The sequence below is a fragment of the Polyodon spathula genome, chromosome 9 (genome assembly GCF_017654505.1).
Source record: "Polyodon spathula isolate WHYD16114869_AA chromosome 9, ASM1765450v1, whole genome shotgun sequence".
Taxonomy (NCBI): Eukaryota; Metazoa; Chordata; class Actinopteri; order Acipenseriformes; family Polyodontidae; genus Polyodon; species Polyodon spathula.
This window is the reverse complement of record NC_054542.1, coordinates 44,602,102-44,890,459: the sequence shown is the minus strand read 5'-3', so window position 1 is coordinate 44,890,459 and position 288,358 is coordinate 44,602,102. Positions and strand designations below refer to the sequence as shown.

The window sequence follows — 288,358 nt, the reverse complement described above, 5'->3', positions numbered from 1 at the left end:
GGCCTCTTGGTAGCTCCTCTGATCAGTCTCCTTCTTGCTTGGTCATCCAGTTTGGAGGGACAGCTTGATCTAGGCAGGGTCTTGGTGGTGCCATACACCTTCCACTTCTTAATAATTGTCTTGACCATGCTGCAAGGGATATTCAAGGCCTTTGATTTTTTTTTTATAACCATTCCGTGATCTGTGCCTTTCAACAACTTTGTCCCGGAGTTCTTTTGAAATCTCCTTGGTGCTCATGGTTGAGTCTTTGCTTTGATATGCACTACCCAGCAGAGGGAACCTACAGGAACTGCTGAATTTATCCTGAAATTATGTGAATCACTACAATTTAACACAGGTGGGGGCCTGTGGCAGGGCGATTGCCATGCACAATGGTAAATGAGTGTTGTTGTGATCTATACGTGGGAATGGGTTTATTTAGTGTCGTTTTGGAGTCGATTTGTGTAATTGAATTATTGTTTACAGAAGGGCACTCGATTGAGACTTGTTGCCTCCTATGCTTGGTTGAGGGGAAGGGCAGCAAGTGATTGGCTGTGCTGGTCCTCAATCAGCAGGTGGGCGGGTCTCGACCGAGTGTCCGTCAGGTTAAAAACATCCGCTGGAGATAGCTTGGGGCTGCTACAAGGCCTGCTGTTTTCACGACACCTTTGATTTATAGTTTGTGGTATTGTGTTTTATTTTGCACTTTTTTGTACAGCTTGATGTACTAGTCCTCTGTGTGTTACCATCGCTGGTAACGTCAAATGACCACCTTTATTTTTACTTTTGTTTCTGTTTGTTTGTTAATAAATCCTGCGCGCCTGTGTCGGCGTTTTCAACTTCACCCCGCGACTGTCTCTCTGTGTGCTTCAACAGAGGCCCACACGTGTGACACAAGGAAGACCCTGTCACAGGGCCACTTAACTAGATGTGTGATTTTGAAGGAGATTGGTTACACCTGAGCTAATTTTGGATTGCTGTTACAAGAGAGGTGGACACTTATCCAACCAAGCTATTTTAGTTTTTATTTTTAATTCATTTTCTACATATTTCTAGAACATTTTTTTCTATTGGAAGTTGTGGGGTAGGATGTGTAGATAAATGAAAAAAAAAAAAAAAGAATTTTAATTCCAGGCTCTAAGGCAACAAAAGGTAAACATTTTGAAAGGGGGTGTAGACTTTCTATAGGCACTGTTCATATGTAGAGTGTGTGGGGCTTGCAGGGTTGAAAGGTCTTATTGTCATGTGACTTGAACAGAATTAAGAAGGCTGTCTACTTCAAGTATTTAGCAATCTCTAAACAAGTGTAGATATCCATTCATTTTTTACACTGCAACAAGAGAATTCCACTAAAACATACCCTTAACTATACAGTTATACTGCCAGACATATATTTATAGCTATGCTGTTATACTACGGCCCCAGATGTAACCTGCATAACAGTTGAATTAGACTCAAAGTATGTGGCTTGGGTCTGTTCAAGCACAGCATATTAATAAACTTCTATACCTGAATCCTCTATTCTGCACTGGAACAGCCATCACACAGTTACAACATCTGTCCTTTCTAAAACCGCACAGATAGAAGAAGCGTAGCCTTTAATATCCAAAGCATTGCATAAAATCAAGCAGTGCCAGTTTATAATCATGGGAATAATTAACTTAGCGAGTGCAAACACTTGCTTCCATCTTACATAAATATTTCCTTAGTAACCAGGTGATGCTACCAGATTATCCCATCTTTTTAATCTGAAATATTCTCCAGTATATAGCAGGAGATTAAGACATGCTATTATTTCTGTTGTATATATTTCAGATTAACATGTATGTGTACTAGTATTTTACTTTTTTTTTCAAATAGGTTCATGTTCTGTGTTAAAATCAATGTGTTTATTCTATCCAACCTACAGTGTGTGTGTCAATATATACAGACTCAATGCAGGCATTCATTTTCTTTATTCCTAGTTTGTCTGTGCCAGTGAAGAAGAGCATTTTCTGAAAGGAAAAAGTTTAAAAGCATTTTAAAAAAATACACACTGGCGAGTTGGAAACCCAGATACATGACAGGTGTAGGAGATTTGTAGTTGGACATGGCGGTGGGCGGTACTGTGGTTTTTAAAGAGTCCGTTGTCAAGTTCCTCTGTGGAATCACCTTTGGTCTCAACAGCCATGGAAGAAATGGTACCACTTCCATGAGAGTTAAACACAGCAGTGAGGAGATGTCATTAGATGCTAGGGCCAACAATAGCACCAGGTCACCTTATGACAGTCTACACACCTAGTGTGAGAGAGATTGTAGAGGATGCTGCTTGTGGACTTCATTCCAGATACCAAGATGGGTCAATTCAATACAGACCAAAATTGCTTCCCTGTACAACCCTGGTGAATTTTCAGAAATACAGTAGCAAGTATCTAGCCTGTACTGGGCTATATAAACAGATGTGTCCTGAGTGTTTCCCTGGTGCATTTCTCAAGGTGCAGATCATTAGGTTATCATCACACACATTATTAATTAACTGACTGTTATATTTTAACTTTTAACTGTTCAAAGTGTTTTAGAAAGCTGGCAACAAATACATGTATATTTGTCAGACCCCAATGATTTGCAGTGTTTTCAAGATAGATATGTTTTGTGAACCTTTTAATTTCATAGTTTCAGATTTTTGCTAAATTGTTATCCTCTGTTCACTTGGTCCTGTACATATTGCAGAGGCACTATCAGTAGTTGTTTCATTTTATCAGAGTAAAGGCTGCTCAGGTTGCAAACATAGTCTCCAAGTCTGTATCACTAAAACAGCCAGGTAGAGATGCTCTGCAAATATTACAAGAATGGAGATCATTACAGGATATTCAAAAAAAAAAAAAAAGATCTTACTTTTAAATGCCAACATCTTAAAATGTTACTGCCGTATTCTATTTTTACATGACATTCATGTTTTTAAAGGTTTCTTCCGGTCTGAAGGTCAACAACTGATATTCAGTAAGCCATCCAAGACATGAACAAGTGATCATGTCTCTGTTCTCAGTTTCATAGCGGTTGACAAGAAAGTAGATCCTAGGTGGTTACTGCGTCACGAACAATAAAGTCCCCAGTGCAATATATAGCATGATAGTGTGAACAACCAGCCATATGAAAATTGACCCCCTTCCATTGAATATCCATTTATTTTGGACCTAGTTGATTATGTAACACGAGCAGAAAAAAATATACTGGTAAGTTCTAGTGTGTGCATGTTCAGCACTGTAACAAATATATTTCACCATTTATTTATGCCATGGACGTACATGTGGCGATCCCATGGTAAAATAAACTGCAGAAAGTTCTCATTTTCTATGCCTTATTTTTGGGATATCTATTATACCTGCCCTTCCTGGGCCAGTTTGCCTCAGCAGTGTCTTCTGGGTCAAAGCATGTCACTGGCTGAAAGCATGTCAATCAATACAGGAAGCAGTTGGTCAGTTAATGACAAGAAAAACCAAGTGCTAAAACTAAATGAAAGAACGGCTTGTAAACAGAGATTTCTTTAGCCAAGTGTAGTACCATATATCATGTTTTAAAATTAAAAAAAAAAAAAATCATGTTTACTTTCAAAACTGGAAATTATATAACAAAATGGAAGTGCTCAACAGCTAAGATGTGTGGATTGTTTTGTTGACTACAATCACTTTAAAGAAAGCATTCCTTCAGTAACTCATGAGTTATGGCCCTCTATTGCCACACCAAAAATACTGGATAAATGTATCTTTTAGACAGAAGTTATTTCAGACACCACTATGTCAATTTACACTAAATAATAATTCAGATTTTTGGTTTTAACCAATAAAACACGATAAAACACCCTGATACAAAAACAATGAAATCGGTGGATAGCCAATAAACACCAGAAAACACCGGAAAAACTGTGGAAATGGTTAATCTATTCACATTGACTTTACCCTTTTCCCCATTAAAAAATAAATAAAACCAACTACAAAAATAATAATAAATACATTTCCCAATGTCCCGCCTTTCTGACTTGTATCTATCATTGATTTGTTCTGAATACTTTAAACTCACCTCAACTACTGAGTGACAGCACATTCCTACATTTCTATTGGAGCCTCTTTGCGAGATTTAAAACGAGATTACAGTCAGGTGTATAACGTTGTATTACAGTTAAGATACAGAGGATTTAAAACATAATTGTGGTGAAATATACAAAAATGCATCCACACAGAAACCCCAGAAGAATGTACCAGTGACCATACGGATTTCATTGTGGAAGACAGCAAAGGAAAGAAGGTACAACTTAAGTGTGCAAGTACTGTCGAGTTACTATGCATATTTTGACACGCACAAAAAACCACTCCAGCATTTTGATACTAATTTCATACAGTATATAAAAAACAAAAGCCCCGAAAAAAAAGATTTATATAAAATTTGAAAATAACTAAAAATAAGCACCGAAAATACAATTAATAAAACCAGAAAAACAGAAGCCCTAATTATATTGTACAGTGTTATTCGTATGGTATACTGAGTGAAAGAAACAACGACCAAGTATTCAGCTACTGTTCATCTGTCTTTGTTGCTTAGCAATAACGTCTCTTCATAAAAGCTCAGAGGGGAACCTCAAGCAGATAATTGGTACCAATATTTTTGATGTGTTCTCCTCATTTCTATCCACACTCAATTCATTGTATTCATTGTATGTGGTGCACACCAGGAAGGTTTTCTTTGATTGATTTATGTTCGCACTGTAGCAGCTTTTCTCGTTAAAGGTCTCACAGCGTTTCATATGGCTAAATGTAAAAGGCAAGCCATTCAGCAAAAATAGCCAAACAATAATAATATTTAAGTCTTTCAAGTACCTTCAAAGACGTCAGAAGTATTGATCCAGTAAATGTGAATGTATTGCTAGGTATAGTACTACTGCTTTTCAGTGTCACTTTCATAAGAATAAAATGGAAATGATGCAAAACGTGCAAAGAACAGATATTTTAACATTATGCAATCAAAAAACAGCTTTGATCAATGCTGTTTCCCAGGAGCACCACAACAAAAAGCACAAAATGGTCTCAGTACACTCTAGTCTCATAATGAAGTATTATCTGCTGGGCTCCATATTGTGAGTGTGAGCAATCCATTTCTTAATGCATCTATTATACTTTGACTTTTGGATAGCTATGTACTTGTAGAGTAGATAGGACTCATTCAGTCCATTAGGAGAAGTTACAGGCTAGCTTGCTGGGTTGATGTCTTTAAAAAGAAAAGTTAAGGGTGAGCTACAGATATAATGGTAAGTGAAGGCTCTGGTCTATAGGTGTCCTGATGGGCGCAGTAGACTGATGTTTCCCTTACGGAACAAGCTGTAGGATCCAATAAGACTGACCCTGCCTCATGTGAACATGTGAACATGTTCACGTCAGAAGAAGAGTGTCCAGCCTGTGAACTGACCTTTGGCAATGATGAGTAAGTGAAAGTGTGATGGCAGAGACTTAGTTACTTAGGGTATAGAAGTCATCTGAAACAGTCTCTGCTTGGCAGTTTCAGTTAAGAAGAAAGGTTTTTGAAACCAATCAGTAAGAAGGAGCAAAACTATTTTGGCTGCAAAGGTAAATTCTGTTTAGAGAAAAAGCCATTTGTTCTCTTTGTTACAGGTGGAGCCCTATGTTCTGATAGAAAGTGAGCTGCTGTGGTGATGGTGCATGGCAGCAATTGAGAATCGCCTATAAAGCCTGTAAGAAAACAACAGGGGCTATGGTGGAATTTTATTGAATGCATGTAGAAGACAAAGCTTTCATTGAGAATGCTACCACTTTGTTTCCCTGTTAGATTGTGACTTGAAAATGTTACAACTTTTGAAGGTCAGATATTGTATTCCAAAAACAATGTTTTATTTTTCACAGTATCACTTGTACATATTCACGTTAAAATTAAGTATTTCCGGCATATAATTATTTATTTCAATGCAGTTAGATTAAATATTTTCCCTTTATGTATTAATTAATTAAATTATTTATTTTTTTACAAAAATTGCAAATAACTACCAAACTACAAAACAAACTTACTTTTTGCAATCACAATATATATATACAGTGCCTTGCAAAAGTATTCAGACCCCTGACCAATTCTCTCATATTACTGAATTACAAATGGTACATTGAAATTTCGTTCTGTTCGATATTTTATTTTAAAACACTTAAACTCAAAATCAATTATTGTAAGGTGACATTGGTTTTATGTTGGGAAATAGTTTTAAGAAAAATAAAAAACTGAAATATCTTGCTTGCATAAGTATTCAATCCCCACACGTTAATATTTGGTAGAGCCACCTTTCGCTGCAATAACAGCTTTAAGTCTTTTGGGGTAAGCATGTACCAGCTTTGCACACAGTGTCGGAGTGATTTTGGCCCATTCTCCTTGGCAGATTTGCTCCGGTTGTTCAGGTTGGTTGGACGACGCTTGTGGACCGCAATTTTCAAATAGTGCCACAGATTCTCAGTGGGATTGAGATGAAGACTTTGACTGGGCCTCTGTAGGACATTCACCTTTTTGTTCTTGAGCCACTCCAATGTTGCTTTGGCCTTGTGCTTGGGATCATTGTCCTGCTGAAAGATGAATTTCCTCCCAGGCTTCATTTTTTTTAGCGGACTGAAGCAGATTTTATATATATATATATATATATATATATATATATATATATATATATATATATATATATATATATATATCTATAACCTTAACCTTGGTTCTTTACAAATTTCTAGAGCTCTCCATAAGTTCAGGCAGAAGGAACATACAAATAACATGTTAGCTCAAAAGTAATATTCTTATATTTTTAAGAAATTGGTTAAAGCCATTGTGATCTTACCTATCTTAAATCAAGTTAAACTGTACATGAATTTGACAGGTCAGTTTATTCTACAGATATGTTTCCTTGTGATTTTTGACAAATGTATTACAATGGGCTGAGTATCATTTATATTGAAGGACTGAGCACTACATGACAGGGTATATGAGGTTTACCTCATCTTGATAAAAGCAATAAGTGAACAAATCTGAACATCCTTCAAAAACACAAACAATGACAGTTTAAGATGGAAGATATGATACGGCTCAAGTCTTAAGAAAAGGCTCTTGTAGGGTTTGAAATGACATTGCATTTAGATGACCAGTTCATTTACATGGTAGAGATCTGCAATATCCTACAATAATTAAAAAGAAAAATTATGATATACTGTAATGTTCAGACTATAATGCACACCTGGTATGTTATGTTCCGACTGTGCATTTTTGTCTCCTATCTCTTATATAACATGCATCAGTTTTCATTAAAAAAATAAAAGTGCAGCTCCTCATATAATGGAAACCTATATATCATACGAAACAATCTTCTGAAAGGGTGTGTATTTTTTGTTTAAATTATGGCAATGGAAAAAAAGTAAGCTATATTCTTACTATATTTTCAGTATTTTTAGTGTGACAATTGTTTGTCTTTTGTCTACATATTTTGAAAACCATGACAACATGTGTCAAAATGCAAACCCCATTCTAACAACAGTGTTGAAAGTATCAATGGGCCCTGTGAATTCAGTAACAAGGACCCTGATAATATAAGCGAGTTCCAGAGACACCAACTTCAAAACCCTTGCAAGCAACAATCCGAGCTGCTCTTATTGGATTTTCACAGAGTTTCCAACGGCTCTTTGTTCAGGATAGAAAGGTGGGTTTGGAAAACTGCATGGTTGAAAGCAGAGTATAGAATTCCTTATCAGAATGTCTGTTTTGAAAGATGATGGGTGGTCCAGCATCTTATGTTCATTAAAACAATATACTGCATTGTAACAGGCCCTTCACTAATTCACTTAAATAAGGGATCTACAGACCAACGTGCAGGTCAGTGACAAAAGAGATGAACCAATCATCTAATACAGATACAGTTTTGTACAGTTTATAGTTAGGTACAATCTTGGTTCCAGGCATAGTCTCTTCTCCATTCTCAAAGTAGGAGTAAAACCTACTGATGTGGATAACATGTTGTACGAATGCTGTGCACAGAACATGAATCTTTAAATCATGGTCAAAGAAGCAGATACCAGAATACACAGAACCAGAACCAGATTTCACCTTGATTGACAGTGCTGTGACATTTCAATTCCAAAGATGTTAATCACATTGGCTGACTTCATCCTAACTAATTAGACAAGCTTCTGTATAATGAGCCTGAGTATGGTTAATTTACATTTCTTTGTATCTCTGCATGCCACCCACTACTAAAACAAGAGAGAATTACATGTGGCAGGTAAGAGTGAGTCATGGATGTGTGCAGGTAACATACCTGGCTCTTTCGGTTCTATTCTCAAAGATCTGCTCCTAGTATACCTGTCCTCCAGTCTCAAGCCTATTGTCAAAGATAAATCCTGATATGTTTTACCTGTGATTATAGCTTTTTGTATTTCTACTCCAAGTAGGGGTGGCTAAAACAAAGAATTAGCTCATGCTACATTTATAAACCATCAATGAATATGAATGTGTTTAGCACAGTTATATTAGTGTAAGCTAAAATATGATGCATATGATTTTATTACCATGCGAATAATGGGTGTCTGAATCCATTTCCAATTAGTGCATATCACCAACAGGAACAAAGCCTTTATCTATGTTTCTCTCTCTCTCTCTCTCTCTCTCTCTCTCTCTCTCTCTCTCTCTCTCTCTCTCTCTCTCTCTGTAGCCACACCATGTCCATTACAAGCACATTCTTGTAAGACAGAAATAGCTTGGTTTGTAATTGTCAGTTATTGTGTATGGTCTGGGTATGTCAATCAAAAAGACAGATAAGTGAATATTTCGTTTTATTATTTGAAAACTGAAATCTTCATTGGCCTTTGACAGGAATCCAATGATAATGAAATTTCTGACCAAGCTGAATGGCGGAGTGAGGTGATGTGTCTGAGCATTGACATCTCTACTTGGAAACCTCTTTTTTCTTAGTGGGACAGTTCTCCAATTAAAACATTTTCTTTTGTAAACAGAGTACAATTTCTTAACTCTTCCTTTCCACTGAGGCTGTATGAAAGAAACAAAGTGTTTGCATGATTCCACAGTTCTATACAAGCACTCCATTTTTTTGAAGTTTAGCATCGGCAGGTACACACAGTCCAGTACAAAATGTAAATAAACTGCAGGAAACAAGGGGCAACAAAAGAGCAGACATACAGGCGTATTCTCAGCATCAGCTGGGAGTGACTTTCATTCCAGTGGAAAAGGAAATAACCTTCCCAGTAACAGAACAATGGCCCATTCCCAGGAACAGAATCAGGGAGATCAATCACAGTCGTTCCCTAACAGACAGAGCATTGGGGTAGTCTTCTATTTTTAATTACATTTCCATATAAAAGGCAGGCCAGGAAGCCATGCTAGGTTTTTGAGTGTTGATGGAATGATCATTTATTTAAAGATATTTTGTCGGGAGATAAAAACAAATTGTTTCCACGAAAAGCACAAGTGAGAGTGTGCAGGACAGTATACTCTCAGAATATTACAATATTCATATGAATGCTTATTCAATGTTAGAGCAGGCTAAAATATTTACTTTTTACATTCTACTAGCATTGACTTACAAAGCTTCTGCATTCTTATTATCTGGCTATTCCTTTAAGACAGGAACAGTTTGAAGCAGTTGGGATTGCCTTAAATCTGTGATATTAATTCTGTGGACAGGAGCGGTTGAACCTTAATTAGTTCTTCTAGACAAAAGCAGTCACCGCTCAAACATGCTTCAATGTTACTTCATCTGTTTCACAGTACGGCTCCACTCCGGTTGCTGACCTGGTTTTCAAAGCATCAATATTCATCACCAGCTTACTATCTGAAACTTAAAAATTCAGTTTCTACTGCAACACAAGATTATTATGTTAATTATTTTCAATTGGTATTCAATATTAGTAGATCAATTATAATTATAATCACTCAGAGCAGAAGTTTTAATGAATATTGTATTTATATTCGATACTAGTAAATGAAAGTTAACCTTTACAGTTGCATATCTAAATACAGATCAGTGTAACATCTTGTTTTAACTTAAAATACAATTCAAGTGAGCTACTATAGACTCTATGAAAGTAATACATATTGCTTAACGAGTTGCCTGAGACACAGGAAGGTAATAAATGACCATATGCAAACTAATGTACTTTAAAACAATACTAGTAAAGAACTGAGGGGTAGTTTGTGTTTGGTATATTTGATATGATGCTGGAAACAGTATGTTTTTGCTGGAGTACTAATTAATGTAACACGTTCTACTGTTCATTTTGTAAAGGAATACTTTGATGGCTGATTAACAATACATTTAAACAGTGCATGACTGGAATTACAAACACACCAATGTCAATACCAGCAAAGGATAATTAACCATGATTCATCTTGAAGACAAAAAGGTCAGCTTCTTTGATGATAGTCACAGTGTTCTCAATGTGTTGGCTGACATTAGATCTAAAGGTATACAAAGATAAAATGTTAATGGAAGACACTGCATGTTCAGCAGTTCAGAGTGGATCAGCCTTGTTATTCATCACCACTGCATGTTCAGCAGTTCAGAGTGGATCAGCCTTGTTATTCATCACCACTGCATGTTCAGCAGTTCAGAGTGGATCAGCCTTGTTATTCATCACCGCTGCATGTTCAGCAGTTCAGAGTGGATCAGCCTTGTTATTCATCACCACTGCATGTTCAGCAGTTCAGAGTGGATCAGCCTTGTTATTCATCACCACTGTTATTCATCACCAGAGTGGATCACTGCATGTTCAGCAGTTCAGAGTGGATCAGCCTTGTTATTCATCACCGCTGCATGTTCAGCAGTTCAGAGTGGATCAGCCTTGTTATTCATCACCACTGCATGTTCAGCAGTTCAGAATGGATCAGCCTTGTTATTCATCACCGCTGCATGTTCAGCAGTTCAGAGTGGATCAGCCTTGTTATTCATCACCGCTGCATGTTCAGCAGTTCAGAGTGGATCAGCCTTGTTATTCATCACCGCTGCATGTTCAGTAGTTCAGAGTGGATCAGCCTTATTGTATTTCATAAATAGGGCTTCTGTTTGTCAGTTTTAATAATTTCATTTTTCAGTGCTTTTTTAAAAAACATTTTTTAGCTATTTTCGAGTTTTATGTAAATCGTTTTTTTTTTTATACTACAGTATATAAAATTCTTGTTTTTGAGTACTTTCCAATATGCTTGGCCATTTTTTCCTGTCAAAATATGAATAGTAGGTAGTAGTAACTCAACAGTAGTTGCACATTTAAGTTGTACCTTCTTCTCTTTGCTATCTTCCACAGTGAAATCCTTATGGTCACGGGCACATTCTTCTGTGCTTTTTGTGTGTAGGCATTTTATTACATTTCGCCATAATTTGCAATTGTGCTTTAATTTGCAATTGTGCTTTAATTTGCAATTGTGCTCTGTATCTTAACTGTAATACAGCTTTAAAACCTGCGAACACGCCTTAATTCCTAATTGTAATCTAGTAAAATTGTAAAACTTAAATCTTGTAAGCTGAATCTCAACTAGAAATGTAGGAATGTGCTGTCACTCAGTAGTTGGGATGGGTTTAAAGTATTCGGAATGAATCGATAATAGATACAAGTCAAGAATGAGGGACTCTGCCCAGCTGCAATGAGTAGTATTTTATTTTTTTAATGAGAAAGGGGTGGTCAACGTGAATTGAGTAACCATTTCCACAGTTTTTCTAGTGAAAATCAGAAGCCCTAATCATAAAATATGACTCTAAAGCAGGGGTCCCCAATCCTGGTCCTGGAGGGCCGATTTCCCTCCTGGTTTTTGTTCCAACTGTACCCTAAATTAATTAATTCGACCAATTAAGCTTCATCCCGGACGAGGATTGGAGAGCCCTGGTCTACAGTGTTAAACCAATATACCAATATATAGGTTATTTATTCTCTTTGGCCAATGTTCCCTCCTTTCAAGTGGAGAAAGAAAAAAGAAACCATCACGCTCTTTAAAGAGGAACTGACAGTCATCTGCAGGATGAACCCTGACTGTCACATGCCCCACCCCAACCCTGCACTGTTAAGGGAGGTTACCACATTGTTTTTCCACTTCCCCATTATTCACTTTCAATGCTAATCAGTCCCTACTATAGGTGTAGATTGAGAGGAACATGTGTATTTCCCTTGCACTGGAATGACATTTCCTCATACTGTATTACTCTGACTGGCAGCCATCCTATTTATGATCCCCCAACGCTACTTCCACTGCAGAAATCCAATTGCATGTAAGTGTCAGTAGCTGAGCAGCACATTTTAACATAATATAAAACACTACAAGCATCAATTGTCTTCCATTAACTTGCAAACTGAAATAGAGCTTAAAGAAAACAAAATGAATGAACGTATTGTTTAATACAAAATATGACAAAGACTACTTATGTGCATGATATAGAAGGCTACTGTTCAAATACACTATTTTAGTCACAAATGCATACTGTGCTGTATTGCAAAACGTCTTTGATAATGATGTGTATGTTCTGAAACCCAGATGCATTCTGTTCTTTAAACTCTGTCAATTCTCTGAAACCGTTTATTCCAACAGCAGAACAGAACAAAGATATGTGGCTATGAAACATTTTAAAAGTAAATTGCAACGATCTATTTAAAAAAAAAACACAATAGGAAAGCAAATAAACAGGAATGCCATGTGGATTCGAGAATGATTTGCAATCCCTAGCAGTTAAACTGAAGCTCTGTAGGAGCACATTAGCAACACATGCTATGGTTATTTGTAATGGAAGCAAGCAAACATTGACCATTGATCATTTTACTAAAATAACATTAAAAGTTTACTATGGCTGCAGTTTACAATGAATTTAACCGTGTGTATCTGCCTTGCTTTAACATATTCTGTGATTTACCTCGCTTGCCTGTGGTTGACCATACATTCAAAAGGATTTTGTTATGCTTTACAAAACTTTGCTATGCTTTTAACACATTACATGCCGGTTATGCCTGGGACCAGCCTGTTGTCCACTACTGGAAAGTGCAACTTGTAACTGGCACAGTGTTTGTAGTGGGGTGTCTTGCAGTATCTAAGGAAGAAGGGGGATTTCAACTTCATTGTGAAAATAGCTTTCTTCAAGAGTCTAGTATGGATTTAATGATTAAGGATACCAGTGACAGGCTGACCTTTGATGGGAGCTGAAGGCATTACATGTAGTTGTTGTTCAGCTAACCTATTAGGGTCTGTTAAATCTTAGTTAGAATCATTAGCTAAACAAACTTGGATACAGAGAAATGTAATTAACAAGTAAAGAACATGGGCCTAATTGGCAAATATTTGCAATGCATGTGTATGCTGGTTTTTATATTACGTAACTCTCCTTTGTATTTTAAACTCAGAAATGTCAAAGAAAGTACAGATATGAGAGCATAGCTGCCTATAGTCTTTTATTAAAATAATAATAAAAAAAAAAACTTCAATTAATCTAAGCTGTCATCTTTGATGCCTTTTACTTTGCTGTGCTAATACCACAATAAACCAGGAACTAGCGGTTACCAAGGAAACATTGACCCTGTCGTCACTGTGACAGGTCTATCACTCTCTGAGCAAGTGAAGAAAACAAGACATAAAAGCACCAAAACGAGACATAAAATACACAGTGCTATTTATCTTAGAAGTAGAGCCAGCAAACTGAATTGTAAAATAAGTTCACAGGGTGGTCAGAAAGTAGAAGATGGGGGAAGGGAATGAGGTCATGCTGTAAACAGAAAAGAGAACCATTCAGTGAACTGGATTTACTTTCTTTATTTTTTTATTTTATGGATAATTTGCCCCCCTATACTGGTTTTAAGAATTACTACACAAAACTCTAAGAATACATACCAGCTATAGATAATTTATAGTTAACATATAAAACAACAACAAAAAAAAAAAATGCACAAACTGTACAATATTAGATTGCAAAGGACCTGTCATATCGGTCATTCCACCACCCAATCCAGTATAAATGTTTAATATGATATATAAAAAAAATAATAATAAAAAAAAAAAAATAAATAACATTTCTGGATTTGTTTGTCAAATTGTGTCGACAGCATTGTAGAAGATGCATGGGACCGATTCCCCAAATCCAACGAGCAGGACTGTTTACCTGCTGATTGCTACCCTGGAGACTTTAGGTGCACAATCATAACACTTCTACTTGCTGTCCTACATCATTTTGTCATCACCACATTTCTGAACCTCCCATTTTTAGGGTCCTCATTAACAATTTGGTGATCCTTATACGCTGATCGTGTCAGTCTGTCATTCCAGCTTACTTTACCAGCAAACGCGATAGCTGCCTTGATGTTGCACTGGTCTTCACCTGTACCTGGCACTGTTGCTGTGCAGCACATTTAAACAACATGTTTCCATTGATTGCCAGGCAATGTTTTCTTCATTTATTTTAAAATTTCCAAAGCCCATGACTATGAATATAAGGCATCTACATGTGAACTATTACATAAATAGAATTAGTGTTCTATAAAGTTTATATTAAGTATTACTAAAATTAGTATTATACATTTCATTTCACTATTTACTGACCCGCATGTCTGTCTGGCACACTCTATATGATGAAAACAACTGTATAACTGCACTGATTTTGTATCTAATCTTACCCAATAAGATTCCATTTGACTATAACTTTTCAGTGTGCTTATTACAGGATTAGAAGGACTGGGGTTTCACTCCCTTGTGTCATTTTATGAATATTTTGGACTGCTGTTTTTTTTCATACACTATCTTTAATCAACAGACATTTGCCACTGGCATTTGTTACGATCTTGAATGCTTTAATTTCTCACAGATTCTTTTGGGACACAACGCTTATGCCAAAGCATAAGAACAGATATGCGCACTGCTTTTCTTGCCTCTAAAATACAACTTAGATCAGCATAATAGTATAACTGTAATGTGCTGAACATCTGTGGTCTTTGAAAGCAAAGATAAGGCGCACAGAGGATCCACGTGAAAAGCAAATAGTGGGGATAAAAAATGGGGATAAAGATGCAAAACTTTGCTGCAGGGGTGTTATGCAAAAAAGGAGAAGAGGACAACAGTGCAGTCTGCTTAGAAAGAGGCTTTAAGGTTTCCCACACACATTCGTTTGTTTGCTCATTTCTGAGAATATATTCATGGTGTTAATATGATGATACCATAACACACATACAGTAAAACCATCACATTGCAATCCTTTCACACATAATGGGCCTAATTTCACCCTGGGGGAGAATGTTTTTTTTTAAATAATAGGATTCTAATATGACTTAAACACTTAATGATATTGCCTGAGGGAAGTTGTTGTCAGTAATTCTTGCATTTATATCATTCAGTTTACTATTTCAGTGTTAGTATAACCTGGTAAAATCAAGTAATTTTAAATGAAACCGGTCAATCAATCTCTTAATTTTTTTAGCATTTAGAACAGCGGCAGGGTTAAGTCAGCTTTAAACAATAATCTTTAGCAACATAAACAGTGCCCCATGCATCGGCCAGCATCTGCCTGCGGGCGTTTAAACAGGAAGTGGGTGTTTCCTGCTGCGTATTTTGACTTATGTCTAAGCACTGCTATGTTATAGTGCATCTTCTGAATATGTCGACACAGCAAACGACACTGTATTACTCTTTTTAACCTTAAACTGATTGTGTTTTACTTGCTTCACATGGTAAACAAAGTACACACTGTATGCATGCAAAGGTACTGCATAGTATAATTCATGTGGCTTGCACTGTAAAATCTCTCTGAGTTGTTACAAGGCTTTCTTTAGATATCTCCTTTATTAATGTCATTCTTAAACAAACCTTGATGAGTGAAACTAAAACATGGATGCCGAATGCCGTTCTAGTTAGAAGCAGCAGAATCCAAACACTTTTTGTGCGGTTACCATGAGATTAGGCAAGATAGTAGTTTGGTCTGCCTTTCATTAATTTAACGTAAGGTTTACAGCCTGGCCTAACCATACCAGACAGGTTAAAACTATGATAATGTAATTCTGACACAGCTTTATTTAACAAGGTAACCTTTGTAAATTGTTGATGTTATGATTAAATTAAGAACATCCTGTTTGCCCCCTTATTTTTACTTACTCTCTGTACTGTTGTTCAGCAATGATCATCCCATAATGAAAGCTGAAAGAGAATATTTTAACAGTATTATGTACACTTCCAATGCCCCCGCGACCTTGGCGCCCCACGAAGGGGTGGGGGGGGGGGGGGGGGGGGGGGCTTTGCATGGCTTCATGTATATCATATATACAGAGGTTACAGTTTTGTTCAATGACTTTCAGCACTCCCACTTTAAAAATCGTTCCAGTGCCAATGCACAAGGACAGTAATATATAATAGGTGCAACGAGCACAATTCTACTGACAACATGCTAGCTACAATAACAACTTGCTACATCCATTGTAATGCTCTTTGGTTTTTTTGTCCAATTGTGAAATTGATTAAGGGTAATCCTAACCTGCTACGTCAAAATATATATAAATTAAATTGTTATTGGAATTTATATTTATATTATATATAATTATATTAATAAGATTAAAAAATATATATATATATATATATATATATATATATATATTATATATATATATATATTTTTTTTTTTTTTTTCTTTTTAAACAGCTGAAGAAAATAAAAGATTTTTGAATCTTTTAAACTTTTTGTGTACATTTTTTAAAAGAAAATGAAGACATGCAACATTCAGTTGAAATTTCTATTTTCAGCATTCTAAAGTGTGTAGGTGGGCACTGGTTTTCCGACACAGAGCAAGGCAACCCAATAGGGTGGTGGAGATCGAGGCACAAACTTGATACCTTGCCAGTCCAGTCTTCTATCAAGTGTCCAAAAGAATCCAGCTTGTTTTAATGAGCAGTTACAGAACTGAAGTATTGCCAGTCCTTGTTCTGCCTGGACCCTATTCTCTTCTGGCTCAGTACATACAACCACACCAAAAACCTGATTTATAATTATGCTACTATAAATATACATTATTCTTAAAATTGTTTATCCTAAAGATAAACCTAGTCATCATATTTTCATTTCAGACAGTGATTTGGGGTTTTATTTAATCCCTGCTGATCAGGCCGGGGGGGGGGTGGGGGGGTGGCTCGGTACCCCAGCCAGCCTCAACACAGCTGCAACCCCAATTTCTATACCAAGAGATCCTGACAGATCTGTGAATCCTCCATCAGCACCGCACCAACTCATTTAACAGCTGCTTTGGATTAGAGAACAAATATATTTATTTATAAAAATATATATTTATTTTCTCAGTACAATCTATTGTTGAGGACCACCAGCATAGGATTACCTATAAATTGTTAGAAAAAATGACTTTCCATAACATGGTTCTACCTCTCAATGTAAATATTTATTCTTGTGGGTGGTTTAATGTTTGTACAGTACTACTAAAACAGAAACTTTATCCTCAGCAATTTAATATGGGTTTTGAATCCCTGTCTCCATTTAAGGAAAGTGCTATGTACTGTGACCCAACTCTTTGAACTACTACTCTCTTCATTGCTCATTACTGAATTGAATGTCCACCTTTTGATTGATTCAGAACTCGAAATCAATAATTTTGCATTTTATTTTGATCAAATCAAAGACATATGGCAAGAGGAATTTTCTGTTAAAGATATGACAACAGTTCTTTTACAGGTTCCAGACTCTTTATTAGGAAACCCCTTCAACATTGCCATGCTGTTTTTCAACCTGTGCAATGTACAATTGATCTGTGGACATTGGTGCTTACTGGAGGATCACAAATGTGATTCTTCAGCTTGTCCTACAGATGCTATGTTTGATTGAGATCTGGCATTGTGCAAGCCATGGCAGGCATGTTAGTCATACTTCATGTACCACTCAAACAATCCCATCTCATCCACTGGGGTGAAACCGAAGCATTGTGAGATGCATAAGATCAGTTGCAATGCTCATACAGTATAAGCATGGATGTTAACTCTAAATTCACTGCTAAACCACAGCAGCTGGACAATTGGCATATAAGACAGTCAAGGCTTCTGCTTGCTTCTTTGTCTGCTCACATAATGTATTTCCAGTGATCCAGTCCATTGAATGCATTATTTGCCTACTGAAGGCAAACAGACATATTGTGTTTCTCATTAAAGTTGATAATTTAGTCATTGTTTGTAAAGTCTGACTGTCATTTTTTGGAGGTCACTCACAAACAAACTTAAGTCACGTTGAACATAATTAAAAGATAAAATACATTATGTGGATCATAAAAACACATAGGTCACCTGTAAATACATACATATTCTTTATTTCTGTGAAACACCACATGTGAATGACATTTGCATGCAATTGTAGAAGTAACAAAAAATAAATCAAAATGTTTGTGAGAGATCTCAAGAGACCATTAACCATCTCTTGAGAGTGAAGGGGTGTAAATGCACATCAGCGTGCTTAAAATGAACATATCTCATAACTCTTTGAAGATTGCAGAATATCCTTACAGGGCATATGATTAAACTTGAATCACTTTCCTTCATTTTGATACCAAGAACATCCATGTCCAAGGTGGAAAACGGGAGTAACCCTTCTTCAATGTGCACATGGTACATTTTGGGATACATTTGCACCCCTTTTCCGTCATCTAGGGTTACAGAAAATATAGATTTTTCACATACCACAAACACAGCTCCTGCGTACTGGCAGAACGGCACTTCTAAAATTATTAATTTAGCCCTATGTAGTCAATTTCCTATTTTAGAACGATTGTCATTGTGTGTATAATACAGTTGTTTTCCAGCACTATACTTGATTTCTGCATTATTTTCAGTACCGTGAGTATTATCCCCTGAAGTACATGATTTTATTCTGTGAGCGGCAACAAAAAGATGTTTTTCATAGACTAGGTTATCAGTATTGTGCAGCCCCTGTTGACTTGTACAATTGATGCCTGAGAGAGATGACAAGCAATTTAGAGTAAATGTGCCTCATCTACAGGACTTTGAAGCTTTGATAATGGCATTGCATTGATTGGATTTTATTTTTCATTTTTCAAGGGATGGATATTTTTTTTGTTATGTAGGCAAGTTCTTTTTTCAATGCAAAAAAACACAGGTACTGCTTGAAAAAAATGTTGTACATGTTAAGTTTTCAAGTAAAGAATCATATTTTTTTTTTTAGTTTACATGTGTGTTTGTGGCATTTTAAAAGTATTTACTGTTGATAAAATGTTTTTTTTTTTTCCTTCAAAACATGTATTCATTACGGTACTTTTTTTTTTCAATAGTCATAATATAAACCAGTTTTGTGTTGTTCATTTGTTTCAAATTACAAGTTAACCACTTTAATGTATGTGAGGTACATTTGCAACCCTTTCTGCCTTCTGTTTGATCTCAGCTATTGCAGTTGATGAATCATGGTTAATGACATGCCAAAAGAACAGTCATCCTAGAGATCACTAGACCAGACAGCAGTGTCCAACTTCAAGAATATAACAGAAAAGCAGTAATATTCTGAGAAAGTATTGGGGGTTGGAGAATTGCATAATAAAGTGAGCAGCACACAAGAAAGAGCAATCCATTTACACTAAAACATATGTGTCACAATCACATAAATTTAAGACTATTTTGTAATGGGACTGCCGTTAACCTTTAGAATGCTAATTGTTTGTAAACATGCTTGTTCAATGCCAGCATCTTTTCAGAAGATAATATATTGCTGTTTACATTATGTTACATTGAGAAATATTATTGTCCATATGAGCAAACACTAATTTGAGTACATTTAGTTAATAAGATTAAGCATTGCATGTGGTTAAAATCAAACACAGCTCCTGAGCCTTTTCATCATAGGTTTCCAATTAACTTTAAGTATTACTCATGAGTCATGAGTCTATTGTAGACATAAGGTCCTGCACAGCATCAGATAGCTATTGTTATCCAATGCTGTGATTTGCCATATTTAAAATAAATAAAACTTTGAGGGAGTCAGAGAGGGAGGAGCTGTCATCCCCGAAAGAGAGAGAGGGAGGAGCTGCCATTGCCCCCAGGGCTATATTGCATCTCAATGCATTATACCTAGTTAATGAATGGAATAATTGACAGTAACATAGTGTACTCTCAAAGGAACCCCTGCCTCAGCATTCATCAACATAGCAATTACTCTGCTGTGAGTAATTGCATAGAATACCAAAATGTGAATCACAAAAAAAATTAAAAATGAAAGCCTATTGACCTAGTTACGAGGCTAATTAATCATTTGCTTCGTTAAAAGAGATATAATAATTAAAAAAAAAAAAAAATAAAACACTGTACCTAGACACTCAGCGTGAATTAAATTGTAGTTTGGATTTAATAACAAGCTCTAGCCAGGCCTCTACACTCTCGTCGATTTATTGAGTAGGCAATTTGCACTATACGGATCCCCTTATTTTCTGATGCTATTGTTATTCTCAAGTACTGTTTAGTTAAGTGCACAGATTTACAATGTTTAAACCAGTGGTTTGTACATTTGATCTGCACTCAGATCTTTGCTGATTGGCTGCTGCTGTCATCCAAAAACACTATGCTACCTAGGCTCTACTTGCGGCTGTACCACTAGTGTATATATGATCCTCTGGCTTCTCCCATAGCCTACCCTAAGCAATGTACAGCAAGGTACCGACTTTTGTGTAGCAGTCATTCCAAATGTTCTATTTTTTTTTTCCGGTTGCTTCACCATACCACAAATTACCCAGCTTACTGCTGGTATGTTTATGCTGCTGTGAGAAATAAATAAAATAACATCAGATCTCATCCATCAGGAGGTGTATTGTTCCCTGTGTTAGGCTTCTTGAATGATGGTCAGTGTTATCATGAAAGAAAATCACTGCAGACAATGGGACTCAGCTTTCTCCCCTTCGCTGCCTATTTCCTCAGTTGCTAGAAGTGGGGTGGACTGTAGGTAGTAGACTATGCCACATGGGTCAGCTCTTAGCAGACTAAGCTTAAATACGTATCACTTTTAGCAGACCCTGCAAATGATACATCTACACTTCTGAGTGTGTGTTTTGGTGATATGTTTCTGTGGCAAACCACTCTCTTGCAGTTTAATTGGTGACTATGAAGGGGATGTAGGTAATTTGCTGACAGATCAGAAAGACACTGCCCACTTCTTGAGACAGGCAGTGTTGACCGTGACACGGTTCAGTTTGTATTAACAATGTACACAATAATTTTTTTTTTAAAAATTCTAATTATATTTATTTCAGTTTTAAACTCAATTATTGCATTCCCATAGCTAATATTAGATTCAATGTCAGATCTTTCAACATTTGTTTAAAATTACATAATAGTTACAGGCTCTGAAACCACAGATTGATGCTCGTCACTATCTTTCACTAGAGTTTGCCCAAATCTGAGTGTGTTTTTGGCCTGGGTGGCCTTCCATTGGAGAGAATCCAGTGAAGGTACATTGTCCCTTTTACAGTGAGTAAAAAGATAAGTGGGACAGGTGATGAGAGCAGTTCCAGGGAGAACATGCACATGAGCACATTTGGACAGGGCTAAGCATTCTGTCCTCAAAGCCCAAATTAGTCCCCTACATTATATTAGGCCATTGAATTTCTTAGTACCTTCATATTTTGAAGATGCACAATAATATTTGAGCCAACTATAAATAGAAGAAAAAATACTAGCTTATATATTTCTACATATTATTATTTTATGTTTTAGTGTAATAACTACAGTTGTTCACCCAGATAAAAGACTTTGCTACACTGAAAAACAAATCGATAATTACAAAATGCAATGGATGACAGACATTGCATTAAATATGCATTTAAGTCAGATTTCCATAGTCTACGGAATACAAATTAATAATAGGTTTATTTATATTCCAGTATCAATGCAGTTACTTCAGTAATAGGGTAATTATGCCATACCTCACCAACAATAAATGAGAGTCCATGGTCTCATGGTAATCTATCTCAATTAAAGAATATAATAAGCACAAAGATGGTTTTTCAGAATGACAACTGAGTTCATTTCAAGGGTGCTTTTTCAGTCATCTTATGTGGAACATCCAGAATGGAAATCATATTCCAAAGTTATTTATTTCATTTATTTTAAATCAGAAACGGAGAAATGTGAGTGTGCTTTGTTTCAAAGATTCCTTCTTGACCCTTTTGATCTTTGACAATACATATAACACAAAATTATATTTAATATAATATTTCATGCTGCGACCCTCACCAGGAGAAGCGGAATGATAACACCGTGTAACAGTTTTTTTTTTTTTTTTGTTTCCTGGGTAGTAAGTGTTATTTCCTAATTGCTTATGCCTCAAAAGTATAGAAAATGGCTATTATTCCCCACAAACTTTGCTTTTGTGACCAGGACAGTGATATTTCAAAATATCATTATTTCCAATGGGAAAACGAGCAAATGTGTGTCTTTTCGTTCACATAAAGTCAGAAAAAAAACAACATGTGAATCCAAATTAACATGTATTTATACTAAAGTAATGCAAAAATGACTACAAAAGATTTAGAAGTGAGTAGTTTTTCGAGATTTACCATTATACTGTATTTACAGTATAACCGTAAATCTCGAAAAACTACTCACTTCTAAATCTTTTGTAATCATTTTGAAATTTCCCCCAGTACCACAATAAATCACATGGAAACCCAATATATATATATATATTTTTTTTCTAGCAGCGTGCACCAGAGAGCTTTTAAGAATTATATTATTATTATTATATTATTATTATTATTATTATTATTATTATTATAGTAGTAGTAGTAGTAGTAGTAGTAGTCCCACTAGTATTAATATTTTATTTTTCAGCATAATAGCAATGAATGCAGTACAATCTCATAGAATGAATCTTCAAAACCAAGTCTTCAAAAACACTTAATCCAAAACAATATATAATATAATACTTTAAATACTTGCTTAGTACCAAATCATTTTTTCTTTTAAAAAATCTGAACACAAGCTGGATTTATGTAATGTGTTAGATACATTGCATTTAGACTTTAGTCTTTTGAGGTTAACAATATAGTTAAAGAAAACATTTAAATAACAGGTAGTTGCAAGTTAAAAATGCTCCAAACAATTACAAAATAGCCTGTCCTCAAATGAGGGCAATGGTTCTTAATTGGTCAAATACACATTATTTACAGTAGAAATTAAATGAGCTGATTGTGAATGCTTTTTAACAGTAGCATAGATGCAGAGAAACCCAATTACCAACATTGCTGAACTGTAAAAGTGAAACTACTGACGTCCTGCTCTTGTCATCAGGGTGAGAGCTTAGTCTGTAGGTTCTGTAGTCATTAGGGGAAGCATCGGATTGTTTAATTATATAAATTACCAAGGAAATCCAGCCCTATTTACTATTACTTAAACCTGGTATGGTACCTGATATACAGTATTTTGTGTTTACAGTAACACTGCATAAAAGATTAGCTTATTTCAAAACTGCACATATGAGAAATACAATGTGCAGGACAGGTATGATTTATTCTTGCTTAGTAGTCAATGCTGTTTCCCAGGCCTCTTCTAAAAATGATGTCATCCCAAAAGCTGCGTTCCAATTAAGCAATAGAACCCAAAGAAGAGGGCTTTACTGATTTCAGCTCGGACATTTAACAGCATGAGGTGGACCTTGCCAGACGGTAAAGCAGAAAGTGGACCTTGCCAGACGGTAAAGCACGAGGTGGACCTTGCCAGACGGTAAAGCAGAAAGTGGACCTTGCCAGACAGTAAAGCACGAGGTGGACCTTGCCAGACGGTAAAGCCCATGAGGGTTCTATTGCTATTAGAAAATGGATACATAAAAAAAAAAAAAAAAAAACATTTCAAGTTTTTCTGTTGTTTTTTTTTTTCTTGATTTTATGTGGCACTAGGTTTTGTTGCTAATGAATACAAATGTTTTTCTCAATATTCTATGAGTAAAGTGGTTTGCTCAGAAGTCCATCTGTGATCCGGTAGCCTGCAGGCTTCAGTAGCCTAGCGGTGGATAATGTTGCATTGTGGGTATTTCCAATAGCCTAAATAATATCTCAGTACTAAACAATAAAATATTCTACTTACTTGGAGCTGTTCTTTAGCTCAGTACCACCCCACCACAACATCAAAGCCCCACTGATTGCAGAGTAAGTATAATACATAACTGCACATTGCATTCAAATGTAATCACATGTAGTACCCTACATGGTACCTGAGTCATTTGAGAATCAATCATTTATTGAATTTAGCACAAGACTGGTCAGATCAAAAACAAGCTATATGATAAGTCTATAGAAGTCAGCTACCCTATAGAAGTCAGGCATTCTGTCTTGTGTTTTTTATTTTATCAAGGCATGTGTTCTTCCATGCACTCAGTCCATCACAGTTTAATGCAGCTGATCAGGAACACAGAGTACATTGAATGTTCACATTAAGTAGCTAAGCCTCTGAAATGTATTGCACAATAACAGGATTTAATATGATATTTTAGGTACGGGAAGAAATTAAATATACACAGCATGTTTCAAACTCTAGTGGCCCTGAGGATTCACTTCAAAAACCTATTGAGCCCTATTTAAAAAAAAAAATAAAAAAAGGATCACTTAAAATATCCTCAAATAAACAGTGACCTATAAAATCAGGGTTTTATTCAGTGCCCTGCATGAGGCTGCACATATTGTTGTTATTCAGTAATCAAAGGCCTAGGAAATGACAGAGAACACTACATTAGACATCCAACCTATCTCTGCAGATTCAGATGCTTCCTGTTTATTTCCATTTGAGAAAGACAAAGATCTAGTTAAATAGCCAGCTGTGTGAATTACTCTGCAAATTATAGTCTGTCTTCCAAAAGCTTGTAGAATTTAAATAAAAACATCAAAGGTGAAACATTGTTTTAGTGGGCTCATGAAATGACAATATGGCCTAATATAGCACAAAATGTACAATGATTTTACAGCCGCTGCCTTTAACAAAATCAAATACATTACCGATATGTAATAAAGTACTGGGCTCTTAAGAATATCTCAGTTTCCTACCAGAATCTTGTTTGCTAAATACCGGTTCTTAAAAGCTTTTTACACAAATAACATAAAAAGCATGAAAAAACCCCCAAAAAAGTCTCAAGTCTCACTTACTTTTTAAGCGTAGTTATTTTGGCAAGCCCCATCTTGCTTGCTGAAGCTTTATTTTTCAGAAACAGTTTTAACAACTCAGTTTAGCGGGCAGGAAGGTTAGAGAAAAAGAAAGAAAGAAAGAAAGAAAGAAAGAAAGAAAGAAAGAAAGAAAGAAAGAAAGAAAGAAAGAAAGAAAGAAAGAAATGGATGCCACAAGTTGCACAGGCTGCAACAACAGGAGCAAGTATTAAGCGATTTTTAGAAAACCCAACTATTCCAGAGAAAAACAATGGTAAAAGCATGGGACAGTGTTGGAGAACTGAAAATGTTTAGGATGTACTAAAAGCAGATGTATCTCCTGTATCTCTAACATGAGCAGAGCTCAGCAAGGGAATTACAGCCAGCTTTATCCAGCATTACATCCGGTATAATTGCAGAAAAACCTTCAGCAAGACCCACAGTAATCAGCAGTACAAATGATGTATGGAAAAGTGATAAACATTTCCAGTAGGAGTAACAGCAAATATATTGTTTAAATTGATATAGCACCATAAATTCATAACCAAGAACTCAATTATTGTATGGGAAATGTAAAATCAGGACAGCGAGGAGTAATTACAAACACAGAAGAGTATGTGCTTTTGTTGTAGTGGGATTTTTTTTTTCTCCCCCTATTAAAAAAAACACACAGTAAACAAATAATCGCGCAACACCGATTATGTACACGTAACGCCACCCGAAGAGACGGGAGTTTCAGTCTTGCACGTACATTACAAACTAATGCACACACACATAGTAAGCAATTTTTATTTTATGGTACAGTTCTGAATGAAAATCCAAGATAAACTAAGTATAAAACAACAGTCCTTCCCAAGTTCTTATCTTAGTTGGTTTTGTTGTTTTGTTTTCAGTTCAATTGTAATTCCCGTACTCAATCCCCTTCAAATAAAAACAACGCGCTATCTATGAGAATATTTGGGTTCGGTTTCTCTTGCAGAGAAATGACAAACAAGCAAGTTACAGAGAGGAAAAAAATAACCGAGTAGGATATATTGAGTTTTTACAGAAATCAAGCTGATATTCTGCGGTAGTTTTGGTTCTGATAAATATCTACACCACACTCTTGGACTTAACCGGCACACCAGCATTGCCCCGTCCCTTAACAACCAATAGACATTCCCGATTCGCTGGTACAGTACTTACTCTCCTGACCTTCCAGCTCCCACCTAATAGGCTCTCGTTATTGTCAGTAAATGTACTGTATTCAAACAGGAGTATAGTTCTGCAGAGCGGAGCATCTCACAGGCCGCTTCAGTCATGTTAAATCATGTTATAAAACATTGCAGTGTTTGTAAAGCATAGCATTGTTAATAAAGGCCACCCTCGTTTATGGGCCACAGTCATTTCGATCAATTTAAAATAATTGAAGTAATAATTGAAGTAATACGGTATTTTTAAAGCTGTATCCGGCACTGGTACATGAAATAAGCACACAGTGACCCAGATCTGCTGTTTCATGTCCTTTCATTGTTTTTTTGTTTTTTTTTATAAAGAGTCGGTGTTCACCCTCGTCAGTTGTCAAGATGCTGTTTGACTCTGAAGGAGGCATCCTTTGTTCTTGGTGCTTAGTAACGACTGTGATCTTCAAGAGTACAATCAAAACCTGAAAGGCACAGTCAGACTGAGCGAATAGATTTTACCGACACCAGTGAGAACCTGGCTCAAAATACAGGAAAGGACAAATCTATTTAACTTTAGCGCTAATAGTAGTTTCTAACAGATACATCGCATAAGAAAGAACATTTTAGAGACCGCCCCCTTTCATCCAGCTCCATGATAAGATTATATATGTATATTTATCTTGAATCACAACAAATGAGGAAGCTACCACTAAAAACTTACACTTTCAGAAAGCAAGTTCTATCTATTCTAATTAGTGATGAAAAGTGAAGAATGCCTGTCCACATAAATGTTGTAGCTTTATAAGTGAGTAATTGATAACATCTGGATTGTAATGTAATGCATTTTGAATTTGAATAACTGTTTCACTGTACATTTTGTTCAGTAACAGAAAAGGTGTGGTATCAGGTGCTAGTAGTATGGTAAACAGCCAAACATAGAGAGAGCTTGACAATATTGTTGTCCAACATTGTATTGTGTTCATGTTACAAGTGCAAGGGGCTGCAATTGTCCAGCAGCTTGTAATAGCCTATCCTGGTACATACTGTACACTACTTCCAAAGTGCATGGACGAGTAGACACACAGTAATAAACAAGTAAACACCTGGCTGTAGTCAGTCTGTAATGTAATCTAGTCGGATGGGGATAACATCAGAAACTAGAGCAACTTTTAAATGCATTTTAACTCCAAAGAGATTGGTAAAGTGGTTACAAACTAGTAATGGGTGGCAGGGTGCTTTGAATATGAAACAGATTTGCAATGACGTGCAATAACTGTCCATATGGCTGGCTTCAACTAGCAAAAGGCAGTCATTTTTTTTTTTAGATTTTACATGCAACATGATCATATTCTGTAGTTTTCACCACACATATGGAATCAGTTTTTGAATTTTATGACTTGTTTCTTTGGTAACCCTAATATATGTATGTTAAAAAAACTGTAACTTCAACTAAATCAGAACTGGCTAATTTAGTAAGTCAGTTACTCTGTTTAATATCCATTGGGTTGAGGACGATTCAGATACATTGTGAGGCCAGAGTTCAGTTTGGTTCTGACCACCTGTACTGGCGAGGGCCCACGGCCTCAATGTCTCGGATGTGCCAGTGAAAAAGGGGTATAACTGTAATACAGTTCAGTCAAACAGTCATCTCTAAACTACTTTATATTGCTGCTATTGTCTTTGCTTTGGACCTGTATTGAAAGAAGCATATATAACACCATATAGCTATAACACCAGCAGGAATGGAAACCGGATTGTGTACTTCCAACTATCTACTGTGTCGGCCTCCATTACTCAACATGCTACTACTACATGAGGCAAAACACACCCACAGCCTTACACAGGCTACAGGTACAAGTTTCTCAAATGATTTTATTCACTCGAGCCTTGTGGTTAAGAGTTGTTGCGACTGTGAGAGTGTGAACACTTAACATTCTTTTTTTTCTTTCTTGTTTTTGTTCAAGGGCACTGATCCAATGGCTTTATATATTTAGTTGCTGGCAAACCCATACAAAGACAAAAACTCAGGAAACCAGAAAAGAGCGAAGTTGACTACTCAGCCATTTTACACATCTGCAGATCGGTGGAAAGCAAATTACAACCAGATTTAATAATTTGGCTGTTTCATTATCCTCTGGGAGTGGTGTAGCTCTGTGGTTTCAGCTCTGTTTTTCCTTATATTCACACAGAGACCAAGAAAGGTTAACAGCAGCTTTGCACTGGTGTCAACTTGCTTGGATCAGTTTTTAATAGAGAATGTCTGCTTATGTCCCTGTTTTGTGCTCATACTTTTATGTCTTTTATTGTTAATTTGAACCATAGGCTTGTAAATCAGTGTCAAACATAATAATCTTTATATAGCACCTTTCATAGTAGATCACCAACACAAGGGGCTTTACAAGATATACTAGGATGTGTGAACTATGCATCAGCTGCAGAGTCACTTACAACAACTTCCCACCCAAAAGACAGAGCATAAGGAGGTTAAGTCCTTGTGTGCTTAGGGTCACACAATGAGTCAATAACTGAGGTGGGATTTGAACTGAGGACCTGCTGGTTACAAGCCTGTTTCTTTAACCACTGGACCACACAGCCTCTCTGAGAGTATTGTTTACTAAACTGAAGAGGCGTAGAGGCTTTACTCGGATCGCATCTGCAGGATTGACAGGAATTACACTTGTACTCTGATGTTCTTATGAACTTAATAAGGTGTAGTTATATTTATTTATGTTATAAAAAATAAACCAGAGCTTGCTTAAGTTAATGTTCACATAAGTAAATGTACAGGCAGATAAATCACAGCATAGAAGTTACATCATAGCTACAGTTTTGGTACAGTATTAAAATACCTATACTCATGGTAAACAGCAAGCAAAATATAGGTAAAATGTGGATTGGAACCACTATTGCAAGTTCCTCTATTGTGCATACAGTCATTCCACCCAGTGCACAGAGCCGTAAAATGAAATAATGATGAATTGTTAAATTAAAAAGAATCAGTTTTCCCTGAGAGTCATGCTAGACCTATACATGAATACAAAAGAACAAGAAAAATGTGATTTCAAATTATAGTAGATCTTTCTCAGAGTTACGATTGACACTAAATTGAACTGGCCCACTCCCCCAGGAGGCTGGATATCTCCACTGGGCAAATTCAGTTTAATGCTCAAGGATCCATAAAAGCATATGAGAACACCAGGAGGCATTTAGACTGAAGGCAGAGTCGAGGACACAAGGGGCCATGTTAGCATCTGCAGTGTTTTCTATTTTTGATGCTAACATTTTATTTTAGACCCAGTCATATTTTTTTGTAATTCATATGATCATCAAAACAATTTAAAAAAGATGGCCCACTCAAAAATAATATCGAATCACTGATAAGCAATAACAGATTGGTTAAGTTATTCATTTGAATGGTTATCAGCATTTTCACAACAGTACTGTACGTTGGGTGAGGAGGGAGCTAGTGGGTTCTATTCAATTATACAAATGTGTTTCTTGACGGGCTGTGGTTCTAGCCTAATTCTATTAACAGTACCCACAGGCAGCTATGGGCTGCAAATGTGTGTATGATTTAAACCTTTCTAACAGTCCAGGAAAGGTCTGAAGTACAGTACTGCGATATGGTAGAGTGGAGTTGAATAGGAACAGCTTTATTCTTAACTTTGCTAGAGAAACAAGCACACTAGCACAGTCATTCTTGTTTAACAGGGTGGAAGCAACCTTTCAAACCGTGACATTAAGTATCGGATAAATGTATAAAATACCCACGGCCATTGAAATATTTCACTACAGTACCTTATTATACTCAAGCCAGTGTATTGTGAGACGGTCCTCAGGTTCTGTTCTCTTCTGGGAGAAGACTGTTTGCTCCATGCAACAGAACTTCACTCTATGTGTTGGGCAATTCAGTACTGCACTTAACCAGTTGTGTTGTAAAAACACAGCAAGTTTGCCCACAAGCCTTGGTCCAGGATTTAAAAACCTCCCTACAGTATTCTCCAATAGATTTCTGTAAGGTAGGTGACAGAAAAAGCATACCTGTTTTGTACTCGTGCATGTGCCGAATACATTATTTAAAACATTGGCATCAGAAAGGATGTTTTTAATATCACGTCACGCAATTTATAGTAGTGCTATGTAGACATGGAGGTGTAGTTGCCAGTATCATCACAATAGGGAGTATTACAGTCATATTCTTTAAAGAACTACTCACAATGTCGGACCAGAAAACTATAACATTACACATGAGGTTTAAGAAAGTCAAAGTTTGTTCAAGGTTTGTTGTACTCTATATGGAACCTATAAATGTAAAATACCATAAATCAAGTAAGCTCTGAGCTGTAGAATTCTGAGGCAATCTGATATACAACAGGAAATACAGGAAAAGGGTTATGGGTGTTGAAATCTAGACAGATTTTTCAGTGTACATGTATTGCAGGTTACAAATCTATACTTAATTTAACCCATGCTATTATTGCAAAGATGATGCTTCGTGCACTGTTGAATAGAATGAGAATACTGATACAGCAGCATCACCAGGTTTGTTAAAGAAGACTCAACATGTCTTTTCTGTGCCCTAAATAAATTCAGTCTGGTGCTATTGCCCCCTATTCACAAACTCTTCATGAAACTGTTATTGATTTTTTAACCACAGTTTAGAAAGATTTATTACAAAACTGTTATCTATCAAAACCTTTCCTCCCCTTTCTGCTTTCATTCCTAGGTTTATATGAATGTCTCCCTGGGTGAGTGGATGTAGAATGTATATAATTATGCACACTTTGAATGTCTTTAAATCAATGAACGCAATTTGTATGGAATATATTAAGAAATTAAACCGAGATAATCATTTTGCCTTTCTGCAAGCACTGGTATGTAATATAATGAATTCCAGTGACATTTCCTGACGACTGTACTTTTGACACTAATTGAAGATAAGAACAGGTGAAAAAGTGTGTTTAATTTTGAATTTTGGAAATGTGAACCACCACCATATTGAAGCCCAAGTATGCATTGGAATGGAAATGGCTGACCATCTAGACACCTGCTAAGATACAGTAACTTATTCCTGTATGTTAGAAGAGCTGGAGAACACAGAGAAACTCAGTGGAATGAAGTAATGCTCGTTTTCACGATTTCCGCTTCAGAATATGAATGTCAAAGCAGTGTACATAAAGAAAGTGCGAAACATATTTTCCATGTTTCTAAGGCCTCGCAGGGAGCCACTCCAGAGGATCAGCCTGGCACTCCATATTCAGAACTTCCAGTTTAACTGGAGTTATCAGGGAAACAGTTTTAATTCAAAATAGAGATTCTCTGAAAGTGTTGTTTTTGTTGAAACGACTTCTGGCTGTTTAAAGTTACAATAAAGAGCAGCTGCTTTACTGTAAACAAAAAAGGTGTAAAATATTTTCCACAACAGACAAGACAGGTTATATTTAATGACTGCTCCATATCTGCCCCATATTCAAAACTTCCAGGTCAGCCAGCTTCTCAGGTGCTGTGTATATTGCTGGACAATATAAAAGTACCTGCTAGTTTTAGTAGTGAATGTGAATGTTTATGGCATTTCACATACAACAGCAGTTATCTCTTTCAGATTAGATCATGCACTTCAGTTTTTTCCAGGCAGATACCAGGAAACTATAATTTCAAGATTAGATATTTAACTTCTTGCTAAACAAAAAAAGAAAGAAAAAGAAAGAAAGAAAACAGGGGTACCACATGCAGGTCCTGAGACCAGTTTACAATCACACCTAATCAAACAGCATTGGACTCATCCAACTGAGATTAAGTCTTCAAATGTTTCATCTCAAATAAAAAAAAGGAGAGGAAATAGTCAGACAACAGCAGCAGCTTGTCACGATTAATTAGATGGTAATGAATGCAGTGCTAGATTATTTGGCAACATAATTCAGATTTGTAATTAACTTGATGCAAATTATCTTGATACTGGTAACCAGATACAGCAGCAGCGTGTTAATGAAGGTGGATAATGAGTTTGTCAAGCTAACGATTTTAAATAGCTCTGGCACAATAGATCTCCTCCTAGCAGTTGATGAGTTAACAATACTGACAACAGCATAATATCCATACTTACCTCTCAACTACAGAACTTGCCAGTCAGTTGACTATAAGGCGTTTGTCCAGCCCTTGCCTTTCCATTCAATTCAATAGGCTGAGATACCAATTCATTACAACAGTTACACTTCAGAATTTTCTTTACGACAACATGCTTCAAATTTTAAAGCAGTGTTTTGGAAGGTTTGTTTTCTTTTGGAGCTAAAATGGCAGTAGTTTTCTAAAAACTTTCCCCACCAGTTAGTCTATATATTGGATAGAGTTTCGTCCAAGAGCATTCCCTCCAAGACAACATCTCGTGATACTGCTTGTTGCTCCACGTTGTCCTGTGTTTTCCTGCCTCTCTACTTATATGCTTGCTTGGTCATTTTAGTTGCTCTGTTTTGTTATCATTTAGAATCATCACATAAGGAGGGGACTGGTGAGTCTGCTGTATTACTTTTGGATGCAGCTGCGAGGTCTGACCCGAGACAGACGAACAAGAGCGAGGACCTCTCTGGATCCCATTATTTTAAACGATTTAGAAGTAATTTAGATGACTTTTTAAAAAAACATTCATTCTTTTATTGTGCTGGCTTTTACATTATTTTAAATATTATTTTTGCAGTTCATTGATGACCTCAGTGTGTGAGTGCTGCCCATTGAGGAAAGGTCTGGTGGTGCCCTTGGAGGGGAAGGGTGATTTTATTAATTCTTCTAAATTGGGGTAATGGTAGCTAGAACCTCACGCTGGGTGGGAATGGCACTATCACCACTCTGGTCCTTGTTGGTGCAGACTTTAAGGTAGTGACGTCAAAGCAGCTGATACCTAGATTGTTACTTATGGTTGTTGTTGTTTTTATTTAAAAACTAGTGGCCAGTGTTTTAATATTTTTATTATTGTATTTGTTTTTATCACACTCTCCTGAGTAAGTAAAAACCCTTGATAATATTACAGCTGCCTGAGTGTCTTCTTCATTTCTGCTGGTACTACTAAAAGTAAAAAGGGCCAGTTTGTTAATTGTGTTTGAGTTGCTTATTCTCTTTAATCATAAGGTCACGACTACAAAGTAATATTCTGGGTTATGTGCATAAGTAGAAAAATAGACAGATTCAGCAATTAAAGAATGCCCTTGCATGTCACAGTAGCAAGGATTCTGATAGAAAAAACAAATCCCTATTGACAGTTTAATGTTTTAAAGGGTAACATTTGATTAATTAGTATTAAGTATTACAGAATTCATGTCAACATGCTTGTTTACAACTGAATATTTAAATATTACAAGACCTTGGTAAAGGCACATGGCTTGGAACCATTTTAGATCTTATAAACATGCTTTGATGGCATTCTTACCATTGATGCTTTCAAGTACAATATTCAATTAAAAATGATTGGTAGTAGAATACATGACGATAATTAGGGGGATTCATTCAGCCAATAACAACTGGTGCTCTACATCTCAAAATGATTTCATATTCATTTTGCAAGAAACAGCAAGTGTCAATCTCAAAATATGTGTTTGTGTAGAGAAAGGGCGACATCCTACCATGCCAAAACCAGTATTGGAACATGTCCAACTGCTCCATTGGCTCACAGTATCAAAGGGAGTTTTTAAATAATGGAGGCACAGAAGAGTGTTATCTGGATCATTTTTCTTATGTCTTAAGCTACTAAACAACTCAAAGTGCTTTCCTGCTTGTAAGGTTTTATATAAATTGTAAGAATTTTATGTGCCCCTTTAAATGGTAAAGAAGTGAGAAATCATTGACACTGTCTCTGAACAGTGTGATTTTCCTGTTTAATGTAAGGTTTTTTAAATCTACTCCATAGCGTTGCCCTGATCTTGCTGCTATGTAACTTTGAATCCAGCCCGCGGTGCCTCTGTGTCTGAGAATCATGATAATAAATTGGTTTCTCATGATTCAGAGAGTAGTTGTGACCTCGGGCAGATGACCCTTGTTTATGCATGAGTTGTCTTTATTTTAAAAAATCTGATTTTGATCATAGATGCAGGCTACAGTCAACCCAACTAAAGCTGGTTTTAGTCCACAAATTTCTGCTAGGAGTTGCACACTGTGCTTTTGCTGTTGTGTCACAGGGCGCCTGCTGGCGTGCCTCCAGTGAAGGGGGACTGTGACAGGGAGAGCTCTGTCTCTGGTTCCTGCGCAAATGTGTGCAGCTGGGACACTGAAGAAGAGACAAGCAGTTAGGCTTGCCCAGCACTGAGCTGATCATGAGGTCCAGATTTGCTGGGGGTCTTGCCCAGGGAGGCTGTGCAGACCTCAAAAAACGTGTGCGGCAGAGCTCAAGGTAACTAGACCACCATGCTACACAGATGGGCACTTTATTGACATCAAGGAGGAGAGGGTCCGCTCTAAGACAGTGCTCGTGAAGGCAAAGCCAGGCCAAGGCCGTCAGAAAGAGAACGAAGTCGCCAGGAGTATGCCGGGACCTCAGATTAGTTTAGGGGAGGTTGATCCCAAATAGTGTGTATGGGTTTTCATAGCGTAGTAGGTTCCTGGGAATAGAGTGGGAGTGGGATATCGCTTTTAGTGAGACTAACATTCGCTTTCTGTGGCAACCTTTTATTTTTAGCTTTCTTTTCTTTATTACATCTGACACTAGGACTAACATTGCTGGTGCCCTAGTGGCAGCACCTGTGTTAATTAAATCTGCGTGCCTGTGTGGTGTGTCAGCATCCAATGCTCTGTGTCTGGCTCATTATTATCCAGTGACGACCCACACATGTAACACTTCACCCTGTTACAGGGCCCAACTCTGTTCATTGATAAAAGTATATGTCCACTCCCTCTATGTGTAGTCCCAATCCCAGGAGGCAGTAATTTGTGAGTATAATAATGCTTATAAAATATATTTTCGTTGCTCAAGATTCCATCTGTTAAGACCTGTACCTTTGCTTACAGTATTGCTGTGATTACGTCCTGTATTGTTTTGGATTGGCTTTGTTCCTGAATAAAACTCTTTTGATTAAAGTTGCCTGAAGAAGACGGAATTCTTATTTTTAAGAAGAAAACTAACCTATTACATGATTTAAAGAGTACAAATATGGGGTTACTGAGTCTACTGAGTTATATTAGATTATCACTGTAAAGACATTCAATGGGGAGTTTTTAGCTTAATTCAGTCAAGCAATTCATTCATATTCCTTTCTGATATGAGCCAGGTGTTAGTCAACCTCAAGGCTGTTTTCTGAGATTCAGTGAGCAGATTATTAAACTAAACATAATTCAACAATCTGGCTTTTATAACTTTGCATGACATATGGAAATAAACCTGTATTTTTTTTATCTACCCCATCTAAGGAGAGGCATTCTGTTTGTCTGTCTTATTTTTCTTTCTTAATCCTCTTCCTCATCCAGCTATCTTTTACATGCACTTAATTGATTGTAATGCACTTTGGCATGACCTGTAGGTTAGGGTATGCAGCTCTGGTCATAGGCATGACCCTATATGAACCTAAGAGAAAGGTCAGGCCGTGGAAGTGCAATTAGACAGCATATGAAGACAATGACACGTCACCCGACATTACAAATGCAACGTTTTACAAAAGTTTATTTAGTAGAGGAAATGTATGCTGGATGAGCTGCAGTTTGTATAACTGCATTTGGCTTGTTGGGGACAATGACCGGCTATGACTGAGTGGTGACATCAGGGCAGAATGAGGAAGAACACACACAGGCAAGTACTGCAGTTCAAAAGACGCATGGTGCGTCATTTATTAAAGAACAAAAAATAAACAGCACAAAATAAAAGCTTTAAACAAAAACAATCACAATCACAATATACAAATCCAGCTGGGCAGTAGCCTTCAGGGATCCTTTATGTTCTCGTTCCTCCTCTGAACACACCACCCCGAACATGGCCAGCTGCAGGCTTTTTATCCAGATGACCACCTCCTGATTTAGCAACAAATTAATCACTTAATTAATTCGGGAGATGGCCACCTTCTACACAAGGTTTTTAATCATTCCTGGCAGAGGATGAGTTTACTAACCTCGCCTCTGCCAGAACTTGTTTCAAAATAAAAACAAAACAACAAAACAAAAACGTGGCTACACCGTCATATAAATACAATAACAAATGCACGGCTTCGCTAACATTTATATATATAAACAAATAAATAAATAATACAAACACAAAATAACACAGGGGCTGAGGGGGAGACCCCATTCTAAAAATACACTGTACAGGGCTGCTCGCCCTGTTACAGGGACATAAACAGATATATTGGTGAGCTCTAATTACAACCCAGAAATTTACATGTATCAGGAAAATTGATTATTGTCCAAGTATTTAATGATTTTCCAGATGTTTTTCACAGTTGTTTTTTTTTTTCAGTTTAAAATCAGGAAAGATATTTTCCCAGCCTAAAATATAAACAACAGAAGAAAAGTAAACACATGCACTGTATTTTTTAAGGCTATTGATTAAGAAAAAAGCGATGAAAGTTGGCAGTGTCTTTTTACTCTTTAAAGAGCCAGTAGCTCCAATTCCTTTTTACTGTTTTCATTGTACTGTTCTCTTGCCTCTTTTGGGTGCTTCTGATCATTCAGCGCTGGTAAACCTGCAGTCACATATAATCCACATCCCACTGAGTCATAATAAATAAACATCAGCTCTTGACAAACTTCAAAGTTATTCAAAACAAATGCACACATTGTCAGCCTCCTATTGTGCTTTGACATTTGTTTGGTCTATAATTACCATTTCCTTGGACTAGAAATGGTGTTTGAGATCAGTATGATAGAGGGATAGAATTATTACCATAATGTAATACGAGGATGAATGGATTATTAAATGGTTGGTGGATGATTAATTTAAAAAGAATTTGCACATAGATAGACATTGGATTCAAATACAACCCAAACACTGAAATAGAAGTCAGGAAATGACAACATGATTGGAATGCTTCACAGATTATAAGGCTCCCTGTCAAAAAAAACATTCAAATATATATATGAACATGTTTTTTTTTTCAGATATACACAAAAGGTTGAAATCATTTAATTTGTTTTTTTTTTATTTCTGAATGCTTCAGACAAAAGCCCTTCAGCTATAAAAAGAAATGCAAACCTGAAAAGCTTTTGTCTGAACTGTCCTGAAATAAAAAAAAAAAATGATCATTTAAAACTTTTGTGTTCCTGCCCCATTTTTTTTCATTTTTTTGTAAACTACAGTTATACCTCCTTTCAAACCTGTTTATCATTTCTTATTGCAAACCGAACATCTATGACAGGGTGCTCGTGTCAAGTGTGTGGGTAACCATTGTTTAAGCAATACAGAGAGACAATGGAGGTGGAGTTGAAACGCCGGCACAGGCATGCAGGATTTATTCATTACAAAAGCAGAAAATATGGTCATATGATGTTACCAGCGATGGTAACGCACAGAGGACTCATACAGCAAGCTGTACAAAATAAAACACAGTACAAAAACTACAAATAAAAGGTGCCACACAGTGCGAGCATCTTATAAACGAGGTGTCCTGCTCCAGGAACTGGCCATACTACGTGACCCTCGCTATACATCACTTGGGATCACTATCCCCTAAACTAACCTACTTATGAGCTGGTATTCATACAACGACTCCTTCTGCTTCATACGGCCTTGGCTGGGCAATGCCTTCACAAGCACCGCTTGCAGTTTCAGGGTTGCGTAGCTGTCATTCCTGTAGAGTGGACACTCTCCTCCTGAGTATACGCTGCTCCCCTCTGTAGCATGGCGTTGCATTTCCGCCGAGCCATCTCCACCAGATGTTTTTAAACTAATGGACACTAGGCCAAGACCCACCTACCTGCTAATTAAGCACTTGCTGCCCTTCCCCTCAACCAAGCCTAGCAGGCAACAAGTCTCAATGTGCGCAAGTGTTCAATGATTCAATCATACAAATCAACTCCAAAAATACACACAATAATCCCATTTCCACGTACAAATCACACCAACATTAATTCCCACTTGTACAGGGCAATCACCCTGCCACACTGCTGTAAAGAAAATAACACTTTAGTGCTTCAAGAAAATACCCCAATTTAATAATCTACATGGACAAGACAGGAACAATAACAAGTTTACTACTCTATGCTTTCTTTCTACAGAGTTAAAGAAGGGCTTTTACTTATTATAGACTAGACACCAGATGCCCAGTTCAATTAACTACTAAAGAATAACTAGATGAGAAGACTGGCCCACTACCACAAACCTCACCAAGAAAAAATCCCTTGTCAGCCCAGAATGTGAAACAAGGGCCTCTCTGGAACTAAATATGTAGCTAGCTGCCAGGAGGAAATAATCCCTGTGCTGGAAAGTTCAGCACTGTATATACCTTGATCACAGGAACAGTCTCAAACTATTTCCTGCCGACTGTCTGTTTATAAACTGTTCTCAAATTAGACAATGGAGTGCAAACATAGTTTGAATCCTTTTGTGTAAGTTGCTATGTTTAGTTGAACAGTGATATCAGCTCTTCGATTGTTATTCTGTTGGCTTGATTCTAATTTGCTCTGCTAACATTATTAGAGCATATACGACATGGAATTTAAAGGATAAAGACAGCTTACTGGTAAAAACATGTCTCTTGCTAACTGTGGAAAATTAAAAAGACAGTGCCTTTATGGTCCTCAGTACTGTAGCTGGCTTTTAAGTACAGCAGCTCATTAATTATGACAGAAAGTGACAAGGCAATGTTAAACATGTTCCTTTGATAAGGTCCAGCCACTTATTATTAATGAGACATGTATTTACTCAGTCATTAAGAAGTGCCAAAATACTTTTTTGAGTGAAAAAGATGGACATGCCCCACACTAGTCCCTCTAACGTCAAACAGAACAGCTAAGCTAAAGTTTTGTTTATTACTATTATTATTGAATCCTTGGGTTGGGAGTCACTTAAAGTTCATTGTGTTTAATCATTTTTACCGGTGATAGGGAAATAAAGAAATGTTAAAGGGTAAGATCTGTACAATATTTATGCTAACCAGACACCAAGAATGGGTATTAATTTTCATGTTTTCATAACAAAGTTAGATACTGCTTAGACTGACAAGTGCAAATAAATGAGGTGCTGTAAATGTTAACCCTGTCTTTTCTGTTTCACTGCTGCACGTTATAAACTCAAATGAACCTCTGTGTCACAGGTGGCTTGGTGGGTGATGTCAGACCAGGAAATACAGGCAAGTACTGTGGGGGTGAGACGCAAATGCACTCCTTCTTCTTTATTAAACAAATAATTGTAAATAATAAACACAAAGAAAATGGCACAATGGCCAAAATAAACAGACATAATAATTCAAATAAGTATCGTGCTGTTCTTAATCCGGCACAAGTAGCAATTGTTTTTTGTTTCTTTTTTTGTTTCTTACTTTCCAACCATGGTCAGAAAAAGCTGCTGGTTTATATCGTGGTCGAGGGATAACTGGTTATCAATGACCTAATTTATCCCTCGACCACAAGCGCGGTCGAAAGCCAATCTGTCAATAAATGATTAGGTGCAGATCACTCATTCTCACAGGATGTAGCCTGACAGAGATGAGAAGCAAACATTGTCACTGCCAATTACATTTTACTAAAATAAACACAATTACATTAAACAATAACAATAATACAAACCAACACAAATAAACACAGGGGTTGGGCGTACCCCATCACAAACCCTAAATCGTTTTCTTGAAAACAGAAACTGCCAGCTGTTTGAGTTTATACATTCCTCTTTCAACCTTAGGTTTGTGGTAGTTCTTTAACTTAAGGCCAGTCTATCTACGTAGAATAACCTCCTGCCCCTTCTACATTGTGCAACAAGTTCTTAATATCAGGCAAATGGCTGTTAGGCCTTATTATAAAAAAAACAATTACCCTCAAAGCTGCCAATGGCTCAGAAAGTAGTCAAACAGGTTTTTCCTGGGGCTTGTCTGTAAACAACTATGATCTTTGAGAATTATTTTAACATACTGTAATACACACTTCTATTTTTACCAACAACAATTGTGCAAGCATAGGCATGATAAGATGGGCAGATAATAGAAGACTCTATGTATCAGAGCTGTGTTTAATGTTATATAACATAAAGAAGGGCTCATGGTAAACATTACATTTGCACAGTAATTTTGCAGTTTTCTATTGCTTGTCCCATTATTATATTACACATTTACCATAGTTTAGCATACCTATACATTATCATGTATTCAGTATGTTTATTACACTGTGCTATGCTTTACTATGGCACTTGAAGACCACCTCTTTTCATTTCTTAACTCCATAAAAACATGGTTAAATATTTAGTATTAAGGGATGTGTAGATATATGTAATTCCTGATGTGGCCTCAGTCAAACTGTAATTCACAATTAGACATTAGAGATCAAAGGCAAATTGCCAAATCGTATCAAAAGCCCTTTCAATTCACAAAATCAAAAACAAAAAACAAAAGGGTATTTCAGATAGCTTGATTTAAAGACCTAATGTATTTTGTATAGTTTTGTGAGCATAACAACCACCCCTTTCAAAGCAAGAGACAGCTTTACAAACAGAGACCTGCTAGGACATGCATTATGTACTAACCTATCCATCACCCCTGCTGGATTTAATAAGCTAGAAGGTTTATAAACTGTTCACTGTGAATTTACAGCATGTTTTTTTTACTATGATTTGATATGCTCTTACCATGGTGCATTGCTGTAACCTGACTGGTGGAACAATGGGGATGCCTCATGATTGTAATCAAACTACTGAATGTGTTTACTTTGAATTACTATTCATCAAATTAAATATTTTCATTTTAGACTGGAAGACATTGATACAACTGTTCTAGATGTATTACCAAGTTGCTTTTTTGTACTACTAAGAAATGTGCCCTGTCACAGCTGTTGGTTTTAATTTATCCTTACATAACCCTCACCTTACAGGCTCAATACTGTAATTGAAATATCAAGCAATGTGAACTATAATGAAACAGTTTATTCTGCGGTAACAATAAATCCATATAAACAATGACAACAAGTGAGAAACACAAAATAAAAATAAAAAAACAACATAAAGATTATACACAAAAGAACGGTCGATGCTCTCTCAGGCAAAACATGATAACAGCTGATGAAAGAACAGACTTGCCACGTTTTGTGCATCTAACGTGGGATTAGAGACATTTTTATTTAATTTTCGTCTTTTCCTCTCCAGAGAGACCTTGTCTAATATTCATCTAAATTCAGCGTGAGAGCTGTCTATTGATACAGCATCACAAATTAATTACTCAACTATATTCCAATTTGTTGACCAGAGATGGATTATTACTGTATGACTCATCTCCAGAATAGAGCAGTCACTTGTCTTTAACAGATTATTATTATTATTATTATTATTATTATTATTATTATTATTATTATTATTATTATTTAGCAGACACTTTTATCCAAAGTGACTTACAGAAATTAAACAAAATATAAAAGTACATAAGTTACAGGCAATAAAATGCAAAACAAACACAATAGATACAAAACAAATATAAATAAAGGAAAATACAAAAAGATATATAAATAACAATTTACAAATACAGGTTGAATCAATGAGTTTTGAGAAGACAGCAGAAAGCAATAAAAGACTGAACAGTCCTGAAGACAACCAGTAGCTGCTTCCACCCAAGTTGGACGACGGAAGAGGAGGTGCGAGCATGGGAGGAAGGAGAGTGAAGAGAAGGAGCAGCACGGGAGGAAGGAGAGTGAAGAGAAGGAGCAGCCTGGGAGGAAGGAGAGTGAAGAGAAGGAGCAGCCTGGGAGGAAGGAGAGTGAAGAGAAGGAGCGAGCATGGGAGGAAGGAGAGTGAAGAGAAGGAGCGAGCATGGAAGGAAGGAGAGTGAAGAGAAGGAGCGAGCATGGAAGGAAGGCGAGTGAAGAGAAGGAGCGAGCACAGGAGGAAGGAGAATGAAGAGAAGGAGCGAGCATGGAAGGAAGGAGAGTGAAGAGAAGGAGACACGAGCGAATGGAAAGGCTGTATAATGAATAGAGCTATAGGCAAGAGCAACGATCTTAAATTGGATGCAAGCAGATGCCCACAAAGCATTTGATTATTGAAACTCAAAATGGCTTAGTTTAATAAAACAGAAAAATAAGACTTCGTACAAAATTATCTATAATAAAACAGATTGAAAACATTCATAATAGCATTAATATTCTTAGACATTCGTGGTTAATAATTTAGCAGTGCAGTCTCGATCTGTTATCTAGCAGGAAAGCTTGCTGCTGAGGATATTAATGCTCAACTGAGTCTCAGTATGGCTCATCAAAAGTGTAACAATGGCACCTTTGGAATTAAAGAAAACATCACAAATGAAATAATTCCTACAATAGGCTCCATCCTATCTTCCTGTGATGTCTGGCTTTACAATCCAACTAAAAAATACTAGCACTTAATCCGTTTCTCTGATACACTATATTCCCCCCCCCCCCCCCCCCCCCCCCCCCCAATCCTTTTTTTTTATCTCTATCATTATCCAAATATTCATACACTTTTGGATTAGCTAAAATATCAATTTACCTTTTTTCTTATGCTTTACCTCACAATGAGTGAGTGTTTGCAGTCATGGATGAATTACCTATGGCACCACAAGATCAGATCAACATGAGAACCAGCAGATGCAATACAGCATCTTGTATTACCCTTTGAATCACCTGGGATTTTCATTTTTATTAACATCACACACAGTCTTTTTCTGGTGCTGGGAATGAGATGCTTTAAATGCTTCTGATCCCAGTGATCAAAAGTGTAACAATAAAAATCCCAACCCTTATTGAAAGGGAAAAGAAGAACATAACTGTTAACTCTCAGCACTGCACATTACCAGTAACCTGCAAATTCTACATTCTTTCATCGGATTTCCTCCTTTACTTGTGACAGCAACAGTTCTAACTGTTTTTACAACAACATATGATTGAAAAAGGAAGCTGATTTTTTTTTTTTTTTTTTTTTTTTTTTATGCTGTAGTGACATTCTAATGTCACAATTTCCAGTGTATCACACTGGAAATTGTGACAGTAGCCATCAGAGGATGTTCAGGAAGTTAGTTACAGTTACAAACTTTTAACTTCAGGAAGTTAGTTACAGTTACAAACTCTGCAGCATATTAAAACATGAAGTATTTGTTTAATGGTTTGTGAATAAGTATACCAGTACCTAACCTTTGTATGGACAAGGTAAGTCCAATGGACAATGTTTATGAATTTATGAATTAAATATTCCTTTAGAAATCTTTCTGCTCCATGTATTCCTTTAAGAGTTGATGGAGTCTGCATCTTTGGTTTGAAAATCCCTTAAATGTGATATATCAGTTTCAATTTATTTAATTAAGGGGAAGCCTCGGACTGTAGCAATCCACTCAGTGGGGTGCGCTGGGCTCCATCCTTGGACCACTGATGCTTCTTATCTACATCGAAGACTTTGGGAGATAAATAGCAAACTTCACAAATTTTGACACAAAGCTTGGGGGAGTGGCTGACACACCAACAGCCACAAAGGAAATCCCAAAAGATTTAGATCACATACAGAACGGAGTAGAAATGTGGCAAATGAAATTCATTGTCAACAAGTATAAAGTGTAACAAGCTGGTCACAAAAATGTAAGATCCAAATACCAAATGGACGGGCATCACAAGGACAGCATTGAGGAGCGTGGGTGGTATTTATATATTTATAAAACGATTGAGGAGCCTCAGTGTCACTCCCTGTCCCTCAGGCTGCCCCAGGCGCTTGTGAATTGGGCTGCCTCTTTAGTGCAGCTTGTTTCCTCTCCTAAGAGGATGGGGAGTTTTTCATGTTCTGGCAGGTCTGGGGATTGTTTGCAGGGGTTTTCTATTTTTGGGAAGAAGGCTTCTCCTAATGGGTTATATTTGGAGCACTGCACTAGAAAGTGTAACTCACTGTCTCAGCCTGGTTGAGAGGACAATGAGCACACAGCCTGTCTTCTTTTTTTCGGACGGTCTCGATGACCAGGCTGTGCTCACTGAGCCTGTACTTTGTTAAGGTCTGTCTCTGTTTGTTGTCTTTCACCCTGGTCAGGTATTCAGCCAGGGTGTCGTGTCTTTTTAGGGTCTGATAGCGTTCCAGTTTGCTTTGTGTTTTAGTGTGTAACATGGTTGAACAGCACACCTTTTCAACAGTGTTGATATTATGATGTTTTGTATTATTTCTAATATTGTACTGTAACTACAATTAAAAGGGTTGTTTTAATGTGAGATTGAATGATGTGCAGTGCATGATCTTGATGGTCACTGGAAATGAGACTGGGGGTGATTTTCAAAGCTTTCTGACTTTATTTCTAGTTTTGTAACTTTTACCAGTGTTTTTCTCCTTTTGAAAAAAAAAATAGTAATTTACTGTTTAGAGTAAAAGGCATTAAAAATCAGCTCAGTTGTTTTTGATGATTACACCTGATTTATTACAACTGATTGATTGTGATGTGGCTCATGCAGTGGAGTGACCTAGAAACATTCTGTTATTATCATTCAGCACTGCACAATACATTTTCAATTTGGATTAGTATTAGTATACTTATGTAGAATAAAAAAATCATCATACACTTATATCATTCTGCATGTGAGTGGCCATATTCCAAATATGAGTATGCCATTTGCTAGGTGATACAGTATATGCCAGTAGCATGCAAAATTGTAAAACTCCCTTTTGCAGAATGTAGCATACAGGTGGAATTCTGCCAGAAGATGGTGCAACAGACAAGTGCTCTAAACATCAGCAAACTACCAAAGTTTCATGTAAACAGAGAATTCTAGAGGAAAGGCATATTTCATATCGTGTATAAGCAATATGCAGAATACATATTCAATGCGCTTGTACGCACAATAGAAAGTGCATTTACACATACTGATTGTAAAGCTTGTTTCAAAGACAATCCAGCAAAAAGTATTTGTATTTAAAGGTATGGTAGATTTTGCGTCAAATGTAAAATGCAAGTGCACAGATAGAGCAGTGACCTTTCATGATTCAATGAAAAGCTGCCAAATGAGTGTGCAACTAGTTGTATGCATCCTAAACAAAACTAACTGTACAATGCAACAGTGCTTTGGACATCTGGATGAAACTTATTTACCCATTTTCTAAAGTGCAATGCATTCTTTTTTAAATTAGGGAACAGAGAATAATCATGGGAAGTATTTGTGATAGCGTGGAACACTGCACCTGTCAGCACAGTATTGTTATTATTAGTATTTGTTTATTTAGCAGACTCCTTTATCCAAGACGACTTACAGAGACTAGTGTGTGTGAACTATGCATCAGCTGCAGAGTCACTTACAACAACGTCTCACCCGAAAGATGGAGCACAAGGAGGTTAAGTGACTTGCTCAAGGTCACACAATGAGTCAGTGAGTGAGCCAGGATCTGACCAGTAGTGTCATATTGCTGTGTACAATGCTGTATATACTGTAGAAGTACTGTGCATTGTATTACACTTGTACAGAAACAGAGGCTGAGGAAAAGGGTCTGGCCATGTTTTCTAGGGTCTGGCCACTATATTGGGAACAAGTACCGACTCTTTCAGTGGCTGGTTTCAATCCATGCTGTGGACCTCATTGCACATTATTATTGTCAATACAGCATGCAGATTTACAGTAAATACAGAGTTACAGTAAAAACTTGGAAAATGTATTCCAGCAGTTCCAGAAGTTCTCATCCACCTGTTGAACCATGAAGCTTTGGAGCAGTGACAAACACTACAGTACTTATCTTAGGTACGATTAACAGCTACACATAAAATGTCAAATCACAGCTAAAATGAAAAACACTGTGGATAGGTAAAGCTATGTCAGGGAGCTATATATGTGCATATCATCATAAAACTATAGTGTGTCTGTGAATGAAGTGTGATCATTAACAGAAGAATGTGTACTCACTTGTTATTAATTGGGAAAAAAACACCATGTAAACCCAATCTGTTTCTACAAAAACAATCTTTTGTTAGGCCTACCTTTTTTCTTCCCTGCAGTACAGTAAAAGAGAAGGCATATTTTCAAAGCGTTTACTTCAGTCTTTATTTAACTCCTGTATTTAGAAAAGTGAAACACGGAGAAAAAAACAACTTGAAAGAGCTTAAGATATGTTATTTACATTGATGTTTTTATACTTGTGTTATAAAGCCTATAGGGGTTTTAAATTCTTTCAAAAAATAGTTGATTAAAGACTGGAGTAAAAATGCTAAACACGCTTTGAAGATATGGCCCATAGTTTTGTTTTGTTTTTCCACAAAATGTATGGCTGTATTTTTTAAAATATGACATTCTGTACTTGTAATGCCTGTTAAAGCAGTTTGTTATTGCCTTGCATGGTTGTGGAATTGGCAGCATTTAAAGAATGTTATATCTGATCTATTCTGTTATAAAGTGCAAAGGTACTTCAGTTCATAAATTGTGCTGACCTAATATTCTGCTGTATTTTATTGCAAAACTGAGATACTATATAATGTGTAAAGATATATTCAAATCCAGGTACTACTGCATATAAACATACTCTGTACAGGGTCTTTGCGTATACGAAGCACCTTGCCTAAATACACAGATTTACTGAGTATTGGGCCCAATACAATTTACTAGACTTTATTTTATTTTTTGTTCAATATCCCTTTTTCCCAGATAACATTCAGGAGGAATGTGGTTTACAAGCTTACCTATTCTAAACCTGTGGAAAATGTTAATGAATGATGCCAAAGAGTGGGTACAAAACCCAAATTCTGTATTGAAACCACTCTTTACTGACTGCAAGAAGTGTCGACACACGCCTTCAAGTTCACCAGAAGGACTGGAGCGTGTCTGAAACAAGCATCTCTACCCTACTGTATTTTACCCCATTGAGCAGTGAGATGACATGCTAAAAAACATGTTTGTGTCCTTCTGTTAATTCCACTCAAATTCTACTACCCCACATGTCTTGCAACCTGTACACTTCGATAAGACCACAAAGTCTAAAAACAGTTTGCCCTAGGAACCTACTTCCGTTAATGTCTGCTTTCACAAAGACTGATTTCCTATTATTTACACTCTGAAGTTCTTTGAACTCATAAACTATAGTTCCCAGTACAACGACATTCTGTTATACAGTCCATTTGCTGTACATGGTCACTGTCATAATTTCCTATAGTACTATATGCATTATAGTCATTCCAGCCCTGTTAAAACAGTTTAAATTTCAAACAGGAAAGTGAACTACACACACATTTCCCAATCCATGATTTCTAATTTGAAATATCCAACATACGCTTCCCAGCAATAGTTATATCACACTTGTCTGGCTCCCCTACTGATGTAACTATAAGGTAGATAAAAGAAAAAACACAACACATGCAAATTCGAACAGTATCCTCAACACATTTCAAGTAACGTAAATACAAGAGGAACTTCCAAGAAAGGAGGGTTATATATATATATATATATAATATATATATATATATATATATATATATATATATATATATATATATATATATTAGAAAGCTAGGAGGAATACCTTTGCTCTACTTATTTTGTATATTGACATTTTAAAAACATGATTTGATCTGATAATATCACTGTAAAGTGTACACTTCTCTTCCCGTTGATCAGCAAAACAGCATTATTTCCTAGAATAGCAAGTCATTTGAACCACAGGGCTCTGCTTAAGACCCTGCTGTGCAGAATCTGCTCTACCTTTAAATTACCACAGCTAAGTAAAGTACTACAGCTTCTGTACAAATTCAAATTCCCCTAACTCCTTTCAGAGAAGGTGTTTTGTGCCAATCAGTAAGCGACAAGATAAATCAGTGTTAGTTTGTCACAGACTTCTCACATAAACAGCTTCCTGAGAAAAGGTCACAATCAACATCACCTATAGATCAAGGCCTCCTTATCAGTGCAGTTTATGTTGACCTACAGTATCAAAGGCATTTGATATAGATATTAATGACCTACTCCTGTTGACACTAAAAAGGCTGCTGCTTCTGTTCAGGATTTGTGTAAATGATCAACCTTTACCTCTTCATGCACCTTTATGCAAATGTTTAGTGCATATTTTACAGGTGCTCAGCTTAAATCAGTGCTGAATATTGTTTTTGTATGATGGAATTATTTATTATGTAAAGTGCTATATAAACAGCACCAGATACTTCCTCTTTTAGGTACAGCTAAGGCAGTGATAATTTGAGCTGCCTAATGCAGCATCACAAGTATCACAAGTGCATCACAAGTAACAGTCCCTGGCAATGGATACAAAAATAATATATATGGTACTGTACAAGGGGTCTAGTCAGTTCATCTAAACAATGACAGGCCAACACTAAATTATAAAATACATGGTAAAATGGCAATTATAAAATAAATGGGCTTTAAGGCGACTTTAGATTTAGGTAGCCTGTTTTTGGTCATGTAAACACATGCAAAATGTGACCCCCTCGAGAGGAGGTTCTGAAACCCGTTAGCTCTCTTTCTGGGTTTATTGTGAGCCCAGCTGTCCATCAGATGGCCACTTGAAAGTCAAGAATCGGCACAATGTACCATAAAAGATAAATAACTCCTTCATTAAAAGTACTTGCAAAAAAAAAAAAAGTATTGTTTATCTTGTCATTTGTGTCATAAGGTTGAGCTATTGCTTGTTTTGTTTTTATATATAGTCAGCGCTGACTCATGTAATTTGATCATTGTAGAATAAGCTTACTGGAGCGGAACCTGGCCTTTTAAATTAATTTCCCATATATTATATATATATATATATTATTAGATAACCTAATTCTATTTTGTCAGAAAGGGAAGCAAGAGATAGCCATCCTCATTATCACTGCCTTGCATTGTTCCAGGTACCTTGTTTTAAACGCTGTAACAAACCACTTGCCTCAAATTATAAAGCACTTCTGGCTGGCTGTTTGAGATTTTTCTCCTTTTAAAAAACAGGGGTTTATAAAAGACAGGAGGCATTGCCCCGTATTAAATTGAAATGTTGCAATACTGTTATACTTTACTGTTTTTGAACACTCTTTTTAGTCTTGCAGTTAATACAGAAGCTCATATTTGTATAAACATAAAAAATAAAAATAATTTTTTAAAAAATAAAAAAATGCCTTGGCCAAGTTCATTTTTTTGCTTTCAAGCTTTGTGTGCTTTTCAGTCAATAACCTGGAAGAATTGCTGTTGTGTAGAAAATCTCAAACCACTGACTGAGAACCAGATCAGTAGTGAACCATATTTTAATAAGTACACTGTTTTACAGTAGCAAATAATGGAAGCTTTGAACAGAGATATATTTATTACAGGAAACATCTTATTTAATGTTAGTAGAGAATGTTTGAAGCAATTTCTGGCAAATACAAAATACAGTCACTAGATCTGTAATAAAACATATTTCTGCATCAATTTAATTGGGAGTCACAGCAATTACTCTGATCAAGTCAGAATAACCATCAGGAACTACCATGATTACCTATGAAGTAGAGGACACAACTTTATGGGAAATCGAGGGCATTGCCACAGTTATCCCAGTTGCTTCATTCAAATTATTTTTCCAGACACATCAAAAGTGGTGCATCTAACTGTGACTCACATCACCTGGTTTTTGAGAAACATAGAAATGACTCCAGTCTGTACTTAAGCATGAATTAAATGCAAAATAATGTTGAAATGTAACTCTCTTCCAACTTTGACTGAAGCAATGAATGTAGATGTAAAAACGATAAGGCCTGTATTACAATAAGTGTTCCTTCTCCAGCAGAATGTGTTGTTGTACAAAACATACAGCAGCTTTTAAAAATATTTTCCCCCATGTATTTTGATTAACATACTGAAATAAAAAGGCCACATTATCCCAATTCATGATTCAAGTCAAGTTCGGATGTATAAAATAAATCATGGGCTAACATCAAGTCAAGTCTAAAAAGTGTTTAAAATAGAAAATCCCAAAGCATAACCCAAGCAGACTCAAAAAACATCAAGCCACACCACAGGGTAGAAAAATGATGGTATACCAGAAGAGTCTGATTTACAAGCTTTTTACTTGTCTGATAGACCCTGCATTCTTCATGACTCCACTTCTTCTTACTTTAGCTGAAGCAACGAATGACGTAGAACTAAAAAAAAAGAATACCTGTATCACAATACATTTGCCTTCTTTGGTAATATACAGTATACCATACTGAATATATGACCCAGTTTAAGTGGTAGATGAATAATACAACTAGAAAGAAATATCTTAGTCTCTGTTGTTAGGAAGGTTGGAACTGTTTGAATTTATAAAATTAGTAGCAAACATTGGCTTTAATTCCAGTTCCTGGAACGTGTAACCAGTCCGGGTTTGTGTTTAGACCATCCTAAACACCTGCTTTAATATAATGAATATTGGCTGGTACTGTAAATTGTGACTTTCAAGCCATGCAGATTTTGATAGCCTTCTCTAAACATAAAAGCTGCCAGCTGAATTATCTCTGCATATAAAGTGAAAAGAAATCTGAACAAATCACTGCCATAGCAGTTTTGGCAGACATCCGGAAATATCCTACAGCTGTGTCAATTATGTACGTCCGCTTGATATGATAATGACATCATAGTAAGTGTGCAGCTGCAACTTTCATTTCCAGATGTCATATTTTTGTTTCAGTTGTTTTGTTTGAATCGCTACAATATGTGCATATTTTATTTATATACAATTAAACAGTAATGTTTTGATGCCGGTGGATTACATTATTCAGTATTTTGTTAAATGTTTAATTGGGTGTTGGTCTCCTGCCCAGGTACTTTTCAGTCTTTTTTTAGCTTGCCTATTTTGGGGCTGGCAAAAAAAAAAAAAAACTATTAACATGGTTACCATGAAAACCATTGGTAGCAAATGTAAGGCTCAGTTGTGAAGACTGCTTCCGTTTCCAAAGCTTTTAGTTTACACTCTAGTGACATCATAATAAAAACATATTCTGCAGCCATCCTGTAATTCCACTGAGCATGCCCATGCGTGCTTTATGACATCGTAACACCACTTTGGTACTTCCTGGCAATTAATTGCATGCAGCAAAGTGACATTATAATGAAGCTGTGTCAGTTCAAACAGAAAATCAGTTGCAGGAACAGGGCAGAATGCATGTACTTGATAAAATGCTGTTCCTGTTGAACCTGCAATCTCTACTGTAAGCACTTTCCCATCCATACTAAATGCAATTACAGATTATAAATGCCTTGAAAACAGAGTATATGTAGCAGGCACCATACATATTTTAGCTTTTTGCACGCTTAATTAAATGTTATGCTATTATTTGCTTTTCACAAAAGCATTACAGCATTTTGTTCTACCTTTCATCAAATTATATGCAAACATTTTAATTGATTTTCACATCAGATAAGTTCTTTTTTTTTTTATTTGTTTATCATTCTGCAGTTTTGATACTCTGTTGCACCAGTGTCATTTTGTGCATCTACTTTATTACAAGAAGAACTAAGAAATAATTGTTACTAGGAAGGGGTCAAACTTCAGTTGTGTCACAAATTTCATGAAAATATTAATTGATTTACAATATATATTCCTTCTTTGAGAAAACAACTAAAATAACAAATGACATGCATTCCCAGTACTAAAAGAAGAATGTAAATCTATTTTAAATCTAAGTATGTTAGTAACATGCTGTAGATCTTACCACTGCTGTAAATAATGTATTCCTTTGAATTTAAGACGCCCTTGAATTTAAGTCGAAGCCCAGATTTCCTACCCTCGATTTGAGGAAAAAATGAAACATCAAATAAAGATGTATTTACAAAGACACAAACTCAATTAAACACACACAAAATTGACATATGGAGGTAGTTTGCGGCTGTCTGCTGTCACACTGAGCATTACAGTTATGAGCTGCTTCTCATTTCCAGTCTGCTGTCACACACAGCATTACAGTTATAAGCTGCTTCTCATTTCCGGTCTACTGTCACACTGAGCATTACAGTTATGAGCTGCTTCTCATTTCCAGTCTGCTGTCACACTGAGCATTACGGTTATGAGCTGCTTCTCATTTCTAGTCTGCTGTCACACTGAGCATTACAGTTATGAGCTGCTTCTCATTTCCAGTCTGCTGTCACACTAAGCATTATAGTTATGAGCTGCTTCTCATTTCCAGTCTGCTGTCACACTGAGCATTACAGTTATAAGCTGCTTCTCATTTCCAGTCATGATTACTCACACCTGTATTTCTCCCTTTTTGTGTATTGCATGACATGTCGAAAAATACGGGGGTCTGATGAGCATTTCCGATCTGTCCAAGCTGGTAATGGTTGTTAGAACTGAGCCCAATAACAAAATGCCAAAATTGTAAAAGCTTCTCTTCTACTTCTTCAGGAAGATAATTACGCTTCTTAGAAAATGGCTGCCTGTATGTCATGGATGATTCGATATCGGGCACGGACGTTTTCATTAGTCTTTTCTGGACAATCAGTCCCATTACTTTTTGTTTACTCGGGCAGTCACAAAATTGTCGGCTGACAAATGCATCTCAGCCTTCAGCCAGTGCTGCGTCCACTGGCACACGGAATAAAACAGAATGCCAGGTTGCTAAATGCAATAAAAAGAGAACTTTTGATGCCTGTGTCCGTTGTGAAAAGGCAGTCTGTGGCAAAAAAATAAAATCTGAACAGACAGACAGAGCCTTTGTTTCACTCAAAGCACTTTCACATTGCACAAGTTATGTTATATGTTTGTCATATGCTGTTTTTATAGTTATTTATGTTTTATAATTTTATATGTGCATACAGCTTTATACTCTTGTTTACATAGAAGTTTATTGCGTAAAGTCTATTTTATTACAGTTTTTCATGTTTATATGTGTGTGCTCTTTTTGAAAAAAATAAGAAAACAGTTTCTTTTTCAATGTAAATACAGAGTTTCTGCTCTGAAAATGTTGTGTATGATGTCCATAAATAAAAATATTAAGTTGAATCCGATTGTTTGTTTTTCATTTTCATATCGAAGCCGCTTTAAATGGAGAAGCACATTTAGCGGTGTGGCGGTTCTAGTTTTAAAAAGTACGTCTTAAAGTCAAAGGAATACAGTACAAAACACCAGTATTATGAAAAAGTAGATCACGATGACCTATCACGGGCATCTAATCTTTTTGGCTAAAACAGAAACAAAAACATATAAATATCAAGGCTCTAAACTGGCAAAAAAAGGGCAAAGCCAAAAATGGCCTTCAGTTTAATAAACTTGTAGAGGGCACGTAAGACGTTGTGTAATTTTGCATAGGATTCATATATAATGCAAATTATTGGCCACAGAAAGAAACTATTATATTATAAATATAACTTTATCTATTCAGAAAATGCTGTTTCTGTTGTCAACCAGCAGCCTACATTTGAGGCTGCGAGGACATGCAGTAGCTTTACACTTCAGCCAGGCATTGGCTTTTCTCTCTAATCCATGGGACCATTTTTGTTCAATTTTAATAGCATATATCCTACTCAGTTTAACATAAACTAAAAGCAGAAATCTCATTCTCATGTGTAACATACAAAATGCGGAGTCACTGTGTTGCGTTTATGGATGTACTGAAAAACCAAAATGTATCTATCATAAGATGGGCAAATAATGATAATAAATGCTGTAATACTTGTAAGTATCATAAACATTTCTAAACTAGTGACCTAAAACAATTATAATGTTTTGCACATTTTTTTGCAGATTGTTCAAGGCTTTCTACTTTTTTTCAGGACTCTTTCCAGAGATGGCTTTATATGCACAATAGAAATCCATGTGCTTGAAAGGGCAGTGTTCGCTGTTTGTTAGTCATTTTTCCCTCCTGATGCAACTTAACCATGCAAATCACGTAATCGTGTTATTATTTGGATCCAAACACTTTTAATACAGGCGTCTCTAGTTGCTGTAGCTGAAAGGTCACGGTGTGAATAGACATGCATTTTCAGGGTCACTGCAGTGATTGAGAAGAGCACCCACGACAATTGCCGCATGGCCACTGTTAATTTCGAGTCCTGCAATATGTTGCATAGTTGCTTTTAACTACGACTACAGAAGGTCCTTGCAGTTTTTTCAAATCCCATAAAAAATGTAATTATGATACTTCAAAGGAGCCATGTTGAAGAGCTCAATGAGCCATATATGGCTGAAAACATGATCCTGATGTTCTCTTATTGTATTACGTATTAACTGGGTCTTTCTCCAATTAGTTGTCATAACTACTGCTTGGAGGATTTTTTTTTTTTACATCTGAAACTTTTTTACAATTTTTTACATGTGAAAACTACTTGACAAAGGATAAGAAAACCTGAAAAAACTTAGTGCAGCATCCTAGTTTTCACAAGTTCTGTTCTGTGTATATCACAATACTCTTAGTTCCAGATAGAAAATGTCATTTTGCATAATACTGTATACTGCTGGAGATAACAGAAGCCTTTAAAAGATCTGCACACACCTGGCCACCTGATACCCTTTCTACACGCGCAGAATGCAGGACAAAGGAGATTACTGATGTGTCAATAGTGCTGGAAAACAGTTTTGTGGGTTTACAGTTTCAAAATTATACGCCGTTAGCATTTCCAGATAAAATTCCTGTTAATACACCACATGTGTATTAAAATAACAGACCACAATAATTCCATCAGCAATGCTAAACACACGCGAACACTCACTACTCCACACGTGTCTACTAAAATAACAGACCACAATCATTCCATCAGCATTTTCCCATGTGATGATGAATTTGAATATGAAGACAATATGTTTGTTTTAAAAAATAGTTTGATCCTTTAAGCTGTATAATATTATAAATACATTTGTGAACTATTACATTACAAGTACAACATACAGCACAGCATGGCACTCTCAAAATCAATTCCTTTTACATGTGTAGTTAGTGTGAATTCAAATTCTTTATTCATTTAGCAATAAGTACAGAACAGACGTTATACTCATTTTAATACAGTATACTAAACCATGTTCATTGCAAGAAAAAAAAAAAAAAAGATTTATTGCACAGCAAGTTTCGTAATCTCTAAGCAATGGGTAAAACAGTACTGCTCATATTCCCCCCCCCCCCCGCAGCCACGGACTCTGCAGACCTCTGTTTACTGGGCAAAGATGAACTTCAACCAAAAAATGAGATGTAGGTGTGTCTTGGCATAAAAGCATAACAATGAGTAACACAATTAGGGACTGGAGCTTTGCATTTGTAATAATATTTATATGAGTACTTTTATACCTAACATTGTACTGAAAGGGCATATTCAAATCTTAAGTAAATATTACTCTCGTTAGGGACATTTATCCTAAATTGGTCTTTGTTTTATAAAAGTACATCAATAAGTATATTACTATTATTAACAGACAGGTCTAAGTTAGATAAGCATCAGATATAAAATAAAGTATATAAAAAACATCAAAAACCTTAACTACCATTACGCACACACACACACACACACACACACACACACACACACACACACACACACACACACACACACACACACACATATCAAAGCATCACTATAAAATATACGCCGTTATGTCAAGCTTTTTTATTTTTTTTAATTTTGTTTTGGCATTAAGCTACACTTCAGTTTAAGTTTAAAGTTACTTCTGAGTCTCATATTCTGTCTGATCAGTCCCTGCAGAAAACATACTCTGTGTAGCTGGTCCAGATCTTGTCCTCGCTGGGGTCACTGCTGGCATAAGCGCACGTGCCCGTGGAGCTGCAAGCCACCATACGGAAACCAGCTTCAGACAGCTTTTCAAAAGCCTGCTCCAGGAAATTGAATTTCAGGTAGTATCTGGAGGTGTATCTCTCCGGGGGTCGGTCGGGGTCTCTGCTCTCGTTCAAGGTATCACCAAACACCTCTTTGGCCAAAGAGGTCTTCCCACACACTGTGATCCTGGCCACCCTCCTGAACTTCGCGTCAGCCTGAGCATCTCTCCCAATGGTGTAGGACCCTCTGTATCCTATAGTAATGTAGCCCGATTTCCTGGACTCGAGTGACGGGGAACGTGCATGGGCACTGGTCATAGTTGACACAAAGCGCGTTGGATCCAAGCTTGCGGTCGAGCCCCCAGCTCCACTAAGAAAACCGACCTCTTCTGGGTCACTTTGACTGATCTCTTCGCTGATGGAATTCTCTTTGCTTACGTTAGGGCTGAGCCTCTTGGACAGGTCTTGCAGTTGAAAAAAGTCTGCCTCCCTTTTCAGCCTGCACTTCTCTGGAAAGTAATCAGGCAGCACCAGGTTGAGATCTCTCAGGTAGTCCAAAATATAACGGAATAAAAAGCCATCACGGTCCAGAAAGTAGCGTCCTTTGCTGTCTCTCGACAGTTCCTTGGGGGTTTTCTGATTGAACATCTGCCACAGCAGAGAGTCGGTTACGGCGATCAAAGTTTTATGTCGAGTCAGATATACCTGTCCCCCAACATTGAGCTCTATAATTTCAGGAAAAGGCGAGTCTGCATTGCCACCGTTTGATAAACCACGCGAAGAGTCTGCCAGAGCCATGTCTGTACTATTGAGTGAGACCTGGCACCAGCGATCTGTTGCTGCTGCAGTTTGTAGCAAATTCTAGGTAGGCAGGTTTTGTGGTTTGTTTTTATGTAGAGCTGCACAGTGTGTCGTGGGAGGAGAAAGCAGGGAGCTGATTTGAATGTTTCTGCAGTGTTAACTCTTCTGCTTCCAGTATCGCCACTCAACGGTTAATCAAAACGAAGTTGTAAACTGTAGATATAAAAACGTGTTCCTTAACACACAAGAAAAGTATTTCTTACTTATTTCCAAACGTGCTTTAATATTATTTGGCAATTTTTATTATGTTACCCGTGTCTGTAGAAGAGCATTACGTTAGTTTTTAGTTATTAACAGTTACTGTAACATTACTGTTAGAATGTGGAACAGACAGTCAGCGTCAAATCGTCGCTTTTTAATGAAAGAATATTAAAGTGAATTTCAGACAGCGTTTTTATTAAAAACAAATAATACCAGTGTGGTAAAATATGTACTGTATCCCAGGCTTTGCAAACCAATATAAAACACACAACGCTGCACCATTTGCACAGACACACAGCTGAACAGACCTTCCCCTTTTTTTCTTGAATCGAACTTCTATACTTAGAACTTTTTGGAACCAGAAACTGTAAAAACAGTGCCCCCCGGTGGAAGTTTTACGAGTAGCGCAAATATATACATTTGCAAACATACCTACGACCCCAAATTATATATTTCTGACAATTTATTCTCAAATTAGATGTATTCTTTTTTTTTTTTTTTTGCAAGTGATCTAAATATCCAGTTTATCTGTTTGTCAATAAGCTTCTGTACCAAAACCTTATGGACTAACCCAGCTTGATGGGTTGCACATGATCGTGTACATGAGTATGCATCTACTGTGTATGAATGAAAGGAATGTAATAGCAACTGTCAATGGTATATTCCTGTTTTCCATTTCAAAATGTGTATCTGGGGGGGTATATCTTCAGCTGAATGTGATTGAAGTGTTTTGAAGGTCTACAGTAAACTGGGTGTACAGCATTTCCAATTGGACAGAGTGGTGTTCAGAGGGCACCCACCAAGAGTCTCTGAAGTATCAGTATAATATTGTAGCGAACCTCAGTCCTTACGTCGCTTACCAGCCCTGCTGCTGCCTTCCCCCATTCACGTTACACTCTCACCTGCCAGCCGCAAGTCCGCCCTGGAACTTACTCACCAGGCTACAGTGCGACAAATGAGTTTTGGGGGTACCTGCATCCCACAGACACCGCCATTGTAGCGATCTCAGTTAATGCAGACAGGCGCATCACACAGGGCGAGGGCGGGAGCTAACCCGAACCCTCTCGCACTAAGCCTGTCTGCGTTAACAGAGATCGCTACATTGTTAAGAACAAAATAGGCTAAATTCTCAAAGCATTTACTCCAAATCGATGTTACCTCAATTCTTTGGTTTCTCAATGGAAAAAAAAAAAACACTAATTAAAATGAATAACAAACAATGTAATACTTTATTCAAGCCCTTGAATTATAAGTCTTCGTTGTTTATTTCTGGTTTGGTAAAAAAAAAAAAAAAAAAAAATGGCCGAGTGATGAATTTAGTAAATACATTTGAGAATTTTAGACCAATATGTAATTGAAAATTAAAACAGTTTAAAACACGTTTGAATTTTAAATGTGATTTTTCTTAATTTGAATATGTGATACAAATGCTTTAAATTGTAGCGGGGTCCAGGCAAAATTTAGCAGTCGCTTATTGTAAATGACTTCTTATAAAACTGATTCACTTCACACAAATTTCCTGTTAGAGCAAATTATTTTGGAGCCCTCCAAGGAAGGAAACTGAATAAAACGAAACGCCCTAGTTCAAACCACTGAGTGCAAAGGATATTGGGAAATGTATTCACTTGCACCCATTAGCACCTCTGTACTGTAGTTCAGTGTTGTTTAGGGACTACAGTTCCAATGATGCAGTCTGAGTTGCCATACTACTCATGCAAAAACGTGCACTGCCCTTGCAGACGAACAGCAAACTGTGGATGCAAGTCGGCAGTGTTTCTAATTCACTCAATACCCTGATGTTGAGGACGCCTTGCTTTTGTGGTTTAAAAATGTGATCAGAATGGGACATGCAGGTTTCAAGTGCAGTTCGTTTGCAATGTATACTTTTTAAAAGTTCACTTACAACCACATTGTCAATAAAACACACAGTACTTTTAGTAAATGTATTGTAGCTATGTCAAGAAGGAAAACACAAGGCAAGTTATCAAGGGCTAAATTCATTTTTATTTCTAATAAGCAACATTCTAGTCCTGTCCACAGCTTCTTCTTTTCAATTTGACCCTGGTATCCAGTTCCCACTCCCTTTTATAGGGGAGCTGGAGGGAGGCGGTGCCCGCTCCAGCCAGTCCAGAGCTAGATACCTCATCTGGCTGGAAAGTCCCAGGCTGGAAAGTGCTAGGCTGGCAGCTGTAGGGAAATTCCCTGGCCCAGGGATTCATAGAACCTTCTAAAAAGGGTGGAGTTGGAGCCCCAGCCTGACTGCAGGTAACCTCGCTTGGTGGAAAAGTACAGTCTTGGTTCTCCAGTTCACTCCAGCGCGATGACCACCCCCCCAATCCTGGTTGGTGACGATCAGTCAGTGCGCTGGTCCTGCCCCTCTCTCCAGCCTGCCTCGGGACCCGCTGTTACAGTATAATCAAATTTGATTTCAGTGTTACTGTAACTTCAATAAAAATTGTCAGTATGCATTGGCTTTAGATTCCTGTGTGACAAGGCAATGGCCTTGCATTGTAAAATATGTCTTTCTGTGCTTGGCAGCCATCTTGGCTCAAGAGTGGTCATCCTTTGCACAGCCATTGAATTGGAGTGGTATCCTTTGCACAGCCATTGAATTGGAGTGGTGTCTTTTACACAGCCATTGAATTGGAGTGGTGTCCTTTGCACAGCCGTTGAATTGGAGTGTTGTCTTTTGCACAGCCATTGAATTGGAGTGGTGTCTTTTGAGAGGAGGCTGATCAGTCTGTCAATTGGCCACCTGAGAAAAAAGAAAGAGTTTGTTTGGGAGTGAGTAGTGCAGACAGAAGACTGGAAGCAGCAGGCTGTGCTCAGTGTGTATGCTGTAGCTTGGGTGCTGTTTTTGGATGTGTTTTGGATCATATTGAAGAAGAGGTCAGTTAAAAGGACTTAGCTTCCCCCAGGGTTAGGACAGGGCGGAATTATGGAAAACTTCACTCATAGGTTTAGCTTAGTTCTCCCAATGGGAGATACACTTTTGATTTGTTTGTTGGCTTAATGTTTAAAGTTTGTTTTCTGTGGAATAAAATTGCATGAGAGTGCTGAATTGCGGTCTTCTGTGTCTGAGTTTGTCATGTTAGCCTCTAGCCAGCCTATCACATCATGATAACACAAGATACAGATAAGACACATTTTGAAATCTGCATTAACCAAAATTTACTGTATTGCAATTTTTTAAATACAGTATGGGAAAACTAAGCCAAAGTGAAAATAACCCTAACCCTAGCTCCAGTTTACTTCTCTTTTGGGTTTTTATATCCCTCTTATTAAGAGGAACACATCATGTGTTCACACAACAGTTGTGTTGTGTTATGAGTAAAACCAATTTTAAGACTTACTGGTTTGCAATCATTTTTCATGTGTGTTACTCTCGAACCTTAAGCCATCAACCCACTGCAAAACAGTGCAAAACAATCACAAGAGCAGTTTACATTTGTTGTGGAAATCAATTGAAATTGTTGTGGTACACACTTTATACATTTAAATGACCTGGATTAGGGGAGCACATTTAATACAAAGTTATGAACAACATACTGTAAATTAGAATAGGATGGGCAGCTCATCTAAGTGCTTGGCACACTGGTGTGGCCATTCCCCAGTTAGGTAATTGGTGCTAATTGGGGAGTGGCCACATGTATAAAAGAAGCCAGAAATCCTTTGTTTGTTGGAGAGAGTCATTTAATTCAAGTCTCTAATTCCTGCCGGTAACATCTTGGGCAGTGACGCTAGCCTGTCACAGCACGATATATAGATAAAAGCTATTCTGACCACCATGGTCAAGCATCCGTTGAACAAAACACAATCTTTTATTTATTTCAGAATTTTCTAAGGTATAGGTTTAAATTCAAATAAAGAATAACCCATATGTGTGTAAAAGAAAAAGCTAAGTTGCATATGGTTATTAGTTCCAACCCTAATCCTTACTCTAACACTAGCCCTAAGCTGAACCCTACCCTAGCTTCAACCTAAACCCTAGCTCTAAATATAACCAAAACCCTCACCTAACCTAACAAATTATTAATTTCTGCAGGCAAGTGAATAACATTAGGTGTTTTACCTTGATTTAGATTGACTGTATATACATGTATGTTCTTATTTTCTTGTTTACCTTGTATGTCTATTTCTAACTTGTGTGAGGATGTATGCTGCTTGTAAATTAAATACAAATCTCAATTGCTTTTACACAACGTTACCATGGTAAATGTGCATGGTAATGGCCATGTTTTCTAGCTTTACCACAATGCTCTGTAGTTTACCATGCTTGCCCAAGCTTTACAAGGCTTCAACTACTATGCCTTTAAAAAAAAAAAAAAAAAAAAAAAAAATATACAATACATTAAAAGACAAACAGCTTCTAGTTGAAAAGTTTGTCATGGAATGTATTAAGTTTCTTTTAGTATAAATAAATGAAATAGCTATGGATACTATGCGTTATTACACCTATCAATGACTGACAACAAAGAAGCGATTTCCCAATAGTAAAAAGTTTCAGAAAAACCCAGGGCTGAAAAATCTTGCAGTGGTATAAATAAGGAAGGAAACCCAACTGACTGAGAGACATACAGAACGAGCAAGACCTGTTGAAAGCAGCAGCAAGATGCTCAGAAAGGTAACTGATTTTAATTCCTCACCAAAGAAATTGGGTTTACTGCACAGCTACGGCTAAAAGTAACCTCACCTAGAATTTTAGGATTGAGGCATCATTTAAAAAAAACTGACAAAAAATGAAAAATATGACATTTCAAATTCTAACGTGACTGTACTACTATTATGGCTTATATATAATAGAGGCTAGAGGCTGGCTAGAGAAAATGGCAAAAAATGAAAAATATGACATTTCGAATTCTAACGTGACTGTACTACTATTATGGCTTTATATATATATATATATATATATATATATATATATATATATATATATATATATATATATATATATAAGCCATAATAGTAGTACAGTCACGTTAGAATTCGAAATGTCATATTTTTCATTTTTTGTCAGTTTTTCAGTAAGTACCAAGCGAAATGAGTTAATCCTGCAGTTTGGTACTATGTCTTCTGTCTCTGTCGTGGTTTTTTTACAGTTTAAAATGCAGTCTGGCTAGTTATGAAGTATTAAACTGTCTTGTGCGCTTTTTATTATAATGACTCTTCCCATCTCTGGTACAGTACAACAGCTTTGAAATAAATACAAAGAATATGTTTTTAAAAACATAAATAATGACAATAGTAGAGCTGTTGTAGTGAATTTTAAATTAAATGTAGTTAAGTAAAACCTTGTCATAATCAACCATTCCTGGTTTTGTACGAAGTGATCTGTATTATTATTATTATTTTAAATGAAATACATTAATTCATAACTTTTCTTTTTTTCAGACTGTCACTGAAAGCTTTGGAGCAACTATTGAAGGCTTGAAAGCTTCACACCTGACCAAAACTGTTGTTGAGAGAAGCAAGAGGATGATTCTGGATACACTCGGAGTGGGACTGCTTGGCACCAACACCGGTGTATTCAAAAAAATCGTACAATACAGCAACGTATGTATAGAAATCAATATATGATATTGTGTGCCGTTCTAAAGGCTCTGTATATTTAGGTATATGACTAATATATATTGGTGTATAAATCAAATATGTGCATTTTCTTGCAGGTATACAATTCTAAGAAGACCAGCAGAGTTTGGGGAAATTCAAATATCTCCCTTCTACCTCAGTATGCTGCTTTTGTCAACGGCGTGGCAGTAAGTCTGTTAATAATTCTTTCTTGGAATTGCAATTTCTAAATACTGGATTTTCTTAAATTTCAATACCCTCTGGAGCAGATTGCCTATGTCGATTTAGTTTCAAGAAGTGCATGGTTGCGTATTAGAATTTTATCTGTCAGAGTGTAAGTGTTTAATGGTTCACTTTTCCAGGTTCACTCCATGGACTTTGATGACACGTGGTATCCTGCCACTCACCCTTCCGGAGCTGTCCTGCCTGCACTGCTGGCTTTAGCAGAAGCGGCACCTGAGAAAAGCAAGCCTTCCGGAATGGATCTGCTCCTAGCCTTCAATGTTGGCATTGAAATGCAAGGACGATTAATGAGATTCTCCAAAGAAGCCAGCAACATTCCCAAAAGGTAATGGCGATGACAATGATGATGTTGATGATGTGCAGACATGGGCAGTGCCGTCATACTGGATTTATATGTGTTAATTATATTTTAAACAATGCAGCTGGAATATTTACCGAGACAATCAAAAATGCCCTGTATACTGATGTATTATTGTTCACTAATTAAGGTTGTAGCTCACCAACACAAACTCTTGAGTTGTAACAGTTATTATTGCTCTATCTTCCAGATTTCACCCTCCAGCTGTGGTTGGTACCATGGGCAGTGCTGCAGCCACATCTAAACTTCTCCACATGGGGTCTGCCCAGTGTAGGGAGGCCCTGGCTATAGCTGCTTCATATTCTGGGGCTCCCATGGCAAACGCAGCAACACAGACCAAACCCCTTCACATTGGCAACGCGGCCAGGAGAGGACTGGAAGCATCTTATTTGGCTCTCTTAGGGCTTGAAGGCAACAAGAGTATTCTTGACATGAAGTCTGGGTTCGGTGCTTTCTACAGTGACTACACACCTGACATGCTCCCAGGCCTGGACTCCTATAGGTGGGTACTGGAAGACCAGGATGTGGCAATCAAGCGTTTCCCAGCTCACTTGGGAATGCACTGGGTGGGAGACGCAGCCACAGCCCTGAGGATGAAAATGCTGGAGAAAAATCTTCCCCTGGCCAAAATTAAAAAAGTGGTGCTAAAAGTGCCAGATGCCAGGTATGTAAACCGGCCCTTCCCCGCCTCAGAGCACGAAGCTCGGCACTCTTTTCAGTTTAATGCCTGCACAGCTCTAGTAGATGGAAGCATTTCAGAGGAGTCCTTCAGCGATCTGAAACTGCACAGGCAAGAGATCCAAGATTTGCTTGAGAAGGTTCAAATAGAGAATCCACACGACAACCACTCTAATTTTGACACAATGTACTGTGAGGTAGGTGTGGAAATGTACACTGGAGAGGCCATCTCTGAGCGATGCAACACATTTTATGGGCACTGGAGGGATCCGCTGAGCCAGTATGACCTGCTGAAGAAGTTTAAAGCCAATGCATCAACTGTTTTGTCAATGGAAGCAGTACAGGGTATTATAGATACGGTGGATAACTTGGAGAATGTAACAGACTGCACCGTGTTAACTTCATACCTGCAAGTGAAAGAGAAACCAAACTAAGCAATGAATATATCTCACAGCTTCATTTTAGTTTTGTTCACTTTAAGGAAAATTAGGTTTCACAGGCTAACAAAACTGACAAGTGTAAACCAGTCTTTTTTTTAACCCAATGTGCTTTATTTTACTGAGTTAACCTCCCTGTCCAGACAAGTGGATTTCCCCATTTGCACAATGTGCCATACAAATAATAAGGCTAAAAATCTGCTATAGCATAAGTAATGTTGCTTTTTTTTTTTTTTCCTTAAGTGAACTGGCAAATAATATACAGCAGGTCAAGTAACACAGTATGCTTTGAAGTTGTGTTTGTATGCATCAAGAGAGCCATTTAAACCAACACATGTAATAATTTTCTCCAGCATTTAAACTTTGTTAACAAAAGACAAAGAATTCACACGATACCTTGTATGTAAAACAATTTGTAATACATAAATAAATGTGTAAAAAAATGTATACATGTGTGAAAGTCTGTTAATGAAAGCTTAGAAAATTTGATGTCAGTAGATGCAACAATTAGAGCAGAATTTTCTCCTATTTCAAAACAACATTTTATACTGGGTACAGAACATAATGCACAAGACTAAAGTTGAAAACAAATACAAAAAAAAAGTTGTGTAATATTAGTTCAGGTATACAATTTGTTTATTTGATTTTTAAAAAAGTGAATAATTTATGTGTTGGGTGACTTATTGTATAAGACATTTTCTACTGTACAAGAGATACTCTACACAGAACTATGAGATTATTATTTGCTTCAATCAAAAATAGAAATATACATTTTTCATGCCCACTATATAACACTATACTAGGAAAAAGGGTTTTTCTCCTTACTTACACTATGATGGGTTTACAAACTCCTAACATACCTACTGTGAGAAATCAACAGCTCCAAGGACAAGCAGCCAATTAAAGAATCACAGATTTATGCTTCAATTGCCTGCATAATAGTACAGCTGTGAGCAAGACCTCCTTATTAAGTTTATGCACTCTGCAGTGATTACAGCTCACAGGAGGGGTATGAGATCTGCTGAGTTTAAAAGATCTTCATTGCACCGACCTCCTTTGGAGAGCAAAGCCAGGCCCATAAGGGGTCGTGTACTAAGGCAGGTATCCTGCTAAATTAACAGCAGGCAATGCCAGACCAGGGCTGAAGGGGAACTGAGCTGCTTTCAATCTGACACCCACTGTTAGATTGCAGCGGTTGAGCCATGTTGTGGAAAGGAAAACAAAGAGTTCCTGTGTATATATATTTTATTATTATTTCAGCTAATGAAACATTTCCATAGATTTTTCAATGAAAATACATACTTGCTAAATCTACATGAAGTGCACACCAGGGATAGTAAGAGAACAGAAATTTGAAAAAGACTTCCAAAAGGTAACAGAAATCAGACAAAGGTTTTTGAGCAACTGCACCTTCATCAAGTTACAGGGAGTAGGGGACTGTGTTGAAACCTTCACATTATTTCAGTTTCACAGAAACAGCTCAGTTTAAGCAAGCTTCAACACATCCTGCACCATTTCTCCAACCCCATCAAATATTTCATGAAGGGGGGCCTTGCACATAAATGCACAAGTTGTGACTATTTTGTTCTTCTCATCAACATGGGTTTCATTAACCTTTTTGCACACGTGCTTGCATCCAAGTTCCTGTATTGCACCAGCCGTCTCTGCATCTGGAAACCTAGACATGAAATCACAAGCAAGAGTTAAGCAACACCATTCAAGGAGTTGCCTAGCCATTGAAAAAAAAAGAGGAATTCCACCAATTATGAAACCATCCCCATATCTGTTTCAGTTATATGAAAACTCCGAGTAAGACAGAAAAAAGCAGTGCAGACAAAATATGTTTCGTCCAACCCTTAAATTGTATCGGAATGTAATTTCCATAATTACATTTTGAAGTACAACAGTATTACAGTGCCACTCTTCTTCATGAAAATATATGTAAATCATAGGTTCTTAAAAATGCTGAAATGTTCATTGCGGAAAAATTCTGTTATCCGGATGGAACAGGGCAACACATTCATTTGATGTACTGCACACCCACGGGAAAATTGTCACACGTTATTTCGATCTTTTTCAGGTCTCATGCTGTTACAGAATTTTGAAGTTAAAATTTCCACTATATACAGGTACCCTGTACATACAGTATATAGCCTCAAGTTTGTTATTTTCTAAAATGGGTAGTCCATATATGCCACCTACAGATAGTAAAAGAAATGTTTCCTCTTACCTGCCATCATCATTTGTATCATGCCCAACTGTTAGTTCGCAGCCTGGAAAAACTTTAGCTGCCAGTACAGGGGAGATACAGCACAGCCCAATGGGTTTCTTAGCACCGTGGAAGGCCATGAGTGTAGACTTTACTTGATCATTCACAGAACAATTCTTCCCTTCCACTGCCCAAGAACAAAGGTTCTTTGCAACTCCAAATCCACCTTAAAATGCAAGGAAGAAAATATAGTATGTTTGTTAAAAATATGAAGCATGGCACTATGTTGAACATTATTTACAAAACAAATATTTTTTTATACCTGGTACCTTTTAACAATGAAACTGCTTTAACAAAAAAAAAGTGCCAACCTGGGAAAATGACAGCATCCAAGTCGCTGACTTTGAGCTGTGTTAAATCCTGGATCTCTCCTCGAGCCAGCCTGGCACTTTCTACCAGCACATTCCTCGTTTCCTCTGTAGGACTCCCTTTAACATGGTCAACTACATGCATCTGCTCAATATTAGGAGCAAACATTTTCACCTAACAAAGAAACAGGGGAAACACATACAGCATCTGTAATGGAGTCCGTTTTCCCTTTTATTACCAGTAACTGTGGTTTTACTACTCCCTTTTAATCTTATTGTTTGTGGAATCTCACTCTAGCTATGACAAACTTATTTACGTAATTTAAAATATTGTATTTTAGTTCAACATAACTGAACTTACATATTGTATATGTACTTTAGTGTTACACGTACATTACAAGTAGTTACTTGTATACTCTAAAGCTGGACCAGGTCCTGGGTCGCAGGTATTGCTTTTTGAGCTCCACAATATGACTTGTGTGTTTCTCGTGTTTTACTAGAGAATACTACTGAAGTTGTGTCCGGGTGTAGTTTGTCGTACTATTTTGGCGTCTTTTGAATAAAATACACTTTTTGTGTGTGTTAATGATATTTTTGTAATGGCTTTCTAAAGAAATAATTGTAATCGGAATTGGCTTTTTGCAAAAAAAAAAAAAAAGGCCTTGCTCCAAAGTGGTAGGATTAAAATACGTTCTGATTTTTTCATACAGAAAATGGGGAGGTTTTTCCTAATTTAAAAACGACAGGCCTGTTAGAATGTCTATATATAGGCCTGGGCATTTTTAACCTCACCCGCTTTGCACATACAGTACTGTAGAGCTACTTTACACCAGGGCTAAACTACACATCACAACAGAATACGACGGGCCCTCAACAGCCATTCACAGTTTTATTTTTTTCAAAGTACAGATTTAATTGAATAAACAATCAATCCGAGTACCAGTAATACAAATCTAACAGTAATTAAAGCGCTTTTCACAATACATTTTTGCCTTATCTATCTCGGTTGCTACAACTGTACCAAATGTAACAATACCCCAGAGAGAAAAGACTGCGACACGAGAAGAGCATCATTATGAAAGCTTCCTGGTGAGGACAGGCAGCACAGTATTTATTTATGTGCACTTCTCATACATTGTGATTGGAACAGTGGATGCCAGAGCCACTCACTAAATTGCTGTTGTGCTTAACAGAAAATTAAAATAGTGTTCGGTAGTAATTAGGCTTTTAAAACGCGTTTGCTTTGCAAATGACATTGAACACTGTCTTTTTAAACGGCTGCCAGTTTACACCGCTTATTTTAGCACAATGCGTCATCCGGCTAAGCCGTAATGGAAATAAACAATTAATAATAACAACAGCTGTACCTCCGCCCCATTCCTGCTTAAATGCACCAAAACTGCTGAAGCCTCGTGAATTTCACTGCCATCAAAAACTCCACATCCAGCCAGAACTACAGCCACACGCTTTCCCATTCTGAAACACTCCCTGGAAAACCTACAAAACAATTTCAACTTGACTTTCTTCTTCACGCCGTGCAAAAGGAGAAAAGAAACAAGCGCACGGGCGCTACCGTCGTCGCATAATTGTAACAGCGTCCTCTTCTGGGGCGGATGTGCTATGTCAACGTGTGCAAACACCACTGAGAGAAATGAAAACAGATGAAAAGCATTGCCATTTGCCGAACAGTTCAGGTGCATGGGTTTGTCCTGCACGTGATACAAGTATGCTGCATAATTATTTAATGTAAGATGCAAGATCGTTTAGAATTTTAAAAGCTGTTCCGTACTTTTTTTTTTTACAAATAACAGCCCAAACAGTGATATGCTGTACTGTAAAGCAGCAGGATTGTGTTATTGAGTGGAGCCAGCTGCGTCTTGACTCGTAATCTAATCTAATTGGATACACTTATACAGGTCTCACCCATTTTAAAATAGACCAAAGATACTGACTTCAAACAATGAGTCATTTAAAGCTACTCAAGTAGCGCTGTGTTGATTTCCTTACTTAAAAAGATCTGCCTGTGCAGCCCGCCCTGGAGAAAAATGGTCAGAGCATCACCATGGTCCGAGCATCACCATAGCAGAATGTGGAGCAAAACACCGTCCTTTGTAATATGAACTCACAATGTATTTATTGAACTTACTAATTAATTATTCCCTCCAAATACAGTCTCGTTTTATTAGCTATATACAGCCAATCATTTGATTACATTATTGGTTTATATGAACGTGACCACACAGTATAATCAAAAATAATTAATGAAAATGATGCCCTATATACAAAATTTTAACTTTACACAAGTAACTTAAAGAAGGTTGATGTGCACTGGTAACTATCTCAGACTGTTGTTAGTTTCTTTAAAAACAGCTTAGAAACAGTTTTAGGCTTGCAAAACGTAATTAACCCAACAGGATAGAATTTGGTTTTAAATGACATTGCATGTTAATGCACCCACGTGGCCAAGATGTAGCTCTCAACATTCTGCCCCTAGTGGTTGTATGAAATGCTGTACCTAATTTGACTTTACATCCCAAGGGGCAGGTTAATGGTTACACTCTGGTGTACTATGGCAGACATTAAAAAGGTCACTAGGATGTCAGGACTGAAATAGAGATGATACCCCTTATGGAAATAACCTATAGAAAGTCCTATTGTAAATTGGTCAAGTCCTATAGAATATCCTATACGATTTATTTAAAACCTTTTTAGTCCTATATAGAGTGTCCTGTAGTACTGATGGAGGGAGAACTTTTTGAGTACTATAGGAGGATATATGTTTTAAAGAATCATTTAAGATTTCTCTAAAACCTTTTTAGTCCCATAATGTCCTATAGTACCACTATAGGATCCTATAGAATATTTCCGTAAGGTAATTGAATATAAACAACAACAACTAGGTTAGTAACATACACCTCCCGCCACGGCTGCCCACGACAGTTATCAGAATCACCAAACAGTGGATGCATGACATACAGTATATCAACAATCAAATTCAATCAAACACTTTCACTAATGTGCGGTAAATAATGTTAACACCAAGTTTCACCTGTTCAAAGCCTTCTCGGTGTTTAATAATAAACTCAACAAGCAATCTTTTTTTTTTTTCCCCATCGGATTTTTATTGATCTTGCTGACTCAGTTGTTGTTCTCGTTTCATGTAGTCCTCCCATGTTCAAACCAAAATAAAAAGTATGTGTTTAAATACCGTTTTACATTAAGTTTGTACACCACGTTTACTGCTTATTTTAATTCAATATTCCTTATTTTATTAGCACTAAAATGACTGGTCCTTTGTCTGAACAACTTGTGACCAAACATCATACAATGTGGAAACAGGGTGGGAAAATACAGTCACTCGTGGTGCTGGATAACGAGGTCACTCTTGTCACATTGAACAACTGACTCGTCTTTTTCAGCTTCAGTCCTGAAGGAAACAGCACGAAGGATATACATGTGGCTGTAGTTATAAAAAAACAAAAAATATTAGTCTTAAATATAAATGTCATTTATAAAATACTTTTAAAAAATAATAATAATAATTAAAAAAAAGAATTTGACAGTGAACGTTATTAGTTTATTGACCTCATTTTGATAATGTAAGTACAAATCCTATAATATGAATGTTTTCATGTATATTGAACACTAGGTGCAACTATTTATGAGAGATCTCAGTGACTTCACAACAGGTATGAGAGTGGGAGGAAGCCTCTGCAGAACATGGCTTTGACCAACCTTGCTCTTGGGGCTGCAAAGTTTGCGCAACCTCAGCACTGGAAAGCACAGCTCCAGCCGTGAACTGGCTGATGAAGTGAGCAGACTTGCTACAGCAGCCCAATCAGCACTGTTGTTTTTAGCGTGATGGTATTCACATCTGCAGCTGTCTCTTCTGGGGATTTGAGTAGCTCCACTGTGCTTAAGTTGTACCTTGAAAGCTAATAAAGCAATACCAATAATGTAAATATGTCTTATGGCCAGTGTTGCCAATTTAGCGATTTTGTCGCTAGATCCAGCGACTTTTGGGTTCCCCTAGCGACAAAAACATTGTCGAAGCGACTAGCTACAAATCTAGAGACTTTCACTACCGACAACAGGGATTTTCAAAAAGTCGCCAAATTGTACCCATCACAACATAAATTATACGCAGCTCAATACGCCACGCTTCTCTCGACCTGAAGCAGACCCGCGGTGGTGCTCTTCGCGTAGTGCAGAATTCCGCAGTGCTGCACAAACCGCACAGCTCCGAACAGAATCGCCGCGACACGCGTTCTTCCAGGGCTGCTGCGTGACGTCACTCGACTACAGCCGCAGAAACATGCGCAGGTGCTGCACAGCCCAGCGCAGCTTTGAAAAGTTGCTGCGGAGCTAGTTGCGGCTGTGAACCAAAGAGATCACGAGTGATCTGCTAATCGTAATGCCAATAACGACAACTTCTGCCCCCTATCAATTATTTAAACACACATAATGTACTAAATCAGTGGCAAGTGATGTATAATGTTACAATAAAATCAATTACATTAGACTAACTCTAGGTAGACTAATCCAGACAAATACAAATAGGATGTTTAAAAATGATCAACCCTCATTAATACTGCAGTGTTTACTCTGGCGCTGAGAGGAAGCAGCGCTATAACACTGCCGTGCAGCCGCTACATCAAATCATGTGACAGAAATAAAGTCAACTGATCTCTGAACCAGGAAGAAGGGGACTGAAATGTGAAGTGGTGTATTTTAAGTAAAGGGACATTTTTTGGTTTTGCTTTGGAGATGGACCGGCTACATTTCATTTTAATTTGGACCGTCTGCCTTGCAGAATGGAGTTTACAAGCATTCGGCGATTTGGATACTGCGCGTAGACAGCAGAAATGGCCAGTGCCGTACAGGTTAGAATTGCAGAAACTGCATGAAGTAATAATGCCGTCGTAAAACGACTGCTTATTAATAATGATGTTATAACTATTATTAGTAGTGTTGAGCATAATGAATACACATGAGTGGGGAATTACAGTTTACCAGCACATCTCACTGTATGCTGTGAAATGTCCAGTCTTATAATAAGTACGAGTAGAAAACCTCAAATGTAGTTTTGTGATATTTTGGTGCGATATCTGCCTGAGTGTACGGAGGGTTCCGAAAAACACACAAAGCACAATTGAAGGGTCAGTATTTAAATATTAAATAGTAAAACGCTGTTTTGTGTTTTGTGAATCGTCAAAATGGTAAATTTGCAGTATATATGTGACTGACATTCTAGTTTCTAACTGAAATAAGTATTCCATTCCAGGCGGTTTGATCATCGCCCAAAAGCAGATCCTTACTGTCGAGCAGTATACCAGTTCTGTCCCACTGGATCTCCTAATGGAAGCATTCCTGTCATGGAAGATGCAGACGTCATTGAGGTCTTCCGATTGCAGGCTCCTGTATGGGAGTTTAAATACGGCGGTCTGCTTGGTCGTTTTGTAGGTTATTTATTTATTTATTTATTTATTTATTTATCTGATACTATTGTTTTTTGTTTGTTTTTAAAGTACCCATGTGGCCTCAATAGAGTTCTCAGAAACACATGTACATTCTAAATGCGTTACTTAGAATGCATAATCATTTTGAATATTGTTTTGTACACGTGAAAATAATTCAATGCAAATCTTGTGTGTCTTTGAAATGTTTTTTTTTTCTAAACCTTTAACCAGAAAGTACTGTTAGACAGCTTCAGTTTGTTTCTGTGTGATTTTAGCACATTATGCACGATGCTATTGGATTCAGGAGCACCCTTACTGGCCGGAACTACACCATGGAGTGGTATGAACTCTTCCAGCTGGGGAACTGCACCTTTCCCCACTTGAGACCTGAGATTGAAGCTCCTTTCTGGTGCAACCAGGGGGCTGCCTGCTTCTTTGAAGAGATAGACGACCAGCACTGGAAGCAGAATGGAACTTTAGAAAAAGTGTCTGAAATGACAGGTTGGTAACCTGAATTAGACCGGACTTGAATAATAAATAGGACCCTTCATTGTTCTTATAACATGCTTTTAGTACACTGATGGAACATACCAATATTTATTATACAGTGGCTGTTGTTTATATTAAGATGCTAGGTAATGTACAGTGTCTATGAAGAGGTGAGCAGAGTATTGCAAAGTAAACTAGAAAAAAAAAAAAAACTCACAAATGTGAGCGGTAACTTGAACACAAGCGCAGTGTTTTCTGAGGATACTGGGCTGCTTGAGATGAGTAGTACAACAACATCTTGTTTTTTTTTTTTTTTTTTTTCTGGAGTGCAGTCGTCTAATTGATTTTCATGGCAGTATCTGTAAACAGAGCAATTGACCTTTTTGAATAAAGTAATTATTGTTACTTCCTTATGCTTTCTTTTTTTTGTTGTAGTTTTATTTTAAATAATATCTCACAGTTCTATAGCAACACAAGGGCCAAAACAAGCATTTTAGCAATTGTTTGTAAATGTTAACTACGAACATGTATTAATATAAGTTATATATTCTTTGTTATTAGGTGCACAGTTCAATGAAATGGCCAAATGGGTAAGGGAGGACAATGAAACCGGTATATACTACGAAACATGGACTGTCCAGACAGATCCCAGCCCCAACCCAGTTGTCTGGTTTGATTCTTATGACTGCTCTCAGTTTGTACACAGAACTTACAGGAAACTGGCAGACATGGGCGTGTCCTTCAGCAGTCAGCTTCAGACTAACTACACCAGGATCTTTCTGTATAGCGGAGAACCCACGTTCCTGGGGAACGACACCACCATCTTTGGAGCTGCTGGACATAAGACCGTGGCCTCAGATATCAAACGCTTCTACCATCCCTTTAGGCCTCCTCAGTCAATCAAAGGCTTTCTGATTAGTCTGCTGGAGATCTACGAACGAGTTGTATTAGAAAAGAGTTTCTACTTGTATTACAATTATGAGTACTGGCACTTGCCAATGAAGCCTCCTTACATCAGGATTACATATGAAGAAATCCCTCTGCCCCGTATACTCAAGAAAGCGTAGGATTTGTTGGACTTTGCTTTGGTTATTAATTACAGACTGGGATTCACCTGCAATTATCTAAACAAAACAGCATTTCTGAAATAAAAGGCTAAGGAGCAATGGGGTTGATGTGATTAACCTGCACTCCACTAGGATAAGTCAGATCTGTTTTTTCAGAGCATTTTACAGCACTGGGGAATTTCTCTAAATTGTTTCAGCCATCTATCTACTCATGGTATCCCAGGGTTACCTCTTTTAAAAAAAAAAAAGAAGGTATATTCCGTTTTATCTCTGCAGGGTTGATGAAATTAAGCTGATAACGTTTTTCAAAATGTCACAGTTTGTCACATATTTTCATTCCTATCTCACACCCTGTGCATGAGATAAGCTTTTTTTTAATGTAAATGTAATGTTACTTTTTTTTCTGCTTAATAATCCAATGAGTGTATTTTTGCAAGGTGCGTGAGGTTGTTTGTGATTAGTTCTTCAATCCTACTGGTAGTTTTGCAAAACTTGGTACTGTATTTATCTACAGTATACATATCAACCTAATAAGAAGTGGCCAGTAATGGGGAATTGTATACAATCTGGTGACACAAAAGCAACAGTTATCCTGTATTACTTATTTGATATTTTATGCGTGGCATACAATAGCAGTGCCTTTATTTGTTGACATATGTGGAACACATTACTAATAAGTATGAACCGCAAAAATAATCCAATAAAAAGCTAAATATAACTGTATTGTACGTTTTTGTGGTCAATATTTCTCTATTGTAACAAACTTTCATTAGTTCTACCACATCCAAGGTATTTGAACTAACAGTACCTGTATATATTTTATGATCCATTAGTTTTCTATATGTTTTAATCTGCTGTGTCATTCTGTGGTGCTGCAATGGTTCACTCATTCCATAATGAATAACTAAATGTAGGTAGTAAAATTTAGAAGGCACCTGTAACCCTTTACAAATTATGTTGTTTAAGCTTTTGTCAATGTTTCAAATGTAAGTTACATCTGATTCTTCAAGGGTTTCTTATTTTTCCATTTGATACAGTGCAATCCACTATACCAACAATAAAGCATTTGAGAGCCAAATAACCTTTCATCTGCATTAAGCAGTTTAACTTTGACAGTTTATAGATGTCCATCTCATTCCATGCCATAATTCAGTTATTTTGTCTAATTTATTTTGTGAGAATTGAAAACAGTTAACTTGAAAAGCTTACATAAAGCATTTATTATACAGATGCACTGAGAAATAGAGCAGAAAAGATTAGCAAGTCATAAAATAGACCCACTTCTATAAAACCAGTCTTTACATTGCTACAGTATGTTCTTACTACAGGAACAAACCATAAAGCCATACCACAAGAATACAGCAAAGGATTCTAAAATACATAATTAAGTTACACAGCTTCAATTGCCTTTGAAAATAAAACTAAATGGAAAAAATATGACTAAATTGTAAAGAAATGTGTAGTTACCATATTATCAAAACAGCAAGTGATTTAGAATTCTGAATTTACATTTGAACATGCGTAACTATTTGTATTCTACAGACCTGGCTCTGGTCCACGTTTTTTCTGCCTAATAAAACCAAACTGATATGACCAGTACAGTCAAACATCAAGAAAGAACTATTGTTTCTACAGAAGGCAGGATCGAAAAGTGCTGTGCAGAAGATAGAGTATTATATTGCTGAAGGAAAAAAAAAAAGTTTTTTGTCTAGAAACTTTAGACTGTGCTACAATGAATACGTGTACAATCCTGATAGCATTGTACCATACTCTAGCTGGTCTTAATCACGCATAATACATTTCTAGCAGTATGTAAACCTGATTTTGGAATCCCTATCCCCTTTAATAGTCCTGTTTCTAAGGAACAGTTCACCAAGTGGGAGAAATCAAGGTGGTGGTGACTAATCCAAATGTTGTAAAAATGTTGCAAATATCAGATCCTAGATAAGAATTTAATGGAAAATTCAAACAAATAACCAACCTTCCCAGAACACCACAAAAAGATGACAATTGCTGTTTTAACACTTGCTAATACAATAGACAGATTTAGATGAAAATTCTTTGTGTTAAATAAAAAAAAAGCATCTTAGCCCTATGTATATATAAAATATACACACACACACACACACACACACACACACACACACACACACAATATCATTTGAATTTTAACTCAAACAAGAAAACCAACAACTATCCATTACAAAACCAACTATCAGTACACATTTTCTCAGTTATAAATGATCAAAGGGCCATCAGGAAAGGTCATCAAGCAACCCATAAAACATTTACTGCATGGTTCACAAGGTATATGAATGTTGTACTTTGTACGACAGTACAAGACTTTCTGTGCAGTTCAGCTTCTGTTTTATACTGTACCTTCTATGGGTACAAATGAAGGTGGATTTAACCAACAAATACAGTACAGTACATACAAAAACACTCATTCTGTATACACAGGAATGTTTGTACAAGGTTTCATTAATATGATTTGACATTATATCCTTAAGTACTGAACTAATACACCTTTGGACATGACCATTTGTGCATTCTCTTGTTCACGGTGCAGGCTGGCAGGCTCATGACGCCTTTCGAGATGGTTCTCAAAATATGTATTAATACCCTATTTCTACATCCATCTTAAAAGAAACCCACCTATAACATATACATGATATTGTCAATGTTCAATCTCAACATTTAACAACCACGAAAGCTCTGACTTTATTGTCACAAGAAAGAACTGCCAAGTACCATTGTAGTGAGAGTTGGGAAGGTGCGAGTAACAGCCCTGAATGCACTGAATTCATATATCATAGCTCGAGCCGGGCAAAAATTCTTCTATATAATAAATAAATAAATAAATAAATTGACGGTATGCTTACAGCAGCAACTTTGTACTTCAATTTTACAAGCAAACACAAGGAGCATGCTCTTTCAGTAATAGTAATTCAATAATAGTGATTGTCATCACCTGTTAACATTCTGTAATAAACAATAGATTTGTCTTCATTTTTCAAACACTGATGAATCAAATGGGTCTTTGCTTTCATTCTGCATCATATCTTCTATAAAACCATGGGCAGGATCTACTTTGTCTATTGTCTTCACAAACAAATCAGTTTGGTGGCATAACTTGTCCAGTGTTGTTGCTGAAAAATGCTCTGCAGGTTCAGCAGTCACAGCTCAGCTGCTGGCATGTACACTGCAGGGTCCAGTGTGAACAATCAAACTGCACCTGAAAAAAACTTGTTACTTCAACAATTTATACATGTTTTCAGCGTTTCTGAAAAAAAGGTTATGCTGAAAAGGCATATGATGCGTTTGATAGTTAAACGAAATTCAGCCGATAGCAAAACAAAAAAGGGACAAAAACACATACAAGTACTACAGCCAGTATTGCGAAAAAGTAGTCAACTATGACCTATATTCACAAACATGGAATAAGCTCTTGTAAAAAGCAATTTGACACTGAATACTGTCTAAGCCGGGAGTAAGTTTTCATTCATGTCCTTTCCTTTTTTTTTTTGCATATATCTTCCTGCATCCCCCAAGACTGATGCTTCAGACGAAGGCATTAATATTTTGACCTTTCATTTCACTTACTGCAAAATCCATAGCAATTGCCATAGCAGCACAGCAATAACATGGAATGTGGATCAGTGCAATATCGCTGAAAAAATCTTTACGTGTTCACAGACCTGCGCCATCAGAGTGCAAACTAGTGGTTTTATTGTATTCTATCTTAGCAAAATGTATGTACTGTACAAATAGAGGATTTTACTAATTTGTTTTTATGAAACTAATGCAGTTCAAGCTATAGCTAAAATGAAAGTATTAAATATACATGTCCATACTAGTGTTTCCATTGTATCCCCGTTGCTGGGGTGATGTACATCCTCTACAGGGGATACACGTTCACATTTTACTGCTGTATTACAAAAACTATGCTCCTCATAAATCCACAAGGCCTTATAACAAAGCACAACCGTAAGAGCCTGCAATAACAACCTTGCATTTGTTACTGAGTGGATGAGTGATTGTCCTCTCCACACAGAATTGTTATTCAGAGGTAGTCTAGGAGTCTCAGAGAAAGTCTTTCCAATATCCCGTCCTTTCAAGCTGGGGGTCTTACCATGTGGGCATCATATCAGGGAACCAGACCCAGCCCAGGTGTTTGGAGACCTCCCAGTGGATCTGCTCCAGACTGTACCTGTGGTCAGGAATGAGCACTTCCTCCATGATGGAGAGGTGCGAGAGGCGGCTGCCGCACATCTTTACAAACTCCACAAAGGCGCTGCAGGAGACCTCGCACTCGCCCAGCCCGATAGCGGACAGGTGCTTGCACCGCTTAGCGATGCAGATCAACTCCTCGTCCAGAGGCCGCAGCCCGTTGGCACACACCACCAGCTCTACCAAGCGTGGGCACGTCATGCCCACCCGGCCCAGCACTTCCTTGCTGACGGAACGGCCGAAGTAGAGGTGCGTGACAGGGATCTCGTAGCGGAAAAAGGGATCAAACTCCTCCTCATACAGAAAGAAGTACATGACCAGATTGACTTTGGGCGAATGGCGCACCAGGGCATCCCAGCTGCTCTTCTGGATGGTGTGGAAGTGCGTCTGGCTGGGGTTCTCACTCACCACGTCGATGCGCAGGTGCTCCAGGTGAACATGCTTCTCTGAGGACAGGGCCAGCAGCAGCTCATCGCTCAGCAGGTAGTAGTTCAGGGCGAGCTCTCGAAGGCCGTGACACTGGTCTGCCACACACAAGATTCCTGCAAGAATAAAACAGTGAATTCGGGGGTCACGGCACTGGAGACTAATTCCTCTGTTCATAGAAGGGCCATGGATAGCACACACAGTAACTATTAAATAGTAGTACTGTATTTATCATCCTGCTCCCCAACATACAGTTTGGGTCTTACCTGCTGGAGACACATGTGGACAGCTGCTCATTTTTAATAGTCTGAGGGTGTCACTGTTATTTGCCACAAGGACCTTCAGAGAAGGATCATCCACCGGGGTGTCACTGATCTTCAGTGATGAGAGTGATTTAGAGTTTACAAACAGTACTGTCAAGGCTGAAATAAAATGTGACTGCAGAGAGAAACACAAGAATTAAGGGCTCAATATTACCAACACCTACATTTACAATTAGAAGCTTAAACCGTAGTGTTTAAACACTGGTCTTAGTAGTATTTTTACCTTTTTTGTATTGCCTGTGGACCTTAAATAATTTAAATAATGGATGTTTTAATCTAAACAAATAGGAATTATTCCTCATGGTACCTTTATTGTAGCGATCATTGTTCAGAGATGCCCAGAATATACTGTGGTTTGCACCTATTGTACCACTTACAAAAGTGTTATTTACCAATTACTGAACAGAGACATACAATTCTCACTTCTCTACCTTTGGTAATTCCATGAAGCTTGGCCTTGCAGTTGAAATCAATCCAAGTGTCTTCAGGGAGCAGTTTACAAGCTGTGACAGGATATCACATGCTTCCTCTGCTGACTCTGTACTGCTATCCACCTGGAGAGAAAGGCATCCCATGCTATCTCAATTGAAATAATGGATACACATTCTTATTTTGTCAGTAACACACAAATCCCCCCACAATAGATGCAAGCAACATATTTCAGGTGTCACTGGATGAACAACAGTTTATCACTGTGACCTGGATGTGTCACTCACAGTATACAGACATTTACAGGTTCTCTTAAAATAGATTCAGCATTAGCAGAAGAGAAGTTCCCTAAATGCAGCCTTCAATAGCACAGCCTATTTTTATCATTAGTACATAAAAAGTAGGTCACAATTAAGACTACATGAAGAAAAGAAAAAAGGTAAAGTAGGACCAGCTTATCCTAAAATGCTTTGAGTGAAAAACTTTGCACAGCAGTAGTCAGAATCAGGTAGCTTTACATTGTATGCTTAAATAGCTAAAGCAGAAACAACACACCTTGAAACTGACATATTGCAAGTGGTCTGAATGCCTCTGGATGATCTGCTTAATGAGGTCTGGGTGAGTGGCTTTCAGGTAGGAGGTGGCAGACTGGCTCAGCTCAAACTCAAAGCACCTCCACAGCTCCGGCATGTGAAAAGCTTGGTTCCAGCGTCGGCACACCTGGGATGCATGAGCACGGTTCAGGAGGGGCAGGTACTTGAAGATGTGCAGGACTACATTCTGGGGCAGCTCACCCCAGTCAAAGGCTCTCTCTGAGGGTTTCTCCAGGGCTTTCACCTTCTTGAACCCGTCCCCTACACACTCGGAAGAAGAACTACTGCCACCATCACTCCCTTTACCGCCACTTTTCATTCTGTTAGGAAATAAAACTGTTTTGAGAGGGGGGGGGGGGGTATTTTACTGACACAATCCATTAACTACATAGTTGTGATCTATGCCTGAATTTCATATTGCCAATATTTGCAAATAGTCCAATATAATTCATCCCAGTGCAAAATACGTGTTTAATTTGTTCTATTTTTTATTACTTGAAATAGTTGACCGCTTCATTTTTAGTTTTCATTCCGAAAATGTATTAAAACAAACACAAAAAGGGAGATATACCTAAAAGATGAAAGGAGAAATGTTTATTCCAAATATAATAAAATCGGACCTGGCACATATTTAAAATCAATTTCCCATCTTCTTTTAATCAATTCCTTTGACGGACTTGGAGTTGGAATTGATAAAAAATAAAACAAAACAAAACAAAAAAAAAAAAAAAAAAAAAAAATCAGGAAAGCGCTCCAATCATAATCTAACATCCCTGGACATTTTGCAAGAGAACTGCTCAACCAAAACCCTCCAACTACAGTAAATTGCACGTGTCGTCTCCCTAAACCACGGATTAATCCCACACACTGTCCGAACCGCTAATTCAAATTGTGTATGACCAGAAACAATACTAGGTACAGTGGTTATTCACGACACAGAGCTGGGACTGGTCTGTGAGAAAGCTATCCTTATTTATTTATTTTTGTTTTGTTTATGTTTTATCGACAGCTACTTACCACCTTTAATTACATGTCAGTACAAGCAAAACAAAAAAAACAATATGTTGGTCAGAGTAGAATTATAATTGTAAATAATAAAAATACACCTTAAAACAGCATCGGTAGAAATGTAAAATAATGACAGCACCATTACCTGCTTTTCTTTAACTACAGAACACCGAAGTGAATTGTGTTGTCACGTTGTTTACAGACAGTGCGGTTCCTCGCCGGTCTGTTGTGTTGACATGAACACACAGCAAAATCACCACGCCCACGTTCACATCAACCCAGACCTCCGCTAGCAAACCTCTCAAACCGGGCCACCTGAGGAGATTCTGAAACCACCTTAACTGACGGGCTGTGTTCTACTTCAGGCTTTAACCCTCTTGTCACTTATTCTGTCTATTTTTTTCTCACTGTATATGCGCAATATTATCCATAGCAATGAACACCGGAAATGGCGTTGAAACAAGGTGTCACAGGAGCAGTGTATTGTGGGTGAGATGTGTAAACTGTTTTAACCATAGCTCTGTAGAGGGCGAGCCGGGTCATTGACAGAATACTGCACTGCAGTACAAGGTAAACTTTTCAAACAAGCGCGTAACAGTTATTGGGCAAGGCTGTGTATTACATTAAGAAGTGTACACTGACCTTAACTAGTGGTATTCCCAAAAATATAGTGTTATACGTCACCACGAAACCGGTAACACAGTAATAACAATCAATGATATGGAAGGCAACACAAAAGCCAGAGCTCTTCTCATGTTTTTAAAACATTTTAATCACTCTTCCTGTAGCCATTTAGAGGAGTGGTTCCCAATCCTAGTCCTGGGGCTCCTGTGTCTGCTGGTTTTCATCCAACTGAGAGCTCAATTATTGAACTAGACCCTTAACTGAACTGGTAATTTGCTTAATTAGACCTTTTTACTTGTGTGTAGCTCTTAAAAAAGTTGCATAGTTCAAGTTGCTTATAGAATGTTACAGCTAACTTGAAATCTGCAACTGTTTATGAGCTGAACACAATTACAAAGGTTCAATTAAGCAAATGATCAGTTCAATGAAGGGTCAAGTTAAGTAACTGAGAGCTCAGTTGGAATGAAAACCAGCAGCCACAGGGGGACCCCAGGACCAGGGTTGGGAACCACTGATTAAAAGGACAGATCTCAAACCCCAGTACACTAGAGCGGACACTTTTAAAAGAGTTTTGAAACAGAGCTTAAAGTTATAAGTGTAAAAAGTTGTCAGGAAGATAAATTACATTAACAATAAAGAGAAATTACATTATTTAAACAGTTGTAGCAATACGTGGTGACGTATAACGCTATTTTTCTATAACCCCACTTCTTACTCTTTACGACACCAGCTTACATGTAAAGGTTTATTATTGCTATCCAGTAAAAGTCTTATGAGTGTATTACTTCTTTTTAAACTCTGAAATTGGTGCTTTTTAACCTCAAGCCTGATTTTTGATGCATACCAGATGGATTCATGGTACACACAAAGTTATAGGGAGATCTACTGCAAACACCAAGCCCATTGGCCTATATTTCTACTTGGAATCCAAGTATACACATACATGCAAAGAGAAAAGTACCAAGTACTTCCTGGGCTGCTCTTGTGTTTTTTGTTGTCTCCATTTCACTGTATACAGTTTCCCAGACCTGAATTATGGCTGCAGAGGCTTTGTGCAAATTTGTGTTCTCCCAAGACAGCTGGCTTCCTGTTTTCATCTCCCAAGGGTTCATTGTATTGTACCATGTACAGCAATCAAGTAAAAAAACAAAACAAAACAAACAAAAAAAACCTCCATCTAACAATTAGGGGGTCCCCCAGAAGCAATTAGAGGTGGTGACTGAGGCCAATTTAAACACTTTGTAGACTCATCACATACGGCAGCTGTTTCTTTTTGTTAGCCTTTATAAATGTGCTGTGTTTGAACATGTGTCTGTTCCGAATGCAGCTTCACATATCAAGTAAGTCATTTTTATCAGACAGTCTTCTGTACTGGTAAAACAAAGAAGTGCAAACACACTGAAAGGTGAAACACAATAGCCTTTTCACTGTATAAAAATGTACAGCGGCTTTATTGACATATACATTCCATATGTTTACAGCTGCAAGATAGGAGGCACACCCAGTATTGCACTTCATTAAAATTTCAGGCTCAAAACATAACCCAGAAGATTAAATGAAAAGTAGCGAATTCAGAATACACCTATTTTGGATACTGTCATTATATACAACATGAGATAAATCGTACACTATATGCCTTCCTAACAGAACATTCTTAACAGGCTATACTCATAAACCAGACGAGACTTTTTTCGCCCGTTATGCAATCAACAGTTGGGAGTACTGTACAGGACTACAAAAAAAAAAAAAACCCAGGAGTATACATATAACATTATCTTTATTTGTATTCATAGTTAGGAAGCTGGCATTACTGTTGTGTTTTTTTATTTATTATTTATGTTCCTCCACAATTGCCATGAACAAGTTTTATTTTGAAAGCATCGTTATGCCTCGGTGATTAAGAGGCGTGCAACGTTTATAGGAGCCGAGGGTTACAACGGCTGCATGCAAACATGTCACAAGTTTTTAAAAGTCCTGAAGATGCGCTGGGTCTCCCACATCCAGAACGCTGTCTATTTCCTGTTAATTCTGGGGTTTCTTCACTTGCTCTGCTGGCCTTTGACTGACCCGCCTTTGGGATCAGTTGAGAGGTTCCTACAGGCTTAAATGTGGAACGATGGTTCTGCTGTAAAACGGCATGCTTGTTCAAAAAGTGTGAGCATTTCTGCAGACCCCACAGCCCAATGCAAACTCCTCCCCTGTCGGGGGATGCACAACATGTAGTGGGCACTCTGAGCCTTCCAGCTGTTTACCTTTTGGACCTGCAGAGAAATAACCAGGACAAGTTTAGTAAAACAAACAAAAATAGACATTGGAATTTTGCTGAAATTCCAATGGAATTTTGTACTGAGAAACTGACATCTGCTCAAATCAACTTCCAATCAGATCCCATGATCATACCACACACGTGTGGTTCTGAAATCCAGCCCAACCGTTTAACACTCAAACAACAATCACTATTTACAAACGTATCCTCATTTATCAACTAATTTTTGTCTTCATTGCAAAATAACACACTCAAGCTAACAAAAATCAAATTGAACAATCCACAAGCCTTAACTAAACCCATGAAGTGCAACCCATGAGCATATTTCTACTGTATATTGTCAAAGACTTTATTATTCCAGCAATAAGGTCATCAACAGCCTTGTATTTTCAGTCATGAAGAGGAGACAACAGCTGCAGTTTGTCACCTTGTCTGATATCAAAGACTCTAACAGGGCGCTTCTGAGCAGCCTACCTGCAGGGCAATGTGGAAGCTCCTCCTTGGACACACTGGTCATCCTCTGGAAGTCATCATGGCAAGCGTTACAGAAATGTGTTGTGCCAAAGCAAAAAAAGACAGCTACTGAGCAACAGTAGCGGCATTTGTACTCCAGGAAATCTGTACCATGTTTAGAGCACATCTATAGGAAAGGGGAGAAATGTGTAGATTTATTGCATGTTGTTCTGGGATTAAAAGTGACCCATTTTTGTCAAAGAGAAAAGCAAACTCAGATACAAAAAAAAAATAATAATAAAATAAAAATAGCATACACATTCGACTCAACATATAACATTACTAAAAGGAAACAATTTACCAGAGATTTGTAACACCTGACTTAATACACAACAAATTCTGTTGTAACAAAAATCTATTATCATAATACTAAATCTATAATATTTTGTCTTGATGTTAACACATTCCATGTAATATAATTATAATGGAGAATTAATTTAACTCTACTGTTGGAGAGAGCAGTGGTATGTTAATTTAAATTACGAGGCAGAGCAGACAAAAAAGGTTTTTAAGTAAAAAAAATACTAGTAAGAGTCACAATTAATAGGAGTTAAAACATGATTTATCATAATCATGATTAAATTGATTAAATTTAGCAAATAATCAATAAATAAAAATCCCCTTATCCATTGTGCCCATGTTTTTGTTCAACTAGTAATCACTACTATTAAAATAGACAAAAAAGTCCCTATTGAAGCAGCACCTTGAAACGAAGTCTGCTCCCACACACTCAATTCTAATGTATGTACCTGGGCTCTTGAAACATCAGAGCAAGCTCCACAAATGAGCTCTCGAGGGTCATAGTCATCCCCTTGTCCAGCCTCTGCATCACAGCGTGCCTCACCTCCAAAGTAGGCCTGAACAAAAGTGCAACAAATCAAACCTGTATTATCAAGCATCACTTTCAAACACTAGAGTTCTCTTACCATGAAGTGTTGCCTGCCGTCCTTCCTTCCTGACACAGAAGACAAGACTTAAGAGTGCAAACTATGATTTGCAGTGCAGATTAAAAAGCATCAGCGCACAAGTACTATAACGCACAAGTACTATAAAAAGTTTGAATCTTCTATACCGGAGCTGTTTACAGTTTAGGGATTTCTGATCACTTTTTGGTAAAATCGAACTTTTCAAGCCTTAAATGCTTTACCTGGCAACGTATTTAATACTTCTACTATGGCTACTACTACTACTAACAATAAATGTAATGTCCAATGTGCTTCATAGGCAGGGTTGAGACCCAACAGAGCAGAAGGAATATCATTAAGATGACTTACATTTCCTGTTCTGTAAGCCAAAAGAGCAAAACATAAAAAAAAAAGGAAAACAAGGTTTTAAACAGACCTTTTTACACTTGTAGCAGACATAGTAAGCATATCTGTTCATGGCAAAGCCAGCAGGATCACTGTGAAACCGAGCCCCCGGGGTAGTAATGGCTTCACTCTTGTGTAGTCCTTCATATTCTAACCTCATGAGAGCTTTTCTTCTCACATCTTCATACAGTTCTTTGATAGGATCCAGCAGGTCCTTCAACATTAAATGATTGATTTTTTTCTAAAAATGCAAAATGGAAATCAGACATTAGTGATTAGTAAGTGTATTTGGTTAATGGCGTGTTGGTTTAGGTCTTGTTAGATATTGTTTCACCTGGGATCATCTGAAGAATCTGTGTTCTCAAAATGTTCAACTTAAACGCTGAAGATATTTATGCCTTAGAAGTGTTTAACAGAAATGTAACTCCCGCATTAGCCCTTGACCCAATTGGAACACAATATATTCTCTATTACCTTGCAGATAGGACAAGACATGAACCCAAACGTTATTCTTGGACCAAGCCATTGGTTGTCCAGAACTCGCCTGGAACACTGAAGATGGAACACATGACTGCAATCCAACTGGAAAAACAAATATGTGAAATGTATTTGAATTTATTATTTAAAACGTTCAACTCTACAGTAATCTACTTGTGGTGATGTTTTATATTCAGGTTTGTCCAACTAATTTGTTAATAATTTGTAATGGTCTTGATAGTGCATCTAACATTGATCCAAGTCTGCTGTGCTGTAAACAATTCATTTATTTGGAATGCAGGTTTTACAGACCCTGTTTAGAACTAATCTTGGACAGTTAAAATAAGATGTTCAGATTTATTATGGAAGTTTGCATACCACATGTAATAAGGTCAATAATAAAAGTTCCTCAATAAACATTCATATTTCAGTTATGTAATGAATCTAAACATAATTAATAAAAGTCATTAACTGCCAATCAGTTAATTCTGGTAACATACTGTACTTTGAAAGTCTGTGGCCCTCATATCAATATGACAGGAACTCTTACTTGAACTGCTGGTGCTGCCGACAGTGCCTCAGTAAAACAGATCATGCACATGTCATCAGCATCCTGTTTGAGGCAGGATGTGCTCTTGTCACAGCCATGCAGGCAGGGCAGACACTGGTCCTCATTCTTAACCCCTCCACATGGGTGGCCACAGGAATGAGTCTTGCTGCATGCTGTTTTTGCATACTCCTGTGAAAGAGGAATAAACTAATTACAAAGCAAGAAGGAGCGCATACACACAACAATTCCAATGGGAACAGCCCCTTCCCTATTTCTGTGCAGGTTATTTTTTTCCAGATTTATTTGACCCACCTGACAGTCTGCATCAGTGCACACACTTCCCACAGCGGACAGCTCCGTTCCATTCCTCGTGCCACAGAAACGACAAGCCTCCGAGCTGCTGGATGCAGGCTTGCCTGTAAGGACAGGTTTCATTTCAGACAGTTCAGTTTTTCACCTAGACAAATCTGGTAACACCCTCCCTGAAATTACATCACAGAAACCTACTTCACACCTTAAAAGGCCAACAGTGGCAGATGCCAGATGGCAGCTCTCCTTTTGTTGTGCTTTGTTTATTTATATTAATGAATCCTCTTAATTCCTAAGAGTTCTTATTATTGAAGACAAAAGTACTGTACTTAACTATAGCAAAGGCTAATGCTAACTAAAATCTAGTGGAACATAACTTGAAGATCTGTATTCAATTTTTTTTTTTTAACTGCACAAAGGCGACAGAATAGTAGGTAATAGAACATTTTAAAACATTACTATTAGGAGCTATACCATTAAGTAAAAAAAAAAAAAAATAATAATAATAAAAAAAATAATAATAATAATAATTACATTATAAGTAGTCCAACTAATAAAACAACATTATATCAGTTCCATGCTTTCATTTTGGACAGCTTTAATTACAGAATGAAAGTAAACAAAGGCTGCGCCAGCTCCTGCCAATATTACCTGTGTGTTCCCTGAACTCTACCATTGCCTTCATGGTTTTAGAATCTGCTAGAGCCATCAGCCAGAAGAGCTTGGTCCTTCCACAGCCTTCATGAAGATCCACTTTAATAGCCTCTTCCTCTTCCTTGAACACCTGCCGTTTTTGAGAAAACAGAAATATGGTAAAGACTATTAGGTATAAAAGGTGTCTCATACATCAATGTCTGTGGTAGCCATCGACGCAAAAATTATATATATCTGTATATATATATATATATATATATATATATATATATATATATATATATATATATATATATATATATATATAATTTTTTTTTTTTTGGGTTTATGTTCACGTACCTGCACAGTGGAGGTCAAAATGTTTTACAGAAATACAAATGTTTAACTATTGGCATATATTTTATGGTTTCAACCCCCCCCCCCAAAAAAAAAAAAATCCATGTTGGAAGGAAGAGTCTGTAAAGATAAAACTAATTATGCAAACTCCAACCGAAAATAACAGAAGCACATCATTTGGCTAACATCAGGCTTTAATGTATTGGGGAACTGGGTCTGTCCCAAAGTAACCCACCTGTCTCTGATGTGAGCGGGTGCGCCTGTGGAGGTGGAGGAATCGGTCACAGTCAGTACACAGATTTCCACACATGTTACACAGGATGATAGCAGCAGTCTCCCCATCGTCATGGTTATCACACATAGGCTGTGACAAAAACACAATAGAAAAGCTCATCAAAACCCTAACAAGCTTACCAGCATGCCTTTTCAATATATAATACATATCAAAAAAACCCCACTGAAATTAACCCAGTGTGTTTCTTTTTTTTCAGCTTTTACCTTATCAATAGGAGTCATATTCAAAAGCAGATAAAGCAAGGCTGTAGTTTTATTTTTTACTGTTCTATATAGGTGTACCGTAACACTTTGTATGGAAGAATAATATAAAAAACATATGATTCTTGAAGCACACCTATATTAATGTCAACATACACATTACACTTCCATAAAAAGAAAATGAATAAATATTCTACTATAGGTGAGAGTACCCATGCGATACTTGTCACTAGTAACAGGAAAACAAAGCACACAAAACCACACAGCAGGTATGAATGTCTAGGCACATACAGTAAGCTCAACCACACGATCAGACTCTACCCTTACCATTTGCTTCTGTTGCCCATCTTTACCCATCCATCTGCCAGAAGAAAGCCTGTCCACATGGTCCTGGTCCAGTACACAAAGTGAAGCCAGGGCCAGCCATAGCTGTAACAGAGACATATTGACTTTTACATTGAGTTATGTTTTAATTTGTGCTTTTTAAAAAACACAGGCAAGGGGGTGATAATAGTTCCCTCAAGGTCAGTTACACTGCAGTCCTATTAATGTCCTTCAGCCTCTATTGTACAGGTTGAGAAAACACTACCCCCATACTGGTGGGTGGCAAACAACAGTACTAGGTTCCAGTCAGAATGTAAGACCCTGTACTATAGATTACTTTTTCAAAAGGTATTTGAGTTTGGAGATGTTACTTTTCGCTCCCAAGCCTCCAATATCCAACATGCTAAGCGTATTACTACAGCTCGCTCTGTTTACACGTCACAGTCCAGGTCTGTGTTTGTGAAATCAAATGAGGTCGAAGCGCAGTACCCTGGTAGTTGCAATGCAGCGCACTGGTGATCTGTGTTCTTCCTCCATTTTGGTTAATGCAATGATGGTCTCTGCAATGGCATTCTTTGTGACCCGGGACCAGGCCTCAGACAGGTGCCCCTAACAAAGCAGAAAATAATACACAACCTTACAGGGCAACAGTCACATTAAATTTGTACTATTATGTAATTAAAGTACATACAATAACAAGGTGTTAAAACAGGGTTGAGTTAGCTGCAATATCATGGTAGTAGTAGTGACAAACACTTAGAGATTACATATTTGTGTTTTCAAAATGTTCTTACTGACACAGAACTTAGCCCAAAATCTGGAAATAAAAAACATTTAAAAAAATCTGTTTCTTTGTGAAAATAACTTCACAGCCAGTAACATATATGGTTTAACAATCAATCAAAACTGAATGGCTTAGTAATTTAGGGCAAAAAACAAAGTAGACATTGCTTCTTACTGATGCCATGTCCTTGACCAGTTTGATAATGATCTCAGCAATCTGGGGTGGAGTGGAACCCTTCATCCACCAGTGACTCTCGCCTCGCATGATATAGCTAGATAATGCAAAACACATGACAAAAGTGGGTAAACTCACTTTATTTACAGTAAATAACTATTTAAATGCAATTCAACCTCTACAGCAGTCTTACCCTGTATGCTAAAACTGAACTTCTTGATGCTACCGTTATCCAGTACTAAAACACACACACATATACATGAAGTACTTTACCAGCCATATGAACCCTTCTCAAAAAAAAAAACCCTATCCTTGTAGTAATTCAAGATAGATAAAAAACAATAGCAACATTAACAGATGAATCAGAAGCATGGTCTCCTACCTGGAGTTGAAGATCATGGGCAGTGTTACTGTGGTGACTCCTTTTCCCGCTGCAGTCCCAGCGATAGTGGCTCCCTTGGCTTTCAGTTGTACAGTGAGCGCTTTGGCAATGCAGCCCAGGAACATGTCCAGGATAGCCAGCTTGTTCCAATCTCCCTTTTCTGTGGAGTGAATGATGTCGCTGATATCTGCAGGAGGGAGGGCCTTCACCCCGATTATACTGGCCAGGCGAGCTGGAGTCACCTCAGGGAGCACACGCCTCAGCAGAGAGGTCACCTGCAGAGGATTACAAGAGTCGATCAGATAGTCAGCACTGTCGTCATCAGTATTTTTACTAGCATTACTGAAAACTATCACAAACTGGTCCCAATTGCAAATACACAATATAATAGTAGTTTTTCCGGCAGTACTCTGTTTCTTTCCAGATGAGAATAGGAACAAAAAACTAGAACAACCATAGTACCCCTTATGCATGTGATCGGTCAGGGACAAGTTTGAAGAGCATTAAAATAGTAAATTATCCAGGCATGTCAACTCAAGATTATTAGAAGAAATTTCTCAGTTGCTCCTTACCTGTCTCTGTACCCTGGGGGAAGCCGTGTGGAGCAGGGAGAAGAGGTCCTGCAGCAGAGTCAGCTGTTGGGCTAAGTACTGTCTGCCCACGTTGGAGCCGCTCAGAGCCAGCACCATGGACAGCAGCTCGAAGCAGTACGCATCCGAGGAGGCATCTTCATCGCTGGGCTGAGAGTTGGCGTTCTCCTTGCTGGAGATGGCGTGCTCCCATTCCTCACGGACACGGGTGGCTTCCATTCGAATCGCCTGCACAATATGAGCACACACCTGTGGGCAAAGAACAGAAACAAGAAACCCTGTATGAGAAGAATGATTTAGAGAAAAAGGGCCTTTTGAAGACATTGTAAGACACTTCTAGTAGTAACGTTCTTGTCACTGGATCCTGTTTATTTTAGTAATTCTAAATTCAGCATTATTGAATATTAGTTATGGATAAGAATAATGGAGAATGATGGTGGTTCTATGGACAGGTGGTTCAGAAGCCTGCGTTGGTCTTTGAGCAAATGGGGATTGATATTATGGGACATTATTTTCATACTATTTCAAACAAAAGTAGACTTCATTTGCTTAAGCTGCTAATACACTAGGGTTACATTTCTCACTTGCTACTAAATTATTCGGTCTTCCAAAATGTCAAGTTTTATCTAGGATGTTTATCTTTTTTTTCCATCATCCTCTGTGCTAGCATACCTGCTTCTGAAGGTTTGTCAGCTTACTCCTGCTGAATATAATTCCAACCATGTGCTCCTTCAAGTCTGCATCAGATGGAGCCTAGGAAACAAAAGTGCAATATAAAAGTAATATTATAATATTAACCTTTAATGTTTGATACCATATTTTTTCTATTCGTAGACAAAGCAGGGGATAAAAACCATACCCAAAAGGCGCAGGTCTTTATTAATTGCAGATTTTATATATATATATTTCAAAAGCTGAGCATTGTTGTTTTGTACTATATTAACTTTGTAGATCAAAACAGTAATGCATACACGCTCAATTTAAAACAATTATTAAATCAGTACTTGTACAAAGCATAAACAGAAATGTACCCAGCAGATCAACAGACAAGCAATGATGTCTTAACTTATGTTTCCAATCCCAACTTTAGAATCAGACCTCAGTTACAGAAAACAGAACATGCTTTAATTGTCTGCAATGTTCTCTATGCTAATGCCACAATCATTACCTTGTCCTCTCCTTCAGGAGAAGACAATAAGTTCTTCTCCTCCTGTTCTGGAGTTGGCTCTGCATCACCACAGATAAGCTTTCCGAACACCTGTACAAAAAAATTAAAATCTAAGACATGCTAAAGCAGAAGAACTGAGGTGTAAGATCCTGCCCTACTACACCTGTGATGTGATCAGACAGAAGGAAAGCCCTGCTATACCTGTGATGTGATCAGACTTAAGGAAAGCCCTGCTATACCTGTGATGTGATCAGACTGAAGGAAAGCCCTGCTATACCTGTGATGTGATCAGACTGAAGGAAAGCCCTGCTGCACCTGTGATGTGATCAGACTGAAGGAAAGCCCTGCTATACCTGTGATGTGATCAGACTGAAGGAAAGCCCTGCTGTACCTGTGATGTGATCAGACTGAAGGAAAGCCCTGCTATACCTGTGATGTGATCAGACTGAAGGAAAGCCCTGCTGTACCTGTGATGTGATCAGACTGAAGGAAAGCCCTGCTATACCTGCGATGTGATCAGACTGAAGGAAAGCCCTGCTATACCTGCGATGTAATCAGACGGAAAACTCTAAGGGTTTCTGCCTCGCAGTTCTTCTGCTGCGCCACGCTAGCTGAAATCTGTCCGGCGATTTTAATGCTCTCCCCGTCTTTCCATCCCAGAACTTTGACCTGGCGCACTCGCAGGGTGTTCTCTGGTCCCTTCAGCTCGATTTTCACAATCTGAGCATCAACCCTGGGGAGCTCGCTGGTGACCCAGCCGATATGTCTGGAGTCCAGGTCCACCTGATGAAACAAATAGGGGATACAAATAAGTAAATTACAAAAAATGATGACATCTGTTTGTTTCAATTTCACAATTTCCTGGTCAATCAGCCCAATTCCAAATAATGTACAGAAGGTTGACTAGCCTATTTCACCGTATTCCCTAACTCTGATATCCACTGTATTACATGCAGAAAAACAATATTGTATGGGTTGTAATAATGTGTAATAAATGTCCCAGGCAAGTTTCAATAAAGCTGGAGGTTTTGTTTTAAATAAATCTCAAAATATAACAAACAGCTGGACATAAGTGGGGGATAATAAACCACGTATTTGTAATTTTATTTTAAAACATGTGCAACTACATTTTTTTCGCATTACAGAATTGGCTATTATTTTTAACAACAAAATGCAACAGCTTTGTATGAATGTTAACACATATAGAAAACTAGAGCCTCATCTTAATTAACACTACTGACCACAGAAAGACAATCACAAAAATCTGACCTAATTTGAATCACTATGCAATGCTCATACCTGTTTAATTCTGCAGAGATCTTCAACTGCCTTTCCATAAAGGAAAGTCATGGATGTGACCTTGTTCTGTAGAGAATAAAAGTGAACTGTTAAAAATACCTGACTTTTTAAAATAATGAATATGTACAGCTCCGTATTCCATACATATTACTGTTGTTTACAGGTTAAAAAAAAAGGGGGCGTATCTGAGCAATACACATAGCCCCTGCACCACAGAGATAACACGGACACAAACAAAGAAGATAGCTGCTTCTGCATCCAGCGCTCAAAGAATATCATGGACATTTGCAGAGCTTTTTGAGATGTTATAGTAATAAAATAATGACTTGGATCGCATTATTGAGGAGTTTGGTAATAAAACGAGTGATTACGAGAGGATTTATCAGTATGCATGACTATGAAGAGGTATGTGAAAAATACAGCGCACAAGGGGTGGTGGGGCTTGGCTGGAGATGCAGTACTGAGTGTTCTTTTGCTATGCAATGTCTTTTAAACCTGTTTTACTGTGAAAAAAATATTTTAAACCGCGCATGTTAAATAAACAGCACGTGTGAATAAATTGGACCTGACGTGCATAACAATCGCTGAATAAATGGACCGCAAAAGGTTAAAGTATTCCTTAATAAGCCAATTCCATAATAACTGTATGGACCACAAATACGAAAGACTACGTATCAACACTAAGAGAAAACAGAAAAACAATGTATAAAAACCTTCAATGGTTTAAAACTAAAACAAATACAGTTATCACCAACAAATATATTATAGTTGTTTTATTATACAATAATTGTATTATTTTGCAAGTACATTTTATCCAAAAAGAATAATCTGAAAAAAATTAAGCGTAACAAAAGGGATGAAAACTCTTGTCCTTACTCCGATGTCTCTTGAGTTGTCCACATGCACAGAGACGTAGCGGGGGTTTATTCCCTTCACACAGCTGATGCTGATGCTCTTGGTCTTGTTCTTATCCTCGTCACCTGACTCCCAGAAGGTTTCTGTGGACCCATCTGTTAGGCTGCCGATCATGGCTGGCCGGCTAGAGGTCTTGATGTCAACTATGCTTGTAAGATCTTTCAGGCAGGTGACGACACACAGCTCCTGTGACAGGAAACATGGTTACTAGCAAAGTGTTGAAAAACATTTTTTTACATTTTTACGACCTAAGCCCCCCCCCCCCCCCCCCCGCGCCGGGCGGCGCTCGGGCAATTGTGCGGCACCCCCCTGGAAACTCCTCCTGCCCACAGTCGGCAGTGGAATAGGACTCGAACCGGCAATGTCCAGGCTATAGGGAGCATCTTTTACTGGATGCACCACTCGGGAGCCCCCTAAAAAACATTTCTGATCCATTCCTCCATAGAGAACCAGAAACAACCAATTTAATGATTTAACAAGAAACTGCAGTCGTAGCCGAGGTTCCACTGGTTTCCCGAGCCTCTCACCTGGTTAGTGGCTTCATATCCAGACTGCACACTGATGTTGAAGCTTTCCTCACTGTCCCCATCATCTGATTTAGACAGGATGTTGTTGATGTGGTGAAAGACATTGCTCTGGTGCAGGAACTGATGATCAGACTGCTTGAACTTCAGGCTCCAGCATCTGCACGCAAAGAAGGTATTTTTAATTTCCTTTACATTGGATAAGAGGTGTTCTAGATTTCAGTTAAACATACTAGTGACACTTAAGTAAGACTTGCATACAGAGAGTCTTGCAGGCATTATTGCTTAGACCCAGACACTCTCAATAACTTTTGCTAAAGAATGTCTTCACCAAATTTAATCACAATTGGATAAACAAACCTCATCCCCGGACGTAGCTAGGCTACCAAATTCAATCTAATAGGAGCTAGCAGTGCAGATCGTCCTATCCAGTGATGAACATACCTAAGGGCCATCTGCTGCAGGGAGCTGCCGCTGGGCAGAGACATCATAAGGTCTGAGATGGTCTGCAGGAGCCGATGAAAGGTGTGGGGCAGAGGGTGAGCTGCTTCTCCTGCAATCACGATATCGGACAGGGGGTGCTCACACACACGCGTGTCTTTCTCCTACACAGGGAGTGCATATAAAAAACAGGCATTTAGCAACATCAGAAACGCAGGACATGTTTGCTTGTAAACGTGTACATTTACCATAGGCTTTTTAAAAAATAAAATAAAAAAAAAATTGAAACACAATCACATTTTTTTTTCTCTAAAGGAAAAACTTTCAGTCGGATATAAAACCTTTCTTCAGCAAGGTCCGATCAGGTGTGTATCGGAATCAACTCTAAGCTGCTGGCGCTCCAGTTTTAAGGCACTTTGAATATATGTCAGTTTTTAGTTAAAGCAAATTATTATGCTTTTTTTTTTTTTTTTTTAGGTTTCTTAGGCTGCTTTGCATGACCATCAGACCCAACTGTTACTGATTTGTACAAAAGTGGGGAAAGGAATAAGTAGATAGATATATATATAAGGAATTCACATCAGTAGATAAACCCTGGATTAGCAGAGCAACAGCACCTGTTCAGCATTTTCCTTGTTTGCTTTGCTCTCTTCATCCTCCTCCTCTTCTGGCTCACAGGGAGAAGGGGTCAGGGATGCCACAAAATGCCACAGAATGTCATGGAGACAGGTGGTCTGGATGACGTTGCACAGCAGCCAGTTAAAAGCCTGAAGGGCAAAAAAAGGTAAGGCAAGTTTTGACCAGCCATCACATTTTTTATATCATGTGGTTTAAAATAAAAGCATTAAAAAAAATCCTGGGTATTTCTTTCTTCAACATTTTCATTACATTTAATTGTATTTATCAAAGTAAAAAGTGTATTTATACAGTAAGTCACCACTGAGAGGGGAAAAAAAAAACGCAATGGAAATAATCTAGAGTTAAAGGCTACAGCACAGTATTTATATCCATCTATTTAGATTTAAAAAAAAAAAAAAACACCCATGGTTGCAATATAATGTATCTTCAAAAAAAAAAAAAAGGATGAAAGTTTAGTTTCTCATAGCAAATTAGAATTTGCCAACTAAAATCACATACACGCTGTCATTTTTTGTCTTGTAGCACTAAGTATTTTTTCTTTCCATACAGACATTGCAATAATCATTTTGTGATTGTCATATAAAAAACAGAACATATACGACACATTATCCTCTAGCATGCACTCAAAGAAGAGCCCCATGAGTTTGACCTAAATAAAGTGGTTCATTAGGACGGACCTCCATTGCAAACACTCTGCAGGCAGACTTCCTCAAGGCGTGCCTCATCGCCACTTCCAGTCCTTCCAGGTCATGGTGCTGGATGACAAAGGCCAGGACAGGCCACTGGAAATTCCGCTCCCCTTTACTGAGTGAACCGTGGGCAGAAATCAGCCGTGAGAGCTCTGGGGACGGGTGTCGAAGAAGAGAAGAGCCCACTTCTGCAAGGAACAGCACACATACCCACTTACACATCAAGCTGGTCACATGCTATTTCTTTAAAACCATCCCCAATCCAGTAAAAAATATGAGAGGGGTTGAATGCGGCATTAATTGGCCATTGCTGTTTGCTAGAATTATGTATAAGGAGCTTTGTCACCATTCAACGATAAAAAGATTTTCTGGCTAAATGTTTAACATTTAAGTTACTCATGCCCATAGAAAACAACTTCACTGTTTTAGTCTCCTATTCCACAAAAAGGTAAAACTCAAAAGTAGAAACCAACCTAACAAATGGCAAGTGGAATAACAAAAACACAGCTTTTGTCTGGTAATGAGACTGAAGGTGTACCTGCATCTCCACTGTTGACTCTGCGTCTGGGAATGGCCTTCACTCGAGCAGTGGAGGTGGAGTTCTGCTTGTCATATTCGGATGCCACCACTGAGTAGGACCTTTGAAATACTGTGCGCTTGGCTGTATCGCTGTCAGTAATGGGGCTTGTCTCCAAACTGAAAAATACAGAGTACCTCTAAGGATCTGAGTGGTAGTTCATTCTCCATGGTCACTCATTAGTCATAGCTTTAAAGTACATATGCCACATTTCTGTTAATATAATTGGAAATGCTTGACAACTATGGATGTGCATTAAAGGATGAACTGACAACGGATGCAACTGATGCAAAAAGGTAAAAGGATATATCGTACCTGTGAGGCATGCATTTCATATTGCATTCAGGCTCCTCAAAGACATTGGGGCTGGCGTCTGGGGTGACTGATATATAAGGGGCTGGGACTGAGGTTGATCGCAAGTACCTCATCTCATCTTGGAAAAGATTATCATCATGGTATCCACCAAAATTCTCTGAATGTTGTCTGTACAAGGCAAGAAATAAACAAAGATCACGGTTTTGGAAATATATTTTATTGGACTGACATTGACTTATTTTATTTACAAAACAGATAACGTAAAACTACTAAAACTCGTAACTCAGTAAAATGCAATACAATCACAGTAATCTTCCACCATCTGTTCTTTCAGAATTTACAAGTTCACTTTCATTAAATGTGGTATCATTGTTGAGAACAGATAACAACACATTAATTTGTTTTTTTTAGTTAACTTCATGGATCCACACATTCTTAAAAATAGTACCTGCTTATGTTATCTTAACATTAGCTGCTCAAAACCAACATAAGGATTGCTTAAAAAAAAAAAAAAAAAAAAACAGAAGGATAAACAAGAAAAAAAGCCCCACAAAGTAAATGCAATAAAGTACTTCCCCTAATGCAGGGATGTAGACACAAGTCAGCTATTTTCATAATTTACTAAGTTAATGATGCAAAGCTTAGCTGTTTCACATCCCCAGATAACCTTGCTATTTATTAGACTATATCCCCTGCTAATGCAAGGCTGGTTGATCTTCACAGGAAGCTCACATGTATATTTATTTTACTGACACTAGTTTGTTATAAAGAGAAGCACTCCTTTCTATTTTATGTCAACATCCAAACATGTACTCACTTGACAGCAATGAACCAGCACTGTTTCACAACAATAAGTCATATGGGTTGAAGCAGTCCCCTACCGTGCGAGAGTCTGCAAGTAGAGACAGCCAATCTTGTTGGGAATCTCCTCGGTGACACCCTCCTTGAGGCTGGGTAGATGGCTGTGGAAGGGTTTGGGCGGATGGTGACAGAGCATGTTGGGCTCTGCGGCACTACTCAGTGACAGCAGGAACAGGGCGTTGGCTTTGATGACTTGGTGAGCCTCCATGGTGGGGAGGGCTCGGGGGGTCTTGACTTGCATTGGTTTTTTCCTCGACTGCTTCACCTGATGGCCAGAAAGCTACTCAACTCAAATAGCCATAGGTTTATACTGAATGCAACAGTAACACCGAGGAACTATCTATATGAAACCTGGACTTGCTAGATTCATACAAAGAGGATTCAGTCCTCAATTTCATTAAAAATTCATGGGCAATTTTTTTCCTTCCACACTGCTGTAAGTTCACTCTGTGTTATGGGAAATGAGGCCCCGTCTGAGCATTACACTTGCAATAAATAGCAGCACATACAATAGGAAATGTGAGGTGAGGTCCCATTAGGAGAGAGTGGAAACCATGTGCTACTATGAAAAAGAGCTGTGGTAGGATAAATGGGCTTTATCAGAGAGTAATTACAGTGAAGTCTGGAAAACAAAAATATTTCGGCAAAACTAAGGGGCCAGTGAGAATGCTTATATTATTAAGACTAACATACATTTTAAAGACTTAAATTGTTAGAATTAGTACATCTAACATCAGCAAGGTTAAAAGAAAAACAAACCTTTTCTCTTGCTGCTGTTTGCTTCTCGCGGAGGTACTTTTCCCTGCAGCGGTCACACACTAAATACCATGTGCTGCCTCCGATTCCTCCATCTCCACAGTTACCAGCCCAGCCTCCACAGAAGTGTCCAATGCTATTATAGCCTTGTCCTCCAGCATACCGACCACAACCTGCACCAAATATGCATTGAAATGAAACACACAAATGGAAAACATGCTACTTTTAATTCCTAGATGCAGTCCCACCAAATTATGTCTTAAAAAAGTTATCCCCTTTATAATTATTATAGCAAGTTAATAGTATTTGTTCTTGGTTGCCAAAGGACCAAAGTGACAATAAGAATCTATAAGTACAAATCATACTTTACCTGGATGGGTTTGTCTCATGTGGTAGGTCACAGGGTAGGGATGAGATTCTCCACAAAGCTCACAAATGGTGTCTTTCTCTGGCCCACCCATAGCAAGTTGGGCCATCTCTCCAAAGAGATTTCCTCTTGGCCGAACATCAGCCTTCTCCTTCTTCTTTTTCTCCTTTTTGGATTTCTTGCCATCTTTCTCGTTCTCCTTTTTCTTCAGAATGGCACTGGAACCAGGGCTGGGGAAGATCATATTCTGGGTGGCAGCTTTGATGGTGGCCATGGAGATGTCTTCCCAAAAAGCCACGAGGTGCTGTAAGGTCAGTGGAAGAGGGGACTTTGTCTTTGTGGTTGTTTGACTACAGGTCTCGTAGATAACTGTTTCAGCCTTCCCATCCTCACACTTTTCTGGCAGTGGAGGTTCCTTGAGCATGGAGAGGACCTTATTCTTGTTGATACTGCCCATTTTCGAAATGTCAGGCCCGTGGGGAGAGATGTTGAACATGTTCAAGGCAGAGGAGATCTCTAGGGAGTGCCTGTTCTTCAGCTTGTTTTCCTTCTCATCCATGGCTTGCTGGCTGCTAAGGCTGCTCCTTATGGGTGCATGCTCCTTTGTGAGCTCAGGATTAAACTTTAAGAAGGATGAGCAGGCCATGGCATCATGAACAATGCCCTCATGCCAAAGAAATGCTGCAAACACTGCACGGGCGCACTCAGCTACTGATGGCGACATAGCTTGCTTGGCGGGCTCCACCAGACGTGCATTCTCACCCTTAAAGAAGGGACCAGATTTCTCTTTCTTGGGCCTTACATGTCGGCCAGGTGTCTTACGGCTGACTTTGGGGGATGACCTGGTTTCTTGCTCTTCCTTAACTGGAGCTTTCCCTATGCTGAAGTGGACTTTTGAGGAGCCTTCTTCAATGTTTCTGGCATCGGGGTTTTCATCATTACCATCATCATTGTTGGATGCCAGAGTGCTGGAGGTGCAGACCTCTACCACCTCACTGTGCAGGTTTTCCTGTACCACGTGGGAAGAGGGAGCTCGGTTTTCATCATTGTCACCAGCTTTCCCATCTTTTGGTGGGATTTTTGGTTTGGGAGAGGTGGAACGTCCACGTATAGGCTCAGTTAGGGGAGGTTTTTTCTTCCGAAGGGTGTCAGGATCTAGGGTATATGAGTCAGACTTTGACCTTTCCCTAGGTGGATCCAGTCTGGATTTCGAAGATGAGCTGACTATTAGAGGTAGGTTCTTTTCGTACGGGGATGTTGATCTTGGAGAACAAGTGCTGGAGGGACTGGATCTGCCAGATGACAAAGCCTTTGGTTTTGGTGAAGAGGACCTGGATCCTGGGGTGGGCGATTCTGCCCTTAAGCCTTGAATGCCTTTCATTGCCTGAAGGGTATTGTGGTTCGGAGACAGCGACCTGCTGTGAGAGTCTGACCTCAACTTAGCCGTGTCAGATTTCAGTACGAGGGATTCGCTGGCAGACATGCTTTCTGTGTTCTTCATCTTTGTTTGGTCAGCAGAGGCTCTGCTAACACGGCCATCCAATTTTGGGGATCTATTTTCTGTTTTGTGTTTCCCAGGCAGGTCTAACTTTCCAGCAGGAGATAAAGGCCTAGCAGCTGTTGCTAAATTCCCTCTTTCACCTACACATCACAACAGATTAATTTAGCAAAACAATATTTTTAAATTACATCAGTATATTATAAACATACTTTAATAATCATACTAAGACTACTGTTAATACTAATAATATATATATATATATATATATATATATATATATATATATATATATATATATATATATAAAAAAATCTCACATCTAAATTAATTTAAACTGTTTTATATACAATGACAATTTAATGGTGTTTAGCTATAAAGAACCCTGTGATAATACTCAATACTACAGAATGAATTAAAAGGAACACTTTTCTAGAATTCGTTTTCTGTTTGATTTTCCTTATTTCCAACCAATCCAATATTTCTCATCAGTAGCTATTGCCACTTAATTTATTTCTTTCAAATCAACACTGTAATGAACAACGACAGATGGTCTAAAACGTCTAGGCAACAATCCTAGCTCAACTGAAATATTGTAAAATGCATGACAATTTCTAAGTCCTGTAAAATAAAAATAAAATAAAAAACACCAGGGTATTCCCTTTGGAATAGATAATTTAGGACAAATGTATTGGCCACAAAGTATATCAAAACACAATGACATTTACAAGAACTTGTGAATGCTTTCTTTGGAATGTGTTAACATATGCAACTGAAGGGCCCCCTGCCATATTCACAGGACAGTCACACCAGGTGCCTGTGGGATGGGACAGGACAGGACTGGACAGGACATCAGGCCTTATTGGTAAGTAATTGAAAATGATGAGAAGGCATTACTTCTTATAGTTATTCTCTATTAGTTTTACTAAGTTTATGTATAGTATGCATTAGTCCAACATATACTGTGTATACAAACAAGACCGATTTTCCCCCCTAATATAGGATGTTTTGTTTTCAACAAGTTGCAAGTAGTTTATTTAATTCACTATAGAAACTGTAGTGAAAATAAATACAAAATAAATTTAAAACAATGAATATCTAACAAATTATATATTTGTGTTTTTACTTTTAAAGAAACAAAATCTTACACACCGCTCACAATATGCGCCTTCATTTCTTATAAAATAAATAAATAAATAATAAAAACACTACCATTCCTTGATTTTGATGGTAAGAAATGAATCAGAAAGAAGCAGTATCAATTAAATCCCAGCTTTGTGTGCATTTTGCTGGCCAAGCAATGGCATGCATACCCACCCTTTTTTTTGTGAGCTAGTGATGAGCGAGCAGAGCCTGGCCCAGCTACACTGCTACCTTTGTGCACACGCTCACGTGAAGCAAGGCTGCGAGATGAAGCGTCTACAGCGAAAAACAGTGGCAGGTAAGCGACAGAGTTTAAAATGGAAGAAAACAATTAGGAAAAAAAAAAGATACACAACAGGCACACAAAGCAATTTCAAATGCATGAACTGGAGGTGTACTTGCATTCAAACTGGTCTACACTTAAATACACCTATCACGACCCTCAGCGGTACTGTAACACAGGCTTGGGAAAACAGATCTAATCTCTCTTAAGCAAAATGTATTGCTCTTGTTCTTGCTGTTTGTCTTGTAGTAATATTTACAAAAAAAAACCAAAAAAAAAAAACCTGACAGATATTTCATCTGGTACTCATTGGAACATTAAGAAAGACTGTACACTAGGTTTCCTTTAATAATTCTAAATATTTCACCATTGACTATTGCTGTGTAATTATAAATGGTTATTTTGTTTGACTTTTTTTCACATTGACTTGTGAATTATCATTTTGTTCCTGCTTAACAGTCTGGGCAAGCGCAAAGGCAAGAAAATTGTTTAATGCTGGGCCTAATAAGTTACAGTAGGCCTACATTCCTGTGTTACAGGTTAGATGACTCAATCTGCACAGCTGAGCCTTGCAGTAGCTGCACATAGTCATCTATTCAGGGCCATACTACCTGTAACAGGGAATACAAAAAACAAGGACTTCTAGGGTTGTGACATGATAAATGGGTTTCACCTGGAAAAAAAAGGAAAGAGCAGCAAAACAATGAGAACATTGTTATACTACAAACAGGTCAAATCTTTGTAATGTAGAACCTTAAAGCTGTAATAACCAAGGCTTTCAAAAAGGCAACACTGTACTTCCCTACAATCTGGCTTAGCACAACTTCCAAAATAGTTCACTGTGCTTGTCCACTGCTCCAATACTTAAACTACAGCCCTAGCTGAATTTACATGGTTGTTATGTATCTTTAATACACAGTGCAATGGGGGAATCTAAAAACTAAGCGACACAAGTTCAAAACAAAAATATATTTAATTAGTTGCTCTTTTAGGCCACAAAAACAATAATAAAGGCATTCCTGCTTCAGTTCACTTTCAGAAAAGGATCAAACATATTTAGTCTGGACAAAAGGAACCAATGGGTTAATCATCCAGGGAGGTCAGAGGCAGTATTTTTCAGTTGCTTCAAAGCTCATGTCAAATGAAGTGGAAATGACAAGGAATGGTGCAGAATGTATGTCAAGCAACTAAAGGGGTACTACGAAAGCCATGGTAAAGGTCCCCCCCCACACACACACCCACACCCACACCCACACACACCAATCCCAAAAAGAAAAACAGTGTGTGCAGGTGGCACAGACAGACAGACTTACTCGGAAGCTGAGGCTGCTGGAAGGAAAGGGACTGTCCAAACACAAATGGGCTGTGGACAAGGGAAGAGGGAGGTTTGGCAGCTTGCTCAAATACGGGAGGAGCTGGGAGGAAAGGCCGAGACTGAACACAATTCAGTATGGCACTCAACTGGTCACCTGCAATGTGGAACACACGGAAAACTAGAGCTTTTACTAACCACTGTCATCACAAGCACGCTTACAAAAGCACGGTTTGTTTGGGCGTGGGAAAGAAATAGTCGGCACTAGCACTTCCCCAATTAAACAGTATGTATACACAATCCATTGCCTTCTTGCATAAAAAAACCCCCACCTCAGGACTATGCAGTAGTAGCAGGGGTGTGCTGGTCACAAGTGGATTGCTCATCTGCTGTTTAACCCTTTGCCCTTTAGAAAGCACTGTTGTACATTTAAATAGGCTACTGACAAGGGGTGAGGCACCAATTACCATGATCACAGAGGAATTATTACAAATGTGAACTATCTCACTGTTGCTTCACTGTTCTGAGTAATAGGCTATTTGGTTAGGCTGATAAGTTCCTTAGAGTAGTTTTATTGGATGCTACTTGGTGAAAGTAGAAGGTCAGTAACGGCTAAAGGGGTAAAATAAGCCAGTTAGCTAAACCACACAGAGGCAAGTCTCAGTACAGAGTAGAGGGCAGCACTCAGCTCTAAAGTCTAGTTTAGTGCCTGGTTAAAGTGACTCCTAAGATGGGATGGAAGGAAGGTTTCTCAAAGAGAGGGTTTCTTGCCCATGCAGAGAGAATAACAACAACAACTCCCACTTCATGCACAACACAAAAGTAAATGCATGCAATACTACAACTGGAGGGTTTTTCTGGGTTTGCAACACTGAACTGATGTTGTTGCCTAGTTATTAAGAGCCTATTCATTTTGGCTGTAGTATGATCTGCAATAACATTTAATTGCCTTGGCATTTTATTTTTTTATTTTATAAAATGGCTGAACGAATACAAATCTGTTCGTTAAAGGTTTTATAAAATACATCTATTCTCATACTCAACAAGACAGGGCAACAGGCTTTATTACTTGAGTTTTTATAAACCAGATATTGCTGTATAATGAAAAAGCTACTAGTAATATTTTATCTTCGATACGTCACGGTTTTATTGCCTATCACTGATTTTAGATAATTGTGTCATTTTTTTCTGCTTAATGCATCCAGTACTAAACAGACAAACAAAAAAAGGTAATACTTTTGCATTTAAGAATGTTGAAAAGTTGAAATTATACATACCCACTGCCAAGAATATAAACTACATACAACACACGCCAAAGCATAGTTTAATCAAAACTAGTTTAAAGATTTTGCTTTCAATTCCATGCAAAATGTCACCAAATTCGAGAGGAGAAGTTTCCAGGTTATAGCTATAGTACTATGGGAAAAATCCATATATCAGTACCATATGGGAAAAATCTATTTTCCTGTTTCACTACATTGATTTATGATGTTCAGCAGGCACCCTGGTTATATTTGTTAAATGCCCCATGTGGGTATATTTAATATCAAACTAGTGCTGTTATTTTCCTTTTTTAAATATAAGGGTAAAGCTACTGTACAACTATTGCCATCCATAGTATTGAAACATTAACCAAAAAAAAAAAAAAAAAGTCTATTTCTAAATTAATACATTGTCCTGCCAAACATTAGCACCCACTAGCAACAAAAGGAAGTATTAACTTGATGCTGAAATGTCTCCTGACGTCTCAAATAAATGTTGCATTTTTTTCTAGAGATTCACAGTTCTTTGGCTGAGGTTATGCAGTAGTCAAGTAAAAATTACACACTTCTTGTTCATTTAAAAAACAAGTCTGGCCACTTGAAACGTGACTACCTTATGGTAGTCATTTAAAGGGGCATACTAGAGAACTGGAAATCATTCTAGAGAACCGGACATCATTCTACAGCGTGTTACTGTTTTACCTTGCACAAAGCTGCACTCTAAAGACACAAGACAGTAAGACAAACACAAACAACCTATTTGTACCTTAGAAGCCAAATGATACAGCAGGTATGGCAACAAATAAGGAAATGACGGAGGGGGTCCTAAGTTCCTACACCTACAATACCAAAATCAAACAACTGTCTCATTTGTTTGTTCAGTAGTTTCTATAGCATTTGCTAAAGCATGCAATCTACTTTTCAGACGTAAGCTATCTATAGTGATTCCTGTTTTATTTGTTTTGTATTTTTTTTAAACACTCCAGACAATCTAAACAAGAGGATTGGTTTCAGCCGTAAAAAGGTCACAAAAAAAGCCCTGTTTGCAAAAACAGAGAATAACTAAGTTTGGCAAAAGACAGCATTAAAATTAAAAAGAAACCGCACAGATCTGTGAGTACAGCAAAAAAAAAAAAAAAAAAAACACACAGTACACAGGCAAAACTAAACATAAACAAACGGTAGGAGAAATCAATCAAAAAAATCAATCAATCAGCTCTACTCTGCCGTTCATTTTATGAACAGCATATTTGTTTTTATTTATGCTGCTAAATATTCCTGGTTTTAACCTCATCAGTGTCTCAATATATTCTTTTTATAATAGTGCTACGAGGAATTCAAGTAGGAGGCGATGGAAATGTTATAAGATGCGGTTTTGTCTTTGGGGTAGCCCTTGAGTTCTAGAATTAAATCACTGCCGGGGTTAAACTAGAACGTTCCCAACACTAACAATGTTTGCTAAATAATACATCTAATCATCTACTTCTGATTTGCCTAATAACGTACATCCGTTTGTTTGTTCAATATGAGATATAGGTATCAGCTGAACAATATAATTTCCTCCGATTCATATCAGTCAAGTCCGTTATTCAAACGTGAACTGTTATGGACAGGTTAAACTCACACAGTGTATTTTTTAGATTTATTTATTTATTTTAAATATAGTTTTCTCAGATCTCACAAATACTGCACTTTGAATGTGCGATGCGGATTTGATTTGACAAATGTAGGCTTCTAAGCATTGAACAAATTGCCTGTACAGAAACAATGTTGAGGTTTTCAGTTTATTCTCTCCTTTCACTCATATAGCTTTGTACTCACCTTTATTATTTGAAATCCCATAGTCATATCCTTGGGCACCGTTGGCAGCGGCATCCCTATTGAAAGCTTGAATAGAGAAAGGACTTGGAGGTGGTGTTTGTGCTCCCTGATCCAATATTACTTGCTCTGTTATAAAAGACAGCTGGATTAGTTCAAACATGCCTTCAGCATAACCATTACAGGGAGGAAATGTGTGCTGTAAAACTCTCCACATTGTAGACCTAGAAGGGACCCAGCTCCTGATGAACTCAAAGTGCAATTTGAAGCCATTTTCTGACAGTCAAATGTAACTATTAAACGTTACGAAACTAGTAACAAACACCTATATTTTGAGCTGCCTGTTAACAGTTTTGTAACATTATTATTTTGATAACAAATTGTACACATTATTTTTTACAACTAAGTCACAGCATAAGACAGTTTTGGGGGCTTTTTTCTTAGTAAAAAGGCAAACTTTATCATAACAGTTTGTATAAAATCAATATTATATCCCAATATACAGTTGTATGCAAAAGTTTGGCCACCTCTGGAAAAAATGTATGTTACAATTAATCTTTCAGTGAACAGAAGTTGACCTGACCTCTACATGGTACAAAGTTAAACATGACACCTTTCTGCAAATTTTAATACAGGATTATTATTTATTTGCATTTATTACAGATTCAAAATAATAAACAAAAGTGAACATGGCGCGTGCAAAAGTGTGGTCACCCTGTCACTTAGTAATTGATAACATTGGTAACTCTTTTGGCAGATATAACTGCTTCCAAACGTTTCCTGTAGCTAGTTAAGAGTCTTTCTCTTCTTGCCTTTGGAATTTTTCCCACTCTTCCCTGCAGAACTCTTCCAGCTCAGAAATATTATTAGGTCTCCTTGCATGCACTGTATGTGTGAGATCTCCCCACAGATTTTCAATAATATTCAAGTCTGGGGACTGTGACGGTCATTTCAAAACCTTTCTTGTAAATATTTAATGGTTGGTTTTGAGGTAGGTTTTGGATCATTGTCTTGCTGAAATATCCAACCTCTTTTCAGCTTCAGTGTTGATATTTAGTTGAATCCATTCTTCCTTCCACCCGCACAATATTTTCGGTTCAACTGGCTGCCACACAACCCCAAAGCATAATAAAGCCACCCCGTGCTTAACAGTTGGCAAGGTGTTCTTTTCTTGAAATGCTTCACCTTTTTTTCTCCAAACGTACCTTCTTTGGTTGTGGCCAAACAGTTCAATTTTCATTTCATCAGTCCAAAGCACATTGCTCCAAAAATCAGGCTTGTCAAGGTTTTCTTTTGCATACTTCAGATGCTGACTTTTGTGATGAGGTCATAGAAAAGGCTTCCTTCTGACAAATCTCCCATGCAGATCCTTGCTGTGTAAGGTACGCTGTACTGTGGACCTGTGAACAACTACTCCAGTGTCAGCTAAACTGTTCTGAAGGTCCTTAGCAGTGACCTGTGGGTTCTGTTGTGCAGATCTGACCAGTTTTCAGGCAAGTCTATGTGATATTTTTCTTGGTCTTCCAGATCTTGCCTTGACTTGAACCGTTCCATTTCACTTCCGTTTCTTGATAATGTTTCTTACAATTGAAATTGCTAGCTGGAAGCATTTCTAATGTCATTGTTATACAATGACATTAGAAATGTGTGTAGCAAAGGAGAAGCCATACTAATGGGGGATTTCAACTTCCCCCAAATAAAATGGGAAAACCCGGTGGGTAGCACGAAGGATGAAATAGAAATGGTGGAAATGACAAATGACTGCTTCCTAACACAATTTGTCAAGGCACCGACTAGAGGGGAGGCATGCCTTGATTTAGTCTTTTCAAATAACGAAGACAGAATAACTAAAATAGAGGTCAGAGAACCACTGGCAAACTCAGATCACAACATAGTCTCATTTGAAGTGTTTTTTAAAACCCCAAAAGTAAAGACTAAAGCTAAGGTTTAGAATTTTAGAAAAGCAAACTATGAAGGTATGAAACAGAGACTAACAGAAGTAGACTGGACTAAAATAGAGAAAACACCCACAGAAGAAGGATGGTTGTTCTTCAGAAATGTAGTACTAGAGGCGCAAAACAATTACATCCCTAAAGTAGACAAATCTAAATGTAAAACTAAATTGCCAAAATGGTTTAATAGATCAATTAAAAAAAATATTCAGTGAAAAAAGGCACTTTACAGAGCATTAAAAAGGACCAAAAAGAAAGTACACAGAAAGAGTACATGGAACTGCAAACTGAAGTCAAAAAGGAAGTTAGAAAGGCCAAGAGAGAAATAGAAATGAACATTGCTATGGGGTCTAAAACCAATTCCAAAATGTTTTTCCAATATTACAACAGCAAGAGAACATTCAAAGAGGAGGTTAAATGTCTAAGAGATACAAATGGCAAAATCGTAGATGAAGAAAAAAAAATAGCAAATATAGTAAATGATTACTTTTCACAAGTTTTTACAAAGGAAGATACTGACAATATGCCCCACATGTCATCCAGTTCCTATCCAGTTTTAAATAACTTTAGCATAACTGAGGCAGAAGTGTTAAAGGGAGTAGGAGCTCTTAAAATAAACAAATCCCCTGGGCCGGATGAGATCCTCCTAGTAGTACTCAAAGAAATGAAAGAAGTAATTTACAAACCGCTAACCAAGATCATGCAGCAGTCTCTTGACACAGGGGTGGTACCGACAGACTGGAAAATTGCAAACGTAATACCGATCCACAAAAAGGGAAACAAAACTGAACCAGGTAACTACAGACCAGTAAGCCTGACTTCTATTATATGCAAACTTATGGAAACTATAATAAGATCCAAAATGGAAAATTACCTATATGGTAACAGGGTCCTGGGAGACAGTCAACATGGTTTTAGGAAAGGGAGATCGTGTCTAACTAACTTGCTTGATTTTTTTGAGGATGCAACATCGATAATGGATAATTGCAAAGCATATGACATGGTTTATTTAGATTTCCAGAAAGCTTTTGACAAAGTCCCGCACAAAAGATTAATTCTCAAACTGAACGCAGTTGGGATTCAAGGAAACACATGTACATGGATTAGGGAGTGGTTAACATGTAGAAAACAGAAAGTACTGATTAGAGGAAAAACCTCAGAATGGAGTGTGGTAACCAGTGGTGTACCACAGGGATCAGTATTAGGTCCTCTGCTATTCCTAATCTACATTAATGATTTAGATTCTGGTATAGTAAGCAAACTTGTTAAATTTGCAGAACACAAAAGTAGGAGGAGTGGCAAACACTGTTGCAGCAGCAAAGGTCATTCAAAATGATCTAGACAAGATTCAGAACTGGGCAGACACATGGCAAATGACATTTAATAGAGAAAAGTGTAAGGTACTGCACGCAGGAAATAAAAATGTACATTATAAATATTATATGGGAGATACTGAAACTGGAGAAGGAATATATGAAAAAGACCTAGGCGTTTTTGTTGACTCAGAAATGTCTTCATCTAGACAATGTGGGGAAGCTATAAAAAAGGCTAACAAGATGCTTGGATACATTGTGAAAAGTGTTGAATTTAAATCAAGGGAAGTAATGTTAAAACTGTACAATGCACTAGTAAGACCTCATCTTGAATATTGTGTGCAGTTCTGGTCACCTCGCTATAAAAAAGATATTGCTGCTCTAGAAAGAGTGCAAAGAAGAGCGACCAGAATTATCCCGGGCTTAAAAGGCATGTCATATGCAGACAGGCTAAAATAATTGAATCTGTTCAGTCTTGAACAAAGAAGACTATGTGGCGACCTAATCAAGCATTCAAAATTCTAAAAGGTAGTGACAGTGTCGACCCAAGGGACTTTTTCAGCCTGAAAAAAGAAACAAGGACCAGGGGTCACAAATGGAGATTAGACAAAGGGGCATTCAGAACAGAAAATAGGAGGCACTTGTTTACACAGAGAATTGTGAGGGTCTGGAATCAACTCTCCAGTAATGTTGTTGAAGCTGACACCCTGGGATCCTTCAAGAAGCTGCTTGATGAGATTTTGGGATCAATAAGCTACTAACAACCAAACGAGCAAGATGGGCTGAATGGCCTCCTCTCATTTGTAAACTTTCTTATGTTATTATGAGAGTTTTTTATAGCCTTCTCCTGTTTTGTGAAAGTCAATTATCTTCATTTTCAAGTCCTCAGATATCTGCTTGGCTGTTGGCTGTTGAAACCAAGCAGAACAACCATCAAAGTCTGACAGGTTAGAAGGTATGAAGTTACTTCAGAGTAATAGTTCAACACTGGAATTGACTTCACCAGACTAATTGAAGCCCTAACGAGTGAATCAACCTTTCTGGGTCTTAGTAATCATCTTTTTAAGAAGCAATTAAGAATCGTCCAAAAGGGAGCTCAAACTTTTGCAAGCACCATTTTCACTTTTGTTTATTATTTTGAACCTGTAATAAATTCAATAAATAGTAATCCTGTATTAAAATTTGCAGAAAGGTGTCATGTTTAACTTTGTACCATGTAGAGGTCAGGTTAACTTCTGTTCACTGAAAGATTTATTGTAACATATTTTTTCCAGGGGTGCCCAAACTTTTGCATACAACTGTAGGATGTTGCCTAATAAGCAGGTAGCTGTAGAGAATGTGTACCAACTAGTCCAACTAACTGCTCGAAGCAAACTCCCCTAGGCAGTTTTACATCCACTCTATATGTATACTGAGCTACAGTATCATATACGACCTTTAAATGATATCACGAACATGACAACTATGTATATTTAAGAGATGGTCTTACCCTCTTCATGTCGAAGGTACTGATTGCCTCCCCGATCTCTCGCAAGAGACCAGGCCTCTCCTTCATCACTTTCACAAAACTCCACTATACTGTTCTTATCCAACTGCACCCAAGTGCCTTCTGAGTTTGTCACCTGATACACAAACAATGCTTTTTATCTAATGCCACACATTTTCTTATATTTTTTAACATCAGTCAATTGGAGCAAGTTGAGTTAAATTTTAACAAAATGTAAACAATATACAATGCAATATATTGTTGTATAATATATGTTTGTAGTACAGTATCGAGTTGTAGTCATACGATAATGTTGATAACAAATATTATTACAATCATTGGGTCAACTGCTATAAAACAGGCCCTATTCTTTTACTGTTGCTTGCAATATAATTATTGTTACTCATCTGAAAGGGTATTATAAACCCTCTCCTCCTGTAGAAAGAAGAGGCTCATTAAAACAAATGCAAAACATTAAAATGGCAATTATTTGCTTTGCAAAATTGCCCATTACAATGGCATAAGCATTCAAACATTTTAAATATTACTGACACAGATTTTACACATTTATTATTTGCACTCTGTAGTTGAAAGGAAATATTGTTAATGGTTAGTCTGTAAAAGAGCTGACACACTGCAAAACACACAAGAAGCCTTAGAGGCCATTCAAGAAACAGCATGACACACCACATCTCAAATTAAAGTCTTAGCAGTATGCAACGCCTCTGGAGAGGAACCAGAGACAGCATTCAAATCTGTTAAGAAAAAAAAAGGAAAGAAAAAAACAGTAGACATGAATGGTAGAAAAAATGCTGGAGCATTTCCATTGCTATTAGTATATTTATGGTTTCTCAGACTCTTAAGCAAGTTTTTGGACAGATATTTCACCCTGCATTTGAGATACTGACTCTGCACTGCAGGCCCAACCTCCTGATATTCCTAATGGCATCAACGCACCCACAGTAACTAAGGGACATAAAGATAGATGTTTTCTCCCATTAGAACATTATAGTTTTGACTGCTTGAACAAAGAAAGGACTGACATCATAAAAGCAAAACTATTAGGCCCATCTATTTAAACCTCTGTGTTTATCACATTATATAGTAACAGAAAAGGAAATGTTGCAGCCATTATAGGTAACGTATAGGAGACTTGCTCAGAAAGTTGTGCATGGAAAAAAAGCAAGTTATTGATAAAAAAACCACTCAGAAGAATGACAGAACACGCATACCAGCAGAGTCCACATAAACCCTTGCACAAAATCAGAGTGTTACTGTGATTGCTGCTTTTGCAAAAGTGCAAAAACCTGGCAACTATGAAGTGATGATTGGTAGCCACAAGAACACACTTGGATCCATACCTCGCCTACCGCCTTGACTTTGTTTCCCAGAACTAACATTCCAATTGGGATACCTCTAAGGTTAGGGCAGCTTCTGATGTTGTGACCCGAGGGTCCAGTCTTCACTACCTTATAAACGCCTGGTCCGCCATGCAGGCACTGCCTGTCCTGCTCTCTCACGGACACTTCATGGGAGCGCCGGGCATTGACCTCCTTAAAATAATCATCACAATGCATTCTGGACTCCTAGAAAAGCCAAGAGAATTGAGTCAGTCTTTACCTTATCACATCATTGTTTTTAAAATGCAGCTCAGTTTACATATGGTTACTGAAATATGTGGAGTGAAATACTTGTTACATATGCTATAGATGAACTAACACTTAGTGTTAGTTCAAATCCAACATATGGACTGTTCTTTGTTATATAACAGGGTTGTCAAACATCCGGCCTAAGGAATATTCAAAGGCAAAAAAAGTCCATCAGAAATTATTTTTTATGGGTGAGATTTTATATATATTGTCGCAGGGGCCAGCAGTGGGATTTATTCTGCTTTCCCTTGTTTGTTGTCACTGGCAGCACACTAAAACACTCTCTCAGCTCATCCCCGTGGCGCCTCTCCAGCTGCAAGTCCCACCCCCTCATCATACCAGTACAACATTTTGAAGGCGTGTTCCCGCCTGAAATTCAAAAAATATGAGCTTGGATATGGATAACTTTCCAAGTCAATACCTTAGTAAGTAATTTTTTCCATTTAGTATTTAATAAACAATTATAATTTAATCTAAGGCAATGTATTTTCATCTTTATCTTTGAAAAAAAAAAAAAAAAAAAAAAAAAAAAAAACCATACCAGTCTAGTTTAATCTATAATACAACAGAGACCCTTTAAAAATCAACCTTACTGTTTTCCATCATAAATGTTTATACATTATATGAAAAATCAAAGATGCAAAAAATATATTTCTATCACCCAAAATCAGTCTGAGGGTGTATACTATAAATTGTAAGTCTTTGAAGGCTTTATTTAACATGTAGCACAATAGTCAGTAATGAAGATCCAGAGTCTCTATGAAAAGTACGGGGTCCCGGGGGCTCTATTACCACTACGGGTCCCGGGGGCTCTATTACCACTACGGGTCCCTGGGGTCTCTACTACCACTCAACTTTCTTGATACAAATGGGTTCTGATTTCTCTGCGTAACCTAACTCTAAATAAATGCATAAATAAATAGTGCATGGGTGTGACTGATTTTATTTTGCAGATAATACAAACAGGTTCATACTGTAAATTAGTTCAATTAAAAAAAAAGAATAATAATTTACCATGAAAACTCACAAAGTGCATTAAAATGTTCATTATACTATCAAGTATTTTCTGTGCATAATAATATATTTTCGTGACTTTTTGTGAGCATTTTAAATAAGTTGTTAACCATGTATTTTAGACAGAAGAAAGTTTTGTAAAAGGCAAAAACATTCTACAATTTAAACTAACCTTACCTTTTGAATTAAACAGCATTATTACTGCTGCAGTTCTGAATAACTACATCGCAAACCTTTGGCCGTGAAAGATCCCAATTACTGAGAAGAAATATTCTAATTAAGAGGCAGGGGTCAGAGAGAAGGAGTGGAACTGGTGTGACAAAAAACAGCACAGCACCCCCGGGATGATCTATCTGAGAGAGTATTTTACTATGCTGCTTGTCTCTGCTGATGCTGTGAGAGGGGTGCGTGTCCTGACAGCACTCCATTGTTACTGCTGATGCTGTGAGTGGGGGGCGTGTCCTGACAGCACTCCACTGTCACTGATGATGCTGTGAATGGGGGCATGTCCTGACAGCACGCCATTGTCACTGCTGATGCTGTGAGTGGGGGGCATGTCCTGACAGCGCTTCATTGTCACTGCTGATGCTGTGAGTGGGGGGCATGTCCTGACAGTGTTCCATTGTCACTGCTGATGCTGTGAGTGGGGGGCATGTCTTGCCCGCGTTCCATTGTCACTGCTGATGCTGTGGGGTGCGTCCTGACAGCACTTCATTGTCACTGCTGATGCTGTGCGTGTCCTGACAGCACTCCATTGGCAGGCGTGGTACAGCAGAGGGGGTGCGTTCTCCTGGTGTCTCCCCACTGTCAGCTAAGATCAGCTCTGCTCACTGGAGTGTTGATGTTCACTCTATTTGCTAAACAAATGAGCTATCTATTTTGGAAGATAGAAGTTGTATGCTTGGATTCTTACCACCGCTGCAATAATGTATGTGTATGTATATATATATATATATATATATATATATATATATATATATATATATATATATATATATATATATACACACACACAAAAAAAAGAAATGATTCGTATAGTAATCAACGTTTTATAACATTTTCTTTCATGATACAATCCTCCTCTCCCCTCTTATTGTGGATATACTGGGATTTAATTTCTAAAGGTTAAAAGCACAGTTACTAGGGGTAGGGCAGCGGTGTGTGCTGGCTAGTGGAAAGGTCCTGCATAGTCCTTTAACTTGTTTGTCATTATTTGTTATTCCTAGTGTTTTATTTGATTTTCTGAGTATTTTGAACAGAAAAATGTTCATTTTCACATTTTATTTACCCCTTTTGAAGTGCGAGTGGGACCTGAAGCAGTTGCACTGCCTGGACTTATGATAGCTCCGCCCCTGAGCCAAATCACTTATGATAGCTCCGCCCCTGAGCCGAATCACTTATGATAGCTCCTCCCCTGAGCAGAATCACTTATGATAGCTATTCCCCCGAGCAGATCACTTATGATAGCTCCTCCCCTGAGCAGAATCACATGATAGCTATGCCCCCGAGCAGATCACTTATGATAGCTATGCTCCTGAACAGAATCACTTAAGCTTCAAGCATTAAACATTAATTGCTGCTTTTTCAATGACTGTGCTAATTCAGATTATTTATTCTCTATAACTTTCCTGTATATTTGTATTTCTTGCCATGGTTTGCTTCATAGCATCTTTTAATGTTGTATTATTTATGTTGCTTACAAATTAAGCACATTGTCTTTCCATTCATGTCCACAAAGAAATCTGAAATTCTCTTGAAGCACGCAGAACTCTTGTTCCACCTCTCTCTTCACGGATAGACATGATACTTGTCACTACAGAACTTATAAATCAGAACTCGAATCAGCCGACACCCTGCCATCTCACCCACATGGTCGGCGATTGGCAGCAATCACAGCAGCATGACAATGTGTGTTGCTCATATGAAGGAACTCGTGGGATGCATGTTTGCACATGTGTTCTAAGAGGAGACGTGTAAAATAATCAATATGTGTTACTTAGGGGAATGTAAATACATATGATAATTTTTGTGAAATACAATAATTTTGAGGTTTTGGGTTCATCTTTGTATTTTTGTAACTGTCACTTGGCCCGAGCCAAGCACCAGGGTATCAGATCAGGCCCACCAAACTTAACGAGTTTGACACTCTTGTTATATAAGGAAATGTTCATATATTTTATTTTTGATTCTGACACTGACACTGTTTGTCTACTGGACAAAAACTGATTTTAAACTTAAAAAAATATTCCTTAGCTAACACAGATACGTAAAATTTTAGATTTACTCTCAAAATATTTTAAAAGATTTAATATATATAACTTATATATATATATATATATATATTTCTGAGCATCATCAGATGAACAAAAGTATAAAAGTGCTGGTATATTTTTTATATACGGTTCAGCTAAGATTAGATTGCTAGATGAGTGAGGTTTACATATAAGAATCAAATCACTACAAACTACTAAGTGCAATACTCCACTATTCAATATAAAATTGTTCATTTCTAAATAATTATTACAGAATACCATCACCTTGTGTGAAACACATTAATACATTGCCTACAAGGTACAAAACAGACAAGTACAGTTGCATCTTGTGAGGTCACTCCACAGCACAAAGAATTCAACATAACAGTAGAAACAAAATGGTTTTCATGAAATACTGACTACAGCTGTATCTTGAGTGCCTGAAAGGAATACATGCAACTGTTTGGTGGTGAAGACCTGCTACCCACTGGATCACTGTAGTCAGGTATTAGATTAAAACGTATCTTGATTTTCAGGTTTACCTTCATGCATTCCCCCCCCCCCCCCCCCCCCCCCAAGTAAACATGCAATATGCTTAACAATGTAATAAACACTTCAACTATTATTTATATGCTCCAATAGAATTGGACCGCTATTGGTTACAGTGGTAGTGTCACCTATGGGCTCCTACAAGCATCACAATACTGTCTTTGTAAGAAGTTGTGATATTTTTACCGCTATTTCTGGATAAGACAAAGGCAAATACTGCAAAATGTAAAAGTCGTTTGTTTTATCTTTTTTTGTTTTAACTGTTAGCTGTATGCACCTATTGTTGAGAAAAAAAAAACAGATCATGCATGCAGAAGACACTGATTAAAACAAGCCCAAGGTCCCATTCAGTATGTCTGTCTGTTATATACAAGCAAGGAATGTAACTTGCAGGTACTTAGAAATATATGAAACACATAATCATGGTAAAAGGAAAAGAAAGCACTGCAAAGCCATGAATGCCCCTAGCATTGAACTCACCTGGGGACACAAAGATTTGGAACTCCCAGATAAAAAGTCGATATCCCTGACTCCATGGCTAGCATTAAAGACATACTAAGCAACAAAGTTTAAGAAAAGTCAAGTACTATCAAGGCATTAATGGGACTGTATGTGTGCTTTTTTTCTTAAAGCCACAGGATTGGAACTTGGTTTGAAATCAGTCATAATGAGATACAGAAGTGAACACTTGAACTGGTTTTTAACAAACAATCTATGTTATTGCCCATCTGTAACTATACTAAAAGAATGAAGCAGGTGAGTGCTGGAAAGTACAGATTCCAACACAGGTATTCATGCTTGTGTACTTTTTGTAATTATGATGATTTCAAAACTAAAGTTCCCATCACAGCCCACCACAAATATGCAGGATGTATTTATTGAGAAGCTGTAGGCCATTCACTGATTACACCATCATTTACCAAGGATATGAAAAATAAATCAAGCTGCAAAATATACATATATACAGGTTAAAGAAAATAATAAAAAAATGTCCAAAAAAGATGTAGTGTGTCATGCTGTTTACATTAGTACCTTATATAGATTGCCAGATTGCCTCTACTGCAGCCTGGGAAATATTTACTTCAAAGTCAGAATTCCCCAATAAAGCAGTGTTAAACAATGCAATTTGTTTCACGGCAGAAAAGAACAAACAACCATGCAAAGAGGTGCCATCTTGGGTGAAACCGTATCAACCGGAGTGAAGTCTGTGAAATGAATCAGGAGTGTGGATCTTTTAAAATAATGTAGTCTTTCTGTGCCATGAAACAAAACACATTGCTCAAAAGAAGCTCCGATTCACGTGCCTTAAGTTGTGAAGCAACTGTGAAAAGCGATGGAAACCAAGGTAAGCGCAGTTAAGCACGGTCACTGCCCCACACTGAATGTTCTAATCTAGTACCTCTCTTTTGTCATTTCCTTTAGTTGGAAAGTCACTTGAACTTCTTTTAATATCCAACTGTTCATCAGCCTCTGTTGGGAGGCAATTAGCGTGCACAGAGATTTTAAAAATTTGCAGGTTTTTTTTTCCCCTGAAAAAACGAATGTTTAGTAGCATGCACTTGCTCTCACACAACATTATAGCCCTTATGCTGTCATTTTATTTTTCGATAATTGACAAAAGCAATAAACTGAAAGAATGAATAGAGTGAAGTATTAACTCGGTACGACCCTACTTTTGGACAGTTTTACTTTTTCATCAATTAGAATACAGGTACATTATAAATTAGGGCTTCTGATTTTCTGTTAAAATCGATCTGCCCCCCCACCGCACGATACAAAAAAAAAAATGAAATCAGTGTTTAGCCAATAAACACCGGAAATACTGGAACAAAGTGGAAACGGTTACTCAATTCACGCCGATTAGGGGTACAAAACATGCAAGAGTAAGATATTGAAATAGGTGACATTCTGATACTCCTACAAAGTAGACAGAAAACAGCTAGTTTGATCTTTTGGGGAGCCTTCAAAATCTACAATATTAAAATGAGACTTTGTGTATATTTAATTTTTATTTCTGTCGCATGGTCAGTGACTCCAAGTATAATTTATCTGAAGTTGATTGTTTCGCAAATGACCAGCATAGGGGCCTTGGCTTTTCTACAGAGGGTGGCCTTTACTTACGTCAACAGGGACCAGAAGGCTCCTGCCCAGATGCTGGTTAAAAGAGAGGCACCAGGCTTCAGTGTACCCATTCATGTTGGGAACATACTTCTTTACAGTCTCATCATTCAGTCTCAGCCATACACCATCATCATTGTGGATCTATGGGAAACAAGCAACAAAAACGAGCCATGCCCTCCTGTAACTGCTAAAACGCCTAGCAAGGACTCAAAGATGGCAAGCTGCCCACAGAATTGTGGGTACAGAGCAGTGAGCTGTGGGAGGGGGAGCAGACACTTTGAGAAATTTAGAATCTGAGAGGAAAAGAATACAGAATGCTTAAGCGGGTGAAAAGGAGGCTGTGTTGTCCAGCGGTTAAAGAAACAGGCTTGTAACCAGGAGGTCCCTGGTTCAAATCCCAGCTCAGCCACTGCCTCATAGTGTGACCCTGAGCAAGTCACTTAACCTCCTTGTGCTCCATCTTTCGGTTGAGGCATTGCTGTAAGTGACTCTGCATACGATGCACAGTTCACACACCCTAGTCTCGTATCTTGTAAAGCGCTTTGTGATGGCGATCCACTATGAAAGGCGCTATATAAAAATTATTATTATTATATTTTCAGAAATAACAAGTCAGGCTTTACGAGTATCTATTTTTTTCTGAGCCTTTAGAAGACGCACATACTGTATACTACCGATGCCTCTAGTTTGTCACTGTTGTCTCTTTCTGTGCCTAAGTTTATGCGTTCAGCATTGCGTGTGCACTTGCATAAAGAGTGAATCAAACAAAAGCAAACTGAAGTGGTAGTTGTCCTAATGAAACAAGTGAGCGACATGCAGTGGAACCTACACTACAGAGCCAATCAATTTCACATATTTCCAGACTGCAGCCTCAAAGTTTCTTGCGTGTATATGAAATGAAACAAATGAAAAACGGAAATAAAAAAAACTGCATAAACAAAATAAATTAGTGGCAGAAATTATTCCAAAGCTTGATGTGTGGCTGGCTATGTTTAAAAAGACCGTACAGAATGTTATTTGCTAATAGCTTAATTGAAAATCAAAATTAAAATCCCATCAATAACAAAGACCCTCATCTGAACAAGTATTACCTCATCAATGAAAGTGATGGTTCCATTGACCTTGACTATACCTATCTGTTCACTCTGTAGAGAGGGGTGGCTACGGACGCGAAGCCCTGCGCTGTCCTTGGCCACAAATTTGCGAACCTGAGAGAAGCAAAGGGAAACAGTGAGGCAGAGGGACCAAGCACAAAAAAGCTCTTAAGAAATGAAGAAAGCAGATGCAAAAAATGCATGAATTAAAAGAAGCAGAATTTAGAACCGTTTCCCCTTTATAAAGACCAAACCGAGGTGGACTATTTTCAGAGATCAATCAGCACTGAGCTGCCACAATGGTTTGGTACCTCAGAAGTCATCAATAACAGAGAAAGGGCTCATTAGGAGTTACAGGATTGTTGCTCGTTTCACCACTTGACTTGTCTGGTTACGGACTTCTAAAGCACTACCTCCAATGATGATGAATCCAATGCAAACCTGTGCAACACCTAAACCTACAAACCTGTTACAACTGTGCTTAAACATCACAGGCGCTTGTGAGTAAGAAAAATACAGCAAACCAAAATCAGTCACCTTAAAAACAACAAATAACAGAGCTGACAAACTCAAGGAAATGCCTGGGTAAGTGTTGCAAGATGCTGATCAGGCATGGAACATAGTGTGGACCCCTGACCAGAAGAAAGTTAGTGTGTTTGATTATCTATCTTGCTAATAAAGTGGGACGTACCAATGCAACAAAGCAAACAGAGCACCAACTGCAGTACTTGAATGGAATCAGGAGGAAAAAATATTTTGGCTGATACGTTTTCTGAGAATAACATGTGCATCTGTTGCACAGGTGTATTGGCTTTGGGCTTGGCTGTGGAAGTGGGACTGGATTTTTTCCTCCAGTCCTTACCTTGCTTGGCTGAGGCTCTGCTTTAGGTTTGACTATCTGAGCTCCAGGAGGTATCATCCCCTTTGGTGGATCCTTGACTTCCACTTCTAACCCAGCATCTGTGGAACAGCAACACCAATCAAATTAAAAAAACACATATTTTAGGGTTGCTTATTATACTACTACTATATACTATTCTATTCACAGATCCTCCTGAAAGCCCGAACAATATTTATAAATGGTAAAGTAAGTAGATAGCTAATCTTGTATTTGGGTTCTTTCAACAAAAACATGCTATTTCTTTTGAGTCCAGTGTTACCTATTTCTATACCATCTATTGTGACATGGATGGTGTAAAGGCCGACAGCTCCCGGTGTCCAGTTTGCCCCGTAGGTGCCGTCAGTGTTGGCTCTGATCAACATGTTTTCGCTTGGCCTGGAAAATAAATGAAATGATATGAGGACGAAAGAACACCGACACACACAAAATCAAAATAGATCATAACAAATAAAAAATAAATTGCTGAATACCTCTTGGGTGTTGGAGAAGCAAATCGAAGCTCTTCAAAGGAATAGTTTTCATAAGCCTACCGAAATGAAAAAAAAAAATGAAAAAACAAAACAAAAAAACCCCACACAGTTCACTTCAGTAGATACCAGTAAAGTTACATTAAAGTAATTTATCGATCCTGAACTGTGTTATGATAACGTTTGAGTTGGGAAGCAAGAAAAACATTCTTAAAATGGTATACATTGTGGGATTAAATAACATTTAAAGAAAAAACAAATAAAGAAAGAAAAATGAAACCGAATAACCACCTTCATCATAGTTATGGCAATGTAGCGGGCCTCTTTGACAATCACTGGCTCATAGGTGGCCTCCAGTTTGGGCGCAGGGAGCCCCCCGAAGGTCAGGTCAGCCCCAGATGCTGCTGAGGCAGGGCTCCCAGGAATCCGCTGGAGCTTCCGAATGCTCTCCTGCTGAAGAGACTTTTTCTGGGACACTGGGACTGCCTTTACCTCCACCTGCACAACAAGGGCAACAAGAGTCAGCATCCGCGCAGCCTGGAGAACCATTTGCATTCCATCAAAATATGGGAGAGCGCTTCACAAGTCAATATCTTAGTCAGGCAGGCATCAGTACAGTGATAAAGTATGTCTACGTTCACAACAACATGTGAAATGACTTATACTTTATTATCTCTTATAAAATTACATATGCTCTCAGTTTCATTGCTAGTCCTGGGCATAAGCTTAACATCAAAGAACACTGCAGTAAAAAGCCTGACCTTCATATTTGGAACATGCACTACATCTCCGTATTGGTCTTTGGTCTGCACTGTGACAGTGGTTGGCCACCCACACTTAATGTCATCCTTGTTGAGAAGCAATGAGGTTTTCTGTGGGTCAGCATAGGAATCTGGTTGCAACCACCTGAAAATGTTAAATATAACATACAAAAATGTGTAAATTCTGTATAAACCTGTTTAAGATAATTGTGCCGCTTGACAGAGAACAGTTTGACTTTTGAGACAGATCTTTCCAGTTGGACCTGTACAGATAAAAAGAGAATCTGCTGGTGTTCAAAATGCTGCTTCATTGTTTACACTAATATAGCATGCCAACCTGGACGAATAAACCAGAGATACTGCCTATCACATAACATAGAGATCAATGCAACAAAAAAGAACCTCAGAGGAATGTTGCAGCAGATTGGTCAACATTTTATTTCAAACATATTTGCTGGCATATCAGAAAGGAACGAAAGTCCTTACCTGGCTAGGCGCCCACCACTGGAGTTTTGGACACAAGTGATAAAGTCCTCGAGAAATGAATGCTCATTGCTTTGCACGTGGAGGGGAAGGTTGCCTTCTAGAGCTTCAAGAATAGAAGGGGAGCGTGACAGAGCCAAGCCTTTCCCAAGAATGCCTGCGTGAGCCTTACAAACCTGATATAAAAGGATACATCAGTTTCAACTATTCACACATGTGCACAGACAACGTTCTCTACAAGGAGCCCAACACATAACATTCACATAGAATCCTCATTTAAGACTTGGTGTCTAAGAGTTTTCTCTGCCTTGTAACTTCACAATGAGCTGATTAGGTTTACACAAGTACTACACCTGCAAAGACGCCTCTTCAAGTATTTCAAGATCTTCTTCCAGTTCGTTGCCTGTTACAAAAAAAAACAGACATAAAAAAATGACATGATAGTTAGGACCAAGCTGTCAAATAAACTAGTACCAAGTCAATAACCTCAGGACACTGGAGTAAAATCAAAATTGCATGGGCTGATTATACTGTGCAGTTTAGAGTATAAATATTATAATGTTAAAATGACCTTGAAGAAAATGTTTGCTTGAACAATGAAAACTTGATTTGTAAAACTAGTACCACCACTGTAACTACCAGGCTTTATTAATGCACAAGATGAATAATATTAAATATTAACCATTTCATAAGGAGGACACTGATATCCTTTCTTACCTATTGACAATGCAAGGTCCTTTTTCATAAGAGCCGCTGCACACACACTCCCCAAGTATGCAAGCTCCTTCTCAAGTTGTATAATACCCTGCAGAAATATTTAAAATTGTTAATACCCAATTTTCAACTTGTATGCAAGTTTACACAAATACTGTATCAAATCAACTAAGAGAGAAATACCACTATAACAAATATAGATATTTTTCATAGCCAAACTAAACACCAGTAATTGAGATGCCTACAGAAGTGTGCCTACATATAACCCCTGATAAATACACACATGAAATGTATAGAATCTCTTTTGGGATTTTTTGTTCTTTGAAATGCATTAAAGCCACAAAGATGATGCATATTATCCTACCTCATCCGACCCAGGATTGAATTCATATCCCACAGCAACACACTTGAAACCATAAAAGCTAGCCTTCTCATCTTTCACATAGTCTGAAGCAGTCTCCAAGGAGAAAAGAGCTTCATTGCCTGAAACAATCCCAATAATACAAGCATTGTAAAAAGATACTGACTGTATGAATTCTGCATTCAGTAGATGTTTTCTGCAATCTCTCTAAACACAGATCACCATAACAAATACACAACCAAAACTGCTGTGCAAAGCTACTTTTATAGTAAAAAGGTAAACACTGACATTTCCAGACATCCTATTATCATTCAGGAAAGCAACAGCATGAGTAAGGTTTTTCCTGGTTAAAAATCTAACTGTGATGCATTGCAAATAGCATGCCTGTTTGGGTATTGACGGGTTTATTGTGTGTGAATGTAGAGATTTGTTTTTTGAAAAAAATCCTTAGTAAAAATATATATATAAAAAGACAAAGTTACCTGGCAGCACCAACACTGTAGTGGGCCATCCACATGAGCCAGAGAATTTCTTCAGCTCTGCCCAGGTGTTCAAGCTCTCCTGTGGCAAGTGTTTTGATCCAAATCCAGGGATCTGCAGGGATTTGCTTGGAATCATCAAGCGGAGCACATCTTCAGGCTGTGCTGTACCACACTGGGGGTCAAACTCAATGGTCATCCATCGTACACAATCAGGAAAGGACACCTAAAAGGAAACAGACAGAAGAAAACAGTGGGAATTATTTTCTGAAAACACAACACTTCATGACATCAACTGGAAGTCTAGTCCACAATTATTATTTTTTAAATGCACAGTTCAAAGTAGTACACTTCGTACTTTACATATAGTGTTGATAATGTAATAAACAGCCTTAACCAGCTTTTTTTCTGAACATTACAGACTCATCCTGTATACCACCCTTTGCAATTTTATGTGTAAACCCCCAAGCCACCTGGTATAAAGGCCAGTAAAGCAGCAGGTGTTCTTGCACGTACCTTGTACTGGGTGACACTAGCTTGTTTGTAAGGGTGGTCGCTCTCCGTGACAGAGTAGTGGTTGGAGGTGGTACATGCTGAAAGCCCCTGCTCTGGCTGGTTCCCTGTGTTGCTGTCTGTGGATTGATTTGGGTTGAAAGCAGGTGGAGCGTATTTCTGATTCAAAGCAGAAACAGCTGGAAGCAGTTCCTGAACTAAACCAAAGACCTCAACAGCAGCCTGTAAAAAAAAAAAAAAAAAAAAAAAAAAAAAAAAAAAAAACATGAAACAATGTACAGTTCTGGTCAAAGGTTTTGCATCACTCCATATAGAATCTAACTTATTTTGCTTGTATCCAAAGGTTTTGCATCACTCCATATAGAATTAACTAATTTTGCTTCATAAACTTGCTGAAAAATGTCACATTAACATATTGAATTACATACAGCTTTGTAGATTCATATACTCAACCACAAACTTGCACAATTTGAAAAATGTGACATTTCAAAATATAACTTGAAATACTGTGCTGCTATTATGGCTTCTGGTAGACTTTTGCGATAGAATTTTGCAGTTTCTTTAACTACATGATGTTAAATACAAGATCACATTTATGTTTATAGGGTTTTTCTTTGTAAATAAAAATATGAAGTTAGGTGGTCAATCAAAATTAGAAAAGTGAATCGCATGGTTTCTTTAACAGATGACTAGATAGGTCAGTCTAGTCTACTACAATTCCCCATGGCAACAGCAACCAGAGGAGTCAGCTCTGACATTTAAACATATTTAGTCACGCACCTTTGGAACTGATGCTGCCACTGGTCCGATATAAGCCAATATGAGGGGAAGCAGCATTGAAAACAGGCTGGAGGAACTCAACAATTCTGGAATGTCTTCACCTAGGCAAAAAGCAAGAGACAGAGTAAAGACCCCTGAGAAAAGTAAACAATCATCTTGGACAATCTGAGTCCTGGTATACTGTTAAAAAATCCAAATAAAAAGTCATGTTCTCTTACCGTCGACAGCGAATGCCCTGTGAAGCAGGTCTTTGGCGGCTCGAACCACAACACTCACTACAGACAAAGACCTGTTGCAGTTCTTGTCCTCTTCATTGGCTTTACTGACTAACTGACTCTGTAGATCCCCATCATACTCACTCCTAGACATAAGAACAAAGCAGGGTTTCACTGACTCTTGACAGCGGATTAAGTTTTTTTTATTGAGCAAAAAAAAAAAAAAAAAACCCTCAATAAAGCTAAATGCTAAAACAACTGACATATGACAATCTGATGTATTAAATCAAGTTTTGTATACATGATACTGTTCAAGACCACTGTTCTAGACGGTTGTTAAGACGCTAACCTTTGGTAACCCTTGTCCTGGGGACAGTTTGCCACAGGTTAAATCCAGCCAGTATTTGCATTATTTTAGAACACCTTTAGGAACGTGAATTTGGCCCTACCTGTAGTAAAGTATTTGTGGAATCTGTCCTCGTGTTTGATTGGTGCCATTACTGCTGAGACTGCAGGTGCTGAATGTAAACGTCACACCATCTGTACACTGCACTGTGGTCATGCCTCCATCTCCATTAGCGGTGCGACTGCCATAGTTTCTTAAACGGACTGCATATTTAACACTTTCCTGTGGAAGACATAATTTATTTTTATTGAGTTAGTTAACGGTAGATAAGTAAAACATCATGTATCAGCTTGTCCCACATGTGTCCCACACACAGACGGCAGGACATTCACACAAATATGAAACCAATAAGTAAACAAAAGCTTTTTTACCTTTAATGGTACAGCTTTGTCCAGCCTGATTTCAGCTATATCACTGGGGGAGTCATCAGTGGTGTAGGTCCCTTTCACCATCTCCAAAGATGTCCACCTGTGTGAATGAGCTGAATCTCCTGGGTGCTCAGTCTGTGCCTATACAAGATTGAACCCAACTTCAATCACATCTTAAACCACATTCTCCTTACATAACCTTCAAAAATCTACCTCATGAGATGCCTCAAGTTTTAAATTTCAGTAGAATAAATACTATATATATAATTGCTTCTCATCAACTTCAGTCTCCAATTAATTTTATGAGTCTTCCTCTTTTTCAAATGCACAAACCCGCTGCATTGAAAGAATCCATTCCCAACAACAACATAGGAGGCGTGTTGCTAGGGAGCTGACATCACTGCCTTTGGGCTTTTGCTATGCATTAATGCCACAAGTGGACACATCATTGGCTAAAATAAAAACTGCTTCAGCAAGTATAATTTGCTTTGTGTTATTGTGCAATGCGTGTGCATATGAAAAGAGTACGATATTAATGTTTTGTTTTTAATTGTCTTGAATATAGTTGCATGTGATGTGCAGTATGAAATAAAACTAACAGTAATTCTAAGTGCCTATATGTATACTGCAGCTGAGGCATACGCAGTTAGACAGTAAAAATTGGGAGCCAACTCCAGGTCCGCGATATATTCAAATCCGCAGTATAGCGAGGGCCACTATAACGATGGCTGGGTTTACATATAAAGTCATATTTGTAAAATGGCATGCAAAAGCTTAATCAGGATCTTACGTCGTCAGCTAGAACCTCCAGCTCGTATTCATGGACACCACCTCCACCATACACACAGAACCCCACCAGCACCACCCCATGCCTATCCACAGTGAAGCAGATGGCATCTGGGGATCCGTTCCCAGTGTTCCAGCTTCTTCCTTGGCTTGTTTTAGTGAAGCGGTTTGGGGTGGATTTCACTGAATGGAGACAGTTGAGCCCATCCACCTGAAAGGAATACAGTGTTAGAATTTTCTTCATTGCCAAGCAGTGCTAGCAAACTTAATCTCATAGCAATTAAAATGATAGAGAAAGATAATGGCACTGCTGTTCATAGCCAATGGGTGTCACTAATTACTAGGAGATAAAGTTGCTGTGTGGTAGACTGACTACAAGGATGACAGCTATTATTAACCTCTGTATTAAAAAAAAAAAAAATTGTGATTACTAACACCATTCTAGAGGTATTACTAATTATACACACCAGTGATAGCAAATACTGCAAGTTAGATTACAGTATGTAACTTCAGGCATTGTTTTTTTTCATTTGATTTTTCTTGCAAGCTAGTTTGCAGTGGCAAGGACTCTTACCTCTGAGCCCAGTGCTGATGCAGTGAGCTCACTCACAATGCTGGCCAGGAGGCCACAGGTGTTGGAAACGAGGTGTGGAGAGAAAAGCTCCACCTCCTTCCGCAGGCTCTTTCTCACTGGAAGCACCACAATCACCAACATCTTCTCCAGTACTTCCCGGAAACTAGTCATACCCATGGGGTTCTCCTCGGCCTGCCACAGAACGACAGATAGTTTATAGGAATGTGATACAATGATGGGCACCAATGTCTTACCTGTATATACTGTAATGCAACAGTTATACAGGGTATTTCATGCAAAGCATGTCGGAGCGCAGCATCAATTAATTTTGTCTTAAAAAAACATGCAAACGTTTGTGTGATCAGATGCCAATTTTATTTTTTGCTTTATTTATTAATTTTACATTCTCAAACATGCAGCCAGCATGAGAACTAGAACCAGCTTTAAATGTTGCAGTTATTAACATGCGGCTCGTTTTGCACTGGCACAGCAGGAAGGCTTGCTGCTTCTCTTTCATTCAATGCTGTGGAGACATACAGTAAATAAATATAGCAGTCCCTGATATGGATGTGATGCAGCCACCTGAATATTCTTTGTATCTGATAGCTTGTATCAGAGTGAAATGGTGTCTCATTAAAATTAGCTTTACTGTTTAGTTATTCTTATACAACTATATATTGCAAAATATATAGCATGGGTTGCTGTAACATTCAGTACAAATGGATTTTCACCCAAGTCAAGGTCAAAGCTGACAGAAAGCCCACTCCCGGCAAATGTGCTCTGTGGGGTTGATGTCAACAGCATCTCCTTGTTGAAGTAAAAAAAGAGGTGGAAATTAGAATTTTCCAGTGGCTTTTTAAAAAAAAAAGTGAACAATGGTGAAGTTGTCTGGTTTTAGATCAGGAGGCTGAAGGTTCAATCCCATTGTTTGTTTGTTTTTCTCAATAATTTTATATGTAATCAATCATTTTCTCCTAACAATCTGAACAATAAATTATTAAAAAAAAAAAAAATGGTTATCTGACCAAAAGCATTTCACACTTATAAAAAGAGATCAATTAGAACAAATGATCAGTTAGAAAAAGGCATGCTTTGCATCACGTTTCTAAACTGTATTTCCAACTTGTGTCTATCCCTATATACGAAACCTTTACAAAACTTAACCATTCTTCTAATTAGACTCTGTTCGTCTATGTAAAATGCTTTTGGTCAGTTACTACTTACATGGCTAAGTTTCTCCATGTGTGCTACCAGCAGAGGGAATCTGTGTGCCAGAGCAGAATCGTTCTCAGTGCTGACCTGCTTGACAAGGGAACGCAGCAGCACTTCTCCATCATAGGCAATGGGGAGGATGGAGGTCAGTTTCACTGAGGTATTGCACAGGGCTGACATTACTGCAGCAAGAAGTCGACTACTTGATGTCCTGAAGTTCGCTTCCTGGATGTCCTTTGAAAATAAACAGAAAAAAAACAAAACAAAACAAGTTTTACAGATATGAACAGATTGGTGAAGGATTCAGTGGTGATAGCATTATTTTAATTTGTACCTGATCCAAACAGTTTAGCAGATCACACAGACAAGCCCACTGCAGGGCCGGCGTTGGATAGAAGGAATGGAAACAGGCTGTGAATGTATGGTGACACTCCTGCAGAACAGCTTCCAGGAGAGTCAGGGGCTGGCTAAGGTAGCCTTCCGGGTCATTGTCCAGCTTGATCATGCAGTTATCTACTCCTTCGGACAGGATCTTCCTCAGGAGACTTCGAGTCTTCCCAACGCAATCTGCCAACTTGCTGGATTCATCCACTGCTGACTTTGTGCTCCCTGGAAGAAATTTACAAAGTGCAAATTTCAGATATGAATTATTCAGCATTAGTTCACAGCCACTTACTGTATGATAGTTTAACAGAGACAAAGACTGCATTGGTACAGTGGCTTTAACCACTCGAGCACAACATGCTACAGTCTGATGAACTGTTACTGAACATAAAAAGTGTTCATGTAGCAACATATCTGAATCCGTTACACAATGAACACATTACGTGGCTCAAAAGTAATTTATAACAATACAAGGGAGTAGAAAATCTCAACGTGGTAGCACAATGTGGTACATTCAGAGGTTTCAAAGTGGTTAATTATTCCTTTAATTCACTTGAAATTAACCACATAGGTACAAGTGGTCCAGAATATGCTTTACCTGATATGGGGTAGATCTCACAGATGTAGATGCGAAGCAGTCGGAGGCAGCAGGTGCCCACGAAGCGCAGTCTCTCCAGGTCCAGCAAGGTGGCGGTGTACTGGAATCCCTTCAGTCCTCGCAGCTCCTCCACACCCAGAACCAGTGTGGTCCAGCTCCAGTGAAGGATGCTCAGTAAGGACTCAAAGCACTCCTAATATACATCAGAAATACAGATTAAGAATCTCCAACCACCATGCATATACTGTACATGAGATGATACTCACTTAACGTGACTGACTACTCTAAGATCTGCTCTTCCTTTACTAAGTGCAGATTTACAGTGTTCTTCCACTGAAATGAAAATACGGCTAAAATGAACCTATTTCTAATAAACCTCTGTGATCATTCTTTGTGATAATTCTTGAATGTGGTTTCCACCAACAAAGCTAATTTTATATTTTGTCAAGACAGCATTTACATATCTCAATGAAAATGTTTCCTCAAAGCTTATTTGATGCATTAAAATTTTAAAATGTCCTTCTTATGGACAGCACTTCATTTCCAGGCTAGCTAAACCTCAAATAAAACATGTCAACATACCACTGAAACAGTCCTTGCAAACGATCTCTTCAGAATGTGTACAGGCTCGCTGGTTTGCTGCTTTCCTTTTGCTGCATTGCCATCATTTGATGGAAGCCTGAATAAAATAAATAAAGCAACAACAACTGAATTTGGAAAACTACACCCAACACTTTATTAAAACAAAATCTTACACACTCAGTGCAACCAGTATTTAACCAAGATGTTTATTTTTCCATCCATTGCCAATATAAAAATAATAAAGTAACATGTGACATACCTGTATAACAGCTGAGGAATCTGACCTGCATTTACATCTGTACCGTTATTCGACTTTTTGGAGCTCTTAAACTGGAAAACCACACTGAAAGGAAAAACAAAAAAGATAAAATACAGCTATATTACTTCATCAAAAGTGTGCTGAACCTGCTTATTTTTAAAAGAATACATACCCATCGTCGGTGGTGATGGTTGCCTGTCCATGGGAACCACAGTCACTGCTCGGCCCCGAGACTCGAGCCCAAGCCACATACCACCAGCCAGACTGCAGCAGCACAGGCTCATCAAACATCATTGCATACTTCTCTCTGAAATAACATGGCACGGTTAGATCACAGTGCAGTTGAACAGATAAGCATGCAAAATTCAAGGATGATACACCAGGCAGCACAGACAGCACAAAGCTAAGCTTCTCTACACAGGGTTTACATGGTCTTAGCTGTCTATCCCTGTGTTTTTTTAGTATACCGGTTATCACCTCTGAAATGCACAACACATTAACAGTCAAACAAAACAGAACTGACATCAGAAAGACTAGCTCTCAGGATGTTTGACCTCCGTCACGGTTAGAAATAACTAATATGAAAAGACTTGATTGTTACACACACAACTTTGTTTCCATGTGAAATCTGTTGGCAGATAAGTGTGCTTTTCATTTTAGGTCTTGCTAAATACTTGTTGGATGGAGAGGAAAGAACATTATTAAAAAGCATGCTGTAAAGAAAGAGGTTTGTTAGACAAACAGTAATCTTCCAAGGAGACATCTGTGCCAACTTGTGGCTAACTGCATATTAACATTGACATATGAACTGCATTACAAGTACTTACAGGAGATTCACTAGCTGCACCTTCAAACCTCAGCTCCTCAATTTACTTTCAATTGTACTAACAAATCTCAACACACCACTTCAAGACAGAATCATAAATACCACCTGGCTGCGCAATCATAGGCCAAAACATCAGTCTCGGCTAGAAGGTCTCCATCTGTTTCATGGTCTCCTCCATCGGGCCCCAGCTCAAAAAGCTAAAAATAAAACAATGCATTACACAATAAGTTAAGCCGAGGTGAAAACATCACAGTCAAGCAAGTAAATAGACTTCCAGTGGGGGTTACATTCAACTAAGACAATAATAAAGATAATATTAAAAAAAATATCAAACAGAACATGATGTTATAATTTCAAGTTAGCATACAGCAGTGTTAAAAATAAAAAACAGAAAGTAAGTCTATTTCTACACTGCATTTGTTTACACAGTCCCTCATCAGTTACAACAGAGGTCAGATCCCTGCCATCAAGTTAAAAGCATCCATAAGTCCATTATTTTGTCATCACAGAAATAACTCCAGAGCTGTACTGCATTTGCCATATTAATGTGCTGTTAAATGTATTAAGTATACATTAAGAGGTGGATTTCCTATAAAAGGACTACCAGTTATTTTTTTTAATCAGACACTTTTAACATTAGACTCAGCCCTTCCAACCACTACCTATTCATTTTGGGGGTCCTTACCTTTATCTTTGCCGTATATTCCCCTCTCCCACCGAACAGTCCAAGACCCCCCAGTAAGATATCTGCATCTGCACAGAAGCGAATGGCTTCTACAGAATGGGCTGAATACCCCCACCCACCACCATGACCTGTAAGAAATTAAAGTTCATGTAATCACTTCATCAATATTTGATCAAAGTCAAGTATGTTTTATATTTATACACAGTATAAAGTACTGGTCTATATATTGACTTGCTTTCAAATCGATTGACTACGCTGTAATCTTCTTTGGAGTAAACCTTCATAACAGCTTGAGTCTCCTCCTCGGTACTGGCAACTCCCATTTTCAGCTCCTGCATTGCTGACAGCGTGTCCAGACAACCTACATGTGTATCAGATCAAGGGAAACACAATGAACTGTTTCAGAGCTGTGGTCTGTGTTACAGAATCCAACCTGAAACAGAACTGGACTGAGGGCAACAGAGAATACAGCGGAGTAAAGATATGAAGACATTAAATCAAAGTGCTATCTCAATAATACACAGCAAGTTATAGGATTTTAATATGCGGATATAACACTGTAAATATGAAGCCAAAACCTCAAGTAATCTCAGAGATATGAGGATTTTACAGTATTGCATATGAAGCAAATATCTCAACCAAGGGTGACTTTGGATTTTCACAACAGTGATGATATGAAGTTGATACCAGAAAAGACTAAATGTAATAATGGAACTAGCGAGTTAGTCAGCCTACCTAGAATATGTAATGCCCCGTGAGACCTTGTAGTGGTTGCCGTGGACCCAGTTGGGAGAGCAAGCTCAGGACTCAGTACACTGCATCTCGACAGAATGTCTGTCACTGTGGGGATCCTAGCATCAGCAATCACAGCATTGTAGCACCAAAACTCTCTGGAAGCTGGGAGGAATCTTAATAAGAGGGATGACATGGATATTAAACAGCTTGTTCACTATGAGCTGGTTTCACAGATCCTGGTTGGCACAAGCTTCAATACCTTTACCTAAAGTAACATTTGACAGTCCACTGGATCCAATTAGGTTACACATAAGACTAATGAAACCAGGCACATGTGTAAGAGCAGGGACATTAAAAATAGGATCTAACTGATCTCATTTCCATTATCTATACATCTCTGATAATTCTCACAAGAGACTGGACAGACCACAGCAAGTGCAATAATTAAAGCACAACACTGCTCTTCTTCCTGCAGTTCTAGAGCCCATTCTCCTACCTACCTCCAAATCACATCATAGACTGGATCCAAACAGACGCCAAACCCTTGCAGGTCCTCCTGTTCAGAATCGTTGAACGTCCGGCAGCTCCCATCAACTTTATTGATCAACAGGCATTTAAAAGGTGGTGGTTCTGATCTGGATGCAGGTACTAGACCTAATAAATAAGCCAAGTAAAGTAAGTTCAGCAAGCTGTGGTATCAACAGTATTGATAGTAGGAAGGGGAAATGTGGTGGCAAAACTGTGGCATGAAGGGGAGCACAAACCAATAGCTACCACATGAGGGCATAGGTTGTCTTGATAGATACATGTGTTTAGAAAAACAAATGTTAACTATTCATATGTGTTTTAAGTGCATTTCAAGTAAAATTGCCTAACTGATAAAAATGAATTTGAAAACTGATATGATGTCATTGTAGAAATAAGACATACATTTTTTAAACAAACTGGTTAATTTAATTAAAAAACAAGAATACAAAATAAGGGTTTTAAAATAGGCAAGTGTTGTTTAAACTATTTAAAATCTAAACTTAAAAAAAAAAAAAAAATGTACCAATGATATGTTTGCTAGCAAAAATTTCCGATGTGGCCAGAACATGGGAATTTATAAGCGCTTCGTCGATCCTCAGGAAGGTCTGGTCACCACTGGCACCAATCCACGTAGCTTTGCGCCCATATTTAGCTCCAATGTTGGGCATGGGGGATGGCTTTGCATTCCAGTATGGCATGTCTATAATGGGTCTTCCAAGCTGCCCCTTCTACAAGCAACAAACAAGATTCATTTTAGCATCCAAAAATATCACAGTTCTGTCTCCTACACACATTTTACACACAAACATTTTATTGTAAATGTTTTACAGCGTATTTTTCCGTTCCTATGTTTAACTGTATGTATCAAATTAAAACATATAAGGTAGCCGTTCACTTTGAAATGCTCACTTTCTGGTGGCAGCAGCTGTTTCAATATTGTGCAGGAGGCGCTAAAGCCAGACCCTAATAATAGCAGGGAAAACGAAAACTCTCAGTTTTTTCATTTAAATTTGGAAAAATCAACAGGGCAGAGATACAGAAGAAACTATTTTTTAAAACAGACCCCAACAGGGCCTTTTACTTAGGAAAACTTTTTTCAAAGTGACAAATAGATTCTATATAAAAGGTTCTGGTCTTTTAATATGGAAATACTAAAAAAAATTTAATTCAATTTAAGTTTCTTTCAGTATATCCAAATTCAGCCCTGTTACTGTAGGTGTTTACTAGTCTTTTAAAAATAACTTTTTGTGCTGTGTTATATTGCATATAAAAATAAATATATTTTCATTAAAATAAGCTGTCCCGAAATAACCAATTTATCTTAAATCTAGCAAATCAATACAGTTATAACAATATATAAATGTTTATTGCTTACTGAGAAACTCCCAAAAGTGAAGACTTGACCATCCATTAAAAGAACCGCAGTGTGGTTACTTCCTGCTGTCACATGTACGCTGGGTCCTGGTAAAGCCTGGACCAGTGTAGGAGAACTCCTATTGGGGAAAAAGGCACAGCAACAATTATTGATTCTGCTGTATCACCTGGAAGAAAACTTTTTGATTGTTCAAGTACAATATATTACCTGGAATTCACATCACCCTGCCCAAGTTGTCCATGCTGTCCATACCCAAATGTATACACATCTCCATTCTCCATCAAAACCACTGTAACAAAAGAGAATGCAAGATTTACACTGGCTCTGTGTAAAAAATAAAGTAAAAAGGACAATGTGGGGGCAGGCAGCAGCCTGGACGGCTCTAATGCAGATGCTGCACCTCCACTAAAAACCAAGCTGTATTTGCATTGCTTTTCTGGAACTATGTTTATATCGGGAATATGCTTATTTTCTGGGTCACTTCATTAGCCAGTATCCAAAATCAAAAGCATTTAGACCATTAAAAGTGTGTACAACTTTGAGAACAGCACACTGACCCCAAGACTCCAAATGTCTTCAGAACTACAGCGAGAGAATATTTCAAACATGCAACTGGCTAAAATGCACTAATCCATTTCTCTCTCATACATTCAAATACATTCTGCACCACAGGCAACACGTTAGTATACACTATTGCAGTTCACTACATTTTGGTCATGTAGGATTCTCCATTACATTTCTTGTTGAAATTAGGAATTTCAATAAGATATGCAGGCTTGGCTATCTTATGGAATCAGTGACTGACAATTAACTAACATTTATAATTTGGTTATCATGTGGATATTCTTAAGCTGTAAAAAGGAAAAAAAAAAAAAAAAAAAAAACATACCTGAGTGATGGAATCCACAGCTAACCTGGACCGCTCTGAGCGCACAGTCAAAGCGAACTGCCCCTGGTGGGTAAGTGGTGATCTTGCTTGCATCTTTGTCTCCTCGCTCCCCACTGCCATCTGGAAATGAAGTTACACAATCCAGTCAGTATTTCTGTTAGAATGTTAGACATGCAGCGGACAGCAACAGTAAAGACAGCAACATGACAGAACTATGTAACTCAGCTGCTACGCACATTACTGCTCGAGGAGGCCTTCTGCTACCTGTAAAAAAGCAAACTTTCGATAGAAAAATAGGATCAATATTTCTAAAAACAGACTAAAGAATTAGACAGGGAACAGTGTACAAGCTGCAGGAAGCTCCATGATCTTTAATATAACCTGCCCCAAAGAAGAAAAAAAAAGTCTCACAGAGACATACAGGAGTTGGGGGGCCCGGGGGGCCGGCGGGGGAGGTGCATTTAGGTGATCATTCCCGAATGAATAATGTGGGGCTTGGCAATATATAGTGAATATGTGTGTTACATCAGAAATACGTGCAGTCGGATATGAAAGCACCTGCCTACTGAGCACCTATGGTGAGTGAGCCAGTCAGATCTGATGTCTTGCCCAACATACTTACAACAGAAATGCAGTTTGTGATGCTAGCCCAACCCCTGCCCATGTATAATCCTTACCACGATACAAATGTTCAAATCAAAGCTCAATGTTGTGCAATTACAGTGAACATTGCTTCATCTTGTGAAACGAAGCCTGGGGACACCAACAGCAGACACTTCAGAGGAACCTCTCAGCTGAGCCAGTTTGCCCACAGGTTACATGGGTTTGTCAAACATCTACAATTCCACAGCTAATTAGACAGGAATGTATACTCCGAGAGCATTCAAGTGACTGAGGGTTTTTTAAGGAGATTCACAAGCACAATTCCACATGTCTGTTTCAACTAGTGCTTGAGCTTTTGCTTTATTTACTGCACTTTTTCAGTGGTTGCTGCCCTGTGAGGAACTTAATAGGTTTCTAGTGTTATTGTATGGTTTTCATATTCTTACTACCCTTTGCCACTTCGCTGATAACATCTGATGGCATTATATACCCACCACAACTATTAGGCCTTCAGTGGCTGTTTGTAAACAACTGGTTATTTCTTTGCTCTGAAAGTAGCAGCAACGGCCACCTTATCAGCACCGTTATTAGAATTACGGTCCCTATCATTTTTCAGAATTAACTTGAAAATGAAAATGATATATACATATACACACACACAAACACATACAGTGCCTATAGTAAGTATTAACCCCCCCCTTGGACGTTTTCAGTTTGTTCTGTTACAAACTGAAATCTTGGAAAGGTGAATCTCTGTCCTAGTCTTGGGTCTTTTGCAGACTGAAGCAGGTTTTATTCAAGAATTTGCCTGTATTTAGCTCCATCCATTTTGCCCTCTACCCTGACAAGCTTCCCAGTCCCTGCTGATGAAAAGCATCCCCATAGCATGATGCTGCCACCACCATACTTCACAGTAGGGATGGTGTTGCCTGACTGATGTGCTGTGTTGGGTTTGCACCAGACATAACTCTTTGCATTTAGGCCAAATAGTTCAATTTTTATTTTATCGGACCACAGAATTTTTTGCCATATCTTTTCAAACAGGATTTTACATGGGCTTTTAAAGGCATCAAGATTTCTGGTTGTAACATAACAAACTGTGAAAAAGTGGGGGGTAAATACTTCCTATAGGCACTGTACACATATAAAACAAGATCCTGTAAGACTAACATAGGCAGTTTTTTTTTTTTTTTTTTTTTTTACTGTATGACACCAAAACATGTACAAAGGCAGTTAGATAACTTACCAAAACAGATGTGACAGTAATTTGTACTAGGTAAGATTAAGTGGATTTAGTTCCAAGTTGTGTAAAGGTTATTTTTTTTAAATATTTAAATAGCAGGTGGACAATAAATAAGATTTCACACTCTTGCCACAACACACTATATATTTTCTGCCAATGATACAATACATGCATTACACATGTCAGTCAGTATTATGAAAAGGTACTGTAGGCCCCATGACCTTCATACTTAGATTAGTCAAATTCTGACATCTGGCTTCCTTCAATAAATACAATGAAAATCTGAAGATATACTAGACAAATCATAACAAATAAATGACCAAAATAGCAAGAAATGTAATGGCAATGGAAGTACATGTGTAAGTGTGCGTCCATTACACGTGCTTCACCTGCAGGAGACAATAGATACAGTATTAACAAGGGTTAGAAAGTGTGGGTGTGTGTTTGTGAATTTAAAGATGCAAGTTCCCACTTACTAAAAGGGAATCTATAAAAAGCTCCCTAGTTAGTGTTAATAAAGACTTGGTATGAAGTTATATTTATTTTAGACCTAACAAAAAGTTAAAACATATACAATTCCACATAGAACATAACATGAAGAATGGTATGGGGGACATCCTAACAGAACACAAAACAGGAGGTATGCATATATACATATATTGTATATATTAAAATAATAATAATAATAATAATAATAATAATAATAATAATAATAATAATAATAATCATCATCATCATCATCATCATCATCATCATCATCATCATCATCATCATCATCATCATCATCATCATCATCATCATCAAGATTCAGCATCCTTTGTGATAAGTAAAACCCAAGGAATGTACCCCTGGATAAGAAGCATGAATTAAACAACGCTTTTTTGGTTAAAAAACAAACTGGTTTTAAAACAGGAAATTCCTGGACTTTGGTACCGCTAAATTAGTGTTCTGATGTGAATGAATGTAGACAGTCAGCTACCAACTTTTACCTTGCAGCTGTACATACTTTAAATTCAAGCATGAAACTAGAGTATGAAAGAAGCAACACAAAGGATGCCGAGTCTTTGAAACCAAAAATTACTTCTGACTTTCTTTCTCCTCAGGTTACTTCACACTAAGGCAGGAAAACAAAGATTATCTAATTTTTTGTGTGTGTGTAGTTTTCCAAAGAAAAGAATCAGTGAAGGGAAGAGACGACCTGGAGGTTGGGCTTGCGTCCCCTCCTAGTCAGTAAGGAAGACCATAGTACCTTTGTGCTTGTCCCGCTTAGGCTTTAGCTGGGCCTGAAGTCTGGCTAGGGCCTGCTCTCGGTGATTCATAAAAATGGGACCAGGGAATACAAGGGGGCCTGAGGAAAAAGAAACTTTCACATGCATGGGAGAGCTCACAATGGGAAAAAGAATGGTCAACAAAACAAAAAATAAATAAAAAAACAAACCAAGAAAATCCACATTTCAGCAGTTCAACACATAAGCAGCAAGACAAATTTAGGAATGCCTCTACATTGGAAATTCTACATTCTTCATCTATTTTATATATATTTTCAATATATATCTACATCTTTTTTTTTTTTTTTTTAACATATATATAAAGTGGTTTAAAGGCCATTTAAACAGGTTTCTGATATACAAGGGAACACCAAACCAAACCTTGCATCTTTGCTTCCAGCAACAAAAGACCATGGAGAAGGAGATAGTTCTCACAGAATCACATGTGATGAATATTGACCTAGACGCTATAACAGCAGCAGACAAAAGAACCTGTCAATCACGCCATTTTGTGAATTGCATAAAGCAATCCTTTTTTTTTTTTTTTTTTTTTGTTCAGAAATGACATGCCAAATACACTATCTACTGTGGAAACAGATGGAAGTCACGTTAGGCACCTACGAATAATGCAGCCTGATCCCCCTATATCATGATACACGTTTGCTACCAGACAAGTTTCAATACATTACAACTGGGGTTCCCAAACTGTACTGGCTCAATCCTGACTCAGGACCCCCACCTGAAATGTAGATTTTGATACAAGAACGTCTACAGTACATTAGCAGAAATCATGTATGTATTTATTTCAATCAAACATGTTGATATTAGAATTATAAAATGTATTAATATAGTTGCCTATTTTGTATGGCTGTCAATCGCAGTTAACTTCTGCGAGTAACAAGTTCATTTCTTTGGAGATTAATTTTTTTAACACGTGTTAATCGTGTGCATGTTTTTATTATTTCTTGATGCTTACTTTTTTAAACTTATTTTTGTATTAATACACTGGGCTTTTATCAGCATCTAGTTTGTTTGTGTGCTGTGTCGATTGCTTCCTGACTGGTAACAGAGGGGCAGAGAAGTCTGTGCAGAAACAAAAACAAAATAAAAAAAAATCCTGCTGTGCAATCAGTGTCTCTTTCTGTCACAGCTGATGTGAAGCAGTGATATGCAGCATAACAAAAGAATCACGCCGAACATAGCATCACCTGTTTTATACAGAATATTCTTCTCATTAGTGAAATTCAAATACTATTGCAGGTATTTTTATTTAAATACACCCTGTGTAGCTAGGAGCTGTCCTGTAGCCATCAAGGGTGTCGCAAATAACGCTGAATCCGCTTAGCTGGTCAGTAAAACATTGAATCCTTTTGTATGGAGAACCTTAGTAGTTAAGGCTCATGGTTCATCAACTGATTCAGATTCAGTTGTATTGAGTTTGCCCACTAATGATGATAAACAAACTACAAGTTAGGTGCCTGCTGATATGAAAAACAGTAAGTTTTGGCCCCCTACTGTATTCTGGATGAATGGCATCCCTTCTAAAGTGTCTCCATGCGAGCAGAAAGAAGTGTATAGTAACAATGTGTACAGATCCAGAACTATTGTACATGGTGCAGAAGTAACCCTGACACATACATTAAAACATAATCCTCTTATTAATTGTGTATGTAATATGTGTCAAAGCAAGTCATCAGTGACTGGGCTCAGACTTTGTCTGGTATGCAGTCATTTGGCTTTCTCTCATTTAAATGTAAACCCAAAAAGATATTAAGAGGATTGAATGCATGAGTTGTGAAAGGGTCACTTAGTAAAATGGGCGCATCTGGGAAAATTAGAATGTGAGAAAGGTGTCCCTACTAAGCGTGTACAAGTGTCTTGTAGGTACGAAGTCAAGGCCATGGCGACTCACACCTGTGATGCGAGACGATGGATTCGAGAGCCTATTATCGTGTTCACTGAGCCTACCCGAGTGGAACCTGAGACCGAAGTGGAGTCTTGCTGGAAGTGAGCTGAAACCCCGGACATGGATTGGAGAATTTAAAATGAAATGTATTAATGCAATAATATGTGTTATAATCCTTTGTATTGTTTGTATAATCTATAGTTTGGAAAATTGTGTAAGTGTGTAATCAAAAGTAACGCATAATGCTGTTTTAATTCTTAATTGTGAAACTTATGTATTTTCTTTATATAAAATCATGCAGTAAAAGCTGGTATAGTTTGACACAAGTGGCCAGTTTTTAGGCAGTTTCTTAAAAAGATGGGCTTGATTTCCAAATGTAAGTTTGTGCAGCACCCTTTTTAGCCTAAGAAAATGTTGTTAAATGTTGAAATAAGGTTTAATATGCTTGCTTTTTACTATAAACTATTTGTGTGTGTAAGACCATATGCTTAACACTGCCTGTTATAATAATATACATGAAATTGTTTCTCATCAAGATAGGTTCGCATTTAAAATAGTTAGTAATCGTGTTCTATGGGGAGTAAACTGTCTAGTTTGACTTTGAGTTAAAAGATGATGCAACATAAAGAGATGCTGTTTGAAATATAAAATAAGAACCTTAAACAAATAATAAAAAGTAATTTTAAAAGTAGAGGATAGGTTTTAAGAAAGTAAAAACTGAGCCTATCTTAAAGTCAAGCCAGAAAGTGAAGGGATAGTTGGCATGAAGAGCGGAGTTCTCTTATCAAACAGCGTCAAGGTTAGAGAGTGTCTTCTCACCATAGAAAAATTGGAAAAAACCTTGATTATCGCTGGAAATTGGAAAGCTAAGTGCACAGCTAGCGAACTGGTTTTAGCTAGTTTGTGTGCCGCTGAAACAAATAGGAGGTCGTCCGCAGTTCAGCTGAATTCGTGCTGTTAGGAAACTCATAGGACAGAGACATTACAATCTTACACTTAAATAAAAAACAAATAGATTATCCATGAAGAGAAACTCTATATTGGGAAAAACATAAGATGGAAGTTCCCTATAATATCTGTTAAGCACACGCCTGTAAAGAGAGAAGGAAAACTAATTTGAAGAATAGAATGGCATGAGGGAATATATTATTAGACATTAATACATATAATCAATATAATCATAACTAATAGTGTTGTATATATTTCAGACAACACTCATATTCAAAATAATATTATTTTCTTTGTTTCATCTAGCTTTTTAGATAGAGGAAGGGTCGAGAAATAAGCGGGTGAGATCATGATTGCATGTGTAGACCAGGTGCTACATTTTTATTAATTGTTGGCACAAGGCTCTAAATTTTTAGGCTTTTGTGTGCCAAAGAGATAAGAGTTAGACTTGATAAAGATTCTCCATGTATTCCTATAGAGACGAATCCTATAAAAACTCACACTTTTCGCAAAAGGGTACCACATTCAAGACCTTTGCTTGACAGGGTGAAGTGGTCCATCACTTGCAGATCCCCACCAGACTGATTCCTTTGTTCACGCTACTTTTCCTTATAATAGAAGGTAAGCATATTACTAACATTGTTATATCTTGCATGTATTGTTTGTATTGCTATAAGGTTTTGAAACTATGTTTTGGTTTTAAGAGAGTGTTATACTGAATGAAACTGAAATATAGAAGTGGGCGCTTGTAGACCGCATGTGTTGGAATTTGGAAGTCTGATCAACCTACCCTTTTCCAAATATTAAAAGCATTTTAATAAACCGAAGGAGCATTGCTCTGATTCGTAAAACTTAAAATGAATGAGTCTGGGTGTTCCCAAGGACCAGAGATGAGAGGCCCTGCATTAAGCAATGACAGTACACCGGCTGCAAAGTCTAATTCTTTGGCCTGAAAATCTCATTCTTTGAGGCTGGACATCATACTCTTTGGGATAGTCAACCCTTGGCATCTTTGCATTTATGGATTTGTCAAAGAAAGTGTTCCATAATATGCCAGCAAACCAGCACAACAAAATGAAACAGAGAGCAATATCTATGATCTGTCCAATGATGGCTATCATTTTTTATAAAATAATAATAATAACTATTATTATTATTATTATTATTATTATTATTATTATTATTATTATTATTATTAATAAACAATGATGCATATATACATATATTAAAGGAAACTGATAAGAAAATATACAGTATCATTTGAAATGCATCAAGGTGAGTAATAAACTGACTCCATTGTGATTTAGCAGTTGGTCAAACACTTTAACAGCAAATATTGGAATTTGTCTTATTCTGTGTAAATAAATATAAAACTATAAAGGGGCAACAATATTAATCCAGAAATAGAAAAATAGTTGTGCTAGCACATTGTGCTAGGGACAATAAAAGGTCACTCTAAAATGTGCAGTTTTGTAACACAACACAATGCCACAGATGTCTCAAGTTTTGAGGGAGCGTGCAATTGGCCTGCTGACTGCAGGAATGTCAACCAGAGCTGTTGCCAGAGAGCTGAATGTTCATTTCTCTACCATAAGCCACCTCCAACGTCGTTTTAGAGAATTCAGCAGTACGTCCAACCGGCCTCACAACCGCAGACCACGTGTACCCATGCCTGCCCAGGACCTCCACATCTGACTTCTTCACCTGCGGGATCTTCTGAGACCAGCCACGCGGACAGCTGATGAAACTGTGGGTATGTACAACCGAAGAATTTCTGCACAAACTGTCAGAAACCATCTCAGGGAAGCTCATCTGCGTGCTCGTCGTCCTCACCAGGGTCTTGACCTGACTGCAGCTTGGAATCGTAACCGACTTCAGTGGGAAAATGCTCACCTTCGATGGCCACAGGCACGCTGGAGAAGTGTGCTCTTCACAGATGAATCCCGGTTTCAACTGTACCGGGCAGATGGCAGACAGCGTGTATGGCATCGTGTGGGCGAGCAGTTTGCTGATGTCAATGTTGTGAACAGAGTGCCCCATGGTTATGGTATGGGCAGGCATAAGCTACGGACAACGAACACAATTGCATTTTATCGATGGCAATTTGAATGCACAGAGATACCGTGACGAGATCCTGAGGCCCATTGTCGTGCCATTCATCTGCCGCCATCACCTCATGTTTCAGGATGATAAGACACGGCTCCATGTCGCAAGGATCTGTACACAATTTCTGGAAGCTGAAAATGTCCCAGTTCTTCCATGGCCTGCATACTCACCAGACATGTCACACATTGAGCATGTTTGGGATGCTCTGGATCGACGTGTACGACAGCGTGTTCCAGTTCCCGCCAATATCCAGCAACTTCGCACAGCCATTGAAAAGGAGTGGGACAACATTCCACAGGCCACAATCAACAGCCTGATCAACTCTATGCGAAGGAGATGTGTCACGTTGCATGAGGCAAATGGTGGTCACACCAGATACTGACTGGTTTTCTGATCCACACCCCTACCTTTTTTTTTAAGGTATTTGTGACCAACAGATGCATATCTGTATTCCCAGTCATGTGAAATCCATAGAAATAAGTAAATAAGTTTTCAAAGTTTTCATATGAATCGGGAGCAAGTATGGAATAGTACGAGAGAAAGAAAAAAGAAACTAATTTAAATTAACTACTGCACACCAAAAGCAATGCAAACTACATATCTTAATTCTGTAGAGCTATTTTTTATGTTTTTTTGTGCATCGCACTTAGGAAAAAAAAAAGTAATTAAAAAAATAACACTAAAAAAATAAATACTCCAAAGCGGTTAACTTTCTTGTTTACTGTTCACATGACAACAACATTTTGGTCAGCCTATCAGAGCATCTGCACTACTTTTCTGTGACCTGTACTGTACAGTAGGAGGTGGGACAGAGTCAGTGTTGCATTGCTATTTTGAATTAGGTTGGTAAAATCTAGTTTTCAGCATTGGAGGTAAAATACCAAAAATGGACGACAAAGCAAAAAAAATGCAAAGTATACTTCGGCTGAAGATCATGTCAAGAAATTTCCCAAAGAAACTTTACATAAACAATTGTAAATTGTTTATCACATTGTTGTAATGTGACTTTGGAGAAAATACGATTGATCGCTATTTAGCTTCACAATCACACATTAAACAAAACGTAAAACAAATAACAGCTTTCAGAAAACAAACTTGAGAGTCAGCGCAAACAAAAAATATTCCTGTCGGTTGTAGCCAAGTGAAATCAGTACTATAGGTACGATCTAGCACAGCCACCTCGATTCAAACAACCTGCTGCTTACTTTTTAAACGCAGTATGAATTTCGGACCCAAATACATTTTCTTTCTTTTGACTCTACTAATAAAATATATTTTTGGATGGGACAAACATGACAATGAACATGCTGCATATATTAAAGATTATCAGATGCCCTTGAGTTTTGGGACTGTTTCTAATTGATTTTAACATCTGTATAACTTCAACGCTTTGCCTTACACTTACATCCAATTCAGTGGATGCAGAACACGTAGTCTCAATGCATGTATTTCACTCTGCAAAGACAGAGAATGATAGCAGCAACTGCTCGGGGATGTTGCATGCTTACCTTTAACAAATGACAGCACTTTGTTTTAGTAAGGAAGCAAATACCACTATTTTTAGGCTTTTATAGTGCTCTGAAATATTGTCTACTTAGGTTTAAATAATGTTTAAACAGGTCTGTGAAATCCTACTTTTATTCCATAACCTACCAGGGAAAAATACACAAAAAATACATAGAATAGCCCAGGACTAATGTGTAATGAATGCAAGTCTAATTTAGTTTTGCATGTGATTCTGCCATACGCTTTTATAATTAAACAGGCAGTAAATCACATCATGAAGATACAATCTAAAGCCTGTGGACACTCTGAAATATAAACACTATTCCTGACCATAGCTGGCATGTTATGTGACTGAAAAATAGAAACTCATACCTCTCCCTTCCTCCTGTCGATGTCTTCGATTTATCCTTTGCCTCTTCTCTTCCTGTCTTATTTGGATATGTTCTTCAATATTTACTCCTGGAGGAACAGGGACAGCTAAAAACAAAAACGTTTGTGGATTTAACAAAAAACAAAAAAACAAAACAAAAAAAAAAAACAGATGAATGACGGTGATAGTATGACAGCCCTACAAGGAAACTTTTAAACACTGATGTCAACAATAATAAACAGCTGGCTTTGCGACACCAATCTGCATTAATCTAGGTCTATATTTGGTAGCACTAATAATGTTGTAGGTAAGGACTCCACTACTAAAATAAATATCAAGATTTGTGGGCCACAATAAAAGACTAATAAATGCTATGGAGGACAATTTTGTATAATATGCAATAAGATGAATTTATGTGATAAAGTATAAACAAAAAATACATGTTACATCACTCAAGAGCAGCCTGTTGGACAAGTAAACATGAACACAGTGATTTTTATTCTGTATAATGATATACCGCCTCCGTATCACTGCATCATATTAAATGAAGAACTTCCACTCACTGCAGGATGAATCAGTTCACCTCTATTGAACATCAATGCAGATTTTGACATGTTATTGCTAAATACATGTTATTGCTAAATACTAAAAAAGATATATATATATATATATATATATATATATATATATATATATATATATATATATATATATATAAATATATATATAAATGATGTTTTTATATTGTCGGGTAGCAAACTACAGGGTTACCCAGGCCCCCACAGATTTGTCTTACTTGTACTGAATGATACTGTACAGGGCTAGGCTTCCAGGGGTACTAAAAGCTACTGGCAACCAGGATGATTAACAAGCCAATCTGGTTAATCTCAGAAACACAGATTCCAGCACCTGACTAGGGGAGATCTCAATTTGCAGGCTTTCTGGGCAACATCAAGAACAAAAACCTTAGTGTAAAATGAGCTTGCTTCGGGAGTTGTTATTATAATGCCTTTTAGTGCATTTTTTAAAATGTACTTTTATTTAATATTTTTACAAACTGTAACTATGACTTATTTGAGGGATTTTGACTCATTACCACAACAGTGTGGATTCAGTGCACTATAACTTATTCAACTGCTGTATGAAGATAAAAGCTCATTTGTCCACAGAGTTTACAGAGCCCAGTGTGCTTCACAGACTATTGGGTTAATACAACAGGATCACGTCAGCCATGAAAAACTACAACAGTCAGCTATGAAAAACTACAACAGGCATGTGTGAAGAGATGAAAGAAGATGTTATTTTACCTAGCAGCAGGTCTAAAGGTATCATCTCCTTGACTGCATCAAAGATCCCCCTCTGTCTCGCCTCCTGGCCATCCAGCTCCCTCGCACAGGCCTTACAGCAGCCACAGGCCGAGCAGCCTGATTCCCCAGAGCCACACCCACAGATTCTACAAGGAGCAGCAAATAAGATGAAAAAAATGTCGAGAGCCTTCAGATACAGACTGCACAGAAATGGGAGTCATGCCACATTTCCAAAGAAAACTAGAACTTGAACAAGTAGGTCAGCAACTTAAACCCTCCTCCACCACAGGTGCAAATTTAGAATCAGAGTTATCAGTATGATGACAAAGTTGACAACCATGTACAGAACAGAATAGGATAAAAAAAAAATGTACCAATGAAATGTTTTCTTCAGGTATTTTCTCATTTAAAATACCATGCATAACACAACACCTTTTTTTGACAACACACAGCACGAGTATCATTCCAAAACATTACTTAGCCCACAGCATCTGCAATCTGATTTTGACATGAGAAGTAATATTTTCTTTTTAAATATTTAAACTGATGATAATAAATAGAAACTACTGTGCTGCTTAATGGAACAGTGCCAGTGCTTGAGTGTGGTTTGATGCTGGCAAGCTTGCCCTCTGTATTGAAAAAGATTACGCAGGTGTCACAACAACCCATAGAGGCAAGACTGAAATGCTCCCAAACAGAACAGTTACCACTGCACATACAATTAACGGACCAGAGTTATTATAAAATCAGGCCTTGCAATGTCACCGATTTTACAGATTCACTAAATATTGTGGCAGATTACCTGGACTTCAATGGATTCAGCACCTTGGCCCTTGATAATACAAGGAAAAAGAAGTATGGGCAGATATTCACATAACTGGTACACCAGTATGCATCAGTAATGTTTAAAAGAAAATGCAGACTGCTATTTTCTATTTTGAGCTCAAAGGCGTAAAGGCCATCTAGGTTTAAAGAAGCACAAATGCATTATTTTTTTTAAACTTTTAAATAACTTTTCATTAAATTGTAAAATGCCTTTCTGAAAGTTAAAGCAATACACAGGGTTCTTTTTATAGACTGAGCCAAAATTCCGGTGTACGAGTACTGGTGTATGAGAACCCTTACCCTCCTGGCAAGGTCTGGTCTCCGAGTATTGGTGTATGAGAACCCTTACCCTCCTGGCAAGGTCTGGTGTCCCGAGTACTGGTGTATCAGAACCCTTACCCACCTGGCACTCTGTCTGATATCTGAGTACTGGTGTATGAGAGAACCCTTACCCTCCTGGCACTCTGTCTGGTATCTGAGCACTGGTATATGAGAACCCTTACCCTCCTGGCACTCTGTCTGGTCTCCCGCTGCTGACACAGCTGGACCCGTAGCCAGTGCAATCTCCACAGACCGTGCACACCATGCACTGGTCCAACTTCCACTTGTGCATGCCAGGCTGACACATCATGGACTTCTCCTCCTTCTCGTCCAGCTCCTCTTCTAGGTCCTCATCCATCGCCGTCGCCATGTTCTCAATCCCAAACCCAGCTTGAGGAGGCAGAGATCAAAGAACAACTTTATCATTCCTGATGGATCTGCTTTCCTTACATGATCTCTTTATACGTTTAAGAGTGTTGTCTTGTGCATTCTTTATATGCAAGGCTCACGAAGATGAAGCAAACAAAGATATTGTTCCTAAAATACTATGCTGTATGTACAGAAAATAGGAAGCTAGCCTTTTGGTTTCATCAGCAGATTAAAAGATAAATAACTCATTTTAAATTAATGTGTTTACACATTTGTTGGCATGTATGTTACCAGTAATGTAAGGAATTTAGAATAATCTGTACATGTTTGTGCAGGAGATGACACATAACAGATTTAGTTAAAGTTACTACTAATAGGACATTACATAATAATACTAATACTACTAATAATAATTCAACAGTAGAACTTCAAGAGAATTCCAAGAGCAAACAAATACTTGAAATTCAGTAACAATTGATATAAAAAAAACACTGCTAGGATTACATCAATGTTTTTTGCCAAATTTCCACTTGACATTTTGAAATTTGACTCTCTAGCTCATACTGACCTTTCCCAGCCTGGCTCATGGAGCCAGTGTCTCTGCCACACTGTCCTTTGTTGTTGACCCCAAATGTCCAGACCTCTCCATCCTTGGTCAGCACACAGGTATGAGCTTTCCCCATAGCTACTTGAGTTACAAAGTGTCCTTTCAAATCAGTCACCTGGCCTGTTACAACAACAAAAAAATACATTATCACAAAAGATCAACGGTGTATCCATAAGGCAATGCCTGTCATAACACAAACTGTACTGTTAATTGTACTTACAGGAGCTGTCACTATAAACAGCATCTTTTCCAAACATGTACAGCTCTCCATCTTTTGTTACAACACTGCTGCTGCCATTGTTGCATGCGGTGTAAACTGCAGTCTTGCCATCCACCTTTAACATTTTCTTGGGCTTATAGGGTTTTGGCTGCCGTCTGCTTTTTGCTATGGACAGAAAGGCACATAATGTATTATGTGAGGGACATAATGTATTATGTCTATATCAAAGCTGAATATTTATAATTACATTATACGTCGCTTTGTCTAGTTGAAAAACTAACTCACAATTTTAACCCTAAGCTGACAGGCTCAATGTTAATTCTTACAGTTTTGGTTCTGTTAACACATGGTGGTGACATTAGGACATTGCTGTTCTGCACTGTTCTGAATGAGTGGTGATTGTTCATCTTTAGCACCTTTACAAGTCACATTTCAATGAATATGGGTATTGTAATCTATACACAACACATACAGGAGGAAGAACCAACTGTAATACATTTTACAGCCGAGACAGTTCTCTTTTAAGACTTAAACTTCGACACAGCACAGCTGCCAACAAGTCTGACACTTCAAGTAGATTCTTTACATCCAGTACAGCAAATTATCATCGACAATTATGCTCATTCATAACCCCCAATAATCATACAAAGAAAACTCAGTACTTGATTCTCCATCTTCTCCTTTGCTGGCGGAGCCAGTGAAGAAGACACTTCCATCCTCCGCTACCAATAAGGCATGTGAACCATCATGTCCAACAGAGAACTGGATGACTTTAGGGGATTTGGTGATCGGCAGCTCCACCCACTTCCCTGCCGAAGGACCGCCTTGCTTGATTCCCAAGCTCTGATATTTGCCAGTGTAATATATCTAAGGGGGACAAAAAGGGGGATCGTCAAATCTTTTTGCATACAATCTCGTTGCCACGGTAAAGGTTTTTTCCTCATAGACATTGCATGTTGGCAGCCAAGCCCTTTGCACTTTGCAGAGTGTACAACAGTAACTAAATGACTGTTTACAAAAGCACCATCTCTCATATAGCTATTTAATTTTGAAACAGTGGCTAACATTAAAGATTTGAAAATCTAGTACTGGACTACTGCTGAAGATACTACAACATTTTGAGAGAGCGAGGGGGGTGGAGAATGCCAATTAAAAATGTAATCCATTATTTGCATTTTTAAAATGGGTCAAATACTGCATTTACATGTTGTCTACATGAAATCATTCTAACAGCTTATAAACATATTATGAGACAAAACATATGAAGCAATAAGATAGCACAACACTAGTCTTGGTATGTGGTAAAGGACATGTATACTGTATGAACCCATTTTATGCAACAAACAGCAAATGTTGTTTTTGTGGGGATAGTGAATTTAGCAGTATTGTGGTTAACCTGGTATGTACATTTGATATAAATACTGCACTAGTTAAAAAAATAAATAAAGCATTCCTGTACAAAAAAGCAGTTTATTTGTGCATGTTATTTGAATTAAACTGTGTTAAATACACAGGCTAAAGATACAGAATGACTGTGTATTGTGGAGGCACATCAGTAAAGGATTACTTAATTATTACTTTCCAGTAACTTGTGCTTGACTTAATCCTAATCACTTATATTTTTAGGACAGAAAATACCACCCATAAAGAACAGGCCTCCCTTACTACCCTGACTGGGTGGGGTCCCATGGGTGGGCCCAAGATCTGATCTAGGACTGAAACTGTAAACAAAGATCTTACTTTCCATAGAGAGTCATGCAAGGAACAAGAATAACTGGTAATGAAGCCTGTATTTTCAATTATGCAGCCAAGATGAATCATCAGCATTATGTAACAAAAGGTAAGCCCCAGTGTTTAACTGTTGTCAAATACAGTACCTTTCCACTCGCAGTTTTCATGAGAGCAAACTCTCTGCCGGCTCCCAGGACAGCAGCCTCCTCGTCAAACCCTGTACCTGAAAGCAGAGAAATACACTATTCAACAGGCACCATTACTCTTTATACCATGATATGTATACAATCAAACACATAAATGGGCTGACCAATCAGAAATCCCTGAGATAAAGGCCTACCTTAGCTGTCTGAAAAAATAAAAAAAACAACATGTTACATGTTCAGTGCAAAAAGGTAGAATTAAGACATGTGATGGTTACAATCTAAAATGTTTCACTCAAACATCTAATCGTTTGATGATCTGTCTTCATTTAATATGTTTTGTTTCACTTTTTGACTGCTTATTTCTCCTATCAGCAGATAGTTATAATTTGATATGCATGAGGTGTTAGAGAGTCTAGCTCTGAACAGAAACAGAATCATTGTGACGATACACTAGTTTTCCCATAAAGTTTGGTCCTGTAGTCAAGGAATTGTTCCACACATCATAACTCAGCAAAACTACCATGACACCCTATAAAAGAACAAGAGGCGATTCTTAACAAGCTTCTTCATGATTTACACCTGGCATCTAAATCTCCTGAATTTTTTGTAACACACCTAACAATTTCCCATCGATTCTTCTTTTGTTTATGCTGGCATCAAAATGATGGAATGGTTTCTAATCTGAGGTTTGTAAACCTAGGGAGTAGTGACTCTAACTGCCTAAATTTAAAATTAGCTAAGCTAACATGAGCAAGAAACTTTGTAAGATATTTTTGCATTTTCAATAGTAATAATATTGACTGAAGTTTGCATTAGACTTAATATTAGCAGTTACAGTTGGTTCATAAAGGCACTGCAGTACTCATAAATTCCTCTTGGGCTAGAATGCATTTTATGCATATCACTAATAACTCATGAGCTGTATTCTTTATCCTATTTCTAAGATACTTACTTCTAACCAAAAGCATGTTAATGAGGTTTTGGCTTAAATGCGTGGATCGTTTCATGAGACTTTGATCACAGGTTTGAGAAAAATAATACTACAGCGCATGAAATAAAAACTGTCTATCTTCAAACCACAAACCAATTGGGTTTGCAGCTTTAAAGAGACATATTAAGAGGGGAACAAAGTAATCAGTGCAAGAATATGCCATCTCAATTGAGCAGTCTTGTAATCACGTGGCTTATCAAACATTAAACCCTTCCAAGCAGTATTATGGTATGGGTAACACTCAGACATCCTTTTCATGGTTTCAAAAAAATCAAGTACACAAATGGCTTCAACTGCAACACATTTAATTAAAGCATGAAAAGTGTACTGAAGCAGATCTGTAGCTCTTGTACAACACAAAAAGTGTGTGGATTGTTTGCTCATGCAAACTCAATACCAGGTTTGCTTTGGATTTGTTATACTGTTGCAGAGTTAGTGGTGACAACAGTCTGTCCTGCTGTCATTATTCACCAAGGTGTACACAAACACACAGTCCAAGTGCTAATTACCATATTTATTCAGAGTTATTTTTACAGGGAGGTACTACATTGGAATGAGGATGCAGGACTATGCAAAACAGGTCATTGTATTGTTACAAAGCTGTATTAAAGTATGCTAATGGTGTCAAGCATCTACGATGGATTCAGACACCACCACCATGTCATCACTGTAAGTAGGTCTTGCTCTGACAGTTAACACTTGAAATAGTCTGTCTTACTCATGATATAAATATAAAAAAAACACACACACACACAAAGTAATGACAGATGATATCCTGGACAGTTAAAAACTGTAACAAAAAAGGAGTGTGAACCAAAATTTTAAAACCCATTTAGAAGGACTGGTTCACCCTTTTCTTGTGTCAAAGATCTTTTGCATGTTTTTATACTTCAGATATACAGATATCAATTCAGATATATGGTAAAATGCCTGATGGTAGCTAGACCACTGGAGCACCAGTAGAGGAAGGGGTTTCAAACCAGGAAGCAGCACACATGCTGTATATGAAACTTCTACTTATTCCAAAGTAAAAAAAAACAAAAAAACAAAATCTCTTTAGCATAAGACAAGTGTGTGGGTGTGTGTGTGTGTGGGGGGGGGGGGGGGTGTCATTTACGAAACGGGATGCTCAATTTCAGCTATACCCTGAAGACTTTAACATGTTATTTGTAACAGACTATAAAGTGGGGGTGGATTATGTACTAAAGCATTATGAACTATAATCAGTTGTATTCTATTCCTTTTTTTGTTGTTGTTTTTATTTATTTAGGTTTCCAAACTGCTGTAGAAATATGGTACAACTGAATCAGAGCATCCACAACATCCCAGATGTTTGTGTTTGTTTTGTTTCTCACATTGTCACTCTGGCCTGCGATTGAAATCAGCATGGACAGAACAGAACAGAACGCTTCAAACACACTTTGTGAATAAACAAATAAAAGCATCTCTTACACATTATGTGCAGATCTTTCTCCAGATCAAACAAGGATATCCCACAAGCATGGAGACATTTTCGGGCCAGCTTCAGCTGCAGCTCTTGTTGAAGTTCTGGCTCGGTGCTCGTTGCATAGATACGGACAACAAAGCCATCCTAAAAATCAAGTGACAGAAACCTCAATCAGACCGTTTGTACCCACAGACCCATTGGAAGCTACTGGAACTTTAGAAACACATTCAGTACAAAGTGGAGAGTTATAGACGGGGTTCGTATTGCATCTGAAGTAAAATCGTGAAAGGGATATGGCATGACAGCTATCAAAAACAGTCCCATCCTTTGTTTTAAGCAGGTAGGTCATGCCTGCCATCTTTCACAAGGCAGAGTGCAGATATTTTGATGTCCGCATTAGGAGATGGCTGCAAATACTGGAACAAAATTTATTAAAAAACAGTATGTCATTTGAATGAATGAATCCTTAGGTAGTTATAGGTTGGTCATCATGAGCAGTGTAAATGTTTTAAAACAGTAATGGGCACCAATATCGATATTTTTGATATGATATTGATAACAATTTCCATATCACGATATTGTGGGAATAATTAATAAATAAATAAATAAATAGATATATAAATAAATCACACACTGCTGGCATTTCCAGGTGCCTGAATTACTACAGCAGGTAGTATGCATTTCTAATTTATCTGAGTCTAACACAAGTCTTCCCATCAACCCCTCCACATACGCTCCTCAAAGGCGATCTGTGTGTTGATGTCTCCTTGAGCACAGCCTCAGGTTAAGAAAAAGATTCAGCTGAAGGTAAGAAGAAACTGTATGAAGGTTCAAGGATGAATATTTAAACTGAAAATCTCAGAAAGTCAGACTAAAAAGGGCAGGACATGAAGGAGCTGAAGAAATCTCAGGTAAATGAAAAAGGAAAAAAATCTGATGAACTTAAAGAAATGAACAACATAGCTCTCGCTTACTTCTTGTGAGAAGCGTTTCAATTGTGTTACTTTTATCATGCTTGAGCACCTATTGCTATCCTGTATGGGCCTGCTAGCATGTCGACGTCAAGATCGTTTGCTCTAATCTCTGCTAATACTAGTAGCCTGTAGGAAACCATAAGAGAAACCAGAAACTGTGTTGTCGTTTCCTACCGATACTGAATAAACCAGAACCTCTTTAAATAATAATTTTAAAAAATCATCCAGAAGCTGTTTGGCAAAACTACAAGGCAAAAGCACAAATTACAAAAAGATTTGATTGAGTCATGAATTTCATATTCTGTCACCCAGATACTTATATTTTTACAGCCAACAAGGTGTGTAAATATAAACTATTCCATAAATCTCTGCGTTTTTGTCATGATCCATGAGTTTTACTGAGTAAACTCTTACATCTCTGCAAGCTGCAATTTGATTGATGTACTCTCCATCTGTAAAAACAATGTTCTGTGCATCAGCCTGGAGGCCTGTGGAGAAAACAGAAATGATTCAATTTACCAATTAAAAACACAAACACACAGTAGGACACGCAGTGCATCCAACAGTACTGAGTTTCCTATTGATATGCAGTGCCTTTTAAACCTGTTTTACAATGAATGAAATGACTTTTAAACAGCGCGCGTAAAATAAACAGCGCGTGTGAAAATAAATTGGTGCTAAACAGGTGCTAAATAAATGGACCGCCAAGGGTTAATAACAATGAAAATGTTTTAGCTTCCCAATAGTTTGATTATTATTAACTTGCCCTTCTAATATTCAAGTATATTTTCCCTGCAAATGATCTGTTTCCATAATGTCTGTTCTTCATACCTGGCATGGTAATTGCACCCTCTTGCTCCAGCGTTTCTGGGTTGATCTTTACTGCGGCCATGCTGTGGCTGCTAAGATCTCTGTACAGCAAACATCCCTGGTAGGACCAAAACAAACACACACTCTAGTATCTGCCACAGGATGAAACAGCACGAGTTTAGTCATTGTAGGTTTTTTTATACAACCTTTTAAAATGCAAGGTGTTGCTTAAGTAATTGTACTAGTTTACTGTACATACCTGTGCATATCCCAACCAAGACTTCTTTTCCTTTCGGTTTTGTATACGTGATGTCGAATTATACACATGGCCCTAGAAGATAAGTTAATAACCAAATGTATTCCAACTTAAAACGGTATCCAACATCAATAATACCGTGTAACAAATTTATTTAGTTTTTGTTCCTGGGTAGTAAGTGTTATTTCCTAATTGCTTATGCCTCAAAAGTATAGAAAATGGCGCTTATTCCCCACAAACTTTGCTTTTGTGATTAGGACAGTGATATTTCAAAATATCACTATTTCCAATGGGAAAATGGGAAAATGTGTGTCTTTTCGTTCACATAAAGTCAGAAAAAAACAACATATGAATCCAAATTAACATGTATTTAAACTAAAGTAATACAAAAATGACTACAAAAGATTTAAAAGTGAGTAGTTTTTCGAGATTTACAATTATACTGTAAATTTACATTGGCAAAATATCAAATTAAGATCTCATTGAAAGAAGAATAACTGCATGTCTATAACCATCACTGTAATGCCATCAAATGTAACTTGTTGACATCTACAAATATGTAGCCCCCCCCAACTAAGGGAAGTAAACTCTTTAGTAAAAACTGTACATCAATTATGCATTTGTGTGGTCATAATAAGAGGGGCATTTGACAAAAGGAGAATGAATTTCATCTTACCCTAACTGTTCCACTATATCCTGAGCCCACTTTATACAGCCCATCTTTGCATAAGAGATAAAGGAACGAGCCGTCGCTCTGGAGCAGACACTGGTCATCATCATCTATGGATACCTCCTTGAGGACCCATTTGTTCATCAGTGCAGCCTTCTTGATCCCATTACCAAACCAGTCCTGAATCTGGACCTTTCCCACCAGCACTGCCTGGACGCTTCTCTGGAGGGCAATCAGGATGGTCGGAACCTTGAGAAGTGTAAAACAAAATGAATAATAGGGTCATTTGGGCTTAGTGTGATCCCAGAGTAAATTGGAACTCAAGAGGCTCCGTGATCTACGTACGTTTTAGCCTGAATCCTTGCCTATCAGACTTAATGCAAGATGCGTTATCCATGTCGAGATGATCTTTTTTATGCAATCAATTTTAGCAGCTTTGAAAGATGACAAGGCTGGAGGCTGACATTATCTATTTATATGAATGACAGATGAACACATGTGTGTTCTCAAACTGCCCAGTCAAGGTGCCTGAACCCTGCCTGAAAGATACTTGCTAGTAGTTTTATCTAGTATTACAACAGCAAGAGAACATTCAAAGAGGAGATTAAATGTTTAAGAGATACAAATGGCAAAATCGTAGATGAAGAAAAAAAAATAGCAAATATATTAAATGATTACTTCTCACAAGTTTTTACAAAGGAAGATACTGACAACATGCCCCACATGCCATCCAGTTCCTATCCAGTTTTAAATAACTTTAGCATAACTGAGGCAGAAGTGTTAAAGGGAGTAGGAGCTCTTAAAATAAACAAATCCCCTGGGTCAGATGAGATCCTCCTAGTAGTACTCAAAGAAATGAAAGAAGTAATTTACAAACCGCTAACCAAGATCATGCAGCAGTCTCTTGACACAGGGGTGGTACCGACAGACTGGAAAATTGCAAACGTAATACCGATCCACAAAAAGGGAAACAAAACTGAACCAGGTAACTACAGACCAGTAAGCCTGACTTATATTATATGCAAACTTATGGAAACTATAATAAGATCCAAAATGGAAAATTACCTATATGGTAACAGGGTCCTGAGAGACAGTCAACATGGTTTTAGGAAAGGGAGATTGTGTCTAACTAACTTGCTTGTAGTAGCAGCAAAGGTCATTCAAAATGATCTAGACAAGATTCAGAACTGGGCAGACACATGGCAAATGACATTTAATAGAGAAAAGTGTAAAGTACTGCACACAGGAAATAAAAATGTACATTATAAATATCATATGGGAGATACTGAAATTGGAGAAGGAATCTATGAAAAAGACCTAGGAATTTTTGTTGACTCAGAAATGTCTTCATCTAGACAATGTGGGGAAGCTATAAAAAAGGCTAACAAGATGCTCGGATACATTGTGAAAAGTGTTGAATTTAAATCAAGGGAAGTAATGTTAAAACTGTACAATGCACTAGTAAGACCTCATCTTGAATATTGTGTGCAGTTCTGGTCACCTTGCAATAAAAAAGATATTGCTGCTCTAGAAAAAGTGCAAAGAAGAGCGACCAGAATTATCCCGGGCTTAAAAGGCATGTCATATGCAGACAGGCTAAAAGAATTGAATCTGTTCAGTCTTGAACAAAGAAGACTACGTGGCGACCTAATTCAAGCATTCAAAATTCTAAAAGGTATTGACAGTGTCGACCCAAGGGACTTTTTCAGCCTGAAAAAAGAAACAAGGACCAGGGGTCACAAATGGAGATTAGACAAAGGGGCATTCAGAACAGAAAATAGGAGACACTTTTTTACAAAGAGAATTGTGAGGGTCCAGAATCAACTCCCCAGTAATGTTGTTGAAGCTGACACCCTGGGATCCTTCAAGAAGCTGCTTGATGAGATTCTGGGATCAATAAGCTACTAACAACCAAACGAACAAGATGGGCCGAATGGCCTCCTCTCGTTTGTAAACTTTCTTATGTTCTTATGTTCCATGTCTGAATCCGTGTCAGCTGCATGCATTTTCAAAGGAGTCCTCCAAACCATACCACCAAATCAGGAAAATACCCTCTCCTCCCTAGCTGCTAAAAATGGTACATGTAATCAGCCTCAGGAAGTATATACCAGGGTAGCTTGCTGTACCCATGCCTAAACCCACAGACACAAGCACCTGCATAGGCATGAGAATCACAAGTATTGAGTTTACTGTATAACTGACACTGTACAAACATTCAGCTCACTTTATGATTAGTATTTGAAATGTTGAAATCCCCAGCGAAGGATTAGTTTGGAATGCATTCATTTCTTCTGGTTTTATCTCAGAAGTGTTTGAAACTCCAATATTACCTGTAACACTTTTCATAGCAGTAAATGCAATTAAAAAGGCTGAAGAAATACTGAGAAGATAGCATGAAAAGATGTTATCAAAATCAGGTTTGGTTTGCAGTTAAAACCGAAGAGTTGATTTTCCCAAGTATTTGAAATATCTGGGAAAATCAACCAAAAACAAACCCTGCAGTATAACTGACCATAGATACTTAGCTGTGTGGCCACTGGATAAAATAAACCAGCATGTTTTCTATGTGCAAACCATATCTCGTTTCTGAATGCCCTTGAGACAATGTAGCCAACATCACTACCATGCAATCAGCAAGTAACCATGTACATTAACCACAGATATGTAAAAAGCCAGTCCTGTTTCTTTAGAAGGGTTGCATGAAGCTGCACTTTAGCACATACATTTTAGTTTCCATGGATACCCCACATATGCTGTTGATTATCATTTAAATATTACCATCTCACACAACGCAGGGAACATTAGGTGTTATTTATTTGTTTCTGCACAATCTAGTCTTCACAGTAAAATGAATATGGATTTTGCTATAAAAGTAGCACAAATGTACAATCTCCCTTCTTCTGATACTATTATATAAATACAAATTTACTTTCTACTTCAAACCATGTAGAAAACTTTTTTTTTTTTTTTTTTTTTTTTTTCAAATAAATGCTATAAATATTTATACACCAATAAAGTGACCAGCGAGAATAGGATAATAATTATGTTACCATTGCTTTGGCAATAAAAACATGCAAGTCAAATATACATTTAGAGTTAACTACCACTAATAGGACTAGGTACTGAATAGAACTTACAAAACGTTTTTAATTTGCAAAAAAGTTCTAGATAAGGGAAGTAAAGAAACTTCTTTTTTCTCTTCTCCAACATTCGTTTCCTTCACTTGCTTGAAAGTGTAATGATGCATACACAAAAACTGTGTAGGTGGTACAACAGATTTTCTTTGGGTTGCACTATTGGTTTTCAGCATATGGTCAGTTTGTAACTAACGCTGCTATTAGGGCACGTCAGCAAGATGCCAAATTGCTTTCAGAGTTAACTATCAATAACCAGGATTAGCCGCTGAACATTTTACAATTGCATCCTTATTACCATAAACACTGAAATTAAAAACACATTTTGTCTAAGGTTGCATTTACACTTGGTCCATTTCAAACGGACTCGGTCTGGTTCGTTTCATTTGATACAGTGTGCTTGCTGTTCACACTTATCTGCGAGCAAAGGGACCAAGTTGGTTTGGATGCAAGCTAAAGTTATTTTTTTTTGGTTCTTTGCCCTTTTTTTTCAGGACCGAGTTTGTTTGTGTTCACAAGGTGGACTCGGTACGGTTCGTTTCCAAATGGACTTGTTCACACTTCACACCAAACGTACCGAGTGCGGAAAAAACCTCTAAATAGAGCCAGTGTGAACACAGCCTCAGACAGCAGTGTTATTTCTATAATGAGGTTGTCGGACTCGTGGACAGCTGTGTGCATGGGCTGCTGACAACTGCTTCCTCGTTGCTAAAAGGTCAAGGGGAAGTTGGACTGATGAATGGGCAGGTGCTGGTGGTGATGTTGGGGTCCATTTTACCTGGATGGTCTGGCAGGCATGGCTGCCGTTGTTGGTGAGGATAGCAGACACAGCCTGCAGAATTTTGCCTGTGTCACCCCAGGAAACCACAAGGCTGAACAGACATGCACAGGAGAGAGCTGTGAGAGCCTGGCCAGTACTGTCATTCACACCAGCGCTTCTAGTCGTTGTTTCCAGAAGAAGATAAAAGAGGGACTCTACAAAAACAACAGAAAATACAACAAACTCAGGGATATAAATCAAATGTTAACATATTGAACAAACCGTATGCTTTTTTTTGTTTTTATGGTTTTACTGTTTTACTGTTGTTTGGGTGATTTGACACTAAATGACTGTTTATTTTTTATTTGTATTTTTTAAAGGATAAACTGCTCCTCAAAAGTAACCATGCATGTTTCATACAGATGGGAAAAGATGATAAAAACATCACTAGTAGACCTACTGTTGTATTAAGAACTAGTACTGTAGTTATACCTGGCGGTATAAAGAGGGTCGACTGTGTATTGTTCAAATTCAAGTTCATGCAAGTTTAACTGTAGTGCTGCTCTGTACTGTGGTGTTCATTAAAGCACTTACCTAAAACCTCAGGAGGCTCAGACTGAAACCCCTCTGGCTGCTGGCCCTGCAGCATGCCCAGCAATGCCTGTAAAGTCCTCAGGCATAGTGATGGGTGTGAAAACCTGGTCTCTTTTATGAGCTCAAACACTCCACACAGTCCAATCCCAATGATCTGTTGAAAACAAAAGCAGCACGCTTCTTAACACTAACATAGGTTTGTTCTTTATCTCCGCTTATTGTAGCTTCAATGCAAACTGCATTCTATATTCATTTTAAGAAAACAGCAGCTATCCAAAAATGTTTAAACTAATTATTGTACATGCTTTCCAAAAACGTTAAATGTGGTGATACGATTATTACCAAGTTTTACTACATATCTACTAATTTGTGTCTCTCCATTACACTCAGAATTAACTTCTTATCCCTCATTTTACTTGCAGCCCTGGCCAAATTACAGATTTCAAATTAATGAGCAGGATTGCAAATGGACCATTTAAAACCTAACTGAAATCAAATCAAATGATATGAAATTAAATAATAACGGGACAGGACAGCTTCAGGATGATCTAGAGAACCCCCTATGAGAAAAAGTAAGCACCAGAAAACCCCATGCTTCACTTACTCATGATTACGGTTAAGTGAGTAAAAAAAGGTGACAAAGAAAAATAGAAAATAAATTTGTAAGCTGATATTTCTAATCAATAGTGGAAAAAAATAACAAACTTCTGTAAGTAACCTTTCCCCCACTGTGCAATTTCAGAAACTGTTCAAATATAAAGGTTTTAGATTATGCAAGTGGCATTTTAGCAGTATTCAATGTCATTTTTGCTATTATGGTTGAATTTAATAAAGGAACACTTTTTCTGCAATACAGTTTCAGAGGTTCAGTGACCAACATTTGAAACTGTAGTGGTTGTAAATGGAGTTGAAAATGCAGTGATTTTTATACTGTGTACAGTATTTAAACAGGTATTATATAAATGGGATGGGAATAAGCTGCTGTAAGGGTAAATGATGGTGGCTGGAATACTTTCAAGACCGGTCTTTAAGATATTTCTGCACTAATAAAAGATTACAAATTGTGATAAAAATGGGCTTTGAAAGAAAATAAATGCAAATGTTTTAAAACATAACTTAATACTCCAAATGTCCAATAAATCTGGACTAGAACAAAGATTTGCCATGTGACTGACATATTTAGGGGCTTCTAATGGATTCATTTTTTAAAAACAATTATTTTTCACTTTTATTTGTATTCGCATTCTGATGCTAGAACTAACACCAGACCGGAGGTCAACTCCAATTGTAATTGTGCAATCTGTAATTAATTGCAATTACAATGTAATTGTAGTTGGACCTCAGCATATCTTTGTAATTAGACTTGTAATTATACCATATAATTGATCAATAACAGTTCAATTACCCATGTATTTGTCATTCGATCAATATTCTTGTATTTTCAGCCACGTTTGGTGATCCTATTTGTTTGATATTTTATGTTTCTGTATTTGTAGAATAACAGAGTAAACATGTTAGTGTGTAGTTATTTATGTTACTTTTTAGTGTAACTAATATCTGCAGCATATTTGTAACTGTAATTGAATTTGAACAAATGCAGCCTTGTAATTATAATTGCAATTTCAGTAATCAATTCTGCTGTAATTGAAATTATAACTGAGCTCAGGTCTGACTAACACAATGTAATTCTAGTCTATTCCATTATGCATGCAAGGCACAATGGGGTCTTCAGGGATGTTTTTTCAAGGATGTCAGGCCAACCCCAAGAAACGGTGTAGTTACTCTACATCTCAGTTCATAAGATTAGAGCAAAGCTCCTGCTGCATTGCACGTATGCACGTTCTCAGCGCAGATTAACGACTGCACAGAAATGCACATATATTGCCATACTACTGTTCAGCGCAAGCAGCATGGGTCTAATATATCTTTAGTTATCTAGTGAACATGTTATTAGATCCATTTGTACATCAAAGAAGTAAACATTTTGCTGGACCAAACCTCTTGTTAAACCCAGGCATGTCTGCAACTCATAGAGAAATGTCACACTCACCTTAGGTAATTTAAAGGCTGGCTCTTTGGATTCCTCCTCCTCATCACTGTCAGACTCCCCACTTTGCACGGAGTTCTTGGAGGCCAAAGCCAGGGAGGCCTCTTTCTGTTGCCAGTCAAGCACACAGTGGCGGACATTGCAGTACACGTTGAACGCAGATGGGTTGCTATGCAGCTTGATATCTGGCACAGAGACGGTGCCATCTAGATTCTCAGTCTGAAAGTAAAAACATATGCCAATCAGATTTGGGCCTAACCCTGCTACACACTGCTCTCCTCACCTGGAATCAAATCCACCTGTGTGCAACCAATACTGTGATTGCTTTATCCAAAGGTTATTTTTGACTGATCTCTGAATGGCAGTCAATGCGGTCTGAAGTTCAATACATTCTCTAGGTCACTGATATTACGATACACTGCTCTATAAAATAAAGAAAATGACGTGTCTCCCTAAAAAGGATTACAGTATTCTAATTCACTGAAAAGAAAACACGATGAAACTGCATGGATGGAAGGACCATTACAAACATGATTCTACTTGGACCGCATTGCTGAGACATGGCCCACAACGTTGAACAATGCCAACGGCAGCCAACGAAAACAAAGCTTCCATCGGAAATTGTTGATTAGTATCTACCTAGTTCAAGATAACAAAAATAAAGGAACTTATTTTATCTGTGCATTAACTAGTTTACTTTAGTTCTTCAGTACTGTACTACAGAAGACAATGCTGAAAGATGTCAGTCCCAAAGAAAAAAGTCGGTGCGTTCATACTGTAGAAAGCAATACAAAGAAAACGAGAATCAAAATATTAACCACACGAATACAGTGCTGTACATTATTAAATTGGTAGAAACAACTGGCGGAAATACTACATTCTGATTGACTAAGACCTTCTCCCTAGCCATTAGATATCTGGTGATAATGCAGCAGTGCGGAACTTCCTTCTCCAAAGTGGCCTCATCACAGTAAACAAAATCAATACGCCAACAACAACTGTGTGCCTGGGTAAACAAAACCAGTTGAGTCAGTCAGTATGGCAGCAATCCCTGGGATTAACTATAAAAGTTCAGCAGCTGAAAACACAGAAAAAGAAAATGTCTCTCCATATGGAGGTAAATGAAGCAGATTTAGACAACCTAGAAATGAATGCAACTGAGGAAAACACCAAGCGCCAAAAAAATGGGCAATGAGAGTTTTCTGTGACTGGCTAACTGAAAAGAACATTGACATTGATTTAAAAACAAAATGTCACAATAGCAGTAGCAGCTCTCCAGACATACATATTGTAACAATGAATGGCAACACCCAGTTCAATATCTACAGCTTAAACAAGAAACTATTATTGAAGCCCCAAAAAAGAAAATATTATACACAACTGTTTAAAATCAAATGTTTTACTGTTAAACTAACAATGCTAGTTACTCTAGAACTACTAGTACTCTCAATGGCAGGTTACACAAATAAAAATTACTAAAATAAAGTTTAGTCTTCTTTATTTACCAACACCACCACACTCATAGACCCATTTAATAACAGCAATAATACACTCCAGGGACTGTGTGTTATCATGAGACATCACCACTTCTAGGGTGATGACCACTTTCTTCTTTCAAGCTAGAGTAATACAGCTGAATTCAATTCTGCAAGACATCCACAGATAGGCAACTAGATTTAGCGTGCACTGAAACTGAAATAGGCAAGCGCTAATGAACTGTACGAGCAAATCTTTTTTTGAGGCGTTCTACGTATATGAGCAAAGGTCGGCCGCAGGGAGACAGCACCAGAACAGTACCTACCTGAACTAGTTGATTGAGCTCATGTAACCAGGAACAAGTGTTACTGCACATACTTATATATGTGGCTGTCTCAGCCCTCCTGTACAGCAGGATTCAGAAAATGAAAAATGAGGGAATAAACTGAAAGAATATATAGCGGAGACTAATACAATCAAGGTTCCTGTCTTCTCTCTGGTTAGCACTCTTGCACCTCCACTTCATTTTTTTTTTATTTGATTCAGATGAGGTCCATTCCTGTAACACAGGAAGTGAACCTTTGTTGCATCTAATCGAAACATAGTGAAAATAAAGTCTACTGTCTGACTACAGAGCATTCTTCTTCTTCTTCGAAAAAAAAAACAGCAGTTCACAAAATACCTGGGGCTGAACGGACAATCATTTTAAAGGTCCTCCCCATTGCTTTGAGTGTCATTATGTTCACACCAAGGTGACAGGAATACTCGTCTTGTCTGCTTGGGTGTCCTGCTGTACCCTGAGGACCAAATGAATGTTGGAAGAATTGTCCATAATGTAGGAACCAGCCTAAAACAGACACAGTATTTCTATGTACCTAAAATAAAAGTGCCAATGAAGTAACAAACAAATAATCTTGGGAAACCACTGTTGTTTTGATAATCTGCACTACTATAGGAGCAAACCTAATTAGCATTTCAACGTGACAATCTCAGACTGAGACAGCCTGTTGCGTACAGTGTCAGTTTTGGAAAAGAAAACACAGTCTTTGGTACTGATGACTCACTCTGGCTTACAGGGATAGCAGTCTATATAGGGCTTCCAATTTTAGAAGACTGATGAACGATTTCCAGAATCTCACAGAAACCGTCAGAAAACAATATCCTGGAAGAGGCCCTACAGCATCTACAGTACAGTACAACTGTTTCAAGCTAACAAAATAAAACCACAATAACTTTGAAGAAAGAATTTGAAGGCCACAGATTTTGTTTTTCCTGTTCGATGAAAATCCATATTCTACTTCATTACAGTAAAATATAAATGAGCACTTCTCAGACCTTAACTTACTTGTGCTCAGTGGCCACTGTTCTGAATGCAAACAGATCAGAATAGGACCAAGTATTTAATAATTTCCTTATTTTTAGCAGGCTAATTTGCTTGTTCAATAGATAAAATTTAACCTTCCTGCTTCAAATGCAAAACAGGTAACATTTGAGCACGTCCATTTTCCCTTTGGGTTCCAATCGCTGTCACTCAGAATAAGTGTATTTTTTTTATTTTTATTGCGTCATTTTTTTCTTTAATAATCACCATTTTGTTTTTTGTCATCTACTATAGGTGCTACAGTAAAGTACAGTATAATCAACATTACAAATACAATTAAAGACATCACACTTCTAAAGGTTTTCCATTTTATACTAAAATTCCACATCCACAGTCATTAAGAAGTATCTTTTTATTACGAACATAAGTGTAAGAACAAACATCTGAGGAGCAGGGTTGGGGTCGATTTCATTTCCAATTCCTTTTACAATCAATTTCCAATTCCCTTTCAATCAATTGCCCCACATCATTGAGCAAAATTGCAATTACCATTTTTCCTTTAAAATTACAGTTAAATTAAACTAACGCCACAGTGATGTAGCATGTCTGACGGTCACAACTCTAGTGCAGCACATTCATATTTAGATACCTCAGCCCTAACGTTTTTCTAATTTGTAAAAACATTGACAGGGAGACGCACATAATTCTTACCTTTGTTCTTGTTTTCACTTTTGATTTGACCTTCTGCTTCCTTTTCAGTTTTTTCTTGTTCAAAGCCTTTTTTCCCCTAAAACATTAAACAAAAAAACATTTAATATTAACATTGTAATACAATTTTCACACACAATAACCCTTTACCCAAGGAGTTGTACAAATTAATCAGTATTTATTTATTTTTTAAAGTAATGCACAATTGCTCTTTGACACTGTGGCAGTGTCCCAACTTTACATATTAACTGGCATTCATTTTTTTTCTTATTCAGTACCTGGGATTACAAAATATAACTGTGTATAGGGTATAAAGCCAATATCTTGAATTGTTGGGTTTTTATGATCTGGAAAATCAAATACCCCAATATGGCACCTAAGTTACATTACAAGTAAAAGTGAACGGTGCTGTTAGATTTTCCCAGAAGAGCTTCTATAACATTGGAAACAAAGCAGTTATGAACCAGTGGGGGGGTGTCTCTCTTTCTAGGGGGGGGCGCAGTAAGCGTTCTAATAAAACAGTTATTGTAGTTATAGGAATCTGTGACAGTTAGGCCCTCAGTGTCACTAGGTAAGCAAATTAGGTGTTAGTATAACAGCAACGTAGATTAAAATGAAGGTACATGTACTGTAATTCAAATGGAAATGCAACATACAGGCGGATGGCTGCACAGACAAGGAGACACCTATCAACCCACTCAATCTGCGTGACAAACAGATGGACAATTGTACGGACAGAATAGCAAGTGATCTCAGGCTCATTAGACAGCTTAGCAAGGGCAAATTATATCACTTGGCTCCTTTTCCTGGGCTATTTTCTTACTAGCACGTGTCAACCTAGGTTTGGCTTTGAAATACCCATGGATACAATGAATAACTTATGCTAAACAATGTTAATACAAATTTTCATAACAATTGGATAAAATGTGACTACTATATACTAACGGATGTACAACTCCTTCCAGTACTGTATACCTCCATCACCTTGCAGGGGATAACTATAAGAGCACTCAGCCTGCAATACATGTTACTTGTATAAAATGTAGTGAGGCTGATGGCCAGCCTATTAGATACAGTATTCTCTCACCTGTGCAAAACTGTAGTATGATCATAAGGTAGGGAAAAGATCTGTCATTTACAGTACAGTATAGATGTGGCATTAGTCAAAATGTTTGATGGTTAAATTAAAAGTTATTTCTCACCTACTTCAGTAGGTACTGCAGTAAATCTCTAGTTATTCAGTCTCCCAGGCCTTCGTATTTATGAAATGTACTGTTATGTAAAATATTAAATATCATCAGATTTTGCTACAGCTGTCAGTGCTGTTTCTCAGCATGCAGTTTGTGTAGTGTAGCTCTCCTTCTCCTTCCCGGTCACATGACATAAGCACTGCGGCCTGCGCTTTGTGTTCTGTTACGCTCTCAGTAAGCAAGCTTGTACCTGCTGAAGTAGGTGACCGTACACTATGCAAGTGACAGTTAGTATGAATAATGTAATTTCCTTCATCAAAAGAGTCTGCACAGACTCTTCATATATACTGTAGTAATCTAAACAATGGAACATTGTCATTGTTTAAATTAATGGATCGGTGGTGGATGCAGCATTCCACCTCACAGATTTAATAAAACAGCCGCAACATATATTTTATATATATATTCTTTTTGTATTGTTCAGCAGATCACATAGCACTACTGTCACAGAACCACGTGTACCACACTGTCTTCGGTCTTTGGTGCCAAAAATAATTAACTATCTGTTTAAGTGTCACAGCCCTGGGGAAATCTCAAAGTCATCCGTTTCCCAGTTTCATTATTTTAAGAGCATTGAGACAGGGTTCCAGGATTTGCATGCTATTCTGTCACTCTTGTCTATTTGATTTGCTGGCAACATGCCTTCTGTTGATATCCCCGCCCAATTGGCAGACACAGTACTGTATTAGGCTACTAAGTCCATATCAGCCAGACCACGAAAACACAGTATATGTGCCGAATCCTCAACACTTACTGTACTTAAGTCATATTTTTTTATTATTATTATTAATTTTATTTTTTGTACTTCATAGGACCTGTTTTTTCAAGCCTGTGGTCTTTGACCTTCACCATAGTCATTTGGAAGGTTCTCAATGGCACCATCTCACTGTTGACCAACTATGAACAGTAAATATGCTAAGCTCCTACATTTACTTCATCTAGTTTTCAAGTAGTGTAGATATTTAATGTTATAATAATTTGTAACCATCCTCCCAGCTTGTTTGATTGACCGTTTTCCAATTTTAGGACTATGTAACAGTGCTTCACAGCAAGGGTAATGACATCAGTGTCAGATTTTTCCTACCTCCCCGCCCCCCTCCCCAAACAAAACATAAAAAGAATAAATGCACAAAACTCTAGACCTGTAATCCAGCATTTACAGCATATTGTAATGAACGTGATTTACTGAAAGGAAGCCATTTTCACCACATAGATTTCCTGGGTGTAATTGTTCTCAATTTGCAGTAGTTGTATATCACAGTCCAGTGGGCAAAACAGCCTGATACAAGTCAAATCTAAATTTAATATTGCTTCTTCAGAGTTGAAATTAAGTATAAGGTTTTGGCCTTCTTACTGAAATATTTGTAATTGCTTTTAGTAAATTCCCAAGAACATAGAACCAGCATAACTTAAAACCTACTTTAGGATTTTATAATCTAGCTCCCTGCCACATTATCTTAGAAAACAAAAGTATAAAATGTAATGTGAGTTAGTAACTGCCACAAAACAAGCGGCACATGATTTAAAATCTTTCATTTACAACTAAGTATCCATGTATAGGGCTACTGATTTTCTGCAATCTCAAAATCGCGGGCTGAATCACGGAATTGGACATTTGGGGAATGGAATTTTGCAGTGTTGTCTTTTTCAGTTTGAAACTCCAGTTTTTTTTTTCATTTCACTACAACCAGTTAGGTTGAGCCGAAACTCAACATGGCAGCCACACCATCGAAGAAAAAAAAAAGTTTCCGCAAAAGACAGAGCTAAAACATTTTCTAATCTATATGAGGATAGCAGGATACTATTCTGCAAATGTTGCTGTCATTCGACTGATTCTGTACGAGTCAATACCATTGAGATCACATTGCCAGTAAGCTAAATTAATTGTGTACTTAATTGTTATGTTTATTTTTTCCATTCTACCACCATTTAATAAAGCTATAATTAGCAATGTTGAATTAGCAATGACTGTAAATGACTGTAAAATTATATGACGATAAAGAGACAAGCTCAAAGCTATTTTTCTAACTATACATTCCTTAAAGAAAATTGATTGCTTTACTGTGTAAAGGATATCGCTACACTACACACTGTCTGGAGACACACTTTGTTCAATTTAGCAAATAAGGCAGAATTACTAAATAAACAATTGGGAGGATTAATAATATGTTTCCATTAACAGGGGCGCTATTTAAATTACAATCAGGAGATACACCGCAGAGAACCTGTGCAGAGCAAGGAGTCCGTCAACACGTTTCATATTTTATCCTGGTTTCTGCAATGCCGGTAAAATGCTAAACTGGGTTTCTGGAGTACTGTAAATAGGGTTACACTCAAATGACATTACTGGACCGTTACTAAACTGTTTCATATTTGTTTTATTGTTATTGTATGCCAGCAATAAGCTGAACAGGTTGTTTCAAAACGCCTTCATTTGTAGACTGAACTACAGTGTCAGTGGAAGACTGTATATGACTCTCTCAACATTTGTTTTCTGAACTGTTATAATTACGTTTTCCTACTTATTTTAACTATCAACATTATGTTCAAATGCCATGTTTAAATAGTCAATGCATTAATAAAAAATGGGGGGGAAAAGGGAACTGGTCTTTTTTTGAAAAATTGATTTTGCTATTCCCTAGAATGGAAAATCATTATCCCTACATGTAGGTACAGTGTGGCTTGCAAAGAGCTTGTTCGCATGCAGAGGGGACACTGTTGTAACAGGGATATTATTTATTGTGTGCCTTCAAGTCTGTTATTCTGCATTCAGTAGAATACAAAGGTGATCCACAGCAATGGAGAGCTATTTCATATCCTCAGTAATTGCATCCTGGGCATGATGGGATTACAACACACTGACAATTTTTAGTGGCCATTTTTTTCTGAAGCATTCCTATGTAGTTTTCGGTCAATGTAATATTTCTCCATCTTTTTTTTTTTTTTTTTTGCTTTTGAACAAGTTATAATAAAATAGTCTAATACTGTGCTATCAGAGACTCTGAAAATTAAAAACCACTGGGTATTTGGATATGAAAAACCACATGGTAGAACAGTGTAAAATGATAAGCATCAGTAGCTGCACGGGATGTGCCTTGAATGGGAATCAGCAGCTATGGGGTCAGAGTGCTGGACTGCAATGTGGAAGACAGTGGTAGTGTATGAATTCCTGGCTCAGGCAATCAAAAGGATGCTTGCGGCAGTGGAGGTGGGAATGAGCACTTGGTGCAAAAAAACTAGGACCCCTTTCTAAGATTTGTATTAATAACAAAAAACACACACAAATACACTTAACAGCAGTGAGATCTCAATCCAGTGCATTTTATTGTAAATTAGAGTTTTTAGTCATTCATAATTCAGTGTTTGAGGGTTAAAAAAACTAAAGGATATAGATTTAATTCTTCCACTGTAAAAAATAAAAAAAAAAAAGACACCATGTTGAGAGAAGTTGCAGGACAGCACTTTTTCTGCTTTACTGTAAACATATCATTTCTTCTCAACACAAAACACCAAAAGGATGAGTCAAACCCTAATTTTAGTCATTTCCTGCACTGAGACAAAAAATATTGCTGCTCTAACAAAATGAAAAGGGGTAGAATGTACAAATTAAAAAAACAAGTCTTTACTGTTACGGTTCTCACAAATCAGGTTAGTGTTGTAGGCCTAGACGCACACTCTTAAAGACATATCCTGTGAGATCTAATACTCCTCCTTCATAGGGTTTAACCACATGAACACACGTTGCAACATCTGGAAACTGAAACAGAGCACTCCAATGCACTCATGCTATAATCACAATTGAGGCATTGACCAAGTCTGGCAGATTTCTAAACCTGAACATGAATGAAATGGTTTTGCCACACATACAAGGCAAGGGTTTAATAAATATATGATTCGATTCCTGGGAGAAAGAAAAAAAAAGAAGATTTTGCTGTAAAAATGAAAACAAAAAATACAAAAATGAAATACAATCAGTCAATCTGATTTCTATAATACACAAAGATGCAGAATAATTTTTTATTCTAACACCAGCATTCGTGATGTTGCCTGGCCCTGGAAGCCTGCATATTAGGTCCACATCAAACAAGGTGAACTTGATTGAAAGAAATAGAAGTAGGATTAAAAACTGTGCTGAATAACAATACAGCTGGACCAGTAACATTACCAGACAGCCAAGTTTGTGCTTGAAAAGGTAAATGTCTACTTTCAAGCACAAACAGGTACAGTAGGTAGAGGTAATTAATATTACTGCACAGTTTTAGCGTATGTAATTTGAGAACTGCTTCTAAAATAACGACAAAACTCAAAAATTATTTTTTTTTTAGAAGTTTACGCGAATACGTTTCAGAATCTGGCTGTATCTGGAGGCACCGGTTGTCTGCCTGTCACACTCATTTTAAATATACCTAGAGAATCTCCTTCTGACTTGTGCATGCTACAAAAGCCCATGAGGTCATCACTTTACAGTTAACTGGTTTCTTTATTTTACATTGCGTACAAGGCAGACCAGTTTATATTTTTATACTGTCAATATGTCTGAGTGTTTACACAAAAATTGACCTGGGTACAGAAGTGAATCGAATGATTAGTTGCCAACGTAAATCAACAAATACGTAGTAACCAATGGATTGAGACACGAAACTAAAATAGCAGATTACACTTTCACAAACTGAATATTTTTCGCCATGTGTAGTCCAAAGGGACATTTTATTACACTGATGCACATACACAACAATCCTTTTAATTCAATCTATGCGACCACTGACAGATACACTTGTCTTGCGCATACATCATCCAATTGATCTATTTAAGAGCACATCCCTACATGAAGGAAGAAAAACAAAGCTCCACCCAAGTAAAACCCCTGCATTGCAATCTGTAATTCGTTTACCCTTGCAGGATACATAATGAAAAACAGGGTAGAAAATAACAGTTTTCCAAAAAAAGGTTTCCATCTCAACTATGTGAATTCGACTACATTATCAATGAAATAAATGTTAACACGTATGATGACTAACGTGACGGCAAATAACATCAACATGTTTATAGAATACGGATTGCCCAGCAGCTTTACATTTTGATGCAACACTGCCCTGCATGTACTCAAATTATTCATAGTAAATGTAGTAAATACATGTAACGTTTTTTTTTTTTTTTTTTTTTTTTTTTTCCTGTAGGTCATTTGTTTAAAAATAAATACATACAGAGGACTTTATTTACGCTTTCATTTTATGAACATGCATTCGTAAATTGTTGAGAAACGTTTTGGATGCTAGCAGCGTACTAGAAGCAACTGCGAAATACATAGCTTTATCACCGCATAGCAGGTTTCACCAGACCAATTTACAAAAGGCCTTAAACAACACACTGGAAGCAATAACATGTAGCACCGCTATTATATTGTGTTGTCTCAGCTATTTGGTGTCATACAATTATAGACAATAACCATATATATTTTGCAGGTAAAAATGACATGTTGATGATAACTCCGAATTGAAATGTCTTTCTTTACACATCTGTACTAAGCAGAAAGCCACAAAAACGTTTTCACCCAGCACGGTGTACCAACACTGTCAAGAGCCAAGCTTTCTTCGGAGTGCGTTGCCAGGGTACTGGTAACTCCAGCCCCATGATGCTAGGCCCGCACTGCTTTCATTCTTTTTTTACTCATCAAATATTAATCAACATATATAGCACAGTATTCGTGGTGATATAACTTGTATCGATGTAATGACATACACAAACGCTAATTTTACATCATATTTTGTCATTTACGATTTACCCAAGGCTAGTAAACCTCAGTGTGCAACGTTCTTGGTCTGACACTACACGCTTACCAATCTGCATTCATACACAGAATAAAATACATTAAAGGGTGTACATAATTATCAAAATGTATACACATACCTATTACATATTATAATATGAACGTGCTATGGATACACAACCGTGCGTTACGCATAATAATTGTGGTTTCACACATAGTCCACATTTTAAAGTGTTGGCTTAGTTATATTAAATCATGTATGTATGTCTATTTTTTATGTTTTTTACACTCACCTTCCCTGATTGATCCCTTGCTCTTTGTCGCTGATCGCTGCGGTGTATATTCTTCGGTACCTCTCGGCCAGTGCTCTCCCAGACAAAAGCAACTGGTACCGACCCCGGCAATCTGACTGGGCCCCAATACCGGCACACGCACCCATACCTGGTCCAATGCTAGAAAAATCCGAACCAACTCCAGAACTGATCCTGTCACCCAGCCCCACAGAGGGCGCACAGGATGACAGAAGCCCTCCAGTCCCCGCTGCAGAAGCAGCAGCACACATCACCCTTGTACTGTATAGATCAATTCCTATATTATAACAAAATTATTTATACATAACAGATCGTTATGCCTGTCAGTAAGATCACAGTACAACTACAGGAGATAAAGTTTAAATGTTCACAAAAAAAATATTTTATCCATAAATCTCCAAATGAAACGGCAAAAAATACATACACTCCCTTCTGAAAAGACTAAATATCCTGTCTTTTCAGCACGATAATGTAATACTTATTTCCGGGACTCCATCACTTCCTTGTCCGACAGTTGATCTTTTTTTTTTAATTTTGTGGTGTGTCCTTTGTTTTTGTTTGTTCCTTGTATTTTGCTTGAATCCGAACAGGCTGCACCCTCAGTGCTGCCATCTTAGCTTCACCATCCTTTCCTGCTTTCACTATCAGGCATGCTGGGATACGTTTCCATCTAGACCCAGTACGGCAGTACTCGCATTAGGGGAGACTGCAACAAGATTGCAAACTCGCAGTAACGTTGAGTTCTCTTTCGGTTTCACCCGTTTTCATCTAGAAAATATGCTGTATGTATTTACCAAATGATTGATGTTTCATAAATCTATGGACACACCACTGAGTCTGCATAAATCATCTCTGGGAGGTCCACAAGCAGATTAGTCTAGCCTAACCCTTAGTAATGTCCTGAGTGGTCACCTTCCTTATATATATATATATATATATATATATATATATATATATATATATATATATATATATATATATATATATATATATATATATATAACAACTAAATTAGATCTGCAAATTTAAGCTATAATGCTTAATTTAAGATAAGGGAGAATGCTCTCCTTTCTTGCATCTCAGAATGCCTCTCGGCTACCTCAACTTGGACACATTCTCACCTGCTCAAACTCCACCTCTCTAAATCTTACCTCTACTTTCCTTCTGCATCGTCTCTCTCCTCTGACCTCTTCATCTCTATGCTTTTATTATCTCTCTCCATCTCCTGCTAAAAACCTAGGTGTTATTTTTGACCCCTCACTCTCCTTCTCTCAACACATTATTTTCCTTTTCTCACTACTTATTTGACCCAACTCCTGGTCCATGCCTTCTGCCGCCTTCCCAAGACCCATCTGTTTAGACTGCACTTGTAGATCTCTTGATCTACCCCTTCTACTATGCACTGGACTTGCCTGACCTAAGCACCAAGTTATTGAATCCTCAGCTAATGCACTATCCCTGCTACTAATAGTCACTGTAGATATAAGATGTTGTACTCCTTACTTGTTGCATCCTAGTTCATATTGTATTTTGGTAGTTTTATTTGCACTTAAATATTAATCTTGAATTGTAATCCTGTACTGCCCTGCAACACCTGTAAAGTGTCTGTCAAGTAAATAATATATAAATAAATAACTGGACAGGGTCAGTTCTGAGCACATCTACACCACATTGATGCCAACCAATAAAAGATATGGAAATTCATTGCAAATGTATACACATAGAAACAAACCGATGAAACAGACAAATTTAATAAATACAATTGTGTTTTGGAAAATATTCAATGACCCACTTCATTTATGTAAAAAGGGTTACATTTGAGTTCTCTTTCTGTATAGCAGCAGAGGTAAGGAGAGTGATGCCATGTGCTATTCATTTCTGATCTGCAATGACTGTAAAGGCCACTATTATGGATGATAGAGGACCAATTCTGGGAGAATAAACACAGAATACAACACATAGATGAAATATTGTTATACAGTACAGTATATATTGTGCATTTGGTAACAATAAAAACATAAGTATTGTAGCTCATAATATTGTCAATTATTTCCATAAATTAAATATACAATTTTCTCATTTGTTTGTAAAATGTTTACATTAACTTGATTACATTATTTATTTATTTATTTATTTATATTGTATCCTGGGAATCAACTGGGAGGTGCAACTCAATGCTTTATAAACAGGTGTGATTGATTTGAAGACAGCACTGAATCCATGGAACAACGGGAAGAGATTTAATTTACAACAGGGCATTGCCACTAGTGCTTGAGACCAGAACTGAGATTGGACAGCACAGAATGTATAGGACAGCACTTAGAAACTCTGATTGGGTGTTGGCTGACAGTCCATGTGAATCATAGCTCATGCCTTACACATCTACTGCCCATTGAGCCTCCAAACCCAGTGGCCTGCAACAAGAGGAACATCAGTTCAAACCCAGCAAATATGCTCATAAAACCTGTCTAACATGGAATAACAGTGGCAGAAGCAATAAAGCCCGAGCCACACTAAATATGTTATTACTTTGAAAGCAGTTGTTTAGGTGCAAGTCTTATTCCCTCTTGGAATGGGGGTGTTATGTATATTTTTCATCGATACTGCACAAATGAAAAGTCTTATTCCAATTCACATCAATTCATTTAACATTTTAAAGGAAACTTCCACTCACCATTGGGTTCAATTGTTAAGATTTTGCATTTACATAGGTACACACAAAATATCTTGACAAAATGCATTCTTTAGAACTGACAAAGGCCTTGTAAATGTCTTGCCTTTTTAAGATGCACAAATCTAGTCAATAACATCCATTCTCTTTCTGTAAAATGAATATTATATACAACCAGTTTTTGACTTAATTCTCGTTTACTAAATACGGTTATTTATTACTGAGAGATAACCATTCTCCAAATGGTTATCTCTCAGTAATTTCAGGCTGATTCCTGTTACTTACTCTTTACATTTCAGCTTCCATGGCAACCGTAACAAATTAAAAATAACTGGCCATTGCCAGTAGCCCTGTAGTGTTGAACATTTTCCTGATTTTGGGATTTGAAAAATACAAAATCACAGAATAACCAATTTCATTTCCACTGCACAGTTCATTTTTTTTTGTTTTAAATGATTACACTCAAAACGTGAAAAACACTATACTGCCTGGTAATTGTATTACAATACAGTATAATACAGCTGAAATCTCCTGACAGTGAAATAATGTGGGGGCAGGGGAAACTGGAAATGTATTCCCTTTGAAATTGGAATGTCATGTATGGCTCTGCATGAAATTACATCTTAACCTTCAATGAACACCTGGGGTGTTTGCACACTCCAAGCATTATGTTTTATAATTATTATCTTCCACTAGGTGTTCTATTGAAGGTTAACATGTCTAATAAAAAATAACATTTTTAAATAAAGTATTTTTGTAAAGAAGAAGAAAAAGAAGACCATCTATGAATCAACTGAGTAGAAGAATTTCAACTATATCAATGCACAATAAATGCTGTTTACATTAATGAGGGTATATTAATAGACTTGTGTTATGTATTAGAAACATATACACTGGCATACAAATCCACATTTTATTTTATTTTTGCCTGTCTGTTATTATCCCACAGTCTACTGATAGCTTTTCTATATACACTAACATAACATGAATATATTTTACATGAAAGAGGAAGGAGATTGGTTAATCTGGAAACGTGACCCTTGTCAGTTTTAATTTGAAGTGATCAAGATGAAGCCTCCTCAGAACAGATGAGTCTAATCAGCTCTGATTTAAACATGCGAGCGGACACAATACAAACATATAGATGACATGGCTAATTTATGTCTGGTCTCAGTGGAGGCGCCTGAGTTTCATAATCTACAAATTAATCAATGTTGATCAGGTCATGCCAGTTGGACAGTACTGGATATGTTATTTTAATGCTGCCTTTGAACAAGTCTGGTTTTTTTATTTTTTATAGCTGGTGCCCATGCCACCAGATTGTCCTTCAATGTAATGGCTACAGTGACCAACATGTCCATCAAGATAGCCTCCCTGTAACATTTGAACCCCCTCCCCCTCTCCCACAAAAAGGCCTACAACCCTGGACAACACACATCTGTTTCCGCTCGAGCAGTACACTAGGAGCTACTCTGTGGTGTTTGGTAGCAGTTCGCTCTAATTTCTTCCTCTTCTATGTACGTACAACCTCATAGCTCATAAAACATTAAAAGGGTTTTTTTTTTTTTATTAGGTTGTTCATTTTTACGTTGTTCATTTTTCATGTCAATGACTACAGTTTGAGTTGAGAACTACCTACACTTAGGAAGACAAGCAATAATGTGAAAACCCTTACTAAAATGTGTTACAACTAACAACAGTTACTGCAAAATGTACAGGTGGAAAACACATTTGAATTTGTTCTAGTACTGGAGGGATTTCACATAGAGTTGCTTGCATACAAATACCTCACATGTTTGTGGTGCATTACTAGATAATTGGATGAGTCATGACCAGTTGCAGTTAATTTGATCAAGCAATAATAACTAAACATACTTCTGCTTGTTCAGGTTGCCCAAAATGATCATAGTTCTACAAAGAGTACTGAGAATGTAAAATTATTCTCTTACTTTAATATTATTCTTTTCCCATATAAATTTTGACTTTTTATTTATTTACGCATTATTTATCATGCTTTATCCGGTTTTCAATAAAACACTAATTTCCAAAGAAGATTCAGTTTGTAGCCTGTGTTGTTATTGTCTTCTTATAAGTTTGAACCTAACCCCAAGATTTAGAGTTAAGGATACCCGACTGGGCTGGTTTGTTTGTCATAGGTGTTGTTACGTGGAAGGTGCAAAGCGCTGCATGGAATAAAACTCTTCTGGCAGCATTTTGTTTTGGTCTCTCTTTGCACATTTACTTAAAAGACGTTCTGAAAATTCAAAATTTTAATTGATTGAGTCCTTATTTTATTGAAAGCCTTAGCTTTGCATAACTTGAGATTTCTGTTACTTACCTCAACGTTTTCTACAGTAAATTGAGAATCATTTCAAACTATTCTATAAATGGCCTTGGGAAGTCTCAGTTAATCATTGTCAGTTTGCCTCGCTCTGACTGGGGCTAAGCTCATTCTCTTTACAAAGACCACACTCTGTTGTACTGGGTTTGTTATCTTGCCATCCCCCACCAAATAAGGTCTGCCGAGCAGAAATGAATGACAGTGACAATAACACCCAGTTGTCTTTTTAATGGGCTGCAAAGAGGAATTTAATAGGTCTTTAATGTATCTGTAAATGTGTTATTCTGAAGAGGTTTAACTTAGGTTTTTAGGTTTAACTTATTCTTTTCCGGCAACTGGTTTGATTTAAAAAAAAAAGAAAAGAAATAAAAGCTATGAATTATAAGCAAGCTACTTTATCGCCATGTGGGCAAAATAAAATATACCTCAATAGGTATTCGCTGATTTAAAAAGATATTCAGATCAGCTGTAGTGTTTATATAGTAAGATGTGTACAGTGTAAGGTTATTTGTTCAAAATGTATTCAAATAGTATCAATAAATCATGGTTAATAATGTCAATAGCAAGTTTCATGACAATTGGATAAGTGGCATCTGTTAGGTGTGGTATTCATACTGTCCTTACAAGCGCTTCCACAGCATGCCCTTTGCAGGGGATTTCATCCCCAGCGTGGATAACAATAACATTAGTAAAGCCCGAGATTCGAACCTTTCAGATGTTCATCTCCTGTTACCTGTCAGTTCAGAAGCTGGGCTGATTTTCAGCTTGAATAAAGTTTGAGCGCCACCTCCTGGTGCTGCAGAGAAATAAAAAGAAAATGCTATTTGAAAGATAAGTGGGCCAGTTTAGTGAGTTTTTTTTTTTTTTTAACTGTTTCTGTGGTAACAAATTTCAGCTTATTTTAATGACCTAAACAGTTGTGGGTATAAATACTGCAGTTCTAAAATATAAAAAGCTGTTGGTCACTCAATATTAATTTATTAGTCAACTAATTGTGCAATTTTAAAACTATTGTTATTTAAAGGGATTAAGGTATTATATGCATTTTATTCATGACAGAGTTAAAGTCGAATTCTTAATAATAAAAAAGATAGATATGAACATATTCATTTTTAATTGATTAAAAATGACATTGCCATCATATTGCACCATAGTTTCTCCCCAAATATCCATGTAAATGGCTATAAATATATGTGTTTGTATTGTATACTTAGGTTAATCCTTGAATCAGTATGGCACAGTCCACATTCACAGCTCACAACTGTGAAAGCCCCAAATTTGCATTGAGCTCTATGTGACTGCTTTTAACCTCATTGCCAATTAGTTTCTTCATTAACAGCTTCTGATTGGGTTAAAAATAAGTATCTTAAACAAGAAAGGTGATTAGTTGTTCACCCCAAGGAAAACACTTCAACCTAACAAAACCTTCATGGATCCTGTCTCAACCATATATCAATGTTTTATTTCAATGGTGATGACATGAATAGGGCTGTTCAATTTAATTTCCCTGACTATTTCAGTTATCTACCCAAACTAAGAGCATGAGTCTGAGCTTCGATTGAAAATAAATGCATACATGAATAAAGATTACTGGACACATACAGTTACTGTTTTGAATGTAGTGGCTGGGAAGGAATTTAAAGAGAGTATTTGAAGAGGTTTTGATGGGAGGTGATTGAAACGCAAGCTGTAATTACTGTAGGTGCCTGAGCAGTTGGGAGGTCCTCCTGATCCTCTTCCTGGAGGAGGTTCTTCACTGTTCCATTGCTTTGCTTCACTCTGACTCCCACACTCAGACTACAGCCTATGAACTGCCACATTAGAATTTCCAAAAGTGACTTCAGAGACCATTTTAATATCATGTGTTGGGATTTTTAATGTGGGCTACTGAAGGCGAATGAGAGCAAACTCATATGACAATCCCATGGATCAACAGTATATATGATTGACCAGCTATACCAACTAGCCTATAACTTGTCTCATAGGGGTATCCACTCCAAGCTCTTTTGCGATAAAGAACATAAAGCCTTCATATTAGGTCTTTTTTGTAATATTTATCATGTAATTTTCATTAAACATTTTCATAAATTTCGTTACTAGTTTTACACAGGTTTATTGCACTAAACAGGATGTTTTAATCCTTAAATTGGACCTGAATTTGTTCTCGTTCCAATATTTACAGCGATGTTGATGGATACAACCTTGCTTTGACACCCCGTGCAATTTGAGAATTCAGTGTTTTGATTGGATGTGATCTTAATAACAGGTCGATAAACCAACACTGGGGGGAAAAATACAAAGCAAACAGAAATAATAAAGAGTGAAATGGCAGCAGCATCTGTATAGGACTCTGTTAAAATTATTAACAGAAACAACTCAATTTTTCACGTGTTTTTAAAAACATTTCTTTCTATTCTGATGTAGAACCTTTGTGTTGCAATAGTTCTGTGTATCTAATTTAACAATTGGTCTTGAGTTTCACTACATGAATCCAGAAACTATTATAGTTACCCTGCACCACACCCTTCAGTTCAAGACTATGCAGTTGTGCATAGTTTCCATTTTACCACTGACACACCTAGTAACTAATGTTAATTGGAACAACAGGTAGTAGCTTTATTTTGAAGAATGGAATGGTAATCTTGCCCTAACTAAAGGAATCTGAAGAACTGATAACTGTATTACGGATAAAATGGAATGTGAAAAAATGTCTTTAGGCTTCAACACTGCTATTGAGGTTGACTTGTATCTGATAAAAATGCTGCCACTGACCCCAGGCAAAAACCACTGAAGGGTGTCTCATGTTTTTCATTACATTGACAGTGAAAAATGATGGACAGCCCTCTGTTTATATGTTTAGGACGGTTGACAACCTGACTTACCTGTAAGGGTTTATTTGATTAACCTGTGCTCTATAAGGATAAGCCAATCCTGATGGTTTCCGTAATACTGTAAAATGTGTTTAAAAAAAAAAAAAAAAAAAACAGCTGTAGCTTATCCCCACGTGTAGACTAATCGAATCAAGCCTTTAGTTGCCGATCTGATTGTGGAACCATATAGATAACAGCTGCCGTGTAAGCCATTTCTTGCACAAAGTCACTTTTTGTTTTTTATTCAGTTGATCTAAACAGTATAGGATCTACATACTCATATTCGTCATTTAAATGTTTACAAAAGGGAACTTTTGAGTTTTAAATATGAGTTTTATGTATAATGATCCACTCTGCAAATAGCCTAGACCACACCCTCCTAAAAATAATAATCACAAGTAAACATCTTTGGAATGCTCAGTATTTGAAATATTTACCATCACTGTTTCCAGAATATTTTGAAGTTCTCGCAGCCTTTATAAAATTCAATTTATTAATGTGTGTGAGAGCAAGATAATACATACCAGAACATTATCCTCTACAAGACTTGGAACCATGGGTGAAATTCTGCTGGTACTTCATACCAGGACTTATTTCGGGGACTTATTTCATCTTCTTTTCCTCCAACAAGGATGCATTTCATCCACTCACACAGTCCACTAGTGCAATATTTCTCAAATGCACTTTCATTCAATACAGTTGATGTTGCTTGCATTGGGCGCGTTGTTTTATTCACTGTTTACTCTGTGGTCACTGAACTGTTGTTCAAGTCAACAGGTGAAACTCAATAGATTGTTGTTAATCTCACTCACCTGGCTAGAAAAAACAACATGGATGCCACCGTGGAAACTGTCAGTGTGGAGTGTGGGGAGATCAAATTAAACCGTTTAGTTGACTCTGAGATTGCAAATCTTTTAAGGAATGGTAAATAGAAGTCCTACCAAATCCCTTTTTTTAGGATATCTTGAAACAAAACTCCCTCTCTACAGCAATTACTGCATAGTGTAATATTTCTAAATACTTATCATTTAAGGTTTAACTTAAGTGTTATCTACAGTTGAGATATTTGATCATTTTCTATGGTACTGACATACTTGTAAATTAATTGAATCCTGAGAAAACAGAAGAAAGCCCCGGAGCTACAGAATAACCTGTGGAGTAAAACACCTGGGTGAGTGGACTGAACATCACAAAACAAGTCTGTCACATTTACAACGACACAGCAGGGGTCTTGAAACTTTATTAAATGCTGAACTTGACTTTTGGTGCAATTAAAGATGTGAAGAATGCAATAGCTTTCCTCCAATGATTGGATGTCTGTGGAATGAGGGAAACCAGTCATACAGGTTTCAGACGTTGTTAGCTTGCTATTGGGTTTCAGAGCACACCCTCTGCTGCACCTTGTATCTCCTCCCAAAGTGAGTCAGGTGCTTTGGAAGGAATCTAAAAACAGGTTAATGTTCCACCAGCCCACACTCTGGTCTTCTACCACAAGCTTATCAGCTATTCGAAAGACAACACACAGGTAAGCATTGGCAATTTACTCCTTATAATTATGGTTTTACACAATGTGTTCCGCACCAGGTTAGGTTAAAATAGAGAAACTTTGATCAAAAAGTTGGATTGAGTAATATTTTGTATTTAATTATCAAATCTGTCACATTACATTCAGAAAATTCATTCAAAACTTTGGATGACATGAAGATGAAAACAGTACAAATGGCCAGGGCATGAATTTATACTGTGTCTTCTTTTTATATGAGTTTTACCCACTGGTAAAATATGGTTTAAAGCTTAATAATGTGTTTGACTGGTAATAGTAGCCTACATTTCTTTATGAATGTGTTGAAAACAGTCTGAATAGCATCAACACAAGTGTTTAAAACAAGTAAATGGTTATGAAGCAATTCTATTATTATTATTATTATTATTATTTATTATTATTATTATTATTATTATTATTATTATTACTGTTCAAAAATTTAAAAACAAAACAGAAAACCACAAAAATATTTCTTCATTGAGCAGTAAAATTATTTTTTTTAACTAGTTTCAGTCAGCTAAAGGCAATTAAACACTGCACCTGCGGTGGCATGTGATGTTTAAGCTGATGGTTTGTTAACAACTGAGGTGTATATCTGAGCGCTGGTTTACTATAACATGTTTGTTTTTGTAGAAAACTTTATAACTTGCTCTAATTGCTTTAATGTGAATATTTTAATACTAATTATGATACCTTTACACAGAAAACCACAGTTGTGTAACAGCTCCCCGCCCTGAATCTAGACAAACCGGTTATAGTAATAATAACCTTCACGTTTGTGTCTATCGCTGAGCTAATGGGAGTGCTCCTACAAGGGCATGTCACAGAAGAGTCTGTTAAAAAAAAATACATCCAGTGAAGAGCAAACCCACATTATTGCTATTAGTTAATCCAATAGATTTTTACATTGTTTTCTGCATAGCACACAGTGCCATATCTGGCCAAATACTGTAACTATGGTATGTTCGATAGGGTTTTAATTAAGCTCACTGTTCCAAAAAAGTAAAGGCAACTTGTCATTTTAGCAAAATATCCAGAAAGTCCATTTCAATGTGTGCAGAACCATGAACAAATCCAGTGGCACTATTCTTACTGTATGTAGTGACCGAGACACAGTATTCTTCTATGGCATGTCTGAGGTATGCCCTTTCACAACACATAGATATGTGTCCTACAGTTATTGCTTTTAGTGACTATTTTACACACATCCTCCTTGGCCATGCTGTCCTAAAAAAACGGGGTCACCACAGTGTTGCTTGTAATCAAATCCTAGACAACAAAATTCTCTACTTATTAAAATTAAAAATATTGGAACATTACCTAGAAAATACTGTAGACCTTCAGAATACCCAAAGTTATTGTAAGTTTATGTCTACTTCATATATAACACAACCCTTTATTGTTTTACAGAGCTGTTTAATAGCATAAAAAAGTGCTTGTCATTTAGATCTTAATTTACAGTAGGGTTCAAAATACAAAAGACTATTCTTAAGGATACAGTCATAAAGGGAGTGCCTGGCTTTCAGCAAGCATTTGAACAACAATCTTCAAAGTAAAGATAATATATTCACAAGCTATGTAGCACAATGTAAGATAGATTTATGTTTTCACTTTGCATGTGGTATCAGAGGGGCCTGGTATAGTATTAGAATAGGTTATACTGTAGTCAAAATTGCCTTTTCAAAAACTGAAAAAAAAAAAACATAAAAAGAAAGTTACTGGCTTTCAATGTCAGTTAAATGGTTAAGAAGGGTGTGTGAGTTATTGTAGGAATCAAGCCTGGCAACTAAGTAAGCAGCCACCACAGGCAGTAAACCACAGGGTGTGCTAATTCACCCTATTAGGTGCAAAGAACAACTGAGGGTGGCAAAATAGATGATACCAGCTGTTCATTGAAAAGGCTGTTGCTTAATTTGTCATTGATAAGACTTACAAATAAAGGAAAACAGTCCTCTTTGAGAACTACAAAGACATTATTTTGGGCGTGGGTACATTCTAGATGCAATGAAAGTTACTGAATACAGAGATGATTCATAATCAATTGGGTTGTGAAAAACACAGAGGTCTACTCAATTAAGAGTAGTCAAGTTGAAAACCTGCTTCGGTCAAATAGCTGTGTATGGCATAATAGCCAATAACTGGACAGTTCTGGTGTAGATATTCAGAACTTTATAATGTCTGCCCAAATATGACTACAAACAAGTGTAATAATAGCATCATTATTTTAAATGAAACACATCATCTAATAAGGAAAACAGTGGGAAATAGGGCACTATGATTGCTGCTTTCATGAAAAATGAAACAAACATCAACCTTCATTTTCACTCCTTTTTCAGATTGACTTAACTTAGCCATCAGAATGTCAACTTCATATGTGAAGAAATATGGTACCAAAGCAGGTAACACTAAATGTTATATATTTAAAGACATGCTCTTCTTGCCTTCTTTTTTTTATAGTATTCCATTTTTTTGTATTCTTTGTTGGCTTCACAATTGATCAATATACAGAAATATTTTTATTTCAGATGTGTTCATGTAAATTACATTATTAAGTTGGAATACAAAGGTTGTCTTTCATGTACACTTATCATGTCTTTTTATGGTTGGTGTGAATTATTGAATATTCTTTCGGCATTAATTGAAGTGCTGTTTGGGTGAAGCTGGAAATGCAGTCTCGGCTTTAACGTGTGGAAAGGTCCAGAAGGAGACAAAATCAAAGTCTTTATTGTATTTTATTTTTTATATTTTCAGACTTTTTTGTGGTGTATTACTAAATAAATAAATAAAAAAAAAACAGCTTATATACCTGTTTTATATACCTCTATTTATATACCTCAAAACAAGCCTGGCAAAAAGCTAGTGCATCTCAAACTTCCTGAATGCAGACAAGCTGAGTATGCTAGGAAAAAAAAAGCATATTTCAGCAGTTTAGAGAGTACAGTTTACAAAGATTTGAATTTGAGATGCAAGCTCCATAAAGCCTTTTTTTTAATCAGCATTGTCAAAAGATTGAAATATTCGTACGAGCTCCACAGGGCTTGTATGAGGCTGTTCAGATTCCAAACGAACATGTTCTCAGCTTTATATTTTACTAGCTGTTTATCAGTGTGTATTTGTGTATACAGGACACACACCATATTCAAAACACCCTTCCTTTAAGCTTGAGGGTGGTTTCCTTCTTTCCCCGTCGTCTGTGTGAGATTTAGCAACCTGACACATGAGATCTTACCTGTGTGGTGGCAATCTATATGCTATGGAAGCACAAAGCTGCTGCGTGGTCAGATTCAGAATATATATCTAATAAGATAACTAGCATCCCAGTTTATCTCAGCACATCATTTGGACAGTTTGGATATGTTTTACATTGTTTTATTTTATTTTTTATTTTATGTCTCTCCCAGTGTGTTTCAGATATTCTTGTGGGCTGTAGGATTAAAGTTTAATAATGTGCCCCTATCCTTACAGTCATCTTTGTCACAGTTGTTGTTAGTTTTGCTATTTGGTACTTTTTAAACTAGCAGCGACACAAGTGTATTGTAGACTTAATTAGAACTGACAAATTTATATTTGTCATTACCACATTTTGAGTCTCTTAGTCCAACAAAAATGAGATGCCTTCTTAGAAAAGCACTATTATGTTAACAATGAACAGTGAGTAAAGAGATGTTCACAGGCATAGTTACAGTGCAGTTACAGGCACTGCAAACAGTTATTTCCCATTAGAAAGTGGTTCTGGGATAGGGTTAAGGTTTGTAGGTTTTATGATTAAACATAATGTAATGGAGTATAGTTTGGTTTAATTAAAACATAATGTCAGAATTCGCTGTTTTGGAAGGTGTGGTGGTAAAAAAAGTATTTATTTAATGTTTGGCCAATTTTGTACAAATAATTTGCTGGAAATTTCAGATGATATTCCATTGCTACCCGTAAACGTGCAGAAGCATGTCATGCCATTCTGATATTTAGGTACCAATTTTATGACGGTCCTACTTATCATTTTAGTTAGACGGAAAAAAACAAAAAAAACATTTCCCAATAAAAACTCTGAAATTGAATTGTTATAGAAACTGCCTCAGCACCTGGCCGTAGTCAGGTTATTCAAGATACTAAGAAGAGGACCAATCTGCTCCAGGACAACAGTTGGATCAAGAAGTCGTCGAATGAAGATGTAGCGTAAGTATCGAATTCATGAGTTACTATATTTTAGACTATATTTTAGGCAGTAAAACCCAATGCATCTGTTTTATGTTATCTTTTTCTGTATAATTACTTGAACAACGTCATTGGTCGTTTTGGTTGAAACCAGAGTATTAAAAAAATTTGTATGGGAAGAACAGAAACCTCTTAAAGGGATATAATTCCAGAACAGCTCCTGAAAATGGAATAAAACTGATTTAAAATAAATAAATAAATAAAAGTGATTCACATTCAATGGAAAGCACCACCTCATATTTTGTGAGAGCATAAAGGTTGGGCTTATTCCATTTGTCATAATAGATTAATAGTATTATGAATTAGTCAATTAGCAGATGCTTTTATCCAAAGTGCGTAGGGGGTGAACTATGCATCAATAATTCACTTACAATAGGACCTCAGTTTTACATCTCATCTGAAGGAGGGGGCACAAGGAAATTAAATGATTTGCTCGAGGTCACAGAGTCAGTGGCTGGGGCAGGATATGAACCGGGTACCTCCTGGTATCAATCTTTAACCACTGGACCAAAAATTAAGGATTAAGTCCGATTTTGCCTTTAACTGAAGGCAGAACCTCCTACTTTTATCCTGGACATAGTTTTTACAAACAACTGGAAAAGAGGGCCCAAGGAAAAGGTTTGAGAAAGGTGTATCATACAATGTGTTCTTTTTCAATTACAGCAAAGAAGAAAATTTTGGCAAAGTTGTACTTAACCGATACAAATCTGAAGAATCCCTAGACAGGTAGCAAATGTGTTCTGGTTCTTCTAATATGCATGTTGTATGAACTGGGTGGTACCTTATTAAACCCTTGAGGATAAAGGCATAATACAATAGACTGAAGTAACACAGATAATCTTCATCACAATGTGTACCTTTTATGTGTATGATGCATCCTCATGTTGACAACTGAATAGAAAAAAGCATATATATATATATATATATATATATGAACTATGCATCAATATATATATATATATACTGCTGTGCAAAAGTCTTAGACAGGTTGCATTTTTATACTCTGATGCATTATAAGCATCAAGCCTCTATTAGTGTTTTCTACAATTATAACAGCCTTGACTTGCATAAAGAAGGAAAAACATTGAGTGAAATACTGTAGCTCGCATCACTCAGTTTTCAAGGTGTGGTATCAGAAGCATAATCAACAAGTACAGAGAAACAGCATCTGTAATTGACAAACAAAAAAGCTGTCTAGCAAGGATGAGCAAAACTTGAAGATAATATCCTTAAGGAATAGAATGAAGACAAGCATTGAATTGACAACAGAACTGGCAGAAGGCACAGGTGTTGTTGTCCATCAAATCGACAGTATGAAGGTCACTCTTGAAATCAGGACTTAAAGGATGTGCTGCAGTAAGAATACCTCTATTAAGAAAGGGGATCAAGACTAAAAGGCTAACATATACACAAAAACACAGAAACTGGACTGTGGAACAATGGTCTGAGGTGCTTTGAACTGTTGATAGATGGATGACATGTAGTTTTGGAAACAAACATCATAACTTTATCAACCAAGGGTTTAATAAAACAGAAACTGTGTGCAATTTTTGATCAATAATTTAATTGATTGCTTTGGGTTGCAAGCATGTTGCAAAGCATGATTTGAAATTGCTAAATAGTGCTTGTAGGATTCACTTTTGCAGCATTAGCATTTAAAAGGTCCACTATTATTCTGTTGCTAGAGGTTGCTTAGCATGACACTTAGCATGAAGCATGATATTTTGGAAAAGGCTTTGTGAATTTCCACCTACATATTTTTTGTTCTGTCAACCTGAACTAGTACAGAATAGTTACATCTCTGTAAAAAAAAATCAGATTATTTTCCATTTTCAATTATTAAACAGAAGAACAGAACTGGAAAAATCAGCATTTACATCTGGATGCATAATAGAGAAGCACTTAGCATGTGGTAGCTAGCTATTGGATGATTGATTCCCCTCCATGTTGGGAAAGTTGTGATCATAAAAGTGTTGTAAGGAATGTAACCTTGTTTATGTACCATATTGCTGCTTGCATGCACTGTTTCTGGTGGAATGGGTGGATGAATACTGGCCATAAATCTGTTCAGGTTTTGTGTGTTGTACTTGTGCTCACTGCATTATGTTTAAACAGCAATGCAGACAGAAAAACCAGCTCTGAAATCAAGAACACATTCCCAAGTCAGGATACATTAACCAAAAGGTAAATGAGTTATTTTTTCAAAATTGTTTCTTTTTTTTTTTTAATAAATATCTTTTGTATATGACTTTGACCAATACATATATGGGATTAGTCAAGAGACATTTTGTATTGATGGGAAATGCTGCATGCTATTTTAATGTTGCAGACGGTATCAATGGGAAAGATGGTGTCTAGTAACCTTGCTGTCCATCATATGGTGCCTCCACCTGTTCAGTTTCATTGCTCGACTGGCTGTTCCACAACAACATTGTGGCTGAGTGCCTTTGGGGTCTATTCATAAAGGGTTAATGCCTCTCGAAATGAGAAAACAGGAGTACATGATCTGATTTCTCCCATAGCTGCCTATTTAACGGTGGTTACTATTCATAAGAGATCATTGAGGTGCGTTGTTAAGCCCCAAAATTTTTCGTCTATGAAGGCCTATTTTAAATGAATTGAGATAAAGCGGTCCTCAGCATCAACCTGCTGTTCATAAGAGTGAATGACAGCAAAATGCTGTCAACAACTTGAAGTTATTGAATGCTGGGTGCAGTAGAGTTTAAATAACGACAGCATCAAAATAACATTGTCAAAATTTGATTACCTAGGACAGTTGGCAAGTACTTTTATGAATACACCCTTTTATACTGACTCTGGGTGGTTAGCAGACAGCTAACAACATTGTTTACCATTTGCATTCTTGAGTATGTGGATTGAAAGTCAATGAGAATAAAACAGCAGTAGGGTAAAAGTTGGGGGTAATAAATGTTTTATTTCCTCACTTTTCTGTACCTAAAGATACAGCACCAGTGAAGCGCAGCTAAATAAAATCAAGTAAGAACTTTTTTCAACAGCTTTTTTCTTTTCTTGTTTTTTTTTTTGGTTTAAAAATCTTGTACTGTACCTTGCAGCCCCTTAAAATCTGATGAGGTTTACTATGCCTCCAGACATTCCTAACAAGAGTAAAACAAAGAGCTCAGTTTCTGACCTAAAACAAATAAATACATTATTCAGATGTTGTACAGTAGCAATGTTACATGTGAACTCCTCATTAACCTGCTCAATATCTAACCTGCTAAGGTAGACACTGTAGTATGAAATGTTAGTGTTGTTCAAGATGTAAACAAAATACTATGAATCAAGCTGAACATATAACACATATAGTATATATATATTATATGATATATAATATATATAATATATCTATATATATATATATATATATTCTGTTTTTCCATAAATGAAAGTATTTAATCTATTTTGCAGGATAAAACGTCCCTACGACTACTGTTTATGTTTGCCATCCATAACATCAAAAAACACAGGAGGACTAAACACTATATGTTAAAAGGACCCATATGTTAAAATGGACCCATACTTTGACCCATTCGACTCCTCAAGACCGTGTCTCGTTTTTAATCACTCGATAACACCCACAGTACAGAAATGTTCATTAATCATCAACAAAAAGAGAATGTTTAAAAAAAAAGATGTAAAGCTGGCACATTCGTATTTCAGAGAAACTGGAGAAATGGATAAGGACACAGAACGTCTGCACAGCACTGAAACACTACATTTAAAAACAAAACAAAACAAACTCTACTGTTGAACCTCATCTTCTTTAATATTAGCATCACAAGGGTATCCATGTATTATAAAAAATAACAGATGGGCCTCTTCAGTGAGTTATAGGAAAACAAATCCATCTTGGGTTTCTGTGATTATAGTTACCTGAGGTTATAGATGACTTAACCTTTGGTCTCATAATTTATAATGTTAAAAATGGAACTCCATCACTTAATTTCAAAATATTCAAGAAACCCATTATCAATGTACACAGTTTAATAGGCTGACCATTATCTGCCATGCCAACTGTTTACTACATTGTAATTGATCAACCATTACAGGCAGTCATGGACAACTAGTGATGGCAAGTCTTCTACTTTAGTGACTAAAAGGTAGGGGTCCCATTGTTTGTTTTATTTTTTAATTGTGTTATAAACATTATGATTTGCAGTGCTCCTCCTTTATCAAGCCATAGTTACGAGACTGTGCTATTTGTGTTTGAGATCAAAAGTGCTGGTGGAATGGCACTATGGGGCAAATGGAAACAACAACCATTCCGCATTCAAATGTATTCTGTGATATAAAGGGTCATCTTAAGAAAAGCGAGAGCAGTGTATACTGTGAAAGGAATGGCAGAAGTTGTAGCCCAATTAATGTAACTGCAACCCTAGTAGCAGGTATATAATCAAATAACTACATTTATACGGAGTGATTTGAAGGATTAAAGCACTTGTCCATTGACTTTTTGATCACCCTGTTTGTATTAATTATAAACCTCACTGAATTTAGACATTATTGGTATCTTATAATGATTTATTTACACATTTATAATTTACTATAAGTTCAGTAAACATAGCTATTTTTTTTGTTCTCATTAGTGTTACTTCCAGAACCACTCCAGATGGCAAGACTACTACTGTCACAACACAACAGAATTCATCAACTAAGTAAGCAGCTTCTGTGTCTAAGGAGTAAACATTGCACACATGATTTGTAGATATAAACACTCTCCTTCTGGTGGTACCAGTCAGATTCCACAATACTGAATCTTCCATTTTTTTAGGACTTGGGGTTCCTCTCTAAAAGATGATCCATATGGGACTCGTTCTACCACCACAAATAAGTAAGGATTATTATTATAATTATTATCAATATCATTATTATTATTATAAGTAGTGGTAGTAGTTGTAGTCTAATAGTATTTGTAGTAGCGGTGGCTGTGGTATATGTATGCATAGCAGTAGAACAGTTCAAGTATTTTCTCCATTGGTAATTAAGGATATGTTAACTAATAAACTGTTCTTTATTGAATGTATTTCATAAATTAACGATATGCTAAAATATTTTCAGATTGGAAACAACCGAAGTCAAAAGGCTTTCAACCAGGTATTAATTTCATTCATATAATATAAAAATGTATATACAATTGCACACTTTGTTTATTAGTGAAACTGAAGCACCTTGAAACTTTATTCAATTGAAATGAATTGATTTGTATGTCATCTTTATATTGGATTAGTGTCTTGTCAGAGAAGCCACAGCTACAGCAGTGGCAAGGTTTAAATCTTGGTTAATTGCTAAATACTGTACATATATTGATTTACTAAAACCTGGAATAACATTTACAGCCATATAATAAAATGAATACTGTAGTTATTTCACCCTACAGCTGTAGTTTTTAGTGCATATGTATTTTTTAGTGTATTAAAAAAGCATTAAGTATACATTTCTGTACCACTTAAAGCCAATCAGGTGTTCAATCCACTGATAAAACAGCGGATTTGAAAGACCCATCATCAACAACATTGAAAGCCATTGATGGGTAAGGCTGTCTGGTAATTCCCATGAATGGATTAATTATATTTACAAACAATTTCTCTGTTTCTTCTGCATGTTGACTATAGCTGAGACATTTAAAGAGAAGGATGACTGAGATGTAGTCAGAGGAATTGCTTGACAGACTCAGTGCTGTTCTGAAATTGATTTTGGTTTGTTTATTGAGACATAAAGTAAATGAATGTTATTGTGTTGTGTAATTAGGCATACCATGGCAGTTACTGCACACCCTTCTTTGAGTAAATTTGCCTTATTTGGCTGCTTATGTCTGCTAAGAAATAAATAATAAATAAATAAATAAACAATACAAAGACTTAATGCAACTAGATGCCTTGAAATTCAATCAACAAGAATGAGAAATGAATAGAATGAAAGCAAAGGAAATCCAGCAGCTGCATGGCCAGCGCAGACTAAGTTGAAATCTGATCAAATACAGCTGGAATTTTAGAGGATGCAGAAATATACTTGCGTGAAATACATAGCTGCAAGATTTATGTATAGGTGGAAGGTATCTCAAGATCTGCGAAAATATGAATACCGTGAATTAGAAGAAATAAATGTCTGTATAAATGCATACCTTTGTATGTATTATAAAAGGGTATGGTAAGATGTGCTTGAGTTAACATAACTTCCCCGGAACAATACTAATTTGGGACATAGGTTTGATCTAAATTAATTATTCATTTAATCAAAAGTGTCTAATTTTGAAACAATTGCACTACAAATATCTTAGCAGGAAAGCGTGTTCCTCTTAAAGATGCAGAGATAGTTAATAAATGCAGAAACTTATGCTATGCTAGTATTCATTGAATTGTTGGAAGAGTCAGAACAAATCTCAGTGCTCAGCTTTAATAGAATTGTGTGTTTTCAAGTGTTCTTTTGTCTTCCCTCTGGTGAGATAACTCAATTTTCTTTTAAAGCAAACCAACTATTCTGCCTCCTAAGCCAAAAGCAAATGATGTGTCTAGCACTAAGGAGAAAGACAATGGGTAAGGCTTGGTGAATGGGCTACTTTGAGCATGGTGTAATGTTTGGGATGTCTTGCTGCATGCTTCCTGGAAAAATTGAGTACATTTGCTTACAGTGATATATTGTAAATGCATGCTTAAAAAACAACATTGATTCACTTTGCAAATATGTAAGGAGTTAAATTCCAAAATTTGGTTTACAGGATACCTGTCTATACAGTTTGTTACCTGTTAAACAAAAAAAAAAAAGTATGTAAGAGAGTATGTAAGATGTAATAGACATATTCTCAATGGTGAAATGATGCTGTCTATTCTTAATTTTAAATGCTTGGCAGATATTTCAGCAACAGTTTCCATCAACCTTGACTATATCAGAAAAGAAAATATATTTCCAGCATAAATTTTATTTAATACTATATGTTACGTTGTAAATACTATAGATATTATATAGTGCGTTCAAAGATATGCTCTTTAAAAAAAAAAAAATTAACAGGGCTTGTCAATCTGTAAATTGGGCTTGTCAATAAAATTACCCATATGAAAAAGAAATATACTACACATACAGTGAATGTGTTTCATTATTCAGACACTGTTTTTTTGGATATGCATATATATGATAGGTATTCTGTAATAGATTTTACTCTATCTATATCATTTTAACTAATTCATTTTTTTCAAATGTGTAGCTGAAATGCATAACAGGAACTGGCCTAACTAAATGTATTGGTACTAGAGATGTATCTCTTGAATAATATGCCAATACAGTTATTGTCACATCATTAGAGCAAATATAAAAAAACGATTTGTGTAAGTGAACATCAATTGAGTCTTAGGGTTTCTTTACTTGCTCATCTTTTCATGCATAATCAACTATTTGAACTAATATGGGGTACCACTTTATTTTATTCAACATTGTAGCTATTACCAAACGATACTCTTAATTACTAAGGTCTTACCAACAATAATATTTGATGTTTTTGTTACACGTGTAGTAGAGTAATGACAACAATGTTACTACACAACCACATGTAATTACACTGCAATTAATTCAGTTTAATCTTTTAACCCCTTTTCATATTTTAAGAACCCTGCTTGTTTCTTCATCTACTAAAACCACTAAGACTGCTGTGACTAATATAGCAAGCAACCAGGAGAGCATTAAAGACGGGTAAGGATTGTGTGCCCATGGTGAATAACATGGTGGTGGGGAATGATCACAATGTGTAAGAATGCTTCAGTTCTATCACTCCCATTCGCTGAGTTACAGCATGTACCTTTATTTCTTCATCCCACTGAAGACGGTAAACAGACAAGATTGCAGACCACATATTGTCACCATATACTGTATATACAGCATGAATGCAATTTTCAGTGGAGCATTTGGTCATCCCATTTTTTATTTACCTTGCGTTCATTCAAAACGAGCAACAGAATGACTGGATGAATTGCACTGCTTCTAGATTAAGCCACATTGCTAAGCAGAATCTCATCTTAATTTAATAATACTCAGAAGTCAGCTGATTGATGTAGGATTAAATATTCTCTCTCTATATATTTTAACAAAAACATTATACACCCAAAGCACAGTTATTTTTCAAATGTGTAGCTGAAATGCATAACAGGAACGGGCATAAATAAATATAATTGTACTGGAGATGTATCTATTGAATAACATGCCAGTACAATAGCATGAATATCATCTGTAATTTAACCAGGTCCCAGTATCCATAAGCAATGAGCATGTACCCCTTTCTACAGATGTACTGTAGTTATATTAGAACTACAGCCAATAACATCCATAAATGTTTTTCTTTTCTTTTTTAAAAAAAATCTGGCTTCCTGCTTATACTTTGCTATGTTTTTTTTTTTTTATTATTATTTATGAATAGTTATAGTTAGTGGTTCAAATAATTGACTGGCTTGATAAAGTTGAATTCTCACTGTTATAAATGCACAGCTATTGCTGTTTTGATTATTAATGAAGTTCTCTTCAGTTCTTGTTACATCATTAGAGTAAATGTAAAAAACGGTTTGTAAAAGTGAACATCAATTGAGTCTTAGGTTTTCTTTAATTGCTCATCTTTTTATGCATAATCAACTATTTGAGTCACTAATATGTTTCTAAAAGAAACTGGTACCACTTTATGTTAATCAACATTGTAGCTATTACTAAACAGTACTCTTAAGTCCTAAGGAACTACGGTGGAATTAATATAAAGTCTTAACAACACTACCATTTGATGTTTTTGTTACACATGTAGTAGAGTAATGACAACAATGTTACTACACAACTGCACTTGTGTAATTACAGTGCAATTAATTCAGTTTAATCTTTTAACCCCTTTTCTATTTTAAGAACCCCGCTTGTTTCTTCATCTACTAAAACCACTAAGACTGCTGTGACTAATATAGCAAGCAACCAGGAGAGCATTAAAGACGGGTAAGGACTGTGTGCCCATGGTGAATAACATGGTGGTGGGGAATGATCACAATGTGTAAGAATGCTTCAGTTCTATCACTGCCATTCACTGAGTAACAGCACGTACCTTTATTTCTTTATCTCACTGAGGACGGTAAACAGACAAGATTGCAGACCACATATTCTGTCACCATATACTGTATTTTCAGTGGAGCATTTGGTCAACAAAATATAACAGAAAAAGTATTTGATAGCAGACAGCACTGTAACTGAAGACAAGTTGATATAGAGTTATATAGAGAATACTAGATGGCAGGGAGTGTATTATAATGCTGTGCTATTCCATCAAGACAATCTGATGGATACAGGAAGAACCTTTGGAAATGTTCTTCATATAATACTGTGGTGTATCAAACAACATTCTATAAGCAAGTTCTATAAAATTAACCTCAGACTGGACTGGTTAAAGTTCAATCTTTGCTGCAGTGCATGGGTTAAAAGCATATGTTTACCCCAGTGACTTCTAAGCAGTTTGTACAGATGTCTTTTTAAAATAACTAAGTTGTATCACCAGCTGTACTAACAATAACATTTATTTCAGCTGTAAAAACAATTGCTCTCTAGTGAAGCAATTAAACACTCTCGTGCCCATATTGAGACAAGCCTGATGAACAGACTGCTTCAGTAAATACTATATTTATTCCACGCGCTACTAATGATCTGACAGTTCCATTTTGGAAGATTCCAGTGTCAGATCATTTGGAAAAGATAAGAGTCCACATCACTGGAAAGAATAAGCCAATGTAAAGACTTGTACGAGAAACATTGTAAAACCATAAACTGATGGCACATTTTACACTTGCATTTAAATAATAATGTATCTTTTTATAACCTAATTTTTCCTGTAGCAGTACAATCTGGTTATGTTCTCTTTTAACCGAGTGTTTAGAATAGAAAAGCAAGTGCCTCAAAGGGAGAGATTTTCCTGCTCTTCTCTCAGTTCAGGTGAAAGCCAACATTATGTACATACTGTATCTTGGCACATGCAGGCTGATTTGATATGAACCCCATCGCACATCGCTGTCAAAGCATTTTAGGAACTTTTTGTTCTGTTCTGACCTTGTGTTGTCACCTTGTTCTTCTTGTTCAAAGACCCACAGTACAATGTTGACCTCCCTAGTAAATTTAGTCAAATGGGAACCCCACAATCAAAAGTGGCATTTTGGGGGTACTTAAAAAACATTTGCATATGTTATAGCAAAAATATACAGCTTCTCATACTATAGTAATACATTGTACATTGTTTATTATGCAGTTGAATTTGTAATTCCACATTCCGAAAAAATCCTTGTTATGCCATTAATTAAAATAAAGGGGAGTGGTATCATCTGCCTTCATTATCTACTTCCACCAGTTTTTACACAAATATAATATTCTTTGTGACTATTAATCACAATTGACAGTGTATTTGACAAAATGCTCCTTGATTAATTTACACACAGTAGTAACTTATTTGATGCTTGAGATTTTTAATAATGAGTCATCTATGCCCTGCTTTTGCTCATTCAAATCATTTCGTCGACTCAGTGTCAACAGGGCCCTTTGTAACGTTGGTTTATCCAAACTATTCTGTGTGCTTCCCTAATACAGTCATTACACTACTAATATTATCACTCATTCACTAATACTCTTTCATCTTTAAAGAAAACTGGTTCCTGTTCCAACTACTAAAACTGTAGTGCTTATTGATCAGTCTACAGCCCAGCAGAAAAGTGACAAGGGGTAAGGTCTACAGTACAGTGCCCCTGGCAGACTGCTAGATGCTTGGTGGTGGGTCATCTGTGGTGCATCTTCTATACTTAAAAAAAAAAAAAAAAATGCTGTAAATTTACAGTATGGTTACACTGTATAGTTTCCTGTGATATTACAGTTTTTTTTTTTTTTAACAGTGTATATTAAACATGAAGCTACAATTAAACCTGCTTACTGTCACGTCTGCTCATACCAGTAGAAGCTACTTAAATAGCTTTGTTTGTTATGTACATTTTGTCATTAGTTATTCTCAGTCCCTGCTATGATATTAAAAGTGTCTGACTAAACATTTTATACCATCAGTTCTAGTGTTAAACGCAGTTTTACAAAAGAGTGACCTAGACAGCATTTTAGTTAACATTTCTTGGTACTAATATATCCTAAACTCTTTTTATCTTAAAATAAATCCTGGTGCATTCACCAGACTGCAGCTCTTAGCTGTTTCTCAACAAGGTAATATATTTTATTGATCCTGATTCGTATGTTACACTATCATCGAATATTTAGTTTTATTTTTTCTTTTTTAATTACATTTTTATACCATTGTATAGCTTGGAGCAAAGTAAAGCAGACATGCATTTTTAAGGAAATTTAAGAGAAAAGGAAAAGTGGTCCAAAGATTGGTAAATGCATGCTAAAGAAATGTGTGAAAATATAATATGGAAAGAAAGGAATAGTATGGAAAAGAGTGTCAATAATAACTGTTGATTTTTGTGTTGTTCTTTTGTCTTCACAATGACCCTAATATAAAAATAAACATGTTTTCTATCTCATGTTGCTGTTCAGAATATGACCCCACATTGCTTTTGAATAAGCAACAGACAGAATTGAAGAGGGTCTTTGAAAAGCTTTGTGCTCAAGACCTGACTCAAAATCCTACAAACATATAAATGATTTAGTAATAAAGTATAACCTGCTGAATTTACACATTAACCATGGAAGGTCTTAGACTGCTAAATGTTTCCCCATTTAAAACCTCCAGGTAAAGAACCCAAATCAATGTTACTGAATTATAGAATTGTGATAGCTATTTAAACACGACCAGTGCAAGGTAAAAGATACACCACTGGACTGTAAAATTTTTTTAAGATTTTTTTTTTCTTTTTATCGCTCCATATCACTGCTTACCAAATTATTGTAAAAGACAAACAGTGAAGCAGCACCATAGTACTGTGACAAGCAACTGATGTGCTAGAGTGGCCTAATTCACAGAAAGCTTAAGCACTGTACATGACACAGGAGCTGGGAGCTCTGCATCGCAGGCTTAGACAGCAGGTCACTGTTTTATTTGATTTATTTATTTTTTATTCAGCCAATGAATGTTGTTATGTTGTTCATGTTTCCTTTATTTTTCACATGTATTATTTTCAGAGAACTGGATATTGCGAAATCTGGTTCTTCAGTGCAAACACCTGTTTCCAACACTACAATCACCAGGTAAACAATATTTTGATGATTTTGTGGACAGTTCTCCTCATTTCTGCTTATTATTTTAATCTCAGAGTATGGTATAAACAGTTTTAAATACCACAATAAAGTACATATAGTAAAGTGAATGAGCTGCTGAGTAAAATGTGTTGATCAGATGTTTCATGTGTGTGAGACACAAGTCGGGAGCACTCTATATGTAAATAAGAACACGAATCAGAGCTTCAAGATGTTTTCAAGTAAAGTTTTTCATGTTCTCACTCCGGAGATTGATTTTTAAATAATTTCATATATCAGAGACTTTGTGAAAAATGAAAAGATCTGAAAAATAAAATAATCTGATCTAACCATTTATATATATATGTGTGTGTGTGTGTGTGTGTGTGTGTGTGTGTGTGTGTGTGTGTGTGTGTGTGTGTGTGTGTGTGTGTGTGTGTATATATATATATATATATTCTATATATGTATCCTGTTCACAATGATGTGACATGAATGATGCAACAGAATGGTATGGGGTTGGTAAGTACTCTTAGTGTTGCTTTGGTAGTGAGATGGCATTTAATCAATATTGTGTGTTGTGTTATCAATTGAAACAGTCTAGTCATCATAACACCACTAGGTAAAGATCTGATGAACTGTAGACTGTGAAGGATTTTTCTTAAACCTTGATTCTTATGTAATATTATTTAAAATATATTTCAAGCTATACTGGCTTCTGTTTCTAATTATTATTGTTATTTATTTATTTATTTATTTTTTACATAGTCCACTTGATGACCTTTACAGCTCTCTTGTACCAGCTGCAAAAACAGCCTCCTACTCAATTAACAGAAAAAGTGAACCCAGGTAATTTTGCAAATATATTATCTCAAGACAGCATGGAAGTTTCATAGGATCAAGTGTCCTTTTGTAAAACAAGCATAACAGATTCACACCGATAATATGATTAACCTTTGGAAATATGCTTACAATTTAGAAGTACTAAATTCTGTGCCCAAAATCAACCCCAGACCACCCTCTGAAAATCACAATGAAAATCTCAAATCAAATCTCTTGTCTGATATATTGGTGGTCAACTGGATCCTTTGCCAATGAAGAGGTCTCAGTTCAGCACTGCTGAATGCAAAGCTAATATACCAATATGGTGATAATCACATGCTGGTCACCATATATTTATATATTTATAATCATCAACTACATTTATCAAAAACTCTTCTGGCTACATCTCCCATTTTTCAAAATGTATAATTTAAGATAGTTTATGAGGTATAGCAGCAGTGTTGTACAGGATGTGTGGTATTCATGGTAATACACACACAAGCAGCCAGCACAGTGTGTAATCTTTGTTTTTGATACCTAGGACTGAATACAGTTATGAATATACTGATGGAGCAAGCACCCGGAAACCATCCATTTCCAGTAGGAGGAGTGAATCCAGGTAATTCCATGGCCGGCACAAACAAAATGATGATATTAATAAATAATAAATTAATAAATAGATATGAAAGAATACATATGGAGTACACCAAAGTGCTCCAGGTAGAAAGATCTACTTTAGACACTGTGTTTGTTTTTGTAACTAGGTTTTAATTGGTAAGTTCTTATACCATGTGTTTTTTTCATTTTTAGTATAAAAAACTATGACTTAAAAATATTTAAATGTAGTTATTTTAATCATAAACAACACAAACCTCAGGGCAATTTAATATCTAGACATGTGTATAAGGGTGGACATGTGATGAATAAACAGATTATGTGTAAAGCAGCTTTGCTGTTACAATCAATGTTATTTAGGAATATTTACAGTAAATGTCTTTCTAAAAGGGAAGCTTATCACATGGTTGGTTATATCTCTCATACTGTACATTAGCACTATGTAAAATATATTCTTCAAATGGATATAATCCTGTAGATGGATATAATCTTGTAGACTACATTGAGTTGATCTAAATATACTGTAGGTGCTGTTTAAATCATTAAAACAGGTAATTTGAGTCCAATGATTATCAAAAAACAATATCTCTAACAAGGCAAGTAAGTGCCTGTAGTATACTGTTATTAATTAAGCACTAAGGAACACATTTTGATCACATCACAAGGAGCAAGGCAAATGCAAATAACATATAACAGAACTATCAACAAGACTGCACAAAAATTGTGGTGTGATTCTTTACAAAGTTTGTGTTTGTCTGGCAAAAGCTGTGCTGTTTTAACTAAAATCACATTTAGAAAAAAATGTTGTGATTTATTTGTAATCTATATCCATATTTAAGTAGCCTATATAGACAAATCTACAGTATGCTTCCAACTATCTTTAATTCGTTCTTTCTTTCATAGACTGCATAGATTGACAACAACTGAGTGTTGTGTTTCTCATTGGGACACAGGAAAGGATGGTTGAAGGATAGAGATGTGTGTGATATTGTGTCCCAGTCACACTGTTTCCATCTTATCCATAATTATATATTAGGGATAGTGCTAAATATGTGGGAAGAATGTTGCCTTTCTTTAAAACATCAATATAGATGTTACAGTGTTTAATACTTGTTTCGTTGAATATTTCAGCTATGACATTGATTTCAGCCCTGCAGAGAACACAAAAACAACATACAAGGACAACAGGTATTACATAGTGTAATTACCTATAAAATATAAGAACTCATACAAAATATAAAAACTGCTTAAAACAACAGTATGACTGAAGGCTTAATGCATTATTCCTTGGCTCCCATTGTTGTTGAAGAAGCCAGATTGTGGACATTAGGCTTGTATACCTGTGTCTCCTCTGATGTGCCCTAGTTGAAATACTGAAGTAAGCTTTTGACATTTGCAATGACACGTTCTGCAGACAATAGCATGAAAATAAAATGTGCACACAAAATGCTACATTGTTTCTTTTTAAAGCTTTTTCCAGCAATGCTTTACTAACAGTTATCCTAAGTTTAAATGTGAGGCAAAACAAAATAAATACAGTATATATACGGATTACATTTTCTTCTCTTAACAGCAGCCCACGGTCTAAGTTGTATGAAGACACTGTTTCAACCAAAACAACCAAAACATTGTATTCATCTTCTGACAGGTCAGTAAAATCTTTAACAGTGATAACAAAGACATGTTGTGTGTTACTGGCCCTGAGATGTCCATGTATCTATGGTTGTAAAGAATAGTTCTGAAAACGTGGGGCTAATATTGCAGGTCTGTGTAAATGGTATAGTGTTAGGCAAAGATCCTCTTTCAATTTTTGTTTCTTTGTGTATTTCAGCTACGGCTATGAATCCAGCCCAACAGTATACACCAAAACAACCTACAAAGAAAACAGGTACTGCATTGTGCCATTGCTATAGCTGCATCACTGCAGTAGGCTGCATCATTGTGATGACGTACTCTGCAGTTTTAAAAAACAATCTTAAAACTGCGTGTGGCACTGCCTGTGTTGTAAACAGAACACTTTTTGAAAGGGAACATAGAAAAATAGAATTAATATCAGGCAGATTTATTCTTTTTTCTCAACAGCAGCCCACAGACTAATTTGTATGAAGACACTGTTTCATCAAAATCAATCAAGACAGTTTACTCAACCTCTGATAGGTTGGTATTATCTTTTTACTGCAACAAAGTCACTTTACGCGTGTAACTCGCTAGCACTAATCGTACTATTTTTTTTTCTATAAACTTTGTCTACAGGTCTGTTATTGAAAAAGACATGTGTACTTACTGCCGCAAGCCCATGTCCACAGATGCTAAAATGATCCTGGATGAAATGCAAATCTGCTGCCATGCCTCCTGCTTTAAGGTTAGTGCTTTCTATGGGAGAATATTTAATGCAAAAGTTTTTGAATGATCAGTCTGTCATTGGACAGTTCACATTATACCTTCCAGTTATATATATAAAAAAAAAACGTTATTTGTGCATACTGCCTTGTCATTATTTCTCCTTTGTACTTTTTTTTTCATCCAATTGCTGCAGTGTGAAGTATGCAATTGTTCTCTGGGACAACTGAAAGCTGGAGACAGCCTGTGGATCTACAGGCGCACTGTGCACTGTGAGAACTGCTTCACCAATACAAGGGGTGAGCTGTTTTTATACAGGACTTCATTGTGAAAGTGATTCATTCATTTCTATCTCATCAGTGAGGATGACAAATAATATCTGAGTGGCAATACCACCTCTAGCTCATGGTATAAGTTAGTATCATACTAAACTACACAGAATCATCATACTGCTGGAAATATGATTATTAATGTTTAGTGAAATCCAGTTGTAAATCTAAACCTCGTATTAGAAGCAGCTAACCCAATTATACTGATCTAGTTAAAAAGGAAAGGATTATTTTGAATGTCATTAATATTTTATGATTTGTTTTTCAGAGAAGTGGCACCGCTAGGCTTAAAGCAAAAGAAGAAATATCAGGATGCCATGCACGCAGCCTCTGAACCATTCATGACATACATAACAATGTTAATATAGTTTTAACAATATATAGTATTTGTATTTGGGGACAAGAGATATATGGTATATTTTTAAGTAGGTAAAATGTACTTGTAAAACATGTCACAGGTTAAGGGTATTTCATGAAGCTTTTTTATGTACTCAAGGCATCGTAGATTTTAAATGGTTAATAGGTTATTATAACTATTGTTTTATAATATGCAAATATTACAAAGCATAATCATTGAAAGAAAACATAATGGAGACCTAATAAACATAAAGACATGACTGTCATACTGTCACTACTTGTTTCTTGTACCGAAATTTAATATATATATTATATATATATACGATATATATATATATATATATATATATATATATATATAATATATATATATATATAGATATATATATATATTCATTTTTCATATAAAGCTTATATATAATAATCCATGGGAATATTTGTTGGGGGTCTAATAATAATAATAAAAAATGACAAAATGACTTAACGCTGGCGATAAAAAAATAAAAAAAAACTAAATTGTACCTTACATCTGTATTAAAATAGTATATGTGCACAAATTGGTATGTACTGTTTGTATTTTTTTTCTCATAAAGCCTATTCATACATGTCTCAAACAAGCCTACTATAAAACAAAACAAACAAACAAAAAAAAAAAACACCTTGACAAAGATAATTGGTTTAAAAATGGCTCTGGAATTACAAATTAGGTAATGTGAAAAAGTCAAATGAATGAAACAATAACGTTGTCAATTAGGAATAATTACTGAATAAGCAGTGAAGTGAATGAAGCTGTGAGACAAATTGCATCCTCTCTCTTTTCCTGGTAACGCATTTCAGAAATACTGACCAAGGGGCCGTTTCCCAAAAGCAACTTGAGCCAAACCGACATAAATGTCGTGCTGTGACTGTGGTTACAGCACAATCACAGTGATGCAGGACGAGAATACATTGCAGGGATTGCTACTCGGCTCTGTCTCATACGCAGCGTCTTTGAAAATCGAAACAAGAATGACACACAATTCCAATTACTATGAACTTTTCTTTTTAATTTGTCAAATATTCATAAAGGATCATCTAGAAATAAATTGTATCTGTGTATATATATATATATATATATATATATATATATATATATATATATATATATATATATATATATAAATTGTGTTTTAAATAAAAATAGCACACCCCCCCAATTATTATAATAATTATAATAATTATATTATTAATATTAATAATATATTAAATTATAATATAAACACCAGACACACACCTCCTTCCTCTGGCAGGATAATTGGTATCGAGATGGTGGTTCGATGAAACTGCTTCAGTGAAAATGAGTTGTTTTTGAAATACTTCTAATTTTGCCTTTTTAATAGCAACTACTTCTTTGTGGTGTCTGTTGTTCATGCCTCCTCTCAAGGTTTTAAGAATACTTTGCTTATTGTTTTCAAGCTCAATCAATTCCCCGCTGCATCGACATGTGTTCTTGTCTCTTCTTTTTCTCTTGCCTTGTTGCTTCTCCGTGGTTGCGGGTTCCTCGTTAGCAGAAGGTGTTTCTCTTCCTAGAGGAATGCCTTGCAGGGAAGAATCTTGCAGAGAAAGGACTTGTTAGGGATTGGCTTCACCACTAATAGAGGCAGATGCCTCACATGTGGGAATTTCTCCAGCAAACAAGTCTATTTCACCAGAGACACCATCAAGGCAGAGGGTCCCATAATGTGCACGTCTATTTCACCAGAGACACCACCAAGGCAGAGGGTCCCATGATGTGCACGTCTATTTCACCAGAGACACCACCAAGGCAGAGGGTCCCATGATGTGCACGTCTATTTCACCAGAGACACCACCAAGGCAGAGGGTCCCATGATGTGCACATCTATTTCACCAGAGTCACCACCAAGGCAAAAGGTTCCATGATGCGCACGGTTTTTTGTTCCTATGGGGTTAGTTCCAATGATATCTGGCCACCCCGTTGATTTTTTTCTGTGCATTTGTAATTTCAGCAGCCTTACGTTTTGTCAGACTGGCAAAGTCCTGCCACTTTAGTAATTTGATTCCTTATTGTTGTTTTCAGCTTGCTAAAAAACACATCTTTTTTGTCCCCTACTTCATTGAGAAGTATTTCTACCTCTGATTTAGTGAATCTGTCTTCATTTTTTGGTATCCTTCTCCATCCTTAAATGTAACCTATTGTTTTTCCCTTATTCTTTGTCTGCTGCAACAAAAAGTAACGTTTTCTAGGGTAACTTATAGGTGTGTTCAATTCTTACATTATTGGGGTGAGAATAAATCAATTATGCAGACAAATGCGGTTGTCATAAACACACATTTATAAGATTATTAAATTAGCTTTCAATGTATTCCTTTACTCAGTCCTAGAATATAAACTGTCGATTCCACTCCAAACGAGTTTTAAATGTAAGCCTATTATTAAAATCACGGAGAAAATACTGAACAAATCAGTTTTGTGTTTGACTCCCCATCCTTTTCAGCACCTTTGCTGGGACAGCACCTTCTATTATGTACATTAAGGTCGGTATTAAGATGCAGTTTCACGGTGTTTTTGGGAAACGCACTCTTCTGAGTACCCGGAAAAGGCATTGAAAGGAGTGTGGTCTTCCTAAAACCTACATCAAATGATTACTTTCTCTACATGGTTCACACACACACACACACACACACACACACACACACACACACACACACACACACACACACACACACCATTTGATGAAGGTTTTAGGAAGACCACACTCCTTTAAATGCCCTGTCCGGGCACTTTTGTCTTGGTCCAGAAGCATTGTAAAAAAACAAAAACATCAAAAAAAAAACATCAAAACAAAACAACAAAATAAGGCGTTTAATTATATCTATCTATCTATCTATCTATCTATCTATCTATCTATCTATCTATCTGGCTAAACATAACGAGTAATTGTGCGGTATATGTTTTAAGACGTTTCTCAAAGTTTTAATTCTCAGTTTGGGCAGTTTTGTCTTTGTCGGGCAGCATTTTTGCTAAATATAAAATATACAAAACTGATAATTCCTGTTGATATAAGATCTGGTGAGGGAGTAGTAATTCGGTGTAGGTTTTAAGACGAACCTACCCCCTGTCCGGGTTCTTACCAGACGCTCAATCCTCTGACCAGAATAGCTACACCTGATTACAATAATCATAGGACGACATAACAAAGCTACAATTAACGTGTGCTTAGAAAAATAAACAACCATCAAGCCATTAAGGGTACCGGTAACACAAAAATATATACCTTGTGTTGTGTCTGAGGTGCTCGCTTGTAAGCAGGGTAAATTAAACAACAATACCAAAACATAATTAAAATAATAATAATAATAATAATAATAATAATAATAATAATAATAATAATAATAATAATAATAATATAGGTTGTTTTTTTTCTCATTTGTCGCCGCACCTGAACAACATTTTTGGTTGGTCAGGTCCCCGGTTTTTGTTACTCTATTCTTTGCATTGTGGGAGGAGACAGCTTTATTGTAGGTTTCACTGTGGGTGACTAGCGCAGTATCTCTGTCAATGCAACAGTAGAAGGAGAGTGTCACTGAATAGATTTGGCGGAATGCATAAATGTCGGTGTAAAGGAAGTGGAAGAGCAGGGACATAAAATAATCGCACTGATAGCCACCATCTTTTAGCAGTAATTCATGTTTTTTTAAGCAATGGAAGGCGCTCTGGGGAAGCCGCAGATGATGGCGGACATCAGCTGCAACAATAACGCCGTTAATGCGGAGATGGAGGTGAAAAAGCTACAGGAGCTGGTTAGAAAACTGGAGAAGCAAAACGAACAGCTAAGGAACCGGGCCAACGCTGTCAGTACAGCCAGTCCACGTAACGTGCAGTCCTCGCCGGCTTGTCTGTTTGGAAGCCCTGGGAGAGTCGTCAGTCCCGTATTCACTGGGAGCTACTGCATTCCAAGCCCTGTCCCAACGCTCCTGTGTCCGGCTGCAGTCAGTTCCTATGGCCCGTCTGAACAACAGTACCTCGACTTCAAGCGGCATTGTGTAGGTGATGCTGCTGGTAAAGAGCTGTGCTTCACCACCAGCACGGAACCAACAGTCTTTGATGAGGTTGAGATTTTGGACCTTGATACTGCTTGCAACAGCGAAGGAAGGGATGATGATAATTGGTATGCATTTTCAGTATTGTCTGCTGGTTGTGGGCATCATTTTGTTTATTAATGTATATTTAAAAATAAGGCGTTGCACTAGCTTCATGTTTACCCTTGTCCACCATAACACACTTGTGTGTGTGTGTGTGTGTGTGTGTCTGTGTGTATGTGTGTATATATATATATATTATATATATATATATATATATATATATATATATCTCTCTCTCTACCTACCTACCTACCCACAAATTACCATAGAAATTGGACTGGCTCAGAAGTCTACATCCCTGATAACTACAATATATTGTCCCATTTTAATATTTTGTCAAAGCAGGGTTCTAAGCTTGTATCTTCTCAATTTATGCCTGCAGTGTGATGACTGCAGTGAACAACTTGTTGCAAATGGTTAGAAATTGGAGTGTCCGCTATATATTGTATGCCGCATACTGTCTTGTAGAAGTTAGAAGTAAGCATTTATTCAGTTGCACATCCCTTTTCTGTCATTGTATCTCCATTGCAGATGTATAAGGTGGTGCAGGGTAACCGAGATACACTTCCAATCTGTTTATGGGGGGTGCAACGCATTCATTATATAAGGACTGAAGGCATTGCATTGTATAGGATACACATAAGGAGGCCCTGGATTTGAGACTGCATAATTTTATTTTATTTTGCCTAGTTCCCAGACTGTTTGTTTTATTGAGGCTCACAAGATTGCATGCTATTTATTAACATTTCAAAATCAAATGAAAATTGAGTTAACTGCTTACCAAAGGCACTGAACATGTGTGTCTGTTTCCTGACAGACTATATCCATATCATATGATCAGTTAATTATTACGTAGTTAGCGTGGTCAAAAGTAGTGTTTAACCAAAGTATCTTCCACTTGCGAAAAAGAAATCGGGGGTCAAAGTTTCTATGTTGACGCTTCACAATGAACATACTGTTGCACATTGGAAATTGACAGTTCATACCTCAATAGGAGCAGAGAAAGCCCTGAAAAAGATGGTAGGTAAGCAGCCCAAGCCCTTAGTCTAGTGCTTTGTGCATGTTGTTTGAGCTCTCAACAAGCTTCCCAAAACACTGTCCTCTCTTTCCACTACTGATTCCTAGATGGAATTGGTATCCCAGCGCAGTTCTGACTGGCCCAATCAACACACAAGCAAGGTCTTATTGTCATTTTAGCAATGACAATTTATTGGCATATTGTTCCAATAGCTAGCCATTATACCTCAATAGAAATGAGAAGCTGAGGTTGGTTTTAAAAACGCTTTGAAGAGTTCCATAACCTTTGGCTTCTCTGGTAGTTTTGCAGTGCAACTTATTTCTCTAAAGTGTGCGTCAACATAACTACAAATCACAAGCAGTTATTGTAAGCATTTATTTCAAATAGCCACACAAGTGTTAAACTGCCGCATAGCAAACATTAAGTGAAAACGTGAAACTTTGGTGGGCTGTTATACTTTCCTTGGTGCGAGTGTTAGGAATATGCACAATTTTTGATCAGCTTACTATTAGTAGTGCTGGAATGAACATGGCTTTTTCATGTACTGATTAATTTTACATTTGAAATGATTATTCAATAATTCTTTAATTTGGAAAGCACGTTTTTGAATTTAAAGTAAATAAAGTTAAATGCCCTGTGAAAATCGCAGACATTTTCTTCACAGCACAGATAAAGTATCGTATTTCGCAGAATGTGCACGGAAATATGTTACAAATTACATGTACACATTTTTTTTTTTTAAACGGCAAATATACATATAAATGCACTAACATCAAAATTAACATCAAAGTTATTCAAACACTTTACAATAGCTTGTGAAATGGTGTTGTAATTAACAACTTGTAGGTAAAGTGTATCTGTAAGGATAGCTTTCAGTTCCAGTATGTCAGATGCATGTTCACCATTTAGGTCTTGCAAAACAAATACAATGTGTAACCCATACTGGTCTTGGGCATCAGTCGAGTTGTCAGTGTGACCACTGACAAGCAACCAGACTGTTTTACCAATTCCATAATCTCCTGCTTGTGATACTCGGCGACTTTATGCAAGTATTCACGTCTCAGTTGGGCTGATGAAGGAATCGCTCCACGATTTGCTACGCTCTGTCTGAAGAAGTTCTTTAACTTTTGGTCTAATTTTTCAAAAAGGATGTTTGCACAAACAAACGCCTCTGTCAGGTCAAAATTTAATAAGTAGACTTTTGGAATATGGAAGTCACCTGAACGTACAGAAGAGCTTCCCTCTGTCGCTGTGTAACCTCCTACTGGATACTGCTTTACCTGATCTGCTGTAGACACATATTTAGCCTTTTTAGAGAATGTTGTTTACAGTGTGTGGTATTAATTTCCACGCAGTCCATGAAATCGCGATTTTCACAGGGCCCTACTTATGGCACCACATTGAATCACATCGGTTCCTTGTTGTCAGGCAGCCCTTTGTACTGCAGATCATGTTGTATGGCCATGGCTCCCAAGTACCCATTGAAGACATTTCTCTAGCACTTATATTCTGTTTATTAGGCAGGACACACACTGCACAGCCTCTTAGCTGTGGTTCCTAACTACAGGGTTATACAAGGGGAAGCACTGGACCCATTAGAGAAAGGAGATGCACCATTATTCCACACACTGTTGATGTACATATTCCAAGGTACTGATAGTGATCTACTACACTAGCTAAACTACTTAAGGCTATTTCTTGTAAACAATGTGACTTTTCATTGTCTTTGTAACAAGAAATGAGTCCTCGTTGTGTCAATGTAGGTCACTATACATACAGTACATTTCCAAAGCTCTGCTTCTACTGTATACCTGATGTCTTGGTTATAGAATGCTATTTATTTAATTAAACTAACATTGTGCATGAGTTTGTGCTATACATTTTCCTAAATTGCATGTTAATATTTGTAACTTAAATACCCATACAGGAAAGTACCCAGGGAGTAGTCCAAGTTATAATACAATCTCTGCAATCTGACAGACACTAAAAATAGCAAAAACAGGTTGGTGTATGGTGTCAAATAATTCAGTGCTATTGATGAGAACCATTTATTTTGTCCCTGGTGCAGGTTGTATATTTCTCCTAAAACAAGGCTTGCATGTGAACAGACAGTCCTCAGTCCATTGCAGTGGTGCAGACAAGTGCTGGATAACCCACCACCAGAAGTGGAAGCTGCAAAACGCTCACTCTGCTTAAGACTTGAACAAGGTAAGGTGCAAAGCTTACAGTATTCCCAGCCAGTCAGGAATTGTGCTGGTAAAAAAATGTCTAAGCTAGGTACACAACATCAGCCATGTACATTGTACATCCATTGTAAGCCTGCTCTTTTTCAGGGGCTCACAAATTACTGTAATAAATGTTGATGGGTGTCAAAAATATTTTTGTGCACATTTCATCTTTTGTCGGATGTAACGTTCAGTCCTTGCTTGCCGTTTTTGAACTTTTAAAATCACGATATATTTACTAAGCATACCATACTTTGCAGCATACTAGGATCTGGTTTTTATAAACTCTTTCAGCTGTTTGACTTCCCATCTGCTGGATGAAAGTCTAAAAGCGACAAACTAAACTGCATTTGCATCACTCATAACAATGTATTAATAATCAATGTAGAAATACTAAAGTGCTGTATTAAGAGACATTAAATGTTTTATTTATTTTCCTGTTATTCTTATTTGTCACAGGTCGGTTGTAAGTGGTAAATCATGTCTTTGTAGACCTGCAGCTCGTGGTTTATGAAATTGCAATTACAGTTTGGGTTCAAGGCGATGAGATGTGTGACAGCATTTTATATTACTTTTACATAAGTTGTCGTTTTAGTGTGCTTATTACAGCCCGTTACATAGGACTATGGTAAGGTCATTCACTTGAATTAAATCAATATGCTGATGGAATGCAGCAACAAAGTAATCGTACAAATGAAACAAATTTCAAAACATGCACAGTAAATAAATAAAATAAAATAAATTAACAAACTATTTAGGTTAGGGTGAGCTTGCTATGCCTTGATAGTACCGGCACTAGCACCTTTCATCAACAAAACAGCCCTAAACTTCTGAACACCGCGGCTATCTCTGCTGAGGGCAATCGTGTAAGTCTTGTCGTAAAGTACCATATTAAAGTGTATGAATATGAACAGGCTGCATGCAGCAAAGTGTGTGCTGATGAATATGCCGTCGGCTTAGCTCTCAGACTGCGGACGCTTTTCCCCTTGTAACAACTGTGTAATAGATGAAGTGTGATCACACATTTACTCCATTTAACATTTACTCATTAACATGTTTAATGATTTAAGGATTTCCAGATTGTTAATCTACAGGGAAAGGTGAATCCTGATAGGTGTTCTTATACACAACACATCTGAATGGAATTGGGGGGGGGGGGGGGGGGGGGGGGGGGACTTGAAGGTAATGCCTTGACAAGGATCTAATGTGTATGTTATGAAGTTACATTAGAATAGGTAGTACACAAAACGAGTAAGAAAGAATGTGTGTAAAATCTCTTTAGTGAGAATCTGTTAAAGACCCGTTTTTTATGCTTCATGCTTCAAAGCCTGTCATTGACAAGGTTATGATCTGAGCTCTTCATTGAGGAACCTGTCTGTCCATCACACACATACACCGTTTCATTATTTACTGAGGAGTTCCACTGTTGCCCTAAAGAGTCATTTGTGAAGAAAGGTTATTTCAACTTTTCGCTTTGTGCTCCCATCTGTGCTTCTAGTGTTTCTTATACAGTACCGTATTGTATATTTTCTACCATTTGCAGTCTGGTACCATTTCCTCATTGTCAATTAGTTTTACTGTTTTAGTATAAAGTTCCCATTGTTTCAATTTGATTAGAACTAGTGGGATTAAATTAAAATGTGAAGGAGGTTGCAGTCAATTGATATGGTTTTGCAATATTAATATTTTTGCTGAATATGCTCATTTAGTGGTCTCCAAATGCCTGATTCCATGACCATGAACCAAGTGCTTGAGAAAGGGAGACTGAATCATAAGACACACAGTACTACTAAAACAACCTACTGTGAATATAATGTGAGGAAGACTTCTTTTAAGAAACGTTTATCCAATTGTATTGTATTGTTTCTTTTTAGGACGACTGCTTTGAATTATGGGGACATAATAATGTACACCCACCCATCACATGGCCTGACAGCAGTAGCAAAGACTTTAGCAGGTCAAGCTGACATTCAGAAATAATGAGTGGGGCCTCTGGAGCACCGATAGGTATTGAGAGACGCCCAGAACATGTTGTTGGCAGGTTTCCGTGAATTAACAGGAATGGTTTTCGTTTTACTGCTGTACTAGTTATTGTTGGGTTCTAGCATTTATTGTTCAGAATTTAAGTTGGCCTATTAAATTCTACATAAATATTATTCTTATTTCAGAATAACACAAACGAAATTAAAATAATTTGGTATTTGCCAGTTTAGTGTTTTAATGATATTAACTGTTGTCTTAAGATGCCAAATTGACAATAGTACAGTATTTATTACATTCATGTGTACATAAAGTTATTAAGATATGAAGCTTGGGATATCAGCTATAGAGCTGAAATTGATCAGGAACACATTCTAGCAATTATAATACCAGTAGGTAGAAAGTTAGCAGGTTGTATTTTTTATCCAGTACTCCTGAGAGCTCGTGGGACCAGCATCATTCTATCGAGTCCCTTGAAAAATGTCTTCAGCCCTGCTTGCTTTCTGCTGCTGTGGTGGGCAACTACCACGGTTTTCGGTTTGCATACTGTAAAACGCCTTAAAGGCATAGGAACAAAATTGTGTTTCTGAAAGTAAGGATAGATTGATACTGTAATACTAATCAGGTAGCATTCCTTTTTTTTTTTTTTTTGCTGCTTTTTATTTTTTTGTATTTTCTAGCAATACAAATAAAATAAATATTAACATTCTCAAACATTTTGACTGCCAGTGTCTTCAATGGTGACATTCTTATTTAGAATGCTGTATTTTCCACTTTGTCAACACTGTGACCATATCATAATGTCTCATTTAGCGTATCCAGTGCCTGGTGTGCGTCAAGGTTAGGAGATGGCTTTTTTTACAAATTCAGCTTAATTTGCTGTTTTTAACTGAAAAGTTACTGTCACTAGTCCTGCTTTCTTGTTCTATGTATTTGTTGCACTAGTCAGGATATGGTTGCTTGTTTGTTTTTTGTTTGCTCTGAACTTCTGAAAGGTCATTCAGACAGTTGGTTGCATGCTTCTAATCTGGCTGGTCTGTGTAGACTGTAGTTTATACTGTAAGCAGCTTGTGGTTATCCACATGATAGCAAATAGGCTGGGGGATTCACAGAGCTCAGTCAGCATTTGTGTATAACTGTATTCAACCTGAGCAAGTAGGGTAATTCCTTTTAAAAGCTGGGCCAAAACAATTAGACAAAATGTATGATAGACTTGTTACTGGAAAACAAACTTTTTCAGTGCAGTTCCAGATTATAGGGAGGCAGATCTAGCAGTAGTCTATTCATTCATTGATTAGTAAAAGGCACTGCTCACATCTAAGTACAAAACTACAGTATGGCCAAAGGTTTTGCATCACCTAGAATTTTAAAATTGAGACATTGAAAAGATAAAGTACCTGAACAAAATTTAGGTATTGTATTTAACATCATGTAATCACAAAAATTACTGGAAGCCATAATCGTAATACAGTATTTTGTGTTAGATTTTGAAATGTCATATTTTTCAATTTCTCTGTTTAAGTATATGGAAAACTACAAAGGGGTTTTAATTCAATATGTTAGCATAACAACATTTTTCAGCAGGTTTTTTACTTTTTGTCTTAGCTATATGAGTTGGGATTAGTGGCTATTTGTTATTTGGCAAAGGATAAGCACATGTATTGGATGATGGTGTTCCAGAACATTTTGGAGCCAAAGATTCTGCTCTGTGCCACGACCACAGTCTGCTTCAGCATGATCAGGATGTAGAACGCATGTCAAGACCCCAGTCTGCTTCAGCATGATCAGAATGCAGAACACCTGTCTTCTGTTTAACCTGGTCAGAGCTGAGCAATTTTGAGCCTATCTGCCAGGGCCTGAGCAAAAGGGGTCTAGAAAGTTCCTAAGAGCGTATGCAGTATCTGAAGAATGAGATGGGATTTGTGCCACAAATATGTGCCCCATACATTCCAAGCTACAAGAAGTGACCATTGCCAAGCAAGGGTCCATGAGCATTTTCTCTCCCACCCCACCCACACACCCCACACCCCACACACAGAGTTTTAAGATTTTATGACAGCTTTGGCATAAATAGTTAGAGGGGATCCCATGTAAAGATACAATTTATAAATGCTTGCTGAGCATCCATCCATTCATCGAATATCTGTAACCGCTTAATCCTATAGAGGGTGCCTAACCTGGCAGACACAGGGCGCAAGGCAGGACTACACCCTGGATGGGATGCCAGTTAATCGCAGGGCAACAAAGGGGCAATTTAGAGAGGCCAATCCATCTAGCCAGCATGTCTCTGGACTGTAGGAAGAAACCAGAGTACCCAGAGAAAACCCACGTGAACACGGGGAGAACATGCAAACTCCACACGAAGACCCCTGAGGCCGGAATCGAACCCAGGACCATGGAGCTGTGAGGCAGCAGCGCTAACCACCATGCTGACCCGCAGCAAATAATGAAAGGACCAAAAGCCTTCCTTATTAATTTAGAGCTTCCGGTCTGAGTTATGAACATTGTTTAAACTAATTCACTTCCTGACATTTAATCGACACTTGTACCCATATGTTTGTTACAGAGCTCAGTTTTCTGTGCTAGGTAGAATTTCTCACAGCCACCTGTGTGCCATTTAGTTTTCCTGTGGGGAATTTGCTTTAAAATCACCTTTTAATCATGTGTTACTCATGTTATATCCTATATGTTGCTATTGTACACTGACATTGACTGCAGGCGGTAGTAAAAATTAGGTCAACGTAGATAAGTAAATTATGAAACTAGGATACTAAGCTGCTAAAACCCCCAGGAGTCCAAAGCTTGAAGTGCTTCATTCTGAATCAGTTAAGGATAAACCATTCTTTTTATGTTAAAATTTTGCTTTATAGTTTAAGTTTTGCTCTTTTTTTAATTTACAATCTCAAAGCAATCTCAAATTAATATGTCCCCTTTTTTAAAGGAAGGAATTTAAGGACAAACTTGTAACCGCAATACTCCTTAGTAGAAAGGTTGTGGTTTGTGCTTCTGAACTCATTAAAAGCTAGGGTATGAATCCATTGAACATTTGAGCTACTTTCTAGGATACCATGTATTTAGGGAGTTCATTGTATAATAGTAACCGTGGCAACTACAGTTTGAAAAAAGAGATCTGGTTTGGATGCTAAGTGGCTTATTCTTTATGACGGATAGCATTTAATTCCTGTATCAAACGCTGAACTGACAGGATGCATAGTCTTGTGCTTTGGCCACAAATGGGATTTATTTTTATACTCGCTATATATTTTTTTATTGTTTTGGCTTTTAAGTGGAAATTAGGTCACAAGTGTTTGGGACCAGTGTTTGATTTTCTATATACAAGTCATGTCTATATTTACGTACTATATGATATGCATTTTAGCTTGCAGACTTTTTTAAATACAAAATGGAGAAATATAGTGCGCAATAAGAATCTTGTTTGAGGTTTTTTTACTGTTTTGTTAACTGAATAGAGCTGTATTCCAGTCCTGGGGCTATTACCTCACAACAGTAATGAATACTGCTTTGTGTGTAAGAAACTAGCAAATGGTTGTTATTGTAGGCATGCATGAATGCTGTTTTTATACTGTATTGTAAAGACTACGTGTATGGGTAGGAGCTAGGGCTGCACCAAATCCAGGGTTCGGTTTCGGACTTGGCCCGAATACCTACTTTTTGAGCAGGATTCAGATTCGGCCGAATACTTGGGACGAACTCTGTCCCATCTCCCAACTCCCTAAATTACTGATGGTGCAAGCACTAAACAGTCACGTAGCTGCTGATTGCAAACATACCCCCGTATGCAACAGCACATCAGATCACACTCTTCATGGAGTAAAGTTATGCAGTAAACCTGTAATATATAGAAACAGCAAACTGTTGTAGGCTTTTGTGCTTTTGTTGTTTGTCTGTCAGACATGTTCTAGAGATCATAAGGAGATAACAAAAAAACTAATAGGTGCACAGCAATATATATATATTTTTTGTAACTTTACAACTGTCAGATGTGCAAGACGTTGTTGAAAATATGCTTTAGTAAATTCAATTTATTGTAACGTGGCAATACAAGTTGAACCATTTGGGAGTTGCTGTGTGTTAATGTGTTTTTAAAACTATTCAGTACCCTATTTGATATGTGCTACACACACAGTGCATTTAAATCAACGGGGGTTTTATTTCTCAGGGAGATTCAGGCCACTCATCATGGTAATTTTTTCCTCATAGCTCTTGGATATGGTTGTCAACAGGCTCCAGAACCTCGGCACACTTTAAGGCAGGTCAAGTTTTTTTTTTTTTTTTAACTCTCTAAACTGCAACGTATTCAACATGTAAAGTGAGTGTGAATTGCTTCAGCAGTTTAGTAAATGTATTTAATTGTTTGTGGTGGCGATTCTATCCGGAGAGCCTCGTAACAACAATTAATCATATTGCTTGATTTTTTTTTTTATACAGTAAACAATATCTATCAAAATAGTACAACACCATTATTATACATAACTTTGCACTCGCCTGCACTCTTTCGTTTAACTTTGTGACAGCAGGTAAAGTTTCTATTAGTTTAATATTCACACAATCCCACCCAGTCAGAGACTCAAAGCCAATCAGCTGCTGGATAGGTCGGATTGATGGAAACGATCCTCGCAGGCATGTGTGTAAAGTAAACTAAGTAAAACAGTTCAATTAATTTAGCAACAATTTAGGTCGCACAATTCACACTCATTTTAATGAATACATTGCAGTTTAGAGAGATGAGTTACAAAACCTGACTTGACTTAGTGTCCCGAGATTCTAGAGCTTGTTGATAACCCTACTCTCAGATCAGGTGACACAGGTTGAAACACCATTAGTGGTTTACGGCAAAGATGCAGTAGCTCTTGTAAAGGTAAAGTAAACGGTTCTGTATTTTGACGTTTCTGTTGGGGGGGAAGGGTGGGCTAGTCGTAAATTGTGTACGTTTCAAACTGAAATCTTATTCAGTGATACATTTCCAGTTGGTAATGAAAATACTATTAACTAAAAGGCTCAAAACTGTAGATTGTGCACGTCCCGTGTAAGTAGCTACCAGTCTGTCTTTCGTTAAACAGTTTCCTTCAATTTTTCTTGACAGTTTTTGTAGATTCGGTATTCGGACAAATCTTTTGAGATGGATTCGGTATTTGGTGCACCCCTAGTAGGCGCGTGCACACAGTTCAGTTTGCCTGACAATTGCCAAGTATAAATCATTTTAGAAAGCACATTGTATTAAAAAGCCTCCCTCTCTTACTAAAGAGTGCCCTTTGGTGTCCCATACACCTCCGAAATATGCTCGCCACAGATCCTATTGAGGCGGCTGTGTGGTTTAAAAGCACTATACAGAAGGTATTTTCAGTGCACGCTGAGACGCCAAATTCAAAGTATCAGCAAAACACAGCATGTGTCATATTGGCTTCATGAGCTGCAATAGCCATATTGGAAGCATTATCGGTCAGTATTGCTGGGTTCTTGTCAATATCTGATTTTAGCAGATCTGCAATGTTCTCACCGATACAGCTTTCCAGTAAAGCCCATGTCTGGAGGATGCTCGAGACCAGTCTGCGGATATGTGGTGACAGGTAATTGTCACATAGGTCCGGCTATCACATGTGAGCGCGACCCTCTCTGCCCTAGAAAGCTCTTGTATGATCTGTTGTTTAACACACTGGTATAAATCAGGAACAGCATTAGCAATAACATAACGACAGGCAGTGTACCTTGGCTCCAAAGTATTTCTAACCCTTCGTTTTCCACAGTACGGTAGGGACGCAAATCCTTATGAATGAAATGCGCTATGGACTGGGTTATATTTTTAGCTTGCACTGATGTTGCAGATAATTTTGAACGACTAAAGTTTTCTATTGTAAGTTGTGCATAACGAGTGGTAACACTTCCTTTAGTAACTCCGATGATGGCGTGCCGTCAATCTTATGGTGCTGTTTTAAGTGAAAACTCAGATTGGTTGTGTTTCCTGAATGCTTGATTCGAGCCTTGCATATTTTACACGCAGCTTGAGTCTTATCAAGAACTTGAGGCGAGTCTTTGACGCAGCTAAAACCGATAATGAATCCACACTTTTAAGCAGTCCGGAGCAGGACGAATTTCGCTGTCACCCTCCATAGCTTGATGAGATGATTAAGAATATTATTAACCCACCTCTGTTCAGCTTCCTGTATGCTTGATATAACATCATTGGCTGCACACATGTAAGGCTGCTAGGATACATACTAATAAATAATGTTAACAGTGTTGACACAAATTAATGCACAAACATTGTTTAATATCAAGTTTATATGCATATAAAAAATAAAACGATATGGGTTACTGTATCGATAATCGTATAGTCAAGAAAAGTATTGCAATCTATCATGTGTATCGGTGTATCGGCACACCCCTATCCTTAATGTGGTTTTGCAGTGTAGTGACCTATGGTAGCAGCCTGTAAGTCTTGTTGGCTGGTGCTGTGCATGCCAGCTATAATTACTCTGTGGCTTATTTTTTTTCCTTAGCAGCCACATGAAGTGACTTTACATCCTTTCTCTGTAGCTCACACAATGTATTTCAATAAGTGGTTTTAAAGCAAAGCAGCTCCTTCTGCTTAAATGTCTTTCCCTGTTTTAATAGTAGCCTCCTTTGCAACAGGAAGGAGGACATTAAATATTATAATACTGTACTAAAGCATGCATGTGCATTAAGGCAGCTACTGCAATATGTTTCCCTTCTGTCCTGTCCTGTGTTTTAACCTTGTTTTTTCCCTTATTGTCTTTGATTTGATAACAGCTAACAGATGGAAGACTCTATTTCCCAGCCCCGTCTCTCCAGCTTTTCCTTACAGTCCTATAGCGGGCGTCAGTCCCTATAGCAATGGCTTTCACTGCTCCAATGTCTTTAAACCATCTACTAAATCGATACTAACACAGAAAACAGGTAATGTGTGTAGTCTCTTAATACATTCAACATACTTTTTTTGTTTAAATATGCAATATTATTGTCTGTTGTAAACCTTGTAAATCTTTTGTGCTATCAAATACAAAAAATATATAAACTCTCAATTCCTACAAGAACTGGAAAATTTGTAATTTTTTTCCAGAAAAATAGGATTGAAAATGATTGACAGAGACAAATATAATAAGACTGATTGAACACAGATTATTATATTCAGTTTTAAATAGGTCTTTAATATTTATACAATTGAGGGATATATATATATATATATATATATATATATATATATATATATATATATATATATATATATATATATATATATATATATATATTATAGCACTGTCTCAAATTATAGGGGATGGTGCTCAAAATAATTTTGTTGTCAAGAAAGGTATTGTTTTTTCGATTCTTCACTCCTAAAGTAGGAATTGCAGTGCTCCAAGCGCTTCCCACAAAGCTCTGTTTTTATTTTCTTGAATCTTATATTTGTTTTCCCTTTACATAGCTCCACTTCCTTCATCAAGCCATTCCCCGCTTCACTTGACATTGACTTCTGCGAGAAGGGATGTTTCTGGTGCCCCTGTAGGCTTCCCTTCAACACCCAAACCAGTAGCTGTACAGAGTAAGCTTCAGCAGTACAATACTTCTATTTACAGCAGCAATTTACAGATTGCTGTTATGTTGCACTATAACAAATGAAATGTAGTTTACTGCATATCATTATTAATACTCATAATGACAACACGCTATAATAATGTGTGTTTTCTGTAAAATATAGCCATAGGCTTTTGGATGTCAAAATACTGTAAAAACGTGTTTAAAAAAATAACTGATTTCCCTGTCCTTGGATAAGTTTATACTTTAACGACATGGGGCTGAATCATTTTTTGTGGTAGGTATGTCATTTACATTGGTTTATGTACAAAATACAGCAAATGTCACAATTCTGAAAAGTGATGTCGTACAAGCCTTTTATAATTCCTGTGATAACACTAGGAATGAAATTACAATTCAGTACTAAATGTTATCCAAGCATACAGAAATCCAGTTATGTTACTTTTTGTATTTTTTTTGTAAGTATTTTGACATTTATATTATTATTATTATTATTAATAATAATAATAATAATAATAATAATAATAATAATAATATAATAATAATTATTATTATTTATTATTATTATTATTATTATTATTATTATTATTATCAGCAGTTTCAGAATTCTGCAGTGCAACGCAGCACATATATACAGTTTCCCTCTTAATTTACTTGTTGTCTTTGTAACGGATAGCAAAATTCTGACTGTGGTTATTATTTATCTGTGGTCTGACCGCATTTACCTCTGATTTCACTATAATCGTGATCACTTGAGTCCGGTTTCACTTGAGTCCAACAGTGCTTTGCCCTATCTGGTTTTGGGACGTGTTGACTGATACCCCTTATCTCAATGTATTATCAGGGCACCCTGTAGATATTGCACGCTAATTTTGAAGCTTGTAGCTTTGTAATGCTTGGCTATTGATTGACTGGGTTACTTACTGTTTGTACCAGACAACACTTCAGGTCTACAAGCTTTTCAATTTTTTCTCATCCAAGTATGGAAGGGTTCCTTGAGATTATGGGTTCAGATAGTATGCGTTGTAAGGTACCAGGGAGGGGGGTAAAATCCTTCCCTGCTAAAAACCTTGTGAGAATGCACATTTGGGTGTTATGGGGTTTAATTGTAATTGTTTTAATGATTTAGTTAATCCTCGGCACCTGATCGTAATTATAAATTAGAGACAGGTGCAGGGTATTTAAAAGAGGCAGCCAGACTGATCGGGGCTGCTGAGTGAAGAGCCCGACTGCGTGTGTGTCCAGTCGTATTGAAGAGAGTGCTGAGAGAAGCCCGTTTTGGTGTTTGTCAGGTAAACGGCTTAGCCGTCCTGTGGTTTAGTGAGGAACCAGTCTATGTTTAGTCAGAGCTCCAAGAGGGAGCTAGGCATTTGTTTGGTTTTCATTTCTGTGTTTATTAAAAAGTGCGCGTCAGCGCCGTAAAAGATCAATTTGTGTCCTGGGTCTATCTTAAAGGGGCAACGAACTCCGTGAGTGCGAGGATCGTTTTACAGCGTTTAATGCAGTGTGGTGGTTTTCCTGCTCTTTAACACCTGGACCCCTACTGTCCTAGTTTCTCTGCTCTGATGTTTTAGGTTATAGTGCTGTTCCAACTATGGTTATTTATTTATTTTTTGGTCCATGCATGTAATAAATATTACCTAATTTTTGAGTTTTTAACTGCAAATATGCCATGCACAATTCCTGGAGTACTTTGCATACAAATCTCTTAATGTATGTTTCTGATTTTCACATAGCTCCATTGCCTTCACCAAACCATTCCCTACTTCACCTGACATTGACTCCTACAATTGGGGAAGTTTCTGGTGTAGCGGCAGGATCTTTTCCAAATCCTGAGACCCTGTCAGAACAGAGTAAGATTTAGACTTTCCTCTCTGGTGTCTTTTAATTTAAGACTATCCTAGTTAAGAGGGTTTTTATTAAGGTTTTTTTTTTTTTTTTTTTTAATAGTTTTTTGCCTTTTGCAAATGAAGTACCTAAATAACACAATGTTTTATTTATTTATTTTATTTAAGATAAAATAAAATCAGGCCAGTAAACGCTGATGACAAGTATGTTTAGATCTTGGGTGGAGATCATCTGATTACAGAACTCGCTTTTTTAACGCATGCAAAAACACTCAAGTTCAGTCACATGAAACAACAGTCGAGTTATCCACTAGTCTTTTTTAATAGTCTTTATCCCTTCGGTACCTGTAGTAAGTGTTGAGTTGCGAGTAAAGCGTGGTGTTAAATAAAAAAATGAAGAGGCAGGATGCATATATTTTATATGGAGAAAATCCAGGAACAAGACCAGGTGTTGTGAAGGTGCTGAGTTAATCAAGGTTGACTATATATTTTTCTGTTTAATTCCATTTTTGATGAGTCTCTGTTCCCTCTTGGTAGCTAGTTCAACATGAATTAAAAACTATCAATAGTTATCCTTTTATAAATTAACCACTACAAGTGCTGTGGTATTGAGCATATAAATGGTTAATTTTCTGCTTTGTACGCACTGTTCTGACCCAGAGTAATTCCAGGTACCTGAATAGCTACTGTTTAAAAGTATTGGACAGTTCAGGAAGATGGATGGAATATGGCATCATTTTATGAACACTCTGTGTGTCAACATCATTGTATGCCTGGTTGTATCACATCCATGAGAAGTGACACTGTTTTTTGTTTGTTTTATTGAAGGTTACACTTTGAGGAATCCTTCTCTCAGCCGACGGTCTTCAATTGACAGTGAGTTGAGCACATCTGAACTTGATGAAGATTCAATCTCCATGGGATATAAACTTCAGGATCTAACTGATGTTCAGATAATGGCACGGCTCCAAGAAGAAAGTATGTTGACACTGCATTGTCATGCATTGCAAGCTGGCACTGTAGAGAACAAGAACATTTGGATTTTGTTGAAGTGTGTGTGTGTGTTTGTGTGTATAATATCTATAGTAGGATCCACAAGTCAAACTTGCATTACTCAAATTTCCAGATAACTCTCAGAATCTTGTTTGTCCCAACCCCAAGTCTAACACAGTTATTACTTTTCTATGGGACAACTTCATTTCTAATACCTCAAATTTCCGGATATCTCCAAGGAAGGTGGCAACCCCCGGTACAAATCTTTCAGATACTAACTCAAAGTTTAGGCGATAGATTGATTGCAACAACATCTAAACATATTGGTTTATAAATTGATATTGCTTTTGATTGTAAGAATGCAATAAACTAATCTCTAGTTCTAACTTATATAGGCTCTGTCTGAGCTTGATGTGATGCTGTAGGGTGTGGATACTGTTTCGGTATGGTTACCTTCAGGGACTGACATTCCTGTTTTCCACAGTCTTTCGGACTTGTCTGACCAAGTACCATTCCCCCATTATGTAAACACATTCTCAAACACAGGACCCCAACCAAACTGGTTATATAAAGCAAAGGTTTTACATATGTAATAATTGTAACAGTGCGTTTTCAGCCACATACACCCGCTGGTTATACAATGTAAATGTTATATAGAAAATAAAGCTTATTGCAACAATGTCCGTGAGTCTAAACCCAGAAAGCTGCATTCTATTCTAACAACAACATATTAAAAAAAAAAAAAAAAATAGTGGGTTGCAGTGCATTTTGAGAAATATTTTATCTCTGCACCATTTTATGTACCAAAAGCACTACAATATCTATCTATCTATCTATCTATCTATCTATCTATCTATCTATCTATCTATCTATCTATCTATCTATCTATATATATATGTTAGTTTTAGCTCAAGGTCTTCCCCATTGAATCCAGCGTGTCGTTCTATAAGCAAACTCCCATGCATTTTGCACTACAAGCTTTAAAGGTTGTGCTCAAATACCTTTTAAGCTTTCCATGTCTCATACTTTTTTTTAGGTCTTCGTCAGGACTATGCTTCCACATCTGCATCAGTGACGAGACGCAGCTTTTCGTTCCAATCGGGAATGAAAGGAGCCAGCAGTGACCTTGAATATGATCAATACAGTTTGGATGACGATGAGGAATATGATCACCTTCCTCCACCGCAGCCTCGACTCACCCGCTGCTCCCCTTTTCAGAGAGGAATACCGCATTCGCAGACTTTTTCTAGTATTAGAGACTGCAGAAGGAACCCAGCTTCACAGTACTTGAACACTTATGGTTATCAACAGTATTGTTCACCATCACCAATGGGTTACACACCTGAACCACAGCAAAACTGCAGGGCCAATGCAGGTAAACGTGCGGTTTTCAAGTCATTATTCATGTAGTCAGGAGTTTTTGTTTTGTTTTGTTTTTTTTTCTCTGGACCATGCCAATCATCTTTGACCTACTGTTGGATGTACATTTTAATCAATTTATTCACCTGACCTGCATTTGAAACCCACCTTCTACTTTCAGTAGCACACAGTGTCCAATTCACACGTTAACTATGCACTTGGCAATTTGCCTACAGTGGTAAGTATACTGCAGGCACTTGTGTTTTTGTGCAGAAGGACACAAAAATAAAAACAAAAAACTAAAAAAACACTAGCTTTAAAGCTTCTTTTTTTTCCCCCCTGTTTGTTTGTTTTTGTGTTTTGTTTGTATTACTTCTCTGTTTGAACTTTGGGAACACTTGCAGTAGGATCTCCTGTTCGGAACCAAGCAGAGTATGAGAGTAAGTGGCCAAGCGTTTTACTCAAACACGGTTACTTTAACTGAGTAAAATACGTGTGTTTACGTGCGTATGGCAACATTTTGTTTTTGTATGGCAGCACTATTTATCACATTTAATGGCAAGTAAACATAAATAATGCATCTGTTTGGCACTGGGTTTATCAGAAGTTACAACAGTGTGTAATGTTTTTGCATCAGCGTCATGGAAATGGGTTTCCACATGTCTATTTTAAGATAAATGTAGCTTCAAACACTAATTCATTACTTCCTTCCTACTTACTGGTCTTTTAAATATTCATACATTAGACAAATTCACTTGTGGTAGTAAATCATGCTGCACATGGTCTTTTTGTAATGCGTGATCTGAGCAGGAGACCCAGTCCTTGTTTTGAAGGTTGACTTTATTTTTTTTTAAATTTGTTCTAGCATTCTTTTCTTTAGAAAGGGAAATGTGATCCAAGTTTTTTTTTCAGTATTTCACTTTAAGTATTTATTTATTTGAGGTAGTGGGGTGTGATATCTACTGTAATGTTTCTTCAAACATCTTTACATGGAAACACATACTTCAATATCTGTATGTGTGTTACATTTTAAAACTGGTCTATTATGTGTAATAATGTGGGTATTTTGTATTTATGGCCTGTATTTAATATGCACTTTAAAGGGTGATGCCCCAGCTGTTGTTCAAAAGTCATCTTGATTTTATAATCTAGCTCCTTGTGACAGGTTCTATCAGGGTGTAACTGACAGCACGTTAACTGTCATATTGGATTTGTAAGCTCTAAAACAAATCTGAAGTACATTTCCATTTGATTTAATCAGTCCTTAAACTCAAGGTCATGTGCCAGAAACATTCAATGACTTGGTAAACAAGCACACTTTTTGGCAAAGTGACCATGGTCATTACTTCCAATCCATCCCTCGTTTCTCTTACGCAGATTAACATATATCTGGGTATCTACATATTTCCAGTTTTACAAATGATAAAAAAAAAAAATAACCCTGGTGTTTTAAGAATAAAGTTGTATAATGCATATTTGTGATTTAAAGCTGTCAATACTTTATTACATTTTATTTTTCCTTAGAGGGGTTCTCAGGCCCCCATTTTATGTATTTCAGTAGTCATTATCAAGTGTAAAATGCTATTCATTTATCCGCTAAAAGGTGTTTTGTTTGTATTTTAGACAAGCTCCGGCGCAGTATGCCAAATCTGGCTCGTGTGTCAAGTACAACGAGTCACACCAGCTCCCCAGCCTCTGTTAGGAACAGTCAGAGCTTTGATTCCAATCTACACGGGGCTTCCAGTGGGCTCTCAAGACTGCCAACATCAAGTAAGTATACAAATGATCTCTGTTTTCCCATTGTGATATCACAGATAGTTCCAGTGATGTGGTGGTAGCCGGCAGTCAGTGAAGTACTGCAGCTTGGAGCTTCAATCATAATTGAGAAAAAATATCATTATTTTGAATGACTGCTTTTTACTACCACAGTTAAGTTGCGGCTCACTGGAAATGTGTTAATGCCTCCATTCTCTTGGACCAAACCGCATAATTATATGTAGTGTTATAACATTGGTATTGGTATTAGTATTTTAGAACACAATCAAAACGGAGTTGAAACAATTATTCTTTTTTTTTCTTTTTTTTTAATAAAAAGCTTTTTCTGCCATTTTAGCCTTATCAATACATTAATGTATAGCCTTGTCATTTTCTTTTTCTGATTTTTTGTGCAATGCATTTCTGAATCTTGCCAGTAGATGGCATCAAAAGATCATTGAATGAAGACAAACACAGATAAAACATTCTACACACGGTGTTCCAAAACTGCCACCATCTCAATTAAACTGAGCCCTTACTCATCAACTTGTCACAATAATTCAGCTGCTTCCGAATAGTGAATACCATTGTTTTGACTTTAAGAGCGGATCTCTGTATCTTGTGTACTATGCATTTACTTTGTTAAATGTGAATATTCATGTTTTTAAACATAAGTCAATAATTTGTTTTTTATTTTTGTTTTCTTCAGTTCCATCTCCTGGTCAGCTGCAGCATCGTGTCCACAGTGTTGGAAACTTCCCTGTGTCTGTCAGACAGAATCTTAAAGCAACCGCATACGTAAGTCCAACAGTGCAAGGGCCTGTTGGAATACCTACTTCAGCCAGTTTACATTCGATCTCCAGCAGCGGCATTCCTTTTCCCAACAAGCCTGCCTCCCCCACGACTCCGGGGCGCAGCGCACTTCCGAGACCGGCTTCACTTACTGGAGGGAGCGGCATACCAAGGAGTAAACTAGCACAGCCCCTTCGAAGGTACAGTATACACTGTCTGCTCATAAACCAGAAGAGACCAGGCCAGTGGGTAATGTTCATTTATGTTAAAAGAGCTGTAAATGCGTACAGTACTGTGTTTTATTCATCACACATGTTCTTGTTGCCCCTTATTTATAACACTGTTTGTGCCAGTCTCAGAATGTCTGTTTTGTTGATTTTTTTCTTTTTTTTGTGCATGAGACAGCATTTGTAAAATTACAATTAGAAATATCGCAAATATATATATATATACACACACACACACACACACACACACACATATATATATATATATATATATATATATATATATATATATATATATATATATATATATATGCGCCATTGAAGATTCAGTGTCATAGCTTAACAGTTTGACCTTGCTTAAAAACGTTTTCGGATTGTGTTTTGCTGTTCGACTACATTACTTGAAATAATAACAGTACAGTTTGGAATGGCCAGGCTTCTGGTTAGGGACAAGGCCTGAGATAACAACCAAATACTGCAGTTTTGACCTCCACTCACAACCCGGGTGGTCTTGGTATTTTTAATTAATACAGTTAGTCAGCCTTTTAAAATACAAAAATAAAACATGTCTAAAATCGGTAGGTCATTGACTTTATTCATCAGTTGCATCCCAGAAGACAGCAAGAGTTTGTTTTGCAATTGCTGGAATGCAGTGCCATACAAACTCTTGAGTGAGAATTATGAAAAGATGGCTTCACTGACTTCCCAGGGTGCACCATGCTGCTGCTTGTTCATAACGAATACAGACACTAGTTCTGGCACAGCAGTCAAAGATTTAAACAATTCCACCAACCTTCGAGATTGTAGTTGACTGAAGCAGTTCATCTTTAGAACATAGGAAAAAAAACTCCAGGTATTGTTTTAACTCATAGTGATGTGATACTGGCTCTTTAATGGCACAGAAACACTTGACATTCACCTAAAGTTATTGAATTGAACCAATTAAACCTCAGTCTAGGTCCTAAAGTGTTTTTTGTGAATGCACTGTAGGATGGCAATTATATATATATATATTTCTTAAAAATATTTCCCAACATGAAACCAATGTCACCTTACAATAATTGATTCTGAGTTTCAGTTTTTAAAAATAAAATCAAACAGAATGAAATTTCAATGTACCATTTGTAATTCGGTAATATGAGAGAATTGGTCAGGGGTCTGAATACTTTTGCAAGGCACTGTATGTGTATATATATACGGGATGGACTGCATTTAAATAACAAGGGAACTAGTCTACTTGGAGAAAAGATCCTCGAGCAGGTTCGGAAGCATTTAAACTAGAAAGGAAGGGGGGAGAAATGAACAAAAAAACAGAAGGGAGACCGCATCAAAACAAGAACAACAACTCAGGTAAGACAACCATTAAATGTATTTATCTAAATGCTAGAAGTATCAGAAACAAAATTCTAGAACTTGAAGCTACTGCACTAACAGGTAACTATGATGTGATAGGTGTTACAGAAACGTGGTTATCTGAGAGTGATGGGGACGAATATAATATTTGTGGGTATACACTGTATAGGAAAGACAGGCAGGACAGACGAGGAGGAGGGGTAGCGCTATACATAAGAAACAGTCTTGAAGCCCAGGTGTTAAACCTGGACAAAGAAAATAAAACCGAATCAATATGGGTCAGAATAACAGACAAAAATTCAAAAGGCATAATAATAGGAGCATGCTATAGACCGCCAGATTCAGACGGTGAGCACAATAATCTGTTATACAATGACATTAGAAATGTGTGTAGCAAAGGAGAAGCCATACTAATGGGGGATTTCAACTTCCCCCAAATAAAATGGGAAAACCCGGTGGGTATCGCGAAGGATGAAATAGAAATGGTGGAAATGACAAATGACTGCTTCCTAACACAATTTGTCAAGGCACCGACTAGAGGGGAGGCATGCCTTGATTTAGTCTTTTCAAATAACGAAGATAGAATAACTAAAACAGAGGTCAGAGAACCACTGGCAAACTCAGACCACAACATGGTCTCATTTGAAGTGTTTTTTAAATCCTCAAAAGTAAAGACTAAAGCTAAGGTTTACAATTTTAGAAAAGCAAACTATGAAGGCATGAAACAGAGACTAACAGAAGTAGATTGGAGTAAAATAGAGAAAACACCCACAGAAGAAGGATGGTTGTTCTTCAAAAACGTAGTACTAGAGGCGCAAAACAATTATATCCCTAAAGTAGACAAATCTAAATGTAAAACTAAATTGCCAAAATGGTTTAATAGATCAATTAAAAAAAAAATATTCAGCGAAAAAAGGCACTTTACAGAGCATTAAAAAAGGACCAAAAAGAAAGTACACAGAAAGAGTACACAGAACTGCAAATGCAAGTCAAAAAGGAAGTTAGAAAGGCCAAGAGAGAAATAGAAATGAACATTGCTAAGGGAGCTAAAACCAATTCCAAAATGTTTTTCCAATATTACAACAGCAAGAGAACATTCAAAGAGGAGATTAAATGTTTAAGAGATACAAATGGCAAAATCATAGAGGAAGAAAAAAAAATAGCAAATATGTTAAATGATTACTTTTCACAAGTTTTTACAAAGGAAGATACTGACAACATGCCCCACATGTCATCCAGTTCCTATCCAGTTTTAAATAACTTTAGCATAACTGAGGCAGAAGTGTTAAAGGGACTAGGAGCTCTTAAAATAAACAAATCCCCTGGGCCGGATGAGATCCTCCCAGTAGTACTCAAAGAAATGAAAGAAGTAATTTACAAACCGCTAACCAAGATCATGCAGCAGTCTCTTGACACAGGGGTGGTACCGACAGACTGGAAAATTGCAAACGTAATACCGATCCACAAAAAGGGAAACAAAACTGAACCAGGTAACTACAGACCAGTAAGCCTGACTTCTATTATATGCAAACTTATGGAAACTATAATAAGATCCAAAATGGAAAATTACCTATATGGTAACAGGGTACTGGGAGACAGTCAACATGGTTTTAGGAAAGGGAGATCGTGTCTAACTAACCTGCTTGATTTTTTTGAGGATGCAACATCGATAATGGATAATTGCAAAGCATATGACATGGTTTATTTAGATTTCCAGAAAGCTTTTGACAAAGTCCCGCACAAAAGATTAATTCTCAAACTGAACGCAGTTGGGATTCAAGGAAACACATGTACATGGATTAGGGAGTGGTTAACATGTAGAAAACAGAAAGTACTGATTAGAGGAAAAACCTCAGAATGGAGTGTGGTAACCAGCGGTGTACCACAGGGATCAGTATTAGGTCCTCTGCTATTCCTAATCTACATTAATGATTTAGATTCTGGTATAGTAAGCAAACTTGTTAAATTTGCAGACGACACAAAAGTAGGAGGAGTGGCAAACACTGTTGCAGCAGCAAAGGTCATTCAAAATGATCTAGACAAGATTCAGAACTGGGCAGACACATGGCAAATGACATTTAATAGAGAAAAGTGTAAGGTACTGCACGCAGGAAATAAAAATGTACATTATAAATATCATATGGGAGATATTGAAATTGGAGAAGGAATCTATGAAAAAGACCTAGGAGTTTTTGTTGACTCAGAAATGTCTTCATCTAGGCAATGTGGGGAAGCTATAAAAAAGGCTAACAAGATGCTCGGATACATTGTGAAAAGTGTTGAATTTAAATCAAGGGAAGTAATGTTAAAACTGTACAATGCACTTGTAAGACCTCATCTTGAATATTGTGTGCAGTTCTGGTCACCTCGCTATAAAAAAGATATTGCTGCTCTAGAAAGAGTGCAAAGAAGAGCGACCAGAATTATTCCGGGCTTAAAAGGCATGTCATATGCAGACAGGCTAAAAGAATTGAATCTGTTCAGTCTTGAACAAAGAAGACTACGTGGCGACCTAATTCAAGCATTCAAAATTCTAAAAGGTATTGACAGTGTCGACGCAAGGGACTTTTTCAGCCTGAAAAAAGAAACAAGGACCAGGGGTCACAAATGGAGTTTAGAAAAAGGGGCATTCAGAACAGAAAATAGGAGACACTTTTTTACACAGAGAATTGTGAGGGTCTGGAATCAACTCCCCAGTAATGTTGTTGAAGCTGACACCCTGGGATCCTTCAAGAAGCTGCTTGATGAGATTTTGGGATCAATAAGCTACTAACAACCAAACGAGCAAGATGGGCCGAATGGCCTCCTCTCGTTTGTAAACTTTCTTATGTTCTTATGTTCTTATGTTCTTATGTTCTTATATATGTGTGTGTGTGTGTGTGTGTATAATATATAATAATTTTTTTTTACAGTTTACTTCAGCCTCCGAAGACTCTCACAGCACTTAGCACTCTAGGGGATGGAAGTTGGAGAGATGGCTGCTACTGATACAGGATATATTGTAAAAGACAACTTGAAGAGACAGTCGTGTTCAATGCCCAGCTGGCTGGGTTATTCTGATACTGTTTCACAAAGTGTTCTTCAAATCTGGGATGATTTTTGTTGTCAAAATAGATTATTGAGGTCTAATGCATCTCAAACACGCCTAATTGCTGGTGTACTGAGCTAAAAACAGTACAATTACTGTATGCATTGCAATAACGTCAAACTTGCAGATGCAGTATTGTATCAGAACTTACAAACGAAAAATATTTCAGCCAAAAATAATAATTGATGTAATTGTTAAATTGTTTACAATGAGATGATGGAATTTACAAGTATTGTTACTATTATAGTTATTTTGCCATTTTTGGAAGTTTAATACTGGAGAATGAAAATATGAATGTCTAATCGTGTTGAATTTAAAGACTGATCTGTGATATCTTTGTGGTGCCTATTGTACTGTTCATTGCACTTTTTAATTGTTTTTCTTTAGTTAACAGGTATATTGTTTGCTGTCTCCTCTGCAACAGGACACACCTTTTTTTTTTTTTAATTTATTTTAACACTATCTTCAAGAGTCACTACTGTTGTTTTCAAATTAAAACCTGCACAGCATTGGAACAAAACTGGTTCACTTAGTTTGGAGTACGCACAGGTTTAGCAATAGTTTTATACAAACTTTTTTTTTGTCTTTCCTGTCTCCAGTTAATTCTTTTTTTATATGTTATGATTGTATTACACATGTATTTATTGCTTTCATGCTGTCACTGTAAAGCACATTGCACTTGCAATGAATTGTAGCCAACAGTGGAATCAGACTTTTTTCTAATGCAAAATAAAGTGATAATTTTAATGTAGTTTATTAACATCAAATGTACTGGGAATGAGCAAGTTTTAAAGAATAAACTCTTTTTTGAAGTCATTGTGCAGAGTACTTATTATTATTATTATGTTCTTGGTGGTTTACAGTGTGTGCCATTGATGATAAAAGCATTGATGGTTTGAAGAAATTATTGTACATTAGGTAGTCCCAGTAAAATGTATTCAACTAGAATGCATTTTATGGTTAATAAGTCTAGTTTTGAGGTACATACTGTAGTAGTATATGCATTGCCATTCCATGAGTGTGCAAGAACTAACTTTTATAAAGATCCATTCAAATTTGTAAAGAAGCTATTCACCAGCGAGAAAAATGGCACACTAAAATCATCTAAGTTTGAGCTGGAGAGATATTTGGAGGAAACACATACAGATTAAAAAAGACAGGAGCCTATGTCAATTCCTTCATATATTCCTCCTATCAATCCACCCGAATACCAAATGGAGGACTGTGCACCTAAGTGGAAAGAAGTAGAGCAAGCTGTGAAAAAAGCAAGGGCATCATCATCTCCAGGGCCTAATGGAGTTCCATACAGAGTATACAAGAGTGCTTCTGGAGTTCTACGAATCCTGTGGAAATTGATGAAAGTGGCATGGGAAAAACAGGTTGTACCAAGAGCATGGCGCCAAGCAGGTGGAGTCTTTATACTAAAAGAAAAGGATTCTACAAGCATCGATAAGTTTCATCCTATTTCCCTATTAAACGTAAGGGGAAGATTTTCTTCAGCATTATTGCTCAGAGATTGTCAACCTACCTATTAAAGAACTGCTTCATTGACACTTCAGTACAAAAAGCAGGCAGTCCAGGTTTTCCAAGATGCTTAGAACACATCAGCATAATCTGGCAACAAATTCAATCAGCAAAAAAGGAGAGGAAGGAGCTCCATGTGACATTCCTGGATTTGGCTAATGCATATGGTTCAGTGCCACATGAACTTCTTTGGGCAACGTTTGATTTTTTTCAGCGTACAAATTTAGTGAAAGCCTACTTTGGAGATTTGCAGTTTAGTTTTTCAACTTCAGAATTCAGCACTACCTGGCAATGCCTAGAAGTTGGAATAATGGCAGAATGTACCTTTTCTCTATTGGTTTTTACCATGGAAATGGAAGTTATTATAAGTGCATCAAAATGGGTAGTGGGAGGAGAGCGCTTGGCTTCTGGAATGCGACCACCACCAATTCGAGCATACATGGATGACATGACAACAATTAATACAACAGTAGCCTGCACTAATCGGTTATTGGGCAAATTAGTCAATAACATTGAATGGGCATGGATGCAGTTCAAGCCCACTAAATCAAGGAGCATCTCTATAATTAAAGGTAAAGTAGTAGATAAAAGCTTCTACATTAATGGTGAGGCAATACCAATAGTGTCCGAGAAGCCAGTGAAAAGTCTAGGGAGATGGTGCGACGGGGATCTAAAGGACACAGTCCGTGTGGGAGAAGTTAGACAACAAGCAGTGGAAGGGTTGAAAAGCATAGACAGCAATGCTTTACCAGGCAAACTAAAACTCTGGTGCTTTCAGTTTGGTCTACTGCCAAGACTGCTGTGGCCCTTGACTGTGTACGAGGTTTCCTTGACAACAGTTGAAAAGCTGGAAGCTTTAATCAGTTCATACATCAAGAAATGGTTGGGAGTTCCACGCTGCCTCAGCAGAGAGGGACTTTATGGTAAAGGAATACTGCAGCTACCAATCTCTGCTCTAACCGAGGAGTTTAAATGCGCCAAAGTCCGACTGGAAATGACATTAGTAGATTCACGTGACAAATGCATAAGGGAAGCAGCACCTGCGTTGAAAACTGGAAGAAAATGGGCGGCAAAGAAAGCAATGGAAGATGCTAAGGCTGCCTTTTGAATCAGAGATATTATGGGGCAAGTTCAGCATGGAAAAGAAGATTTTGGACTCAGTTCAGCTCCTCCTACATGGCACAAGGCAACCCCGGCTCAACGGAGGAAGCTGGTAGTGGGATGGGATGGGATGCAAAAAGCAGGAGGAGAGGATCAGGTGTATAAAGGCCGTTTCCCAGGCTGAGCAGGGAGAATGGATGAGATGGGAAAATGTGGAACAACGCAAGATCGGCTGGCAAGACCTATGGACAATGGAACACAGCAAGATCAGTTTCCTCATCAGATCAGCATATGATGTTCTCCCATTATCACAAAACCTAAACCTCTGGGTGGGTGAGGATCCCTCATGTCCTTTGTGTTCATTACCTGCAACATTAAGGCACATTTTGACAGGATTTAAGGTGGATCTTAGCCAAGGACTGTTTACTTGGCACCATGACCAGGTGCTGCGATGTTTGGCCTTAGCATTGGAAGACAAGTGTAACCTGATCAATAAGTTGTCACCAGTTCCATCAAAGCATTACACACAAAAGACAATATTCCTCCGTCCAGGAGAACAACCACCAAGAAAAGGTGTTAAAATCAAGCCTCGCTCAGGACAACTGGAAGCTGCTTGAGACTGGAATTTCCCTGGTTCTATATAATCCCGGATGATCTAACCCTGTGTAACCATTCCGTTGGTATGCTTTTCCTTTAGTCAATGTATCTAATGAATGTCCCAGGTACTCAGAAAGTGAATGAAGTTGGTACAGCAGACTATCCATATACAGCTATGGCCAAAAGTTTTTCATCACCTAGAATTTTAGGATTGAGATATTAAAAAAAGTGTATGTGTGTGTGTGTGTGTGTGTGTTTGTATAATCCATCTCTCAGAGGCTCTGTGGTTAAAGGGCTCGTAACCAGGAGGTCCTAGGTTCAAATCCCAGCTCAGCCACTGACTCATTGTGTGACCCTGAGCAAGTCATTTAACTTCCTTGTGCTCTGTCTTTCGGGTGAGATGTTGTTGTAAGTGACTTTGTAGCTGATGTATAGTTCACACATGCTAGTGTTGTATCTGGTAAAGTGCTTTGTGATGCTGGTCCACTATGAAAGACGCTATTTAAAAAAAATGAAGATTATTATTTATATGAATGTAATTTAGGTGTTTTATGTAACATCATGTAGTTGAAGAAACTACAAAATCAGGGGCAAATTGTTTTGAAAATTGGTGCTGGTCTGTTTTGAAAGTCTAGCACCAGAGAGCTCACTCCTCTTCAATGAGTTTTTAATGTTTTGTGGATCAGTGAGGGTGGGTCATGTGAGTAGTCCAGATCCAATGAGAAACTGTCCTCATCTATTGCAAGTAATAAAAAGTCTACTGGCGCCAGAATTTAATGTTGCTGGGGCTATATGGGTATCCTGGAGCTAGAATCTAGTACCAAATTTGCACTCCTGAAAATGATATCACCAACTTCTACTGGAAACCATAATAGTAGTACAGTGTTTCATAATAGATTTCGATATGTCACATTTAAAATTTTTGTCAGTTTGTCATAAAACATATGGAAAACTACAAAGTGGTATATAATTTGATATGTTAGCGAACATTATTCGGCAGGTTTCTTCTGACTTTATGAAGCAACATTAGTTAATTCTTTAGGGTGTTGCAAAACTTTTGGCCATAGCTGTAGAAAAATTAAGCAAGACACAATTGTATGCCAATGTCTTCACCTACTGACAAACTGAGCTGGACAAAGAAGAAATTAATAATGACAAGCTGGCTCTTTTGTACAGCGGTATTGGCGCTATGCTTTAGTGCAGTAGTTCCCGGGTTTGCGCCCACCCTCTGCCTCTATGTGGCTTGCCTCGCCCTGTGCGATGCGCCTGCCTGCAGGGGAGAGTGTAGAGTGCACGAGCAAAGGCTGCAGTAGGGCTGGTAGGTGTCTTAATCACACACTAAGACCTAAGCCCGATATACGTTCCTTACAAAGGAGCAGGCTCTTTTGTACAGTGGTATCAGTGCTATACTTTAGTGAGAGAGGTCCTGGGTTTGTACCCGCCCTCTGCCTGTGTGTGGATTTCCTTTCCCTGTGTAATGCGCCTTCCTGCGTTAACCTATTTCGCTACATTCTGACTACAATTTAAAAAAAAAAGTGGTTTTGCATTATAGCCTCTGTTTTTTTTAAATCAAGTGCATGTATTTTTCCTTTTGTGAAGCTGTAATAGGTAATACTACAGTCATTTCAAATACATACACTAATTTATTGACTCATAGGTGCACGCGTACAAGCTCTTGCGCAAATTCAGTTGAGAACTTGGTCATACAGCATGTCCACACATTCAGCTTGGCAGTAGAATCCTACTATATTGTTTGTTTGATGGAAGTGCCTGTGGGAAATCATGTCAGCCCACTCTATACTTGAATCTCTTGCACGCCTTTAAAGGACAGTAGGTTCTGGGTGCACAGGAACTGTCATCGTACACTGATGTAACACTGACGTCAGCACTCTGACCCTGGGGCTTAATTCCAGCTTTTCTTTCTTGCCCGGTGCCTGCACCTGCTTGATTTATTAACTACATTGCAGGACTTTGGCGTGGTCTGGAAGTATTGGGAAAGGAAAGTGAGGGGGTGTATAAACAATTTTAAAGTTCTGATAACTTGATGTTTACACTACTTTTAAACACAGTTTTTACAAGAGCTTATCATGACACATTTTGTTCCGACTTGCTGAGAACTTGACTAAAAAATAGTCTCCTCCCTCTCCTCCCTCTTTTTTCATTTTTTTTCACTCAGTGTAGCAGGATAAGCTGTGCTGCTAACTGACCAGCACTGCCAAAGCATGGGGCACAACCAGCTCACTCAGGTCCTCAGGATTGCTAGATTGTATCCTCCCTACAGACAGTGAAGGTGTGCCATTTATCCCCAGTACCCCAATAAGAGGAATGGATTATTGGTACCTTGGTAATTGTACTCTGAATCATCCCATCACTCCTGTGTAGGGTTTAGCTCTGGTAATGAAACTCAGTCGAAGGTACCCTGCATTTTACACCTGTCATTTTTATTTAGGGTAAGTATAATCTCATAGTAAGGGCTGACTGTCTTGAGTAAGCTGAACTATTTAGAAATCAGTGCAATTGCCTGGCTTATGTGATGGTTTTATCATTTTAATAAAGATTAATTTTAATAAAGATTTCTGCACCTAGTGTTTTGCTTTCTTGCATATTCTGGTTCATTGTAGTTTCATATTTAAATAAAACCACCTTCATTGATTTATTGTTAGTTCGAGGTTGTTTTTTTTTTGTAAAATCCAGCACTGTAAATTATTCAAGAATTGTCCTGTATAATTTTTCTAGATAACTTCACATTCACTTTCATGTAGTTTGTGTGCATGCAAGTATAGCGTCATGTCTTGATGTTCAAGCTGTAGTCAGTAAATTGTATTTAGCATTTTCTATTTTGTGCTCACCATTACAAATCGAGTAATACATGGCTCAAGGAACATAAACAGTTGTTTATTGAAAAGGAGACAAGACTGACTCTCCTATGATCTACAGGTTCCAGTAAGCTGACTGTAAATGTAAGCATTTAGAAGATAAAGATGATAAAGCATTTGTGCGCATGACTGGGCATTTTCATTGAACACCTTGTATAACGCAAACTCCTTGTATAATACGCATCCTTTTTATAACACATTCTCCCCTGGGGGGCTATAGCCCCCCCACCCCCACCCCCTTGACTGTAACACCAACTTTTGCTGACAGTTGCAAGAAAAACAGCTTAGCATTCATGCAGGTTGTGACATCTTCCATGGGTATCACTACATTGCTGGTTTTGAAATCACAAGACTGCCAGACCGTGGCCAGACTGTTGTAGCCTGCTATACTCAACCTGGTGCTAGGGATCATTTGAATGTTGCTCCTTCATAGAGGTGCATTCATTTCAAAGACTGCATCATCACACATACACCACATGTGACTATTAATCTCTGAAGTGAGTAACCACATGCATCATGTGAGCTGCAACAAATGCATACCCAGTGCCAAAAACCATTTATGATCTAGTAGTAAAGCCTTTGGTTAAGCATAAAGCAACCATGCCAAACTATCCTAAAATATAATTTTGTGCAATACGGGCGCAGATTTTTACTGAAATATTTTTCAATACAGTATATATAACAGTGTTTAACAAAATGCCCTCTTTTGTTTTACATCTTGATAGATATATATATATATATATATATATATATATATATATATATATATATATATATATTTTTTTTTTTTTTTTAAAGAAATACTACATCAGCCTTGTTACATAAACAGTATACATATTGTAAAATCAATTCCATTTGATTCAGAAGTCTGTGGCATCAATGTTTTATAGTTCTTAATATAATATTTGGGGATTTTTCCAAAATACACACCGGTTGTATTAGTCAGACATGATTTAACTTTTTACAATGAAAACCCATATAGCACAAGCTACTTCGCACATGTAATTGATAACAAAGCATATCCTTTCTGTTAACACCAAGCTTAGCAAATGGTAAGAGCTGACAAGTCTGCATTATTTCATTTGGCAACATGGACTTTTACATTGAAAATCTAAGTACGTGCTAAATATTTAATAGAAAAATAAAACATACATAATAGATGTATTTGTTCATCAAGACAGGAAGCAATCAGCACAGATACTTAGAAAGATCCTGCTAACACTTAACTAGTTTGTACTGAACATCACCTTAGGAAATAATGTTCATGTCAATTCGTATTGCGTGTAGTTTTTTTTTGGTGCTATGGGATCAGCTGAATATAGAATATGTTGTCTTCTTCAGGTGAGAAGTAGAAACTGAGGTTAGTTCAGCTTCAGCAAATGCTGGTTTGAATTTTGGTTTGAAATTCTGATTAAAGGTGTATCACACATATTAGAAAACCTAATCTGCAATACTATTGCAATACTATTGCATTGAATGAGAAACTCCTATACCTGTATGTGTTGGTAAACATGAAAGTAATTACAGCATCTTCTCATCTTATAGACAGTTAGTTAATATTCAGTACAAGGGTATAAGAATTAAAAGTAGCCGTGTTGTTTGTCAAGTGATACTACGGCAGCCTCTTTGGGTCAACACAAATGTGTATGGTAGCCTGATATCCTTACCACTAAGGGCAGTTTGGTCTCTTTAGATAGTGACCCTCTGGCCATCTTGACACAAGCCACTGCATGCAGTTATTGGCATAACTAAGAAATGCATATATTATACATTGCACACCACAATGGCCTGTCATTTTGTTAGCATTACATTTGACCACTGTAAGTGAAGTATTTTTCTATGTCTAAAACGGCTCTTGATAAAAAGGCATTGCAAGGACCCTGTGAAAATTCCTCAGTGATAACCTTCTCTAATTCGTTCACAGAAATCAGAAGCGAGGGCTGTTCTCCGGAATGGCCCATACCCTTTGAGACTCTTTATCAAGAAATCTAAGTTACTATATTACCATGTCATTTGTGAAGTATACGGACGCACCAGTCAACCTAGTGTGTGTTTTAGTCACCTTGTCCTGTTCTAACATATACTATACAAATAATCTGTGTTGATGTTACAGCAGGACATCTCCAAATCTCAGCTCAAACTTATTAAAACGTGTTAGGTTGCCTAGCCAGTTTGTGAACGCAAGCTACAGTATACTTAGGGCAGTTCTACTTCAGAGCATTGGTAGAAAATTGGTTGGGATGCATTTACAAAAATGTAAGCTGAACACATGAAATAAAAATAAAAGATTTTAATTTTAAAACTTTTTTTTTTTTATTTGGCGTAAAACTGTATAAGCAAGTTATATGGGTAATTAGAATGTATAACTCTACAGCTCTACTATAACATTTTAATTAATAGTTATTATAAGGGATAAAAAAAAAGATTATTAATAACATCAATATTATAACTATACAAAAACAACTTAACTGTTTAATGCTAATCACAATATATACAGTCTATTTAGTAAATGTATGACAATGATGTTAAACAAGCACAGCGATATAATGCTGGAACATCATGCAATAAAATGTGTAAATGTGTTTCTTGCTTTTTAATCTTAAGCAATATAAAAAGACAATACAAATGTGCTGAAAAGTCACTGATACTGAAATGATGTAAATAACAGGTCAGTGACTACAGCAACATCGTTTATGATATCAAAAGTCACATGATATATATTCTGATATTTTTGTAACACAATCTAAAGACTATTATATAAGCACTGCACCAGACAATGTATCGTAACAATAGCTTGTAGAAATCTAAAATGTTTAGAATATGGGACCGGCCCATACTTATTTCTGTTTGTTTAAGATTAAAAGGTATAGAAACCAAATCATTATAAGTGCATAAAAATGAGTTTGAAGTGAAATGCTTTTTTATTGGTTCAAATTCCAATTGCAAATTCCCAAGAGTGTGACTAGCCTTGGTTTGTTGTATTTTCTGTTACCATCACAACCCTTTATGAACTGAGTGGTAGAGCAGGGGTTTTAGGATTTTTGGTTTCTATACATCTTCAATCCTTAGAAATGTACAGCTATGGCCAATGGTTTTGCATCCCCCTATAGAATTAACTAATGTTGCTTCATAAATTTGATTCAAACCTGCTGAATAATGTTACGTTAACATACTGAATTACACACCGCTTTGTAATTATGTCTCAATCCTAAAGTTCTAGGTGATGCAAAAATTTGGCCATAGCTGTACATGGATTCTGACGTGATTCAGCTTTTATAAACAAACAACCATGTATATTCTCAGGCTCCTTAGACTGTTTTACCAAATTTAAATGAAAATGTACACGAAGAAAAGACTATCTTGAAGACCCACAATGTAAGCATGTGTCTGTGTGATGTACCTTCATGTATGGTATGCATTTGTACCTGTTTCAAATATTTATTATTTTGCGTTAAAAAAAGCATGTTCAAGACTGAAATAATGATGCCTACATCAACAGGTGTCAACATTTGACAGGGGACAGAAGGAAGTCCTGAAGGCGTGGTTCCTCATGTGTATTAGGAGGACATGTACTTGTTGCTAGCTCGGGAGTTGCTCTGTTCAGATGTACGGTCATGAGCTTTAGACTTCAAGCAGGACTGCTTCTCATCCAAAGGGAGTATGTCTTTCGACTGGCACCAGCAACCCAGACAGGACTGTTGAGAGAAAAGAAAATGGGCTTTGAACAGACTCGGAAGGAGCAGACAACACAGCACCTACTATATTACTAGTAACCTATAAATAGGACGGCTGATTATTACTTACAGCAGCTCCTCATCTCCATCTTTGCAGCTATATCTTGGACTACCTTATTTTTCCAATGGACAGGAACTGCCTCTTTGAAACTCGAGTTTTCATGAAACACACAATTCATTCAACAAACATTTCCTTTCATTCACATTCAAGTTGTGCAGGTTGTCCCAACTAGTTTATGGAGTTACTAGCATCACTATTTACAAGGCTTGGGATCAAGCATGAAGCAGATACAAAAGGCACTCTAGACTGACATAAATCACTTCTAATCTAAAGCTACATGGAGCTTTAAAATATAACACTTATAAAATATAAATATAACACGTCATTTAATGTATTTCTATATGTTATTGTGCCGTGATTTTGGAGATATAATGAGCGTAGTTTTTAAACCTGTCAGACTGCTATCCAGCTGAGTCTAATGGAATGAAACAGCAGTGGGTAAAGTAAAAATGGGATTTGGATCTTGTGAAACTAACTATATTATTCTTGTAACTTTAATTAATAAATTAGCCAAATAACCTCTGTTCAAATACCTTGAAGCAGTTTTTGAATCGTTTGCTGACCATGTAGAGAGCAATTGGGTTTATACAGGAATTCACTGAAGCCATGTTGATACCAATGTAATCCAGCACAAGAAAGAAGCTATTCAATAAACAAAAATACAAAAAAATATATAAATTAGATACGGAAAAAAAACACACGTTTGCATAGCATTGCATACCTGTTTAGTTTCAAATTGCACAAGTGTACTTACAATGCACAAAACATTTAAATAGCATTCTTACCTCAGTAATTCACATCTGTTGGGATCCTTCTCATCATAAATGGTTAACTTCAAGATTCTACTGAGATGCAATGGTAGCCAGCAGAGTGCGAAGACCAACACCAAACAAAAGACCGTCTTTGCTACCTCTCGCCTCTAAAGCAAATCACATAAAAAACAATTGTAAGTGATACGGCTACTTACAACCAGGGATCCGAGTTTTACACAATAAAAAACAGTGGTAGACACACAAACAACCATGCTATTTGGTAACAGTTAACACAGGAAGTGTTTATTGTTGTTCTTGTTACACTTGTTGTGTCTCTTTTTAGTTTATAATTTTAATTGTTCTTGAACTGTAACCTTCTGTAACCTTCTATTACAGTGTAACATGTGCAAGTCACTTTGGATAAATGCGTCTGCTAAATAAATAAATACAATAACAATGGTTACACGCTTACCAGCGCCATTAATCAATAAAACAAACAAACATACTTTTTTTTTTAACTTCAAATAGTTCATGTTAGTTCAACTCCAAGTTAGTGTTCGTCATCCGGACGGCTATTGTTAAAATAGAGCTGCAGCATTCCAGCTACAATTGGTCTGACTTTAGAATGGCACCACCTCCCTAATGTGCCTGCTGAAAAAATCTCAAACTGCCGGTTGATCTACTTGGTACAGAGGAATGTTTCACACTGTTCTTTGGCAGTTGTCAGACGTTGAAATTATCCAAACACAGTGGTCTATTTCAGTGTTTTCGGTGGCCCTGCTGTTCAAGCCTCATCTTGTTTATGTTTCCTTGCATTCAGTTTCTTTTGACTCGATCTTTAGGGGTGATTTTCTTTTATTGTTTTCAGCATCTTTGAACAGCTCTGACTACTGAAGTAACTTGAATACTGGACATATTAGACAGGTGTGTTTACGTAACTTAAAGCAAGGTTGCCTGTGTTCATTTTTACACATTATACGTGTATTGATTTGATTATTATCAAACAAACAAAAAAAGCCTTGCATGTTTTTTAATACCTCCCCAAACTAAATAGCTCCAAAATCATTTTTTCTGTGTTATCATAAAAAATCCATGTTTTTCCACGTTATTCTGCAGCAAACAGATTCCTAGGATCCCCGCATATAACAATAATACTAATACCATTTTTTTTTTTACTGTAATATGTTAATATTAAACTCAATTGACGTGGTATCAACTGCTATTTGTCAGATACCACACAAAATGTAATCATTCTTTAAGCAGGCATTGTTGCTGTAAAATTGCATATAACAAACACATGAGATTATACAGGTTATTTGAATGATTAATATTGTTGAGAATACCCTTACCTGTTTTATATGATCATTTAAAGCAATCTGCATCCCATTTTTCTTTCGTAGCATCTCACATGTCATTAAGGTGTAGAAAACAGCAGTGCAAGCCAGTGGCATGCAGAAGTAAAAACTAAACAGCCACCAGTCTTTAGCTGACTTGTAAAACTGGAGGAAAAAAAGAAAGATTTCAACAAGACCAGTGCAAGGCATGCCATGCAACAAATAATTGATGAGTGATTCATTTTAACATTAAAATAATATAAGACAATAGCACATTTTAGCACAGGATAGGCTAGGCCATTAAAGTGCTGTTTTTGTGTGGCAACCCCAATTTCCTTACCTGCATGAACTGTGATTTTTGCATTGGATGTAAAAGGCAGATTCGTAGATGCTCTCCTTTGTAATCCATTGCAATCATATCAAAAGCAATAGCCTCTGGCACGGCCAGGATGACTGATATAACCCATATAAGTGAAATCTCGATGGCCGTCCACTTCGGAACTCCGATTCCTTTAATGCGGCTCCAGGAAGCCACAGCTCGATATCTAAGGGATACATTTTTACGCATGTTTATCCTTTTCCAAGCTGCATCAAATGTATGAAATCAGGTATCTTCTAACAAGATTAGACAAACACGTTCAAGGTTCCTACCTGTCAATACTGAGCGCACACAAACTTAAGACCGTTATCCCAACTGATGCTTTTTGAATAAATGGCACAAGTTTGCACATTTCGACTCCAAAGGGCCAATCTTCAGCTAGGAGCTGTCAATGAAAAGCAAAGCCTGATTCAATTCCAAACCTGGTTTCTGTCACAATATGTATAAAGAGCATGTGCAAAATATTACACAGTTAAGATATACAACCTTGGTGTAATAAAAGCAGCTCTTCAAATGCATTAACACAGTTGGTGTCATATGCATATGGGATATTCTGACAAACTGATATGCCACACACAATTAAAGTACTGGTACATTATTATTATTATTATTATTATTATTATTATTATTATTATTATTATTATTATATTTATTATTATGGTAGTCCTAGGTCTGATGTACAGTTTCAGGAACCATAGAACATTTACAGAGCAAACATAAGTAAAGACAAATAAACAAATTAACATGGAGTATTAAAATAACCAGAAATGTTCAACCTTTGCAGTAATCACGTGTCAGCTATCCTCTTAAACATATGGATTTAAGGGTATCAAACCTGATATACTGCTGAACATACACCTCAGTTTATGATAAGCAAGATTATGAGTCATACTGTAGGGGAATTAGTTAAACGCATAATGTACATCTGTAGGCAGAGTAACATGTAAATCAACATACCTTGTACACGTTGACGGGTATAGCAATTACAATATGGAGGAGATCCCCTAAGGCAAGGCTGGCAATTAAGATATTTGGTCCATTCCTCATGCATTTATTTTTGTAGATAATTCTCAGCAAGGTGGAGTTGCCAATTATCCCAACCACAAACACCAGACACGAGACAACCGTGTTAATGTATTTAAACGTATCTTTTATTTCAGTCGGTCCGGAACACATAGGGGGGGATACGTGCCGCGGTCTGCCGGGGTTCATGGTTTTGGGGTAAGGCTGTGACACCAGCGAGTTAGAAATATTGGCACCTAGATGATCATTTGCATTAACTGTTTCCAGTGTAGTCTCGGAAGCGCCTAAAAGATGCGGTGGACCCCCGTGGGAAATCGGCTTCGGATTTGGATCCTTTTGCTGTGCAGATACTAACACGAAGACCACATTCCCAAGTACTACTATCAGCAACAGTACTGCTGAAAATGGGTTACTTGCCATCCTTGTTATCTGTTCTCGACTTTGTTAAACAATTAAACAGCTGTTTCTCCAGGTGTTGTTTGGTAATCCGATTTGTACCTAGAAAGGAAAAAAAACAAACAAAAAAAAAAAACAATGAAGAATATCATAATCACTAACTAACCATTAACCAAACCAACAGGCGATATTGTGGGATGAAATAAGGCATGTTGCATTCATCTGATTTATCTCGCAAAACTGTTAGAAGTAATAATAATAATAATAATAATAATAATAATAATAATAATAATAATAATAATAATAATAATAATAATGGTCTGGTTAATTATCCAAAGGACACAGAGAAATGGAACGATGCTGTGGAAAATGTATATTTAATCGCTGGCACGCTCATCAAAGAGAGGAACGCGGTCTAAGCTGGATAGCTCTGTTGCATGAAAGTGCGACATACCTGCTCTTACCTGCGGTCTCCATTAAATATTTTAAAAATCAAAATTGATTTAATTAAGGTGTACATTACTAGTACCAGATTGCTACCTGATACATTTAAATAAAATACGACTACATTACGACTACTACTACTACTATTACTACTACTAATAATAATAATAATAAACTTTAAAATTATGGGAACACGTATATAAAACTAAATATACATTTGTATCTACCATCCACTAAAGGGTACTCACATGAATGCGCTGCGCTTTCCAAAAAAAAAAAAAAACAACAAAAAAAAAAACCCAATACAACAACAACAACAAAAAAAAAAAAACCCTTCTTTAGATGTATTATATCCGAACACAGTTCTTTCTAGACCTGAAGCAACCCAATGGCATGTTTTTGCAATTTCATCAGCGCAGGGAAGAGACGGTTTTGCCTTTGCTAGTGACAGTCGTATGATGAAGTTTTCATTAGATCCAGTACTTGTGTGAGGAGGATCCTGCGGTTTAGTGAAACGCCGCCAAGAGCTCGTCCTGATCCCTCCCCTACTGAGTGCACGCTGTTGAGGAACGGAGGGAGGGGAGCATCACCAGGGCGTCCCATCTTTTGTAAGAGTGTCACATTCCGTTGATATTACCGTAGGCTACTTCATAAACAATACTAGATCTCAGCCTAGTGGTATTCTTTAAAAGTAAGAAGAAAACAACTCTACACAGGAGAAAAAAGTCCACATTTAGTTAGCAGTGTAAAGTTAGCACCAAAGAACAAACCACATTGTTTGAAGATCCTACCGCTACTTTAATAAACGTTTTTTTTTTTTAAATAATCAATTAATTAATTAATTAATTTTTTTGCACCTTCAGTTTTACATCTTTGTATTTTTACGTTTTATTCTGGTTGATAAAACGTAAACTTTCAGAATCAAATCTACACGGAATGTTTCTTCTGGTTAAATCTGAGCAGACTGAGATTGCTTTAGGCGATATGCTATAATAATAATAATAATAATAATAATAATAATAATAATAATAATAATAATAATAATAATAATAACATGGAAACGACATTCAAGTAATTTTAGAACATCACTACACACATTTCCCTAACAGCAAATTAATGATGTCAGCTTGTATTTTTATTTCGACCTTCGTTAAGGGAACGTTACATGAGTGCATCCTTCCTGGACGTACCCGTGCGTCACCCATTCAAATTCCCACACAGGGCCTGCAACGACTCTTGTACTGCTGTTTGTTTTGAAAGCAAAAACGTGCAGTTTCATCTGGTTGTCAAGAAGAAGTTTTGGGGTTTTGTTCAGATTTGGAAATAGGCAGCACTGCATGCAAAAACAATTCAGAATTATACTGTATGCAACGTTACTAACAGCATTGTGTTATCACAGGGGCAGGAGCCAACGGGGCAATTGGCCCCAACTTTTCCGACGGAGGGGGGGGTGAGCGTATGGTTTAACCCCCGTACTTTAATTCCTAAAAAAATAAGGCTCCCTACACTTTTCTAAAATGTAATTTGTGCGGCGATGTGACGCTGTTGTCTATTAACGCATTTTTAAAATGTATTATTATTATTCATTTTTATAAACGTGGTTAATTTAAATTGGAAAATATGTTCTGTGGTTATAGACAACTGTTGGTTATGGGAAAAGAAAATAAATGCATGAACATAACAGTTTCTTAGTAGCATTTGAAACAAAACGGTTTTAGGTCAGATTGAATCTACCCATCTGCATGACAGAAACTCCATTATACACACCAGCATTTATTTTTTATCAGGTAAATATTATTTTCTGTAGTCCTATAGTTAAAATAATTGAGCTCATTGTGAGAAGCAAATACTCCTCCATTCATATTCAGAACAGTATTCAAGTATTTTAATTAAGTAGAAAAGGAGGCTATGATGTTGCATTTAAGTATTGATAAAATATAGGATGCTAATATGTTGTATTTAAATTTTGTTAAAATATAGGCCCGTTTTATATAAGGGTCTAATTGCACAGGTCTATTCGTTCAACATTTGTCTAGTGCTCCGGGGGATGGGGAGGAGGATGGGGACCCCTCCCCTACCCCTACCCCTCCCTCTCCACAGGTGTGTTTATCTTTGTAAACAGAAAAGTTGTGATAAAATCTTTTTAGAAATATGCTGCTTTGTAAGGACCCACGAAACATTCCTGGGGGAGGGGAAGGGGGGAGGGGGAGGGGGGAGGGGGAGGAGACAATTAGGGTGCTGGGTTCAAATGGCATTATCATCTTGAAAGGTTCCCTTAGACATTCAGCATTGCAGTGTGGACAACAGTGCTCAGGTACACAAGGAACACTGGACTCTATTCATCAGTGTGTCCGTTTTCAGGCTTCTTGTGATGTCTGTGGTTCAATCAATTCCTTCCTTTAATTTTAATATGAAAAACTGAATGTTTTCAAAATAAGAATTTTAAATGGTACGTTAATTATAGAGAAAGGAAAGGGTAGGCAAGTTCAAGGGAGATATGATATAAAAATATTGATGCCACTATTCTGTTTAATTTTTTTTTTTGTAAACTTTATTTGCTATACTACTTTTAAATAGATGCATTGAATGCACAGGACAGCATGGAAGCAAACCTCTACACTGGCAGGCAATGTTCAGAGGGCATGTACTAGCAGAACAGAGATTATCTTTCTTCAAGCAGAAATAATAGTATATTTATATATATTCCTGCAAAATAATTTGGAACAGCGATTAAACCTAGTTTGAAAAATAACATTCAGTGCCCTTTACCTCATTTTGTCCAATGAGGTTAAAAGGGAACTCTCCGATGCATCTTCTAATGTATGGTAATATTCAATCATTAATGAGATAGACTCTAGAATCAATAGACGGCCCTTGACAGCTCATTAACATCAGACAGAGCAGATTTATTTAGTTGTGCAGGAGCTATACACATTGTTAATAATACTGGAATTGTAAAATGGTAATATTTTCTCTCTACTACCTACTTAAAAGGATGAAAGCAGTGCGTATTTAAAAGATTAAGTGAGAGATCATCATCCTGTCCATGGAAATGAGATTTGTAGTTTTAGGGAGAAAATGAAAACGTCATTAGAAAGTATATACAACCATTTCTCAAGGTAAAAGAAAATAGCTATTTAGATAACGTAAATATGGGCCTTTTTGTGCTACACAGTTTTACAATTCTCCTATTTGATGATCTTGCATGGTATAGCTGTAACCCGCTCATTGTGTGGACTTTAGCTGTCCCATTCATGGTCAAAATCTTGGACTCCCAATGGTCTGATCAAGCACTGCCTGACTCTCTCACCCCTTGGCTTTGTGAGATATACTCTCCAGCTCCCTGCATTCCCCTTATAAGAGTTTACAGTTGGAGTCTGTGTGGTCTAGTGGTTAGAGAAATGGGTTTGTAACCCACAGGTCCCCAGTTTAAATCCCAGCTCAGCCGCTGACTCATTATGTGAACCTTAGTAAGTTGCTTAACCTCCTCTGTCTTTTGGGTGAGATGTTCTTGTAAGTGACTCGGCAGCTGATGCGTAATTCACACACTCTATTCTTATATCTTGTAAAGTGCTTTGTGAAGGTGGTCAACTATGAATGGTGCTATATAAAGATTATTTATTATTATTATAGTAAAAGCATAGCAAAGTGTAATAAAGCATAGTGAAAGCATGGTATGTTGCTTGCAAGCAATATGTTGCTTACAAAGTTGAAAGAAAAACTTACAAGGCCATGATCTCATCCAGGACACTGATATTAATATCAGAGTATGACAAAAGCACATTTTACAAACTTCACATAGAAACATATACCTTTAGATTGCAAAGAAAGAAAGAAAGAAAGAAGGAAAGAAAGAAAGAATTTAACCATTGGGGCAGGTTGGGTAAAGAAGTATTCATAATTGAAGGTCCTTTGACAAAGAATCTTATTTCATGGGAACCAGGCTTGAACTACTGCAGTTTGCTAACTTCAGGGACAATTTTTCTTATAAATGGTAAAAAGTATATACAACTGAGGTTGGAGGAAATAAGTTAATGGTTAAAGTAAAGGTTAACCAGTCTGTGTGATTTTGAAAGGACTGAACATTATGACTGATTTTTTTAGAGACAAATTCAAAATGAGAAAAAATAGTCAGATACAATAAATGGATTCTGGAGGAGAATGAGGGTCTATTTGTCCACCAATGCAAATATTTTAAGAGAAAATGTGATAGGATTGTTATTCATCAATTCTGTGTTTAATAGAGAATGAACACATTTAAAGTGTGTTATGCTACAAGGACTGACTGTACTGGCGAGTTAGATAAAGAAAGAATTTGTGTCCATGAAGTTTACTGTGATCCTAAGTGCTGCCAGATCTCCTTTCCTTTCAATTAAGAAACAGATTGGCTTGTAATGCCTGTGTTTATGCTAGAAATTCAAGAAAGATCAAAGAGCGACGGATCATTAAAAACGTCATGACTAGTTTCATGAGTTCAATTGAAAGGAAAAGATGAAGTCAGAACAGCAGAAACAAACGCATAGTTGTATAAATATTTCAGAATAATAACGATGGGGATAAAGAACACAAAGCCAACTGGTTTACATCTTTGATTCCAAAAAATAAATAAACACTTGATCATACAGAGGGTGATCCTGAGGATATGAGGAACTAAGGAACGCGATACGATGAATGAGTCATGTAAGTATGTCTAGACCAAAGGACATATTCACAGTCAAGATACAGGGAAGAGCTGAGCAGCAGTATAGAGTAGAAGTGGTGCTCAGGAAACTTTGTAACCTCCATCAAAACAAGATAAGTTTTAAAAGTGGTGAACCACATGCTTTTCTCACCCTTTTGATAATTAAGAAGTAATAATTCTGTAATTACTCGGGATCCCTGACACACAGAGGGTATTATGAGCAACTGGAAAAGGCTCTAGAAATGTGGTAGCAATTCAATTAGAAACAACAGTTTTATTGTAACTTCTGCTTGCCTTTTCATTTCATCCATTTTAGATACTGCACAGACAGCCGTATCTATTCTTGACTAAATTCCCTAGTATCCAGATAATTAATGTCATTTTTACATTTAGAGATTACTGGTTCTATTTCTGTCTCCTTGATCTAGCATTGCAGTTCTTGAACCATGGTAATAATATAGAATACTGTATTGTAAATAAGCTGTCAGCTCACCTCAAAAGGTAAAATGATGAAATACAGACATAGAATGTGTTTTACCTTTTTGGTTTGGACATTTATGTAATATGTATAAACCAACTGAAAAGCAGTCAAACAGAGGATGCTAAGACAGTAAATACACAGTCCACAGGTTACTATTGAACATCACCTACTCCCGCCCCCCCCCCCCCCCAAAAAAAAATGCTTTGTGTATTTCTTTTCCAGTCTACAACCATAAAGGCACTTTGACAATTGTGTTTAATCTGTTTGCCGTTTGTCCCAGTTGAGATAGGAAAGTTATTCATGTTCTCAGGTGCTGGCACCAACCAAGTAAATACAAATCTATCAGTATATAATCTTTATAAAGAGTACAGTGTTCATTTAATGCAAATAACGCATCTCAAGCTGGGAACAGAAGGTTTTAGATAAAGTCTGAGCCCTTTGTTTCCGGTGGTCATGCCCTGAGGTATACTTAGAACTATGGTATGGCATGGTAGAAGTCATCATTTGAATGTTGTGGAGACATTTTTCTGGAATATTGATTAATTTACTAACACATTTTTTAAAAATAATTTGAATTCTCACATATAATTGTACTATAGTGTTAGTAGGATTTTGGAGTTTATTGAAAGGACTAAATGCTAAAATGGTTCCCAACATTGTTTTGCATTTTCAAAATATAACAATAAGCAATTAGTTACAGGAAGAGCCCAGTCAATAGTTGTTTAGGGAGAGTAACCTGATAAAACAGGCAAGAGCATTCATAAGAAAATGCATGTGGTTAAAATATAAACTTTGAACCAACAAACACACATTTACATACTGTGACAGTATCATGTGTTTATTTATTGGCCCACCCCTTCGACCCTTTAAACAAATAAATGTAAGGATATTGACTATTACCCATAGTTGACATACAGCAGTAGATGCCAGATAATATGAATACTATTTGTTTTCCTATTTGCCAGGTCATGAGCAAAATGATATAACTTTAACCATATAAAACATCCAACAACTTTATCAAGACAAGCATTTGTGCTATAGTATATGAAGATAAAGCTTTCCTTTGGCTGTGGTTTATCTTATGACATTTTGTCAGCATGGACCACATAACTTTATACAGTAAATGTTGCAAACAGGCTTCTGTTAAATATGTCTTTAGAAAAGGTGTCAGCTAGTTAACAAGCAGTGAATATGAACTTCTCTTGGGAAACGGGAACAAGATCAGAACTCCAGTTTGTAAGTTCAGACTGGATGTGTTTAATTATTAGGTGTTCTATGATACACTAACTGTGTACCATAGTACTCTATAATTATAACTCTTTGAAGCACAAATTTAGTAAGAAAACATGTTTGTAGCAAGTGAAATGTGTACTATCCTTTCATTGATTACATTGTGCTCATATATATATGAATTTATTCAATTATTCAATTATTTTTCTAACTTCTGTTGACCCCCATACAATCCCTAACACCAGCAGTCTTTAGGCTACGTAAGTGGATGAAGTACATTACAAGTCAAAAATAGCTTCATTTTACTACCTGAAAAAAGCATTTGTTTGCTCAGATATGAGTTGGTTGATTATTAATTCATTCCTTGGGGGTGGAGGGGTAAAACAGTGCAAATGTCCTCTGCGGATTAGAAATAGGCAACTATTGGAACACTATCTGCAAGTAAAACAAAAGTGAACAGTGCTTAAATCACTGAAAAGCAGTAATTAACATAGTCCTGTATAAATCCAGGGGTGGCATTTGGTGTCCTTTAATGAAATGGGTATATGGGGTTTTAATAACCTCTCGCTTGAGTTAAAGTAGGTCTCGTGTACTGCACAGCTGCCTTTTGTTTCTTGTAAACAGCCTTGCGGTGGATGGTTAAAGTTTTATCTTTGTCCTTTTATGACTCCTTCTGGCATTGTTTAAAAGAGAGACGCCTCTGTAGAATACACTGGCCTATTCTCATCAAAAAGAGGTTTGTCTGCCCACTTGACATCACTTGTTTCCATTTGTCTTGTGTCTCCTGGATATTGAACTGAAACAGTTGTCTGCTGAGTAATTCCATTCTAATTTGACTTGATTCTCAGCAGGATGACAAGAATTGTAACTGCTAAGGGTCAGGGGTGAGCATTAACTACCCCCGATTCAAAGATTATAGACTGCAGGACACCCATCTGCTTATGTGTGTAAACCATTGCAGCAAGGGCTGCATCATTCCCACACATTTCCTTTACATGCTGGGGAAAAGATACTTGTCCCATTGTTATAGACTTTGAAGCACACCACACATCCCATTCTACTAAAACGATTGCTGAAAAACGACAGAGAAAAGGCATGTACTGTAATGTTTAGGGGTAATGTAATGTTTAGGGGTAAAATAAAATATATATATATTTTATTTGAAAATTAGAATCAAAATAGATTTTTTTTTTCAACTCACATAAGAAGGATATCTGTATTAAACTAATGTGTCAAATTAAGCTATTAGGGAAATTTGATGAAACATGTTTTAACTTCCTGACTTGGTTTGTGGATTTTGACCAAATTGTGTTTGATTTTTTTGTACTAAATGTTGGGCTTTGCTCAGCGACTTTATAAATATACAAAAACTTTATTTGCTTTTTGTCAGTGATTTGATCAATATAAGTCACCAGGCTTTGTATACTTCTCCAGCTTTATACACAATATCATACAGGATGCTCAAGGTGATTAGATACCTCGGCAGTGCCTAATATTTAAGAAACTCACATTCAGTGATGGCTGATGGCTCCTGCTACATTCTGCCAGCTAATCAGTCCAGCTCTGAAAAGTGTCTCACTCTGAAAATCTTTAGATTTTAATTATTTAATGCATCTGTAGATGTATAAAGGGTCCACAGCTTTTAACATACAGTAATTCAGAAGGCTTTACTTATGTTTCACTATAACAGAAGCACACAGTAGGGAACATCTTGATGACTAAATGCTAAGAAAATGTATTTAAAAAAGAATGGACCAGTAACTGCAACCCTTACAATTGAAATATTATTCAAAAGCTTTTACAGTACCTAGCAGTCAGTTTGATCAGCCCATACCCAGCTAAGATGAGGCTCAGTTCCATTTTATTTGTAACATTTTACAACTCCGGGGAAGTATTCTTGGTTTCATCAATTAATCCAGGATGGTTAGAGGGTTCTGTAAAATGCTCCGATAAATCAAGCTGTAGCATAACCTTGGGGGGGGGCTTTAAAAGGTAAGTGAGAACCCTGGTGAGCTGGGGCACAATCATTGAAGTCCTGACGTCTGTGCTTCATGTGTTTTACAGAAGTACGGCGCTCTGTTTTTTTTTTTTTTGCATTCAGCTTCAGACCTAGCAACACATCTTATTTATCTTTAAGGCTGGAATCTTCAATCAGCTGTGATTAAGATGCTGGCTTGAAATACGGTGGCACAAAACCTGTTGCACTCTAATATTCTTTGAAAAAATTGCATATTTTTTTTACAAAGTTATTAAATTAATGTAGTCAAATAAAATAAAATAAAAATCATTTTTGGTATTATTTTTAGTAGCCATTAATTTGCTCGTGTTGAATTTGATTATATTATACAAGCATTATATATTGTACATGTATTACTTGTTCATGAAAGAGTATTTCTTTGCTTGACTATATTTATATTTGTTGGACACAAGATTAAATGTGATTTAAAATCCATGGAGAAATTCTGGAAGCTAAATAGGGAGAGAGAATCAAGCTGTTGTATGGAAAAATCTGTTTTCTAACATTACTAGTGATGTGCCAATTGCCCCCTTCAGCACTATTTACAAAGAACTTAAGTTGCAAATGTGACAACTGCTGTGTTACTCAATTAATACTTTAATCAAGCTGCTGCTCCAACAAGAGACCCTTCACCGAAGATGTGATTCTGAGACTGAGAGTCGTCTGTCTTGCCCTAATTGTATTTTCTACAGTGCATTGAGGTAACAAAGATATATCTGTTCAAAGGCAAGTTACACTTTTGGTTTGTGCACTATTGGCCTCAAGGAATCAAACTAGAGATTGTAAATGATTAAAAAACAGGCCGTTTCGCATAAACAGCTTGTGTGTGATGTGAACTTCATGAAAAAATAACAAGAAAAGATCTAATCAACCATACTGCATAATGGGTTAAATGGTTAAATGGCATAATGGTTAAAAATGAATTCCTTATTTTAGTATTTGCTCTAACATTATTATTACTGAACCCCTTTTCAGGTTGAAGGTCTTTTGTTTTGATGTGGGACATGAAAAGGTTTATTAAAATTCATGAAAAAGAAACATTTACAGCAAAATTTGTCAATTGAAAAATGTTCAGTCTTTGAAAAACAAAATAAGATATTGAAGATGGTTTCCAGTTTCTGTAAACTGAATGATGGACAGGCTTGTCCATCATTCTTATCCCAGTTAAAAACAGCACTATGTAAGTGACTTATATTTAACTACAGGTAAATAAAAAGAGGGGGGTATAGAACGCAGAACAATAAACATTGCGAGAATTAAGCCACACAACATTGTTTCAATGATCAACAGATTTCTAAGTGCCTAGACTCAACACAGTGTTTAGTGTGAAAGTGTTAAACATACACTATAGTCCTTGACCAGACAGTGATGTAGTGCTATTTACAAGAAATTGCCATGGCAAGAGCACAACGTGAAATGAAAGTGAAATGAAGGCTCCAAAACTGAGTTTAAATAATGTAAATGAAAACATAAAAACAACCATGATTATGTTGGAAAAGATATTGCATGAAGACGGAAAGTCATGCATTTTGTTCAGGGTTTCAGTCTCATTGGGACAATAGGGAGGTATTTTCTTTGTAGCTATACTACTTGAACCTGTGCTCTTCATGAAGACAATTTATTCACAAATGCTGTTTGTTCTTTTGCTGTTAAAGCTAAACATAAAGCCCTTTAACCCTAACAATGCCTTTTGTCCTTGCTTGCTTTAACATTGGAATAATTCAGTTCTGTGAATACGAATATATGTACTTGCATGTCCTATACTGTATAGTATTTCCACAATGTCTGCATACTTTATCTGTGACAGTACCTTTTACCAGCTGTTTGTTCTGTTTTTGACAGTTTACTGAACGCATGCCTCTTCTTGCCTGGCCAGGACCACTTCTACTTAGTTTTTTTCTGTACAATGCTTTGTCTTTACTAGCTTTACCCAACATGGCATGTCGGAATCTCTTAACTCAAGGGTCTTATCCTCTAAAGAAATTGAAATAATCCCCAGGATTTGTCACATTGACAGTAATCCTACAGTGCGTTTCCACTTTCTATCTGTTTTCTTTTCAAAAGGAATCCTAAATATTCTCCTCCACCACAAATGGCAACTGTATTGGTATGTGCTGTTTGCTATGCTGTCACATTGCAGACACACTGCAGACAAAGAATAAACCTAACGAATAAACCTTCATTTTAAAGGCTTGTTATAGCTATTTTTCAGATTTCACTTAACAGAAATGTACTGTACTGTATGTAATCTTTTTGAAAATGGCACTTAGTTGTGTTAAAAATGGAGCAGTTTATTCAATGTAAACACAAAACCTTAGTTACTTTCCTCTTATTATAATTTAAATGTTTGAATTTATTTCTGGTTTAGTAAAGACATCCTACATACAAAGTATTAACTTATGAAATGATGACTGAACTTAGAAATTGCTTTCAAACATAAAAAAGAAAGATTAATTGTATGCTTCTGTTCCCAAACTAAGATGCACAGCTTTTCATATAATTGTTATGGTTGATTTCTATTACATGATTTAAATTATGTATCTGAGATTACATCTGGATAATAGAAGTTGGCTTCAGCAAATCCCAAAATAGCAGGAAATGACAAATAGTGTCCTGGATATCTTTTTTTTTTTTTTTTTTTTTTTTTTTTTTTTTTTTTAAACCAACAGGTTGTGGCTTGCAAAGAAGATTACTGTAGGAGTCCAGTTATCAAAAGGAGCAATGAAAAATGTTATGTCTGCCATGTGTTTCACTTTATTAAATGTATGCTAAAGCTGATAATAATATACTATGCTATTACTTATTATTTGATTACAGGTTATTCTATTTGGGGGTTGAACGTGTTGGCTAAGGTAAATTAAAAAATGCTACACAGTAACTTTCAGGAAATCATCACGTATCATAGGGTAAGGACAGAAGACAAAAGAAACGTACATGATTTCATAAATATATATATTTATATATATATATATATATATATATATATATATATATATATATATATATATATATATATATATATATTATTGTTGTCCTTCCAACACAAAACATAGACCACTCTTTTCAAATACCCTTAAGTACACAATGTAATTAAAGGGATATTTTTTTAGATCTTTTTTAAACAGACTGACTAGTCAGTAGCTCCACAGACAGCACCCAGGAGGAGGCGCCCTGGGAATTAGACACAGCTAATCCAAGAAGGATGTACCTCAACACTAGAATAACTGTGCTGACTTATCAACGCCATCAACCAGAAGCCATCTCCATCTCCATCCTCACAAGCATATTTTCAAATAATGGGAACCCCTAAATGGGCTTTCGGACTAGTGGAGACACTTTTGAAGTCAGGGGGGCGGGTACCCTCCTTGGAGTTCACAGAGCACATCAGTCAATTATTGTGGTGCTCCTTGTTTCTGGTCTAGCACAGTACTTTTTATCCATTGCAGGTTCAAGAGTATTTCTGATGTATATCTGCCACATGCATGTGTGACAGAGCAGAGGCTGAGCATGAACCAGCCACCCTATGCACCTCAAAGGAGCGTCTTAACCACAATGCAACAGCACGATCTGGGCTCCTAGGCATTCTTTAGAGCTTTTAACTTCATCTCAATCTATGTATCACACAACACAGCCCATTACAAATGTGCAGTTTATATTACAATCATGCTTGTTAATAACAAATACATTTTTCAACTTTGCTGCCAAGCTTATTAAAGTACTTCCTGACTCCTGGTTCTCATCTCTGAGAGGAAACTGCATCTATTATTTACAGTATTTAGATGATGACAAATATCTGTTCTGACATGAATAGGGTAGCATGTTAAATTGTTCAGATTTCTAAGATTTCTTTAAAATATGTAAGCAATATTTTTTCATTAAATTCTGTTTATTTAAATGTCTTATACAGTTTGGTAAGTAAAGCTGATATTTAAAATCATTGCTGGTTGATTTTGTATACAGCGGGACATCCAAAGGACCTCTTTGTTTAACATCCATAATATGTAAAATAATGGAATACATATTAAACTGAAAAATATGTTTGTAGTGAAAGTATAAAACGTGACGGGATAGCCAGCATGGATACCAAAGAGCAAGACCCTGACTAACAACCCCATAATGGGTATGTTGCACTGCATACACATATTACTGTAGGCATGAGCAACTTTGGTCCTAGGAAGCCAAAACACAGCAGGAAGGGCCATAGTTACTTGTACCTGACTTACTGGATTCAAACAATGTGGAAATAAGCACATAATTAGTTATGTAGAGCAGGACGTGTCTTGGATTAAAGTAGCACTCATGCTAGATTTGTTCAAAACAGAAGACACACTTTTTAAAGCAGAGTAATACATCTAATAATGTATTGGGTGTAGTTGAAGTCCTTCAAAAATGAGTAACACTACCCTGGGCTAATGATGTGTTAACAGGATGAAGTCTTGATAGACTGAACAGCATCTTCTTGTTTTCCACATTTCTTATGTGCTGGTTTACATTTTGACACTGCGTGTGTGACAGGCAAACAGGGCACTAGCTTGATTGTCACAGCTTTATCGTTAAGAACCCCTCAATCTGCAAATTTTAAGTTTCCTACTATTCAGAACTTTGTTAAATGTCAGACTAATGAGCTGCACAAAGAGGTATCAGATTAGTGTTATGGATGTTGAGTGCTATAAAGACTGCCTTGCACTGTTGTCCACCAAACACCCTTGGAAGAGTCCCCTGCCTTTAACAAATAGCAGACATTTTGTTTGCAAGAAATGATCAATATTAATAGTAATGTTTGGCTTGGTAATTCGAAAGACACATGAACAACAAAAGAAGACAGACCCTTTTAAAAGTATCAATGATGGATCCTGCACCCACAGCAGATAGATACATTCTTACAACATTGTGGAAACCAATGTGGGCTTTTAGTGCTTTCTGCAAGAATGTCTTCTTTGTGCATTTCACCCATTTACCCATTCCCATATGCGTAGGGGTGTCAAATTTCATTTTACTGAGAATCTGCTTTAGCAGAAAATGTCAAAGATTTTTCAGAAAGAAAAACAAAAGATAAAGAGCAAATAGAGAAAAACATAGAAACAGTCTTAAAATTAATTCTGCAACGATAATATGAATTCTCCCTTCTGCTTAGTAAAATATTGCCTGGAATAAGAACATAGACAATTGGCCCCAAGTCCTTTTTAGTTATTATTGAATGCACAGTAGTTTTGATTTTAAAGGTACTGGTATGCAAAATAAACAAGGGCTTCATAGGACAGGTGTGGGACCAAATTATGAAACCTTAACAATAAGGAGATATCAAGGATAGCTTGAAAACCCTTACAACCTAAATACAGCATTGTTCATAAATATTGACACCCTCTGTTTAAATTTCAATATTGTGCAATAAATGATGGATTTGGTTCAATGGTTCAAAGAGATGAAAACATCAAGATTTCTGGTTCTATGGTTCAACATTGTCAAGTCTGTTAGTATGGTTGGAGAAGATGAGTTCTATTTTACCTGCCTTTGCCCTGAGACTTCAGGCATCAATCTCTCATCACCAAAATCAAGCATATAAATACTCGTTGCGAGACTAAGGACAGAGCCCAGTACATCAGCGATAACAAAAGCAGTTAAAGATCTAAAGGTAGAAAAGCCTTTAAACTTCTTATGGCTGAACAAAAAAGAAATTAACTAGAAAGGATCAGTTCCATTTAAGACAGAATATATTGTCTGATGTTTCAGTAGTATCTATTGATCAATCAAATGCGTATGTGATGTTCAACAGAACAAGGACAGGCATCTACACTGCATTGGATGCCATTACCAAATACAGTACGATCCCGTTTAAAATGACTGTAACATTGCTGTTCTTTAATATAGAAAAAGTCAAGTTAGATATTTGTAATTGATATTGCATGTTTATAGAACTATCCATTTTTGTTATCTGGACAGACAAGAAATCTATTACAACATTTTTGTTCACATGTTTTTAAATGAATTAAAATGAATTGGCCTCAGAAGGCAGGGCTTGGCATAATTTGTTCATCACACTGGCTTTTTTTTTTTTTTTTTTTATCAATTTATAGTTTCCGTTGCTTTTCATCCGTGGCCAGAAATGCATTATATTTACATTCATGTCTAATCCAGTCTGAACATATGCCATTTACACAACAGGACACTGAACCACCTTTAACTAATTCACAGATCAAACAAGACAGTAAAACAACTTTAAAAGATGCATCTCCTATTTAAACAGACAGGAAAAGAAAAAGGGGTTTCCCTAATAATATTCATTTACTAATACATTGGTGGCCAATAAGACCTCTCAAGTTAATTATATTTTGTGCTGAAGTTTTAATAGAGCAGCTTCTCCTTTTGCTATGGGCTCTATAAAGTGTCCTTCATGCAAACAGGGCTTCAGATGTATATCTCATGTCAATGACGGCACGCTAACATAACATTATGGGGTTAAGGTTGATGAAAGATTATATTTTGTTTAGCCTTCTGGTCAATAACAGTGAGTGTTACATAATAAACCACCAAAACCATAAATGGGAATAGGAATTCTAAGCAGTATGTCTGTTTATTGTATGTATTCATTAGCAGCTGTCAAGATAATATAGTCCATTCATTAGGGAAACAGAAATACAGGCATAGAAAATGGCAGTGATTAGCCGAACTGTTGATGCAGTGAGATCACATAACATAAACAATCCAAGAGGGCCACAAGGCCCCTTACAATTCTTAGAAGATGTTATCGGTTTTATTGTCATTGAAACTGGGTTATACACTAATTGCTTCCTAGCAAATGTATAACAACTATTATATATATATATATATATATATATATATATATATATATATATATATATATATATATATATATATATATATATATATCATACTAAACTCTTTGAAATTCGTACTATATTTTAATATTAGTGTTGGTCCACTGTTTTTGTCTGGGGTGCTTTAATTGTTGTTATTTTTTATGTCAATTCAGAATATGCATACACAACGTGATAACACTTTACATTAAATCTCTCAAATTACTGTGTATTTACATATAACAATGTAATTATGCATACTTAAAATGTACATTTCTTTGCATGATATAACCATATCCTTAATCCTTAATCCTTATCCTAACTCTATACCTAACTCCACTAACCGTTATTTTAAATTTAACCCTAACGTAACCCTTTTCTGATACAGTTGTCTACTTACATATATTGTACAAAAAGATTTACACATTTACTTCATTGTAACTATGCATAATAACATTGTGATTAAGAGTAAATACAAATGTATTTACTATGTAACTACTATGTAAATACACAATGTAAAGTGCTACCCTAGATTATCTAACACAAAAACATTGTAATCTCTAAAAAAAAAAAATCACTATAATCTATACTAAAATGACTTCCTGTTATCCACAAGTTTGTTGTGCACCTTTCATCGTTTGCTAGCTCAGAAGGATGTGTGCACTCTAGAATGATTAAAAAGATACCAATTAAAGTAACAGTTTCTATGTTAATGAAGTCCGTGGCAAGCAAGGTTATTGCATCGGAAATTCATTTTCGTGAAACTGAGCTCATTTAAACAAAGTGCCAGAATATTTTGGTCATACCATTTTTTGTATTTGAGTTTTAAAAGCATTTTTGAATAAATTATATTTGTTTAAAATATTAATACAAAGTAAGGGTAATGGTTGGGAACAAGCCAGGGTTTGTTTGACAAGAAAAATGGAACTGATATTCTTCTTGGCTGAAATTGATTTGGAGCTGTAGTTGGAAAACTGAAATGAAAAACTAATTGCAAAATAATGCATGCGATAGATACAGTACTTATGCTTTATTATTGCTTTATATCATTCCACTTTTCCAAGGCCACAGAGAGATGAGGAAATGTAGAACAACCATATATTTACCTGGGGATAACATAATAAGACAGCAACCAACTTTTTGTAGTTCACGGTAAATACAGAGTTGTTGGTTCAGACCCCATCACTAATATCCTGTGTTATTTTGTTTCATAATTGTTTCACCAACAGAAGGAGAGTACATGCCAGCTATAATATATGTAATATATGTGACACGTCTTCCAGTTTGTTTAGGAGGATATTTGTAAAGCTGCATGACAAGGACTTCGTCACGATTCCAGTTAAAGTGTGCTAAAGAATGGTTGATGTGTTTTTGTTTCAATACAGGGGACTGGGCAATGTAAGCCTTTGGCTTCACTTTTTTGTCCCCATACTGAACAGTACAGGGTAGATTCCAGTTCTTTTCTGTGGCAGCTAAGGCAACAAGATTCCAGTTCTCTGTGGCAGCTAGGGCAGTAAGAACCAAAGGAAGTATTATTAAACAACTGAATCCACAAAGGCAATGCCAGTTAGATGTCAAATTATGACAAAGGTTCCAAAGCAGCTATATGACAAACTGTTCAGCATTCAATTCAGCCAAATCACAAATTCAGAATTTGTGATACAAATTGCAACCAGGGAGGGAGGGAGTGCAAATGCACATTTGTTTAATTGTTTAATTATGTTCATTGTTGTATTAAGAACACAGTGTATCAATTTTTTTAATTTTTTTTGGTTCCTGGGTAGTAAGTGTTATTTCCTAATTGCTTATGCCTCAAAAGTATAGAAAATGGCTATTATTCCCCACAAACTTTGCTTTTGTGACCAGGACAGTGATATTTTGAAATTTACCTATTTTCCAGAACATTCCAGATAGATTCAGTGCTGAGTAAACTTGGAGTAACTTCTAGAACTTTCTAGAACTTTCCAGTAATATAAATAGTAGTATAAATACAGGGGCCTTAAGCCCACCAGTTCAGTTAAGTGGACACATATCTGCATTTTTCTGAGATGGCATCAAGAGCCTGCAATGGTGGCATTCCTGATGGGTCTCCAAGGCGGTTTTACCAAGTTTCCCTGTTATCTTTGCCATTGGGACAGCAGGGACACCAAGGCGTACTACCACTGGCAGGACTGGCCACAGCGGACCGAGTTCTTTGTGGGGAGGAACAACGTCAAGTGGGAGCCACTGGTGGACCCCCGGAAGGTGCTGATGCCACCACTGCACATCAAATTGGGCCTTATGAAACAATTTGTCAGAGCTCTAGATAAGGAGTCGGCAGCCTTCAAGTACCTTCAAGACTTCTTCCCTAAGCTGTCTGAGGCAAACGTCAAAGCCGGTGTCTTCGTCGGACCACAGATAATCCTGGAGTGCAATGAATTCCTCAAGAAGCTCACTAGTAAGGAGAAAGCGGCTTGGAACAGCTTTGTCGCAGTGGTTCAGGGCTTCCTGGGCAATCACAAGGCCGAAAACTATGTGGAGCTGGTTGAGACTCTGGTGAAGAACTACGGCACAATGGGCTGTAGGATGTCCCTCAGAGTCCATATCCTTGATGCTCATCTTGATAAATTCAAGGAGAACATGGGAGCGTACTTGGCAGAGCAAGGCGAGCGCTTCCACCAGGATATACTGGACTTTGGATGCCACTACCAAGGACAGTATAACGAGAACATGATGGGAGACTACATTTGGGGGCTGATTCGTGAAAGTGATAAATCTCGAAAAACTACTCACTTCTAAATATTTTGTAGTCATTTTTGTATTACTTTAGTATAAATACATGTTAATTTGGATTCATATGTTGTTTTTTTCTGACTTTATGTGAATGAAAAGACACAAATTCTTCCATTCTCATTGGAAATAGGCAAATTTCAAAATATCACTGTCCTGGTCACAGAAGCAAAGTTTGTGGGGAATAATAGCCATTTTCTATACTTTTGAGGCATAAGCAATTAGGAAATAACACTTACTACCCAGGAACAAAAATTGTGTTACATAGTGTAATTATCCACTGCACCTGGCTATCATTGTAAATTAGAGCCAGGTGCAGGGTATTTAAAGAAATCAGCCAGTCTGTTCAAGGCTGCTGGTGTGTATAGAAGCCCGCTTGATAGTTTGCTCAAGCGTAGAAAAAGAAAGGTAGTGTAAAAACCTTTTGATGTGTGAAACTGTGTATGTTTGATTTTTGTTTAACAGGAAAACGGCTTAGCTGCCCTGTTGGTTAGTTAGGTTCCTGTCTGTGGTAGTCAGTGCTCGTATAAAGCTAGGTTTTTGTTTTCTGTTTTGTTTATTATTGAATTATTAAAAATCTTAGCGCGCAAGCGCTTTCAAAAGCATCCATCTGTGTCTGGGTCGGTACTTTAAAAGGGAGAAATAAACCAGAGCCGCAAGACTCATTTACAAAATATTTAAATGAGCATTGCTAATTAAATGTTATTTGGGTTGTTGTATTAATTTTTTTAAGTTTTTAAATGTATTAATAAACAGATATATGGAGATAAAGAAATGAAACAAGAGTATTATGACAGATTTTAAATATACTTGTTTTTTTCCAGTTACTGCAGGATCTATAACTGCAACATGCAATAGACTGTTATATTACATGGGTGACAGGTCTGATCAGTCATTTTTTTAATGGTGCTTTCATTTTTTTAATGGTGCTTAGGGAAACTTAGTTGTGTTTGTAATTAGGGAACCCCCAACCACACACACACACACACACACACACACACACACACCACACACACACACACACACACACACACACACACACACACACATATTATATATATATATATATATATATATATATATATATATATATATATATATATATATATATATATATAAAATTAGCCTATTTATTTAATAAGTGACTAATCACTGTGGGATTTGTCCATAAAATCCCAGCTTTTCTTATAGACAACTATGATTTTTCCAGTAAACCTTCCAGGAGCATTTTGTAGAATATTGGCACCAGGACATTTTCAAACGCTGTGTAGAACAATCAGTTTCAGATAATGAATGTGATTCTTTTTTTTTCTTGACAATAAAAAAAGTTTAAAGTCTGTCCATTAATTGGTCCATGTGTAAGAGCACATTGTAACACAGCTATGCCTGGTCCTGTCCTCAAGATTCCACAAGCATCACATTCAAATTAGACTATGTTGCACATTTCTCTGAACTTCTACTCAACACTGTTTCGAAAGGTCATCGGTCAATATACTGACAGCACCATGCTACTCTCCTATTTGCCTCCTTTTTCTACAACAGATTCTTGTGTTTTGTATTTCAGTTAAGGTAGCGTTTTAGCAGTTCAGCATTTCAAAATGATATACGGCTTGAATGTCGTATGACGCTCAATGGCTGACTAATTGCTTGTGACCGATTTTTAGTGACCCTCTGATCCTCAGTGAAAAGAAGACTCTGTTTGTTCTGACTCAAACTGCCTAGACAGCATGAGGAACGAATAGTAGCCATGCCTTGACATGGCAGAGTCTTTGTTGAAGAGACAATTTCCTTCCAGACAGCCAGCCATTTAAAAAATGCACCACACTGATTCTTTTGTAGAAGTAACAAAAAGTATGTTTTTTAAATGAACTTTTAAACAGCATTTTTCTTGTTATCCAATAGTATATATTTATTCAAATGTTATGGTTGGTACAGGTCAGTCATTTAGACTGTTATGCACTTTCTTTAAAGTGATTATTATTTAATGTTATGTTTTATTTTATGGTACCAAGTAATGGTGTTTCTGTCATGCCTCAAAGAGACAAGTTATGTAGGAATGGATGGGCCTAATTTACTAAAATGAAGTGCAAAGAGTGTAAAACACTACAAGGCTCAGAAAGTAGAAAGGAAATCTTAAATGATCTTAAATGATTTTTTTCAAGTTCCATCAAGTTTGTTTTTAATCTTCTTTAAAATGATGCACTGCAACAAGCAAACCTTAACTTATACAACTTGACATCTGCTGATGCAACTTTACTGGGAACACTTAAAGTGGAATGTTTTGCAAAGAACCGGACCTAATTATAGAATCTATCTTGCATTCATTCCAAATTACTTTGCGTCGCTAACTAAGGAAACAATTCAGTTTTATTGATTTAGGTTTCAACGTGCTTTCAAAATAAGCAACAATTCAAGTGTTATCCTTGGTTAAAATGTTAATGTTCCTCCGTCTGTCCCACCCTGTCCTCCCAGTAAACAAGAAGGAAGTGTGCCAAAGATGTAAGTTTTTCTTGGACTCTAAAGTTACATGTGTCATCCAAATAAAATATTGTCCAAAGAAATGTTAACGCTTATCAGCTGAAATAATTTAAAATAATGAATACAAAATTATAGCAATTCTAGATTGCTATGAAGAGGTAGTTTCTAGAAAGTAAATACAGAAAACTATGTGTAAAATATGAAATGTTCCTATTGTTTGTTTTGACATCTGTTTTATTTTTATATTTAAAATAATCATTCAGCGTATTCTAGCAGAGCTATAATGACCAGCTTTACTGCTAATGTAATGTGAGATAAATTGTTCTAGAAATCAACACAGATGTTCAGAAAATATATTCTAAAGTAACATTATATTCTTTGCAATTGTTCTTTTGATTCTTCATCACCAAGGCATGACCTGATATGAATAAACAGAGAAAATATCCACACAAATTATTCTACAGAATAAATGTCTAACTATAGCTGAGAGACTGTGACTGTAGTTGTGAACTTGATTCATCTGTGTAGGAGCACTGTTTCATGAAGTGACTCCCCATCATTATCTCCTGTCAGTTCATAAAGTCGCTCCTTTATTAGTGAGATCGGTCACTAGTGTGGGACAAGTTGAAACAGGGCATGGTGAAACAAAGTAACATTCGTATTAAACTATACAAAGAAAGGTGAGCATGAAATACTTTACATTTTCTGTGATTAACAACTTGCCTTGAACATGATTAGTAAATACCAATTATACCTGGCCCCTGTCTCCCATACTTTGCTTTTTATCAAGGAAATCAACATATAATCAATTGAACTAAATTGTGTTATATGTCAGAAAAGAGATAATGATAGTGCCATTTGAGAAAAACACAACAAACTAAAAGTAAACCCCAGGGGTTTGGGGCAAACATGACTCTTGGAGGTGCAAGATAAGTGCCAATGAAGCACACAGGATGGGGAATAGCATATTAGACACAACAGCAATGGTTTCTGTAAAGGTTTAAATGATATCAATACATCTACCTCCACAGGCTTTAGTATTACCAGCTGAAGCTCATTAGGTGTACTCTGTGTACATAACAATTACAATGGTTGCATTGGTTGCACTCTAAATACAATTTTCTCTACCAAATATGTATTTGTTTTAGAATTACAATTTAAATAAGCAGCAGAAACAGTTACTGTAATTCTAGTTTTTTTGCCCTGCGGTATTTTCAATCACAGAGCTCTTTTTTGCCCCGGTTGGCTTCGTATTGTCATTACAAATAAAGCAACTCACTCATGTCAAGGTTTTCCATCAAACTACAGCACTCATTGCTAATGCAAGGACAAACAATGTTCTCTTCTGACGCAACGAGCTAATAGGATCCTCAAGGGCAGTGGCAAGCAGTTTGCTGTCCTCATTCTGTTAGTTATTGACTCCTGATCTCAATATTGACATTGAGAGTACTCTCTGTTCTTGGGTTCATGTGAGCTTATTTTATTAATAGGCTCACATGAGACATTGGCTTTCAGCCAGTTTGCCAGTAAGACCAGTTTCATAGTACCTCATCCATTAAAAAAGTTAGTGTAGTGTAATGTAGTTTTACATTAAGGTAATATAACATTTTACTAATGGGGGGGGGGTTCGTGTGTCCCTGCAGCTGAAATACTCCGATGTATTATAAACACATGGATTGTAAACTTTGGCTATGTTTATTATAGCTTTTGGAACCCAAAATTAAAAGTTATTTGTGCATTGCAAACATGAAATCCCCGGAGGGGGTAGGCCATTAACATCATGCCTTGGATGAAGATACGCTAAATTCCAGAGACAAACTGAAGAATATATATATAATTATAATCATTATAGTAGTGGTAACCTTTCTTTCAAAATTACATTGGTTTATTATTAAACATAAATCTTTTTGGTTTCGACCAAAAAATTGTTTGGAAATTGTATTTTGACCTTCCAGAGGACACAAGCTTTTAGGGAACATGAGGCTTTTAGAGAACACTGGGAGACGCTCAAGTTGCCACTACTGCGCGACAGATCAGGGAGGGCCTTTTTTTAGATGTATGGATTTAAATTGCGTACTATAATATACATTGTATTATGTATACTCATTTTCTTGTAGGCTATCCAAGTAGCCTATTTTTGTTTTCTAATTTTAAAACAATTTGATTGTAGAAAGCATTCAGTAACTCCAGGTTATCGACAGCATTTTGCTCTAGTTCACTCTTATGAATAGCAGGTCGACGCTCGGGACCGATGAAAATGTTATGCTAGTGAGGTCATCGTTAACCTTTCTCTCAATTTGTTAAAAACATGCCTTCATAGATGCAAATTGTTGGGGCTTAACGACACATCTGAATTATCTCTTATGAACTGCAACTGCCGTTAAACAGGCAGCTATGGACGAAATCCGATCATGTACTCCTGTTTTCTCACTTCAACAGACGTTAACCCTTTATGAATAGACCCCAATATCTCTTTACTAACATAACAAGGTCCAATAGTATATAGAATGTGGTTCTTCGCCATCGGCAACACATGAAGTCTGCAACCTGTTAGATTTACAAAAACAAAACCAGAAGTAAAAAGACAAAAGAGCGAAAGTAGCTCATATCACACAGAAACAACAAACATCAGCAAACACAAAGCACAGGCTGCTTTTCTTTTTGCCCTATAAGTTCTCTCTCGTTCTCTCTTTCCAAACTGGTTTAATATTTTTAAAAAGCTGCAAGCGGGAATTGATTCAATCAACACTTTTGATGCCATCTTGCTCTCACCCTGAGGAAAGCTGTCAATCACTAGAAATTGACTCCACACTCAGAAATTCAGCAGGATCATTCACTCTAGGCACATGCAGGGGTAGGAACACAAAACAAATGAAATATCCACACACACTTTATTCCATAATCAAACAATAATTCAATAACAAATAAACAAAATCAACACTCATAATAAATCATAATAATCTAAGTGATACTAAATGACAAACAATATTGCAAATATGCAAATAAAAATAAATGAAAGTAGCACAGTGTTACAACTATAAAACCATCCATTGATGGGAATTGACTATACGTCGTATGCCATATACAGTACTGTGCAAAAGTTTTAAGCAGGTGTGAAAAAATGCTGTAAAGTAAGAAGGCTTTCAAAAATAGACATGTTAATAGTTTATATTTATCAATTAACAAAATGCAAAGTGAGTGAACAGAAGAAAAATCTAAATCAAATCCATATTTGGTGTGACCACCCTTTGCCTTCAAAACAGCATCAATTCTTCTAGGTACACTTGAACAAAGTCAGGGATTTTGTAGGCATATAGTCAGGTGAATGATTAAAAAATTATACCAAACAGGTGCTAATGATCATCAATTCAATATGTAGGTTGAAACACAATCATTAACTGAAACAGAAACAGCTGTGTAGGAGGAATAAAACTGGGTGAGGAACAGCCAAACTCAGCTAACAATGTGAGGTTGCTGAAGACAGTTTACTGTCAAAAGTCATACACCATGGCAAGACTGAGCACAGCAATAAGACACAAGGTAGTTATACTGCATCAGCAAGGTCTCTCCCAGGCAAAAATTTCAAGGCAGACAGGGGTTTCCAGATGTGCTGTCCAAGTTCTTTTGAAGAAGCACAAAGAAACGGGCAACGTTGAGGACCATAGATGCAGTGGTCAGCCAAGAAAACTTACTGCAGCAGATGAAAGACACATCATGCTTACTTCCCTTCACAATCGGAAAATGTCCAGCAATGCCATCAGCTCAGAATTGGCAGAAAACAGTGGGACCCTGGTACACCCATCTACTGTCCAGAGAAGTCTGGTCAGAAGTGGCCTTCATGGAAAACTTGCAGCCAAAAAGCCATACCTCCGACGTGGAAACAAGGCCAAGCGACTCAACTATGCATGAAAACACAAGAACTGGGGTGCAGAAAAATGGCAGCAGGTGCTCTGGACTGATGAGTCAAAATTTGAAATATTTGGCTGTAGCAGAAGGCAGTTTGTTCGCAAAAGGGCTGGAGAGCGGTACACAAATGAGTGTCTGCAGGCAACAGTGAAGCATGGTGGAGGTTCCTTGCAAGTTTGGGACTGCATTTCTGCAAATGGAGTTGGGGATTTGGTCAGAATTAATGGTCTCCTCAATGCTGAGAAGTACAGGCAGATACTTATCCATCATGCAATACCATCGGGGAGGCATCTAATTGGCCCCAAATTTATTCTGAAGCATGACAACGACCCCAAACATACAACAAAAGTCATTAAGAACTATCTTCAGCGTAAAGAAGAACAAGGAGTCCTGGAAGTGATGATATGACCCCCAGAGAGCCCTGATCTCAACATCATCGAGTCTGTCTGGGATTACATGAAGAGAGAGAAGCAATTGAGGCTGCCTAAATCCATAGAAGATCTGTGGTTAGTTGTCCAAGATGTTTGGGCCAACCTACCTGCCGAGTTCCTTCAAAAACTGTGTGCAAGTGTACCTAGAAGAATTGGTGCTGTTTTGAAGGCAAAGGTTGGTCACACCAGATATTGGTTTGATGTAGATTTTTCTTCTGTTCACTCACTTTGCATTTTGTTAATTGATAAATAAAATCTATTAACATGTCTATTTTTGAAAGCATTCTTACTTTACAGCATTTTTTCACACCTGCCTAAAACTTTTGCACAGTACTGTATGTCAAACAAAAAATGGACAGGGCCAAGTGTTTTTTTTAAGGAAGATTATGTCTATAAACAACCCTACAATGCAGACCAAAAGCTGAAAATATATTCCTTCCTTTGTTGCAATTTGACTGTGAGAGAAATGACTTGGGTCTAGTTACATGAAAGAACTGGAGTTCACTTAAGTATCAAGTTAAACAACTTCAGGACCTGAAACAATGCACTCACTCACACACCCCACGACTTAGCCACTCCCCTTGGTTCTTTATTTCTTGTGACCAGAGATGTCATTTTGTGGCTATATTACCCGTGCATGTGGTAGTCATTACAACATTAACTAAATCACATGCTTGATAATTTAGTTATGTTGCTAACAGAGTTCCTTTTCTAAGTGTGGTCTCTGTACTTCCTGTCTGTAAAAAAACAATTCCATCCTTGTTGACAAAAGGGCTCTATTTTGAAGCAAGCACATTGACTTAGTAAGAACTAATCACAGGTAGCAGCTATTCAATTCTACCATTTTTAAATGGTTTCTAACTAGTTTTATAAAGTTAAAATTAGTTTCCTTCCTTATAGAAAATGTGTTTCATTAGTTTAAAATAATGCCAGCAGTAATACTTCATTGCAAATCTAAGCATTCTTAATCTTGTTGAATATCTGTGAAACCTCTTTTCCTGGCTTCATTGGCTGATATCGGACAGAATTTATTTATTTGGTTTTCTGTTTATTGCTGAATGCTCAAACACTCACTACAAGAAAATAACAGCTGCTATATCATTTTTCAATAAATAGATATTGATTTCTGTAATCTGACAACACTGAAATATCTTATTTCACACAGGAGGTGAACACCAGAAGTACCTGTGGGTATCAGATCAACCAGTTTCCCTCCACTGCATAAAGTTCCTAATACAAAAAAAAGAATGTGGGTCTAGTCAGTGCCATTGCCAGGATGAGCTTTGATTGAATGGAGAGAGCAGGCTCTGATTCCTATGAACTTATTCCTAATGCTGTCTATTCAAGAAAAAGAATGGGCCTCCTTGTTTAAAAACAACTCAAGTGTATTTTAATTGGATTCATGCATTCCTGATCTGTTTGCATTAAATAAATCAGCTAATTCCAGAAGATTAATTTAACATATTTCCCAGCATTTCTTTCTTACTTGTTTTGAACGTAATGTTCTACATAAGAACTGTAGATCAGCCACAACGCTATACAGCCACAACTGTAACATACAGTAATCCAGTATTTTACCATTAGTTACGTTACTGTGACCTGACGTGAATCTGTGGCTCGCAGGCAGCCATTTTAATTTGCATGAAAGGCCTGCTGAACTGAATCCTGTATCACTGGTATTCATGCACTGCAGGAACAACATAGTCTGCAACAATCTCCGGTCTCTGGACTTCATTCTTTTGTCCATGTTTTCATTTGTATGCTGTAAAAAATGCACTTACCTCCAAAATATATTGGGACAGATTAAGGGTATAGTTAATGATAAATTCCTTGCCTATTAAATATCCCTTTTTTTGTTTGTTTTGAACAATTATCTCTTGCTATTTCTACTTAGAGTATTATTTACCAGGCTTACTTACTGATGTCTCTTGTTAACCTCAGACAGCTTCTTCTAAAGTAACTCCTAAAGCAGGATTTTAGAAATTACTTTTCAGGTTTTCAGTGGTTAAAAATCTTTCTTTTTTTCAGGACTAGTTAGAAAACATGGAAAATAATAATTTAAACAGGAACCAAAAAAAAGAAAATTATAGAGAAGACAAACAATAGGATAGTAAACATTTAAGGAATGCAATAGTATGAAAATGTAAATGTTTTGAAGTAAGGGAACAACATTGATTATACACGCACTCTGCTCATCAGTGTAATCGCCACCCTGTAATCTTCTACAATGCTTTTCCAGGATTTACCATTTTCAATGTTTGAAAACCAGAACCACAGCAGCATGGTGTCATTTTTAATAGAAAATAGTAGGTGTTGCTATTTCGGGGGTTGCTATGTGAGAAGGCGGCCCACATTATACAATCCATTTTCATTTTAAAAATTCATTTTAACAGTTCGAAACATGTAACATTTGATTTTACACAATGGTCCTATTGTAGTATTTTGGACTTGAGAAATATGTTAACTAGAAACATGGTGCTTGGCTACTGGTCATGTTTAGAAGAAATAGCCACTGGCCATTCTAATTATAGGACGATAGAGTACAAAGGCCATTGCATTGGTTATAGCTCTGACGTTTTTTCATTAAATCCATTAATGCTAATGTGAAAATAATTTTAAAACATCTGTTTCATTGTTTGAAAGCACATCTGCATTACGCATTCTCAAATTCATATCAAACCAAAGAGAGTACTCTCTTTCATTAAGAATTGTTTTTAAATACTAGTCTTTGAAAAAGGGCTTTTTTTAGATTCTGTAATTTAAGAAGTCAGCAGTTGTCGTAACATAGCATTTCTGGTTGAATACCTTCCTACTGCCAAAAAATCAGATTACATGCTTTTAGCTCTTTGGTAGAGAGTTTTCTTTTTGTTTAATTTTTTTCTCCAGCACATGAATATGCCTGCACCTGTCCCTTGGAGCACTCATGCATTTAAAGCTAGTTGAGACCAAAATAAATAAAAAAGCATTTAAAAAGATGACTTAATTCACAAATGTAAGAAATCTGAAGAATGTAGCTCTTGGATTTTTCTATGTTGCAGGTAATCAAATAGACTTACTGGCTGTACCAAATGCAAACACATTAGTTTATTTAACAATGTGGTGTGGCAGAAGCATCTGTTTAATAAGACTAAACAAAAGTGGAGTCTTTGAGATAATACTCCAAACTCACAAATGAGCAGGAGAAGATCATTCTTTTTTACTCATTCCCTGGAAATGTAGCTTATGCTGGGTACATTTGTAATGTAATTATATTTTTACAACACTGGTACCAGTAGATTTATAGGTAGTCTAGGTGTATATTTTTAAAGGATTACTTTATACCATCACATTTTTTAAAATCAATTTCTTATCTGTTTTAATATCCTGTATTATGTGTTTTGTATAGCTATTCTCTTTTTTGCTGTTTGTGCTGAGAGAATTATTTAGCAGGTGTACTAATGCCTCATTTCCACTGCCTTTTCTCAGGTATAACTGAGCTGGACAGTCTGGGCGAGGTGTAGTTATGGCTGTCTGCGTTCCAGTGTAATTTTATCAGGTATAGTTGACCGAGGCAGTAGTAGTGTGGCAGTAAAACCTCACATTGTTATTGTCTTTAATCGTCTTGTTCAGTACAGTTTGGACCTTGTTAGATAGGAGATACGAAACTCTACTGTCTGAGATGCAGCTGAGGTATAACTGAGCATCTGTGGAAACACCCTCGCCCAGACCGTCCAGCTCAGCTATACCTTGGGAAAGGCAGTGGAGTATAAGTGGTGCCATTTTTCAAACACTGAAGCTGCTTGTGATTTTAGAATTGACCACTAGGGGGCAACTGTAGTGTCTTCACCCTCTGCAACGGTGGCAACTGTTAGTTTATAAATGGAAATTATCTAAAATCAATGAAGCCATCATCTGGTCATTTTTTAAACCACCTCACTTCAGAAATTGAGCTTTTAGGAGCATTTTTAAGACAAAAAGTATGTTAGTAACTTGATAATCTGATCAGATACAAGAATAGGCAATAACAGAGCATAATGACATATTATGATGGTGATATAAAGTATACAATTAATACAAAGTTTAAAAAATTACCTTGTAATAAATAATCGATGCTTTTCTTCTTCCTTAGCAATCAGTGGAGTTATATTCTTCAACCTACCAGAAACAAATCCATTGTCTTCGAAATACTTGGTTCATACACATACTTCAGCGACTGACGCAGTATAATGATAGCATTTATCAGAGATTTAAAAAAAAAAAGAAAATAACACTGGAATGATCAGAACAGCGTGACTCAAAATAACACGTTAGTGTTTCTGTAAATCCAAGGCCACCAGCTACCCTTTCTTTGCTGCTATATAAGTGTGCAAAATATGAACTCTGATGAGATGTTGCTTTGTCTTTTAAACCTTGCTTCAAGACCTCATGGATACAATCAAGGTCAGCCCAGTTAATAGAAACAGTATGCCTTTCATTAAAAATGCATATGACCCTTTTAACAAACACCCCGGGAAAATAACACACATTATAAACAATTGAACTAATGTCATAACAAACACAGAGCACAGTCTATGCAAACTAAGGAGCAGGGGCTACAGTTATTATGAATTTAAAGAAAGATAGAAAGTTGTTAGACATCTGGGCAAGAACACTTACAACCAAAGAATGCAATGCAAACCAGCTTAGCAGGAAACATAAACATTATAGCATCCAACAAAGTCATACCAGACTTTAAGGATTATTCACAGTGACAACCTGGCACTGCTGTCTCCCGGCATGGGCGTTGTCTCTGCCAAAATGTCTTCACTATTGTGTGTGGGCTAAAGAAATGCAAACTGCTTCCCAAATGCTGTCCTCAATCAGACCTCCATCGCACCAATGACACTGTGGCCACTGCAGTGGAAAAAGAAATGGATACATGCTCAATAAACCAAAAAATAAGAAAAACAATAAAAATTAGAAAGCCAGATGCATAATTAACCCTGCTCAAAATATGCATTCCCTTTTTCCTTTATATTAAGTGAACTTGAGAAAGGGCTGAATTTAAGGCAGGGAAGACATGACACACTTTTCTGGTTTATTGTAATTCAATAGTATGTTCAGTTGTCAAATAATACTCTCCAACTTTTAAGTTGACTTATGCTAGGGTTCAGAGATTCTGGACAGGTAAAACTCTTTGCCCACAGTTTCCTAAAGGATTAAGATGGTCTGTTGAAAGGAAGACACCAAAGGTTAACTATTTAGGCTTAAGAAATTCCAGGTAACTTGAATCTCTTAAGAAATCTAGAGTGTAGCTCTTCATGCTAGAAAGATAAAGGAAAAAGAAAAGAGGTGAATGGGATCGATTTTCCAAAAAGTGCAGAGTGGAGCTAACAGAATTAGAGGTGTCTCAGACGAGAAGGTGTTAGGTTGTTAGACATACCTTCTTAGAATGGTACTTTGAGATGAGCGTTGTGTATTTTTTTTAAAGCAACACACTGTGTCAATTCATGCTCTTTGCTTGAGCTTGAAAGCCACATTCTTACCTTAGTAACGGATGGTCCCCTAAGTACTTCAATAGGCTTAAAACAAAATATTTTGCAAATGAACAGAATCCCGAGATCTTAAATTATAACCAATGCTCGTCCTTTCCATCAGCACACTCAAATAAAAAGGGACCAAGCCTTTAAAAACCTTAAATACAAATCAATACTAATGAAAAAGCATCCAATCTGTAAGTGAGAGCCAGCCTGGTTTTATATACATATGGCAATGATGTGCCAAAGGGGGGCACTGTAGAACAAATCTGCAGCATGCATTATACAATACATCTAGTTTATGTAGAGACTTCTTACAAACTGGTAAATACAATCACCATAATCAAAAACAGGGACAACAGAAGCAATCACTAACTTTAATCTGCTAGAGACAAAGTCTAAAAAACAAAACAAAGCATTTTCTTAAGTTAAGTGCCAATTCATCAGTATGGTAATTAAAAGTAAAATGCTCATCAACGCCCATATTTATAAAAATAAACTTTCTCTAGTAACTGTGCACTCAATGCAACAATAGCCCAGGTCAGATTTCTAACCTTCCTCCAGTAAGAACAGAACAGAATTGTTTTTGTCTTAGATACATGAGTAATTAACTTTCTTGAAAGCCTGTGCTGTATATTAAATGCAATCTCCAAATCCCTCTGTACTGCCTGTACAGAATATCCTGCCGTATACAAAAAGGTTTTGTCCGCATATAGATGCATATTAGTATTACACAATGCGATCCCAGGTCATGCATATAGAGAGTAAAGAGAATTGCTCCAAGGATTGAACCCTGAGGAACCCCCTTACACAGAGGTTTGAAGGTGAAGTGGGGGTTGAGGTCAATACAGGTCAACGAGTTAAAAACAAAAAAAAGTAAGTTGCCTTGGGGGGACAGGTTAAGCCTAGGGTATCTCTGCAAGCCCATCAGAAGTTATTGTGATGGATGAAACAGTTCATTCAAAAGGCTGAGAGACTCTCTTTAGTGACAACGCGGTTTGTCAGAGATACTTCTGGAATGGCATCTGTGCTGCTCTGTTATTTATGGATTGTAAGTGATGGTATTTTGTGGCTGTTTATTATTTCTTGCAGTTTCAGTGATTTACTGTTTCTCTTAACCTCTAATAAACTTTTTTTTTTTTAACAGATCAGTAGTAGCCTTAAACCCAGTTAACAGGAAACAACTGTTTATTAGCTACTGTTTACCGCTTTAAAAGTGAAGGATTGGGAAACATAATCCATATAAAACAGCTGGAACAACAAGGTGCAAAGGTCATTATTACAAAAAATGAATGAACTGTCTTGTAGTCTCTTTAACCACTACAGACACATATACAGGGTCTTCATGATCCCATAATAAACACACAGTAAGTGAAAGGCCAAATACAATCTGAAACTTCTATACTATTATAAGAGAGATTTCAATTCATTTTAAATTCACTTAGGAATACATTTTGTATTTGTTCTAGTGTAAATGTGGACACTATGTTGTCAATGCTTGCAAGTGCTGTACATTTTGTTTTGTTTGATGTGCTTAAAAAAAACCAATAGATGGCAGTATTGTTTAAAAGTAGAGCTGCTCGCACACAATCATATGTTCCACTGTTTGACCTCCTCAGCACCTGCTCTGTAATAGATTTATTCTGTACAATGTATAACAGTAATTAAGCTTTGAGGTTGATTATTAATATGAAACAAACAATAGTAGTTTTCATAACTGAATATAGAAGTGTTCTTACCAGGAGATTGGAAAAGCAGCTTATTTTAACATCTGAAAAGTTTTATTATTGTCAAAAAAAAAAAAAAACACCCATCTAATTTCACATTTAACCTTAAAAAAGTACTTGTGAAAAATATTTTAAATAAGAGGAAATTATTCCACGAGTAACAGCCCACTAGATGGCAGTCTTTTTTCATGAAATGAGATTGCATAGAATATTTCGTTCTCATATAGTGTGAGAATGTGTTTCTAGTAAAAGTTGAGCTTTTCTTGTTACAAATAACTCCATAAATACAGAAAAGATGATTGTATGAAATCAATGATCAAAGTAATTTTAAAGAAAACGAAATCCCCAGCAGGTTGTAGGTTTCACAGTATTTCAATCACCCAATCAGCTGACATATAAGCACATTTTGCAATCTGGAAATGACGATCATGGTTAGGATGTGTGGTCCTGCGTATGTCACACAACAAGGCACAGTGATTAGTCGTTTGACCCACTGTAAACTATGGCATTGATCACCCTGCAAAAGCAAAGCACAAAATGCTATCAGTTCATCTGCAGACTTTGATGATAATGGGTAAGCTGAAAGATGTTGTGTGCTCTATAAATGAATAATTACATGCCATTAACATACAGCATTCTCACAAGTCCCTGAGTGTTTTAGATTGATATTTTTGTTTTCCAGATTTCATTTTAATAAAGGTAAATTCTCAATTCCCATTCCTTATTTACATTGTGCAACGTTGTAAGTTTGAAGCAAGAAGTTGTTTTTCTTTGCATATTCACTTCCTTCAGCTGATAGGAACACATTGTGATGGAAACTGACCTGGTCAGTACAGACAAAGTCCAACATGATTATCAGCTATGTATATGCTGCTGGGACGAATGCCTGTAATATGTATTATTTGTATATTAGTATGATTTAAATGTATTGCTATTGTATTGTTATTTAAGAGCGAGTAATTAGTATTGTTGTTTTACAGCATGGATGGGGTTAAAATTCCCTATCCAGCTAAACGGGTGAATAATGTGGCCATCTCCAAATTAATTAAGTGGTTACCAATTTGGAGATGGCCACATATACAGTTGCAGTCAAACATTTACATATCACAATGGAAATGTATAATTTCTAAAAAAAAAATCAGAAAACATAATTATAGGAAAAATCTTTTGGAGCAAAAGTTTTCCTTTTGTGGATGATTAAAAAAAGTTTCAAGAAATAGGTGTTTCCAAAAATGCTCATTCAAAAGTATTCATTCCCTGACAAGGAAAATTAAATTAATGGCTAGTTGAGGCACCTTTATCAATAATAATCTCTTTAACGATTAGGATAATTGTCAATGAGCTTTTGGCATGATTATTTAATGATTTGTGACCATTCTTCTACACAGAATTGTTCCAGTTCATTCAATTTACGAGGAATTCTCTTGTGCACAGCCTTCTTAAACTCGTAACAAAGATTCTAAATCGGATTCAGAGCCGGACTTTGACTAGGCCATTCCAGAACCTTGATTTCATTCTTTAACCATTCTGAAGTAGGTTTTGATATGTGCTTTGGATGGTTATTGTGTTGGAACCTCCATTTGCTCTTTAAACCAAGTTTTGTAGCCGAGGGTTTTAGATGATTGACCAATATCTTTTGGTATGCTATGGAATCCATGTTACCATGTGTTGGAACTACATTTCCTGTGCCATTAGAGGAAAAACAGCCCCATAAAAGGATATGACCACCTCCATGCTTGACAGTAGGTATGGTGTTCTTCTTTGTATGCCTCACCACACTTTCTCCAAACGTAACCACTATCAACGTGACCAGATAGCTCAATTGTTGTTTCATCAGTCCATACAACCTTTGACCAGAACTCATATCCATCATTCAAATGCCATTTTGCAAACTTTAAGCGATTGTCCTTGTGATGTTTTCCTAAGAGTGGCTTTTTCCTTGGCCTGCAACCATTGAGACCTTCACCATGCAATACTTGACCAATGGTTGAAATGGAAACCCCAGTCCCACCCAAGTACTCTTCCCCCACCCCATCTAGAGGGGTGAGGAGAGACATAGAGAGAAAAAAGGGTGGTGGGAGTGTTAGAGTTATCAGGGGAGATCCATGTTTCAGTAAGAGCTAGGAAGTGAAGAGAGATGGGAGAGGCAAAGTCTGCTTGTTTGAAGCCGAGATGTAATACCAATGGGCACCAGAGTTAAAAACATTAAAGTTAGTCATGGTAGGGAGAAGTAGAGGAAAGGAAGTAGAAATGGCTATGGGAGAGGGTGGTGCCGAGAGGGAGGCAAAAACGGACAGGCACAGGAGGAGCAAGAGCATTAATTAAGCAAAAGAAAAGAAAAAGGAAAATGTATGCAAACCTGCTGTGGAGTTGAAGACTCCATGTTGAAGACTCCATGTCCAATCATTTTTTTTCCCCTCACTGCCGCAATTCCCTACACAGCTCAGTACTGAAGGTTCAGTGGGAGTCCTCTGATCCCACTACCAAGCCAGCTTCCTCTTCTACACCCAGGAACTCTAGCGAGTTATTGACCTCTGAGGACAAAGGCCAGCCCTGCAAGTGTCCGCTTTTGAGCTCACTGTGTGCCTGACCAGTTTTGCCTCCCAGAGCCAATGCAAAGCTCCATTCAAAAACCATCGATGTCACACAGTCAGGACGCAAACCTACGCTGTATGACTAACCCTGCACACCACCTGACTGCTTTTTTTAACCAAATAAAAAGAAGTCACAGTAAGCATACAAGCTGGATTGAGGTTTAGAAACCTCTTTTTAATATTCACTATAGCTATTATCCATGGGGTTTTTGTCTGATTTATACCGCCTTTCACATCTTGCCATTCATAGGCAGCTCTTTATTTTAGCTGTTTTTTAAGCAATGGAAAAATATCAAATAAATAATTTAATAATCAATGGTATGATACACTGTTAATTTTGCACTTAAGTTTATTCATCTATTGTCCCACCAGTACTTGTTGAACCATAACAAAACAATAATAATAACCTCATGTTTCTATCCCATTAGGATTTTTTAAATTCAGCTTAGAGTGAATTTGTGACAGTCTAATTCTGCCAAGAGTTGTGTACTACCTGCCTTGTAAAATGCACTCCAGTCCAGTATGCATTTGCTTTTATGTGTTAATGAAAAGCTACCCTCATTTCTTGGTGGTTTTTGAATCAATTTCAATTGCTTGAGATATTGTTCAAAGTTAAAGTAATAATGTTAATTTGTACATGAAAATGGAGTGATTGATATACATTTACAGTAAATGACATTTTATTTAACATGTGTTCAAATTGATCTTTAATTTGCACTGGTAGCATGCTGAAATGGTTTGTCGATAGCCATAATGGCCATAATAGGTTTTCCACATAATATATATATATATATATATATATATATATATATATATATATATATATATATATATATCTCTAATTACTGTGTATTTACTTAGGATTAATGACACATAAATGAATCCTTTATGCACACGTACACATATTACAATGTTACAATGCATAGTCACAGTCTTTTGTCAAAAAAATCTTTTGCACAATTAGATAACCTTAACAATTGGAATTGAGTATTTCTGATAAAAAATATGTGTACATATATATATATATATATATATATATATATATATATATATATATATATATAATATATATATATATATATATATATATATTTAAATATAGTAACAGTACTTTAAAAAATTTTTACAACCAAATTTTATAAAAGTATGTTGCTATTGCCTTTTAGTTATCAATAATAATAATTAAAAAAAAAATAATCAAATGACAATAACTGCATTTGCATGGTAGCAGATATTGGCACATGAGCAATGTTTCGACACAACGTATCTTTACTGTATGTAGGCTTACCTACTGTTTTGTAGTTTGTGTATTTTACCACCCTGCCCTTACAGGAAATTTGACAAATTGCATCCTGACTATGAACTTTTAACTTGATAAACACATTTCAGTAGAAAGGAACTTGATATGCCCCAAAAAAGTTTTAAACAAATACAGTATGCTTAGAAAAATATCCTAAGCTTGCTGACTTCTCCACTGCCTTTTAAATGCTTTACTCCCTGTGTGCACTGTATGAATGAAACAGGTTCTAACAGGATCTTTCATCAACCAAAAGTAAAATATCATGAACTCTGACCAAAGTCTAATACTGTTTCAAGCTCTATAAAAGTGTCATATTTATTACTAAAAAGAAGAATACACTAAATGTGTGTGATTCTAAATTAACTATTTGAAATCAAGTTGTAGCTTTTTTTTGCAGTGTGTCCAGCAAATATTTTTCCTACACCTGCCCTTTTATCTTGTTTTTCCACTTGCTCCTTAGGACTTTGTCCTGTTTACTGAATAACAGCATTAGGAGGACCACTGACAAATCACAGATAAAAATCAATGTAAGCTTAGTACAGTGTAGATTATTGTAACCCGCCAGTCTGACCCTGGCTAATGCACTCTACCCGGACACCACTCCAGGGTACCAGAGCTCCACCTCATCATTTCGCTGTGATGTTATATGAGTGCTCCTTGGTTTTAATGTACCGGCTTTCTAGTGGAGGACATGTTATGAGGGCTGTCTTCTTTGCTGGTTATAGTGGTATTGGTTTCAAGTTCAGCTGCACGGATAGGGGGGCTGCAACATTATCAGTATTTCATAAACTCCAAAGAGCAAGGTGAAGGATGCTTTCCTGGCTGTGTGTGACCCCACGAACAAAAAACAGATGCAGTATAATTTATTTATAATTCTGATATTGATGTTTTCAACAGAAATGTGATATTATGTTTCCAAATCTGCACAATTATTCTGGGATTCATAAAGGTTATCAATAGCAGGAACTAGCCATTAACTAATTCTTGTGCCACCATAATTTGGTAAATTAGCACTTTAAATAATTCAACTATTAACACAGTGATACGAGAGTTATTAAATACTGAAACTAAAAGACTATGCAAGCTACAGCAAACAGTATTGTAGGTGTTTAACTAAACAAAAGCACTTGGTCAGGAATTATTGGCTGTTTGTTCTAGAAGGAGGGCCCAGTTGTTAGTGGTATACTAGGGACTGCAGGAACTTGAATTCATTTCAAGGTTTCTTATCCATGAAATCATTCTGTCATATCAGTTAGTCAGAAACCTGAAGCAAAGCGTTTCATTGGGCACATTCCCAAAGGAAGGCATCATTAAAACATCTTGCTGACAATGAGTTCTATTTAGAGCAGAAGCGTTTTCCTTAGAGGGTCTCCAGAACCATTTGGAAGGCTAGAATTTCCCTGAAGTGTCCCTTTGCCCTTGTGGAAGACTGCTGTAGAACCTTAGACTGACATAGGTAGTAGGAAGGTATTCAATTGATTTAATTGCAGAATTTACCACACGCTTTGAAATAAAGTTTTGGAAATGATCACCCTTTGATTTATGTGTTTTGATGCAAAATAGCTAATTTTAAGTTATTTATACATTCTCGTTCATGCTTGCCTTTTTTGCCTCTTACTCTAGTATAGCTATAATACAATCAAAATGTTAATTATGCAAAATTACATTTTCTGTATGTGATATACAAATGCAAGTAGATGAATAGAACAGTAACAATTAATTAATTATGCATACATCTAGAGGTTTCCAAACAATAAATATTATAGTGTTAAATTGAAAGCTATAGTTTTTTTTATTTATTCATTAAATTAAATCTATAGCTATGGATTCTCAACAAGTCTAATATGTTGATTAATTTTAGGTATGTAAGCATACAATCAAATAAAAAAATGTATTTAATATATGCAGTAAACTCATTAATACAAATTTCTAGGGACCAGCACATATGCATACCATCAGTTTTTATTGAAGTTACAGTAATTCAGATTTTAATTACAGTACAAAGTATTATACATTTAAAAGTTTACCAGAAATACAGTTCTAAGTAAAGTTTTAAAAAGTATACATTTCAAATGAACTGCTGGTAGTGTGTGTGTGTGTGTGTGTGTGTGGTGGGGGCGGCACATTTGTGTTAAGTGAATTTGTATTGCAAGAAGTCCAGGACCATTTAGAAAATTTGGAGTATCTGAGATTAATTTAGTTTTCATAGTTTACATTATGAAATAAATTACACACAGTAACATAATATATAAAAACAAAATATGACTGTTTTACTTGTTACTTCCAGATACAAGCAATATTTTTGACTTGTTAGCCATAGACTTGATCTCAGGTCAGAAACTGGAAAACTGTCCAGCCACTTGCTTTGTTGCTTTTTTTCTCCATTGTAATACCACAAGGGGGTGCATTAACCACAATACTTTGCGAAAGCACTGAAAAACTCTGAAAAAAGGTGTGTTATTGATAAGAGTGATTCTTCAGTCATCTAAGGACAGCTCTCTGAACTCAATGACTGCGAAGCACGCTCCATCGAGCCCCCATAATTATCTCCTCTATTTGTGACAGGCAGGGGCTAATCAGTCTCACAGGGAATTCCTCTGCAGATCATTGAGAGCTGAGTGCATCCTTCACGTTGGATTTCAAAGCTGTTTTGTAAGCATTTGGTGTACAAGAGGTGAAGCTGGGTCTTCCTCATCATTCAGGACAGTGTTTACTTTATACTGGAAAACAACAGGGATATTGGTTGCAGAAACAATTTCAGTTCTGGAACGAAGAGAGCGCCTGTGAGCCCGTAATCCAGTTTTAAGTAGAAGGTGGCTCCACTTCTGAGGAAAGAAAGAGTGAAACTAATTGAGGCACTTGCCTTTAATCCTGTCAGCAGACTCCCTGATGGATCGAGATTTGTTAGTTAGTGAAGCAGCATGGGAATGGTGTGCTACAGCTTGTTTGAATAAGAAATTTAAGTTATACTCACAGTTTGAGTTCTGGAAACAGTACTGGTATATATTTGCAGTGCGCGAACACAGTTTTTCATTCATTTAACCCTGTAAGGTACAAGCTGATGCTAACTTTCGTATCTTTGCAATGCACACAAAACAGGGTTTAAATGTACTGACAGGTTGGATCTGATCATCCAAATTGTCAGTTTTCCACATGATACTCAAGTGCCTGTCAAATGCATTTTAAGAAGAAACCGCTTGAAGAACACCCCAGCTTCCTGTGTACTTTAAGGGGTTAATTACAGATGAGAACTTTGTAATAGACACGATTTTAAAAAAAGTCAACAAAGCCAAATTTCAACAAGCTAAAATATGTTGTTAAAACATATTACAAGGCATACAAAACGGGTATGAAAAACAAGATCAGGCATCTTCTTCAGCAACGGGTGGACTACTGATCACATAGCTGAAAGGGACTCAGTTTAACATCCATTCAGAGGACAGCATATTCAACAGCATGTCAATCCCAATGCAGTCTCTCCTGGAAAGTCTTTCCTTTTGTAACCCTAAATGCCAGCTAGTTTGTACACTCCTCCTATGTGTTGGTGTTTGTATTTGATAGTGGACCTGGTGGTTTAGCATGTTTGTAAACAGAATATATTTTTGGGGTGCTGGCTTTAAGTTATAACCTAGACCCCTGTCCTCTCTTTAACATGGAATAACCAAGTTTCAATGCCTGGGGAGCAAATACAGATTTAGAATGATGGACAGGTTGAAATAGGCTTGTAGCCCGCCCCATCAACTGGCCATATTTTGAATATTATTTGTTTGTTTAAACTCTGTTCTATTACCTAACTGTCAACAATTGAAATAGTGTGTGGTAGAGTCTGGCTATAATGTCATAATTTGAAGTCCAAATAGATACCTGTCAGATTATTAATTTATCTAAAAACAACAACAACAATAACAATAAAAACAACCTTGACATTCATACAAACAGATGTTACGGTCTCTCTAAAGCTAGTTCTGTGCAGAGACAAGTTTTGAAGTGCTGCATAATAGAGCTCTTGAAAAAATATGATGTGTACTGGGACATGAATTAGACTGTACATTTTAGTCAATTGTACTTTATATATATACGCATGCAAAACACAGGAGACAGATTACACATTGGTGTCAATTGAATTAATCTAAATTCACTCTTCAATTAAATTCACTTTTCCTATGTTTGGCAAGGAAAACAAAACCCTTAGCGCCTTGATGTGTGCAATAAAGCAAAACTAAATTATGAAGCAATGTGGTGACTGAAAATGGGGATCTACACTGTATTTGAGTGCAGCGATGGTTGTCCCATGTAAAAACCACAGTGCAACTGCACTGTTAGGATCTCACTAACTCATTTTCATTTCTTAACTGACTCAAAGCCATTTTATTAGCACAGCATATACAGTGTAGTATATGCACTTACTGGGCATGCTGAAGGGTTCTAGCACACACTCTTATACAACAGTCGCACACCCTGGTGACAGGTTTTGCTTACTTGATTTCTGTAGGCTGCAAAAAATGATCACTGTGTAACAAATTTTTTTTTTTTTTTTGTTCTTGGGTAGTAAGTGTTATTTCCTAATTGCTTATGCCTCAAAAGTATAGAAAATGGCTATTATTCCCCACAGACTTTGCTTTTGTGACCAGGACAGTGATATTTCAAAATATCACTATTTCTAATGGGAAAATAGGCAAATGTGTGTCTTTTTGTTCACAGAAAGTCAGAAAAAAACAACATATGAATCCAAATTAACATGTATTTATACTAAAGTAATACAAAGATGACTACAAAAGATTTAAAAGTGAGTAGTTTTTCAAGATTTACAATTATATTGTATTTACATGTTGTTTTTTCTGACTTTATGTGAACGAAAAGACACACATTTGCCTGTTTTCCCATTGGAAATAGTGATATTTTGAAATATCACTGTCCTGGTCACAAAAGCAAAGTTTGTGGGGAATAAATAGCCATTTTCTATACTTTTGAGGCATAAGCAATTAGGAAATAACACTTACTACCCAGGAACAAAAATTGTGTTACATAGTGTAGCATCAATTGAAATCTAGATTCAATGTTAAATATTTTTATTTATTTATTTATTTATTTATTTATTTATTTATTTTTTTGCTGTATTTTTTCTTTGGGCTGTTTTAAACTGATATTGCACTTTATATATAACTTTTTATTCTTTGACTATTTAATTTATAGACATGCATAAAAAAACTACAAAAATCAACAAAACAAAATAAACAAACCACTGTCACTGGGCAATGCATCTAACCAGAAGAAAATATGCTGTAGCCAATTTGCTGAACACAGAAACTTATTGAGCATGCAATACCCAATAAAACACACCAGCTTTGCTCTTATGCCTCACACACTGCTGAGAAGTTATGAATCATTCATGCATTCCCAGCTGAGAGAGGCTTCAAAAGGGGCTCATACTGATAGGAAGTCCTGTGTGATTTGCCTTGCTGCACATTCTCTTGACCCCCTGTGCTACAGTGTAGAGGAAGCACTTTTATCTGGGCCTCCAAAGTGGTTTGGGTCATAGTTTACCAGGAGATAACGATGTAGATGTACACTCAAAATTAGCTGCTAAGGTACCTGTGTAGCTTGGTGTGAAAGCACAATTCAGTT

At 37.0% G+C, this 288,358-nt stretch overlaps 9 protein-coding genes across 28 annotated transcripts; 4 read left to right on the top strand and 5 right to left on the bottom strand.

Moving 5' to 3' along the window:
• Window positions 1-55,194: 55,194 nt before the first annotated feature.
• LOC121320933 (BTB/POZ domain-containing protein KCTD12-like) lies at window positions 55,195-56,922 on the bottom strand. Its single transcript, XM_041259734.1, has one exon. The coding sequence runs from the start codon at window positions 56,838-56,840 to the stop codon at window positions 55,959-55,961; it is 882 nt and encodes a 293-aa protein (XP_041115668.1). The 5' UTR covers window positions 56,841-56,922; the 3' UTR covers window positions 55,195-55,958.
• Window positions 56,923-61,540: 4,618 nt separating this feature from the next.
• acod1 (aconitate decarboxylase 1) lies at window positions 61,541-64,389 on the top strand. The gene is made up of 5 exons (XM_041259732.1): window positions 61,541-61,728; window positions 62,496-62,657; window positions 62,771-62,860; window positions 63,035-63,240; window positions 63,464-64,389. Exons 1-5 carry the CDS (start codon window positions 61,717-61,719, stop codon window positions 64,383-64,385), a joined length of 1,392 nt encoding a protein of 463 aa, XP_041115666.1. The 5' UTR covers window positions 61,541-61,716; the 3' UTR covers window positions 64,386-64,389.
• Window positions 64,390-64,480: 91 nt separating this feature from the next.
• On the bottom strand, window positions 64,481-68,540 carry LOC121320932 (glutamine amidotransferase-like class 1 domain-containing protein 3A, mitochondrial). The gene is made up of 4 exons (XM_041259733.1): window positions 68,333-68,540; window positions 66,969-67,140; window positions 66,619-66,823; window positions 64,481-66,066 (listed from the first exon to the last, which is right to left on the bottom strand). The coding sequence occupies exons 1-4, from the start codon at window positions 68,438-68,440 to the stop codon at window positions 65,874-65,876; spliced, it is 678 nt and encodes a 225-aa protein (XP_041115667.1). The 5' UTR covers window positions 68,441-68,540; the 3' UTR covers window positions 64,481-65,873.
• A 3,051-nt stretch (window positions 68,541-71,591) lies between these two features.
• Window positions 71,592-74,701, top strand: cln5 (CLN5 intracellular trafficking protein). The gene is made up of 4 exons (XM_041259731.1): window positions 71,592-71,848; window positions 72,250-72,424; window positions 72,700-72,925; window positions 73,475-74,701. The coding sequence occupies exons 1-4, from the start codon at window positions 71,733-71,735 to the stop codon at window positions 73,978-73,980; spliced, it is 1,023 nt and encodes a 340-aa protein (XP_041115665.1). The 5' UTR covers window positions 71,592-71,732; the 3' UTR covers window positions 73,981-74,701.
• A 1,409-nt stretch (window positions 74,702-76,110) lies between these two features.
• Window positions 76,111-81,424, bottom strand: fbxl3a (F-box and leucine-rich repeat protein 3a). Of its 2 annotated transcripts, none has more exons than XM_041259729.1 (5): window positions 81,135-81,424; window positions 79,944-80,317; window positions 79,391-79,513; window positions 78,903-79,074; window positions 76,111-78,752 (listed from the first exon to the last, which is right to left on the bottom strand). In XM_041259729.1, exons 2-5 carry the CDS (start codon window positions 80,298-80,300, stop codon window positions 78,109-78,111), a joined length of 1,296 nt encoding a protein of 431 aa, XP_041115663.1. In that variant the 5' UTR covers window positions 80,301-80,317; window positions 81,135-81,424; the 3' UTR covers window positions 76,111-78,108. The 2 variants fall into 2 exon arrangements, with proteins under 2 accessions (XP_041115663.1, XP_041115664.1); XM_041259730.1 differs by having other exon boundaries at window positions 79,944-80,301.
• A 1,610-nt stretch (window positions 81,425-83,034) lies between these two features.
• mycbp2 (MYC binding protein 2) lies at window positions 83,035-174,604 on the bottom strand. 17 transcript variants are annotated; one of them, XM_041259709.1, is made up of 86 exons: window positions 173,930-174,604; window positions 166,623-166,698; window positions 163,118-163,333; window positions 161,068-161,221; window positions 160,492-160,688; window positions 156,586-156,828; window positions 155,913-155,984; window positions 155,675-155,771; window positions 155,258-155,331; window positions 153,875-154,013; window positions 151,432-151,508; window positions 150,217-150,421; window positions 149,555-149,719; window positions 149,296-149,454; window positions 148,541-148,748; window positions 148,015-148,044; window positions 147,213-147,358; window positions 145,908-146,012; window positions 139,051-139,149; window positions 135,956-136,075; window positions 135,274-135,355; window positions 135,067-135,184; window positions 134,215-134,419; window positions 133,664-133,817; window positions 133,164-133,336; window positions 132,664-132,789; window positions 132,429-132,556; window positions 131,849-131,940; window positions 131,090-131,224; window positions 130,918-131,001; window positions 130,659-130,755; window positions 130,077-130,269; window positions 129,429-129,703; window positions 129,107-129,328; window positions 127,883-128,074; window positions 127,313-127,519; window positions 126,526-126,663; window positions 126,198-126,376; window positions 125,752-125,894; window positions 125,534-125,634; window positions 124,757-124,975; window positions 124,244-124,466; window positions 123,765-123,883; window positions 123,404-123,491; window positions 123,040-123,089; window positions 122,690-122,862; window positions 122,204-122,348; window positions 121,734-121,940; window positions 121,446-121,501; window positions 121,235-121,350; window positions 120,937-121,034; window positions 120,072-120,188; window positions 118,981-119,121; window positions 112,757-112,981; window positions 111,399-111,531; window positions 106,648-106,773; window positions 103,566-103,721; window positions 102,144-102,245; window positions 99,332-100,969; window positions 98,965-99,134; window positions 98,226-98,485; window positions 97,345-97,512; window positions 96,991-97,148; window positions 96,441-96,640; window positions 95,742-95,891; window positions 95,128-95,288; window positions 94,687-94,843; window positions 94,121-94,345; window positions 93,245-93,310; window positions 92,489-92,728; window positions 91,946-92,035; window positions 91,450-91,530; window positions 90,760-91,026; window positions 90,188-90,462; window positions 89,806-89,902; window positions 89,337-89,456; window positions 88,851-88,952; window positions 88,264-88,392; window positions 87,690-87,822; window positions 87,042-87,145; window positions 86,730-86,918; window positions 86,177-86,284; window positions 85,734-85,943; window positions 85,142-85,249; window positions 84,354-84,519; window positions 83,035-83,874 (listed from the first exon to the last, which is right to left on the bottom strand). In XM_041259709.1, exons 1-86 carry the CDS (start codon window positions 174,196-174,198, stop codon window positions 83,759-83,761), a joined length of 14,277 nt encoding a protein of 4,758 aa, XP_041115643.1. In that variant the 5' UTR covers window positions 174,199-174,604; the 3' UTR covers window positions 83,035-83,758. The 17 variants fall into 17 exon arrangements, with proteins under 17 accessions (XP_041115643.1, XP_041115652.1, XP_041115646.1 ...); XM_041259718.1 differs by having other exon boundaries at window positions 112,865-112,981; XM_041259712.1 differs by having other exon boundaries at window positions 145,908-145,994.
• An 8,055-nt stretch (window positions 174,605-182,659) lies between these two features.
• On the top strand, window positions 182,660-204,793 carry scel (sciellin). The gene is made up of 21 exons (XM_041260010.1): window positions 182,660-182,753; window positions 187,437-187,545; window positions 191,655-191,705; window positions 192,192-192,260; window positions 192,377-192,436; window positions 192,664-192,699; window positions 193,058-193,135; window positions 194,070-194,138; window positions 195,202-195,285; window positions 196,474-196,557; window positions 198,241-198,318; window positions 199,720-199,785; window positions 200,542-200,622; window positions 201,137-201,214; window positions 202,342-202,398; window positions 202,784-202,858; window positions 203,042-203,098; window positions 203,293-203,367; window positions 203,464-203,572; window positions 203,747-203,849; window positions 204,148-204,793. Exons 1-21 carry the CDS (start codon window positions 182,660-182,662, stop codon window positions 204,162-204,164), a joined length of 1,530 nt encoding a protein of 509 aa, XP_041115944.1. The 3' UTR covers window positions 204,165-204,793.
• A 2,916-nt stretch (window positions 204,794-207,709) lies between these two features.
• On the top strand, window positions 207,710-233,368 carry LOC121320926 (SLAIN motif-containing protein 1-like). 3 transcript variants are annotated; one of them, XM_041259706.1, is made up of 11 exons: window positions 207,711-208,405; window positions 211,466-211,605; window positions 220,392-220,538; window positions 221,065-221,181; window positions 222,911-223,027; window positions 223,850-223,999; window positions 225,051-225,389; window positions 225,778-225,813; window positions 226,997-227,143; window positions 227,838-228,120; window positions 232,413-233,368. In XM_041259706.1, the coding sequence occupies exons 1-11, from the start codon at window positions 207,939-207,941 to the stop codon at window positions 232,486-232,488; spliced, it is 2,019 nt and encodes a 672-aa protein (XP_041115640.1). In that variant the 5' UTR covers window positions 207,711-207,938; the 3' UTR covers window positions 232,489-233,368. The 3 variants fall into 3 exon arrangements, with proteins under 3 accessions (XP_041115642.1, XP_041115640.1, XP_041115641.1); XM_041259708.1 differs by lacking the exon at window positions 220,392-220,538 and having other exon boundaries at window positions 207,710-208,405; XM_041259707.1 differs by lacking the exon at window positions 225,778-225,813 and having other exon boundaries at window positions 207,712-208,405.
• Window positions 233,369-242,143: 8,775 nt separating this feature from the next.
• On the bottom strand, window positions 242,144-247,345 carry ednrba (endothelin receptor Ba). The gene is made up of 8 exons (XM_041259705.1): window positions 247,058-247,345; window positions 245,904-246,467; window positions 245,219-245,331; window positions 244,908-245,112; window positions 244,583-244,732; window positions 243,267-243,400; window positions 243,015-243,123; window positions 242,144-242,381 (listed from the first exon to the last, which is right to left on the bottom strand). Exons 2-8 carry the CDS (start codon window positions 246,387-246,389, stop codon window positions 242,244-242,246), a joined length of 1,335 nt encoding a protein of 444 aa, XP_041115639.1. The 5' UTR covers window positions 246,390-246,467; window positions 247,058-247,345; the 3' UTR covers window positions 242,144-242,243.
• Window positions 247,346-288,358: the final 41,013 nt, after the last annotated feature.

What these genes read in the sequence shown, in the direction of transcription:
- mycbp2 (XM_041259709.1), bottom strand. Translation starts at nt 174,198, where the DNA reads ATGTGTGCTGCTGCTTCTGCAGCGGGGACTGGAGGGCTTCTGTCATCC. An exon ending in GATATAGTGGAACAGTTAGG is followed by an intron (nt 155,985 to 156,585) that starts GTAAGATGAAAT and finishes CTTATCTTCTAG; the next exon opens with GGCCATGTGTATAATTCGAC. An exon ending in AATAGATGGTATAGAAATAG is followed by an intron (nt 121,035 to 121,234) that starts GTAACACTGGAC and finishes GCTGTTCCACAG; the next exon opens with ATGCTGGGTTAGAAGTGGAA.
- cln5 (XM_041259731.1), top strand. Translation starts at nt 71,733, where the DNA reads ATGGACCGGCTACATTTCATTTTAATTTGGACCGTCTGCCTTGCAGAA. An exon ending in AAATGGCCAGTGCCGTACAG is followed by an intron (nt 71,849 to 72,249) that starts GTTAGAATTGCA and finishes ATTCCATTCCAG; the next exon opens with GCGGTTTGATCATCGCCCAA. An exon ending in GCGGTCTGCTTGGTCGTTTT is followed by an intron (nt 72,425 to 72,699) that starts GTAGGTTATTTA and finishes GTGTGATTTTAG; the next exon opens with CACATTATGCACGATGCTAT.
- LOC121320926 (XM_041259706.1), top strand. Translation starts at nt 207,939, where the DNA reads ATGGAAGGCGCTCTGGGGAAGCCGCAGATGATGGCGGACATCAGCTGC. An exon ending in CTGCTTAAGACTTGAACAAG is followed by an intron (nt 211,606 to 220,391) that starts GTAAGGTGCAAA and finishes ATTTGATAACAG; the next exon opens with CTAACAGATGGAAGACTCTA. An exon ending in CTAGCACAGCCCCTTCGAAG is followed by an intron (nt 228,121 to 232,412) that starts GTACAGTATACA and finishes TTTTTTTTACAG; the next exon opens with TTTACTTCAGCCTCCGAAGA.
- fbxl3a (XM_041259729.1), bottom strand. Translation starts at nt 80,300, where the DNA reads ATGAAAAGTGGCGGTAAAGGGAGTGATGGTGGCAGTAGTTCTTCTTCC. An exon ending in GCTTCATGGAATTACCAAAG is followed by an intron (nt 79,075 to 79,390) that starts GTAGAGAAGTGA and finishes TTCTCTCTGCAG; the next exon opens with TCACATTTTATTTCAGCCTT. An exon ending in TCCACATGTGTCTCCAGCAG is followed by an intron (nt 78,753 to 78,902) that starts GTAAGACCCAAA and finishes TTATTCTTGCAG; the next exon opens with GAATCTTGTGTGTGGCAGAC.
- scel (XM_041260010.1), top strand. Translation starts at nt 182,660, where the DNA reads ATGGATGCCACCGTGGAAACTGTCAGTGTGGAGTGTGGGGAGATCAAA. An exon ending in GTCAAAAGGCTTTCAACCAG is followed by an intron (nt 192,700 to 193,057) that starts GTATTAATTTCA and finishes TACCACTTAAAG; the next exon opens with CCAATCAGGTGTTCAATCCA. An exon ending in CAGGAGAGCATTAAAGACGG is followed by an intron (nt 195,286 to 196,473) that starts GTAAGGATTGTG and finishes TTCTATTTTAAG; the next exon opens with AACCCCGCTTGTTTCTTCAT.
- ednrba (XM_041259705.1), bottom strand. Translation starts at nt 246,389, where the DNA reads ATGGCAAGTAACCCATTTTCAGCAGTACTGTTGCTGATAGTAGTACTT. An exon ending in TGTGCGCTCAGTATTGACAG is followed by an intron (nt 245,113 to 245,218) that starts GTAGGAACCTTG and finishes TGTATCCCTTAG; the next exon opens with ATATCGAGCTGTGGCTTCCT. An exon ending in TAAATGATCATATAAAACAG is followed by an intron (nt 243,401 to 244,582) that starts GTAAGGGTATTC and finishes GATTTGCTTTAG; the next exon opens with AGGCGAGAGGTAGCAAAGAC.
- LOC121320933 (XM_041259734.1), bottom strand. Translation starts at nt 56,840, where the DNA reads ATGGCTCTGGCAGACTCTTCGCGTGGTTTATCAAACGGTGGCAATGCA.
- acod1 (XM_041259732.1), top strand. An exon ending in AAATCGTACAATACAGCAAC is followed by an intron (nt 62,658 to 62,770) that starts GTATGTATAGAA and finishes ATTTTCTTGCAG; the next exon opens with GTATACAATTCTAAGAAGAC. An exon ending in GCCAGCAACATTCCCAAAAG is followed by an intron (nt 63,241 to 63,463) that starts GTAATGGCGATG and finishes TCTATCTTCCAG; the next exon opens with ATTTCACCCTCCAGCTGTGG.
- LOC121320932 (XM_041259733.1), bottom strand. Translation starts at nt 68,440, where the DNA reads ATGGGAAAGCGTGTGGCTGTAGTTCTGGCTGGATGTGGAGTTTTTGAT. An exon ending in GGATGCTGTCATTTTCCCAG is followed by an intron (nt 66,824 to 66,968) that starts GTTGGCACTTTT and finishes TTGCATTTTAAG; the next exon opens with GTGGATTTGGAGTTGCAAAG. An exon ending in GATACAAATGATGATGGCAG is followed by an intron (nt 66,067 to 66,618) that starts GTAAGAGGAAAC and finishes TTTCATGTCTAG; the next exon opens with GTTTCCAGATGCAGAGACGG.